General features: G+C 34.7%; 6 protein-coding genes across 28 annotated transcripts in view; 4 read left to right on the top strand and 2 right to left on the bottom strand.

Annotated features, from left to right (window-relative positions):
* Nucleotides 1–56015: 56015 nt before the first annotated feature.
* Nucleotides 56016–68648, top strand: LOC143237422 (ubiquitin-like protein NEDD8). Of its 2 annotated transcripts, XM_076476659.1 has the most exons (5): nucleotides 56016–56186; nucleotides 62302–62319; nucleotides 63773–63802; nucleotides 65503–65585; nucleotides 67545–68648. In XM_076476659.1, the coding sequence occupies exons 1-5, from the start codon at nucleotides 56169–56171 to the stop codon at nucleotides 67657–67659; spliced, it is 264 nt and encodes an 87-aa protein (XP_076332774.1). In that variant the 5' UTR covers nucleotides 56016–56168; the 3' UTR covers nucleotides 67660–68648. The 2 variants fall into 2 exon arrangements, with proteins under 2 accessions (XP_076332774.1, XP_076332775.1); XM_076476660.1 differs by lacking the exon at nucleotides 62302–62319.
* A 5842-nt stretch (nucleotides 68649–74490) lies between these two features.
* LOC143240701 (T-cell activation inhibitor, mitochondrial) lies at nucleotides 74491–86990 on the top strand. Of its 2 annotated transcripts, XM_076483590.1 has the most exons (9): nucleotides 74491–74856; nucleotides 77405–77561; nucleotides 79194–79329; nucleotides 81100–81397; nucleotides 81727–81947; nucleotides 82707–82798; nucleotides 84623–84867; nucleotides 85184–85315; nucleotides 86624–86990. In XM_076483590.1, exons 1-9 carry the CDS (start codon nucleotides 74843–74845, stop codon nucleotides 86871–86873), a joined length of 1545 nt encoding a protein of 514 aa, XP_076339705.1. In that variant the 5' UTR covers nucleotides 74491–74842; the 3' UTR covers nucleotides 86874–86990. The 2 variants fall into 2 exon arrangements, with proteins under 2 accessions (XP_076339705.1, XP_076339706.1); XM_076483591.1 differs by lacking the exon at nucleotides 82707–82798 and having other exon boundaries at nucleotides 84636–84867.
* A 1151-nt stretch (nucleotides 86991–88141) lies between these two features.
* LOC143240700 (uncharacterized) lies at nucleotides 88142–129179 on the bottom strand. 13 transcript variants are annotated; one of them, XM_076483580.1, is made up of 21 exons: nucleotides 128649–129179; nucleotides 126498–126630; nucleotides 125024–125242; nucleotides 123634–124244; nucleotides 116225–116432; nucleotides 114535–114921; nucleotides 112731–112987; nucleotides 107896–108000; nucleotides 107035–107295; nucleotides 104292–104555; nucleotides 100412–100547; nucleotides 97728–97889; nucleotides 97083–97255; nucleotides 96452–96502; nucleotides 95595–95661; nucleotides 95174–95286; nucleotides 94165–94251; nucleotides 90313–90420; nucleotides 89541–89713; nucleotides 89068–89209; nucleotides 88142–88819 (listed from the first exon to the last, which is right to left on the bottom strand). In XM_076483580.1, the coding sequence occupies exons 1-20, from the start codon at nucleotides 128676–128678 to the stop codon at nucleotides 89080–89082; spliced, it is 3675 nt and encodes a 1224-aa protein (XP_076339695.1). In that variant the 5' UTR covers nucleotides 128679–129179; the 3' UTR covers nucleotides 88142–88819; nucleotides 89068–89079. The 13 variants fall into 13 exon arrangements, with proteins under 13 accessions (XP_076339695.1, XP_076339703.1, XP_076339694.1 ...); XM_076483588.1 differs by having other exon boundaries at nucleotides 124183–124244; nucleotides 128649–129178; XM_076483577.1 differs by having other exon boundaries at nucleotides 88652–88819; nucleotides 104292–104570; nucleotides 128649–129178.
* Nucleotides 129180–134415: 5236 nt separating this feature from the next.
* On the top strand, nucleotides 134416–216529 carry LOC143235984 (katanin p80 WD40 repeat-containing subunit B1-like). Of its 6 annotated transcripts, none has more exons than XM_076474136.1 (20): nucleotides 134416–134589; nucleotides 136072–136222; nucleotides 143389–143519; nucleotides 173996–174113; nucleotides 176396–176496; nucleotides 177558–177599; nucleotides 178767–178850; nucleotides 179195–179310; nucleotides 181473–181544; nucleotides 182914–183064; nucleotides 184996–185120; nucleotides 186068–186121; nucleotides 187832–187965; nucleotides 199901–199948; nucleotides 205557–206098; nucleotides 206962–207132; nucleotides 209815–209891; nucleotides 211709–211783; nucleotides 212277–212393; nucleotides 213215–216529. In XM_076474136.1, exons 2-20 carry the CDS (start codon nucleotides 136189–136191, stop codon nucleotides 213345–213347), a joined length of 2325 nt encoding a protein of 774 aa, XP_076330251.1. In that variant the 5' UTR covers nucleotides 134416–134589; nucleotides 136072–136188; the 3' UTR covers nucleotides 213348–216529. The 6 variants fall into 6 exon arrangements, with proteins under 6 accessions (XP_076330251.1, XP_076330249.1, XP_076330252.1 ...); XM_076474134.1 differs by having other exon boundaries at nucleotides 199901–199957; XM_076474137.1 differs by lacking the exon at nucleotides 199901–199948.
* Nucleotides 216530–244763: 28234 nt separating this feature from the next.
* LOC143238287 (protein big brother-like) lies at nucleotides 244764–279171 on the bottom strand. The gene is made up of 6 exons (XM_076478380.1): nucleotides 278623–279171; nucleotides 277779–277865; nucleotides 265223–265318; nucleotides 251973–252089; nucleotides 249586–249714; nucleotides 244764–245475 (listed from the first exon to the last, which is right to left on the bottom strand). The coding sequence occupies exons 1-6, from the start codon at nucleotides 278761–278763 to the stop codon at nucleotides 245419–245421; spliced, it is 627 nt and encodes a 208-aa protein (XP_076334495.1). The 5' UTR covers nucleotides 278764–279171; the 3' UTR covers nucleotides 244764–245418.
* A 4277-nt stretch (nucleotides 279172–283448) lies between these two features.
* Nucleotides 283449–288358, top strand: part of LOC143239274 (uncharacterized) — a 12093-nt gene continuing 7183 nt past the window's right edge. Inside the window, exon 1 of one of the 4 annotated variants that reach the window (XM_076480190.1) lies at nucleotides 283449–283639. The gene's annotated coding sequence lies outside the window, so the exon portion shown is untranslated. Of the gene's footprint in view, nucleotides 285089–288358 lie in introns of all 4 variants that reach the window. The other 3 variants (XM_076480189.1, XM_076480188.1, XM_076480191.1) reach the window with 3 other exon arrangements.

The raw sequence follows: 288358 nt of genomic DNA, 5'->3' as shown, positions 1-288358 counted from the left end.
ACCATTTAAGCCCAATTTGCTTGACCACGTAAGAACGATTCATACTTTAAAGTCAGTGTTGCAGTATCATCTATATTATTCCATTATATGCCTAAGTCCGAAGGAATCGCGTCGTTTTTCATCTTTTGAATGACAAAATATAGAAACGATTCTAACCTACTTACTTTCGATGATATGTCCATGTTTTCCCACCGGACATACTCCATTAAAAATAGGAACTCCATTTTTAAAATTCATTATTCTATTGGTAAATTCTGTATAATAAAACTGGGCATTATGAAAACTAACGTATAGAACAATTATATCAGAAAACAAAATTCTTTTAATTTGAGCCTAATCAGAGATGTCGCAAGATGCTTAAACGATTCAGGGATTGGGTCTAGAACTCGTGGGTCTTGTCCGCGTTTCAGTATATATATCGGCCATGGTTTTCCATTCTTATTTTCCAAGGCAAACTGGGGTTTCGGGCTAATGTCAAATAGAACCAGGCTGCGCTAGCACCAAACGACGCCATTGAATCAAATTATGTTTTAATTTATAAGTGACAGACGATACATTATGAAAGCTAAACGTGCAAGTCTACACACCTTGTTTAAAAATTTATTATGTATTTTTGTTACATTTTTTGCCTCTTAGTGACATAGCAGTATGTCTACAGACTTATAATGCTAAAAACTAGGTTTCGATACCCGTGAGCCCGGCATGGCCAGTTGGTTAAGGCACTCAACTCGTAATTTGAGGGTCGCTGGTTCGAATCCCCGTCACACCAAACATGCTCGCCCTTTCAGCCATGGGGGCGTTATAATGTGACGGACAATCCCACTTTTTCGTAGGCTAAAGAGTAGCCCAAGAGTTGGCGGTGGGTGGTGATGACTAGCTGCCTTCCCTCTAGTATTACACTGTTAAATTAAAGACGGCTAGCGCAGATAGCCTTCGTGTGGCTTTGCGGGAAATTTAAAACAAACCGAACGATACCCATGATGGGCAGAGCACGGATAGCCCATTGTGTAGTTTTGTGCTTAATTCTAAACAAACAAAGCATTTTTGAGCACGAACTAATATCACAATCATCTTTTGCTGAAATAGTGAAGTGAACACTTCTGTGTAACAAACTGCTGATGATGTACAGCAACACGGGAAGATAGTACTGATAGCATACTGTCATTATCACAACAAGAAACCGTATGGTAATGGTAGCTCTGAACGGCCATAAGGAAGTCTCTGTTAAAGTCGTCATGTAATTCAGTGCAAAGTGAACAGATGTAGGGATTTCGTCATATTCTTATAACACTTGTTGTAAATAAAAATACTTGGTATAGTAAGAGAGACAGTTAAATAACGCTGATTGAAATCTTTTTTTTAATTTTTTACAACTGAGATGGTACCTTGGCTGGTTTAAAACTAACCTAAACTATCAGAAAAATAACAGACTGAAAGAAAATAACAAACGATACGAGGTTTACACCCCTACACCCCTCTTTTCCTTATGATAAAACCACCCAGGAGCGACATCGTGATCCCTTAGAAGCCCACGTGCGCTGACGTGGAAACAGCCGATACATTCAACCAGACATTCGAATTTTCCTCCACTTAATTTCTGTCAGTACGAATTAGTTATGGTTGATCAGTAATAAACAGTGTGTCATGTTCCACTAGTTGTGAGCTGCAGTGTTTGTTTTTTCACAATACTCTATATTTTCACTCAGTTTACCTCCATATCTATCTCTAACATCCACGTAATAAATCATTGTTTACGTATATGACGAATTGTCAAACTCAACAGAAAACATCTTCACTTTTTAATAGATATTGTTTACAAAAGCTTCCGAGCGAATATTGTCGTCCATCCCTCGCGCCATAAGTGCACAGAGTTAAGCAGTTATGACAAAGTGGTTTAATACTAGGTGTTAAAATGAACTTATTTAAACGGAATCCCACTTAGACCAACGTGGATTTCAGTTTTTGCCATTTCATTATTTCTAATAAGGTTGTTAAAGTGACTTCTTCAATTGATCCACTTTTCACCTTTTATCATAGAATTAGTTCTAATAAGCGGTTAACATTTCTATAAAAAGAATCCCACTTTTACCTTTTGCAACAGAATTATTTCTAACAAGGTACTAAAATAATTTCTTTGAGTGGATTGATTTCTTGATTCAAAACAAGGCCTTTAGTTTTTGTCACAGAATTAATACTAAACGCCCAGAAGTCTGGACATAGGAAGTTTTATTGTGTTTGTTTGAATTGTTATTGGTGTGTTAATTTGTTGCTCCAGATTTTGATTCAATTGATCAGTTTTTGATTATTCTTCACCATTAGTTTAATGTTGTGTTGCGTTACTTTGAGTTCTTAAAAAGTGGTTTGGTTTAGTTTATGAATCTTGCGTCAAGCTACACGAGGGCTATCTGTTTTCATAAGTTTGAAGACTGTGGGAACACTTAGGCCACGTTTACAAATGACAATAAGTGTGTACACTGACTCAAAAGTGTAAGACTAAATGGAAGGCAGCTGATCATCACCACCAATCGCCAACTCTTGGGCTACTCTTTACCAACGAATAATTGGATTGACCGCACATTATAACGCCCCCACGGCGGAAAGGACGAGCATGCTTGGAGTGATGATTCGAACCCGCAACCCTCAGATTGCGAGTCGAGTACCCTAACCACTTGGCCATGCCAGGCTCTGTTAGAAAGTGCCTTAGTAACAAGCGATAAGTGGCGTGCGGAAGGTCTATAGTTTAAATCCGAGTCAGAAAAATACAAGGGTTAGATTACTAAAGTGTTAAGTTAGTTCGCAAGTCGCATTAACAGTAGATATGTTGCTTACACGTAAACTGTGTTGCTTTATTGTAATGTACGGAAACTCAAGTTTTATAAAATCCAAGTTATGATGACAATAAACTCATCTGAAGTGAAAATGAATTCTGAAGACGTCTTTAAAATACAAAGTCCAACTTAGTATAAATTTAACTTTTATTGAATTAAATATTATTTTAAGCAAAATAGATCTTGTAAACAGAAATATATATTTATTCTAGCCTATTAATTATTGATTCTTGTGAACATCGACTATTTAATCGGAAGACCTACCCACTTGTTTGGCAACTTCTGTTGGTTTACAAGAAACACCAATGTCAAATAAAGCTTTAGAAATTGGTTCTTAGGCTAAATAACATGCGTTTCTTGTATAGTTATCGATTATTCAGCTGTTCATCAAATGTAAACAGTGTGTGCTGGAAATTTATGTTTTCATTAGATAAAGGTGATCAAATACCAAAGTTGATTTACGAGTTTCTTCGACCACAAGCTCCTGCCTTAATATATCGACATATCTTCATTTCCATTGAATTTAAGCTCATTCTAAAATCTAAATATCGGCCTAAACTTTAAACGGGCAGTTAAGAAATGATTGTTCTTATCGTGTCATTACAAAGAAATAGTATTAACTTCTTCAATGTCTTGCTATTGAATCTTACAATAACGATAAGTTTGTGCGTGTTCCGTTTTGAATCTATCAGAGGATAATTAATTTATTAGAGTCTGTTTGTCTTTGAATTTTGTGCGAAACTACACGAAGGCTATCTGCGCTAGCCGTTCCTAATTTAGCAGAGTGAGAGAAGAGGGAAGGCAGCTGGTCGTCACAACCCACCACCAACTCTTGGACTATTCTTTTACCAACGAATGGTGGGACTAACCATTATATTATAACGCCCCAATGGCTGAAAGGGTGAGCATACTTAGTGTGATGAGGATCGAACTCGTGACCCTCAGGTTGCGAGTCGAGCGCCCCATAACCAGCTGGCCATGCTGGGTCAGTCTTCTTGAAGTCACTAAAAAGATAACAAGGGCTCTTTAAGTATTATTGCAAACTATATTTTTAATGCTGTAACTAATTTGTTTCCAAGTGGAAGTTGCAAGTCATAGTAATGACGTTATGATCAAATACGCCAAGAAAGTTCTAAAGATGTGACGTCAAGTTTTCTAGTAAATTCGAGGGAATGTCATAAATATGGGATAAATGAAATACTTAAGAGATGTTTCCAGCTGGTAGAGTGAATCATTCTGTATGTCTTCATTTCAGATAACTACCATTGATATTGAGTTGCTTTGAGCAAGCAAATTCACTTTTGAGTCAGTGTACACAGTTAGTGTCATTTGTAAACGTGGTCTAAGAGTTCTTACAGTCTTCAAACTTATAAAAGCATTAAAGAAGAAGCAAAATAAATGGTTATCAGCTGCGAGGACTGGGCACCGAGTTATTTTATCAACATAATTTTTAAAACCCGCCAATGAAAGAGCAACGTTGCAACAGTTTAATTACTTTAAAACAGATATGGTTGAACTTAAGGCTTCATATAAACACTCTCTTGAACCATTGAGTTTTGTTTTATATGTCTTATCCAACTTCTGTTGTTGATGTTTTGCTAAATAGGTTTTGATTCTTTATCAAACCTTGATTTAGTTAGAACCAGTTTAAATGGCCCCGCATAGCCAGGTGGTTAAGGCACTTGACTCGTAATCTGAGGGTCGCGGGTCCGAATCCCGTCACACTAAAGATGCTTACCCTTTTAGCCGTGAGGGCATTATAATGTGACAGTCAATCTTACTATTCATTGGTAAAAGAGTAGCCCGAGAGTTGGCGGTGGGTGGTGATGACTAGCTGCCTTCCCTCTAGTCTTACACAGCTAAATTAGGGACGGCTAGCTTAGATAACCTTCGAATAGCCCTCGTGTAGCTTTGCGCGAAATTCTAAACAAACTTTACAAACGTTTTTCCTTCACCCTCTTCTCACAAATAAATAACTAAATAATAAATGTATGCTAAAATCCGCAATTTGTTTTTAGGTCATTAAAACAGAAATACGATTTTACAACTGCCAATCAGTAATCTGAAGAGTCACTTTAACCTCTGTGATTCGCTATTCTCGAGTTTTTAGGAATGTCTATCATTATCTGCTGTTTATGTGATTATATTCCTAAAAACAACAATAAATTACAAAGTCTTTGTGCTGCCATGTGTATTTTCTGGCGCGAATTATCTAAACTTACGGATTTGCTGACTAGTCTGAACGAAAAGTAAAAATTACCAGCATATTCTTCGAAAGTATCGTAATTAGTTATGCTAGGTTTGGCTCGGATTTCACTCAAAGCTACGTGAGGGCTATCTGCGCTAGTCGTCCCTAATTTAGCAATGTAGGACTAGAGGGAAGGCAACTAGTCATCACCACTCTTTTACCAATGAATAGTGGGACTGATCGTGACATTATAACGTCCCATTGCTAAAAGGGTATGTTTGGTGGGGCGGGGATTCAAATCCGTAGCCTTCACATTGGAAGTCAAGCGCCCTAACCACCTAGCCATAGCGATTCTGGTTATGCAGCCACCATAACCATCTCTGAAATCAGTTAAAGTTGTATCTACGTCAAAAACACTCTTATCATAAGTAATAGAGGAAATTTTAGACATGGATTTACAAATATAGCAAATAAGGCTGCGTGTTATTTGTAAAAACAGACCAACGATGATTATAGTACATTCTATCTGGTAAACAATGGTTTGTAGTAACTGTATGAACAAATTCACGCTATGCTAAGTGTGTTAATACACACCAGTTAGATTGAATGAATACCGTAATCTGCATATATTGGTTCAATTTTACCTGATAGTTTTACTTATCTAAAAAAAAAAAAAAGGAGTCCTACAGTTGGCTGAATGATTTTAAATGGTTGTTTCTTATAGCGCAAGGTTACACAGTGAGCTGCACGCAGGCCTTGTTGGATTTTCCTTGATGAATATTTGCTTATTTTACTCGCTCAAAAAGGAAACCCTGGTACAGAAAAAAAAAAACCTTAAATGAAAATCAGTTGTATTTTAAAAGGTTGTTGCTTGTTATTTTTTATAGCGCAGGGCTACATAATGAATTGCACGCAGATCTTGTTGGAATTTTCTTCATGGATATTTGTGTTATCTTGCTCGCTCAAGAAGGAAACCCTGGTACAGAAAAACTATTAAGAACCTTGCTGAATCTTACCCACTGGAAATTACAAAAATAGTTTTAACTTTATAAAGAATAATAAGAAACTGAGATTTTAAACAATTAGCTGCAAAGTAAACTTGCTGATCTGTGGGGCTGAAAATGGATGGCTGTGTATAGAAAGCCTTTGTGTTGCCTCTCAAGAAATTAAAATATCAGCAGAAAGAAAATGGCGCTGTTTTGAGATTTCTTGATGAGTTTGTTTGTTAACTGCATTTCGCGTTTTCTTGTACGGCCAATAAGACGATTCAAAATGTTCACGTAAATACCGAGACTTTTTAAACAGTTAGGCTTCGTTTACAAAATGGCGTATGACTGATAAATCATTTCCGACAATCCTATTTCAATAAAAAATACATATATGTGAAATTCAGCGAGTGGAGCCCTGGACTTCGGAGCTGGCGACTAAGTCAGCTTGAAAGTAGTCGAGATTAAATAATGTCATATTTCTTGTCTGTCATGCAGGAAACACAAAACAAAGATGGTAACAAATGATATCAGTTGCATTTTTTCATCTTTGTACTTTTTTTTGGGGGAGGGTCTATAACCGATAAAGTTGTGAACCTTCAGGCAACTTGGTTCAGGAATAGTTTATGAAAATATGTTTAAACATTCGGTGGAGTTTTACGAACCTTGACGATGTTTCTATAGGGTTAAGCTTTAATTGGCTGGCTCCTAAATGGATTTTGTTCACCATAGTATCTAGATAATTGTATTCACCCTAGAAGGAGCCTCTGGTATATAAGAATTAACAACAAGGCCATAAAACGCTCTTTGTAGAACTCAAGTACACCAACGGGAGGTAGCAACTGCAAGGCTTAGAAACATTACAATAAAACTCTGGTTCTATTAATGTTATATCGATAAATTCATCGCGTGGCACACTTTATCAAGAAGAAAATCCTTCAAAAAATAAATTTGGAATTCTGTTTATTGTTTTTCAGTCCAGGAATGATTGACCATTTGAACTTTTATTTCAGGAGTGTTTGGAGCATTGTTCCTTTACGATCTATGCTTATTAATAAATAGCCGTAAAAAATCAACCCCGTTACTTTATGGGGGTTTTGGTAACCAGGGGTCACATCGTTTATTCTTTTCTGAGGCCCTTCACCACCCATATAGCCACGTTTTGTTTTTTACCCTTTTTCAGCCTCTTTCCGTGTCTAGTGTGGTCTGTTATTAGGGCGCTCGGCTCGCAATCTGCGAGTTGCAGGTTCGAATCCCGTCACCAAAAATGTTCATCCTTTCAACCGTAAGAGTTAACTCCAGTTCTCGTTAATATAATTAGCCCAAGAGTTGGTGATTAGTGGTATGGACTATCTGCTTTCCATCTAGTGTACCATTTCTTCATTAGAGACGGCTAGTGTAGGTATTTTTTTCGAGTAATATTACGTGGAATTCAACAAACTAAAACTCCCTTCTTCGCCTCCTACAAGTTAAAGAATATATCATAATGATAAGAGCAATCCCATGGATATATGAGCTTTCTTTTATGCATGTGTTTGCTAATCATCTGTACGTAAGTTACATTCACCATTCAAGTAACCTATGTCGTTGCTACGAAGTAACCTATTTAAAGAATCGATAAGCAAAAGAAAATCTCGTCGAATATCGATGCTTACGAGATCAAGTGCTATCAATAATCAATGTTAGATTAAATCGTATTCTGTTCTGGAGACAAAATAGTGTCTTTTAACTTACCAAAACAAGTAAAATCGTCTCTGGTGTAGTCCCATGGGATCGCGAGGGAGGGCAACCAACTTACATATGTACAAGGGGAGACGTTACTCCCATAATTCCTCTGTAATTTATTTCATGTGATGCGCTCTGATATTCGAATGCAGACCTACAGGACTGTAAACGTTGTCTTATATGGAACCTGTAGGTTACAAAAAGGTCTATCTTTAGCTTAAAGTCCTCTATCTTACTGCTTATACCTCAACTTTTAATATGGAAAAAATAAATTATATACAAGTACGAAATATACACAGTGAAGGAAAATTTTACAAAGGTTAACAACACAATTTAATAAGATGAAGATATGAAAAGAAAGAGAACCAATGTATTATTTAAAAGTGGAAGTTTTTTCAACATATGTAGACTTATTTTTAACAACCGTGCATTGAAGGAATAATTTATGAACGTATTTGAATAGGGCATATAATATAATAGTTTGCAGTTCATCGCATATTGTAATTCCATCAAATTTACACCGGTCTGTAAAGTGCCTAAGGCACAATTTTCTCTTTTTCTTTTTTTTTCCAAGTGGGCAAAATAAAGTTAAAATATCTGCTTTCTAGAAGGGCAGTGTCATTATTTAGGGCATAAGTATATATTGAAATATTTGCACTGTGCCCCCGCGCGGACTCGAAATCCGGATTTGATCAGTAGAAGTCTTAAGAATGTACAATCCTCGTCAGAGGAGGAACTTTCCGATTAACCATCAAATAAACGACTTGGTTATATACCATTTAACACAACCAGGGCGCACATATTGTGTCATGTTGAATAATGTTCGTATTACCAACACTCAAAGTTAAGAACTGACCGAAGATATTAGGTGAAACCAATAATTTGTTTTTAGTTACAACAATTAGAGGACTACAACAAAAATAATTAGAGGGACTAATTACATTGTTGTGGTGTTATTGTTCAGAATTTTTTCTCTGACTCATACCCTATTAGAAACTCTAATCGACAAATTCTTGGTCCCCCAAGCAATTTGGCGAATAAATTAGTTTAGAAAGATGTGTTTATAAATCTAATGGGACCAGTGTTTCTGGAGACATTGTTGACACACATTAGCTCGTGCACGTTACGTCTTATTAAGGACTCTAATCGGCAAATTCATGATCCTACAAACAATATAGCTAATAAATTAGTTTAGAAAGATGTGTTTAAGAACCTAATGGGACCAGTGTTTCTAGAGACATTGTTGAGACATATTAGCTCGTGCACGTTACGTCTTATTAGGGACTCTAATCGGCAAATTCATGGTCCTACAAACAATATAGCTAATAAATTAGTTTAGAAAGATGTGTTTATAAACCTAATGGGACCAGTGTTTCTAGAGACATTGTTGAGACACATTAGCTCGTGCCCGTTACGTCGTTATCGGTCTAATAAATTAGTTTAGAAAGATGTGTTTATTAATGGGACTCTAATGCACGGCTTATTAATAATCGGCAAATATATGATCCTACAAACAATATAGCTAATAAATTAGTTTAGAAAGATGTGTTTAAGAACCTAATGGGACCAGTGTTCCTCGAGACATTGTTGAGACACATTAGCTCGTGCCCGTTACGTCTTATTAGGGACTCTAATCGGCAAATTCATGGTCCTACAAACAATATAGCTAATAAATTAGTTTAGAAAGATGTGTTTATAAACCTAATGGGACCAGTGTTTCTAGAGACATTGTTGAGACACATTAGCTCGTGCACGTTACGTCTTATTAGGGACTCTAATCGGCAAATTCATGGTCCTACAAACAATATAGCTAATAAATTAGTTTAGAAAGATGTGTTTATAAACCTAATGGGACCAGTGTTTCTAGAGACATTGTTGAGACACATTAGCTCGTGCACGTTACGTCTTATTAGGGACTCTAATCGGCAAATTCATGATCCTACAAACAATATAGCTAATAAATTAGTTTAGAAAGATGTGTTTATAAACCTAATGGGACCAGTGTCCCTAGAGACATTGTTGAGACACGTTAGCTCGTGCACGTTATGTCTTATTAGGGACTCTAATCGGAAAATTCATGGTCCTACAAACAATATAGCTAATAAATTAGTTTAGAAAGATGTGTTTATAAACATAATGGGACCAGTGTTTCTAGAGACATTGTTGAGACACATTAGCTCGTGCACGTTACGTCTTATTAGGGACTCTAATCGGTAAATTCATGGTCCTACAAACAATATAGCTAATAAATTAGTTTAGAAAGATGTGTTTATAAACCTAATGGGACCAGTGTTCCTAGAGACATTGTTGAGACACATTAGCTCGTGCACGTTACGTCTTATTAGGGACTCTAATCGGCAAATTCATGGTCCTACAAACAATATAGCTAATAAATTAGTATAGAAAGATGTGTTTATAAACCTAATGGGACCAGTGTTTCTAGAGACATTGTTGAGACACATTAGCTCGTGCACGTTACGTCTTATTAGGGACTCTAATCGGTAAATTCATGGTCCTACAAACAATATAGCTAATAAATTAGTCTAGAAAGATGTGTTTATAAACCTAATGGGACCAGTGTTTCCAGAAACATTGTTGAGACACATTAGCTCGTGCACGTTACGTCTTATTAGGGACTCTAATCGGAAAATTCATGGTCCTACAAACAATATAGCTAATAAATTAGTTTAGAAGGATGTGTTTATAAACCTAATTGGACCAGTGTTCCCAGAGACATTGTTGAGACACATTAGCTCGTGCACGTTACGTCTTATTAGGGACTCTAATCGGCAAATTCATGGTCCTACAAACAATATAGCTATTAAATTAGTTTAGAAAGGTGTGTTTAAGAACCTAATGGGACCAGTGTTCCTAGAGACATTGTTGAGACACATTAGCTCGTACACGTTACGTCTTATTAGGGACTCTAATCGGCAAATTCATGGTCCTACAAACAATATAGCTAATAAATAATAATAAATAATAATAAATAGTTTAGAGATATGTGTTTAAAAATTTCATAATATCTGTACTTTCAGGGACATTGTTAAGACACATTAATTCGTGTGGATTGCCTGTTACACGTCGCAAACTGAAAACCAGATATTCGTGAAGTTCTGCTTTGGATATTACTGGCGATAAAGAGGTCCGATTGTTGAAATCTAACTGGCACATTTTGATCGTTCGGTCTTTAGAACCAAACGTGTGTTTGTCTGACGAATTATCCATCTGTTTACCGCCACAATATCAGAAAATTTGAGTTAAAACATATTTCTCTGCTTCTAAACTATCTCTTCCTCTATGACCTCCCCGAGGAGATAGTGATTTTATCTCCACTTGTCCGATCTCATATTAAAAGTTGATCTGTTTGTTTTTAAATTTCTCGCAAAGCTACACGAGGGCTATCTACGCTAGCCGTCCCTAATTTAGTAGTGTAAAACTAGAGGGAAGACAGCTAGTCATCACCTTCCACTGCCAACACTTAGACTACTTCTTTACCAACGAATAGTGGGATTGACCGTCACATTATAACGCCCCTTGGCTAAAATGGCGAGTATGTTTGGTGTGACGGGGATTCAAACTCTCGACCCTCATAAGAAGAAAGCGAGTTCTCAAAATATCCTCCTATCTTTAATTATATTCGATATAAATATTCATTCACCCACACTTTGTCGGACTTGGGACTGTAATTCTGTTTTTATGATGTACTTTACTACCATATAATCGGAAAAAGGACTCGAGAGAAATAGACACGCTGATGTGTGAGTGAGGTATGAGTTGTATCTCTCGAGCTATGCGAGTAAACTGAGGGTAAAAATCAAGCTTAAGTGAGGGGAAAATATATCGCTGTATATGTGCAAGCCTTTTTTTCCCTCATTGTTCTGTAAGCTAAATATAGAAAATAGCTTTAATATATTAATTATGAATAATTCTTGCTTTTCACCATTTCCAACATAATACATAAACTCTACTGTTCAGTGCACTAGCTGTGATCAGTTCTTGTTTTTCAACATATTTCTCTACATTAATTACAGAGTCTAATGTTTAGTGCACTAGCTGTGATCAGTTCTTGTTTTCCAACACACTTCTCTACGTTAAATACAGAAAACTGTTCAGTGCACTAGCTGTGATCAGTTCTTGTTTTCCAACATACTTCTCTACATTAAATACAGTCTATTGTTTAGTGCACTAGCTGTGATCAGTTCTTGTTTTCCAACATACTTCTCTATGTTAAATACAGAGTCTACTGTTTAGTGCACTAGCTGTGATCAGTTCTTGTTTTCCAACATACTTCTCTATGTTAAATACAGTCTACAGTTTAATGCACTAGCTGTGATTTGTCTTTGTTTTCTAATATAAATTATTAATATAAATATTTTAGTGTTAATAACAACAACAAAGAGAAACTTCATAAACAATCTTCCTTATAATATTTCACTGTCTACTATTGTTGTAATTATTATGTTAACCTAAAGTGTACAAGACTTAATTAATGAAGTGATTCTAGATTCATAGTTTTATGTACCGTATTTTCCCCTAATAAGCCGAATTTCTGGCCCTAAATTTTGGACCTGATTTTTGGGAGTCGGCTTATTGGCCGATCACCAGCTTTGGACCAAAAAATACCGAAGACCAAAATCGGCCCCAAAATCCCACCTTTGATCTCACAGTTACGACAGGGTTATTTCAGTTGAATAAACTTTATTTATTAATAGAAAAAGGTCTATACATTACGAATGACATGTATTCATAGAAATAACAAAATTCATAAAAAAATACACACTTTAATCTCAGAAATTTATTAAAATCCATCAAATTCATCATCTTCATCGTCAGAAGCACCAAATAATAGATTTCAATCCTCGGCAAAGACGTGGTCGTCGTACGGGTCATTCTCTGGTGTTATTAGCTGAGTGAGTGGAATGTTGTCTTCCTCGTCGTCGTCCAACCACAACATATCCTCTTCCGTTCCATTTGAGATGCTGCATTTTTTAAATGACTTCTCCACAGTTTCAACACTAATATCGTCCCACGATTTCACGACCCACTCACAGACGGTAGCGAGTGATGCAGCGCGCATATTTCCGGCAGCAGTAAAACTTTGATTGCCGGAAACCATCCACTCATTCCAGCATTGACGGAGCCTGTCTTAAAAGGTTTATTTAAACACACATCTAAGGGCTGTATCACAGATGTCAGCCCACCGGGAATAACTGCAATATCGGTATTGCATCTTTTGATCGCGGCTTTAACGCTTTCACACAGGTGGGACTTAAACATATCCCAAACGAGCAGAGATCTAGATTTCATCAGTCCGCCAGGACGACGCGCCCACACTTCGTTAATCCACTTGATGCATCCTTCGTCATCCATCCATCCGTTTTCTTGTACATGGACGATCACTCCTTTCGGAAATTTCTTCTTCTTAGGAAAGGTTTTTCTTTTGAAAATTACCATAGGCGGTAATGTTGTCCCATCAGCAAAGCACGTTAAGACTACAGTGAAACGTTGTTTCTCGTGGCCCGTTGTCTTAACCCAAACGGTTTTCTCGCCAGCTTTGTTAACGGTTTTGTTTCCAACCATATCGAAAAAAATCGGAGTCTCGTCCATATTCCCAATCATTTGTAGAGGGTAGTTGTGTTTTTTGGCGATGATGAATGATAAATTTCTGGAACGAAGTGATTTTATCATCCAAGTCACTTGGCAGTTTCTGCGCTATCTTCGTTTTCTCTCGAAGTACAAGGCTGTGTCGCTTCATGAAGCGGGTACACCAGCTGTTGGTTGCCTTAAAGTCTCTTGAATTTTCTTTATTTCGACCAGCCCACTTTAGTGCAAAAATACGGATCTGGGCACGCGTGACAGTCAGGCCGGTTTTCATTCACCCATGTCGCTACATCTTCTTCCAGTTTTGGCCACTTCGGTTGATTTTTCTAGTTACAGTTACTTGTTTTCGACATTTCTTTTAGCACACATTCTGCTTTCTTCCATTTACGGACCTGTTTTTCATTCACACAGTAATGGCGATCGGCATTCATATTTGAGGTTTTTAAGGCTAGCTCTACTACTTTCAGTTTAAAAGCAGCATCACAACGCATTCTTTTTTTTTGCAGGTGTAGACATCTTTGGCTTTTGACGGTACAATGATAAACTCCCACTACATACCCCTGGTATTTATACCCTGGGTTAGTAATTTTAATTACTGAGTAAAAATTCTGAAATTTCATTAGTTACCTAATTACAGTGAGTGGAGCCAATAACGAATGACATATTGATTCCATCTCTGTCTCAATACACGTTCTGCTTTACTACAGAACGCCAATGATCACACACAACATGCATCCTGACGCTGAAACGAGACTAAGAAATCATTTTGAAGAAACTTGTCACTTCTTAAAAATGGCCTCGGCTTATTGGGCGGTAATAAGCAAAAACCCTCATTTTCAGAGCTGAAAATTGGCCTCGGCTTATTCGGCGATTCGGCTTATTAACCGGAAAATACGGTATATATTAACCAAGACCACAAAACATTAGCCATAGTTTTCATTCTCTTGTCTTGCATTTCACTTATTCTATCATTTATATTCCCTCCATTTAAGCTACACTCTCTTGTATGCATTATGTGTTATATCGATAAATCCTGGTCTATTTGAAAACCTTTTCGCGGTCAGACAAAGAAACTCACGTAGACATAACTTTATTTAATAAAACTACACTTAAAGTAAACAGTAAACTAACGTAATAGTATTTATAATAGTGCACAGAGAATGAGGGTTTCGCGCATGACACTGTTTCACAAAGACAACGAATATCAATCCGTAGTAGAGAAAAACGTAGCTAAAAGATATTTATAACAGTCTGCGAAACAAACCAAAGTTAAATCATTGCAAAATAAAACGTATGCAGAAACATCTGAAACCGTGTTAATAAAGTAATCATTTTATGGTTTTGAACGAATTGCACATGCGTATTTTAGTCCTAAATATATCGGCAAAGTTCAAAGGAAATTATATGTAATGTAATATTCTTCTTTCGTTAGAAAATTGCACGTGGTTTAAATGTTGTGTGCGTGAACAACTTGGCAAATCAAAACACTATAAAGTTGAAGTTGAAGCGGGTCGTCGTCACGTAACGACAAAGGCATCCAACTATCGTGTAGCATACTGAAAAATAAACGAGTAAAAATGTGCCTAAAGACGGCTGGTGTCCCCCTCTGGTACAGCGGTAAGTCTATCGAGTTACAACGCTAAAATCGGGGTTCCGATTCCCCTTGGTAGACTTAGCAAATAGCTCAATGTGGCTTTGCTATAAGAAAATACACCAAGTCGGCTGGTATAGGAATTAAAACGTTTTATTAAAATAAAGTAGAGAACAACCTTTTAACCTGAATATGACCTAAGAAGGTCGAAACATTGTTATCTATAGAGAACAACCTTTTAACCTGAAGATGACCTAAGAAGGTCGAAACATTAGAGAACAACCTTTTATCTAAGAAGGTCGAAACTTTAGAGAACAACCTTTTAACCTGAAGATGACCTAAGAAGGTCGAAACGTTGTTATCTATAGAGAACAACCTTTTAACCTGAAGATGACCTAAGAAGGTCGAAACATTGTTATCTACTTTATTTTAATAAAAGTTTTAATAGCTATACCAGACGTATTTAGGTACAATCTTACTTCAAGCGGATTTTCCTTAAACGAGTAAGGCAATCCTGAATGGAAAAGTCAATATACAATACGAACTTTTCTGACAAAGGCCGTTCTAACGATGTGAGATTTGTATTGTTTGATCGAGGAAGTTTCGAGAAAAATTCCGGACAGACGAACAACAGCATATTATTTATGTTTATATACTTCGTTGTAATATCACCTGATGTGGAAATACAAGGAAACATTTGAAACATTGCATCATGGAAGAAGGTAATCAGTTTGGGTAGTTGTTTTAAATTGGCTCTCGATGGGATATTAAAATATTCGATTATTTCTTTTATGCTGAGTTTATTCTATTGGATCATGTTCAGTGTAGCGGTTAACACAGTTTCTTTGATGGCGGTGGTTTCTTCTATCAGAATTACGAAAACAGTTACTGATTGGGAAGGGAGAATACGTTAACTAAAGCTCTCAAAACAAATATAATTTGTTTTATGTGTACGTTGATTTTTTAGCAATTCTCTAAAAATCAATGAATTGCGAAATTATTGGTCGTGCCCTTGAATCTAAAACAAAGTTGAAAAATCTATACGAAACTTTTTTTTACAAAAAGAAAAAAACTTGTCAGTGATTGCTATACTGAAATTGAGCCAAACTTTATAAACTCTCTATATTCACCGAAACAACACTGGTTATAATATTTTATATATTTAGACAGTCGTAAATAATAACATTTTTCTCTTGTTAGTCTTTTGTAAAGATTCATGTTTCTTTTAGATTAGTCATGGAAATCTATGTTCAGATTCAGTTAGATATAAGTTAAATAACTGTTTATGCCTCTAACATTCAGTTAAACATAAAGAATTACGTTTTTTTTTAGTCAGATATTCATGAGAAATAAAGAATTGTTTCTTTTTAGTCAGACATTCATAAGAGATAAAGAATTATGTTTCTTTTTAGTCAGATATTCATGAGAGATAAAGAATTATGTTTCTCTTTGTCTAACATTCGTGTTAAAATAAAGAATTATGTTTCTCTTTGTCTGACGTTCATGTTAAAATAAAGAATTATGTTTCTCTTTGTCTGACGTTCATGTTAAAATAAAGAATTATGTTTCTCTTTGTCTGGCGTTCATGTTAAAATAAAGAATTATGTTTCTCTTTGTCTGGCATTCAGGTGTAAATAAAATCGTATTTATATTTTAATAAGTGCCTCAGCCTACTACAAATAAGCTTAACTAACAAAATCATTAACTGACAGTTGTACAGATGAGACAGATAAATAAGAAATATATAGTTAACCGTACAGGCGACAAATATATCGAAATAAAAAAATGGATTGAACAATCGCCAAGTTCTTTCTTATGTTTGTATTTTAAGATGACGTCACTAGTTAGCGTTCTTCGTCAAGTTGTACAGCGTACAGTCAACATTTAGAGAAACAGATCCCCTAAGTAAAAGTTTTAACTGGAGTCAGCTGTACGACCTGACGAAAAGCGCTAACTCGAAAGGTTATTCTTTGATATTAAAACTTGGCGACTATTTAACCTACAGTAGTCTATACTTTCTGATAAGGCAAACGATCAGTTAAACAGTTCCTTCGCTCAAAACTGTTCTCTCTTCACTTCAACTGGTTTCCTGTGTGATAAATGAAACTGTAGTTAAGATTATTAATTAGGCAAAACATTTTCTTCTCTAAAAGTAGGAACAGCTAAACCAACAATGAACAGTAGACAAATATTCCTGAGAAGAAGAAATAGAACAGTTGTTATATAAAATTAAGAAGCACGGTTGATGGGAGTGAATTACAGAAAACATCACTAACCCTTATAACACAGGTATCATCTTCTATAGGCTAAATCACAGTTTTATCTTAACTAGTTTCTCAAGTATTTTATGCTTGTAAAGAGAAAAATTGCTTGAAGTTTATTTTTTATCAGTTACTTATCTTCAAACTATGAGAGTAATAATTTATAAATTTTTTTTGGTAACAGATAAAAACAATGGGTATCTCGTGATGAAGAGAAACCCACTTGAGGTAAAAATGTATTCTTAAAATAGCCAGTGTGGGTATTAAAACTTTATTTAAAATAAAGTAAACAACAACGTTTCGACCTTCTTAGGTCATCTTAAGGTTAAGAATACAAGAACAAGTGTTGTATGTAGTTAATAAAGAGTTTCTAGACACTTTACGAAGATGAATCGAACTCTTAATTTTGACAAATTAAATTTGCCTATAAATATAAATATCTAAGTATATGGAAGTTACAAATAAATTGAAGTTTGATTTGTTTTTAAATCATCTCTTTATTAAAACTCACCCCCACCCACAGAAGCTCAATAAGTCTAAAGTCTTATACCACTAAAAATCAGGTTTCAATATCCTTGGTGAGCACAATACAGATAACCTACTGTGTAACCTTGCGCATAAAAAAAAACAACATAAATTATTAGAATTATGATCTCATACGTGTGAGTGTTTTACGTGCATTATAAAGATAATAACGACTGAGTTAGCAATTCAAACGGTTCAACGAGTCCACTAATAGCTTCTTGTAAACACATGTGTTTGTGTGTGGATTATACAGCCCTAAATGTTCAATGTCTCTTCGTCACTTGAAACAAGTAAAAGTGGATTTAGTAAATGTCACAAAAACTGAATGAAGATTTTCGCTGATTTGTTGTTATGCGCAAAGTTACACACTGGGCTATCCGTACCCTTCTCACTGCAAGTATAAAATTCGTAGATTTGTCACTGAGCCGCCCGTGGGGAGGAGGAGACCTAGGACTGAATTACTCTTAGTTTATAATACACTATGTTAATTATACTATAGACGAAAACTTTGTATATGCTAATACAGTGGCTAATACAGAAGGAGATCTAAAACTTAACGACACGGGCGACATGTTTAGTACAAACATATGTTAGTTCACGGAAAATTTTCAATCGTTCAATAAGACACTTCCGTCACGGATAAGTTCTGGATAAAAATACTTGTCACGGCTCTTTTAGAGGAGGGATGGTATGATAGCGAGATTCATAAATGATATATGACATGTCGAACAAGTTTCCCTTCAGTGCTCTTCCTAGAAGCGGAAAGAACTCGAACAGAAGAGAATTAGGAAAACAGAGAACACCAAAATCACAAATCCTAAACGAAGAAGAATCCACTTATTTAAAACAATTAAAAGAATGTAGATGAAACATAGCTCAAAATGTCTTTAACAAGATAAATATTTCAAGCTGACGAAAGTTCATTCCAAAGGGCCATGAGTTTCCAACCACACCTCGAAATTACAATAATAATACAATTAATAAGGACCAAATCCAGCTACGAAACCTATCAATGGTATTGGAAGCCGATGTCAATGTATATTGAAGGATTGGTGGTCTTAGCATGACCTAGTTGTCATTCGCAGAAATTGGTATGCAAATAATGGCGGCGTTAGGTAATAATGTATCGTCATGGTGGCTAGACTGATCACGTGATGAAAGAAGAAATACAAAATGGAAAAGGAAACATGAAACTTGAAACATTCCTTGTATTAACTCTCTCAGTAAGAAATCATTTGAACAAAACTCATTAGAACAGATGGATAATATAGACATACGTATGTATACCATTCCTTGATACTGTGTGGAAGTCTGCATTATAAGTTATTTCAACATCTTAAGCAAATCGGTTTATATTATTTCATAGATTTCTAACAGGGTAGGTGAGAGAAAACAAACAATGTAAAGTTTGATTTATTGTTCTATCAATGGGAGAAATGAAACAATAAAATGTTTGATTTATTATTTTATTAGTGGGAGAAAAGAAACAATGAAATGTTTGATTTATTGTTCTATCAATGGGAGAAAAGAAACAATGTCAAGTTTGATTTATTGTTTTATTAGTGGGAGAAAAGAAACAATGAAATGTTTGATTTATTGTTCTATTAGTGGGAGAAATGAAACAATGTAAAGTTTGATTTATTGTTTATCAATGGGAGAAAAGAAACAGTGAAATGTTTGATTAAGTTTATTGTTTTATCAGTGGGAGAAAAGAAACAACGTAATGTTTAATTTATAAAGGAACTTTATCATCTTATTTGATTAGATACTTGTTTGTTAATTCGATCGACCTTGTCAATTACTCTTCTTGTCAGGAAAACTTTGGAGTAAGATAAACCAAATAACAAATAAAGGTTAGTTAACAATGTATTTTATTATACTTAATTATGCTTAATACGTTAATTGTTCAAAAGGCGATTGTTGCGCAGTGCTTTCAAGTTGCTTTAAACCTGTTATAGCAGTAAAAACTTTAGCAACCTTAAACGTTCTTGATCTTTGTTGTTTATTCAAGAACGTTTCCTTTTTCTTTAACCTTACATGTTATGTCACACAAGACTGTCTTATATTCGTCCATATTGTAACGTTAGATTCGTATGCCAAAACGAGCTGATAGTTTTCGCATATAAATTGCTCAAAAGGAATTTTAAATGCCTTATTAACGAAGCCACCTTTTCAGGAAAGTTGATAGTTAGTGTAAGAAGCCAGAAAAAGTGCTGACAGCAAAAGGACTACAACTAGGAGGTTTACTAAAGTTCTGGTACCAGTACTTTGTTCCTACACAGGAGTTGGTGATGTTGGGCAGAGAGAACAAGATATGAAAGCGGATGTCAGATCTTTGCACATTAGGAATCTCAACACAAGCCTGTAAGGTCCGTTTCTGTAGCCGGCAGAGATCCACGGAACTACAACTAGCTAGTCGATCATAGTTTCATCTATCCCTATTGGTTTTTTATTTTCTCCCAACATAAGTCGCTTCAGAATCAGCAATTGAAATGTACAGAAAGGTAGTGCATCAATTGAGAAGTTAGAAAAAGATTATTTTGCTGTATTTCTCATAGTGATAGCATAAGTAACACAGAATACTGAAACATTGAATACCTAAAAGTAATTATTGTTCTTTTTCTAAGTGAAGTAATTTATAAAACAAAAAAGAGCATTCACAGTTTCCTCCAATGAGAGTGCAATGTAAACATAATAATAAATCACCTGAAACAAAACAACGAATCGTTGAAAAGCAAGCACGATAGAAGATTTGTTTGTTTAATAACTTACGTGCAAAATATTTGCACAAAGAGATACATGCGTATAGCTCTTGGCTTGATTTTCCAGTGGGCCCAGGTCCTTCTTCGAAAGGAGCTCAGGAAAAAAAAAATTAGAGGGTGGACGACTCAGCTTTATCTAATTCGTTCTTTGAGAGCGGTTCTTTGCATTGGTTCACAAAACACATAAACACGTGGCGTTAACTGTGTCTGACAACATTCCCCACCCCTTTATGACCTTAATGACTACTAGTTTGGAGTCCACCGATAAATTTGTAAACCAATAATTTGTATACTAGTGTGTATGGCACAATCAGCAAACATATATAGAACAAATATGTTCCAAACAACCAGATCATTCCAGGTCCAGGTGGCGAAAATAACAGAGGGGTAAAAGGTTATTACTTGTTGAGTTAATTAATCATAAACGTATAGAACTGATACATTTTCTACATTAACATAAAATATCTTCAACAACCTGAGAGTTATAACAAAAACAAAGTCTTTAATAACCCTGTAACATAAGAAAGGTCTTTAATAATCTGACAATGGTAACATGAAAACCTTCGACGACTTCAGATTCCCTTTTGAATGGCTTTTCACGATGGTAAAATACATTAAATCAATGAAAATAATACAAAGTAGGCGGTATATACACTTGAATTACATGTACATGTACTGCAACACTATAAAAAGATCTACAAACAAGGTATTGTATATACTTGAATTGCATGCACATGTATTACAATACTATAATAACAGCTACAAGCAAGGTACTGTATACACTTGAATTACGTGTACATGTACTCCAACACTATAAGAACAGCCACAAACAAGGTACTGAAAACACTTGAATTACATGTACATGTACTGTAACACTATAAAAAGAGCTACAAACAAGGTACTGTATACACTTGAATTACATGCACATGTGGTAGTTTTTCAACATATCAAGCGGATTTTCTCCAAACTTCTTCCTGTTATCTGTCATCATCTACTTAAAGATTTATGTTTTATATTTTTTACCATTTCCAGTCATAAAAATAGTTGTGGCAGGTTTTGTTAGAGTGTATCTTATGGACGTACTGCACGCGCAACCATCCACTCCAGTCTTCCATAAACCAAGCAAATCCTTCTATTATAGCATTGTGTATTGACTTGAACCAAAAAAGTTTATCTGTGTGCGAGTTCGAAATGAACTATTAATGTTTAGTCGTATATTCGAGTACTTCAGTTTGAGGAAACAAATATGTAAATATTAGTGAGAAAACACACGCAAATATTAGTAAAACAACAAACACTACACCACCTTTTCAGAGTTCCCTGAGGGATAAATCGTCTATCTAATTAAATACCTATATATATTTATCAACGTGTTATAATATGACTTAACGTTATCACAGTTTTAGACTATCAGTGTAATAATAGTAATAGCTACATCACCGTGTAAAATTAGCGTATGACAATTGTACGCTAACGGAATTTTTATAATATAACGACTATTTTCTGACATCATTTGTTGGAAGCTTTAATCGTTTAATTTGATGTGAAAACAGAAAATACATAATTATTTTCAAAAGGTTTTCGTAATTTTGGAACACACATATGTACTCTTCAAAAAAAGAAACGCAAAAGGCAAAATATGAGACACATTGTTAATAAGTTTATTCCGGGTAGTTCTGTATGACATGTGTGAAACTTTGCACATCCACTGCTGAACATCCAAAGTCTGCAAAGGCGAAGTCCACGCTCACTAGGTGAAGTTTAACGTCACTCAACGTCAATAACGAATATGCCCCCCGTGAACATCAATAACTGCTTGGCATCTCCTGCCCATGGAAGCGATGAGATAACGAATCACATCCTCTGGAATGACTGTCCACTCAGCCTGCAAAGCTGCTGCAAGCTGAAATAGAGTCTGCGGTTGAGGTTGTCGCCGTCGCAGACGTCGGTCCAACTCGTCCCAAAGATGTTCGATGGGGTTTAAATCTGATGATCTGGAGGGCCAGGGAAGAACGTTGATGTTGTGGTGTCTCAAGAAGACAGTGGTGAGTCGGGCTGTGTGAGGACGGGCGTTGTCATGTTGAAATACGTCATTGACGTTCACCATGATAGGTTGCACATGGGGCCTAAGAATCTCGTAGACGGTTGCGTACGGTCTGATCGGAAATCCTACGCAGCCCTGGTATGGTTGAGGCAGTAGACGTCGCAGTGGTGGTCCTATCCCGAAGGTGACGTAACCGGATGTTGCGATCTTGTGCGGGCGTGGTCACACGAGGTCTGCCAGATCGTGGACGGTCACGAGTTGATCCATGTTGTTGGTGACGATTTCATAGCCTTGTGATGGTGCTTGGGTGGACATTCACAGCTCTGGCAACATCTGATCGAGATTCGCCTGCTTCTAAGCGACCAATGGCGTTTTTGCATTGTGCTTCAGTCAGTCTTGGCGTAACTGTATTGCGTGTCGGTGGCTTAACACTGAGCTATGGAAACCGAGAACCCGTCACTTTTATAGGGATTTTGCACATGTTGCACTTGCAGAACATGCATATCTCTCAAACAAATTTATTGGACACGCATGCGTTTTGGCGAAAAATCCGATGTTTTCCTCCGTTTTCAAAGTGCACAACTTTTATTGTCATTTTGGTCTGACAATCAGTGCCTTAACACGTGTAACATCACATACTCTGAGCTTGTAACGTTATTATATATATTTCTCTTTAAAATAACAAAAATATCCCTTTTGCGTTTCTTTTTTTGAAGAGTATATATAAACATATATAAATTGAATACAGTGAATAACAAATCATTTGATCTATAGACAAACGTTGATAAGTGTTTAGAATCCCACTTACACGAGTTGATATACTTTAATATTTTCCCAACAGAATATTTCTCTGTCATCATTACCTGGATAAAATGTTTGTTGTTGGTGTTTTTTATTAGAATTTTCAAATAAAGTTACATAAGTATTGTTTGCATATTAACTTCTTACATTTGATCTGATATATCAAAGGGAAGGCAGGTAGTCAACAGCGCTCGCCGCCATCTGTTGGGTTGCACTTGCCTAGCCGAATAGTGAGATTTGATGATCATTCTTATACTGTACCCATAGCCCCAAAGTGCGAAACTTGTTTTTTTCAGCAACGGGATGCAAACAATGAACCTTGAGATTCACAACTCGAGTGGTAAACCAGTAGGCTGCATCCAATCACATCTGATTAAGACGTTTCTTGATTGGTTAATATCGTCACGTGTAAAGACATAAACATTATCTGCTTGTTTCAGTTGTATGTGACTAAATTAAATATTCGTATGTACACTGGGAAATGACAAGCGACTACGAAACACCTGTTGAAACTGATCATAGCATATACCTAATATGATTGTCTAGTGGACCGTTTACAACCATCTTTTGTCATACCATGTGTTATTTCAATAGCGAAAATTACATTACGTTTGTTTATAAGTAAAGGAGATTTACTGCAATGTATTGTTGGCAAAAACTTTTGTTTTCAATAGAATGAGTGCATTCAATGCAATAAAAGATTCTGGTTCGCGACTTAATAATGGGAATATTTTTTCCCACTGGCTGGCACAGTGTCTGATCAATTTACTAAGCGCAAGGAAACATCGCTACGATAGTGAGTGCTTTTTGACAGTTGTCATTTCTATGAAATGTGTCAAAGGGGAGATATTAAATTCAAATCAAGTTATTCGAATGATACAATAAAACCATGCATATATATAATATAAACATGAAACCATATATATATATATATGTACACGACGAACAACAACAAACGCACTCCTTTCTCTCTTTAGACGTTTCTACCGTTCATGCTTCTATCTTAGAAATATTTCTCTCACTTAGTGGAGGAAATCTTGTTTGTCTTTCTTCACAAGAAGAAATATTTTTGTTCTTAATAAGTTTCATAAGTTTTCTCAGATTGACCGTTCAACATATACCAAAACTTGTGGTAGCTGTTAATACTGATATGAAATTTTAGGAATTGCAAAAAAGTAGAAGAATTTTATTGTAATAGTCTCTTAAAAACAAACATTTAACTCTTATTTTTACATTTCAACTGACCATCCAGGAGATACATAGCATGACAGACATACACTTTACTATAATATATATATATATATATATATAGATAAATATTTAGGACACAAGTATAACAAACATTCCAGGAACATTTCTCCAGTCCAAAATTGAGTTGTTGTTGTTTTCCTAACTGAAAAAATCGTATAATACAAGCTGCGTATCCGTTCATTGCTCGTGAAAGACATAGGATCGTAAGGATACACGCCAAGTTTAGTGTAAATCAGTCCAGCGGTTCACTAGTTACAAGCAAACACAACACAAAGGGAAAAAATAAAGATCTCCAGGGTGACATGAGAAGAGTCAGATCTAAATTTGTAGAAATGTCCAAGATGAACATGTCATGTTTAGTAATATAAATGGATACACAATAATCACGAAAACGTTTGTCATATAATCATTTGGATGCCATCAAGTGTGACAATTAAAACATGATGTTAACACTATTAAACGCGTTATTAAGGTGTTGTAAGCATATTATTCTAAACATATTCTGTCAAACTGCTATGAAAAATACAATTTTCTTCGAATTTACGTAACTTACTAAGATTTCTGCCCGGCATGGCAAGGTGGTTAAGGCACTCGACTCGTAATTCAAGGGTCACGGGTTCGAATTCCCGTCACACCAAAGATGCTCACCCTTTCAGCTGTGAAGACGTTATAATTTGATGGCCAATCCCACTATTCGTTGGTAAAAGAGTAGTCCAAGAGTTGGCGGTGAGTGGTGATGACTAGCTGCTTTCCCTCTAGTCTTACACTGCTAAATTAGCGAAAGCTAGCGTAGATAGCTCTCAAGTAGCTTTGCGCGAAATTCAAAACAAACCAAAGTAAGATTTCTTTATATAATTTGATACATAAACGTTTCTTTTATTTCTTTGTTTTTCCTTTGCCATAATTGCAACCAGTGATGGAAATTCGAAGAAGTAACGCAAAGGAAAATGTGTTATAATGCTATATCTGCATCACCAGTGCCGGTAGGGCCTTTCATTCAATACTAGGACTTATTAGACAAGGTTCAGCATTAACAATATAAATAATTAAGAGCACCTAACACAGCAACATTATACGATATGTGGTTTGGAGGGTGTACAAATTTCTGTACAGGTTAGGGGCTTAAATACCCTCTTGAAAGCTTTTGAATGTTTTAAAAATTAAAAGGCAGTATGTTGCCTGTTGAGACATGGCGTAGCCAAGGATGTCCGTCACTCCGAAAAATCTAAACGTGTTGATCACATATTATATTTTAGCTTTTACATATAATGAACCCGTTTTGTATTGTTTAATAAAAAATAAAATAAAACTTCTATGAATACTACTACGCTTGACTTGATTTCTTTTTAATGTCAGTTTTATTGAAAATTTTGATACATTTCAGGTTTTTAGTTTATTCGTCCACCACCATCATCCCACCTTCCGACTGGATACAGTACTGTCCTTTACAACACAAACACTCATACAGTAGAAGAGTATAGACATAAGAATGAAACTGATACGTTATTGACGGATTCTTCGAGTCAATTAGAGCTCTTAACCCACACACCCACTTCTTCTCATGTCAGTTGTCACATCCTTAGAGTCCCACGTGCTTTGTTAAAACTGAACATTTCTAAAGAAAGCATGCCAATTAAAAGAAAACCGTTCGCGGCACGTCAAAGACTCGGCAAATTAGTAACTTGTTCTTTGCCACAAGTCACTCCCAATACCACGTGGCGCCACCTGTCTGTTTTGCGGCTGTTCACACCAATAAATATCCTTAAAATCCCCTTGTTTGGATTGGCGACCGTTCATAAGCGACTAGTTTATAGTCAGGGTGGTTAGCTTTGTGGGCTGGGCCAATATTGCACGGGGTACATCTGATGAAAATTATAGGTTATAATGCATCAGCAAGCCCGGTCATGCATAAACTCGTTACTTCTTTTGATTTAAAACTTCATGACTTTCTAAGTTCACAATCGTTTGCAAAAGGCTGAAGTTAAACGATTATGGTAAACCTACAGTTTAAAACTCTTTTTTTTTTTAAAGTTGATGTTCATGAACCTGTAATTAACAAGCTATACCAAGACACCAGGCGGGTCCTTCTAAAACAATAGGTGGGTTTCGTGTGCAACCTTAAAATCAACTTCTATAAACAAAGTCGAAAGAATAAATAATTTATTGAACTCGTTAATACAAGGTGTAGAATGTACAAGCTAACATTAACCGTTTTAGGTTAAGGTGTTTTTTAGGTGTCACGGTGTTTGTAATGTTCTCCGTTTTAAGCCTATGTTTACTTCTGAGCAGGTCAGAGGTCACGAGATATCCAACAACATTATTACAATCTACGCCTAGTGTTAATAACGTTTCCAAATGCCAAGTTTACCTGTGGATCAACACAATGTTAGTTACAATCTGTAAAACAAAGGTTAACGTTTCTCCTAACTTACTGTAGATATTTGCACTAAATATCTGTTTTTCATGAGGTCGTCACTTTTGTCAGACATCAAAAAACAGCGAGGGTACTCAAGCAGTCAGTTTACGTTCTTGTGGGTGTACGACTATCTAGATTAATATGTTTTTATGCTGTTTTATTTAGATACACATGGTTTGAACTAATCTGTTTTGTAAGGGTTAGCGGTACTGGATTAACCTATTTGTTTCTATCTTATATGGGTATACGCATGCATTTTCGGATTGTTTTATTTGAGTGTACGTACCATTAGATTAATATGTTTTGTATAGATGTACGTACCTTTAAATTAATCTGTTTTATATAGATGTACGTACCCTTAGATTAATCTGTTTTGTGTAGATGTACATATCTTTAGATTAATCTGTTTTATATAGCTGTACATACCTTTATATTAATATGTTTTATGTAGGATTACGTACCTTTAGATTAATCTGTTTTATACGGTTATTGAAATGTATAGTTGCATATTTTTTGTTTGTGGGGACCCGCCTTTATGTGTTGATTTTGAACTCAGTAATATGCAACAACAAACACGTTTGTTATTATGATATTTTATTTTCATCGAAAGAGCTCATGTTTAAAAAACACAAGATCAAATATAATTACACAGTTCTTACAGGAAACAGGGGTATAACATTTTACACAGCTTAACAACCACGTGTATTATGTTGTTCAGAGTCGTTCCCAAAACTGTTAGAACAGTAGCTGTTGATAGAATTTATTTTGCCCAAAATAACCTCAATATAGTAATTGTTGATAGGATGCATCTTGTCCATTGTTACCCCAAAATAAATTGAGCTAAACATTTATTGTTTTCAGTGTTGTCCATCACAATAGTTTTAGAACATCAACGGCAAGTGTGAAGGCTTATAATTCCAGAACTTGGTATTCGATCTATGCGGTGTGCAAAGCTCAACTCATTATTAAGCTTTATGCAGACAAGAAAAAAAAATCACTTACCAACCGATTCTTGCCCGAAACGTTTGTTCTGATGTTTTCTTAATTCAAATAGGATGCGGTTTCGTTTAAGCAACTAATTTAGAAGCTAAACAACCCAGTTAACTTTTTAATGCCTTCATGCTTCAAATAACAATTAATGTCATACCAGACGGGCTCACTTTCGTAAAACAATCTCAGATTCACAGACTACAAAGCTCAATCGGTCTACTCCAACTCTGGGAAACGACTGACACAACATTCTTTGTCTAATGATGAAGTTATTGTAATCGTCTTAGATCAGTTTTATTTTTGGGGACTTGCGCTGCATCTGTGAGCAATACACTACCCAGAGGAGGTCACCAATCAAAAGGGACTCCCACCCATAAAACCTCACCCTCACCCCCACCTGTTTTGGTCAACCTCTAAACCACAAGTTCCAGTCTTGCTCCGCAGTAGAGACAGCTATTGGTTATTTATTACAAAGAAAAGCGACATCTACACTGTCTCTCCCATTGACATATCACGATCTGTTTCATTTTGACGTCAGTTCAATTGAAAAACCCAGTTTCTAGGCGCCGCGGGATATTTTCAGAGGACTATATTTCGTTTTTTTTCGTTTTATGTTCATTTTTCATTCTCAAGCTGTCAGAAAGGTCCACTGCGCAGGTCCACGTAATTTATCATTAATTTAATTATTTCTAATTGGAATGTAATTTTCCACTACAAGTTTCACAAGCTGATGTTCTAGCATTACCATTCTTCGACCAATATAACATCATATCTGATTTCTTAACACAGACGCAACCTAAGTTTGTTTTTACAGAGATCCCTTCCATCATTCTGTCTACTTTTTTATCCTCAAAAGCTTCTGCAAATTTTGTTTATACGATAAAACACTTGTGATGAAATGTACGTCTTTATTTAAAAATGGTAACTTTTATTTCGAACATATAGACTGCAGGGAAGACAACGAGTCATTAGCATCCACTGTCAATTCTTGGGTTACTCTATTCGACGACTGAGAACAGATCTTCACTCTTATAACACACCCTTGACTCCAGAGTACGAAGACAGTTTTTTGTTTTGTTTTTTGGCAACCGAAAGAGAACCATGAACCCTCAGGTTTACCGCTTTATTGTTATGCTACATATAAAATACGTCTTTAAGAGGTGCTCAAGCTAACCAGCAAATAGGAGAACGGTTAATTTGTGACGAAACGTAATTGCTTTGGGTTTCTTCTTCATTTTATATCAGGAATTAGTCGCACACTCAAAATATGTTTCTCAGGAATGTTGTGTTTTTTTTTATATTTATTTAATACATGTTTATGACTTGTCATAGACGTTCATACTACTTATATAACCAGAAATATTCAAAAATCTTCCTTCAAACTATTCACGTGATGAATCTTGAAATTTTCCAGGAATTTGAGTTAACTCGTGTTTTATGATTGCTTCTGATAAAAGTAAAACCTACGGCAATATAACGTTGTTTTTTAGTGGGAGGTCGGAATCGAATCCAGAACCTTTATCAACTAAACTAAAGTTTTCTCAAGAAGGATTTCTAGTAAAGATCTAATTACTACATAATAAATTGTAGAGTTTCCCAAACTTTTGTCACCTTTAATAAATATGGTTTAATGCGCCTGCTCCCAGTTTTTTAAAAATTAAATTAAAGTAAATGAAGTAACGAGATGTAACACAACGTAACACATGAATGCCCGTTAAAATGTTGGATGTGCTGTATAAATTAAATCATATTTAGGTTAAGGGTTATAAGTTTTGGTTCGAATTTCACGCAAAATTACACTAGTGCTACTTGCACTCGTCGTCTCTTATTTAGCAGTGTAAGACTAGAAGGAAGGCAACTGGTCATCACCACCCACCGCCAACTCTTGGACTACTCTTTTACCAACGAATAGTGGAATTGATCGTCACACTATAACGCCCCACGGCTGAAAGGGTGAGCATGTTTGGTAGGAGGAAGATTCGATCCTGCGACACTCAGATCGCGAGTCAAAAGTGCTAACCACCTGGCCATGGCGGGTCAGTGAATAAGTTATTGTTTGTTTGTTTGTTTGTTTGTTTGTTTTTTGAATTTCGCACAAAGTTACACGAGGGCTATCTGCGCTAGCAGTCCCTAATTTATCGGTGTAAGACTAGAAGGAAGGCAGCTAGTCATCACCACCCACCGCTAACTCTTGGATTACTCTTTTACCAATGAATAATGGAACTGACCGTCACACTATAACGCCCCCACGGCTGAAAGGGCGAGCATGTTTGGTGTAACAGAAATTCGAAAGCGCGACCTTCAGATTACGAGTCGAGTGCCTTAACCACCTGGCCATACCAGGCCCATATGAATACGTTAAAACTGTTAATTAGCATTATTACACTAATGACTCTGCCCTAATCCCACTACAGTGGAGCATTCTGGTAAAAAAAGAACCTGATAAAACCAGCAGTAGAACCTCTTCAGTAAGAGATAAATAAAAAAACAGTCTTTGTCTGAGTAAAACGATTGGCACATGTGGTTTTTTCGACATTCGGTAAACAAGAATTAATATTAACTTTCACCCAGAGCAATCAGTATACATAATTAAATGTAATTTTCGTTTGTTTCTGTTTATAAATATTAGAATGAATTGTTTCGTAAACTGGATAACCTCGCTGTTGCCTATGTTTTCGGCCGTAGACCCAATAATATCTCACGAAGTTCGGACAATTTAGGAGATTTAGATTAGTCCTAAGTACATATATTAAGATGACAATACAAACAATATCTGTAATAAAAAATGTAATAATAACAAATGAAATTAAAAACTAATAACATCCCAGCTGTGTAGGAAGGGGTGCAAAGTGAATGTTAGAATGAGAAATTATAAAGGAACTGCTGAAATCAACTCCCGTGCTACAAAAGATAGCTCAATCTGGGGAAGTTTGGGAGCACCTCCCAGAAAAATAATATAAAAATATAATTTACAGTTCCTTTATCAGTCAAATATGTAAAAGTGAGGGTGCAGCACCCCCAAGTTTGAAGTACTGTCGTAGGACTAAATATCTTTGAAAAAAGTAACCTACTATAATGTGTTTGTTTGTTAAGCATTCCTCCCGAGGAGGTCTTTTGACCAATGAAATCTCATTAATCCACTTCAACCAGGGGCGTAGCCAGAAATGGCCATTAGGGTTTTTTTTTTTAGTTTTAGTGCTTGATTCAAGCGCTGCAGGCGCGAAGCCATGCTAGGGGTCCAGGAGCAATCCCCCGGGAATTTTTTTTAATAAACACGTAAAAGAGAAGCTTGAATAATGCAATCTAAGACCACCTTTTTGGCAAATTTCAGAATAGCACACTGAGGTGTTTGTCTTATTAAAGTTATCAGGCCCAGCAAAGTAGGCCTACACTCCTGTCACCAACATATAAAATACAGAATCACTCAGGTGAGTGAAAAATATATGTATAGTGTCCATAATCTGTATTCAAATATCATGGATAGTGTATGTTCAGATTCCCTGGATTTCAAGAATTAACTTCACAAATAAACAGTGGGTGGCACCGTGGCAAGGCGGCAGTACCATGGCACTAACCTAGTACCATTGGCGCCATCTATGATTCACTATAGATGGCGCCAATGGTTCTGTGAATATGGCGTTGACAAAAGAATAAACAATCATTCACTATGTCAAGCCTGAAAAAGCAAAAGACACTGTATGGGTTCTTTAAGCCCATTCATGAGGTTGAGCCTGATCAACCTGCTGCAGCCAATCAGGTTGAATCAGAATTGTCAACTGAATTATCAGAGTCATCACCGTGATCTTCTACCAGTGCTGCCACTATCACCTCAGGTCCAGTCTGGGACATTGGAAATTACATTTCTGATTATGTCAGCAATGGTAAACAGATAAGTCGACTCCTCATTATATTAATTTTGTATTAAAAATCATGCAAACACTCTGCATCGTTGGTTTTCACATTGGAGTCAATATGCAAAGGGTGCTTTCTGCAAGTACTGCTGTCTTTATGCTCCTGATGGTGCTAGTGTTGGAAGCCAAAAATTGGGACAACTACTGAAATTTCTATACACAAACTGGAAGAAGGATGTTGAAGACTTCAAGGCACACGAATTGATACAGTACCACCAAGACAGCAAAAAAAAAGCTAACAATTTTCTACAGGTCGTAAACACAAGTTCATCTGTGCACTTGCAACATGATGCAACTTACAAGCAAGAAATTGAACAGAACCGGCAATGTTTAATGCCTATTATTGATACTGTATTGCTGTGTAGGAGACAGGGTTTAGCTTTGATGGGAAAATATGATTCTGGTCCAATGTTTGTTGGTGAAACTGATGAGAAGCCCATCAATAATGATGGGGAATTTCGGGCAATTTTGGGCTACAGGGCAAAGGGTGATGTCAAGCTTTCAGCAAGCCTTAGGAGTACAAAGAGGAATGCTACGTATCTGAGTACTCAAATTCAAAATGAAATCATCAATGCCTGTAATATTCATGTTCTTGATGCTTTGGTCAACAGGGTTAATGCTGCAAAGTGTTTCTCAATATTAGCTGATGAAACAACAGATATTTCAGGAATTGAACAGTTTTCGCTGTGTGTTAGATATTTGCATGCCAATGACAACTCTGTTGCAATGAGAGAAGATTTTTTGCAATTTATACCTGTTTATGATGTGATAGGCATAAACCTGGCTGATCTTATCATAACCAATCTGACAATGTATGGTATTGACATGGCTTACCTGCGAGGACAAGGGTACGACGGTGCTACCTCTATGAGTGGGAAATTCAATGGTGTCCAGAGACACATAACTGATAAATTCCCACTTGCACCCTATGTATACTGCAGTGCCCATTCCCTAAACTTGACAATTTCTGATGCTTGTAAAGAAGTTCCTGTGTGAAATTGCATGGGAGTAATTTCTAGCATTGAAAACTTTCTCAATAAACCCAAACGAAAACACGTTTTGGTTCTTTCGGTGGAGAATAAAGCACCTGAATCGAAAAAAAAAAAGTTTGAAAGGTCTCTGTCCCACCCGATGGGTTGAGAGGCATGACTCAGTCATTGTCTTTTTAGAATTAATCCATGCAGTTGCAGATGCTCTTGAGACCATATCAGGTTGGGAAGACAAAGATTCTGCCACGCAAGCCAATCAATTGTTGTGTTCTACAACACAGCCAGAATTCATCATCACTCTACTTACCATTGCTAAATTGTTTTCCTTTAGTTTACCTCTGTGCAACTTACTGCAGCAACAGAACATTGATTTAGGTGCTACGATGCATCACGCAGAAATAGTGGAAGATTTAATCCGTTCACTCAGAAATAATACTGTGAATGAATTTAACAACATTTTCTGTGAGGCTCAAACTCTGTGTAGTGAGCTTCAAATTGACATCAAAATGCCAAGGCAGGCTAAAAGACAGATGTACCATGCTAACCCACAAACCACTAGCCCTGAGAAGTACTTTCGTATTGTTGTATTTCTACCATTTGTTGATCACTTTCTTTCACAAATATGTGACCGTCTGTCCAGTCACAAAACTCTCCTTACAAACTTCATGTATCTACTACCCTTCAGGATCTACTACAGAACGGTCAGAACCTACAGCACAACAATGTGACCAAATTAAAGGGTTAGTCAATATATACAAGGCTGACATTGATAGCACTTCACTAGCTGCAATAGGTGAACTTAAGATTTGGTACAAATCACTTGCGAACAACAGACCAAAAAATGTCATAGATGCATATGCAATATGCAATGCAGAAATATTCTCAGTCATTTCTAGACTGTTGAAAGTATTTGCCACGCTGCCTGTGTCAACGAGTTCAGTAGAGTCAGAAGACTCAAAACGTATTTGAGAAATACCACCACTGAAGATCGATTGAATGGCCTGGCCTCATTATACATTCACCGTGATATTAAAGTTGAACCAAACTGTGTTGTAGATGTCCTGGCAAGAACTACAGGCGTTTGAGCCTTTCATAGATATTCGATTTCTTTAGTTCTGACAAAACTTGCTGTATTAAAAGAGAGTTCAATCAGAAATTTGCATTTGACCATTTGTTGTGTGTGACATTATCTGCCATGCAATCACGGATCTTTATGAAACTTCATAGATGGCAATTGAATTTGTCTAAAAAGTTTGAGTCTATGGGGAGTGTTTTAACCCCAACCCCCTCTGACTACGCCCCTGACTTCAACTGTCTAACGTCAGAGAAGATTGGCGTGTGTGACAAATCTATGACGTCATCCATTATTTCTGAAACTGCATTAAGATAGTAGTAATCGCTTTTCCAATGGTAAGACCAAATTCCATACTACACGCAGGACAATTTACAACTACACGGAATTTTGGTAAAATTGCACGAATAAAGTATATTCTAAACTAGTAAGGAACAGGTGAAATTAGTAGTTACGACAAGTATACATTTGCCAGCCTTATTACGTTAACTAGGACCTGAACAAACAGACTTATGAAAACAAACTCCAATTTTTGTTTTACTTCTCAGAAAAACATAAATTCTGCCACTTGTTTTAACTGTTTCTAACAACACGGATCACATGCCAGACGTTTTTTTCATTCTCTTAAATCTTTATCACGTACTTGTATCAGCATACCAACCATAAATTCCAAGTCATAACCAATAATTCCCGTTTCTTCTACTCACCACAGAAAATAAAGTAAAAACAGAGAAATGTACCACTTCACAAGGAATACTGAAGAACTGTAAATGATCCTGTAAGTTTCATGTTACGATGTTTTCAGCATTGAGAAGTGAGAAATGTAGTGTATATTTTGTAAAACAGAACTCAATCAGAATGTAACCAAAAACATCAACCATTGTCTGTTTCTGCTGAAATGACGGTTGTATGACAAGAAAATAAATCTGTCCAGCAGAACTGGAAAATCATGGCTAGCTAAGAAATTATACATTTCACAATATATAACAAATCATAACTAGTCAAGAAATTTTACGTTAAAATGTCAAAAACAACATATCTAACCGACAAAATGTAAAAAAACATGACTAGCTAACAAAATTCAGTTTAAAATGTAAAAAAACATTACTAGCTGACAAAATTTAAGTTTGAAATGTAAAAATATGGCTACCTGACAAAATTTAAGTTTAAAATGTAAGAAACGTGACTAGCTGACAAAATTTAAATTTAAAATGTAAAAAATGACTAGCTGACAAAATTTTAATTTAAAGTGTAAAAAAATGACTAGCTGCCAAAATTTAAGTTTAAAATGTACAAAATGTGATTAGCTGACAAAAATTAAATTTAAAATGTAAAAAAATGTCTCGCTGACAAAATTTAAGTTTAAAATGTAGAAAACGTGACTAGCTGACAAAATTTAAATTTTGAATGTAAAAACATGACTAGCTGACAAAATTTAAGTTTAAAATGAAAAAATATGAGTAGCTAATAAAATTGAAGTTCATTTTGTCAGTTAGTAATTTTTTTACATTTCAAACTTAAGTTTTGTCAGCTATTCATGTTTTTATATTTTAAATTTACATTTTATGACAAAATTTAAGTTTGAAATGTAAAATTACATTTTAAATTTAAATTTAAAATGTAAAAAATTACATGACTAGTTGACAAACTTTGAGTTTAAAATGTAAAAAAATGACTAGCTTGCAAAGGTAAGTTCAAAAATAACATGACTAGCTGAGAAAATTTAATTTCAAAATTTTAAAAAGTAATATTTAAGTAAGAAGATTTAAGTACAAAATAAAAATAAATTAATTACCCTTAGTATTTTTAATATAAAGACGGCTACACCTGAAACTTGGGGTTTCTCACCTGGAAATGTTGATGATAATTCTCGTAAGGTGTCATTTAGATCAAGAGCGACATTTAAAGGGGAAGCTTGAGGGGGAAACAACCACCCTAACCAGCGAGGTGTACAAGTTGGTGACCTACTAATTATGACGGCAATCCCCACTCTGGAAAAAGGATGCGTCCGATCCTGGCTTAGATTAAAAATTCCAAAAACCATAATTGTTTCTAGATCTCGCAACAAGTGTTACCTTAGGTTCAACTAATGTCCTGCCTTCATTTTAAATCAGCCCGGCATGGTCAGGTGCTTAAGGCACTCGACTCGTAATCTGAGGGTCGCGTGTTCGAATCCCCGTCAAACCAAACATGCTTGCTCTCTCAGCCCGGGGAGCATTATAATGTGACGGTCAATATCACTATTCATATGCAAAAACGGCTCGTTTGGGTTGAGAAAATATTTTACATAGAAGAGCGAACAACGTTTCGACCTTCTTCGGTCATCGTCAGGTTCACAAAGAAAGAGGTAACTGACCGGAAGCTGACCACATGTTTGAAAGGGGTTGTGTAACTGTGTGTCGAAATGTAGAGGGCGGTATTAGATGTTTGAATATATAATTTTATTTATGTTATTATATTAATATAGGTATAAAGGCGTTCCTTTATATTGGTTTATTTTGGGTTTAAGTTGTTGTATAAGTAAGGCTTCTTTAATTTTGCGTTTGTTTATGTTTGTTTCTTTATTTAGTATTTGAGTGTTTTCTATGGTTATGTTGTGTTTATTTGACTTGCAGTGTTCGAAAACGTGTGAAGGTGACTTTTTATGTTCTTTGAATCTGGTTTCCATTTTTCTACTTGTTTCTCCAATACAGAAGTCGTGGCAGTTATCACATTGTATTTTATAAATAATGTTGGTGTGGTATTTGTCAGTGTAGTTTTTACATAGTATAGACCTCAGTTTTGTGCCGGGTTTTTGAATAAATTTGGTAGTAACTGGAATGTCATATTTTGTTACTAATTTTGCCAAATGTTGGTTATTTGTTTGCTGATGTCAGGAATATATGGTATACAGCAGTATATGGTTTCGTGGTTTTTTGATTCGTGAGCTGTATTTACTTTAGTTGGTTGATTTTGCTTTCTGTCTAGGTGTGTACGTATAATGTTTTCTACGGTTTGTGGAGGAAACTTATTGATGTTGATGAAGTATTGTTTTATTTTGTCTAATTCATCGTTAATTTTATCTGGTGAGCATAGTTTTATGGCTGTGTTTATTTGGTTTCTTAGAATGTTGAGTTTTTGTTTTGTTTCATGTGCTGAGTCCCAAGGAATGTATAGTCCAGTATGGGTGATTTTTCGGTGGATTTCTGTTTTGAATTGTGTGTCAGTTCTTGTAATTTTGAGGTTAAGAAATGATATTTGATTGCTTTCTTCCTGTTCACATGTGAAGTTAATGTTGGGATGTATAGAGTTAATGTGATTGAAAAAATTAAGTATGTGTTCTGTTTTGGGTTTAAGTTGTTGTATAAGTAAGGCTTCTTTAATTTTGCGTTTGTTTATGTTTGTTTCTTTATTTAGTATTTGAGTGTTTTCTATGGTTATGTTGTGTTTATTTGACTTCCAGTGTTCGAAAACATGTGGTCAGCTTCCGGTCAGTTACCTCTTTCTTTGTGAACCTGACGATGACCGAAGAAGGTCGAAACGTTGTTCGCTCTTCTATGTAAAATATTTTCTCAACCCAAACGAGCCGTTTTTGCATCTAAATTTCTCAACAAGTGGGTTTCTCGACATCACTGATAATCTCACTATTCGTTGGTAAAAAAAGTAGCCCAAGAGTTGACGGTGGGTGGCGACGACTACCTGCCTTCCCTCTACTCTTACACTGCTAAATTCGGGACGGCTAGCGCAGATAGCCCTCGAGTAGCTTCGCGCGAAATTCAAAACAAACCAATCCTTTTAAAACAAAAAACACTTTTTGTATAATGTGCTGCCATCTGTTATGCATCAAAGTTAAACATCATTGAATACCCAGAACATGTATGACAATAAGTAATTAATTCTTGAAGCTTTTAGTTTGCATGTTCAATATTTAAGTATCTTTACGTTACATGCTAGTGCAAATCATTGTTGGCCCTTTTAATGGAATGTTGTAATTGTTAAACGTTTTATAAATAATTAATAGAAGATTATACAAGTACGCTTTTATTTGAGAAAAATTTTAGGTGTCTCACAGGTTTGTGGGGGGGGGATCAGCTTTCTGGGTATTTTTGGTCAATGGTAATATTTAAAAATAACACTTTAATTTTGAACCCAAAGATTATAAGAATACTTTCGACTTACTTGTGCATGTAGGTGTACAGTTATTCGCCACAAAACTTGAAGATCTGTAAAGCCAATCACATCACTGTAATTCGTAACGTGACCCTGAGCCAAGGTTCAGTGCTGTACAAAAAATATCACAATGAAACTCGAGATAAGTCAATAGCCAAGCGTTGCTTAGTGATTAGTGTGACGAGTTATGAACCGGAAAGTTCAAAGTTCGAGTGATTGAATACGATGCACTCTTCCACCTATGGTTGTACACTCGGTATTAAATGAAAAGTAGTTTCATCAGCGGCAGGACCTTCTGACCAGTTTCCCTTTCCACCATCAGTCCTAAATTAAGAACTACTATTTCTAAGTCTTGATGTCTCTGGTCTGATCTCCTATGTGTTGTATAAGATGCTCTTCAATGACGAAATTCCAAGTAAAAACCGTAGAGAAAGACGATGGATAATATATTGAAAAAGGCGAGGCTAACTAGTGCAGAATAGCGTTACATGTTTAATAAACCAGTGACGATACATTTTCAATGAACGGAATCTGTCTTGATTTGGGCCCGGCATGGCCAAGTGTGTTAAGGCGTTCGACTCGTAATCCGAGGGCCGCGGGTTCGAATCCCGGTCGCACTAAACATGCTCGCCCTCCCAGCCGTGGGAGCGTTATAATGTGACGATCAATCCCACTATTCGTTGGTAAAAGAGTAGCCCAAGAATTGGCGGTGGGTGGTGATGACTAGTTGCCTTCCCTTTAGTCTTACACTGTTAAATTAGGGACGGCTAGCGCAGATAGCCCTCAAGTAGCTTTGCGCGAAATTCAAAAACAAACTGTCTGGATTTTTTAATTAACTTCAGAAATTGTTTTTTTAATTTTGAATTGGTAGACTAGATAGAGTGCAGCTACTCACCAGATTTGTCTCAAATAGTGTGATATAACTGTTACTCTTATACTACACAATCGCCCCCTCCCGTCCAAGTTCAATTTACAGTCCCGGTAAGATAACTAAAACTAGGCCACACCCAGCCCGCATGCATAATAAGAAATTTAGTTAACGGATCTATTAATTTTATTTGTTGGTGGAAGGTCTTACTGTTAACCGAACAACTAATTTGCTGTTAAAGATAAAATCACGATAAAGAAAATAACAATAATCCGCGGCAGGTTTCAAGACTTATAATGCTAACATTCTTAGTTCGGTCTACATAGAGGCACTCTGTATCTCTGCGCTACAAACAGTCCTTAATAATAAGTATATCCTTTCAACGAACAAGAAAAGTTAAACCTGAAAAATTACCAACTGATCTTTTAATATATATATATTGATCACAATAAATTTAAAGTTTCAACCAGTTTAATCATCTGATTGCTTCAAGTGAGGGTGGAAGGTTCGAATACCCTTCACATCAAATATGCTCGTCTTTTCAGTCGTGGGGACATTATAAATTTACAATTAATTCCACTATTCGTTGGTAAAAGAGTAGCCCAAGAGTTGGCGGTGGGTGGTGATGACTAGCTGCCTTCCCTCTAGTCTTACACTGCTAAATTAGGGACGGCTAGCACAGATAGCCCTCGAGTAGCTTTGTACGAAATTCCAAAACAAACAAACAAACATCCTATTATCCAACATTTTACAAACTTAGACTTAAAGTATAAAATAATGAAAAAACAGTTACCTAAACAAAAATTGTTAGAACTATTTTAAACTTATTTTGAAAATTTTTCGTTCGGATAAAACTTTAAAAAAAAAATAAAACAAAACAAAAGACAGAGAAACAATCATTTCCAACCTCAAAACCATTACACCAAACTGTTAAAAAAAAAAAAAGACGTCATAGTACTAGAAATGATCAAAAACTGATAAATCACACCCCAGGATCTTGTACAACATTGTCTCTACATGACAGGAAATAGTAGATCGTTGTGTAACCAGCATGTTCGCCTCAGGATACTTGGCTAAGACTATCTTAAGAACTCGAGTCCAAAGATGTTTCAGAGACCTTGTTAGTTACCAAGAGCTGGTACGCCTTACCCCTAATCTTTAATTTCTTGTCAGGCTTAGAACAAACCATGCACGAGATTTTTACATCCAACATCCGTGTTAACTAACCACCTCACGAGAAGAGCGTTTGAGACGGCCTGGATTTTATTAATCAATTTGCTTAAAATATAATCTAAGTACGGTTTTCTTGCTCGTCGGTTTTCATTGGAAAACGTTTCAAGGCGTATGACAGACTTGTTGGAGAAACTAACTTTACGACTAGTGACAAAAACTGAAATGTTAGTCTAAATATTGTAAGTTTCCTTACAGAAGTACCTTCCAAACTTCGATCAACGTCAACAGGATCACGAAAGTAGCTAATTCTATTCTAGTTACGTGAACATACGAAGACAAGCCTATTTTCGTTTGTTTGTTTTGACTTTCGCGCAAAACTACACGAGGGCTATCTGTACTAGCCGTTCCTAATTTAGCAGTGTAAGACTAGAGGGAAGGCAACTAGTCATTACCACCCACCGCCAACTCTTAGGTTATTCTTTTACCAACAAATAGCGAGATTGACTGTCACATTATAATGCCCCCACGCCTGAAAGGGCGAGCATGGTTGATGCGACTGGGATTCGAACCCGCGACCCTCAGATTACGAGTCGAGGCTTATTTTATCAATCTATGATTAGTACAAGATCGCTACACAGAAAAACAGGTTTAGAAGACCGCCACCTCAACTCCGAACAAATAAATCGAATATTGGCTGTATTTCTGTTTCGCGGCATATATAGTGAACCATTCTTTGTTTTTATTTTAATAAAAGTACGTTATAAAAGTCGGTATGTCAGACTTTTTCATATTGAAAAAAAAATCTCTCGACTTTAAACAAGAATTGACGACTTATTAATTCTTAATCGATTCGAACTGTGGCTTTTCAATTAATACAATAAACAAGATTTTCAGTTCAGCCAAATTTGTTTCAAAATGTTACGCAAAGCTACATGTACATGTAGTCATCCCTTTACATGGAAAACAGCAAGTTAACGATACCCGTCGCCAACTCTTAGGTTGCCTCTGTTCATTTCAATAGAGAGATTTGATTATTACTCTCTTAAAATGGAACCCACGCCCCCAAAGTGCAGGAATGAGTCGTAGTTCTAGAATAGTAGCCTATCTAGATATTGTACGTCTGTATACAAACTGAGACTGTTTTATCTGAATATACTATTTATATCTTAACTAAATAAGGTTAGCTAAACCTACTGTTAAGCCTTCTTTCTTAACAAAACGGTAAAATTTTCTATTAAAACTAAAATAATTCCATTTTTCTCTCTCATAACTATGAACTTACAAAAACTGTTAGTCTTACAAATTATATATTTTTGAAGTTTAAATATCTATTCTATTAAAATAAATATTGCACCCCCCTCAGTGACACAGCAATAAGTCTGAAGGCTTAAAACGCTAAAAACCAGGTTTCGATAGCCGAGAGAGGCAAAGCACAGCCAGCCCATTGCAAAACTGTTTTATTTATAAAGAACAAACAACTAACTAATGTACAAATTATTTATTAACTGTATTTAAAACACTGTTATCTACTGACAATACGTTACTTCATATTCAGCGGTATGTATTCAGACTTACAACGTTAGAATCCAAGTTTCGATACCCGTAGTGTAAAGAACACGGATAGCCCATTGTGTTACTCTGACCTCAACTTCAAACAAACTATCTTTTCATATGGCCAGGTGGTTAAGGCACTCGACTCGCAATCTGAGGGTCGCGGATTCGAATCCTCATCACACCAAATATGCTCGCTCTTTCAGCCGTGAGGGCGTTATAATGTATGGTCGATCCCACTATTCGTTGGTAAAAGAGTAGCCCAAGAGTTAGCGGTGGGTGATGATCACTAGTTGCCTTCCCTCTAGTGTTACACTGCTAAATTATGTACGGCTAGCGCAGACAGCCCTCGTGTAGCTTTGCACGAAATTCAAGACAAACAAACTAACGTTCCATATAGCACTTAGGAACAGTTTACGCACGTACAATTTGGATCTCTTGATAACAAGAAGCTGTAGAACTCAAAACATAGCGAGTAAATATTCTTTACTTATGTTTTAACGTTTGTATTTTAACTGTTTTTCTTATAACACTTATTTCATTTGTAATTTGTTGTTAGTTTGTGGTATTACTGACGAAGCAAAAATACTGAATATTTTAATTTCACCATATTACTCTGATCCCCAAAATATTTGTATTGCTTTATTATCGTTCACTTTGTAAGTTCGTATCTATTTAACTCACAGCTTCAATGTCATCTGAAAAACTCTAATTTAAATTTAGGCTTTATATATAGTTTGTTAGTATCGAACATCTTAAAAATAAGCTTACATAGCATTAGCAACTTAGCAACGATTTTTTCTTTGTTTTCAGCATTTTGTTGCCTACTAGCGAAAGTGCCAGACTTTGCTTAGGTTATTACAAAGATATTTTCGAGATGTCTGTACCAGTGTGTGTGTGTTCTGAACCAACTTCATGATAAAAGTACAACCTACATACTTTTGTTGCTCAGCGATATAACATACAAGCCATTGTTGAACGCATTGTTACCAAAACTATATATTAGAAGTTGTTATATAAGGAACCACCTCTTTTCCATGTGATTTTTCGCCAACTTGCACCATTAAAAAGATGCACATGCGCACGTGTCTATACGCATATATGTGATTTCTATATGTAATATAAGGAACCACTTCATTGCTATATATTTTTTATTGGCTTACCTAATGAAAACAATGTGCATGCTCAAATCCACATGCACATGGACAAGTAATAATACCCAGGTGCACGCCCTCAGGGCCCACTTAGTATGGTTGCAAAATTTTATATTTCTAGGCTTTATTATAATAGATAGATGTAGTAGAGGAAGTTATTGCAACGATCGAAATAAAGTAACAATGAGTTTACGTTTATTTATAGTATTTTATTGCTTATTGACATTGTAGAATAAAATTATTGTGAGAGCAGCAGTACAGTAACAATGGATTTGTATCTGATATCTTCAGAGTTGAGATTTCCACGTTTGTAAAATAGAACGTTTTGAATACGACAACAATCATTCAATTTCTAATTCTCTGAATTTTTACACAGAAACTTTGTACAGTCCATTAGACAAAATGTAATCTATAAAAGAAGGAAAAAGTTGCACAATCCATTAACTTTTCTCGAGCTGGTGTAATATTAATTTGGATTATACGAAGGATGAAAAGCTCGTGCAGAGAAACGAGGGAGAAAAATAAGGAGAAATCGAAAGTTGTACGTAAGTAGAAAAAAACGAAATTACCCGTCTTCTTGCGTCACTAGGTAAAGCTTCTTCCGGCCGTATGTCAAAACTGATTTACCGATCATTGGAAGCGATTGGACGGAGTTCTTTGGATCGTTTAAGCACACTTGGTGCCTCCTTTTGAGATGGGTGATGAATCGTCACGTATCGTGTTTGTCGGACAAGCTATCACTAATCTGCGCCGTGAAATGGAGAAGATATACGGTGAAATTTTATCGATTAAGTGACGACAGGGACATCCTTTTCTCGGGTCATATTTTTCTCAGATATCTAAACATTTAATAGATAACAAATATATGCATTTATAGAATAATTTACTAACTTTGAATTTAATAACTACTCTAAAAAACAAATGTTTCATATTTTGTACCTAATGACAAAGCTCGTTCACTGACAATATTTTGTTTGTTTGTTTGTTTGTTTGTAATTAAGCACAAAGCTACACAATGGGCTATCGAAACAGGGATTGTAAGTCTGCAGACGTTGTGGCACTGGGGGCGTTTTTTTCTTTTACTATTTTCATACAAATTATTACTTTAAATATTGAATTTTCGGTTTCTTTACCTTTTGAGGAAAATTTTTTGTTATATTATGTGATAATTTTTGAAATGCAAGATATATCGGTTGATCCATCTGTCTATCCTTTATCCACACAATCAACAAATTTAAATGAATTTTTATTTCTTTCCATTATTTGACTCTGAAAAAAGAGAAACTACAGTTCTTTTGCTGCAAAAACAGCACAAAACAACTTTAAAAATCTAATCATTTATTTATGATTTCGCTTCTTTAGGCGGTCTTCAAAAGTACGTGACCAGGCATGGCCAGGTGGTTAAGGTGCTCGGTTCGTAATCTGAGGGTCGCGGGTTCGAATCCTCCTCCATCAAACATGCTCTCCCTTTCAGTCGTGGGGACGTTTTTATGTGACGGTCAATCGCACTATTCTTTGGTAAAAGAGTAGCCCAACAGTTGGCGGTGACGACTGGCTGCATTCCCTCTAGTCTTAAACTGCTAAATTAAGGACGGCTAGCGCAGATAGCCCTCGTGTAGCTTTGCGCGGAATTAAAAACAAACAAATAAAAGTATGCGTGCACCTTAGTGACACAGTGCTAAGTTTGAAGACTTATAACACTAAACACTGCGTTTCGATAACTTGTTGTATAGTGCCCAGCATAGTCAGGTAGGTTAAGACGTTTGACTCGTAATCTGAGGGTCGCAGGTTCGCATCCCCGTCGCGCCAAACATGCTCGCCCTTTCAGCCGTGGGGGCGTTATAATGTTACGGTCAATCCCACTATTCGTTAATAAAAGAGTAGCCCAAGAGTTGGCGGTGGGTGGTGATGACTAGCTTAGCTGCCTTCCCTCTAGTCTTACATTACTAAATTAGGGACGGCTAGCACAGATAGCCCTCGAGTAGCTTTGTGCGAAATTAAACAAAAAAAAAAAACAAGACAGTCAATCCCACTATTCGATGGTAAAAGAGTAGCCCAAGAGTTTGCGGTGGGTGATGATTACTAGCTGCCTTCCCTCTAGTCTTACACTGCTAAATTAGGGACGGCTAGCACAGATAGCCCTCGAGTAGCTTTGCGTGAAATTCAAAAACAAACAAACAATCCCTCTAGTCTTACACTGCTAAATTAGGGATGGCTAGCGCAGATATATATAGTGCAGATAGCCCTCGTGCAGCTTTACGCGAAAATCAGAAACAAAATCTTATAGCTTTGTGCTTCACTGCGAAAGATAAAAGTTTTCTTTTTGGCTTTTTGTATTTTATCATTTGGCTCTGAAGACGAGAAATCGATAGAGAATCAAAAATAAGTCTTTATATTTCTGTGTTTTTCTTTCTAATGTTTTTCGTGGAAGTGAATTTAATTTTGATTTATATATAAATAAAATACGAATTTCACCGTAAAACAACTTCATGTTGCAAGGTGACCTCGAATACGTTCTATGAAACTACACTAGAATATAGTGCTAGATTTGTAAACTACAACCTTAGTGAAGTATCATTAACATCTTTCGTTATAACTCAATCAAATGACGCTAACATCTCTCCTCAAAGCTTAATCAAATATTCCTAAGATATGTCATCACCACTTTTCGAAAAAACGCATTAGCATCGAATTTGATAAGACGTATATGTATGTTAAGTGTACTGCTGTAAGTACATAGGTTTTATTTTAGATAATTCTTTAAAACTTATATTCGATTTCTTTTCTTGTTCAGCACAAAGTTACACAATGGGCTATCTTTTCTCTGTTTACTACTAGTATCGAAATCCGGTTTCCAGCATAGCATGCCTTCAAACTTACCATTGGGAATTGGGGTAGGTTTAAAACTTGTTTTACGAGAATTGAACATGTGTTATGATCATTAAGCTTCCTACATCACCCCCCCCCCCCGGTGGCATGTCTGCGTATTTATACTGCTAGAAACCGGATTTTGATACGCGTGGTGAGCAGAGTACTGATAGCCCTTTGTGTTTGCTTTGTGCTTAATAACCAAAAGCAACAGCCTCCTAACTAAAGAAAGGAACTGTCTTTGTAGTATTGTTTAACGTTGCAGGGTTTTTGTACATACGACAGTTGGACAAATTGTGCTGCTCCCAATGGCAAAGCAGCATGTCTGTGGGCTCATATTGCCAGATTGGTTTGTTTGAATTTCACGCAAAACTACACGAGGGCTATCTGCGCTAGCCGTCCCTAATTTAGCAGTATAAGACTAGAGGGAAGGCAGCCAGTCAGCACCACCCACCGCCAACTCTTGGGCTATTCTTTTACCAACGATTGACCGTCATGTTATAATGCCCCACGGCTTTAAGGGCGAGCATGTTTGGTGTGACGGGGATTCGAACCAGCGACCCTCGGATTGCGGGTCGAGTACCCTATCCACCTGGCTATGCCAGGCCCCCATACCGCTAGAAATGGGGTTTCGATACCCATGGTGGGCAGAGAACACATAGCCCACGTGTAGCTTTGTGCTTAATTCCAAACAAAGAAACGATGCAAAAATATTTCAGCTCAACTAAACCAAACTAAACAAATACTTATATCTTTACAGTTTGTTCAAAATAAGTTAAAATAAAAAGATGGAAATTTTAAGAAAATTAGGTTGAATAAATAAAATGGGACTTAGGGGAAACAGATTTAATAAAACGTGTTCAGTTGCATTTTAATTTCAAAAACAAAACTATAGAAGTAGAAAATAAATCGGATAGGTAATTAAGGCGCCTCGTGAATAAAATTCAATATTTCTTGGGAATAAGAAATAAGTAAAAAAATACAACAAAATCTCTCACATTTTATCAAACATAGTATATGTAGTGATCGCTTCTTGAGCTGTGTGGGAGAAAAGAAGGAAAAGTGAATATGAAGCGTCAGGAACATTATGGACGTTCCACGTACACAGCTGATTAAAAAATAAATAGACACCCCCTAAGGTTATAAATCGACTATGTCGTTGACGTCATATGGAAATAACCTTGACGAATAAACACACCGACGTAAAGACCAGAGAACACAAACAGCCATGCTAGAAAGAAACAATCCCAGAAATTTACCGGATTTTGATCAGCTTGGATGGTGAACAGGTGACCCAAGTCTGCGGTAAATCACCAGGTCACTTGCAGTTGTGTTCTCCACAATTAGTAAGGTGACAATATAGTTCCAGTCGTATCGGGAAACGTCAGTTTCTGCTCGGCCTAGGCGACCAAAGTCAACAAAGCAGGCTGTGAGAAGTGTGAAACTGAAACAGTTACAGAAGGGGTGTAAGTGTGTCTCAACTACAAGTTATCTTTATAGCATGAATTACAATGGCAGAGTAGCGAGACAGGAGCCATTCCTCAATCCAGGCAATGCAGTACCTTGGCAACAGAAAGCATAATATCCTACTTCCTTTAGGGACACTGTATACATGTAGCAGTAATGAAAAATTAATTAAAGGTGTAGATTTGAGTATTCACAACATCTTAACTCTTTGTCCCCCTCCACAGTGGCATATATGCGGAGTAACATCACTAAAAACCGGGTTTCAATATATGTGGTGGGCAGAGCATAAATAGCCCATTCTGTAGCCAAAATCTCAGTTCTTACTGCCTTTCACTGCCTGCAGCCAGTTGCGGGAAGGCAGATCCCTTAAAGAGATGTATTGAAGTCAAAAGTAGAAATACAATACTTCTGCTAAACATTAACTAACACCCTCCGCCCTTAGAAGTTCTAAAAAAATTCCTTTTCCATTCATCTCGAGTTACAAGGTGTTGGTTTGAATATCGGGATATACCACATTTTCGTTCCCAAATCACTCGCTGGACATGAACCTCGCCAGTCTTCTGTAGTCCCTCACTGACCGTTCTCTGTGAAAACATCCCAAACGTTGTTGATCCCTTCTTCCAAATGCAGGAGTGGAACATAATTCCACAGGGCCAGATTTCGATTTTTGTCAAAACGATGTGTAACTTTACTTCAGCTTCAAATATTGTAGAGGGCGGATACACAAATACCAACAACAACCCTGTAACCGTTGTTTATCAAATAAAACTACATTCTTTCCATAGTAAACGTGTATTTACTTATTTGTAGGTTGCGTATTTCTGAGTATATGAATGTTACAGAACATTGTTTCGACGCAGAAGAAACTGCTACCATTAAAAAGTAAAAGGTTTTTGTTTGTTTTTGGAATTTCGCACAAAGCTACTCGAGGGCTATCTGTGCTAGCCGTCCCTAATTTAGCAGTGTAAGACTAGAGGGAAGGCAGCTAGTCATCACCACCCACCGCCAACTCTTGGGCTACTCTTTTACCAACGAATAGTGGGATTGACCGTCACATTATAACGCCCCCCCCGGCTGGGAGGGCGAGCATGTTTAGCGCGACGCGGGCTCGAACCCGCGACCCTCGGATTACGAGTCGCACGCCTTACGCGCTCGGCCATGCCAGGCCCTAAAAGTAAAAGGAAGAAGTTGCGTATTGAAAGCCAAACTGCAGAAGATCTATACACGTCAAGAGCCTGAACGAGAGCTTGATAAGTGGTTAAAACTCTTACCCGGCCCCTATCGCTATCAAGTTGCTGTCATCCACATATTCTGATAAGAGTTATTTCTGTGGTAATAGTTGCCGGAACTCGATTACGGCCCTACTTCGTATAAATAAATCCATGTATATTAGTAACTAATTAGTAATTAGACTTAGGTGATGGTATAGCCTACTAATCACAAAGATAATATTTTATTACCAGATCCCTATTTTTTGTGTACTCTGGTTAAGTTATAAAATTATTCATTTTAAATGTAAATTCATCGTTTCCCGAAGAGCTATCTCAAGAATTCGTTTACTGCACTCCCAGAAGAGGGCTATACAATTTTTTTTTAATTTTGCAAAAAGCTACTCAAGGGCTATCTACGCTAGCTGTCCATAATTTATCAGAGTAAAACTAGAGAGAAGGCGGCTAGTCATCACCACCCACCGCCAACTTTTGGGCTACTTTTTTACCAACGAATACTGAGATTGACCGTAACACGTAACAATATAACGCTCCCACGGCTGAGAGGGCGAGCATGTTTGGTGCGACGGGGATTTTAACCCACGACCCTCAGATTACGAATCGAACCCCTTAACCCACCTAGCCATGCCGGGCGGAAGGACTATACAATACTTAAGTAAGTTAAATGATGTAGATTCTGCTCAGTGAATCACGTTAACTTATAGGCGATTTTTTTTTTTAAATTTGTGATCGACAAACCTATCAGAAAAACTATGATGTCCGATACTCCAAATCGAGTTACGAACAACTGTAAGTTGCGCAAATAAACAGAAGTCTTTGTAATAATTATTAATCGAAATGACAAAATATATATACAGCGAATTCGTCCTCCAGTGTAACAGCGTTATGTCTTCTTACTTATACTGCTAGAAACCGGGATTCAATACCCGTGGTTAGCAGAGCACAGATAGCCCTTTTTGTCCCTTTGTGCTTAATTCCAAACAAACATCAACTTTGAGTGACGGTGCTAATTTCATACTGGTGGAAGTTTGTACTCATGTGGATAGATAGTCTCTCTCTTATTAACTGAAGGTCTACTTAGTTCAGTGTTTGTGGGACAACTGAAACGTGCCTGGCACAGCCAGGGGATTAAGACACTTGACTCGTAATCTCCGTCACACCAACCATGCTCGCCCTTTCAGCTGCGGAGGCGTTATAATGTACGGTCAATTCCACTATCCGTTGGTAAAAGAGTAGCCCAAGAGTTGGCGGTGGGTGGTGATGACTACCTGTCTTCCCTCTTGTCTTACACTACTAAATTAGGGACGGCTAGCGTAGATAGCCCTCGAGTAGCTTTGTGCGAAATTCAAAACAAACTAAACAATGCCAATCTTCAACTTACTAATGCGACATACTTAATACTCTTGGTCTGTAAAAATCCCTCACATACACACACACGAAGAGAACATTTGTAAAACGGCAAAAATAAACGTTGATATTTATTTCTTAATTGTTTGTAAAAGCAAGATAAGAAAACAATCCTTACTGAAAACCAATGTGATAACCGGAAGGGGAAGAAGTAGAAAGAAGTGAGTTCTCGCGAGGTATTCTTGGGATTACGACCGAAAAACAAATCTCAGCAAGTGTGTCGAATACATTTAAATCAGTACCGGTTCTGGTTTATTGTATTACATATTACTCATCAGTTAGTTGTATAAAATATGGTTGTGTTAATTTATTGACTCAGTTTTATGGTTCAGGTAACTCGCTCTAATAAGAATTAATAACTGAGCATACCAGCTTAATCTAGTTCACGCTACAACAGTTCGTAGAATATAATAATATAAGTGACGCCTCAACTGTTGCAGTGTTTGTCCACCCTGACTAGCCTGATCCTAGTATCGTATGAAAGGCTTCTCGCGGTATTATATATAACAATTATAGTGTGTTTGAGACATTTTTATACATTCATCTTTATTTTCGGTCATAAGTTATTATAACCACCTAAAACTTTTGATAAATAGTTGATGGGCGAACCACAGATAGCCCATTGTTTAACTTTGTGCAAAAAAAAAAACCGTTTCCATTAAATTCCTCACGAACGACAGTCTATCACCTCAAATCAATAGGGTTATCTTAATCTTACCTTTTTAATTATGAATACAAAATTTCAAAGAGCCATTTTGTTTGTTATTTTGTACTTTTTATACAGTCCCTAATAATCTTATAGGTTAATAAAACTGATTTGATCCGTCTCTTAGACTTTTTGAGAGCTTCAGACGTCACATGCCTGTACGTAATATTAGCAAGAAGAGGTGGGAACAGATATTGAACAAATTAAAAACATTATAATAACTTACTTAAATCAGAACTTTTTGCTTGCTTGTTTGTGAAAATCATGTTGTTTTCTAATTTATTTATCTATGATAAGCACAGAATGTACGTTTAAAAATACTGATAACATTAGTAATCAGTTATCCCCGACGTGTACACAACATAGATAGCCTATTGTGTAGTCTTGGGCTTTATCACAAGACAACAAAAGATATTAAAATACGTACTAAACTACGATAGATTATTACTTTTAAACTGTGTTTTATTCGTGACTTAAGAAAAAAATCAATATGCAAATTTTACAACATGTCTTAAAAATGTTTTTTTTTCACAATACTTGTTTGTTTGTTTTTTGGAATTTCGCACAAAGCTACTCGAGGGCTATCTGTGCTAGCCGTCCCTAATTTAACAGTGTAAGACTAAAGGGAAGGCAACTAGTCATCACCACCCACCGCCAACTCTTGGGCTACTCTTTTACCAACGAAAAGTGGGATTGACCGTCACATTATAACGCCCCCACGGCTGGGAGGGCGAGCATATTTGGCGCGACTCGGGCGTGAACCCGCGACCCTCAGATTACGAAGCGCACGCCTTAACGCGCTAGGCCATGCCAGGCCCTTTCACAATACTAAGCCATCCGTTGCACATTTTTATTCAATTTTGACTTGTTAATAGACTATAAGAGTTTAGGCTTTTATTTCGGAGTTTTAGGAACAGTCTTATATTTTAATAATTTTCAATATATGTTAATTTTAATATTTAAGATAAGTTTTACAACGTGCACGAGTTAGCGCTATTTCAAAAACACTGTTGATGATCCTTGGAGGACACTGACAGACATTTCTCACGTTATAAGTATAGTAATTCGTCGATTTCTGATAAATCATTGCCAAAACAAAGAAAAAAATGACAAAATTATATTAAAAAAACGAGAAAAATGTTCTTTAATACTTTTTTAAATCAACGGTGTTGTAAATAATGAACTGTTTGGTCTAACAACCAATCTTTAATTAACGACCAAATGTAATAAATTAGTATGCTAAGTAAGCCTTCTCGATTAGTGTACAATGAAAAATATTTTAGAAAAACCAAACAAAAGACGATATACTGCAGCTAAGACTACTTTGATAAACAAATTGGATTACAAAATCGATCTGCTGCCTGATATTCTATTCTATAAATATTTGTCAGCTTGAGTTACAGAGGCAAGTTTATCCCTATAAAAATAGCCACCCGCTAGTACAGCAGTAAGTCTGCGGATTTACAATCGATCTGCTGCCTGATATTCTATTCTATAAATATTTGTCAGCTTGAGTTACAGAGGCAAGTTTATCCCTATAAAAATAGCCACCCGCTAGTACAGCGGTAAGTCTGCGGATTTACAACGCTAAAATCAGGGGTCCGATTTACCTCAGTGAGCTCAGCAGAAAACCCGATGTGGCTTTGATACAAGAAAAAACAAACAAACAAACAAACAAACCACATAAAGAAACTTGTCTACAAATAATCCCGGGTATATTAAATATTTCAAACTTATTTACATTAATTGTAAAAACAGTTTTATATACATATACGCAATTAATAATCAAGATGGTGTATTCTGGTTTGTTTTCAGTCTCTTTTCTTAGAGATAAGAAAATATATTTCGGCAGCTTAGATATTTTACGATGCAGGTTAATAATTCATTTTTACTCGTTTACTTTAAACCCAACAGTACTACTACACATGTTATACCACAATGAGTAACATTATTAATAATAGAACTAAACAGCATTATAACACCAAAATGTTGTTATTATTTAATTTGACTTTGTACTATCAGTTTCAGTAAACGCTCCTGAAGAGACTGTAAAGCAATATGTTGAGTGTCTAATTAAATAAAAATAATATTTTGGTGTTACAAGTTTTAATATATCCTATACACGAATCTACACTACAGAAATGAAATAATGGTTGCAACGTGTTTTGTTTATCATTGGTATTGAGTTTTTCTTTAGTGAGTTATTTTATTATATTTGTCATATGACATTATATTAGGCCTATTACATTTTTAAACACTACATTATTAAACTAGTCCCTTAGGGATTTTCAAGAATTGGTTTGATTTGTTTGTTTTGAATTTCGCGCAAAACTACTCGAGGGCTATCCGCGCTAGTCTTCCTTAATTTAGCAGTGTAAGACTAAAGGGAAGGTAGCTGGTCATCACTACCCATCGCCAACTCTTGGACTATTCTTTTACCAATGAATAATGGGATTGACCGTAACATTATAATGCCTCCACGGCTGAAAGGGCGAGCATGTTTAGTGCGACCGGAATGCGAACCAGCGACCCTCAATTTACGAGTCGAGTGCCATAACCACCTGCCCATGCTGGGCCTCAAGACTTGGAAGAATATGTACTAATAGTATTTCAACTACATTACACTATGTAACCAATTTTTACTTTTTTTGTTCCTGGGCAGAATGTGTCACTTCCCAATTGCTTATGCCTAAAGTAAATGGAAAACGACCTATTTTTCTCTTCAAACTTTCCTTTTGTGACCTGGAGGCTAATTCGTGAAAGTGATTTACACTACAGTCTCAAATCTCGAAAAACTACTCACTTGTAAACATTTTTGTTCATTTTTGTATAACTTTAGTATAGGTACATGTAAATCTTGATTCATATGTTGTTTTATTCAGACCTTATGTAAATAAAAACAGGTTAATTTCTAAATTTCATTATCCAGGTCACAAAAGCAAAGTTTGAAGGGAATAATGACCATTTTCTGTACTTTTATAACATAAGCAATTAAGAAATAACACACACTCTCCAGGAACAAAATTTGTGTTACATGGTGTTATCTTCTTCATATCCACTGCCGACCATGCTTTTCAGTTAATTCAGATATCTTTATGCCAATTGGAATACAAAGAACACAGTAGTGGTCGAAACACTGTTTATATAAAACATTTATTACAACAGTTGTAATGTTGTGAACGCCAACTGGTGGAACATATTAAAATTAATTATGTTTTTCATAAGACATTTGGCCTATTTGTTGAAAATGATATAAATTTCAATCCGTATAACGGTAATAAATTAATTAATTCATTTCTTAGTGTTTATTACAAGCTTCTATGACCTATAAACAGTTTTAAGCTAAACGTTTTTCTTTCAACTGGAATTACTCACTAATTGTACTACAACTAACGTACAAATAAACTTACGTGCATAACAGAAACGTAGTCAGTCATTTAATGAAAATGAAAAAAAATTGTATAAACGCTATTACATTTAACTTGTTTTAATGACCATTTTATTTAAAATTTAGGTCAATTTTAGCTTTCTTACTTATTGGCCCCTTAAAATATTATGCCCCAACACCCATGTGGAAAACCTGGCTACGCCACTGTGGTACATTTTCACAGCTAATCGATCGAGTAACTGAATATACCAGAGAAGGAAATTGATTTGAATACTTCAGTAACTTTACAGTCATTGAAAAAATTTGAAAACTGACTTAATGTTTTAGTTATTTTCGCATTTATAATACATCTCTCTTTCTACATATTTTATCAAGTCTCTCAATCATTAACATGCACAAACATTCTACGTATTTTAGGACTAGTTTTATAAACTTTCTAAACCTAGTGTCATCTTCACGTCAGTACCTTATTCTAAAAAACAAATAAATTAAAACATTGGAAATATAGATTACAATATTATGATTATTATAGTGTTTTAATCTGTAAACTATTTTTGAAGTTTGTGTTTTCTGTACAAGCCTTGCATTTCATATTAACGCCACAGTTTAAACTTCTTGTGTCAAATTAACTCAAAGATTTAATATGTTATTATTAAATGGGTGAGTTAAATTAATAAGCAGACCTAAGTTTTAATGTAACGACTAAACTGCTGGCTGCTGTTACATTCTTAGATTTACTGGCTAAATTATAATAGCAATAATGATTGTGTAACAATGATTTCCAAATTATTTTCAGTGTCAGTTCTGTTACATATATCCCGAATTTGCATAACCCTATCTAATCGAAAATATTTGTTTACCGATCATTCAGATTTGTTTCTTACACATGATTGATGTCGCCAAATTCGTTACTCAACCAGAGCCTACCTAGATCCCAGATTTCAAAACCACTGTTTTAAGCCATTTTTATGTCTTAATACCTGATAAAATTCTCAATCAAATCGCTCCTTCTTGCTCTGACTTAAATTATTTAAATTATTGAAGTTCTGTAGTACATGCTGGTGTATAAAAGACATTTTAATACTAGAAACAAACGACCTTAAAACAACAAATTTGTTATTTTTCTTTTACTGGATACTCAACGTTTCGCTTCACAAATTATGGTTTATGTTTTAGTAAAGAAACTGTAAGACAAAACGTTGAGTTTCCAGTTAACTTTAAAGGAGTAAATTGGTGCACACTTTTATTTCTAAATACCTCTTGAAATATTGACTGTGCTTTATATTCACACACGTTCAATTTAGTCAGATATTTTACTAGAAGTTACCACCAAAAATCATTAAAGCATCATTCAGTGTTTGAAAAATTCTGCATATCCAGTGTAATGGATGCAATGGACGAAGGCGTGTTGTGGGAACCAGAAGAAGATGAAGCAAAGGTTCAAGGAAGAAAATCCGATGACAGCGACAATTCTAGCGATGACGAAGATTTCAGCGAAGATGAATGATTAGTTTAATGTATTACTTCAAATAAACTTTCAACGAATTTGGAGAATTAGTGCGTAAAATATCAATGAAAGATCTCAAGAATATTTAATACATCGATAGTTGTTTAGAAAATATTCGATGTATTTTGTATTGCTGATGTGTTTAAAAAAATCCTTCAATTTAACCTTCTAAAACTGAGTGCGCATTATATTCGGGCAAATGTCTCGGAGTTTTCAGGGGCTTACAGAGGAATTTAAATTTTCCTGCTACCAGAGTGAGGGTAGAGCGCATTGAACAGATACATACAATATATATATATATATATGTTATTGAGAGTTATTTCTTTATCACACACCCCTCTAAAGAAACCTCTTTGCATGTCCCTGAACAATCTTATAGTTTGAGGTTAAATTAAATAATTCTAAAACCTAAAACTTTTTTTTTGACATTTAGCACTGTTATATAGTGTTTTAAAGTTACGTCCTATTGTAAAGTAACTAATCTTGTCATTACTAGTCTGAATTTAGTATAAAGATGAAAAGAATCAATATAATTTAATTCATAATTAGCAAATGAAAGACATGCGCATAACAACTGCAGATAAGAATTTGGCGGTACACCGGTAGTAAGTGTTGTCTGAAAGCAAATAGAGCAGTTGAATGTAATCTGCAGTTATAGAGAGATCAAAAAGTTAAATGAGTAGGGGAGACTAAGAGATTTTATATTACTTTTGTACATTCGACTGGATTAGTGTTGTAGCCTTTCACCTGCGTAAAAATGTTGATTAAAGTAAAGGTAGGACAACAATTTCAAAGAATAATTAATAAAAATATTAACGTTATTAGTTTCATTACCCTAAAACATCTCACACGCTGCATTTTAGACGTATATGGTATAGACCTTGTGTAATATGTAGATTGTAATGTATTGGCATTACTGAAATATTTTAATAAGGCCAAAATCTAAGTCTTATGCTTTTGTTTATATAATGAGCCAACGACGCTTTCCTTGGCCATAAATTAACCATGTTTGTATTTTTGTTATAAGCAGCTGAGGAAACTAGTGGTGTGAACATTACGCAATTAATTTAGCCACCCCTAGTTATAAGTTACTTAGGTTAATGCCAGAATTAAATGATAAAGAACTGAACGTTTATAAGTTTAAGTTAAAATCTTTACAACAACTTTTTCAAATTTCTGCCAGCTGATAGCAATATATATATATATATACAAATAGAAAACCAAACACCCCTGAAATATCCATTTAGGCTTAGAAGTAGTGGTGATGATTTTTTTTTTTTTCACATACGATTATATTCAAACGCAACAGTGTAAAAAATATTTACTTTCTAAATTGTTGTGATGCATAAAAAAATAACAGGTATTAAAAAATAATCCAAGTACTTTAAGTTCTGGAGTAATGAAAAGCTGGACACTTATTAAAACAAATGATTTATCAATATTATAACAGTATTTTATATATAATTTATATTACGTTTGACAGACTTTACAAAAGCATTGTGTAAAATTGTGAAGGGCACAGAAAATTGTCCATTACTGTGTATTTGTAGTAATGTGAAAATACTAAATGAACATCAAACTTTTGTAGTTAGTGGTTACATCTTCCCAGTAGAGATGTCAAAACCAGTATTTCTTGGCTGGATTTGCTACATGATCCCTGCATCTGGACTCTGGTTGTTGTTCTGTTTTCTCTACAAGGATTTTTAAAACATGTTGGTGTTTCTTGGTGCAGTTTGTTATAGTTTATTATAAAGGTGTTAGGTGCACCTCAAGGACTCAAATGTTGAGTAAGTGCAGATAGCTTATGACTACTTGGTCCTTTTATGTTGCCTTTAGACATCTATCCTTAAAAAAAAAAAAGTTTCCCCTCCAGTACTCTTCAGGAAATCACAGTTCTGCTCTTGAACACTTGTAAAGTACTGGTTTCCCACCAATGCTATCACTACCTACCTAGTTTCATAAGTTGATCACCCTGTTAGTAAAATGAAACTGTCTTGGAATTAATTGTAACCTAGTCTGCCTTAATTTTTCCCATATCTCAAACTTTTGTCCTGTTGTCTTAAATACAGCAGAAGTAAAGTGGAGGCCATAATCCTTTTAAACTTCTGGACATTCTTGTAAACTTAAATAAGATTTCCTTTTACAATCCTTTATTTTCCTTGAGAGACAATAAAGTATCTTAACCTATGAGATAAACCTTCTGTCCTTACTATTGTTGAGGGAGCCCTCATCTGAGTCCCTTACAATAAATCAATATTCTGTTTAAGATAAGAAAACCACAACTTTCCAGTGTGTCTCAAGAAATGCCTAACTAGTGATAATTTTATACAAAAATAATTATTTATTTTGACTTGTAATCATTGCCAATAAATATACCCTATAATGCTATTAGTTTTACTTCTAGCATAAAATTATTTCAGTTATTCAAGTTACTTATCCTCCATTGTGCCAGTGTCTTATTTTTAACTTGTACTGTTTGGTGAGGTCTCATCTATATTAAATGTGTAATCTTTATGATAACACACATATGAAAGTAGCTTACAAGATGATTAAATTATCCTGTAGTCAGTAAAGTTTGAAATACAAAATAATCTAGTATTATTAGCAAAATTTACTGATTGTGCCCTATCAGTATCATTCTTATATAAACAAAAAGGCTTGTGCACTAATCCCTTTGTTACCATACTAGTAACAAGGGTATGGTTTGAATGAACTATTAATAACAACCATTTGTTGTATTCCTTTCAACCAAATTGCAGACAAATTAACTAGTTCTTCTCTGAAGTCCACCATTACAGTAGCTTTTTGAAAATCTTTGTTTTTTTTAATCACACTATCCAGTTAACAAGTAGAATCCTCAAAAAAAAACATAGCAACTTAGTAAGGCAAGATTTACTTCTTGTAAATCCATGTGGACTTTTAGAATATTGTGAAGCTACTTCATCAGACTTGGATTTTCCAACAATAGAAGAAAGACTGACTGAACTTTACTTCTCTAGAACAGTTAAATCCCTCCTTATAAATAGGAGTAATGTTAAACTTTCCAATCCTTAGGTGCACATTCACTTTCCGCTAGCATACCAATAATTAGAGAGAGAGAGAAAAATAGAGGAAAACTTGTCTAGTTCTATTTCTTTATTTTTTACTATTTATCCTTACCCTTACCATCAAGGGATAATCCCTCTGGTTTATTCAATTCTAGTACTTACTATAAAAGGCACAGTCAGGAATATTGCTAATGTTGTTTATAAAAACTTAACTTTAACACCTCAACCATCTCATAGTCATCAACTAAGTCCTTGCCATTAGCATCTTTTAATTGTAAGGTTTTCATTACTTTTAATTGTTAAAAACTTCTTGTTGTTTTAACATTATTGCTTAGCTAATTCTCAAAGCCCTTTTTTAAATCAAATTTTGGGGTTTTCTTTTGGTTTTGTAAATCTTCCTACTGAACTTGTAGAATATATTTGATATTATCCATTATGTTTTGAGTAAAACGATTGTATTTCATCTTTCCAGTTGTCTATTTCCTTTTTCTGGAACATGCCCATCTTGAATTAAAAACAATTTGTTTTTCAAAATTTCCAAATCCATCACATTAACCTTTCATCTGTTACAAAACATTAGTTACAAGTTAGTTTAATGGTCTCAGAAATGGCTTTCTGAAAGTTAAAATCAAATTATCTCAATGTGTTATAGAACATCAAACCAAATTATGTAATGATCACTCTTCTCCAGGTGTTTACCACTTCAACTCTTGCAATCATATCCTCATTATTAGTTAACAAGAAACGTAAAATGGTAGCCTCCTTCTAATGTTTTAACTCTCTGCAATCCCAGTCAATGTCTAACTCTAAAGTCTCCCATAATTATTGCTACAGTATTCCTACTAACAGTATACTTGATGTCATCAAACAATGTTTCATTAGCTGGTCTATAACAATTTCCAGAAAAAACTTTTACCCTTGTGGTGCTAATTGTAGTCCATATAAATTCAACCTTGTGACTACAGTTCTTTTGCTTTCAGTCTCGACAGGCATCCATTATTAGTGCCATTCTTATCTAACCTCAGAAGTTTCAATAATTATTTTAATACTAGTTTTTTTTAATTCAACTATAGCCATGAACTTGTATATTTTTTCCCCTAATATTAGATTAATAGTAATAACTAAGCCTATTTTTGTACCTTTCAATTATATCTGTTTCCAAACTCCTATTTTTCCTACCTAGACATTTTATCAATATTTTAACTCAGTTTTCCATACTACAATCTTCACTAAATACATTTGTTTCCTTAAATATTCTACTACCAAACCTGCCTAAATGGAACCCATCTCTAGCACATATACTAGGTATCCAGTAACAATAACATTAATAATGAAAAGTGTTACTGTTTTCCTCCACCTTTCATTTTTTTAAGACAGAAATAACTTTTCATATCAGTCATTATGAATGATAGGGTTTGCAGCTGTTATAGAAGCTACTTAAAGTTTGTGAATTGTCATAAGCCTGATTAAACTGCCCAGAATGTCTGGTTGAGTGATGAAATGACAGAATAAGATAATTATTTTAAATACAAGGTCTATTACATATATGGAAGATCAGATAAAACTTATTTTAAAACAAAATTGATATTTATTAAGTTATGAACTTGTTTAACATTTGAAAGTGATGTAGACATGAAAGAATGTTTCACTAGGGTTGATCATTGCTCTAACTTTTCAGAATTAAAAGGTGGATTTGATTGTTTAGGTTGCCTTCCTTTGCTTTATTCACTTACTGAAACAGTGATGTTACAAAGAATCTTGTAGGAGGGGAAGTGGATAGCAGTTTTGTAGTTTCAGAGTTAACCATTTCTCAGTAGATGTTTTCATATTTGTTTTGGTAACACTAACTGTGCCTTTTTCATTAAGTTTGCAGATTTCATGCAACTGTCCAATATAAACTCTACTGCTAAATTACCCTAAATCTTCCTCAACTTCACACTATAAACCATACAGATTAATGGCCCTAAGTTTAACTTGTCATTGATATAGTGCAGGGGTTCTCAACCGGTGGGTCACGACCCCCCAGGGGGTCGCGAAGCTTTGGCAGAGGAGTCATGTTCTCAGTTGCTTGTCTTCGTGAGATACATTAATTCAGGTGACATCAAAGACGAATTCTTATTCTGCAGTGCACTTGAAACCACAACAAAAGCTGATGATATCATGGAAAAAGTTTCAACTTTTTTCAAGATGAAGATCTTCAATGGGAAAACGTGTGTGGGGTTTGTACGGATGGGGCACTGGCTATGCTGGGATCGAAATCAGGATTCCAGTCGAGAGTGAAGAAGCTAGCACCTCAAGCAAAGGGCATCCACTGCATGATTCACCGATATGCTCTCGCCAGTAAGACTCTTCCTGCCTCTCTGCAGGAAGTGCTTAAATCTGTAATCAAAATTGTAAATTATGTGAAGACTCAAGCACTCAACACTTGCCTATTCAAAGAACTATGAAAAGACATGAATGCTGACCACGAAGTTCTTCTCTTCTTCACAGCAGTATGTTGGTTGTCGAAATGAAATGTTATTGTGTCTTTGAAATGAAAGATGAAATAAAGCTATTCCTGGAGACTCAAGAAAGAAAAGATCTTGTAGCTCACTTCGAAGATGAAGCATGGAATAAAAGGGTTGTGTACCTAGCCGACATTTTTTACCAGCTGAACAAGCTCAATTTGAAGCTTCAAGGAAGGGAAACACATGTTCTCCTTTTTCAAGATAGTCTTTGGGCCTTTGTTTCCAAACTGCAGAACTGGCGTCGGAAAACCAATCTTGGAAACATCGCTATGTTTGAAAAACTTTGTGGAGTGACGGATACTGATCCAACTGGATCAGTTCCTCAAGGATGAGATTACCGAACATATTCAGTCTCTAGAAAAGGAAGTTGAGCGTTACTTCCCTGAGCTATCACAGGAACAGGAGGCCCTGGTAAGGAACCCATTTTGTACTGAACTTGATGTATCCAGCATCCCAGATGATATTCAAGATGAATTTCTGGATCTAAGGAACGACTCTTCAGCTCGTGATCTCTTCAAGGTGAAATCCGTGACTCAGTTCTGGTGCGCTATGTGTCAGTCATACTCCAAAGTCAGCATGATAGCTTTACGTGTCCTTGTTCCATTTGCTTCTACCTACTTGAGTGAGGCAGGATTTTCCACTCTTGTCAATATAAAAACAAAGAATAGGAACAGATTGGATGTTGGAGATGACATGAGACTGGCTCTAACAAACGCTCAGCCACGAATTTCAAAGCTTGCTGCTGAAATGCAACATCAGGCATCTCACTAGCTGGGTTGGATAGCTGTTCAAACCTATGTTAATATTATTTTAAGAAATATATGTTCTTTTTGTGAATTCAGGTTGGACCAATGTGATTTAATTTGCTAATAAATAATTACAGAATTTTAAAATATTTTTTTAGATGTTTCTTTCCCTCTCCATCACAGAAAATAAAAGAAAAATTTAAGCTGCTGATAGTAAGCCCTAAGTAGGGGGTCATACGGGTTTCAAACTTTTAGGTAAGGGGTCACGAGTGCCAAAAGGTTGGGAACCCCTGATATAGTGTGTAATAAACCTACAATTAAGACAGAATGTTTCCTTTTAAGAATTCTTATATTCATTTAAAATTAATTACTGACCTATAACAGTTCAAAAGCTATTGAGTTTAAGTGGTAATTCTTATGGCTGTTTAAATAAAGTCAAGTAAATTTGACTGGAGAACCAAAGGCATGTGACTGTGAGGTTAAAATTATGTTTATTATTTATTTGTTATACACGTTTCATTCCCAAATTATAATGTTTTTTTTTTTGTTTGTTTTTTAACTTGCTTGGATTTCACGTCAAATTGGTCCAGACACTCACAGGAAAAGAGGTGAGTCAAAATTTTAATCATAAACACAGATTTTGAATACCATATGTTCTGTTATTATGAAGAAAGTTCGACAGTGATTCAGTGTTACATTTTTACAAATTAAACTGTTTAGTCTTACAGTATTCAGGCAATAAAAACAAATACAAGTATAAAAAATTTGATTTGCTATCTATAAGAGTACCTCCTTAAAATATTATTGGTATCTCAATTGTAAAGAATGGAAAAATTGTATCTTGGATATGTGGATATTTATATCAGGTGTATTCAAATTAAAAAGTCTCGTAAGGAAGTTTTACGACAGAAATTATGTAAGGTAAAGACGTGCATGAAGTAACATTGTAATAAAATAATCATAGCATGAAGATCAGGGGTGGACAGTGTGATTCACTTTGTGCATGTGTACAGATATCTGAAATTTCCTTTAGACATATCTAATGACTGCTAGAATTGTTACTTTTACCAGTGTAGTGTTATGCAATATAGTAATAGATAAAATAAAGTTTACTGAAATCTAAGTGCAGTTGTTTTGTTCAAGTAAACAAAATTCATGTAATGTTAGTAACAGTAAATAACTTTTACCTTGCAGCAAAAAAAAGGCATTTACATTTGGATTGTCTAATTCAGTTCAAATCTTTAAATTCTGTAATGTTCAACATGTTTTATGTAACTGTAACATAAACCAGCAGTATCCAACAGTTTTGCAATATGACAAAAAAAATTAACTATTTTTATAAATATGGAGATTCAAAAATACAAATGCAGTAAAATAAAACTTTCCTTTTTTTAAATTATAAATATTATGCAACACTGATTTAACCAGAGCACTTAAAGAACCTTCATGACCTTTGTTTGGGTTCAGTTGGTAGTAATCTGGCTAAATGGTAATGACCACAACATAGTTGTAAAGAAACATGGAAAAATTCACTGAGCAAATATTGATTTGCAAGTGCCACTCAAGTGTTTGTAATTGTTAGCTTTTTCAGTTCTCTATTGAAATAAATATAAAGTGTGAGGATCAAGTTAAAACAAACACATTAGAAATTGCATTTTAAGAAAATAAGGCATAGCACATAAGTAAACACTGAGTATTCTTAAGTCGAGAAAAAAGTTTTTATGTGCATGAGAAAAAACAACAAAATTGTATAATTTGATTAGTCATTGAGTAAGAGACATCCTAAATATGAAGGAAATTATAAGAAGAGAGGAGGGGAAAAAACAACTCAGTTCTAGTGTTAAAATATTCTTCATAAATAAAATTTTAAAAAATTGGTTGTAATGTCTTCCTGACAAGCTGGATTAAAAAATCTGTATCTACTCGTAGAAGATGACTTAAGTTTACTGTTAAGTGATAGTTAAACACTAGTGTATGTTTGTTGTGTAGTCAGGTTCTTTAAGTAAAAGGTAATCTTAATGATAACACTTGTCCAATAATACATGTTTGTTTGTTTTTCAGATTGAAATTGACATAGAACCAACGGATAAGGTTTGTTTAATTTTTCTTGTATATTAATTGTACAATATTATCCATAAGACATACAATATTATTTCAGTGAAGTCTTAGCTTAAGATTAACTGAAATTTGTTTATTTCACAAAAGCTTAGGATTATTTTATGCAGAAATTAAGAAAAAGTTTCCAAATGCATACTATTACCAGTTTTGTACTTTGATATTAAGTATGTGAATTGGCAAACCTGAGATTTTTGCAAGTTACAAAGAATGATCTTCTCTATTCCTTGTAGAAGGTAACATTTGTTAACTTGTTATAAATGAGACTGTGATGTGTTTAAAAGTATAAAAATCAATCCAAATGGTCCATTTCTTGTATTTGCATGCATCATTTTAGGAAATTAAAAAAAAAAAAGACACAAGAGTGAAACAAAAGTTAGAATGTTTCTTAGAATAAATGGGCCAGGTGTGAGTTCATCGTTAATTTTTATCCTAGGGCTTCTAGTTCATGGTTCATTGTTGCAAAAGCAGACTGTACTTTGGGGTAGATGGGAATTATAAGTGACAGTCAGACCTCTCCCCCGATTCTGCCAGACAAAGGGGTGTTGAGGCAACTTCTATTGACTAACTAGTCATCAGTTGAAAATAAGAGATGGGTATGCACAGTTTTGCCTGGTGTGTGTTTTGTGAAATTTAGAAACAACTAAAAGTGAATGTTGCAACTTGTTAAACTGATCAGTTTAAGTTTCTGTATGGAAATGATAGTTTTACTAACATTCAAAACAGTTAAATTATTTTAATTACGTTTAACAGTTGGTTTGTTTTCAACATATTCATACAATAGAGATTGGACTTGTTTTGTTAATATATTATTAAATGCAGTACTGGCCCAGCATGGCCAAGCGTGTTAAGGTGTTTGACTCCTAATCCGAGGGTCGCAGGTAGGAATCCCAGTCACACCAAACATGCTCGCCCTTTCAGCCATGGAGACGTTAAAATGTGACGGTTAATCCCACTATTCTTTAGTAATTTAGTAGCCCAAGAGTTGGCGGTGGGTGGTGATGACTAGCTGCCTTCCCTCTAGTCTTGCACTGCTAAATTAGGGATGGCTAGCGCAGATAGCCCTCGAGTAGCTTTGTGCAAAATTCAAAACAAACAAACAAAATGCAGTACTGCAATGAGGTGTTAATATGTCTGGAGATCTGTTTTCCAGATATTTTCTAGGGTGAGGGGTACTTTGAATTGCCTATGCAGCTCTGCCCCACCTTTTTTAGTTTTTAACCCATTCTCATCTCTGATGTACACCCCTGTCACCAAGGGTGTATTCTTACATTTGTTATCACCAGTGATGTGCATAAGTATTATTCATACATATCTATATTATTACTGAGGTTATACAAATTTGTACAGATTTATCAATATATTAATTACCAATTCTTTTTAAAAAGGAATGTGTAAACCTTTTAATTTGGTTATTGTTATTTTAGAAAAAGGCACCATATTATAACTATTGACAATTGGTCATGGTTTGATCAAAGTAACTTAATATTTGGTTGACAGTTAAATTTACTTTTTTTTTTCTTAAGTCTATAATTAGGAAGTTTCACCATGTATGGAAGGTTTCAAGTATCAGTGTTATAAAACATTTAAGAAATATTAAATATTGGTGAAATGGTAATGTTTACACAGTTTATGAAACATTTTGTTTTATAATTTCATCCTTTATATAACTTCAGGTAGAGAGAATCAAAGAACGAGTAGAAGAGAAAGAAGGTATTCCACCTGCACAACAAAGACTTATATTCAGTGGTAAACAAATGTGGGTATAGAAACTTTATTTATGGCTAATAAGTGTAACTTTCTAATTGATAAAGTAAAAATTAAATTTTCTGGAGGACTTAGAAGAACAATCTTTTTATTATCTCTGGGGCTCAGAGTCCATTCTAATTCACCATGTAGAAACCTAAATTAATTTAGGTATGTGAATAATGTTAACGACAGTTTGTCGGATTCAATATTTGTTGCAGATTCTTTTTTTAATTTTCCTTCTGGTTTGAAAAAAAATGAAATAAATTGTTAAATATATTTTATTATTATTATTTGGAAAATGTGAATTTAACTGGCAAAGTTTGACATCTCTTTTTCACAGGTCTTTCAAAATATACACAATTTTAGTATGTTCAGTTGTTTATTGTAAATTTTGATGAGGGTTTAAAGCTCTCAATCTTAGAACTACTTTAGTTTTCACTAGTTGTTTCAGAAGCTTGTGTATTACAGTAAGTTCTTCAGTCCTCAGTATCTGCTGAACTTGAGCAGTGCCAGGTAAATACAAATCACATGGATATCATAAAGAACATTTTGTGCCTCATTAACATACTAAAGTACAGTATTTCTACATGTATAACAGTAAGTTTTAAAGAATAAGAAAAGTTTATAAAACCACATTTAAAGATGGTTATACACTGAAGCTTGCTGGTAGGAAGGACACAACTTATACTAAGCTACATTGAGCATTTGTATTGTGAAATATTAAAAGTTCTGATGAAAATGGTTTTCCAGATGTAAAAATACTGGAAATAATAGCTTTTACTGTATAATGTTTGTGATAATAAATAAATAAAATACAATTATGCTAAAACTATAGAATGCGTAAGTCTTTGCCTGAATATTTAGGAAACTATATTTTAGTAACACTGAAAAATTCAATGTTTGCATGTACAAATCTTTTAAACAGATTGTTTAAAAAAAAAAAAAAAAAAACAAATTTCCTGTGTTAAGCAATAATTGATGTCATTTTATAAAGATATGATTATTCAGTAATTCTTTAAACCCATAATTATTGCTGTACCTCAATGTTTCTGGCCTATTTATAAAAAGTGGATGATAATATGGGCTAAATCGGTTTTTTAGCCAGTGAGACTTGAATGTTATTGGATACTGTAACATCCAATGGATAATGTGGGATTTTTGGCCAGCTGCTGGCAGCATAAGCTTAAATTTAAGGAGTTAAGATTCTAACAGTGTGAAATTTGCATGCTTTGAAATTGATTCAGCACTACTATGGTTTATAAATAATTCAGTAATAAGTGTAATTTAAGTTTGTCATTAATACTGATATAGATTCTTTAAAAATTCAGCATGTCAAAAGGCCACTACTGTTTACCATATATTTAAACTTAACTGCTTGCATAGGTTTTGTTCTCATGCCATATATTAGTTTTTAAATTTTTTAAACATGCAGGGGGTCACATGGTTTCATTTCAACAGCTGTTTGTTACCATAGCCTTCCAGTATAATGGCTACAAAAGGTTTCCATTTGTATATAGTAGAACCTCCAACATGGAAGAAGTTTGAGAGAAGACTGTGTCAGGATAGTTTAAAAGTGGTAATAGACCAACTGAACCATTGTTATCTGTTAGAAATTAAATTTGAGAACAGTTAATTTAATCAGAATGTAGCTATTAAATGTAGCAGAAATAATAATTTTTACAAAATGTATTTAGTATTTATTTCTGTCACCTTGAATATTATGTCTTCATAAGTGACAGTCTCTACACATTGGTGAAACAAAGCATGTATTGCTTAATAAAATCAAAGAAGACCTAAGCCCAGTTCTAAATGTGTGAACTTCTACATACATTTTAAATCTTATGTATATTGTAGGTAAGTAGGAGCATGTCTAAGAAGATAGAAAACTGCAGTATATTATTACATTTTATTTTTTCTGAAAGAAACCTATTAGTTAATATCATTTCTAAACTTCTATTTCTAAATTTAGGAATGATGACAAAACAGCAGCTGACTACAAAGTAACCGGAGGATCTGTACTACACTTAGTTTTAGCTCTTCGAGGAGGATGGTTTACAGAACCAGCACCTTCTGGACATCTTTAAACTTCTTTCTCTACTTTTTAAGTGCATGAAAATGCAAGATTAACATTTTTGATTTAATGTTAAGTGTTTTGTTATTTGTCTGTATATTTAATATTTGAGTCTAAATAAAAAATAAATAAATAAATGGTGACTGTTGTCTAATTCAGGCAATTATAGCATGATATTTTGGGCTGTCTTATTTGTGGTGTTAATTTTTATTCAGAAAACGTTGTATTTTACATAAAGCTACATGAAAGATATATTTACTAGCCATTAGTGATTTTTAAGTGGTAGTCTGCAAGGAAAGCAGCAAATCAACATTGCTAACCCTTGGACTACATTTGTTAAACCATCTAGTGAGATTTCACTATTGTTCTTGTAATGCACTTACAACTACAAAGTGTGGAGACAGACTTTTTGTTGGCGTGGCATGGCCAGGTGGTTAAGACACTTGACTTGTAATCCGAGGGTTGTGGGTTCAAATCCCTGTCACACCAAATATGTTTGCCCTGTCTGCCATGAGGGGGGGGTGTTATGTGACAGTCAATCCCACTATTCACTGAGTTGGCAATTGTTGGTGATGACAAGCTGTCTTCCCTCTTGTCTTGCACTGCTAAATTAGGGATGGCTAATGCAGATAGTCCTCACGTGGTTTTACGTGAAAATTCAAAACAGACTTTTTGCCACATATGGATTTGAACTTGTTCCACAGTCTGGCACAATAACCATGACAGGTACTCGTTACAATACACTTTAAATATTCTTTACCTAATTTTGAAAATGGTGATTACTATTACTAAATTGTTCTGATGAAACATGAAATTAAATTGCAAATTTCATATTTACTCTGTTTCCTTTTGAGGTCAGAACTGTATAACGTTAAGCAGGTTGTGTTAAGAAAACCGCATTTAAATAAAATTGTTGGTAGGTTTGTTTAAATGTTATCTTGTATGTGTACTGCTGTATCACTGACATGCTTTGATTTTAAAAATAAAACTGTTCTCGACGTGTGTGTGTGTGTTTATAATGCTTGTTCTTAGGGTAAGATTATTGGTTTTTATGTGCACATATATAGTATTCGAATACATTTAAGTTGTATATGAAAATATAACAGAGTAAGGCTATTAGATGATTATATATGTTTTATCGTATATTAAAGGATCAAAGACTTAACATAGTTTAAATTATTAAATGTGACAAAGATCTCTTAACTGGATTTTCTCAATTAAAATTTATATTTTTCGACAGATAAGTGTTCACAAGACGAAAATAATTTGCAGTATATTGAATTGAATACGGACATCAAAGGAAGAATAACACAAGTGAACAGATATAGAATCCTCTTTATTCACTGTACCGTAAAGTCCCCAACTTCTAGGAGGAAAATTGTGTTTCGAACTTAACCACTTTTACAGTGAGAACTATCATGTCATCCCATAAGTAATGTCCGAAAATTTAGTATAGAAAGTGCATCATTTTCTTCTTTGTAGAAGGCTTTAACGACTAAAATATGCAGTAGCACGTGTATAAAAATGTTCAAACAAATAAAAGAAACTAACCCAACTCCACTTTTTCAGATCATTAATCAAATAAACTCATAAAGATGGATGTGTCTGAGGAAAACATTAGGCATACAATGTTGCGGAATCTTTCAATGGAGAAAATGTCGAAGGTGATTTCAGAAGTTCAGATCAGGTAACTATAGCTTAAGTGATGGGCTATATTGGGTTTAATAATAACTTGCTGCTGGCTGCATTTGATGAAGATTGTGCTGTAACAGTTGAAGAACTACTAGAAACGTAATTCAACCCATTCTACAGTTCACCGTCATCTGCAAAAATTTGGAAAGGTGTAAAAACTTGGAAAATGGGTCCCGAGAGCAAGAGTGGACATTTGCATTATCGTGAACGTCACTAACCTGTCCAAAAAATGTTAAGCGCCGCAGGCAATAGCTCGGTGCGGGTAAACTGGATAAAGTACAGTTCAAAATGACCTCCACCTTAGGAAAGTCTTCTTAAGCGTTTGGTGGAATACTGCTGGTGTGATCTACTTTGAATTGCTACCACTGAATGTAATGATTACATCAGACTTCTATTGTCGACAGTTAGAGCGCTTGAATGTTGCACTGAAAGAAATGAGGCCTGTTTTGATCAAGCGTAAAAGTGTTGTGTTACACCAGGATAATAAGCAGTCCCATACACGAAGGATCACACCTGCAAAAGATTGAAGAGCTAGACTGGAGAAAACTTCCACTATTTTTTTTTGTCTTCAGACCTTACCCCATCTGATTATCATCTATTTCAAAGTTTATGGAAAAGAGATTGGAACATAGGAAGATGTCAAAACTACCCTCTCTACATTCTTTTTCTCCAAACCCCAATAATTTTATAGATGTGGCATTCAGAAGCTTGTGAATCGTTGGCAGGGAGTAATTAATAATAATGGAACATAGATTATTGATTAAATAACATTAAAACGTTTGAAATCCTTTCTCTTTTTTTCTAAACCTAAAATCGGACATTACCTAAGGGATGACCTGATACATGCACATTTGAATAAAAACTAAAAAATATCAGATGAATTTTTAAGTTAACTTTAATAGATTGGAGAGGGTGGTAAAACATAATTCTTTCTTTGCTTGTCCTCAATTTTAAAGTTAAAATATGAATAGAAATAAGTTATTCATTGGCAGAAAAATTAATGTTACTTGCCCTTGGCCCGGCATGGCCAAGCGCGTAAGGAGCGCGACTCGTAATCCGAGGGTCGCGGGTTCGTGCCCGCGTCGCGCTAAACATGCTCGCCCTCCCAGCCGTGGGGGCGTTATAATGTGACGGTCAATCCCACTTTTTGTTGGTAAAAGAGTAGCCCAAGAGTTGGCGGTGGGTGGTGATGACTAGCTGCCTTCCCTCTAGTCTTACACTGCTAAATTTGGGACGGCTAGCACAGATAGCCCTCGAGTCGCTTTGTGCGAAATTCCAAAACAAACAAACAAACAAGTTACTTGCCCTCACCCCTCCAAAACGCAAGCGTGACCTCGCGTTCACTAGACCATAATCACAGTACTTTAAAAATCGTTAATGTAAACTGTAGTGCATAGTCCCGTATAATATCGTTATGCAACGTACATAAGTATTCACTGTCATAAGTAGATAAGTTGTGTTTGTAATTTTACCATAAAAATATGATTGGTAAATGACATCAATAACAGTAATTCACGAACAGTGCCTAGACCACTAGTATCTGTTGTGTCACGGACATCCAGACGAACGTTGGTATCGGACAAAATGTCTCATTGACACTGGATGTAATGTGAATGACATATATTCCTATTTACAAGTTCTTAGGAATTGACCATAGCACTAAAACTTTCTTCATATTGTGCAAGACAACAAATGTGTCACCTTTGTGTACTTTTCAGTCTCTCTATACCTCTGATGGCTTCATCCATCGTGTCTTAAATCAGCTGTATTTTGGTTTTTAATTTTTTCTTTTAATATTATATCTCTTCTAATTTTGCCTATTTTTATAGGAACAGAAAATTATTATTATTTTGTCTCTTCCTCTTCGTGTGTTTTTAATATTGTTTTTCTTGACCTTCTTTTAAAGCTCTTTCTATTGCTTTCTTCATCTCAATCATAATATGGTTATCCTCAGAACTCTTAAAGCTGGGAATGTTGAAACAACCTTACTTTTACAAAATCTGAGGGTCGCGGGTTCGAATCTCCGTCACACCAAACATGCTTGCCCTTTTAGCCGTGAATTGGCGGTGGGTGGCGATGACTAGCTACCTTCCCCTAGTCTTACATTGCTAAATTAGGGACGACTAACGCAGATAGCCCTCGTGTAGTTTTGCGCAAAATTCAAAAAACAAATAAAAATTTTACAAAAAAATTACTCATATTGCAATTGTAAATTATTACATTAGTTTTCGACAGCATGTTACCTTCCTCCTCGATTGAGCTGCTTTTGGCAGCACGGGAACTGTTTTTAGGAGGCCCTTTATACTTTCAATCTATCAATAAAAATCTGCATGTCTAGCCAAGTACCCCGCTTTGCAACTCCTTTCACAACTGGTGTTAAATGAAAGTTGAAGTTTAGTCAAAGCTCTATTTTCATTAAAATAACTTCAATTCTGACATTAGTGTTAGAATGTGTTCTATCACTTCTGTCGTTTGTCAGGTTCTTTTAGATTATTTAGTAAAAATAATGCAAGGTTCAGGCCACATAATAATAACCAATTAGTTTTTGTTGTTTTTTGTTTCCTATGAAGTTTCTACAGCTACGTTCACTTGTAAGTTGTAGATCTATTACATAAATATTTATAGGTCTAATATCAAACACAGTATTTCATTATAAACTCCGAGACTTTAGCACATGGGCGTAAGCATGTCCCGCAATTTCGGGGTTGTTGTTGATGTAACTACAATTATAGCGAAATAAACAAAGCCCCGATTTTTGTAGTTACGTCACAGCGTACATCTAACTTAATTACTACTTTTATTGAGTAATGAAGCAACAAAATCATCAACTACTAAATAACAGATCGAACGCCATTACTTACAGTGAAAACGTATTCACTACTTACTAATCCTGAACTAAATGCCTACTTGTATTTATACCTGTATTCTCGTTTGTGGGTATTTCATAAAGTCTCTGGATTAGTAACATTAACGAGCATTCTAGGAGTAAGTTTATAAATGTAATTCATGTCAACAATAACAATACTTATTTAAAACAATGAAAATATAGATGTTACATTATACATTATATTTTTTATTACTATAGATATTAATAAATATATATATTACTTATACAGATTTTCTTTTTTGTAACTGTTACTGGTTTGGTGATCGTTCTTTGTCACTGAGATGACGCCTAGGTCTAGGCGGAAACTAAATTCAAACACCTCATAATAATCTTTGTTGTCGACTGACGCAGAAAATATTATAACTCACCAGTAACGTAAAGTGTCTAAAAGCTTCCCTACTAAGTGTTTATATAAACAATATTAAAATAAAACAGAACAACTCGTGGAAATTTGTCTAAAATAACGCACTATTGATCCTAACTTCAGGTAAAGTTACAGAAAAGTTTTGAATTTCTTTGGGTGGGGAAACTTCTCTAAGACTATACAAACAATACATAAATACTTATTTAACTGTCAAAACAAATTTACTCCATTACTGTTATCAGTGTTATCCACTGTAACTGAAAATTTCATAAATATTAAAATTTGTTTTAAATATTTGTTACATTTTTAATCTGTTACTTCAATATATGCTACTGAAATAAAGAACGACTGAGGTAACGTAAAGCTTAGATAATTCTTAGCCTAATCCTCGCTGACTGAACATATATATTAAGAATTAAATATATGCCCTTCTTAGACATTAATGAAGATTCATAAAGTGGGAAATATATATGTTATACTATAACACAAATGTTCTGAAGATGGCAAAAGTTTGATCTGTGTAAAATATTTATGTTTTGGGTTGCCTGCCACTCAGTTAATAATAATAAAACTTCAAATGCTTTCTTTTCTTCTAAAAGTATTTTTGGTGGATAAATTAACTTTAGCTATTATTTTATTATTTCAAATAATTGTTTTTAGAATAGCATTAATATTTCTATATAAGAGGTAATTTTCGCGCGAGTATGTGTATTTTGTCTTATAGCAAAGCCACATTAGGTTATCTACTGAGTCCACCTAAGGGAATCGAACCCCTGATTTTAGCCTTGTAAGTCCGTAGACTTACTGCTGTATTAGCGGTGGACTTTGGGGAAGTAATATCACAGTACATTTGTTTAAACAGTTCTCACATTTAAAAAAATACATATTAAAGCAGATGTATTTGAATATATAAAGCCAACTGTTTTCCATATTTGTTTGGATACCCGTGACGGGCTGAGCGCAGAGATTAATTTTGTGCTTAAATACAAATAAAGAAGCTGGTTTAGTAACACTGATTCGAGATTTTTGAAAGTTTCAGATGGCTCGAAGATCTTAGCTGTATAGTGTTTTTGCAGTCAGTACATGGGATTTGGCCCGGCATGGCCGAGCGCGTTAAGGCATGCGACTCGTAATCTGAGGGTCGCAGGTTCGCGTCCGCGTCGCGCTAAACATGCTTCCCCTCCCAGCCGTGGGGGCGTTATAATGTTACGATCAATCCCACTATTCGTTGGTAAAAGAGTAGCCCAAGAGTTGGCAGTGGGTGGTGATGACTAGCTGCCTTCCCTCTGGTCTTACACTACTAAATTAGGGACGGCTAGGTGCAGTGGGCTAACAACCTACTCACTTAAAAACCTGTTACTGAAACCGCAGTGATTGCGACCTTATGTTTCTTAAGGAATTGAGTGGCAGATGATGACATGGGATTTATTTAATTAATGTATTAATTTTAGATACCCTCACACAAAAACAGTTTTCAGACGAGACCTAAAACTCCAGTGAAACAGCGTTATGTGTTCGGATTCACAACGTTAAAATGAGGGGTTAGATTCTCCTCAGTGGACGCAGTAGATAGATCGCTGTGGCTGTGCCTAAAGAAAATACATCCAAAACCCGAGCGTTTTTAAATACTTCACTATTCTTCTTCAGAAGAATAGAATAAAATAAAATAAAATAGAAATTAATAATTGTTAAAAGTAATTTCGCAACACTGGCATAACGAAATTTGTACCTTACTAAGTATTTACTTGCTCATCCAGAAATTTTTTTGTGTTTAAACAATTTCTTACCGATTATACAGACAAAGTATTCTTTAATATTCCTATACATATCTATCTATTTACTTATTCATTACTTTTCAGTACTAAGTCCGCTTATAGTTATTATAACACCTCAGATATCGAAGAACCAACGATGATTCTCGGATTGTGGCGCCCATCTTCTTAGCAGTTCGATTTTCAGTGGTCATATCACGCCAATCTCCATTTGCTGTATTGACTTTGTAAATTGATCTAAGTGCGTTAGAGGGCGCTAAATTATCCTCGTTCGTATCTGCTGAATATGTCATGGTTAATTAATGGTTATCCTCTCTAGTGGTCATATCAATAATAATCCTTTGAATTCGTTTGCTTTATAAGGTAATAGAATTTTTAGGAAGTGAAACTGAAAATGCATTTACTCCAAATTGTTTATTCTAATCTACGAAGAAAGAGGACAACATATTAAATATGTATATTTTGTAGGAAAGTGAACATAATGTTCTTACGCAGGTGAGTGTATGTATATATATCTTTACTTTTTAGAAAGAGTAATGTTAATCACGTGAGCACTTTTAATACTAGTGGAGTAGTACCTTGAAGATGTATTACGTCTGCAAGAACTTTTCATTTTTGTATACTGAAACAGGGTTTAAGTAATTTTACAAGTTGCATCATGTTATTCAGCCCTTGCTATTGTAGATTAAAAAACACACACAACATAGTATTATTTTCTATGTTAGAAGTTATGTCGAAAATAATTTAATTTTGAAACACTTTTCGGTCTTCTTTGATAATGATAATATGACAACTTACCCAAATTAACTGTAATATTGGTATTATTGTATGTATATAATAACTTAATAATAAAAATGATAAAGGCAGCAAAATGCCATTCGACTCACCAAGGTCACACTTCACTCACTAAAACACTTAACCAGAGCATCAAAACCATGGTAAGTCTGTGAACTTAAAAAACTGTGTGCGTCTAAATACTCTAATCAGAATTGGATTAAGTATGCTATTATTAGGAAAACTATTCTGAGTTTAATGAATTGCGTTTTTTTTATTTGTATTCTCAGGTTTTTGTTAACCTGAAGATGACCTAAGAAGGTTGAAACGTTGTTCTGATGTTGTTCTGTATTTTATTTTAATTAAAGTTTTAATATCCACATCAGCCATCTTGAGAATACATTTTTACTTCAAGTGAGTCTCTGGTTATCACAAAGATATTTTACTTGTTTAATTAATATTTTCAGCTTTAAAAACTGTTGATACTTATGGGGATTACAATATATCTTGTTATCAGAACACCACATGTAAGTTGTAACAAAGATCTCCAGGGCAACTTTGTAAACAATAAACAGCTATTTAATCACAACCAGTAGACATGTTGAAATTAATAAAAACAACAACATTGAATGGTATAGTAAACTATTTATCATGTCAAATAAAATTAGTAGAACACTAAATAATGTTTAACAAGTGATGAAGTAACTATGTTTGGTTATTGCATGCATAATGTGAACACTTTCTACTTGCTTTAGTAATTTTCCACCCATTGGTGAAGCTCAGCTAAATTAGCTATTAATACACATAAAAACCACATAGTTACCTGTGTTAACACAGTATTTCACATAGGCTTAAAAATGATGTAAAGCTTTTACTCTTTATGGACTTCTAAAATAATTAGTAGAAAATTGGTTTAATTTGCATGGAGTTACCAGACACTCCATTGAAAATGGTATTACTCCAGTTTTCAGTAAAAGTATTAGATTTTTGTAGTTTCCCTGCACCTGAGTGTGAGTTTGGGGGTGCTACAGTACTTTTGTGTAGTTGACTTATGTGGCAACTGTAAATTAGATTTTTAATTTTCTGGGGGGTACATGCCTCCTAGACTCCCCTAGAATGATCTCTCTTTGGCAGTATGGGAGCTACTTTTCAGTTCCTTATACTTTTAGTTTTTCATTGTAAAATCTGCTCGTCTAGCCAAACACCCCACTTTGTAGTTTCTTTATACACAACTGTTATGTACAGTTTGTAATTATACAACTCCTTTAAATGTTACTCAGAGAGTCATGTGACAGATCACACAGTAGAGTGTTTCCTCTCTTTCTCTACTGCATTTTGTTACCCATCCTGTAACTGAGCATTTATAAGGATTAAGATTTGATTCACAAGATCTGTCTAGCTGCAAAAAAAAAGGAACATATTATTCAAATAAACTTAAGACAACTGAGTCATCGTTTTTTTTTTTTTTTTATTATATAAGTTTTAAACAAGTTTTGTTTGTCTGTGATTTTAAAACATTATGCAATAAAAATCTGACTATTAGGGATTGACAAAGAAACTTGTTATTGTAAGTTAAACTGTTTCAGAGCTACTACAGTGCCACTCGATATAGAAAAAATTGTCCAAGTTTTCACCCTGGAAATCTTGTAACCCTAATTTTGAATTAATTACAAAGTTAATTATTGCAATGTCCAGCTGTAATGTAATTCATTTTTCCAAATTATTCTGTTATGTGAAGCATTTATAATACATTATAATTAAATGTTTTTGTAAGTTGTTAACATGAGGTTCATAAAATATAACTGGTCAAAGCACTTGAAATTTATCATTCTGTAATTTTATTTTCATCTGTGTATTTATTGATGTATTCACTTTATTATGGTTCTCAAATTATATGTTTAATAATAAATTAATTACATAAGAAATGACTGAGTGAAATTCAGTGTGAAACTTGTAATAATCTTTGCTGAGAAAATTTATAACTTACAAGTAAATGTTATGTTCCAGTATAGTAAGTAATAGTGAATTAAACATACATTTTAGGTGTAATAAATCTCATGAAATATGTGATATTATTTTTACACAGTCTTGCCACTGCTATTAGAGATTGTGTTGTGTGCTTTTGTTGATGGATTTGGTAAATAATAATTTTGAAATTGTTCATTTGACACCTAAAGGATTTCATTAATAGAACACATAAATTAAAGGATTAGAAAATTTAATTGTTAATATGTTAAACTACACATAAGGAAGTAATTTTTTTTTATAGAATCGTTCGTCTTGCTATCAGAGTAAGAACATCTTCATCCTTTCACACTTACAAAACAAAAATAACCAGTCTTACAACACAAGAAGTTTCTACTGCATTGAGGCCTTTCTACTTCTCTGTCCATCCTGACTTATTCTGGCAGCATCCAGCAGAAAAGGTAAATAAACTGTTTAGTTTACAGTGACTTTGAACTCCTGATTTATGAAATTATACTCTGTAGCTAGTCAACAAGAACGCCCCTCTCTTCCGTCCTGAAACTCTTACTAAAGCTTTCTTGTTCAATTGAAAATTGTGTTTACGATTAAATAATAAGTATTTTTGGTTGGCTGCCTACAGTTGTGAGAGTTAACAATGACATTTTCAGGCATACAAACCAATATTGAGAAATACACTACAAATAATACAAGTTAGTTTTGATGGTAATATATATAGGTAGCTAGCTTTGATTAAAAATAAGTTTTAATATATATTTTGATATATTGTAAATGCTTAAATATCACTTTGATACATTTCACATAAGTTTGCCTTTATCAAAATCAGAAAAATTAATTCAGTTATGTAAAGAAATTTGAGATTGGATCTTTTATCATCTTATGTTTCATCATTTGGCATTTCTTGCTTATATGTGCATGCACAATGTTTTAATTTTCAGACTAGTTACAGAAGGTTTGACTCTAGCAGTATACATAGTAAACAGGATTTATAATTAACTAGTAAACTTATATTGACACCAAATACCATACCAAAAACACCTTGCTTATTGAGGTAGATTTTAGTATAGTATCATTGCACCTTTGCATATCCATTGTTTAATTTCTATATTTTTTGGGATTTGTTATATAATTATAAATTATTTATACTAAAGGATAATTGTGGTCACTAATTTGTCTTTAAATGAGGTATAGACTACAAACACTGTAATTTGTTTCTATATAAATATAAGTAATTCTTACTAGTAATTATTGTTATGGCAAAATATTGATATTGACAGTTTTGTATGATTTATTCAAATACTAATTGTTTAAACAGTGCTGGTGAATAGACTTTGTAATGTGTCTAAATTATGTTAATGTAGTCTATTGTAGTTTCTTTAAACAGTGTTCATGGTTTAGTCTGTTCTAGTTTGTTGTAAACATTGTTGATGATGTAGTCTATTGTAATTTGTTTGAACAGTGCTCATAGTTTAGTTTGTTCTAGTTTGTTGTAAACATTGTTGATGATGTAGTCTATTGTAGTTTGTTTAAACAGTGCTCTTGGTTTAGTCTGTTTTAGTTTGTTGTAAACATTAATGTTGATGTAGTCTACTGTAGTTTATTTAAATACTGCTCTTGGTTTAGTCTGTTCTAGTTTGTTGTAAACATTGTTGATGATGTAGTCTATTATAGTTTGTTTAAATAATGCTCATGGTTTAGTCTGTTCTAGTTTGTTATGAACATTGTTGATGATGTAGTCTATTGTAGTTTGATTAAACAGTGCTCTTGGTTTAGTCTGTTTTAGTTTGTTGTAAACATTGTTGATGATGTAGTCTATTATAGTTTGTTTAAATAGTGCTCTTGGTTTAGTCTGTTCTAGTTTGTTGTAAACATTGTTGAGGATGTAGTCTATTGTAGTTTGTTTAAACAGTGCTCATGGTTTAGTATGTTTTAGTTTGTTGTAAACATTGTTTATGATGTAGTCTATTATAGTTTGTTTAAATAGTGCTCATGGTTTAGTCTGTTTTAGTTCATTGTAAACGTTGTTGGTGATGTAGATTCTGTTGTAACTTGTTCACACATTGATCGTCACATAGGAGGTAAATGAAAACTCATTGAAACAACTGAACCAGTATCTTGAAGGTTTACTACAGAGTGGCCATCCACAGCAGATCAGTTTGACATTCTACTTACGGGATCCTAAGTCAGAACTTGTACATGATACATCCAGAGGTAACTATAATAACAACAGTCATGTAACCAGTTTTTAGATTTATAATAGAAACCTCAAGATAGGGCAAGGACTTGACCAAGAAGAATCTAATTATTAATTATCTTATTTGTGAAGTTTTCTTTTTATTCTTACTGTTTGAATGAAGTTAGGTGATGAATTCAGTATTTGTTTATCCTGTCCTTTTACTGAATGACAATGTTTATAATGAAAAACTTGGTAACACTTTTAAGCCAACTAGAAACTGATAAATGAGTGCAGTAAGCCTTAAGTCTCAGAGGTAAGAGTGGAGTACATGGTCTCTATCATTAGGTAGTGTCATAACTTTCTTAAAATAACTTTTGTTTTATAGTGTTTGAATTTTATGTCTAAGATTATGTTCTGTGAATTTTATAAAAAATATTTTGAAAAATCTTGACAAGCGGAGATAAACAAGAGGTGAACTTCAAGCCATTAGATATATATATATATATATGTGTGTGTGTGTGTATATATATATATATATATGATTGTGTACATTGTTTAGTAAATCTTAAAAAAGGGAATACATGAAAACAAAGCATAGAGAAAATTTTATGTAGCATATCAATACCTTAGGTGAAATCTAATTGAATGAAAATCAATCAAAAAATGGAAAACTGCAACCATAATACAAGCATCCAACACCAGGGTACAAATAATAAAGTGTCACTATGTGACACACCCTGGTTTTTAGAGGTACTGGTGGAAGTAAGACTCAAATTGTGTTGAGGGGTACACCATTAACCTGCTTTAACTTCAGCTTTGCCAGCCTCACACTATTAAGAAAAATAAGTAAATAATGTTGAGCATTGTGGGTGCTATAGCCTACTCGCAAAGAACTACAGTTTTATATCATACAAAGGGTTGAATATATGAGAATGAGTTTGAAAAGGCAAAACACTAAACCATGGTGCAAAAACAATCAATATAATGCCAAATTGGAAAGAAATGTATGAGAACTACATTTTGAAATGTTTTTGTCAGTTTGTAGGTAATGTAATGTGAATAAACAGTGACTGATTTTAGTGATGGTATGTAATAGTCCTTTCCAAGATATTCATACACTCAAATCTTAAGAAGCGCTCAGATTGGAGATTTAAAATTTTTGAGATAGATATATTCATTGTTTTTAATTACACCAAAGTAAAATGTTTAAATTTGGGAACCAGGACTATCTAGAAGGGTACTGTAGTAAGCAGAGTGTGGCTTATTGTGAAACAGATGCAAATTCATGAACACAAAGATGAGTGTTAAAAGTCATCTGTGTAACAACACTGTGGAATATAGTAAAGAAGAATCTTCATGTGGAAAAGGGACACAAATAGCTTTCATAACATATTTATTCATTTGTCACCTCAAATGGGTATTTGTACTATGCCATACAAAGATGTGATTTTCAAGTTGCTGTGTGCAGGGTCTGTGGATTTCTATGCTCTTAGACTGTTGAAACAGGTAACACCATGTTTGTTGCACACTAGATGGATATTAGAAGTCTTAAGGAGATGCTGACATGCTTTACACGTTCCAATCTTATGTTAGAACCTTTTGCAAAGGAACTATGCTGCAGTATTTGGGAAGAAAAATAAAAATATTCTCATAAAAGAGGAACCCTCTTAGTAAAAATTCTTTAATTTTTGTAGTTAGAATATAGTTTCAGTAGCTGTTACTTCTTAAAGTTAGTAATTTAATACTTAAAACCTGTTATTTGCACATCTTTTTTAATTCAATACAATGTTTGTTTTTATTTAAAGGTAAATTTAGAACTGTCAAGATCCACCTTTATCATAAGGATATACATTCAGCAGTTCATTCTGTCTTGTCCACTTGTTCTATTTCTACAAAATACCTAGACAACATTACACATTCCCAACTTCAAAGCTCACTTCGGACAGCATCTCAGCCCCCTGTAGCAGCAGCAGAAGAAGAAATTAGCTTCTCTTTCCAGAATGATCCTAAGCAGAATGAATATTGGTGGGGATGGAAGTTTGGAGAGGATTCTTTAGAAGAAGTGGAAGAAAAACTTCACAGTGAGCCAGAAATAGGGCTGAGGTATATGTTTCAGATTCTCAATATACTATTTTTAGTTTAAAAAACTTTGAAGAATACTTTTAGTAAAAGAACTCGACTTTTTTTTTGTAACTGCATAATTTAAGTTACTGTCTCAGACTAGCAGTCAGTTACAGTGGAACCTTTATTTTAAATTTCTTTATTGCTTGCATAGCTTAGGTTTTTCTTTATTTAAGCTATACCAGAATAGGGTTTAAGTACACAGTTTGCTGTATTATTTTCATGATACATAAAATGTATTATTAGTTATCTAAACATTTTGTTAATGACTAGAGTAATTTCTAGAAATACAGTTGTTTTTGTCACTTCAGGGGCTGGCTAAGAGATAACATCAACAAGGCAAGAAGCAAGTTGGAGAAATATCGTCCATTGAGGGAAGAAACTGAAAGGTTGCGTAATGACCTAAAAGAGAGGCTAACTCTCAAAAATATTATCTGGGATTGTGGCTGGGGAAGCTCTCATTTTCGAGGATGTCTTTTAAGTTTTCAGGGTCTTGCTGCACAACATTCCAAAGAAATGGAAATTCTAAAGGGTTAGTTTAATCCATTTTGTAATGTAAATGTTTGTGTTGACAATTGCTTTTCAATCTAATAAAAAGATGTGAAAACCATTTATATCTTTTTTTTTGTAGCATTAGAGCAACTAAAATTTTTGGTGTAATCAATAGTCAATTATTAGTATTATTTTATGATATTTTAAATATTTCTCTAGCAACATTTAATTTAAGAGTTATTTATACCTGCATATAAACCTACAAAACTTATAATCCAGTCTATTTGCTTCAACAAATTTGGGATATTTTTCTTCAGTGGATGATATATATGTATATATATTAACAGTATATTTTGAGATAAAGCCTCATTGTTCAGCTTAAATGTTCACCACCCATGCTATTTCAGGCAGTTTTTTCATTTTGATGAAAGAAAGTGCAGTGCAATAGAAGTAAACCACATGTTTTCTACCTCCTTGTATTAATGTAGAATGTTTCAAAAGTAAGAAAGTTAAATTCCTTTCACTTTGGATACCTGTTGTTCTGTGTCATTCATCAGAGGAAACACCTTGTATATTCATGGATAAGATAGCTGTAAAGTCATATTTATATTAAATATTTTTTATATATATGTAGTAAAATATTCATACATCAAATTACAACTACTAAACAGTTTAACATAAGAAAATAACAGAATGATGAAGAACTATGATTCTTATGGGAATATTACATTTACTATGATTTGCAGGGATTGGGATATTTTTGGATGATATATTATCAAAAATTAATACTTTTCTGCAGGTCGCACTCTGGTGTTTGGTTATCACACTGGTGTCAGTTTTGATGGTCATATTATTTTAAGTAGTGAAGACGTTCGTCACAACTGGTTGGATGTAAGAATCATTACTAACTATGTATGCTGAAGTAAATGTTGACAATTATTGTGCTGTTTATGATATTTTTATTTATTAAGAATAATAGCCTTCTAGGTTATCTAACGTAACAAACAGTTCACAAAAAAATTTATCACTTGGAATAGATCAAAAGAAAATTTTAAAAGCTTTTGTGACATTAAGGTAAAAACTTTATATTGCTAGATAATATCTGTTTTCTCTTGTAATAAAGACTATGTATAGCCTAATAGGACATGCTGTCTTGTGTATTGTAACATTCAAGGTTTGAGCCACATGTTGCTTAAAATTACTCACACTCTTACCTACAGGAGCATTAAAATAAGATTTTTCACACATTCTGCTACAGGGGCATTATACTTGTGACAGTCAATTTCACTGTTTGGTTAAAAATAGATTCATGTGGCAGACTCTGCTGATTGGTTGCTTTAATTTAGAAACAGGTGTGATATTTCTGGTAGTATAGCTCAAAGGTGGTTTGTCACTTAGACTGAATACACTGTAGTGACCAAAAGTGGAATGTTTACTACCGCTGAGAAGCAAGAGCCTGGTTATCAGTAACTTAAATTAATGTTATCTGTTTGTAATTCTCTTCAAGTTACATGGAAATAAAATTATGAAATTAGTAGGTGTTCAGAAGTGTATTTGAACTTGATCTTATTGATAAATGACCATATTCTGTTAAAATATTCAAATGTTAATTTCATTTTTAAAGTAAAGAGAGATCTGTGGAATGTCAAGTTTTAGTGACCATTGGTCCAACCACAAGTCACTATTTTGATTATTTCCTTTGGAACACTGAAGTTATTGGTTTGTTAATCCACTGAAACATCATTGGCAGGTTTGAATTTCAATACCAAAAATAGCTCACTTTAGAGGGTGGAGGTTAATCAAAACAAACTGATTTATGTTACTGATGTTAGTATCCATGCAGAAAAAATATCTTGTTCAGACAAAAAAAAATTATTTTAAACACTCTAGTGTATTACCAGCAGCCTTAGTAATGCACGTAAAACAAGGTCTCGTGTTAAACCTTAGGAATATGTTAGTCTTGTAGTTTAGTTTCTTAAATGTTTGTTATGTCATGAATGCCATTACCTGGTAAAATGCGAATATTAGCAATTATCTTTTTCACAAGATAATATTAAGTTTTTTATATCGTTTACAAACACTAAATTCTTCATCTGTTTTTTACTGAGAAGGGTGTATAACAATAATTTAGCCATTGTATCTGTTGATCATGATAATTATTCCTCAATATCAGAGCACATCATGCGAGCTGGGATACAAAAATGTTAGTGCTCGCAATGTCATTATGAACCAATTATAATTTCTTAAGAATGTTGGTGTACTTCATGAAGGAAAGCATGTATTTTTATAATACTTTTCTGTAAAGTGTGTGGTAAAAAGTGGCTTTAAGACAGATAAAGGTGTACAGATGACACTATTAATGTGGTGCTCTAAAGCGTGAGCATAAGTCGTTTATTGTCAGTTTGTTTACAGTAATGTAAAACAAAAGTTGTAACTTATTCTCAAGTTCTTTGTCACTGGGATTCACACAGTTCATGATGATAGAAACAATTATCTTAAATAGTTTCTTTACTAAGTAATTCAATAGAATGAATTATTATTGTTAATACTACATGATCTTTAACTACCTATCAAAAAATTTAACTTGAAGAATAGATACATTAAACTGTTTGTGTAGAGTGTTATTCAAAGTGAAACTCATGGCTTGAAACAATATTTTATTTCATATTTTCTAGAAGTGTTTCATTTCTTGTTCTTCCTTTGTCTATACAATAGCTTATTAATGTAGTATGGAAGTATGATAATTACTTGGAAGAAGTTCCAGCCACAGAGAGAGCTCTTTCTGAAGTGTTGAGAGGAATTCAAATCGACCACCGCAAATTCCAACCAGCAGTGATGGTACAGAAATACATTCAGCAGTTAAGGAAGTTAACATCAGCGCTATACAAATATCGCTGGCAGAAAGGTTTCCCAGACCAGTGGCCGAGACGTCTTACTCACTTTAAGTTAGTTGTTGAGTGGTAGGTAAAACAGAATATTTTTAAACTTATTTCACTAAACAATAACTTGTGAGTGTGTATTACTGCACTAAACATTGATAAATTACCTTTACTTACTGTTTAGCCAATAATAAACATTTTTCAATGACTTTGGAAAATTCTGTTAAGTTTCACTTTGCACTTTCTAGAATGTGATAAAGCAAAAATATTTTATCACAATCCAAAACTGTTTCTGTAATTCATATTTTGTGCACTTCAATCTTTATATATCTGCAAGTAAGCCAAAAAAATGTTAAAATTTTAATTATTTAACACTTTGTATCCTTCTAAATTCCAGTGAGGCAGGCCCCTTAATGTTGTCACCTACAGGACAGTTTATTGCACCTGCTTCTTGTCCACCTTTTGTACTGGTAGACTTCATCTCAAAAAATATGTCAGAAGCTGACCAGAAGTTGAAGTTATATGAACAGTAAGTTTAATTATTGTTTCCTTTCATATTGATAATTATTAATTTTTTTAAGGAAATATTGATTATTGCATTAGGCTTAGTGTATATGAAGTGTTAATAAAATTTCAAATATTACAAATGAACAGTGATAAGTTTGAGGACTCCATATTGAACACAGTGTAGTTACTTAGTCTTTCACAGGTGAAGTGCAGAAATTTGTGACCAATATATTCCTTTCTTTGACATAAAACATACTGGAACTTAAAATTTGTTCATCTTAAGGTTTTCCCTTCACTTCTCTACAGGTATTGAAAGGATGTAAAATAAGAATAACCACTTAAACTGAAATTTAATTTCTCCATTCACTTTTCTCTGATAGATGACATTGAAATCTTCAGAGTAAAGGAGAGAAGAACCATGGTTTTCACTCATTCTGTACAATTCAGATGGCAGTATATTTAGCCCTAAATTTAAAAACGGTGATGAACAGCAAAAGCTGTGTATCAAGATGTCATTTATAATTGTTGTTTTCACTTTAAGTTTAGTCTATGGTTTTTTTTGTGTATGCCAACATTTTATATCAGGACACATTTCCTTCTCATATTATAAGCATTGTACCTGATTTCTTTTTCAACTTTATGGATATCATTTAAGTTGTGAACATACTGTGATTTCATTTTAGTTTTGTGACTGAGAGAATGGATTTCTGACATAGGAGTTTTCCATGATGGGATTTTTCAGATACCCATACCTATACCATATAATCTATCAAGTTTAATAAACTTGTATATAGGTCGAAATAAATATGAAATTTTGGTTTTAAAGAATATGGTAGCTTTTAAAATGACTAAGAAGACCACAAGGGGGAGATGTTTATTGGTTATTCATGTCATATGTTGAAGTAAGTGTATATAAGGGACCAGTTTTAAAAATGGAAAGATATGTTCAATTCAGAACACAAGTCATATCTGAACAAAATGAAAAGTTAGGAGGTTCTTTATATTCTAGAATTTGTACAAAACTACAATTTGTTTGACATCACAAATATCTAATTTTTAAAGAAGTGCTCCATTTAACATACCACATTAATAATTTCTACATTTAGATGTGCTCTTTTAAATCAAGAAATTAAATAGCAATCTACAGCTTGATACTAAACTTTTTCATAAAAAGTTCAACAAATGTGACCACAGGACCTGTTGACAGAAGCTGTTACTATGCATCCATATCTTTAAATGATCTTAGTAAATAATAATGTAGTTCATTATGTAAGAATCCATTTGTTTTATATTTGTCAGAACAGCATACTCATTTTTACTTTTCCTTCAGAATGAAAGCCAAGGAATGTGAAATGTATGGACGATGCCTTGCAGAGTTGGGTCTTGCTTCTTTAGAAAAGGATGATAACGTTACTCCTGACCTCATGGTTGAGTGCTGTCAAAAGCTCTTGGAGAATTCTCCTTTATGGGCAACATACCTGTGGAACTGTAGATTAAGAATTTCCCAGTATTACTGTGTGTTGCAAGATGGAGAGATATGTATACCATGGTACTGGGAAGGAGAGAACTGTGACTTATAGCAATATAGTATTTAAAAACTGTAGAAACATTAGTCTTTGTACAAGTATATTGTAAATTTGTAGATATATACTGTAAGAAAAACAAATCCATTAAAGGGGTTTATAAACTTTGATAAACACCTTGAAATAAGCTTTAATTTTATTACCAGTGAAAATTAGTAACATTGTTTTCACATTTCAAACAAAACTTTGTTTGGTAGTGAATTTTAGAATGCTGTGTTCAATTACAACTAACGTACTTCAAAGTAAATTTACCATTTGAAAAATTTCACTGTAAAAGACCAGTTAAAAATACTTAATTAACATGACAGGGTGACATTGTTAAGATATACTGGGACATTTACATGTCAATTTGGGTAAATTCTGGAAAATAAAAGAACCTACATAAATGTGAAGAAATGATCACTTAAACGAGAGAAAAGATAAAAGGATTTCAAAATGTCCAGTCAGACCTCCAAAACTTTATCTTCTTGTACATTTCATCTTTGTTCAGCTGCAGTGACCTTTGGCTGTTTATATTAACAGTAATATGTACAATTCTCATGGAATATGTAACTAGTGCTACGTGAAAGTTTAATATCACAATCAATGATATATTGCAGAATATTGGTTTTACCATAATTGTACATCTAGGACATCAGTTACTGAAAACACTTAATTCTGAGATCAGTAAGGCTTACTTGAGCCATAGTCTCAAATATTTACCATAATCTACTCTACACTACTACATCATAAAATATTTAATTTTGTTCAGTCAGTTTCTCAAATACCAATAAATCATTATATGCAAAGTGTTTGAAGTCTGGAGATACTACGAAAATCATGTTTATATATTTGGAATTCCCGTTTAAAAATGTAATTAGCACGTGTGTAGTTGTTTTGTGAATAGAGTAAACCCTTGCTACTCCAAATAGCATAAGACATAAACCACTTGAGATTAGTGAAGTGTCTGAATATCATTACAGAAACAAGAATTTTCACATTTGGCAAATTAATATTTGAACACAAAATATTTGTGTATTGATTGTTATTATATATGTGTGAGATGGTCTTTAATAAGGCTCCTAGGTCTTCTTATTCCAAGCCTCCATTTCAATCTAGCTGAGTGTAGTAGTTTCATGTTTGTATTAATGAGGGCGTACGTTATATAAAAATAAATTACGATACCAGTGTGTGTAGTTTAAAGCCTGCTATTAATATTACACTGAACTGAACAAGTAACCATCCAACCTGCAACACCTATGATAACTAAAAAGAAACAACATGACTTATCCTTGCAATTTATTTTAATATAGTTGTACACCACTGCTAAAATGTGGTAGAAAAATATCTTGCATACAGTTTTATTTCATACATTAAATTTTATTTTGTTTGGTATCAGCTATCGAACTTGTATAAAAATTAGGAACAGATAACAGTTGCACATGGGTAACTATAATTACCAGTATCTAAAATAAATTTTGTATATTTTTCCACAATTATGATTAATGAGTTAAAGCTGATTATAAATCTGATAAATGTTATGTGAAATTATGTTACTGGAAAAAAAGAGGAACATAGAAGTATATATATATACATATATAAAAATTCAACAAGTGATATATTTTCTAGGGTTTTATTTGACATTAAATGGAATTGGAGAACTATCTTTTAAACATTAAAAACTAAAACTGATGCTCAGTTAAAGTTTCATTAACCAAAGTGGTAACATCAGTCTCATCTAATATGTTGGAAAAAAAAAAAATCACTGAAATTTCACAGAAGTAACATGCTTATTTCTCTTCAATTAGCTTAATATGTTGAAAACACACAAGCAGAAACTAAATATACTGACTGCAGACAGATTTTAATTACAAGACATGGATAAAGACAGCAGTTTTTTTTCTTTTTTCTCTCCTTTTCACCTCAAACACAATTCCATGTTCTGATTCTGAATGATGTTGACACTTCTCCGAATTAAATAGAAAATAATCACTGATCACATTATATTTCTTACAACTCTACAATGTAACATCAAGTTCAGTTTACAATGTCATAAAATATTTTGGCATTTTGTTTCTTCATTGTGAATAAAATACCCTTATATATTTATATATATTGGAATGGTTATTTTATTTCCATACACTGTAGCTTAATTAATATGCATATTTAATGAAAAATAGAAGTGAAAATCAAATGTAAATATTTCATGTACCCATTGCTGCATTTAACCCACGTGACTAAAATCGAGAGGCTGCAGAGCTTGTGGGTCCCATCTTCTAATGTTTCCAAGTGCCTCATTCAATCGTGTGCACCATAAAATACGTTCCTCTTTAGTGTCGGCTGACAGAAGATGCCTAGAACACAAAATCAAAAGTTTCTTTTAGAGTAATTATCAAGAATGTGTAATTCATTCACAATTATCAAGAAAACTCCTGATCTCCCCTCAAATTTCTTAATTCGATTCATTAACTAAATGTCTCATTTGTTTTCTAACCAATTGAAGGTATTTTAATATTTAGTACAATGTTACAAAATTTCAATGGCATTAGCAGCTTCACACAACACTTAGGTTGGAGACAGTTTGAACAGATGGGAAGGAAACTTCTTTACAAATGTAAAACCACATATTCAGTTGTCTCCAAACATTATTTTCTAAAAACTTTAATTTCTTATCATCACACTTACTTTGTGGATGTGACGGTCTTGTGACTGCGGGATATTAAAGTGTCACGATCCCCTTTCTCTTGAGGTCTAACAGTAACAAGCTGAAAGGTGTGAGACCTAGCACAAATGTCTCGAGGTACCAATCCAACTTGAGATGTAACACACTGCCTTAGATCAATGGATCCAATTGGTTCCTGTTTGGATATGACAGATGTTTTTCTAACAAAGCACCATTGTTACATGTAATGTTTGCATGACAAAGTTAAGTATGAAATAAAATGCAGTTTAACTACAGCTTTAAAACAATATATGAAACATATATATATATGGTCCTTTTATACTCAAGGAAAAAACATTTTCTGGAATAAAAATGAAAATCCTTCACATATGCACAAAAAAATCTTGACTGTAACAGCAAATTACAAAAGAAAATAATAAGTTTTATACAAACAAAAATTATGTATGGGTTATTACATAAATGTAACTGAACAAGCAAGAATGGTCAATTAGAAAAAAAAAACATATTACAACATTTAAATCAAATAATCTATGTTAAAACTATTTAATTACATTTTACAAGTACTTTACATGTGGTATTTATACACATGCATGTAATACTACCTAACATTTTAAAATTATTAAATGAAAAAAAAAGATAAACAGATTCAGAAATGCAAGCATGTGGTGGCATTAATAAATTTAGGATTCACCATCTAGAAATTTACTTTTCTAAAGAGAAGGTTCTTATGAAATATGTAATTACTAATTTAATATATTAATTATATCCTTGTACCTTTCTTTTTTCATCATCAGGATACTTCCAGTAAGCTACATAATTACCCTGTAACACACACCAGCGACGATGCCAAGCCCCAAAACCACTCACATCTTCAAACATAGTCTAAAAATAAGTTTAAAAAAAGCACAAAAACAAGTTTTAAACTTTAGTCATGCCTGTATTTGTACAGTTTTCACTTTACATAACATTTTCCAAAACATTGCACCAAGTCTACAAGTTCACTAGGAAAGACAGTAACAAACACAAATAACTCAAACTTTATTTTCTACTTTAATCAGAAAATAGAAAGTAAAAAACAAAGCCACTCTCAGTGTTAGAATATGATGGAAGTAAGTTATGCATCTAAATTTGTGTCAACAGTAGAGTATAACAGTGGTTCTGTGTATTATTAATACATTAAACTACTACTTATGTCAAAGTAGTCATACCCAATCCATACTTTTAACTAAGGTGCTTAATCCATGCAGTACGTTTAACCAATCCAGTGTTTCAATTTATCTAATCCCTGCAGCAGTTCTTTTAACTGTTGCAGAATCTATCGATTTGCTTTACTGAGAAACTAACAATTATTTGTGATTATCTTCAAGTTATGTATCCCATCACACAAATTTAATCCTTGAAAACAGGTGAAACACTGTACACACCCAAAATTAAACTGCACATAAACAATGCTTCAACTGTATTAAAATGTATTTTACAGATTATCTCGTTACAAAACATTATCACTTTTTTGAACTGATGAGAAAACAGAGTCCACAATTAAGAAAAATGTCACAGTTAAACCAAAACTTTCAAACTTGAAAGGTAATAATGCCTGAAACAGTAAGCATTCTCATACATTATAGCTGCAGCAGGTTAGCCCTTACTGATATAGGTGGATCAAAGTACACATCAGAACGGTGTTGCATTTAAAATTTAATCAAACCACTTTATTATCAATGTATAAACTTCACAAACCCAGTTTATAAGTTAAATTTTTATATTATCTAATATTTAATTTCTATTATTCCAATATAAAGAATTTAGTCAGTTAGAAACACATGTTGTAGATAATAACAAGTCATAATCTGAAGTTTCAACCTTTTACTTTACCAAAATAACTATTTGTTCCACCTACATTCACACATGCCTCTTATATCCTGTCTTTTAAGACTGCTACATAATTCTCTCCAACATAGTTATTGGATGTGTTCATAACAAACATAAAGAGTATATTTTAAACTACATAAATCAAACAGTTGTCTGTTTTAACTTTAAAAGCTGCTAGCAGTTTGATGTATTTAGACTAAATATGTGGCTTTGAACAGTAATGAAGTTTTTTTTAAAGTAAGTTACAAGTCAGTTACAAAGCTAAACAAATTATGGTAACTTTAGGTTATTTTTTGCTAGTGCATACTATTTTTTGCATTGTAAAATCCATATTTGAAAGTTACATGAATTATTTTTAGACCAACATAGTGAGAAAAGGACAGCTCATCTAATTTTACTACTCATTCACTCATGCCTTAACTATCATAACAAGCAATATATTGCTGAGAGTACAAAGAGTTTAGGATAAAAAATACAGTTTCAGGTCATATCACACAATGTCTAAGTATGTTCCTTGATGAGTTAATAAATTACAGTAGAATTATTCATTATTGGTATAGTAATTTATAATTTTTTATTTCAAAATGCTTATGTAAAACCTAAAACGTTGTTTTGTTTTACATCTCTGTATGTGGAATTCACCAAGGCTTACCATGCAATCATAAGTAGAAACCATTGTTTTCTCTACTTTATTTACTGTTCTATGTTTTAAGAAAAATAACCAAAATTTAAGAATGTATTTGTAAACAGTAATAATATATAAATATAATGTAATACTAGTCATACATAGCTGAAAGATCAATAAAATAAAAAATACATATACTCTTCAAAACAAGAAATGCAAAAGGGATATTTTTTTTATATTAAAGAGAAATTATGTAATAACATTACAAGCTCAGTGTATGTGATGTTACACATGTTAAGGCACTGATTGTCAGACCAAAACGACAATACAACTTGTGCACTTTGAAAACGGAGGAAAACATCGGATTTTTCGCCAAAACGCATTCATGTCCAATAAATTTGTTTGAGAGATCTGCATGTTCTTCAAGTGCAACATGTGCAAAATCCCTATAAAAGTGACGGGTTCTCGGTTTCCATAACTCAGTGTTAAGCCACCGACACGCAATACAGTTACGCCAAGACTGACTAAAGCACAACGCAACAACGCCATTGATCGCTTAGAAGCAGGCGAATCTCGATCAGATGTTGCCAGGGCTGTGAATGTTCACCCAAGCACCATCACAAGGCTATGGAATCGTCACCAACAACATGGATCAACTCGTGATCATTCACGATCTGGCAGACCTCGTGTGACCACGCCCGCACAAGATCGCTACATCCGGTTACGTCACCTTCGGGATAGGACCACCACTGCGACGTCTACTGCCTCAACCATCTCAGGGCTGCATAGGATTTCCGATCAGACCGTACGCAACCGTCTACGAGATGCAGGAATCCGACCTCGACGTCCAGTCAGAGGTGTCATCCTCACCCAGCAACATCGCCAAGCACGGCTGCAGTGGACTCGGGCACATCAGGTATGGCCTCATCGACGATGGAGGCATGTTTGGTTGAACGATGAATCACATTTTATGCTTCGTAGGCAGGATGAAAGGACCCGTGTTTACCATCACTGTGGTAAACGTTTTGCAGCAAACTGTGTGCAGAAAGTTGACAGATTTGGTGGTGGCAGCATCATGATGTGGGCTGCCATCGCCTACAATGCCAGAACAGACCTTTTGCACATTCAAGGGAATCTTACTGCTCAACGATACTTGACAAGATTCTCAGGCCCCATGTGCAACCCATCATGGTGAACGTCAACATTTTTCAACATGACAACGCCCGTTCTCACACAGCCCGACTCACCACTGTCTTCTTGAGACACCACATCAATGGTCTTCCCTGGCCCTCCAGATCACCAGATTTAAACCCCATCGAACATCTTTGGGACGAGTTGGACCAATGTCTGCGACGGTGACAACCTCAACCGCAGACCACAAGGTCATGCTTAGCACAGTATTTACTTCATAGAATCAAGAAGTTATGAATTAATAAAAGATATCCTTTGAACATCATTTCAAACTACATGAGATTACAACACAGTGGAGGTTAGTAGATAATATTCTGTTAGTCGAGTAAAGTGGTTATTTGTAATCATAAACTACGCAACTTCCAGAGCAAATATCCAGAAGAAAAGAAAGTTTTTTTTTACATCCATGCCATTAATACTGTTAAAGTTCTTTAAACTGTAATCATTACACTGTAATTCAATTAATTCACCACCCTGTCTCATTATAGTTAATTTGCAAGGACTTAAAACACAATGAACAAAATTACAGGTCAACCGTCCTTTGTAACAGGTGACCAAAGAGCCACAAAACTGTTAATTTCCAGGTTTATTGCTCACAAAATGGAACTGGTGAATCCATTTAGTTTGTGGAAAACAAATACACGTTAAATTTAAAAAGATGACCTAACAAAATTAAAGTCTATATTACACAACAAAGATACTTTTGTGGTCTAATGACACAATATCAGAGAGAAAAAAAAAGCCATTTTTGGTCTTTTTTTTTATACAATTTAACACCTTTCCACACTCAGTGTATTCAGTCATTAATACAATAGTTAAAGACAGGTAGAATACACAAGTTTTATATTTTTTTTATTTTCCTCCCCCATTTCATTCTATAATTCTAACTACAGGTTAAAAACATGTTATATCAAAGAAATTTAGTGATAAGTTAGGCTTACCAAAAACCCTTTTTCCTCAACATTATGCTCTGCATGAAGCTGGACCTTCATCATTATGGAACCTTCTAGAGGAGACGCGTATGGAACCTGAAAGTAATGTTGACTTTGTCAGTAAGTTATGAGGATGAGCAAGAACCTAAGGGAAAAATGTGTGACAGCTGCACTAACCAAATAAAATCTGAGACTGAGATTTAACTATAACTCAAAATTAATCCTTTAAAAACTTTACACGATTTACACTTTATCACAGTAATTTAGAATTTCACATCCTTCAGAACATTTGTTTTAACGATTACTGAAAAAAGTTGTTGAAAATGTAAATCAATAAACTTTTATTCAAGTTCATGAATCAATAACTTCAGATGGGTTGGGTCAAAAACTGAAAATCAACTCTATAATTAACATAGCTAATTTCTTATACTATTCTGACAAGGTGTATTGGAAATCATAAAACAAAAACTTACAATGATTTGAATACAACACTAACTATATTTTTATCTATAATACCACTAACATCTTATAAGGTTCAACCAGCTCAGGATATTTAAGATAGTACTAAACTAACAATGGTAAATAATTCTTTATTACATAAAAAATATTTAAATCAAACCAAAACACACATAATAAACACTTCAGCTTATACTATTAATGTGAGTAACATTAAAGTATGAAAGGGTATTAGAAGTCTAAGATATAAAATCTAGTTGTTTGTTTCATGTGCTGTCAACAATTCCCTGCCTCTTGAGAGAACACGATACTAGCCAATATAAAACTTACATGTGGTGAACTTAAAGTTATTTAAAGTTCTCAGGGGACATTTAGTATTTTAAAAGTACACAAGTTTTAAAGTCATACCTAAAATATATTTCCAAAGCTCTAACGTAAAGTTATTTAATTATATTTCTAATTAAAGAAATTTCACATTAAACATTCAATCCTTTATGAACCTTTTACTGAAGCAGTCTCACCTGAAAACATTGAACTTATCAAAGTGTTCTTATAAACTCACTTTTTCAAGAGAATATGCTTTGCGGTTACAAGTATTTAACTTAAGCTTCAGGAACCCCACAAGGCCAAAACTAGACGTCCGGACAGCATTAGGACCCCCAGGACTGGAGATTGCTATTAATATAAAAAAAAAACAAAGAATTAGATTTGCACTAAATGTCTTTACTTATGTTTTTAAAATACCATTTTCTTCAACAACCTTACCACAGAAAACTTGCCACTCTTGAAAAAAATAAATTCATTTCATCATCAGAAGTAAAAGGAAACAGTCACTTTGTCAAAAAATATGAAACCACATTATTCTGCTTCTATTAACACAAAAATCCACAATGCTGAAATTCGGGAACATTAGAGATAGTAAGGAAGGCATTCCAACGTGTTGTAATTGTTAAGAGACATTTATTTTTAGTTTAACGTCTTACCTGGTGAAGTAAGTAGCTTAGCCTCTGATTTTTTGCCCTTGGGTGTCAGTCTTATTTTGCTGTGATCCTAATTGATACAAATATTTTTCAATAAACATGCATTCTAGGAAGTGTTGACACGTTACAAAGTAAAATGTATAGTAAGGCAGTTAGTAAATACTTCCAAGGTTATTTTGTTTTTATCCAAAATTATAAATGTCTGATTGTAAGAAATCAATAATACCTTAAGCAAAACTGCATTAAATTTGCCATAAGATATATTAGATATAACAGTATTTTAACCACACTATGTCCATCCTATCCATTGCCAAGGACACATTTCATTCAATACACAGCTCATAATGCTTGCTGGGTTACAGTAGTGGTTTAAACACAACTATTTCAGTCATTTGTTAAAACAGCTGTTTTGGTTTGAATACCTTTCTAAGCTGTTAAAACATGGCAATAATTAATTAATATTCATCATTAAACATTAGTGTTAGGCCTATTACGTTTTCAACACTTCATGTTTTATTTAGTCCTTTAGGCTTAATATTAATGTCTTATGACAAGTGTAATCAAATTATAATCATGCTTTCCCAGTTTAGAAAGGCATTCACACTAAGTCACTAACTTACACTGTTTGTCATAATACAAGTCTTAGGACAAACACCAACAGGCTGGATTATTTATCACTGAACCAAACACAAGTGTCATCCATAAATAATTTCATCCAGGCAAGCTTGTGTTATAAAAATGAGAGAAAATTATTAAAAAGCAAAATAAGGTGTCTTAAGAAGCAGAAATTTGTAAGATGAATTCATCAGAAAAGTTTAGTTAGCTGTCAATTGTAAACTAGTTTCAAGAAGAAGACATACTTTTTTAATATGATATTTCCTTTCATGTGGAAGAGCTTCTTTTTTTGTTTGCTGAAAAAAGAATATTCACAGAATATAACATGTGGTACATTAAAAGAAAATCTATGACAAATAGCTCTTATTAAGCCATAATAAGAGTAACAATATACTCGCCAATTCTAGTAAATGCTCTTTTACTGAAGCAATTTCAGCTGAAAACATTGAACACATACAAATACCTGACAATAACACATGTCATATCAGCTAAAACAACTAGAGTTGGAATACACAGTCTGATTTATCACAAGTTATATATATATTTATATATAAGTTATATTTAAGAAATTTAGTGATAAGTTAGGCTTACCAAGAACCCTAACTTATAACTTACCAAAGTACACAAGAGAACAATACATATTTGTTTAAACCTTCATATAGTGATTTGAATGCATAAAAATTACCCTCATTTTGTTAAATCAACTTTGACAAAAATTTAAAATTAATAAAAACTTGCATTTTGTACTTGATATGTCATTTATATTTATTTTAAAAAAAGTTACATATAACCTCTAAGCAATTTGGTTCCACCTAAAATTGTCACTTTAGATTCTATCTTAAAAATTCTTTATAAATCTATGTTATACAACCATACCAGTGCATAAACTTCAAAGTTAACAACAAAGTCACCACTCAGATCCTGTATGGTGATGTGGTTCGTGAAACTCATAGTACCAGCTGTGATTCCATCTTCTGTAGACAACATCTGAGTAGCAATAACATCAGCATTGTAGCGGATAAGGCACAGAAAATAGTGAACGGTGTTCTCTGAAGATTAAAAAAATAAATAAAAATTAAGTGCATACATTTTTCAGAGCAAACTGCCTAATCTGAAATAATTAGCTTTGCTATATATTTTTAAAATAACACAACCTTCAAAGAAGCTATTTAGTAGTTTTTAATGACCTTTAACCAATGGGTCATTCCAAATTTAAAATGTATAAAAACAGGCACAAACTTCCAGAGAACAATTTGTCAATCCAAACCAAGAAAACAGAATGGTTTTATCTTAACAAAAAATATGAAGTTACAATGTCTACCTACGTAAAGACAACAAACAATCATGAAATCAAAGTACTATTTAAGTCACTATAGAATCAGATGATAATTTCATTTCATTTCATAATAACACTTCAGTTTATCAAATACACTTATATTCCCAGAACTTTAATATTATAGTCTTTTGTGTAGCATTACAAATATAGCAAGCAAACTCAGGAACTTTTAAACAACGACTTACCATTTTTCCCTTCCATCTGGGCAACAAGAAATTCACGTTTTAATGGAAGTCTAATATCACTGATTATTAAGGTACCTCTTCCTTCCGAATCAAATTTCGAACTTAAAGATCCCACACTCTTCAACCTCTGGATTTCATTCACACACGCGTGTCGCTTTTGGGCTAAAAGTTAGAAAGAGGAAAAATGATTTGTTTTACCATTCATTAATTATTTCATACAATAAAAAATATTCCACTCCTTGAGCTGTAAAATGGTAAATGTAATCTAATTCATGAAAAAACTTCAAATCGATTTTTAAATTAATTCCAGTAAAATATTTATCTCATCAAGCAAATTAATATGAGTTACAGATATGTGTTAAATTTTAATCCATGATGCAGCTGAGATGTATATTTCCCAGAGCTAGAATCCCCTCACACCGTGACTAGGATGTATATTTCCCAGAGCTCTGGCATCCTGACACTGCAACTGGGACAGTCTCCCATTGTTGACACTGTTTACACAGGTCCAGGTTCATCATCTTGACTACCATCACTAAACAGAGAGTTAGCATCCTCTTGTCTCATCATCACAGACTTTAACACCACTTGACAAACTCCCACTGTCTTAACAGAGAGCTAGCATCCTCTTGTCTCATCATCATCACACACTTTAACACCACTTGACAAACTCCCACTGTCTTAACAGAGAGCTAGCATCCTCTTGTCTCATCATCATCACACACTTTAACACCACTTGACAAACTCCCACTGTCTTAACAGAGAGTTAGCATCCTCTTGTCTCATCATCATCACACACTTTAACACCACTTGACAAACTCCCACTGTCTTAACAGAGAGTTAGCATCCTCTTGTCTCATCATCATCACACACTTTAACACCACTTGACAAACTCCCACTGTCTTAACAGAGAGCTAGCATCCTCTTGTCTCATCATCATCACACACTTTAACACCACTTGACAAACTCCCACTGTCTTAACAGAGAGTTAGCATCCTCTTGTCTCATCATCATCACACACTTTAACACCACTTGACAAACTCCCACTGTCTTAACAGAGAGCTAGCATCCTCTTGTCTCATCATCATCACACACTTTAACACCACTTGACAAACTCCCACTGTCTTAACAGAGAGTTAGCATCCTCTTGTCTCATCATCATCACACACTTTAACACCACTTGACAAACTCCCACTGTCTTAACAGAGAGTTAGCATCCTCTTGTCTCATCATCATCACACACTTTAACACCACTTGACAAACTCCCACTGTCTTAACAGAGAGCTAGCATCCTCTTGTCTCATCATCATCACACACTTTAACACCACTTGACAAACTCCCACTGTCTTAACAGAGAGTTAGCATCCTCTTGTCTCATCATCATCACACACTTTAACACCACTTGACAAACTCCCACTGTCTTAACAGAGAGCTAGCATCCTCTTGTCTCATCATCATCACACACTTTAACACCACTTGACAAACTCCCACTGTCTTAACAGAGAGTTAGCATCCTCTTGTCTCATCATCATCACACACTTTAACACCACTTGACAAACTCCCACTGTCTTAACAGAGAGCTAGCATCCTCTTGTCTCATCATCATCACACACTTTAACACCACTTGACAAACTCCCACTGTCTTTTACGTTACCTAAATCAAGCACATTTACATAGTAATTAGGGTTAATAATCACTTCTCCAACAGTATTGGTACAGTCAGCACACAGTTGTCATACATTCCCCTTACACAAGTGTAAAACATTAAGGGAAACCATATATCAACATATCAATGAATACTTTAACTCATTTTACTCTTGTACATCAGGAGCAGCAATCTTGAAACATTTGTCCCAGTCATAGTGTTTGGGGTTTAAGCACTAGAAAAAATATGTCCCTGACAAAGCAAAAAGATTAATTAATTGTTTTTCATTACACAGTTCATCAAGATTTTAACCTTCCACATTACTTAAGATATGGCACCAATATTTATGTGTGACAAAATAATAAAAACAATTATACAGTGATTATGTGACAAAACTTAATATTACACACTCCTTACCTAAAGTAAAACCAGATTTCAACATAAGAGAATGTTAGAAATAATCAATGTAATTATACCACCAACAGTAATTTTAAAACTTGTGTTTTTTATAAATTACAATAAGACATTTCTGGACTTTGGAAGTCCTTTCACAAGTTATTAATCAGACACTCCAGTTCACAGCTGCCACTTACCAAGTGGCAGAATCAAAAATTTAAAAGTGTGTAACACTGACCCAGACTTTATTACATTTGGAATATCAGACATGTATTATTCACTCGTATATAATTCATGCAAAATATATCAAGGCCACAACAGCAAGCTAAAAATAGGGACCCTGTTTAGACGTATCAATTACAGCCAAAGGAAATATGAATTTTTTCTCAGAAAGAAGCAATATTAGAAATTTAAACATTAAAAAAAGATTGTTTTGCTTGTGAGTTTAATAGTCAGAGTTAGGGTTAACCCCAGTCTCCAAAATTCACAATCAACAATACCATTAGCAATGATGAAACCCAAATCATTAAACAATGCACTCTAGTCTGTACAAGAACATAAAAACAATATATTTTATTAGCCATACTGATTGCTAGTTTTGTTCTTTATAGAAGAAACTGACTCAGAATTGTTTAAAACATACTTGCAATAAGTAAAAGCCGTTCTCCCTCGACTTGTTCCATTGATCCATGGAACTCGGTGGTGCTGTGACAAAGGTTAAGAGCTTGACTGGCTTGTCCAACAATTGTCTGCTGAGCATAAACTTCTTCCTGTAAAGCCTGAAAGAGAATAAATTCAAGCTAACAATTCAACAAATGTTTCAGATAAACCTAAGACATTTTTTACTATTTCTTTAACATGTACTTTCAGTTTTAACCCTTTCACCACTGCTAAGTTACATTTGTTTGTCATGATGACTAGTAGAACCCATACAAATATTTTGAACACAATTCTCCAGTTACTTCACCTCAGAACATGTCATATTTTTGTGTATCTGGTGAAACTGAACAGCAATGCCTGTTGGGACACACATGCCTCAGACATAATTAAGAAACAATCACCAAGAAAAACTGTAGACTTTTCCTTATGTGTTCTACAAAAGTCATACTGAAAGTTACAGTATACCCTCACCTGTTCGCGGTTCCCCATTCGCGGCCCCGCATATTCGCGGGTTAGGCTATTAACTCTATCGCATCGTATGCCGGTATACCAGGGCTAGCGTCATAACATCATAAAAACGAATGCTCGGTAAACCGGGTTTTTGTAGGTCACAGAGACTAAAAGCGCTTTTCGAGGGTATGTCTGTATTTACTCTCTCAAGCAGTTTTATCGATTGACGTCTTTATCGAACAATGCGCTGAGCTGCTATTGGCTGACTGCCTCAGCTTCCCCCACAACGCAAACGGCAAAGCACAGCCGGTAACGCACTACACACGCACACACACAGCGCTCGGTCCCTAGGAGGCTAGGGAATAGGTTTGAATTTAGCCAATGGCTGACAGCTTTAGTTTCTCCTTCTTGCTGATTGGCTGCATACGCGTGCTGCTGATCAGCTGCTTCTCTCTTTCATTCGCGCGTGAGTTTTCAACGTGGTTGTTTGGACTGTAAATTCAAGTGTTTATTTTTACAATATTATTTACACCCTACAATGCCATTCAAACGCCCTACACCTCCAGCTTCTGGCAAGGAACCGAAGCGCCAGAAAAAGGTTATGACCCTGCATGAGAAGGTACAACTGCTTGATATGATAAAGGAAGGAAAAGGTTATGCTGCTGTAGGACGCCATTACGGAGTGAATGAGAGCACCGTGCGTTACATAAAGAAAAATGAACAAGCAATCAGAGCTAGTGTAGATACGAATTTTTGTGGAAGTGCTAAGATGGTGAATGTTGTAAGAAACAAGGCAATCGTGAGGATGGAATCTGCCTTAGCATTGTGGATACAAGACTTGCGAAAGAAAAATATCCCTTTGGACACCAAGATCATTCAAAAGAAGGCATGGATACAAGACTTGCGAAAGAAAAATATCCCTTTGGACACCAAGATCATTCAAAAGAAGGCATTGAAATTATATTCTCAATTTACTGAAGGACAACCAGGACCATCAACAGCAGCTGATGCTGAAGAATTTCATGCCAGCAAGGGTTGGTTCGATCGTTTCCTGAAACGTTACCAACTACGATTTGGAAAATCCCACAAAGAAGCTGCATCTGCAGACACAGAAGCTGCAGCAAAGTATCCTGAGGCCTTTAAGAAACTCATTGAGGAGAAGGGATACAAGCCAGAGCAGGTCTTCAACATGGATGAGACTGGGTTGTTCTGGAAAAAAATGCCTTCCAGAACTTTCATCATGAAGGACGAACTGAAAGCCCCAGGATTCAAAGCACAAAAGGACAGAGTGACACTTATTATGTGTGGCAATGCTGCTGGCTGGATGATGAAACCCGGCCTCATTTATAAATCTGCAAAGTCCAGGGCTCTGAAGAACAAGAATAAAAACACTTTGCCTGTCTTCTGGATGCATAATTCCAAGGCCTGGATTACGAAGCTCCTGACATCCAACTGGTTTCATCAGTGTTTCATCCCTCAAGTGGTAGAATACCTTCGCAAAAAAGAACTCGAATTTTGAGTGTTGCTAATCATGGATAATGCTGGCGGTCACCCTGTGGATTTGTATCATGAGGGAGTCCAGATCGAGTTCCTCCCTCCCAACACAACATCCCTCCTCCAGCCTATGGATCAAGGAGTGATTCGTGCCTTTAAGGCACTTTACACTGGCAACTGTCTTCAACAATTAGTTGATGAAATAAACGAAAATGAGGACTTCCAGTTGAAAGTGTACTGGCGCAATTTCACAATTGCATCGTGCCTGACAGTCATACACAAGGCACTTCAAGACATGAAAAAAGAAACATTTGATGCATGTTGGAAAAATCTGTGGCCAGAATGTGTTCATGATTACAAAGGGTTCTGACCGGATGAAATTCAACATGATGCTGTCAACAAGTCAGTTAAACTAGCAAAGTTAATCGGTGGTGAAGGCTTTGATGACATAACTTATGAAGAGTTCAATGATCTGATTAACGCCCACTCTCAGCCCCTCGAAGATTTGGCAGAGTTGACGAAATCTGCCAGTGAAGAAGAAACAGAGGGCCAGGAAGAACCATCACAAGAGGAAGAGGACGAGGGTCTAACTCTAGAACGGTTGGCTGAACTCATGTCAAAAGCAAAGGATTTGCAAGAGACTGCCAAGTCATGGGACCCTTACATGGTTCGTTCGCTGCAATTCTCAAATGCAATTAACTCTACCATGTCGACCTACAAAACTCTATTCATCACTATGAAAAAACAACGGAACCAGCTGCCAATAACCATGTTCCTAAAGAAGGTACCCAAAACGTCAAACCAAGCCACACCCGAAGAAAGTACGACACCTCCTCCTGACTCTCCTAAAGAAACAACACAACCTCTTGACTCTCCTGAAGAAATGGAGCTTTCTCCTTAAGTGCCTGAAGAGGAGGAGTTATTACCTAAAGTGCTGTAAAGCAGCAGCTAAGCTGTGCCATACTGTACATTAGTGTTATCATCATCATCGTATGGCACAGCAAATTTCATCATCATTTTATTATCATTCATTATTGGTGAGTGCACAAACAATATTAATTTTTTTTCAATTATTATTGCAATACAGTACGTATTTTTTTATAAATGCATACACTGTATGTACAGTGCATATTTTTGTGACCGTGTATTAATAATGTTTTTAATTGCATATTATTACTGAATTGTACTGTACTGTATTATTACCTGCACTGTGCGTACTGTATTTGTCTAAGTTTGCCTTTAAATTTGTTCCACTTTCTGTCAATTCTAATACATGTGTTGTACGCATAGAAAATGACTTTACGGTACAGTAATACAGTATGGGTAACTATACTATGCGGTGTTACTGTCCTACTGTACTTACGTTTCTTTTTGATTAAAATATTGTTGCAGTACAAAATTAAAATGTGTTTACATTATCATTACTACATTAGTGAAATACATGACTGCATGCAATATTACTACATTATTACTGTATTAATGAGTAAGAGTGTCTTTAGAAAGTGTCTGGGAAGCATTTAATACCGTATATAATCTCATACATAGAAGTTTTAAAACTGCATCCAATATTCGCGGTTTTTCGCTATTTGCGGGGGAATACTGTATTTCTAAAAGAAATAAAACCTTCAAAGGCATAACAATAATCAGGTTTAATTGTTTTTCACTAATATTCCTCTTAGCCTTTCCTGCAACAAATTACCTCAACAAGAATATTTCTCCATGCCTACTTAAGTAGAAAGATGTTCTTTAAAAGTGATATATAAATTAACCCTAAAGTTAACCTGGTTTTTGATATAAAAAAAATCTCCCTGCAAGATTTTACATACATGTTAGGAATTCTGTGAAATAATGAATAACTAAATAAATGAGCTGTAAATTTTGATTCCAAGTAAACTAGAAATATTTTTAAACAATGGTACCTTAATTTTTTCTTGAACACTGACTGAGACATCCACCTTGTCTGGAGTGGGAGGACTGCACACTTCTTCCCGTCTCACAACACTACGAATTGGTGTCGTCTTTACTTCCTGTTTAGCCTGTCTTCTGTAGAAGCTGATAGTATGAAGTAAAGGAACTTCATTACCATTATCATATACTGAAGTTGGTGCAGGTGACTGCATAGGTTTTTTTGGGGGTGGTTGGGGAGCAGAGGAAGAAAAATCTCCATTTTGATGGATCGAGACCTGAAAAACAAAATCCTATTTTCCTCAGTGCTGAACATACTCTAACATGTAACTCTATGTGCTTTTTGATTACTACAGCAGCAATTATGTGATATTAAAGGACACTAGTTTTATATCATTTATACTACTTTTTGTCATGTGTTCTTGTTTTTAACTTGATTATTTTGCAAAATTTATCTATTATATATAGATGTGTGTTTGTGTGCACACACATACACACACTTTTTTAGAAAAAGCAACATGTTAATGTGGGGTTCATTATTGATGTTATTGAGAATTTATGCTTTTTGAGATAATTCAACATTAATTACACTTATATGTAGTAACTGATATATTCTTATACCAAACAAAAAATTTATTACATGTTCCATCCCGAGTGGTAAGTATTCAGTCTAACAACACAAAAATCAGGGTTTGATTCCCCTCAACGTGTGTGTACATGTGGGTGTTTTCTTACAGCAAAGCCCCATCAGGCTATCTGCTGGGTCCACCAAGGGGAACAAACCCATTTTAGCTTTGTAAATCTCCAGACTTACTACTGTACCAGCTGGGGACTCCCATCAATGGATGCAGCAGATAGCTCAATGTGGCTTTGTGATAAGAATATACACCTTAAAGTTTCTACAAAACAAAACACATACAGCAAGGGGAAGGTTACACAAATCTCTTGTGAATCTCAGAGAGTGCACTAGCACTCAAAGGAGGAATGCAATGGGGATAATAATAAAAAATCTCCCAATAGTGCAACAATTCGGATGAAGTAAATACTACAATAGCCACCATTTCTTGATATACCCACTTCCTACTTTGACCTGTGACCTTACAACTTTATTCTGCAGTCAAGTAACCACCAATTAATTAACAACATGAAACGGTGAGGAAGAATATTAAAAAGTTCATATTAAAATCTTGTAACAGAAAGCATCATTATTACCACTACTTTGGCTGTTGCCTCTTTATATAAAGTTAACCTAACCATCACACAGTGTATACCATATTGTAAGTATATACATAGTGAATCATCAAAGCTTATATGAAATTTTTGGTGAGGTAATAATGAATAGTGCAATATGTTATTATAAATAAATCGTTAGGATGTTTGGGTTATTTATCACAGCATCAACCCCACAACCCAGACAAAAGATGAGTACCTCAGTAGATTATATTATAATTTACAGAATAAGTAAACTTACTGTATTAGTTCTTCAATTATTATAACAGCAATTAATTTTAGAACAAGTTTAATAACATGGTCTCATAATGAATTTATTACCAAAGGTAACAAACTGTCTTCCTATGGGAAAGATGGTTGTGTATATGTATATATAGTGCATAAAGGTAGCTTGCAGTCTTTTTCATTGTTAAGTCTGGTATCTCACTATTAGGTTGTAACTCTTATTACCTTCCAACTGAAACCAGTGTCTTAGGTGACACACATGCCTTGAGAACATAATATAGAATTTTGTATATAATGCTATGTTCTCTCAGTTAACTCTTTCTCAACCTCAAGCCATTAGATTTGAAAATCAAGTATAAATTGTTATTGTTGTTTATAACATTAATACTTTTCCAAAGTACATAAATTAAAGTTAACTATCAGGTAAAGATGATGTCTTTGATCCTGTATATCAGCTTAACTTGGTTTTGTGTTGGAAATAAAAGATGGTTTACACTTCACGTTTAAATTTGTGCCCATTTTTTTTTGTTTATTTGTTTTCACAAGCTGTTAGTTACAAAAAAAAATCAAAATAATTTCTAGGTTCAATCTCACATTAGTACAGAGACCTTTCTTTTATCCTTGGAAAAAAAAAATTCACTGGAAAATAACACATTACGTTACCTACTGCCACCTTTATTCCTTTACACCTAAAAGGAATAAATTACCTAAATTTATTTTATATTATAGCTTGGCTATATGGGCAAGCTACTTTATTCCAATAAAGTAGGAATAGTCTGATAAGGATTGTATCAGAGTGCTGATGTACCATAAAAAATAACATTACACTATTTACAGTGCAGCAACTGTAGATCTGAAGTATTCTTGTTATAGAAAGTTAACTACGTATTAAAACAACCTTTCAAAGCCACAGAGGTCAAACTAGACATTATAATCTCAAGAATTATACACAGATTAAAAATCATACAGATACATACCATAACTAGAATATTCTCTTTGAAATACTTGACTGACAAATATGCAAGTGTTGTAGAGATATGGGCATTGTATTTTATCATCTTACAATTATACTGGATATCTGAATGTTGCTGGATTACAAACATACAATTCAGATATTCAACCCTAACACACTCTTTTCGATAATTATGCCACATTACTACAAGTATTTTCACAAGCCAAATGACTAAAGTATCCTACCCCATTTATCTCACTATTTGAATCACACCAGTTAAGCTTAAATACGAATAAATAAGAACATTACAACTCTTAAAAATATCAACTACATGTGAGCAACAAACTTACCTGTTTCTCAGGTACATTTGTATCAAAAGTTCCAAATTCTCTTTCTTCTTTCTCATCTTCTTCGTCCAGAGCCTCATCCAATAGTTCATCAATTTCAGCACAGACAGCTGCAGCTTCTCCACTCAATTCTGCTTCATCATCATCATCATCTTCTTGGTTTATTTTTTCACAAGTGTTTTCTTCAGGTTCACAAGAATGATATGTACTAGTGACAGGATCTGGAACATTTTCAGGCTCACTTGTTATGTCACTGTCCTCAATCTGTAAAAATTATCTTATGTAATTATTCAAAGACAGCAATCAAAGAACTGAAACACTTTAGTAATTTTGTGAAGAAATAAAAATAATAATAATTATTCATAGCTTATACTGACACTAAAAATCAAACCTTTTTCCATGCAAGGATTGTTGGAAAAAAACAACAAATAAATATTGTAAACATCTCATAGTACAAACAAAATCCACTGTAATTCAAACAAACAGTTCTTCATGCAAAAAGTAGCAAGATGTTTGCTGACTCGTATATTATCCAAGTCAGGTTTACTTTATCAATGGATATCATGGCTGTCTTACAGGCAACATAACCTTACTTCAATGGTACCTAAAAAATAAGATGCAAGATGTTTTGCATGCTATAGCAGAGCCTTAAAATTTTGGCAAATGCATATCTATATATTAAAACCCAATAATACACATTGAATATTGTGTAATTACACATTATTTGTAAGTATTATCTATTAAACTGCTATCTACTATCTCAGTTTATGCTATCCACCTACAAGAAAGTCAGTCCTATAGGTTTACATTAACAAGTCATCAGAACAGTCATTTTCACCATCAAACATCTTTGTTTAAACATACCTCTGAGCTATTTAAATCTTCTGCCTTAAATACATCATCTGGAACATCATTTCCTACATCGGATGACTCGCTTGGTAATAATTGGGGTTTGTTGATGCCAGCAAGCTAACAAAATATTACAGAAAACAAATTATAAGTACAGCAAATTTTTGATAAGCAATTTTCATGAAAATATAGAACACATCTAATATTAATTTACTCTTTTCATAATTACGCCAGAATGTTTTAGTAATACGTGTCCTCACAATTTAACGTAAAACACTCTGAGCAGGAAAATGTTAATTCTCACTCTGGATTATAAACCCGTTTCCACACCCGTCATTACTGTTTGATCTATTACAGAAACAAATTCAATTAGTCTACTGGAACATTATCACCAGTTGCATGTTCTCCCCCCTTCTATACCATAAGGGAATAACTTATTTCCTATTAGTAGGTATCATAATATATTTGATCTGACACAGGCAAACTTCACACTTGCATAAGATACAAACCAATTTCAAACACCTTTGCCCAGATCACAGTCCAACTTAAATTTTGTCAGTGTTTATCATTATATACAGTAATACATCAGATAACTTCTTACATAAACTATTTAATAAAAACTTTAGTTAAACTTAAAAACTATAATAAAAAACACTTTCTTTGAAATTCAAAGATAATCTTAACCATAAAAAGGAAATTACAAGTAGTAACACTGCTCACAGTTTATACTTTGACACACATTAAACTTATTTGCACTATTTTTAGTCACAGCATTAGTAGCTCAGATGTTTTTGGTTAGTCAACTGTGTGTGTGTGTGTGTGTGTGTGTGTGTGTGTGTGTGTGTGTGTGTGTGTAAATATACAATCTTAAAAATATATTTTGTTTCACATCCTCCACATCTAAAATTTTAAAAGGCTTAGCAAGCTATGTCCAGCAGCAATAGAGTCCAAAGGTCATAGCTAGAAGAGAATTGTTTGCTTTACTTCTCTATTTATTGTTCTATATTGAAAAAAATAATTTACTACACATAATGTTTGTACATAGATGTTACTGTATAATACAAAATACTAATAACTAAAAAAAAGTCAAGAAAGGGTAACTTTATGAAGACTAAATGCCAGTTTTATGTTATTGGATATGATAACATGAGCACATGTGCATTGTGTCAAAACAAGTTATGTAATGTCAGCCAGGCACAGCTGGAAGGTCACTAATAATAACAAAAAATATATAAATATATATTGTTGTAAGACTTAAGCTACTCAGACTAAACATTTGAACTTGTGTTATTTGCAGTTATTCTAGCACAAAAATAAACAATTTCTTTTTATGGTAGTTATAAGATCAGTCAAACTAACAGATCTCACATAGTTAGAGTAAGAAAATAACAGATGAAATACAAAGTTTTACTGTAAACAAACGTTTGAAATGTATTAAGGTTTCAAAGGACACAAAGAATATTTGAGGTCTTGGAAATGAAGAGTTTAGTCATAACATGAACTCACTTCACATTTTGACCAGTAATAAAACAAACTTAATATTTTCACAAACAAATCTATTGTAAAAATACTTCATTAAAATATCTTTTTTTGTATAAAAACTTAACTCAATACTAAAAGCCTACCAAAATTTGTGAAGATACACCTACTACATCAAAAGTAACAGTATAAATACTTAACATCTCCAAATATGTAAACAAACTTGTGTCTATTATTATACCGAGCCCATTGCAAAAGGGTTAGAATAAAATGTTTAAAGCTACATTTTTGAGCTGTACATTCTAAAAGTACCATTTCTTAAACAAGACCCAGTATTTTAGTCTATAGATAATTTTTTTTTTGTTACTCATCCATTGTACTTCACTGTCCAGGAAGTTAACCATCTTACTACTACTTTTATTTAGTTTACTCTCCAACTGTATAAAACAAGAAGGCTATACATTAGTAATATTGCAAAGTTAGTGTTATAAATAGTGCAATAATTATGGCCTTTCTTTTATGGTAAAGCACTACTAATCAACATATTTTTCTTTTCATATTTATATATCTTTGATATATTAAATCCTAAGCTGACAATATCAGATGACTTCCTATTAAATTTATAATTTTCTATCATTTTATTTCTTAAAAACTTCTTTAAAAATTGATAAAACTCCCTTATCTCTACACTAGTTGTTCAGGATTGTTTATAAGTTTTAACACTAAATGTCTTTAATCTGAATATTTGCTAGTTTTTATCATTTCCCAAAATCCTTGTTTAATCCTTTGAATATGGGAATCCATCTGTATAGAACACAAAATGTTGAAGTTACACACGTTTATGTGTATCTTCAAGAAATTTAGCAAGCTATTAGTAAACATTTTGAATCTGTTGTACAGAAGAAAAAACAAAATCAGTAATTTTTTAATAAAATATTTACACTAAAAACTTGTCTATGAATTTCTGAATCCTTTACTTAGTTGATCTGAAAGCAAGGTAATTTTCATACTATAAATACAAATATTTCTTTCCATTAAACATTTCACATTTCATTTTGCATGACCTCTAGAACAATAGCTCCCAAATTTTTTAGTCTGTGGCTCCCTTCACATGAATAAAAAAAACCTGATGCCCCCTTCACTACTTCAACATGGTGACTGAAAAACAGTGTTGTAGTAAAAACAATAACATCTCCTTTTGACATATTACATCACCTAATTCAATATAATTTTTTATTGGTTTGTTTATTTGGAATTAACATTATTCAGTATTTTTGCTTTGGGCCTATTTTTTGTCAACTTCCCAGGAAATGCTTTATGGCCCCTCCACTTTAGTAAACACTACTTCAGAACATCAAAAATGAATAACAAGTTTCTCTTTCTGTAAATCTTTATGTTCTATTTGTTACTTTCTTACCCTAGCCCTGACTGTAGCTAATTGATCGATATACTCTGAAGTGAAAAAACTTTAGAATTACAAAACAAAGTGAAAGTTTTTTCTTCTTTCACTGCATCATTCGTTGTCACGTCTTTTATTAAAGATATTCACACTTTGGACTGTTAACAATCTCATACACTCACATTGAAACCACTTCTTCACAGTTAATGTATATTTCTGCCAATTTCATCAGGACAGCTAGATGCTTGAATTACATCAAGAAAGAGCACACAATTTTGAAATCTGCATTGAAGTTTAAGGAAAGATGTGCAGAAATTCTATCACGAGTTGGAAATGTATATTAATACCACAGCAAATGAAGACATCAAGAGTAAAATTGTAAATTTTATCTAACGAATTTCAAAAGCTTGTTTTTGTTAATAAGATACTGCAGAAATTTCATAATTGAAGTTATGCAAATTGAAACATGCAGAACAGAGAAGACACAATAATGAAAATTAAGTTATTTTATTGCAAAAACACTTAAACTTAGATGATATAAAAACATCAATTGTAAATTATGTTCTGATGTAGTCAATTGATGTACATTGATAACAGTTATTTAATTACATTTTGATTTTAACTTTAACATGTGATGATGTGCTGTTGATTAGCACCATGTGCAAATGGTTAACTTAAATATTCATTTATTTCATCCAAATGCTAAACTTTTAAACTCTCAAAATATATGTTAAGGTAAATACATCTTCACTGTGACAAAGAAAAGTTATTTCTAATGGTATATTAATACTTGTTTATAAAGTAGATAAACTGTAAATCCATTAAATGATATTAACATCTAGATAAACTGAACATCTAAAAGTAAATGTTAACATCTAGGTTGTGCTAATCATTAATCCTAATGATGTTAACATCTAGGTTTTGCTCCACGATTTGCACATTAATTCTAATCGTGAACATCTATTTGCACATTAACATTAACATCTAGGTTGTGCTCCACGAATTGCACATTAATTCTAATGACGTGAACATCTAGGTTGTGCTCCACGAATTGCACATTAATTCTAATGATGTGAACATCTAGGTTGTGCTCTATGAATGAAGTAATCAGAAACCTCATTTTCACTACCCTTATTTCTAGATCACATAATTACCCACAAGGTTTTGTACTTTATTTCAACCATTCCACATTGTGCACGTAATTATTAAACAAGTTTTTAAATCCAATTTCAAGACATTCCTGAAGAACTAACTTTTCCACACTGTTAAACATAACAGCTCAATTCACATTATTAGTTTCTTTTGCTAGTTTGTGTTAGTTACATAACTTATTTCACTCAGAATGTCAGAATACAATTAGTTTATAAAGCATGGTTTGCATGCTAGAAAGAGCTTGAACTAGGCTTCTATCATGTTTACTAGCTTATAAAATCACCCAAGAATTAATTATTGTAACTGACTAGATAGTAAATTTACAGATCAAATAAACACTTATATTTGGATACAGTGAAAACTCAGTTCAGAAAATAAACTTATATACTTGTATGATTGATTTACTATCAACATTTAAGCTAAATTTATATTAAGAATTATACACAACTTACTCTGTTAAATCTGTTTTGCAAAACTTCCACCTATTCTCTAAAATTATAGAAGATTCTCAAGTGTAAGAATCAACAATGTGTGTGTGTGAGCCTTCAATACCATAACGAGAAAGTTCCAGAAGATTCAATTTTGCATTTAAGTTGACAAAACCTTTGTACACAGCTCATTATTTGTAATAACCATAATCATAAACCATGTTAGTGTTTGTATATTAAAATATATTTGTATTAAAAAAATTGTGTAAACTTATTGAAAAGTTAGATACATAAACAGTTACTTGACTTGTAAGCTTTAATCATTGTTCAACTCACTTTCAGACCACTTGAAGTTATATGCATTAAGTAATACACGATATATAAATCGTTACCTTATTAGTATTATCAACATTTGTAGTCTCCGAACAAGTTGAGGAAGAGGAAGCCCTTTCCCAACGATTCATCAGAGCCGTCATTTCTCGCCTTCTTTCTTCTCTGGTTTTCTCAGAAATTTCATTTCCTCTCCAGTCATTCTGAGCTTTCTGCAAGAGTTGTTCCTGCACCTGTCTGGTGTTCAATCCTATATTCTTACCTGGTGAAGCGAGTGAACTTGTACTTGAGGTTGGAGATGCAACTAGGCTGGATGTGTCTATTAGAAGTGGAGAATGTACATCATTATAATATCTACATGTTCAAATCAACAAGGTCTCTAGCTGAAAATACTAAAAGATTTAATTCTATTTCATATGTAACATTTAGTTTTGTTTAAATTTGGTTTTTAAACACATGCAACGTTTGCTTGTTTGTTTTCAAATTTCAAGCAAAGCTTCACAAGGCCAATCTGCACTAGCCATCCCTAATTTAGCAGTGCAAGACTAGAGTGAAGGTAGAAAGTCATCACCACCCACTGCCAAGTTTTGGGCCATGATTTTACCAACAACAGTGGGATTTACTGAAACTTTATAATGCCCCTACAGCTGAAAGGGTGAGCATATATGGTGTGACAGGGATTCAAACCCATGACATTCAGATTGAGAATCGAGTGTTTCAACCATCTGGCCATCCCAGGCCCATGAGCAATAAAAGAATAGATTATAACACACCTTCTGTAGGTGTTATTGCATCTCATTATGTATTAACTCTACCTGTACTGCAGGGAAATTAAAGTGTTTATGTCATATAATACCTAACAAAACCACAGCCAAGGTAACTGGCTTGTTATAGGGTATTTTTCATTGATTTAGTTTGTCTTGAATTTCTCTCAAAGCTACTCAAGGACTATCTGCACTAGCCATCCGTAATTTAACAGTGTAAGACTAAAGGAAGGCAGCTAGTCATCACCACCCACCGCTAACTCTTGGGCTGCCCTTTTACTAATGAACAGTGGGATTGACTGTCACATTATAATGCTCCCCACAGCTGAAAGAGTGAGCATGTTTGGTGCAATGGGGATTCAAACCCACAACCCTCAGATTATGAGTTGAGTGCTTTAACCACTTGGCCATGCTGTGCCCCTTTTTCACTGGTGTTGAAGTTGATGATAAATCTTTGAAGTAACCCTGGATCCTGTATTTAACAGCATGAATTACCTGATAGCTTAATATGCTTTATAAAGACTGAAGGACTAACTTATGAAAAATATTAGAAGGTAAAAAAGTGCAAAAATATTCACTTCAGGGTGTTTAAAACATACAGTTGTATCAAGTTTCACTATTACTGACTAAGAAATATTCTAAAATTTGTATCATGATGGCAACAGAAGTGGTAAGCACAGTATTTTTTTTTTTAATACCTGTTCCTCACACAAGTAGCTCTGAAAACCAACTGACTTACTAAAAATTTGATCTTCTTAACATCAAGTATAATATAACAAGCAATATTTGATCATTTCATGCCAATTCACCCAGGAAAAATAACTTTCCAGTTCATGTCATAGATTTTCTTGAAAAAATTCAAACAAAAACTTCTTTTTGATTTATTCAGCCATACAAGATCCTAAAGTTGTACAGCATTAATAAATCAAAATGAAGTTTTTGCTTCAATTTTTTCAAGGAAATCTGACATGAACTAGGAAGCCCTAGGTGAATTGGCATGGAATGACCCTATTGTTAAACTAGGATATTTACATGACTAGTGAAACAACATAACATAGATCCAAGAAAGTCTGAACTTAAATTTAAAAAAGGTTTTACTCACTACTGCTAGCGCTACTTGTACTCAACGTCAATTTCACAGGAGAACCAGCTTTAGCTGTTGTTTCAGACGTTGACACAGTTTTCATCATCTGCACTGTTGGCTGACTGACTTGCTTACTCTGTGTCATGGAAGTTACTGGTCTGGAATTGGTTCCAGTGCTCTTGACTGGCTGAGAAGCTTTTGACACACTCTTATCAAACAAGGCAGCTCTTGCAGCCACAGAGAGGGTCTCTGGATTGCTTAGCTCTTGTTGAGCTTTGCTGTTTCCATCTCGCATTGCCTTTTCAAACAATGCTCTTCGTGCTGACAGGGGAAGATCTGAAGGATCGACATTCTTCTTTGGTTCCTGTGATGGCTGACAGCAAGCTGGTAGTGGTTTAGGTGGACCTAACCAATGGAGAAGAACCTCTGATTGCAACAGTCAATATTTGAGCATGCATTCATATTAGCTTATATTAATTTAAATGCACAACATTCACAAATAGAGATGGACACATAAAATGAGACTAAAGTTATTTCTCCCAACTGCTATATTGTCCCAATCATGAGGAACACTTTGAACAGGTTGTAATAATATTGTTAAGAACATCTATGCCATATAAATTAATACAAACATGAAATGAGACTTTTTATTTATACTTATTGGTAACTAACTTTTGGTTCATTTTGTACATTATGTTTAATAACTAGGACAAGATTCTAAAGTTAAGAGTCACACTTTAACAATGTATTTTTAAACATATTACTCATGAAAACAAAAATATTAGATAAATAGATGGTTTATTTTGATAACATGAAAAGGCATTTCATTTTCTTTTAACTCAATAAATTGAAGGAAAAAAAGACATGTTATGGAAAATACAGTCACACCAAGTTAAGCCTAAACCAAAACAACTGCAAAATTACATAGTTGATAATCACAATTCCTACACAAGTATGACTATAATTTCACACCCTGGCAAATTTAAAAGTTACAATTTACATTAAATTGTGACTATTCATGATGATTATTATTTCTTTTTGACAAATGCAAAATGCTCTGTCTGCCATTGTGAATAGTGAAAGAAAGTGATTAACAGAATGTAGCAGAGACCAAACATTTGTGAATGAGTTTCACACACTGTACAACCGTATCATATATACCATGTGCAACTACTGGCTCTGTCAAAAATGCCAGAAGAATTAGGAGAGAAAGAATAATAAGGCATCAGAATGTAGGATTTTCTATCATGTAGTGCCTAAGAGTGAATCAAACATCTTGAGGTATAATAAATCAGACTAGGAGAGCTGAATACTCACAAATAGTGCATCACCTGAACAGTGCTACTTTTGCACAGTAAACTATATTCATGTTTTTTTCAAATTGCCAATATATCAACAGAAAGAATATCATACATACTGCTGGCTTTAATTCATTTAACTACTCATGGAAATTAATGATGAACTAGTTTAATTCACAAGTGTTTTTCGCTTGTTTTTTAAAATATGTGCTTATGGTAAATATGACTCGAATGAACTACAATTCCCAGAACTTTGGTGTTTAAGCCTGTTTGATTATTTCTCAATAGTTTTGACTGACTGCATTTTAAGCAACACATTGTTTAGCACAGAGTGGCACATTAACAGTCAAGAATAACAGTTTTCAAAGTACATTAAACAACAACAGCTCAAAGATTACTCTTTAATTTACCATTCTCACCCCTGCTATGATGAACTTCGTTACTTTTGGAAAGAGCAACAGAAGTAGCAGGTAATTTGTCTTTAATAGTCTTCTCACCACTTGGAACCTTGGAAGGGTTTTCTGGAATAGTCTGCTCCTTCATAATGACTTTATTTTCTTTACTGAAGTTATAGTTGATCTTGGATGCAGACGGAGATTTTGTAAATCCTTGTGCTTCCTGTTGAGGGACACACAACAGTTTATACCTATATTCATAGCTTCACAATACAATTCATAAGAATGATGATTTAGTTTTCTATTGATTAACATCAGATCAACTGTCCAATAATTGAAAAACTATTTCTCAGTGTGATCATGAGTGAAATAAGAACAGTTTATAGAATGTTTGAACCTGTAATTTTGTGTTTGGATATAGTTCCCTTTTCACTATGCATGAAAATTATTTCTCCCAAATTTTGTTTTTTTTTAGTTTGTACAATATCTGTGAGAATCCATAAAATGTGTCACAGTAAAAATACTGTTTAACCAGTATTAAACAATAACAAATTCTAAACCATCTCCCTATTCAAAATTTTACCGATTCGTAAAAATCTCATATGTTACCTAGATACAGTTTAGTTTCATTTTGAAACCAGTCTTTTACCAGATAACCCATTGTGATTACCAATGAAAAAAATTCACCTTGAATTTATGTTTATAAAATATTTGCAGAACTTCCAAAGAAATTAAAAATCATGTTACAATAACCAGTGCTCCAGATGAGAAGCATACCAGTGTAATTCAAGACCAAAAATCAGAACTGAGAAGCTGTAAAAACAAATATACCTCCTGCCACTTTAACAGTTGTACATTAATGAATGCATTCTAGTAGTTGGTTGGTTGGTGTTTATAGGCAGAAAGCAACTCCGCTATCTGCACCAAACAACCAGTAAAAAATTTAAACAGAGTTAAAAAGGCCAATGGCCCTTACAATTTTTAAAATAATTGAGGTGGGTGGTGTCACCATCGACACCGACACTGTCCAACATCAAAGGTGAACAAATGGTAAAAATATGTCTAAAATGTTGTCGTTGCTTATGGTTGTAACAACAGCATGACAGTAAAATGTGAACTGTTGTGAATTCAGTGTCCTAGAGACCCCACATTAGTGCATCAGTTTCAGATAAAAGAAAATGATGAGTTAAACTGTGATCAAAGCATAGCCTAGCCTGGACAACTTCCTTCTTCTGATCCTGACTGAAACAAGATGGCCAAAGAGCAACAGTAGATTTGATCTGAAAAAGCTTATCATGTTGCTCACTCCAAGTCAACTGCCAGCTGGCATGGAGCCAAGCCTTCAATACAGGGCCACAGTCCAGTTATGGGACAGGCACAGCCATGAGAGCACCAGAGAAGACAGATTTAGCTGTAATGTCAGGTAGCTCATTCCTGCAAATATCAACATGGTCTGGTATCCAGAAAAACTGGATACAAGTAGATGATAGAGAGAAATGGGCTAGCTAGTTATGAATATCAACTAGAACAGAGGGTGAGAACTAAGATGAAGTGATTCCAGGGTCAGTAAAGAGCCAAACGAGTCTGTATAAATAGTATAGTTCTTGTACTGCATAGCTTCTATATGATCCAGGGCAAGAGAAATGGTGTACAATTCAGCAGCAAACACAGAAACTGTAGAGAAGATTCTGTGTGCAACTGCCAAACCACAACTAACTATGGCAGAGCCGACAGTCACCTAATTTTGAACCATCCGTTTAAATGGGAATGAATGATGATTCGAAAAATGTTCGGCAAATAGAAGGCAGTACTTCCAATTGTGAGTATCTGCCTTTTTTCAGATGACTTAAAAAAAAGTCATATTTGGGGATAGTAATAAGTTAGGGTGGGATGGGCTGACCAGTGGATACAGCAATGTTATCCAAGAACAGACCCATTTCATACAACTGCACCTGGATATGAAAGCCAAAAGGAACAATAGCAGACCATCTATTCTGAAAAAGCTGGCCCACCAAGGAAAGAAAACACAACCCTAGGTGGAATGTTGTGGTAAGGATTGGAGTTATAAAGCATACAGTAAAAACAGTTGCAAACAGCAGAGGTGTAGAGGAGGTTCATGAGACTCAGTGAACAAACCCTCTAAGGGAGAAGTGTGGAAGGCCCCTGTGCAGAGCCGAAGCCCCTGATGATGAACAGGGTCCAATATCTTCAATGCAGAGGTCCTGGCAGACACACAGACCAGAGACCCATAGCCCAGTTTCAATCTAATGAGGGCACAATAGATCTTTAACACAGAACATCGATCCACTCCCCAAAAAGTGGAAGAGAGGACACACATGATTAGCGTCCTTGTATATTTGACGTGTAGCTACTTGATATGTGTGGAATAAAAGTCAACTTATAATCAAAGATAAGCCCTAAAAACTTTGTGGCAATGACCACTAAAAGCACAACTTCTCAGAGACAGAGCTCAGGATCAGTGCAAATATCCCATTGACAGCAGAAGTGCATGCAAACAGCTTTAGAGTAAGAAAAAGTAGAACCATTTGCTATGATCCACTTCAGTAAATGATTGAGAGCAGTATGTAGCTGTTATTCAATAAACCTTATGCTCAACAATTAACATGAGATGTGAAAGTCATCTACAGAGAGACCATTTGCAATTGAAGGGGGGAGTTGTTCACTGATGGCATTAATCTTTATACTGAAAAGTGTGGCTTTCAAGACAAAGACCTGAGGGAAAGAATAGGAAAGTGTCAAACTAACAAGGACTTAGAAACATAGGTCCATTAAAAGTGTTTAATAAAAAGAGTAAATGGCCACACAATTTGTAGGAATGAAGGTCTTGCAGGATGCCATACCTCCATGTTGTATCATAAACTTTCTCAAGATAAAAATAGACAGAAACAAGATATTGTCTCTTAAGAAAGGCTTCCCTGATTGACGTTTCAAGTTGAATCAGGTGGTCCATGGTGAAGAGCTGTCGTCAGAACCCATAATGGGTGGGTGAGAGGAGGTTGATTGGTTTGAAGAACCAAACAAGATGAGTATTAACCATCCTCTCCAAGATCTTACAAAGAGAGCTTGTCAAATCAATTGGACAGTAGTTAAAAGGAATCTTGGGATCCTTCCCAGGCTTAGGAAAAGGGAGAACAACTTTATCAGGAAAAAATTTATCCTACCAGATCCAGTTAAAAATAACCAGAAGAATAGCAAGAGAGACAGGAGAAAGATAGCACAGCATCTCTTAGTGAATGTCATCAGGTCCAACTGATGTACTGCCAAACCAATGAAGAGCAAACTTCAGTTCCACCAGTGTAAAGGGGCAATTACAGTCACAAACACAATCAGCCCAAAGGGAAAAAGCAATCTCTCTGCCCATATCTTGATGGCTAAAAAGGTGCAGGATGAAGGAGACACACTAGATGCGTAAGAAAAGCAGCAATGCTTTGGGCATTAACAACTTCCTGGCCATCAAAAAGACTGAAAAAGGGTGGAATTATACTGTCTACTGACCTTTCGAATATTGTACATATGACTTTGGAACTTGTGGAAGAAGAGTAGCTAGATGAATATTTAATCCAACATTCCTTCTGACTATGACATCTTACCTAACAAACATGTACATGGGCCCACTAAAGTAAATGCAGTTTAAAATCGTGGGATACTTAGAAAAGTTATTTCAGGCCTGTCTTTGAGCCTTTTGTGCCATATGGCAGGCAGGGTTCCACCATGGATAAGGATACTGTGGAAAATGTGTTGAGGTTTTAGGAATATGCTGAGCAGCTGCCTGGACAATATAGTCATTCACTACCATAATCTATCTATGGCTACAGCCTCCAAGAGTGTATCAAATGCCAAAGACAGCATGGGTATAAGCTGATTGACCAGCAGTGTCACCCTTCCATGCACTTGCCCATCACATAAATTGTTATTTCTGTAATTAAAAAAAAAAAGAGAGAGAAAAGAGAAAGAAAGAAGAAGAAGCCAAAGTGTGACTGCTTTGGCACGTTCCAGAAATGTTTCCTGCAAGGAGACACACACACAGGATGGTAATAATCAATCATATACTTAATGCCATCTACAACTGAATGAAAACCCTGACAGTTCTACTGCATCCAAATGACAATTTTTATTTATGTGGAGAAGAATGGGGGTAGGAAGCCCTTCTGTTTTCAACCACTTTTTTTTTTTTTTTAATTGAATGGAGGTCTATTAACCTCCATGGATCCTGCACTGGGTTAAGTGGGCAAGGTCTGTCTGTGGATGAAGATTCCAATGACTGAGAGCATAAACGAATAATTGTTTTGTATCTTGGGACTGCAAAAGAGGATGGACCCAAGGAAACATCTGAGCCCAAAGCCAAAGGAAGTGAACCCAGGCAGCCACCAGAAGTGGCAGGGATAGAGATGAAAGTAATGTAGACTCGTCAACTCTTTTAACCAGGGAGGGCAAAAGACTCTTCAGATATTTTGTAAACAAATCTACTAGAGGCACAGAGAGATCTGTCTGCACTCTCACTGTGGCAGTGAAGCAGAGTGCAGCAGTATGTGTCTGAGATGGAGTGAGGAAAAATAACTTTTGAGCCTCTGGGTAAGAAATAATGTTAAAAGTCTTCAAGCATTGCACCTCTTCCTCCTTTATCAACCTAGGGCAAGAAATAGAGTAAGAGGGGGCTCTAGTTTGCACTCATAGGAGTCATGGTCTTTTCCACCACAATGAGCACATGTTAAAAACCACGACACAATGTCTTCAAGTGACTGAACCGCCGACACTGGAAACATCTGAGAAAGTTGAGAACGTACAACCGTACCTTAGAGTTCAGCTAACCTGTATTGACTGTGGCAGGAAGATATGTAATGCAAACGTCAATATGAGATCACTAGTAGTCGTCATAATGTTGTCTTTTCAAGTGAAGATTCAGCACACTACAAAAACACCTTCGCTGGAGAAACCAGCAAGGATCTCCAACTTCAAAATGTTCTTTAAATCACTTTCAACTATAACTCCTCTGAAATAATTCAAAGTTGCATAGGGGAGTACCCTCAATGGGTATATCCCCAATAGATTTTGATTTCAAGAGGAGTCTGGTATGCTGTGGTGAAGATTTTTCTGCCAAAATGTCTCCAGAATACAACTTCTTTACTGACTTGGGAGAGCCAACAAGCCCCATGAATCCCTTTTGAATAAAAAAAGGAGACATCTGCCCCAAGGATTTCTCAGATAAAGAATTTCATAATTAGAAATTGAGGTATAGAATCTTACTGTGATTGTGACTGTACAACAGAAATCCATACACAATTGTTTTCCAATAAACTTTTGTTTTTCAATTTTTCATTAATGGGAGTATTCATACCAAAGGCAACACCTTTCAGTGCCTACTGACCTCACCTATCATGAGCCCCTACGAGGAAACACACTGCAATGCCAAACAAGGACACTGCAGCAACCCCAGGGTTTTATTAGCACTATACCCAAACACCAGCATCAGACACAATGCCCACAATACCAATTAAAAACATCCAAGACTGGTATTTGGCTGATTCAAGGTGAAGTGAACCAGTCAATTGACACTGGGGAAGTCACCTCAAAGCCACTTATTTACAGGAATTCAGGATAAATTGGTGTGTTAGAGCTGGATCCCTCAACCACCAGGATCCTCTCCTCCCCTTCACACACTGCCATGCATGGCAAGCACATGGATGGATGTTTAGATCCCAGAGGAGGGAACTGAAAGTACAGAACCTTCTCGGAGAGGTATCCTGACAACATACAGGAGTCCACATCAAGGGGCATTGTAGTTGCTTTATGTAGTTCTGCACAAGACCTGCATGGTTTAAACAGTAGAGGTACAAAATCAAGCACCCTCTAACCACCAAAACTTTCTATTGGTGCACTTGTGTATAAACAAAAAGTTCCAACTTCATTATTGGCATTTATTATGACTAAATCTGGTGATATAATTTTATAAATTAACCCTTTGCCATATTCTACCTTTTGAAATAAAATAATTCATACTTGGGTTAAATTAATTTCCATCACAAAATGTTACTGCTGCATTGTGTAAAAAAAATTAATATTATTGCTGCTGAAAGAATTTTGGGATTACTCCTTACAGAGAAAAGTACCCAGAATACCTATTACATATAGTTATGATGTTTGTTTTTGCACTGCAGAAGCTAATTCATTATCACATGCATTCAAATTTTTATGCTTAAATTCTACCACAAACATTTAATAACAAACAATATGGAAAACAACAGATGAATTTCACAAATTAATTTTTAAAATTAAATTTACAATTCTTTAATATTTTTTTTGTGAACATTGAGTTTATACTTATGAACTGCATTTAAAAAATAAATGTAACCATAAACTACAGAGAACTGAAACTAGCTTATCTTAACAGTTTTATACTTTAGTTAATTATGTATTATTTGGGTTTTTAAAATTCATATTTAAAGGGTTTGAATAATTCTTTCAATATAACCAAAAATTTGCCTTGCACTACAAGGCTTACATTACTATGCAAGTAAAAAAAGAGCAAGTCTAAAGTATCTCTAACTGATCTAACAGTTAACTTAACATCTATCTGAGTAACTAAATGTCCAAACATGGTTGATACTAACTGCCACACCATTCTGAATTTAGTTAAGTCCTTACAAGACAAGATATAATCATGGACTGCAATTAGGCAAGTAATCAGTGGAGAGGGAGGGAAGAAAAATGCAAACTTTCTTTTAACCATAATAATAGAACAGTACTAAACTAAATAAGAAAGGTAGTTATTAACTTATCCCCTTCACAGGCAGGTCAAAATATGCGTGTAATGTCCTTTTACAGTTATATTCAATATTCAATTATGCTACTTCACATAAACAAACTTGGCATCAAAACAGTTGATAAATAAATATCTTAATATTATACCAGTTCTTAATTCTAAAAGGAACAATTTTAAAAATTTCCAATCACCCTTAGTATAAGAATCGTGAAGTGTTCTCTAGGTATTCCCTCTTCTATAATTTATTTACTATAAATCTCAAGTGTAGAATTTAATGCAGGTTAATTATTATAATATAAACATCACTGAGGTAAACTATAATTTATAGTTTTAAGTCTTTTTTGTTTACAATGTAATAAAACTAAAAAAAATCAGACCCACACACCACAACTCCTCATAAACAAATGTAAATACAAATATCTCCATAAACTCAGTATGTGACTCAAATTATTTAGTGCAGACACTAGTACATGAAAAGTCATTTTCCAGTTGTAGTCTACATATGTCTTTATAATTACAGAAGTTAGTACAAAGGGTTAATAACTAATAGCTCTCAGGATGAATCAGTAGCTGCAAGTTAAACTGCTGCACTATGTACCATATCTGATATCCTATGTGTGAATCAATGAAGGATAAAACTCACCAGTGCTGAAATAACAGCACGATCCCAAATTTCCACTTTTCTCACCTGCTGCTTATGCTTTTGGACTATCTTCCTTTTCCCTACCTCCTGGACACCTGCACTGCTGTTAAAGATGGCAAACCCACTAGAATGAGTATTGGGTTTATCTCCACCACCTGACACCTTACCAGCTTTAGAGGGTGAAGTCTTACTTAATGGAACAGCAGCAACTACAAACTTGTTATTCTGATCAAGAGAAGGGTTAGTAGTGTTAATGCTATGTGTCAATGTTGCCCCATTTTTAGCCATGCAGGATTTTGCAGTTGCAACGTCAGTGTTATTAGTAGAAGTATTGTTAGTAACAGTTTTGGAAGACAAAGAGTTAGTTGTGTTACTAGCACTAGTTTCATCAACAGGTTTTACAAAGGCTGTGATGTTGTCACCAAACCGTTTTGAAGGAAAATGGTAGGAGTCGTCATCCTCCCAGTTGTTAATCTGGTTAGCAAGAGCGGCTAAACGAGCACTACGACTACTGGCAGAAGGTTGAGTACTGACAGAAGGAATAGCTACCTCATGCTCAGCCAAAGATTGTGCAGGTACAATGGAGAAAGGTTCAGAATCCACTTCCATACCTAATATTTAATAATAAAAAAAAAAGTCCACTAAATACACCAACTGTTTCCTCTAAAATTATAAACTCATAAATAGGTTACTAAAGAAATTATAAACATAAACAAACTAGGGAATAAATTGGTATTTACTTTAGAACTATTAGAGATGTTTATATGAAAATTTGACCATGAAATTTATGGTCATGTGGATAAATAGTAATGAGAAAAGTTAATACCAACTAGACTTTGAAAAAGACAAATGTTAAAAATACAAACATTATCTTTGAGATTTGTACATCTAACAATTTAAATGAAATGATAATTAACTGCAAAATCATGTACTTCTAACTTCTATACAAAACTTCAGTTCATGTCCAAATCTTTCTGGACATGCAGTGGATAATTAACATAATGCAATTCAAAATCTGCAAGTAAAGGTCTAAATTTAGCTCATACATAATACACTATATTCACAATAAGCATGAAAAAAACAATCACAAAAAACAGGCAAGTTGCATGTTAAGGAAAAACAGTATTACTCAATTCCTTCCAATTAAAAACAACAGTTTAATAACTTGAGATAAAACAACAAATTTATCTCTACATCACACACACACACACAGTAATTTAAAATGTCGTCACTCTTCCAGTAGCATTGTTGAACAGTAATTTTTGACTTCATCAAGAAAACGATTTTAATACAAATTTTAATACAACCAGACTTACCTTATAATGATGTACTGATTATAGACAATAATTATTGCTGTTACAAAAACAACAAGATATAAAGAAATGCTTACGTTCAGTGTCTAAATTTTTTCTTTTCAAAGCTGCTAGTCCCCGCACTCCTTGTGATGAGCCACTAATCAAAACTTCAGTCCCTTCATCATGTGGTGCATTCTCTTTTTCAACACCTTCAACTTGAATAGCAGGGACTTCCTTGCTGTAGTCTTCAAGCTTCTCTTTTGGTGAATCAACACATTGTCTTTTTGGTGACTCCTCTTGAGGGACAGCTCCATCTTTAAGTGACCAGAAAAAATCATAAATATTCAATAAATTAATAAAAAAGTAAGTTTTACTCAATATTCCAACAAATAAGAAAGACATTTGCTAAGTTCAAAGGATATGTTAATGTTTGAATAATAATGGTATTGTTTAACATATAAAAAATAAATTATTATCTAAGAACTTTGTCTACCAAAAAACAAGGGGATTAACTCTTCATACAACAATATTCCTTTTCCATTTTAAAACTGCCAAGCTCATAATTGAATTGGTACTTGTTTTGTTTTGACTGACAAAAGGGAAAAAATCTTACGATGAACAATTTCTTCAAGCAAAAGATGATTTTTCTTACATCTTTATAGAAAAAAAATTTCATTTGTTTTTAAAGAAACTTTTACAGGGAAAGGTCTATGGCATGAAAAGAATTCTAAGGTATTAAAAAATACAGATAAAGTTAGAGTAAACTTTGTTACTAGCAAAGGTTCTTATGTTGTGCACAGTCTTGATTTTATCAGCTTTGTGCAAATGTTTTACTTCATTCACTGTCCAGGTCAACAAAATATTAGAAAACTTTTCTGAAAAAACACACATAATGGTTAACTTCTTTATACTTGTGTAATAATGATATTTGATATGTTGTCCAACTTGTACTTTTAGGTGTCCTGTAGACTTGGGTCACTTTTGGAAGTACAAACTGAGGCAGTAGCCCAGGAGGGGTAAAACTTGTATAAAAATGAGAATATAGATGAAGTAATATCATGCTGATATTGGATTTAATGTAGTTATGAAAATCAAGTGGTCAGTTTATTAGTACACTTGTTGATATCACATTCTTTTGTAGCTTGAAGCTTTTAAAATTCAAGAATCCTTAGTAATTGCCTTATTATGAGTCTAATTGTCACAAATGAAGACATTAAAATTAATTGCTCATAGCTTGTTAAATTTGCAAAATCTTTAATTCAAGCTATGAAGATGTTAACAAAGAGTATTTATACCAATTTTCACACATTTTTATCATTCCTCAATAAAGTTATGGTGTTAAAACAGTTTATATCATGTATGACATATGCAACTGAAAGTATTATTTCAGAGATTATAATAACATACGTTTGTTTTGTGTTCATCTTAAAGGTCACAAGTAACGTTTAACAGTTTCCTCAGGGTCAGTGCTACCTTTAAAAAAAAAAAAAACTAGTTTACCATAGCTGTCTTTTACTATTACTCTAAATTCAACTCCTGTAAAACAACTACTGTGCAAGGAAAACTGACTATTATTCAAAAACTGGCTTGAGGGAACTTCTTCTGTTAATGGTGTACGTCGTTTCCTTGAGCTTGCTTCTGAAATTTGGGCAATTTTTTTGTTCAAGTTCTCACGACGAGCTTGAGTTCTTTCCAAAAGTTTCTATCAATAAAATAAACAGTTTTAGTGTAAACAAATAACTTCTGTGAAATGTAATAACAATTACTGATGTAAGAAATGCACATAAAAACAATGAAATAAAAAAAAGCTTTCTGACTGTAAAATTATTTCTCAATGTGTCACTGAAACAATGAGAGAAAAATATCAATTATTAACAGACAGTAATTAAAAAAACTAAATTATCAAGTAAGTAACTTTAATGATTGATGCTAAAATTTTAAAATGTTGATTACATGATACATAGATGACATGAGACCATTTGTGATTTTAAAGCTGTCCTTAGACACCCACCCCTTTAGAAATATTAAAAATATCCTTTTCAGACAATCCCTGATTCCTTTCTTAAATTCCTGCAACTTATCAGCCTCCACTATTAACCCTATCACAATAATATCTAGTGGTGCCTATTCTAGGCCTTCAACCAATCTTTTTATTGGCTACCAACACTGATCCAATCTGAAAAATTGACCAATGTTTCTCAAATCCAATTTTTAAGATTAGGTTGGTAAGTTTGTTTACCTAAAAAATATGCAATACATTCAGGCACCTTCATGATGGAAAGAATCCTGAAATTAGGTCAATCATGGAAAAGCAAAAAGAGACCATCAGTTTAGATCAGTGGTTCCCAACCTTTTTTTATACCCTCCACCCCTAAAAAATTTTAATATGTTCTTGCACCCTTCACAGTAATTATTTATTTAAGAATAAAGGTGAAGGTGGCCAAAACAAATGTTATCTAGCACCCCTTGTTGGGAACCACTGGTTTAGGTCATGTCCTGATATATATTAACTGCTTCTAATTTTGGTTATAAAGAAATGCATTTCCAATGTAATTTTATTTGCCACAAAATATTCTAGTATCACTCAAAGTATTTTTATTCCTGGTATTTCAGACTATTACTAGATTCAAATACTCCTGCTGTTTTTGTTCCAAAGAGATTTGTTATAAGGCTTACATTGATTATGAAATACTAATTAGACATAATTTATATTATTCTGCAATTGCCTTAAAGTCCTTAAACAAACATTCCACTTTCTATAATCTAACAAGTGTATGATTTATTTGCAAGATAGCTTTAAAGTTTGATGCAGTCTGCTAGTATATATACATTAGGAACATCCAGACACATGGAACATGCAAATTGTCAAAATCCAATGATGATATTGGCCAATCATGGACACATTGACAATGATGTATTTCACTCAGGTTGCAGGCTCAGCTAACCCACCTTTTCAAAAAGTCTAATATGTATCCACTTCTCCAATTATCTTGAGAAGATATCAAAAATAAATTGGAGACCCATATCCTATCTACCAGGTAATATTGTAGATTGTGGTCTACAATAAAATCTTAGTTTTTCCTAGTTATAAAAGCTTAAAAAATAACAGCCTTTCCCCATAAGATTACCTTTCTTTTCCAGAATCAGTAAAGTGGCCTATTCCAAGTCCTATCCATTAAGTCAATATACTTTCGTTGAAAAAGGCAAAAACTGAACACAATATCCCAAATGATGCCTAACTAATACTCACATAAAAAATAATTACCTCTTTTTCATTTAAATTGTCTATAAATACATTATATAATTCCATTAGCTTTATTATTAGTAGCTTGAGTGACTTATACAAAAATTTTTTTTTTTAGTTTCAATACTAGTAGTATTCCCATCTAATTTCTATACTAAACTTGTGGTAAGTTATATTAACCCAAATATAATCACAGGTCACTTGCCAAATATTTATACAACTTACCAATGCATTCAAATCATTCTGAAAATAATAGAAATACCTTACGTTTTATTTTTAGACATAGTTATGAATAAGTTCACAGGTATAGCGCACCACATTAACTTGACAGTTAATACAAATTGTATTACAATGTAACACATGAAAAATAACTTTTTAGGAAACATATTTCAGCTGGGTCACTGAACTTAATGTTAGGTTTAGAAAGTTAGAACTCACACTTAGTTGTTAATGTAGATTGAATATTTACTATTTACCTTTGTAAAAGGATCGATGTCATTTTCCATGTTTGTTGTTTCTTATTCGTAGTGTTGTTAATGCCAGTAATGGCTAAGAGTAATAGTAGACTATATAGTATGTTTTCAGTACCAATAAAATAAGAAATTTACATTAGACTGTACAGAAGCAGAGAAACCCGAATACTCTATTATTCAGAAGATGCTTAACACTGCTAATATAGTACTAATATTAGTTATATTACTACTCTATCTTTTCAGTACCACAAATTTATACAGAGGCAAGTGAAAGTCCCAGAAACTCAGATGACTAATTAACGGACTTCAAAGTTCGGGTAGTGGACCATCACTCACGTACACTTGCGTTGATAGTTTAACTGAGTTTTTATATTTTATTCTCTTTTAACTAATTTACAATTATTACTTATCTATGAATTATTTAGTTTAACATAATATCACAATATTAAACAAAAACACTCCGAATAGAGAAACAATAATTCGCAACACAACACCACTTCGTAACGTTCAAAATTTCAACTTTATGAAACTCCTAGATTTTGAAAATTAGCGGTAAGCGCATGCGTATTATCTTTCACGTAAATTAAGTTGGAAGCAAGTTTATGAAATGAAATTGAAGCAAACATATTCAGAATTTTGAACAAAAAACAATGACCTGTTCAAAAATAAATAAGCGTTATAATTACACCGTAAATCCGCATGTATTTACTCGTTAATTTTAATCATCTTTATGTCTCTTTTTTTCCAGAAACTAGTTATTTAATTAGTGACATTCTTCACAAAGACAGATTTCAGTAGTGTCGTGGTTCACCTGTTCTACATAAAATAATAATATTATTAACAAAATATGAAATCCTGTTATATAAAAAACTGAAACATTAGGCTTTGTTTGTTTGTTTGTTTGTTTGGAAATTTCGCACAAAGCTACTCGAGGGCTATCTGTGCTAGCCGTCCCTAATTTAGCAGTGTAAGACTAGAGGGAAGGCAGCTAGTCATCACCACCCACCGCCAACTCTTGGGCTACTCTTTACCAACGAATAGTGGGATTGACCGCACATTATACACCCCCACGGCTGGGAGGGCGAGCATGTTTGGCGCGACGCGGGGAAACATTAGGCACAAGAACCTTATGGTTACAAGTTAGTAGTTAATTGCACCATACGACTTCATAGAACATAAAGTTAACAAAGGATCATCTGGTTTTCATTCCCTTTAAGATATTCTTCACATCTCTCAACACCCTAGATAAAATAAAAATAAAACTTTATTTTTTCAGGAAATGGCCGCTTTTCATTTTTGTTTTTAATTATTGAATGGTCTTGGCCTCCGCTATTACCAATGGCAGTTCATTTCGTGTGCTAATCAAACTATCTTAACTGTGGCCTATCTTTTCCAAATCTTAAACTTATGTTCTTTAGTCCTATTGATTTTAGAAAACAGAATAAAGAACCAGAGACATTTATCATATCAATCTATCTGTTGACACTGTAAGATTAAATTAGGTCATCTGTTTTTTATCTATATAAAAAATAAAATTACTATCTTCATGCATAACCATAAGATAAACCTCTCGCCTCTATATTCGTCATAATAGTACAACTCTGAACACTTTCCAATAAATCAATGTCCCAACTTGTGAGGTGTTTATTACGGATAGAGAAAAATGGCCATACAACATTTCCACCTTCTAATAAGTCATCAGCAAACAAGATAAAATAACGATAATTTGATACATTAGAAAATACAAGATTAAAATAGTGTTCTAGTCGCATGAAAAGAGAAAAACAATAAACTAATCAACAGTATTATTGACTATTGATAAACAGTATCTATAGGGGTTAAATACTCATATTTAAAAAATACACTACTTTTTTATTATTTTATTTTGTATAAACATCGTATTTATAAGGTAATTTATTATAAATTCATTTTCAATATAAATTGCTTTAAAACAAATTAAGTGATCAGGAGGACTGTATTACATTTAAAACAGAGGACATTTGTTTTATGGATAAACTTTATTTTATCAACAGTTAAAGGTGGGAATTATCATAACGAAGAATTATGAGTCATAAGTGGGTTATCGATTGTCCATTTTCCTCTCTGTGGTTCTGGTTCACCGAATTTGGTGGACTTAAAAGGGTGTTACCTAACTTCAGTGATACTCCCACGTGCTCGTGGATGTGAACAGTAAATGTAGTTTAATTTTTCCGGTATAAACGGCTTTGCAATCATAACATTTCAAAATTATAAATCCAGAAGCGAAGAAAAATAGGTAGACGATCTTTCGTGTTAAAGAAATGTTTTAACCTAAAAGATGGTTTTAAAATGGTGTTAACTTTGATTTGTTAGTAGCACTTTCTCATTAAAGATCTTAATTGTTTAGAAAGTATGACACTGTTGTCCTAGATTAAGTATGGGCAATAAAACTATGAACATTTTTATAGGAGTTTCAAATATTTGGTCAAGAAATATCCTGGATAGTTTCGATCATTTTATTAGGGTGTCCATTAAACAATTATATTTTGCAAAGAAAACCGATCTCAGAGTGTAAAATGAAATAAATCTAATAGATTTAAAGACTCGAGTCAGTAGGTATATTACTTGGTTGTTTTTAAATTTTGCAGGACTGAAATTATCAAACTGGGAAAGTTGTCCCGTGAACACGTTCTTTTGATATATTGACATTAAAACCTTTAACCATTTGAGTAATTATCACATCTAGAAAAGGCAAGATATTATTTTCTTCAATTTCATAGCTAAACTGTATAGACAAGAGTCACGAGCTTAAATCTTATCACTAATGAGTAATTATCACATCTAGAAAAGGCAAGATATTATTTTCTTTAATTTCATAGCTAAACTGTATAGACAAGAGTCACGAGCTTAAATACTCAAGAATCTGACTAACTTTGATCGAAAGACGATGAAAGTGTCATCAGCATAATATTTGTAAAATATTGGTTTGAATTTTTGTGGGCAGAGTTGTTCAACCAAAACTGTTGAATGATGGCACAGAAAAAATGTTAGCTATAGCTAGTCCTAGTATGGATCTCATTGCTACTATATCAGTTTGGTCATGGCTTAACTAAGGAACAACTTAGATCTTTAATTATTCATTCTGTAAAGAACAACCTTTCTGTGTTTAATGGAAAACTGTATGACCAAACCCCTGATTTTAGCGGTTCGATTCCCCTCGATGGGCTGAGCAGATAGACCGATGTGGCTTTGCTATCTGAAAAACACACACAAACACACACTCCAAGCAAATGTCAATAGTTCATCCAATGACATGTTTGTGAATAAAGAAATTATATCAAAACTAACCATAAAACATTCATTGAAAGAGTTTTGATCTTTTAACTCTTTAACAAATAAAAATGAGTCCAAGACAATGAATTCGTTAAATGTTAGTGGTTTAAGAATCGGTACAAAGAATTTCGCTACTTTATGACTGAACGTTTTGATTACAAAAAGTATGGAACGTGATGGATGATTCTATTTATGGACCTTAGGGAGGCCATAAATTACACCAGGTTGTGATTACGACATTGTCATAATCTTGTATTCTCTTATTTGTCAAATTATCGTTATTTTCTCTTTTGTTATGGCGATCTAAGAAGAAATTCGAAACGTTTTATGGCCACTTTTATATATACCTATTATTTCTGCGTAACAAACATTTCACTGTTTCTGAACAGTGACGTATGATGTTTTTTATGATTAAAATCAGTATCCTTTTTAGATGATGAGACCAGAACTCTACATAATGTCTAAGTGAACCCTAACTGTAATTTGTGTAGATAATTATATTTTTCAATAATAATTAGTGTGTTTTTATATATATATATCTTAAAAACATGTTAACTTTTATTTCACTACTACTATTGCCAGCAACAAAGCCTTGCCTAACCAGAATCGTTCAGTCGTTATATTCCACCTATCTCTGTTCGCCTCTCATATTAATCTTAATGATGCATTGCCTGAATTATTTATCTTCCAGTATGTCAAGATCCGTTTCTTTAGTTACGTTACTGGTTTTCATCTATATTACGGTTTTACCTAAATAAATTATCTTGCACTTAAAAGCATCTTACAATTATTTGTCCGACCTCCCAAATGATCCATCCATTATGTAATATCTCAAACTTCAATATCCTGAATAGAGATAGAAATACCTAAATTTTAATGTCATCAACAAACTTTGTTCATTTGCGAATTACGTCTCTATTAGTATTATTAATGTAAAGGAGTGTTTTCGTTAAAATACGTTAGATATTATTAACCTCTCTTCACTTTAACAGTTGTGTATTAAGTTATTTTCGTTGACAGAATATCAAATAATTATCATTTAGTCTTTTGTTGGTACAACAGTAAGTCTATGGATTTACAACGCTAAAACCAGGAATTCGGTTCCCCTCGGTGGCTTCAGCAGGTAGCCCAGTGTAGCTTTGCTATAAGAAAAAAACAAACACACACGCACACAACACTTGTTAGCATTTAATCATAATATAATTGATTATTTGTGTATTACTATAACAAATACCAAATTAGCACATTAAACCAGATAGCGCGTTCTTTGTAAATTCATTGTTATTTGAAAATAAGAAACAAAATTATTGACAGACATATAAAATATTTATGAATCAAGTGCAATAACACATTCTGAAAATTGTTTTAGTAAAAATGGGCCTGGCATAGTCTAACACGTTAAGCCGTGCGCTTCGTAATCTGAGGGTCGCAGGTTCGCGCCCGAGTCGCGACAAACATGCTCGCCCTCCCACCCGTGGGGGCGTTATAATGTGACGGTCAATCCCACTTTTCGTTGGTAAAAGAGTAGCCCAAGAGTTGGCGGTGGGTGGTGATGACTAGCTGCCTTCTCTCTAGTCTTCCACTGCTAAATTAGGGACGGCTAGCACAGATAGCCCTCGAGTAGCTTTGTGCGAAATTCCAAAAACAAACAATTTAGTAAAAATAAAATGCTTTTTTAAACATCTTAAATTTTGTTATGGTTTTACTGCAACATATTGATAAAAGTTAAGAAAAAATTACCTTTACATTCCAGATTATTATGAAATAATATATTTTTATTCAAATCAACGTTACATCTTTGCGGCTTTTTCAGGGTTAATAAACATAACTATAACTTTTTATTTTTAAGATAATGTAAAATACTAATTTCATAATAATGCTATTTCGTAACCCGGATTCGTGGTCGTGCTCAATCGTACCGGGTAATTTAAGTAGGATTAATAAGAAAAACGGCTGACCTTGTCATAAGCTTTACGTGAGTAATATTAGTTTCTCATCTGTATTTCTATATTCTTTATACTCGCTTAGATAGTTGCATTATGTATATTAACCCTGAAGAAGCTGCAAAGGCAAACGTTGGTTTAAATATGAATGTATTAATTTATATTTATTTGAAGTTTAAAGGCATTTTTAAAAACTTTTATCAAAATGCGTAAACCCCAGTATGCACTACAAATTTTGAAAGACAACAAAAAATTTGCTGCACCATACCATGGCTCATAGACTGCTTAGGTCAGAACCTTAATATTCTGGAAATCTATTTTTAAAAAAGGAATTTACTGATGATCTTAGATGAAGAAAAAGGGTTTGTTGTAAAAAAAATAAAGTATTTTCATTATAACTTAAAAGTAAATTAAAAAAAAACAACTAAATATTTGACCAATGAAAACAAGGTTTAGACATATTCCGGGATTAGCTTGTTGTTATAACGGTCGTTTGTAGTCCAGAGGGCAGTAGTGAATAGTGAGCAAAATGGTGTGTGGTTTTGTAAATTTAGAATTAAATGTCTAACGACGTTATACTGTACTTTGGAAAAACGTTCTTACATAAGCGATGTTTACGAAATCAAATGAGTGGGATTATTCAACTTTCGTTTGCTACATTCATTCGACCACTTACGAAAAACAATAAGGTAATAACTAATATTAATTCTTGAATATTCTCATATAAACCTAACTTAATAACTAACTTTTTTAAGACAATGTAATATAAAATACTAATCTCTTAATAATAATATCACACAACCACGATTCGTAGTCGTGTTTAGTCGTACAGAGTAATTTAAATAGGATTAGAAATAAAAAATTGCTGACTTTGTCATAAACTTTCCGGAAGTAAGATTAGATTCTAATATGTATTTCAACATTTTATGTACGCACGCGGATAATCGCATTAGAACCTAACAGTAACGAAGTAAAAACTATTGGTATTAGCAATAATAACTATACAACTGTAGCATAAACTTTACGAACTCCCGCTGATTCATGATACTGTGTAATTTAGATCTTCATTTTGGGCTTTAAATTTAATATTGTAACGGCGTTGGTACTTCGAATAAAACTAAGTTTGTATACAGTTTGGAAGTAATTCTTTATTAACTCGTGTTATTGTAGCGTTTCACAACCGTTTTTGGCTTGCAGCACACTTTTAATGCCCAAAACAATGTGGCACATGTAAACAAATCCGCGTGGCAGGCCTAGTAGCATACCCATGACTATGACGGGCAGAAATTACTGTTATACTGTGTATCAAGGTGAAAATAAGTGAAATTCATGTTACCAAACCAAGGTTACTTGAGAATTGCTAACGTATGCAGCACACAATTTTGGAAACAATAAGTTATTGTATTATTACACTATTAAGTGAAATAGTTGTGAACATTTTTGTTAGTTGATAGAGTTGATTAGAAAAATATTGTTTGTATACAGTAAAAAAAAAAAGTGAGCTAAATTATAACTATTATTTACATAATACGTATAATTAGTGAGAAAAAATATTTCAATCAGCTTGTGCAGAGATCATAGACCTGTATCAGAGCTTATTTGATTGTTTTGTTTTGGAACAGAAAAAAAGGGAAATTCAGCTGTTTTGTTTCTATTTTTATAGACTATGAAAGTGAAGTACCAAATAATATGAAATAATTAGTGCAATAAACTGAAAGTGTGAATAAATAATAAAAAATCAGGAGAAAAAAATAATTTCATGTGTGTATTTTTCATTATATTCACATATTTTTAAAGTTGAAATGCTATACTAAATCAAGTATGTAACACTAGTTACAAAAATAATCTGAACTTGTGCGTTATGAATGTATTTACATTCTATGTGATTAAATGTGGGAAAATGATATTAATCTTGCTTCCAAGGAAGTTAATAAGAGTATTGAAGGCCACACAAGGCCTTTCACTGCAACTGTTTTTCTTAATTTACTCTTTGATGTAGGCCTATAACACAAGTTTTTATAAAAGTTTTGTGATTGGTCGTTCAAGTGCTTTGAAATGGAAATTAAATTTGAAAAATCTAGGTCTTAAGGTATTGAGTGTATACCATAAGTTTAAAAACAAAAACACTTCATATATTATTTAAATAAACCCTGTGTTTTATTCTATTTCAGATTTGCAAAGCATCATAAAAAAGAGGTTAGATATTTCCAAGCTATTACAGTTTTGCATGCAGTCAGAAGGAAAAGTAGTGCAGTTCTATCATCTGTTTCTCTTTGATTCCATTTTCAATGGCATCAACAACAAAGAGGTCATGGAAATTAGGTAAGTTTCCTTCCCACATAGTTCTTTTAATAACAATTTTATAATCACAGTAGAAAAACTTGGTTTTTATTACTATCTCTAATATAGCCTGTATATAAACCAGTTTACAGCATTAGATATTTATTATTGGAAAGAAATAATTCTAAAAAAGTGTAGATACTTCCAGGGTAATAGTTTTTTTTTAGTTTGTTAATTACCCCCATCAAATGTAATTTGAAGTCTGTTTCAAGCTAATATTCAGAGTAGTTGTATTTATTATGGAAGAACAAACCAGTGAATATGATAATGTTTTAACTATGTGTATTCATCAAATCATACATTTGCTCTGCATGAATTGTTTAATTTTCAATGAAAGGAACATTTCTTAAATTGTATAGACACATGAATGGTATTGAAGACTTTAGTTTTCAATGAAACTGAAGAGCAACAATTGATTTGAGTCTACAAAATATAACTGTTAATTTTGATAACTGCAGTTTGTTACAAACAAGAGTCGCTCTTTTAGGTATTTAAACCACCTTAACTTGTGCTTTTATAAAACATTTAAATGTACATGTAAAAAAATTATTTAAATTTAAGTATTCATTTTACAATAAGAAGATAATTTTAGTTAATAGGTCTTTCGACAAGAACAATTGGTATTTAAATGAGACAGTACAATAAGTGTATACTTTATGATAATTGGTCCTCCAATGCTGATAAACATCTAACTGAGGACTATAATGTTTTGTTGTTTTTTTAAAAGAAAAAGGACATGCATTTTACTGAATTTACCATGAAGACAAACCTTGTACAATAGAAAGTTTTTAACATGAATATAATGCTTATTGTACTCTGTTTGACAATTAAAACTAAATTGACTGTTGCCCAACTGTTTGTGAAGTTGTTAGTTAAAGGAAGTTCAGTAAGCAACGTGCATATATATATATGTGTGTGTGTGTGTGTGTGTGTGTGAACTGACAGCAGTTTGTAATGTTCAAACAACCGTGCCAAAGTCTTGTACAAAGCAAAATAATGGAAAGAGAAAAAGCACACGTAAAACAATTAAAAAATGACAACAAGGAAGTCCTAACCATCTAAAAGTCTGTAACCCACCAGTTGACATGAACTCCAGCAAAAATACATCTAACACAATAAGAATGTTCTTCATTAAACTTAAACCTTGCTTTTGTACTTCATTGAAAGGAAATTTACATCATGTCAAATTCAAATTAAATATATTTCATGGCGTAATTTTTTTAAAGATTTATTTAATAGTTAAAGATTCATTCTGAGCATTATTTATACTTTGCCTATCTGGTTTAGTTGCATAATTTAATTATGTAAACTCAGAATAAATAATTTTAACAACAAAAGGTCAATGTTGCTTATTATTGTTGATTCTTAAGGCTATTTAATGAAAAAAAATTGTTCATTGGACAGCTGCATGTTAAAATCAGTAAAGTTAACTGTTAATTTTGTATGGACATTTTATCATATTATAATTAAAGTAACCACATATCTTTAATAATGTTTTGTGTAGCATCAATTTTCATATAAATCTTTGCTTTTGGCATGAATGTGTTGAGTTGTTTATATACTGAGGTTCTTTTAGAAAAATTGCCTATAATCAATGTCAGCATCCAGTCATTGCATTTTAGAATTAGAACTTTAATAAAAGTTTTTCATTAATAAAAAAATCTAGTTGTTTTAATTGTGTAGCCTTAACAGTTTCCATCTTTATTTTAATCAACTCTGAAATTTAGATATGTTAACAAAAGTTAAGAAAAAAATACCTTTACACACCAGATACATATAAAAAAAATATATATATTTTATCCATTCTTTTATATTTATTTTAAGTGTAAAAGTTATTTTCTCATAACTTTTTATCTAAATATGTAAATCTTTCCAGTATGCACTACAAATGTTGAAAGACAACAAAGTATTTAGAACTGTTGAACATAGTTATTTTCATATTTTTTGTGATTTATTTAAACACTATTACAAAAATGTTACCACTAAATATGTGGTAACTTTCCAGTGAGCACACACTTGTCAGTGTTTGGGAGTTCATGTGATTTTTATAAAAACCTCCTATTTGTTATTTTTGATCTATGGATACAAGAGTTTTAAAAATCTTGCATTTCCTTACTTATGATAAAGGTTTACTTTTTGTTATAGCTTTATTATAGTGGGAAAAGTTTAAATATTTTACTGAAGTGTAACACATTTTAGATTTTGGTTGTTCTGTTTAACGTTACATTAAAGGAAATTTCAGTGGAAAGATTTTTAAGTACTTTATTTGCATTTCTCTGCAAAGGTTTACATGGATCTCACTGTAACAACTGAAACAAAAATTCATCACATATAAACGAGTAAGCTAACTCAATTTCTGAGACATTTTGTAATATGTGCATCAAACATGCAGTTCAATAACTTCCGTGACCTAATGTTGATGTTTTTTTTTTTTTTTGTGCTGTATGCATCAAAACATCATTGAAAATACAAATTCAAAAATATTTTTTTATCCTGGGCAGCTTAACACACATCGTTACACACATTGTTATTCATGATGCATGTAATTTATTGTTATGCTCACTAACCATTACTTAGGAAAGGCTTAACAACCAACTATTTAATGTGTCTAATTGGTTACAATTATAAGAAACCAGAGGAGAGTCATAGTGAAAAGATCAAATGAGGTGATGTGAAAATTTTTTTACGTGTACACTCTTAACTTTTCGAAAGTATAATGTTTAAAGAATTTGAAAGTGTTAACAGGCCCAGTCTTGTGATTACAATGTAAATCAAAGTTAAACTGAACTTCAAAGTAGAATTTATAGTTATCTAACTTCTGTTCAGTCAGTGATAAAACAAACGAGATAAATGGTGCTGTTCTTACCATATGGTAACTCTTCATATATCTTTGCAATTTCCTGTTTTAAAAAGAAGAGTGTGTGTGGAACATTAAACAATTTATTTTGGTGGTTATTGTGAAATTGACTAGGTATTTGCATGGTGCATGTTCTACAGACATTTTTGTTGATTTATAGAGGGCAAAGTGTTTATGTTTGTTTATGCAAGTTTTCACTTGGCAAGTCATTTGAAGTCAATAGACTGATGTATTATGTGTATGTGTTTGGTTTAACTATTAAGTTAACCAGATTTTATCTTGAAGATTCTGTGTGGAAGAATTAACATTATTTAAAACATTTTAGAAGTGTTAAGAGATGTTATCCATATGAACCCTCATGGCTTCTCCAAATCAGTTTTTTTTTTTTTTATTTAAGTATCCAATTTGTTTGTGGATTCATGAGTTTGTTGGTTGAAAGGTGCCTGATAAAATTAAAATCAAAATGCATTGAATATGATAATTAAACCTACTAGTTACTTGGGGGGTCCTGATGTATTTTACACTGACCACATCTAACTTCTGTGGTCACTTTTCTTCATGAGTATTGTACAAAAACAAAATTGTTTAGTATGATGCAGTGCATGAATCCTACTAGATGTGGGGAGGGGGGGTAGAAGATATCTAGTTTTGATTTAGTTTATTTTACTTTCCAGTTTGGAGACTATAAATTTGTATGGGTGTGTGGTCATTTTGCATCACCAAGGCCAGCTTACAGAAGTTTCTATAAACTAAAGAAAACTGTTTTACTGTTTAGATCTTAGTCCTTTAAAGGTCAAGATTGGACATAACAAACAATCAGTCTACTATTATTATTATTTTTTACAAAACTCTAAAATCTGACAAGTTAGTAAATGTTGTGTTAGCTGGGAGATAAATATCATTTTGTATGTTTATCAGAATTTTTAATGTTATTTGACCACATTTTGTCATGATGGTTAAAATCATTCTGAAGTGCTAATGATAACATAGACTCAGCTCTAGGTATCTAGTTATTGTTTATTCTCATCAAGGTGATTTATGTTCACAAAAATAATAGTATTACAATGATTATTTTTAATGCTATTATGTTCTAAACCTTTTATATCAGATTTATTATTTCTTGTAACTAAATATAAATCTATCCAATGGTGTAACCAAGGTCAGGCCAAACCAATGTCTGGGTGATAAATTCTGAAATGCATAAAACTAGTTTGTTATGGTAAGAGTGGGGGATAAAGAGGGGGAACAAATAATCAAATAGGTAACAGAATCAAAAGGATAAAATGCTCCCCATGTATATAATGGGTAAACCAGTTGGTTGTGTGTAAAATGTTTGATTTTAATGTAATTACACACAATTGAATGGCAGAACAATATAATCTTCCTTAGTCACAGTCTTGGGCAGATTCTACATACATACATATATTCAAAAGGGACCAAATGGAAGTTCTTTCTGTAACGTATGTACATCCTGGTGGGTATGGGCAAATATAAGGGTTTCTGTTCACCACTGTGCTTGTTCCAATTTTGTTGTTCACCACTTCATTTGATTTTAATTGGCCTCTTGTGATAAAGCTAATTGAATAAAATTGAAATGTTTTTGTTAGAATGAGATGTAAATTGTATAAATGGTTCCTAGTGGAGAAGGTGATAAATAAGTAACAGTTATTATGTAATTTAGGCATCAGATTTTTACTACTTATCATAAGACTATGTGATTTAAATACAAAAGTGTGACTTGTGGTAATGAATTACCATTTTACTCTTCGAAAAACTAATACTGCATCTAATTATATCAAAATATTTAAAGTTTTTGGCTTTTGTATGTTTTGAAGCTATTGAGCATGAATTCAAGTGTATAATAAGAAACACTGTATGGATTGTTTGTCTGTTCACACACTGTGCTTCAGTGGTCTTCTTCTCAACATTTCCATGTCTCCACTGAACAATGCTTCTTGCCTCAGCACTTTTTATAGGTAACTGTTGATGTGTATTCATACCTTACATTTGGACATGGTATTATTCAATTTGCAGATTTACTTTTTCCACACAAAAATGTAACCAACTGACTGATTTGTGAAAGGCCTTCTCTTTTGCTGCACTGTACCTTCTAAACTACTGCAAAACTGTGCATCTGAACAGCTTGGAGTGAACATTGCTTCTTACAGAGGTTTTTCAAGTTCATAATAAAAACAACCTACTCACCTGAACCACTGATAATATTAATACAGTCCTCATTGTTGTAACTACTACTAGTTTGTTCTTATGAAACACTGATTATTACTGCAAGGCTGTGCATGTGAACAGCTTAGAGTGAACATTTCTTTCAGAGGTTTTTCAAGTTCATTATAAAAACCACCTACTCACCTGAACCACTGATAATATTACTTCAGTCCTCATTGTTGTAACTACTACCAGTGTGTTCTTTGGAACCACTAAAAATATTACTTCAGTCCTCGTTGTTGTAACTACTACCAGTGTGTTCTTTGGAACCACTGATAATATTACTTCAGTCCTTGTTGTTGTAACTACTACCAGTTTGTTCTTTGGAACCACTGATTATTACTGCAAGGCTGTGCATGTGAACAGCTTGAAGTGAACATTGCTTTTTACAGAGGTATTTTGACTTCTTAATAAAAACCACCTGCTCAGTCATAAGTGATGCAGGTAAAATTGGCATCTCTCCAGTAACAAACAAGTCATGGTAGCACATACTGTAGCTACAGTTTGGATGGATGTACTTGTAAGGGTTTCATCATTATGTAAATATTTAGCTGTCTCATTTAAGTCTTGCTAGTTCCTTTCCTTCAGTAGTGATAAAACTGTTATCTAACCAAGCAGATAAAATTCTGTCCTAAGAAATCTTTTAAATGCATTAGAAGTGTCTTGCATGAAAGTAAAGTTTTAGTGTTATTGTCAGTTGTTTTTAATGCATTGTTTCAGAATCTACAGGGTGTCTTCCTTGTCAGTCAATACGATAAACATGTGTAATTGAAAATATTATGGTCCAGGTGAAAGATATTTGATTTTGAAAGCTTTTTCCATTTATGACGAATATTACATTCTGTGATGCAGCGTGGCAAAAAATCCTCCACTGTAGTTGTTGAACGAAGAACCAAGTTCTTCCATCAGAAGAGAGTAGTCCGGTCTGTTAAATGGGGTAACGTGGTTAACATTAAGAAAACCTTCTAGTATTTTTCATCTAAAGATTATTAGTGGAGTTTTGGTACAACTTGGACAGAAAGTTGAATGTATATGATGCATATTTTACATAAACACTCACCTATGTTTCTCCAACACTTAGACTGATTGATAAGTTAAACTTTTAGTTCATAAACAGTAAATTCATTTGTAAGCTTATACAAAGAATAATTATGAATAAAATATCTTTTTAGTAATGCAAGATGTTAGAATTTGTTAGCCAAAGTATTTTGTTTTTAAACTTACTAGAATATTTTAACTTTTGTATTATGTTATAAAACAGATCATGCAATTATTATTTTATGATTATTGTTATATATGTTTATGTACAGTAAAGAACCACCTTGAGTACTGAGAAGCTGAGGATACTGTAATTTAAGATTACCTTGTGAACCAATTCTTCTGTTCTTCTGAAGCAGGTGCTATATCTATATCACCATTTTCATTCATGGGTTTTGAATTAAACCAACTTTTTATGAAGGTTTTTTTTCTGTAAGTTTCACACCAGAAACTTTAAAAACTGTCAGTGTCAACTGCCAATAGCATTACTCCAGTCATTGTTGTACCTCCTTCCAGTTTGTTCTTCCAAAACTTTGATATTACTCTAGTTCTCATTGTTGTACCTACTACCACTTTGTTCTTTTGAAACACTGATAATATTACTCTAGTTCTCATTGTTGTAACTACTACTGGTTTATTCCTCAGTTGAAATTTCTAAGAGTAAGACTTTAATACTAAGTCATTTAGTTGTAATGAATTCATTTTTCATTTAATGTGAAAACCATCAATGTTTTATATTTATGATAACTTATATAATATCTTCAAAAGCCAGTAATATTTTAAGTTTAATAAAAAAAACCAAAAACATTTGTGATCAGTATTTATGCCTGTAACATCAGGTGAACTTGGTGAAATGTATTGAGTGCAAAGTTTGAATCCAGTCTTACTTTATGAGGAAGAAGTCTGCCCTAGTTTCCAAAACATAATTTCATGAAGATTCTTAGATACATGTAGTAATAAATAATTATGTGTCTTCAGTGTAATATGAGAGTTGTTTGTTTTACCTTTCTCTTTTTTTTACATTTTCTAGAAGAGTTTATGGCCCACGGGGCCAGTGTTCGTTGCCTAGCCTTTGGAAAGAAATCTGGCCGGGTTATAGTCACTGGAGGAGAGGACAAAAAGGTCAATCTGTGGGCAGTAGGAAAACCAAACTGTATAATGGTAAAATTTTTATTATATCATGCATGTGTGTAATGAATAATATAGTATTATTGAGGGTTATTTCTTCACTTGTGTACATTGTTTAAAACAAGATAGTAAGCCAGTAAAAATAATGTTATATAGGGAGGTACTATGACTGATTATTTTAGGTTATAGATACACAGTTTTGTTTTGTTTTCTTCTGTTATTAAAATGTTAATTAATCAACATTTATTTAATTGAATAATGTATATTGTTCAAAAGTGTAGTAGAAGTGTCACTGAAATAGTAAATTATTGGTTTAGTTCCAGAGCTTGTCTTGAGAAGAGCTAGTTGTTCTTTCATTGTAAAATAATTGATAAAACATCAGCCAATTTTTGAAGTTTGTTTCAAGTTAACTTCATATCATATCTGTTACTCATTTTGAAACTTTTCTTTCAGTGTTTTGGGGACAAATTTTTCTTATTCTTTAACTCTGCACAAGAAGACGTAGAGTGGGATGGGGAATCATGGGTGAATAAAATGATTTAATTATCAGATTTTAAAAAGTTTCAAGATTACTGATAATTCACTGAGTTTTAAATCATTTGAATAATACAAGATAGCAATTGTGTGATTATTCTTCAGTGCACATTATTAATGTCTCTTTATGAAATGTTTACAAATAAGCTAGGTGAGTGATTAATGGAACTAGCTAACTGATTAATCATCAAACTCATTAACTGATTGCATTTAATAAGAACAGTAGTTTGAGTTAGTTGGTTATTTTTCATCTCACTGCCCCTCGGTGTGGATTCCTGTACGTGGTGAGGGGACCTCCCAGGGAAGGTTTTGTTCTATCTGGTTACCTTCTCTGGGATCTAAACATCCACCCACGTGTTTGCCTGTGTGGCGACCCGTGAAGGGGAGGAGAGGATCCTGGTGGTTGAGGGGTCCAACCCTAACACACCACTTTGGCCTCGAATTCCTGTAGACGGGCGACCTTTGGGTGGCCCCCCTTGGGTCAATCGGCTGGTCCACTTGGGCTAGAGTCAACCAAGTACCAGTGTTGGAAGTTCTCAACGGGTGTTGTGGACATTGTGCCTGATGCTGGTGTTTGGGTATAGTGCTCACCAAACCCTGGCGTTGCTGCATTGTCCTTGCGTGACTTTGTAGTGCGTCCCCTTGTAGGGCTCCATGGTGGGTGGGGTCAGTGGGTACCGAAATTTTTTCTTTTTCCTATGGATCCTCTAAAAAATTTAAATAAAATTGTAAAAAACAGTCAATGGGTAGCGACCACGCCTTGAATACTCAGAACAGCAATCTTCAACATCAGTAACACACGTACCTCATTTTCTTATATTACATTCTCTTTCGGATAAACCTTTAGGGCAAATGTCCCCTTTTTTTATTCAAAAGGGACAAGAGGGACTTGCTGGCTCTCCAAAGTCAGTAAAGAAACTTCGATCTGGTGACATGTGGGTTGAAACATCCACATCCCAACACAGTGAACTCCTCTTGAATTCAAAGGCAATTGAGGATATACCTATTGAGGTTACACCCCATGTTACCTTGAATTCTTCACGAGGAGTTATTGTTGAAAGGGATTTGAAGAACGTTCCCGAGTCAGAGATTCTCGCTGGTCTCTCCACTCGCAAAGATGGAGTTACACTGCCAACAAATACCCTCGTTTTAACATTTACTTCACCACGTGCACCTGCCACCATCAAGGCAGGTTATCTCATTTGCAGGGTTCGGCCATACATACCAAACCCTCTTCGATGTTTCCAATGTCAGAGATTCGGCCACTCAAAGATATCTTGTCGTGGTTCCCTGGCATGTGCTCGTTGTGGAGGCAAGGACCACGATGCCTATGACTATAACATGAACCCACATTGCATAAACTGCAATGGTTCTCACCCCTCTTACTTTCATTCTTGCCCAAAATGGTTGGAGGAAAAAGAGGTGCAGCATTTGAAAACGACACATAACATTAGTTATCCTGAGGCTCGGAAATTGCTGTCCACAACTCCATCTCGGACATATGCTGCTGCACTTCATTCCACAACTACAGTGGGAGTGCAGACAGATCTCTCTGTGCCTCCAAGAGAATCGTTTTCAAAACAAATGAAAAGCCTTTTGACCTCCGTGGTTAAAAAGGTTGAATCGACTTCCACACCCATCTCTGTTCCTCCCATACTTTTCAACAAACCTCAAGATTTACGTCCTTCAGTTTCAAATACAGGCATTTCTTCTGATACATCTTTTTCTCCCACCACAAGAGACAAAACAATTATTCGTTCGCGTCCTCAGTCACTGGATTTCCCTTCCAATAACAAAAACCTGCCCACCCGACCCAGAGCAGGATCCATGGAGGTTGATAGACCTCCTCCGACTAAAGACAGTAAAGAAAAAAGACGTGGTCGTAAACCGAAGGGTTCTCCAACCACTTCACCTACCCGTTCTTAAAAATGGCCACCTTGATACAATGGAACTGTCGAGGTTTACGTTCTAATCTGGATGATATCAAAACGCTGATTGCTTCCTACCATCCTGTTTGTCTTTCTTTACAAGAAACATTTCTCAAAACTGCTGATACTGTCTCCATTCGGCAGTTTTCTCTATACAGAAATGACAAGTTGTGTGATGGTCGAGTATATGGAGGGGTGGCACTGTTGGTTGATCAGCACGTGCCCACCCTGTCTTTGCCACTCAACACACCCTTGGAGGCTGTAGCCATCCGTGTTTCCTTGGGTCATACCATCACTGTTTGTTCTCTGTACCTGTCCCCTGGAGAGACATATGATCAATCAGATCTTGATGCTCTCGTTGAACAATTGCCGTCTCCATTTCTAATCCTAGGGGATTTTAATGGACATCATCCCCTCTGGGGAAGTGCTATTATTGATGGGAGGGGCCGATCTGTAGAGCGGATGCTCTCTGATCACAATATTGGTTCTTCCACTTACTTTCATGCACCTAGTCAGTTCTTTACCGCTATTGATCTCTCAGTTTGCTCCCCTTCATTATTCTCCCATTTTTCATGGAGGGTTGACAGTAATCCACTAGGCAGTGATCATTTTCCAATCCTTTTGAGAGAGACTGGTCGTGGTCGTTGCCACCCTACCCGCGTGCCCCGGTGGAAGCTGGATCAGGCAGACTGGTCCACTTTCACTGCTCTCGCAGAACTTGATCCTGCCATCGTAAATCAGCCATCAATAGACGACTGTGTAGCAGCGGTAACTGACTGTATTACACATGCAGCTGCTCAGTGTATTCCCAAAACCTCGACACGTTTTCCACGATATCCTCGCCCGTGGTGGAATCCTGCTTGCCACTTAGCACGGAAGGCTCAAAAGCGGGCCTGGGATACTTTTCGTAGATATCCCACACTTTCAAACCGGGTTGCTTTCCAACGGGCCTGTGCACGTGCTAGGTGGGTAAGACGTCAAAGCCAGAAGGAATCTTGGATTAAGTTCACAACCAGCATATCTTCTACCACCAGTTCCAAGATCATATGGGACAGGATTCGAAAGGTTAATTGACACTACAATTCTATCCCCCTCTCGATCTTACTCTCTCATGGTCAGGAGGTGACTGATGTTCGGAATATCGCTAACACTCTAGGTGAAAGCTTTTGCCGGGTATCTAGCACTTCTGCTTCTTCCTCCACCTTCCTGGCCATCACGACTCGGGCAGAGCGATCACCTCTTTCCTTTCGAACTGATTGTTTTTTTTTACTATAATTGTCCCTTTACCCTGGTGGAACTAAAAATGGCCCTTCATCGGTCTGCCAGTACGTCTGTTGGACCTGATGATATTCATTATGACATGCTGCACCATCTATCTCCTGCTTCTCTTGATGTCCTTCTGATTGTTTTCAACCGGATCTGGCAGGAGAGTGTTTTTCCTGATGCCTGGCGCCAGGCTATTATTTTACCTTTCTCTAAGCCAGGGAAAGATCCCAAGATTCCTTCAAACTACCGTCCAATTGCTTTGACGAGCTGTCTCTGTAAGACATTAGAAAGGATGGTTAATGCTCGTCTTGTTTGGTTCCTTGAATCAAACAACCTCCTCTCGCCCACCCTGTGTGGGTTCCGTCGACAGCACTCCACCACAGACCACCTAATTCGTCTTGAAACATCTATCAGAGAAGCCTTTCTCAACCGCCAACATCTTGTATCAATATTCTTTGACATAGAGAAGGCTTACGACACAACATGGAGGTATGGCGTTTTGCGAGACCTCCATACATATTGGTTACGTGGCCATCTACACATGTTTATTAAAAATTTTTTTAATGGACAGGATATTCCAAGTTCGTGTGGGGTCGACACTTTCCCGTTCTTTTGTACAGGAACTTGGAGTCCCTCAAGGCTGTGTATTGAGTGTTACACTCTTCAGTATAAAGATAAATGCCATCACTGAACAACTCCCTCTCACTATTGCAAAGGGCTGTATGTCAACGACTTTCACATCTCATGTCAGTCGTCGAACATGAGATATATTGAGCGGCAACTACAAACTGCCCTCAATTGTGTACTGAAGTGGACTACAGCGAACGGCTTTAATTTCTCTCTCTCTAAAACCGTATGCATGCACTTTTGCCGTCAACGGGGTATTCACCCTGATCCTGAACTTCATATCAGTGAGGTTTCACTGCCAGTGGTCCCAGAGACCAAGTTCTTGGGACTTATCTTTGATCGTAAACTGACCTTTATACCACACTTAAAGCAGCTTCGGGTCAAATGCATAAGAGCACTGAACATCATCCGTGTTCTCTCTTCTACCAGTTGGGGGGCAGATCGCTGTTCAATGTTAAAAGTATATCGTGCTCTTATTAGATCGAAACTCGATTATGGATCAATGGTCTATGGCTCTGCCAGACCCTCGGCCTTAAAGATGCTGGACTCCATTCATCACCAAGGACTTTGACTCTGCACTGGGGCTTTCCGTACCTCTCCAGTTCAAAGTATATACATTAAATCTCATGAACCTTCTCTACACCTTCGCCGTTTACAACTATCTTTACAATATACTTGGAAACTTCATTCCTTACCAAAGCATCCCACCTGGAAATGTGTTTTCCTTCCTCGGTGGGCAGTACTTTTTCAGAACAGACGATCTGTCATTGCTCCATTTGGCCTTCGCATCCGGGCGCAATTGGATGAATTGGGTCTGTCCTTGGATAACATTGCAGATTCCACAGGTTGGCCCATCCCACCATGGCTTATTACAGCCCCCAAATGTGACCTTTCTTTCAGTCACCTAAAAAAGGCAGATACTCCAGATTGGAAGTACCGTCTTCTATTCAATGAATATCTTTCAAACAATCATTCAGTTCCCATTTATACAGATGGTTCCAAATCAGGTAATTCAGTGGGCTCTGCTATGGTTTGCTATGGATCAGTAGTTGCGCGCAGAATCCTTTCTACAGCTTCTGTGTTCACTGCTGAACTGTATGCCATATCTCTTGCCCTGGATCATATTGCAGCTGAGCAGTACTCCAACTGCACTATTTATACTGATTCACTTAGTTCTATACTTGCCTTGGAATCGCTACACGTTAGCTCACATCCTATTCTCGCTGATATTCGAAACCGACTGGCCCATTTCTCATTAGCAGCTACTTCAATCCAGTTATTCTGGATACCAGGCCATGTTGGTATTCGCGGGAACGAGCTTGCAGACATGCAGCTAAATATGTCTGCTTCAGCACCATCACTCCTATGCCTATTCCGTACATGGACTATGGTGTTGTCTTCAATGCTCGGCTCCGTGCCAGCTGGCAGTCCACTTGGAGTGAGCAACGTGACAACAAACTTTTTCAAATCAAACCCAAAATTGGACTTTGGCCATCTAGCTTTCGTAAAGTTCGGAAGGAGGAAGTTGTTCTCACTAGGCTACGCATTGGTCACAGTTTTGTAACTCATCATTTTCTTTTATTTGGAACTGATGCACCAATGTGTAGTTTGTGTAACACTCAAATCACTATCAGCCACGTTTTACTTTCTTGCCATCGTTACAATTCTCAACGACGGCAATATTTTAAACATATTTTTTCCCAGGGTCAGTCTGTAACATTGGACAGAGTTATTGGTGATGGTGACTCTGTCCATCTTGATAATGTTTTTAATTTTTTAATGGCCATTAATCTTTTAATCTCATTTAAGTGTTGCATATTTATTCATTACACCTTTTTAATTGTGGTTCCTTTTTTACAGTTTTAACCTCTCTCCTTCAATTTGACATTGGACAATGGCCAGAACATTAAATAACTCAACACCAGGACTGGAAAGGCCAACTTCAGGTGACTAACGCTACTGTTTGAACTATCCGTTTGAACTACTCGTTAGTCGTCCTGGCGAGTTGTTATTATACTTTTGCTGCATATCATTTCACACTTTTACTACTTAACTTTTTAGTACTGGCCATATTGACTCATAACCCGGAACCAGGACTGGAAAGACCAACTTCAGGTGACTGACGGTGGTTTTTATACTTACCTGTTAGTCTTCCTGGCGGGTTACGATCATTACCATTCTGCTACAGGTAGTTCTTTACAACTTTGTTGACTGGATGTCAACATTGGTTTTTATGCCATTTTCTGTTTTAATTGCCGTTTTGATTTTATCTTCAATTACTTTTACAAATTTTACTCCATTTACTTGACTTTTATCTTTTTACTGGACATTTGGCTACTCATTATTATGATTTTGCTATGTGTCTTTTAAAACTTCTATTCTTTTACATTTTGATACTGGTTGCTATGACACACAACACGGAACCAGGACTGGAAAGACCAACTTCAGGTGACTGACGGTGGTTCTTGAACTTACCTGTTAGTCTTCCTGGCGGGTTATGATCATTACCTTTTTGCTAGAGTAAATACCTTACAACTTCTTATACTCTGCCTTCTATCTTAACATTGTAGACTAGGTGTCAACATTGGTTTTATACTTTTTTTGTTTTACCTTCATTTCCATTTATGTCTATTACTACATTTATTTATTTTTATTTTTTTTACATTTTTACCGAATGTCTGGCGCAGATAGCCTCGCTGCTTTGTGCCATAAAACACTAAATCAATCAATCAATTCATCTCACTGACAGCATAACACACACTCATAGACAATTGGGTTATCTGAATCTATTACTACGTATTAACATGTTAAACTAGTTCATAGTTTTCTCTGTTTATTTAATTGTTATTGAACAATGTTAAACAGAAGCAACATTTTTTTTAGTTTATTTTATTGAATTAACTATATTTTGATAAACTTTTACATATTCAACTTGCAACTTCTTGTTACAATACTCAGACGTTTATTACCTTCCTGTTCCTTATTAGGCTTGGTAAAAGTAGGTTCAAAACCTGATGAAATTTCAACTTGCACTGATATTTAATGATACTTGTAACCAGTAAGTAAAGTGTTTTAGGAAAGAGACCTTCCTTTAAAGGTGTTTGGAAACAATTAGGGAGAGAGAAGTCTTCACAGGTGTTATGGATGCTGTTCTTGGTGCCTTCATGTATCGTAGTTTGTTGTCATATAAACAGTAATTTTCTTATTAAAACATGTGTTAATCATCAAATATGTCTTGTGTTATAGTCGAGGGCTTTTCCCTATATGCTGTTTTGTGTCTTCAAGACAGTCTTAACATCTTTGAGCTGCTGTGTTAAACACATCATGGATAACTTAATCATAATTTCAAATTTCAGAACTTATGAGTCGCTTCTATTACAAGAAGCTAAAATATGAAATATAAGTGGGATAACTGGCCCATTGTGTGCAGTGGGACATTCCACTGTTCACCAGAAATTCATACTAGTAATGAGCTGATATGACTGTTGCTTTCTCATGGATTTATGAGGACATTTGTCACCTAATTTTTTTTCATGGAAAATCAGTAAAAGTTAATAAACAAAGGGGAGGCTCATGGTATTGATAGCCCCTGGGCCTAGGGTGGCTCTCATTGCTCCTATGGGCGTTTCATCATTATCATCTCACTGACTGTTACACAATGTACGTCTAAGGCAAGCTGAACTGTGTCATTATCATCTCACTGACTGTTATACAATGTACGTCTAAGGCTAGCTGAACTGTGTCATTATCATCTCACTGACTGTTATACAATGTACGTCTAAGGCAAGCTGAACTGTGTCATTATCATCTCACTGACTGTTATACAATGTACGTCTAAGGCAAGCTGAACTGCGTCATTATCATCTCACTGACTGTTATACAATGTACGTCTAAGGCTAGCTGAACTGCGTCATTATCATCTCACTGACTGTTATACAATGTACGTCTAAGGCAAGCTGAACTGTGTCATTGTCATCTCACTGACTCTTGATACCAGGAGCGTAGATTTTTTACACCCGATGGGAGGAATGATTTTTGCAACCACTTATGTGGACTGTTCAATTTGCAAATTGGTAATCTCTGATTACGTGAACCTGAAAGCTGTAAATATGCAGTTACAGAGTAATCTTGTTGCCACGATACTTGCATGTATATTTAGGCCTACTGACCGATACTTACAAACTATCGCTTAGATCGAAAAGCTTTGAAGCACGCCTATATTAAAGATGTACATTTCGGCTACTGAAAAGCCTACATCTAGGCCTAATTATGTAATTCGATTGGTAAGAACACGAGAATCACAAGAACAAACACACAATTTGTAGGCCTGTGATGCAATAAAACAATTCAATAGACCAAACTGTCGGGGGGCTGATTGTATGCACCATACCCCCACCTAAAATGAAGGTGGCTGTATACCCCAATCCCCCCAGGATCTACGCCCCTGCTTGATACCGTATTTAGATAAAATATTCCAAAATGGCAAACGGGTTTATTCGTGGTCAAGTATTTCGTTCTTTATTTAAACTGTGTTATAAAACTAAACGACAGTAATATTTTTGGTGGTGTTTTTTTATTGCAAATATTTTCACAGATGTTGAATTTGTGTGTATTTAGTAAATTCTGCGTTCAAGAAATAATCGGTTACGTACACTTCATGTGTTATTATTTGTATCTTAAATTATTTTTATTCTTTCCAAAGATAGCCAAAATATAGTTATGCACAATCACGACTGAATTGTATTCGTTCAAAGTAGAGTTAAGAAATCGTGGAAAACAAAAATAAGCGTCCAGTGAGCGTATCGTCATGGGAAAACCGCGGTCGTAAAAACATGAAATATTTCTGAAAGGTATAACTGTCGTTGTGCTCTTCCCAATTCTGTAATTACGGAGTTTCAGCAAGTACAGACAGTTTCAAGTAGTGATTTAAATGAGCAAATTATTCTTAAATTGCCGTTTCACTATTTGTTGTTTTGCACAAAGAAAAGATTGTTACCGGTCAATGGCCTTCACGGAGACAGCGATGGAAGTCTTGGTTTGTGAAACGGTAAATCTCACGAATTTTCTTAACTATTGTTATCTGACATCATAATGCTTTAAACACGACGCTGTGAATATATATATATATATATATATAAAGTTGATATTTTTGGATGTCTATTAATCCATTGTTTCTGTATTTATCTGGGAATTTCAAAAATATTCAGCAATGATACAACTAATTCATTATTGTGAATAATTCAGTTGACGGGCTGTTTAAAATATATATTATTTTTTACATTTGTTCTTTATTTTAAAACAAGGTGATATTCAACAGTATTATTCGTTATCATCTAAGGTCTAATCATTTCATTATTGTTTACAAAACTCGTTTATATTGTTGCGTTACCGTCATCGTGTTGTTTTAAATCGGAGGTAATTTCAGAAGTCCAATCAGGGACATCCACATTTCTGATTTGTTTTAAAATTATTTTCAACTTTATGTGTTGGCTGACGCTGCTGTTTAATATAATATCAGTGTTAAAAGATGTTATAATTTAATGTGCAATTTTATCATGAAGCTACACATCGAACTATCAGAACTTTGTTTACTGCCGGAAATGAACAGCTGATGCCTGTAAGCTCTTAAACTTACCGCTGCCCCTCTGGTAGACTAGGGAAACATAAAAGCCGTATTTTTAACCGTTAGAAGTGCCAGACGTGTGCATGCTTCAGTAGTGCTGCGGACGTCCAGGATGTTTTTTGATGAGTATTTTGAAAGTTTAAAAGGTTACTACGATTTTAAACGCTGTGTGCGTGCGCTGAAGACAGTCGCCTTCTTGGGCGATGTGAGGGCGAGCTTCCCCAGGAACTGAGGATCAGTGTGATACTACATTTGACCTGGATTCAACCAATCAACAAGCCACAGCCAATTATACCAGATATCTTTTGATTTAATCTTTAGTCTGTGTGTGTGTGTGTGTGTGTGTGAGCCTAAGAATAGACCCCTTTTAGTGGGTTTCACGCGCAGCTGGTGAATAGCACCGAAAATGAGTAGGTCAGTTTTTACTCTGTAGTTTTTCCGAATTACCCATGACGTGTGTATCGTAACCACTGTTAGATGTACATAATCATGGAGTTTCGCGTTATTAAACGAATATTTTTCAATGTTATTTGTGAAATATTATTACAATTTCTAAAGTTCATGGTTATTTACCGTGCTTTCAAGTAAATTAATTTTAAGTGAGTAAATTGGGTAGATACACTATATAACAAGAGATTCAGTAACATAAGTTATAAAGTAACTCGGAATTCTGTTCAAACTAACTGAATATGTGCTATCAAATAAACTGACCAGATATAAAGAGTGATGCACAAATGACGATTGTCAGAAACGTAGTTTTTGTAATTGTATTATTGGACTGGTTGCCTTGACTGGAATTCTAACTTGATTAGGCTGGCTCTGTTGCTTTAGTGCCTATTTCACAACTGTCCGCTTCGCTGAAAATAATATTCCCGATTATCTAAGCCTCATGTATAGTTAATTAGCTGTATTCCTTACCAGCTTGATTTGTGGTTTCACTCTAAGCAAGTAGCTTTTTGTAAAAGGAAATTAATGTTAATTATGTCATTAAATCGGTAATGTCTGGTTATATACAGCAATTAGCGCTATCACGTGACTGGCTATTATTATTATTTAGACACAGTGAAAGCCATAACTTCGAGATTCATCAGAACCACCAGTGGTGGACACTTCTGTCTTCATTTTTATAGGGTGTATCATTATAACCTATACTGCATGTATAGACTCGGTGTAACCTCAATAGAATGACAATGGAACAAAAGTAGCTTAACTCAATAAATTTTATTGTAAGTATGTAGAGGAGTACGGACTTTCCAAGAATTTTGTACTGGTCAGGAAGTTTGGGATTTTTAGATTTTACTCTGTTATAAACTTTCAAAACGTTTTCATTAGTTAACAACAAAATATTACCAATTTAAGGTAACAGCGCAGTTGACGGCAGTGTTTCAAAAACCCGATTAAATTATAATAGATAGATCTACCCATAGCTAATTGCATTGTAAATTGGTAAATAGAAATAATCGAATAAAACTCCTATTTGTGTGTTCTAAATAGTCATTTTCTATGTGACTCCAGAACATGCTAGGTAGCGTGAATTTGGTACGTATCGTGACATGCAGTATGTAGTGTAGTTATAAAAACAAAAGTTACATCAGAATTTGACTGCATAGACGGCTTGTGGAAAGGGGAAGAGGCTTAGTCTCGTATTGCAACAGCTACTTTGGGGAATGGGCTATGTGGCTGAGAAACCGAATCGCCTATCACTTCAGTAGTCCTAAATACCACCAACATCAAGTACCTCAGAATGAAACTGGCCTTTCTTCGATAACACTGGTAAAGAACTGCTCAGTTAGTCCACAAATGGAAAGGTGGAAAAATTAGTAACATTCCAATTAAACCTCGGGTTGTATCCGCTTAGTTTGAAGTTGATCCCAAGGTTGAAGAAGTGGGTTGGAAAGGTTATTTGAATCTGTTGGTGAAACAAACATGGGACTCACAGTGACCTAGAAACAAAATAAATCAAGCTAAAGACAAAAATATAATCAGTAAAAAATACAATATCACTAAGACTAACTCGGTCACTAATAAGATTAAATAAATCTAACTATTTTATACGTGTAGAGTGATTGTTGTTGTTGCCAATCCTTATTATTGAGACCCAAACCTCGTGTTTTATTAACCAGTATCTTGTCCACGAGCGCATTAAGGTTCAGACAGGCCTGAAACTCAATTTTTCTACTGATTGCGAATAAAAACTAGGGTAAAAAGGCTTAAACCTCATTACTGGCTTTTTTTTTAAATCAAGACCTGGGACTACAATTCCAACAGCCGTACCTCAGTCATCCTCTGACCATGTCTGTTTATTATGGACATCGAGAGGGGCATTTCTTTCAATTGATTTATGTATTTAGAAGCAAAACAGAGTTAATCTTCTAAAATTAAAAGGACGAAAGAGCTCGTATAATTTTAACCAATGTTATGGCTTAGGCCTTAGAGCAACATTCATATTATTTCTAACTGGTGTTATGGATTTGATCATGGAGTAAAGTTTTAAATAATTTGTAAGCAGTGTTGTGGCTTAGATTTTAGAGCAACGTTTCTTAGTTTCGGCATCTCACTGCCTCCCTACGTTGCCATATACTACTAAGATATAAGTACAAGAAAAAAACCCATTAAGATTGTGTATGAATATTGTCAGTTTTTGTTTTCGTGAAATACCCCACAGACCGACAAGGTGGTTACTACGGACTGGTGGTTGATAAAACTGGTTTATACCATGGTGTATTACCAACTAGAATACCAGTAACTTACTTATTTTATGGTCGAAATATCCATTGCCTAACGACATAACATGTGATGACGTTCCAGATAATTTAAACTCAATATTTACAACTCTTTTAGAGCATGCTTCTTTTCTGAAACAACTCGGTGATCCCTATCCAAGATCATTCATCTAACCCAATATTTACCGCTCTCAAAATTCCCGGAAAGCTTGTAACCCTGCTTTCTCGATAACGTGTTTATGTGAAAAGTGTACATATCGCATCATGTTGTGAAATATAAGGTGTGAGGGGAATATCTCGGCTAATTTCTTAGCACCAGTTTCGTTTTCATGCCAAAGAACATCCCTTTTATATTTGTATACCTTGATGATACATATTTTTAATAGAGAATTCAGTGTTATATTTGTCTTTACGAACTATTAAAAATACTAGTGTAATTTAATGTTAATAATGCATCGAACTTTTTGTTATCAAGTGAAATAAACGAAGAAGTGGTTGTCAGTAATGTCATTCACATTGAAAACAGTTGTTTCACATAAACAGTTATGTAGTAACGATTTAATTACTTAACATAAGTAGTAATAATTTAGTTTTCTTGCTCAAGCAATAATGGAGTAATGATTATATCGTTTACAGCATGCACAAGAAACTTTCACTTAGAGTAACATTGTGTGAGGTTAACCCACTTTCTTTCCGTCCACTCTTCTGTCTTCTTTTTTCTTCACTAGAAAGAAAAAATAAATTTATCCGTATGTTAATTTTATACGCTAAAAATTACCCCAGGATTTTAAAAACATGGTTCGTAATTAAGGATTTTCCAGTACACTAAATATAAGTATTTCGTAAGATTGTTCAAAAGTACAAGGATGGAGGTTTGAGATGTGTGAACAAACCCTTTTCGGGCCACAATCACTAATTTCAAGAGCCATCATACGTGCAGGTTACCAGCTAGATCAGTATTGTTAACACAACCATAAGACGTTCAGACCTACGAAGGGCAAACGTTTTTGTTTTTTTTTTATCAGTACAGAGGTGTGTGTGTTTTTTTTTCTCAAGGCAAAGCCACATTGGGCTATCTTCTGAGTCCACCGAGTGGAATCGAACCCCTGATTTTAGCGTTGTAAATCCATAGGTTTACCGCTGTACCAGCGAGGGACAGCACAGAGGTACTAGGTACCTTAGTGACAAGGTAAAAGCTATAATGTAAAGTAATTTGTTTTCAAACAAGGTTAAATTTTTTCGCATTTTTATTTCTTTTCGCGTAGCCAAAGTACACGACAAGAGTCTTTGTTTTCTTACACCAGCATATTCGTAACCAGTTTGTAACAGTATACGATAGTTATCAAAAAGGTATTTACCTGCTTATAAATGTGGCGTAGAGATAAACTTCACTCAAGTAATGGTTAGATACCAGTTCGGTTTTTCTAACTGCATGAATATGTTATTTCATCATTTGTTTATCATTGAGTGTTTGTCATAACATGTTTCGTTTTGTGTGTGTGTACGTATACACATATGAACGTTTCTCATGAATATTAGTACAACTTGTTTTTCAGAAGGTGCGCCATCAGCTAGGCGTTGTGATGTCGTACGTAAAAAGATATATTAGTAGGAAAGCACGAAATATTTGTCGGCAAGAACATGCTTGTCTAACCGAGTCTTTGATCCAGAATACTAATGGAGGCCTTGCACTTGATATAAGAAACTTCCCTTTTCATTTAGCGCCCCTATTATTGAGAGACAAACGGTTCCTTCTACCAGACCATATCAATAAAAGATTCTGTAAATTTTTGCCTACTGTCAGTAGCGTAAGAATGTACCGAATCTTGTATAATATTTATTTATTTATGCACATTGTTTAGATTAATCCCTAGTGGCAAAGCGGCATGTCTGCGGACTCGCCGCTAGAAATCGGGTTTCGATACCTGTGATAGGCAGAGCGCATATAGCCATTTGAGTAGCTTTATGCTTGATTCTTAACAAACCCAAAATCGTCGAGATGGTTTACAGTTGCAGAGAACACGATATTACAAGAATAATTTCTCATTTTCAGTTACTACTGTTATGTAAGTACTAGATGTCCAATATGGCGGGGTAAACTATAGACCACGTGACGTTAATGACGTCAGTGTAAAACCTCTACCTAACAATACCATCTGTATTTATGCACAAAGACCCATAGCCGAGCTGCATTGTACCATTAAACACTAAATCAACCAACCAACCCAGATTGGCTCGATCTTAGGACAAGGTCAACAAGTTCACGTCCGTCTTCACTGCGCATACCAACGCATTTCGAGTGTTTAATTTCCTTACTGTTACTATTTCTAACTCATTGTTTTCTCTTCTTTTGTTTTTACTATTATTATGTCAATTTTCATTCATAAGCAACTTTTGGACTTTTTTTTTTTTAATCACCTGGACTGCTTGTCCTGTTGTAAGTTTCCGGTTCGTTGAATGAATACTGTGAATGGTTATTTCACAAAATATCTGTGAAGTTCAAATTATCCTTCAGTGGCGTTACAATACCATGTTAATTATCCTGACAGTAATAAGGTTGCTGTTAAGGCTTAAATTTATCTTAAGAAGAAATCTCGGTCACCTGACGCCACCAATCATTGTTTGTAGTTGTAATTTTGTTGTTGTTAGTACTTTACTCTCTCTGGAACCAGTTATTAACTGCACGATGTGTACTGTGTTTATGTTTGAAGTGAAATACTTGAAATTTCAAATAAGTACGTACTATTTTAATGTCTAGTGATATAAATATATTTAAATTGGACATTTCTTTGTTTTGTTTCTTTCTCCCAGAACAGGTTTATACTTCAGGAATGTTTCGCAAAGTTTATCTGTTTCACCAAATGAATTTTTTGTTTCTTACGTCTTAACATCAATTGTTTGTTGAAAGTAATCATAGCATACGCTGATTAGAAAAAGAAAAAAATCCAGTTCTTTTTTGTTGTTTTTTTTACTTAAAAGAAGATATTGTCTAAAAACCTACAGTAGATGATATATGAGAACTGATGTTTGTTCATGTTGTTTAAACTTTATGTAATGAAAGGGAGGTGCAGTTGAAACACCCAACAAACAATATTCAACCGAGGTAGAGTACAGAAAAACGTTTGTTTATTTTTGAATTTCGCGCAGTGCTACACGAGGGCTATCTTCGCTAGCCGTCCCTAATTTAGTAGTGTAAGACTAGATGGAAGTCAACTAGTCATCACCACTTACTGCTAACCCTTAGGCTACTCTTTTTACCAACGAACAGTGGGATTGAATGTAACATTATAACGTCCCCACGACTGAAACGGCGAGCGTGTTTGGTGGGACGGGGTTTGAACTCGCGACCCTCAACTGCGAGTTGAGCATCCCCTGACCCACTTGGCTACGAGTTACTGAGCTCTTTTTATGTTTTTTTTATTATTATTAATCACAACGTTGCGCAATGGGATATCTATACTCTGCCCATCACGGCTTTCGTGACCATTGACATACTGCTGTGCCACTGGGTTGACTTGCAAAAAAGAAATAAACATTTAATGACTTCTTGAAATGATCATGTGTTGAACTTGATGTGTTTTGATAATACCCATACCAGCCGTTCTGAAATACATTTTTATTTCAAGTGTGTTTCTCGTCGTCAAGAATGTGAAATATGCTTGTTAAAAGACACACAATGATTCTTAGTTTATTAAACCATATATGACAGGTCCAAACACAAAAGCTCTAGAGGAGTTAGAAGACAAACATATATCAAATCGTAGTAGGGTATCTTGTTTGTGCATGTATTAACCAACTGAAACCTAGATGTTTTGTTGTAGTTCTTTCTATGGGTTGTATTTGTATGAAGGTTTATCTGAGAGTGTTTCAGCACTCTGTGTAGGGGATGGCACAGTCATCTGGATTTTCTTTTCTACAGGTCATCAGAAGTTAAATATGTCGTTATCGCTCTATCTGCGGTGTATATGACGCTTTTCAGTTACATAAAGCGTCTCGAAATCGAAAACGGGCAAATAGCCATAGGTCGAAGAAATTTTCGTTTATCATCTTTCTTCAACACCCAGCGTCTACCTAGTTGTAGCAGTAACTATAATTTTATCATTTGATAGAGCAAAAAATTCTTTACGATCCTTTACTATTTGTTATTATTATGTACAAAATAAATTAAAATCATAGTTTTAGTGTAAATGATGTTTTTACCCCTTGAAGTTGTTTATTATTTGTGGATGTTTTGATAGATAATTTTTACACATAAATTGTATGTAAATCAGAACAATATCACAATGATGGAAGGTAGAATAAAACTAAAACCGAGATGCATGTTATGTGAGATACAGATTTTAAAAAAAACGTTCGTGGGCCCGGCATGGCCAGGTGGGTTAAGGCGTTCGACTCGTAATCCGAGGGTCGCGGGTTCGAATCCCCGTCACACCAAACATGCTCGCCCTTTCAACCGTGGGAGCGTTATAAAATGTGACTGTCGAGCCCACTATTCGTTGGTGAAAAGAGTAGCCCAAGAGTTGACGGTGGGTGGTGATGACTAGGTGCCTTGCGTCTAGTCTTACACTGCTAAATTAGGAACGGCTAGCACAGATAGCCCTCGTGTAGATTTGCGCGAAATTCAAAACAAAAACATACCAGCCCATGTTAGTTCAGTGATAATTAGTCGAACACCTGTCCTTCTCTCTATACCATCATACTGTAATAATTATTTAAAGGGTGGAAATGGGTTGGCAGTCATACAGACGTAAAAATATAGGGTGGTTTATGGCTTCTACAAGGTTATTATGTTAACACCTGTAATTTATGTCAAATATAAGGGATGACTGCCTTCCCACAGTAAGAGTTGAAACACAGTAGGTCAAAGCACTCAACTTTTAACCCTTGATTTGATCTTTCTTAACAACCAGCTCAGCCACTGTCACATCTGTATGACAAACGTATCATGACTGATAGATGGAATATTCTTTAATGCCTTTGGCTGCAATAACTAAAAGCATTTTCAGTTATGGTTTAATATATAATAATTACTAGCAACGGACAGTTTTTTAAATATTATATATATTAAATATACAGTGTACCTTGTTCCCTGTTTATGTAAGCCCGTGGCTTACCTTTTTTTAGGTTTCGTTGTGATTCAGCGGTACGTCTGAGGTTTTACAATGTCAAAATCCAGGGTTTGATTCTTGCGCTGGGCCATTCATATATATTCCGTTCTACATACTTTGATCAACAGTTCGCCTGGTATTTGTTTATAGTGTGACTGACATTTTGCTAAATATCTGTTTTTAACGTGACCAACAGTTTACTTTATCGAATATCAAGGTATGAAATTGAGTAGCGTTATTGTCATGATACGAGTTTCAGTTATCGAAGATGCTTTTTAATAAATCATAAGAAAAAACTATTTTTATCGCTCAAGGTAAGAACCATCTGGTGGAAGTTGTAAGCGACAATAAGTTGTTGTAAAAGATTCAGCCGAACATGAAGCACAGTTAGTAAGGGAATAAACACGGGTTTAAGTAAAACATCTGTTTCCGATATTTGACAGTTCTTTATTTAAATAATACACCTTTGAAAATATGATCCACGAGCACCAACAAACGTTTAAGGAGTTGGTAAAGTGGAAGTCATCACAGATATGGTAATATTTGTAAATAGGACGATTGATTTTCGTAGAAAAGCAACCAGTTGGGCTGCACACCTGTTCGTTGCTTCATCTCACAAAGAAAAAAACAACAAAAAAAGAACTCTCAAACAGCATTCCAAAGTTAAACTTTTATTTTAACACAGACACATTTCTTAGTCCCCACCCCTCAACCTGAGTGTGTGTGACTGACATCTAACTGAAAATTTATTTTGGAACACAAGAGAAATTAATTAAAATGTACTTGCCCTGTTTGTATAATTCACGTAAGAACGTTGTGTGTAATCGCATGCCCAGCCTACTCTCACAAATGTCCTATTTCTCGTGTCAGGCCGGAAACCTGATATCATACGTTTTGTAACAATTCCAAGTAACAGTGGCTTGAATGGTTTTCGATTTGATGTCTTAAAATATCTGTTAAAACTCAGCTGTACACGTTGAGCTTCCAGTGACACCTAAAGCTCACGATGTCACGTACGAAGATAGTTTGTGTTGATTAAAACACAGAAGTAAGTCGTTAAAAACAAAGGTGACATTTTGTGTGCAGGTCATCAGTGTTGTATCTTCTAACCCACACATAAATAATTTATTATTGTGATAGAAATAGTCTGTAGCGACTGACGATAATAATTCTAACTTAATTTTCAGACCTCAATAAATAAGGAAAAAAAGGGAGCTGAACCCGATAATATTTTTTCTTTACTTGATACTTCGTGTGTGTTTATATTAATCTCATAATACTTTGAGATTTTTTTTCTTGAAATAAAGCGTAACATTTCGTTTAGAAGTTCTAAAAAAATCGAAATTAGATTTTTTAAAGTATTACAAACTATAAATTAGACAAAATCAAACAAAAACAGAAAATATTTTCTTTCTTGTTTTTTAATCGATAGAAACGCTAGTAACATGGAAATTATTCAGAAATGGTATGTAACACCCAACATTAGAACCATAATAAATGTTTACACTGTTAAGAACGGGGGTTCGATTTCCCGCGGTGGACAGAGCGAAAGTAGTCCACTGTGAAGCTCAGTCCCCCCCCCCTCTCCCAAAAGAAAAAGATTGACCTTAAACCAAATTGTTTAAGGCAAAACGTCTACCATGAACCACCGTCATATACGACTCCGCACATGATCTCATGCCCCCACGTTGTACGCGTCATCTTCTCACGAGATGAATAATAAACAAGGTATTAGTGTTGAGTCGTTCTTGGTTTCATAATTCTCACAAAAGGTTTGGTTTGTTTCGAATTTCGCGTAAAGCTAGCCAAGGGCTATCTGCGTTAGTTGTCCCTAATTTAGAAGTGTAAGACTAGAGGGAAGGCAGCTAGTCATCACCACCCACCGCCAATTCAGGGGCTACTCTTTTACCAACACATAGTGGGATTGACCATCACATTATAACGCTCCTACGGCTGAAAGAGCGAGAAGTATACAAAGATACCACATATAATACCAGTGGTGTCATGTTAGCTCCTGCTGTTTACACACAATAGACAGAAGTATACAAAAATACCTTATACGATACCAATACAGTGTTATGTAAGCTTCTGTTGTTTACACGCAGTAGACAGAAGTATACAAAAATACCTTATACGATACCAATACAGTGTTATGTAAGCTTCTGTTTACACACAGTAGACAGAAGTATGCAAATATATCGCATACAATATCAGTACAGTGTTTTGTTAATCTCGTGGGCGCCAGTATTTACCAACTATTCATTTATCTCAATCTCGCGAGGTACACGTGGGTTTACCATTTTGTTCTGCATTCTTGTGTGTTGCATTCATTTCTTGGAAAGAGAGCTATCTCCAGTTTGGAAGTGTTTTTAAAAGACAAGGTATTTTTATTTCCACGTGAGAGATTGGGAACTTTCATCGAATGTTACCTTCCAAACTGTACTGGCATAGAAAAAAAAAAGTGAAGTTAGTTTTTTTAATACGTGTTAGCTGTTGTTCAGTAATCCTGCAAGTGGTTTATTTTCTCACGTGATTTACGTGAAATAAATCTAGGTATTATGCTGTAGATTAAATAAATGGTTTCTTATAATAGGCACTGGGAACGGTAAGTCAATAACCTGATTTATTAATGGGTGAAATAAATTTTCTTTCTTTGTCTGTTGCAGTGGAAACAGAATGTTGCTATCAAGAAAAATGCCAAATTTTTAGTAAGACTTTCTTTTATTTTGTGTTTATTTATCTGACGAACAAAAATCAGACAGTGAGCCATTTATCAGTGCTCCAAATAGGTCGTGGATGAAATTACTGTAATTATTGCATACACCTTTAATACTTTCAAGAACAGTTGTACAAATGTACGACGTCACGATTCGTCGTGTATCGGACCACTGACCCGTGTCTTGACAAAAATTTCTTTCTCCTTGTGTTCACACTGAAGCTTCCACGTACTTTCATGTTCCTGCTCTCTGATTGGAGGAGCATTTTTTATTGTCTAACGCTCTGCAGTTTTTTATTAAAAACTTTTATGTTTTCATTGTTAAATTTCCTTACAGGTAGCGAAATTTTAAACTACTATGAAAACTTTTAAGCATTTTCGGTGAGAGTTTGTGAAGATTATAGCACGTGACTCAGGTTTATTCATTTCTAACCTGGATACAAGCACTGAGAAACATTTCATACCTTTGTCTTCTGTCTACGTTGGCTCTGACATGGTCTGGTGGTTGAGGCGCTCGACTCGAAATATGAGGGACGCAGGTTCGAATTCCTGTAACCAAACGTGCTATCAACGATCAATCACAATATTGTTGGAATGAGTTGATGGTGGGTGATGTTGACTGCCTGCCTTCCACCTGGTTTATCATTACTATATTAGGAATGACTAGCGCAGATAATCCTCGTGTGGCTTTGCGCGAAATTCAAAACAAACCAAAACTTTCCATATTAAACGTAAGCTTTTTTTTTTCGTCACGTTATTGGTTTGATAGACCAGACTTGTTGTGGCACAGTACAAGTATCATTCGTGTATCCGCAAGAAATTTGGCAAACTTTCAGCAAACATTACAAGTTTTTTACAGAAAAAATAATTTTAATAAAATATTTTTGTTAAATATTGATTAACTAAAAGAACATTAGTATGGATTACAACATGTTGTCATAATTTGTTTTATTGAAAACATTACATGCAAGTTGACAACAAAATCATTTGACAGATATTAACTAATTTTATTTCTCTTGCCAGCTGCCACTCAGTTGATGAAACCTGAGAATTTGAAAAAATCACTCTAACATGTGTGAAGCACCTAAGTAAAACAATGTTAGTGATATAGGTAATAAACTAAAGACAAGACTGTCAAACTTTGTAACAAACTAAGGTGTGAAATTACGTTTAAAATCCACTATAATCATATTGAAGTATTGAGAAAAATGGCGACTCTTATAGACGTGGTTACATTTAAACAATTATTAATTTAGATGTAATTCTACTGGAAGACTTTATTGAATTATCACCTCTATCGAAATGGCTGGAAGCTTCGAGCCAGACAGTCGTTTTATCTGTATGGATAAGGTTTCCAAAGTTTGGCAGGCTTCATACTTGTGTTTCCTTGTCATTCCCAACTTCACTTTATAGCTAACGTATCGAACATTAACTACTATAGAGTAACGAGCGTGTCTGTTTGCACACGTCTTACATTCATATTAACGCACGTGATTTACAAAAATAAGTCACTTTCCAGCTATTGTCAGTTTCGATACCCACCACTAGAGTTTATCAATTTGAGGAGCCGTTATTCATTGAAATTAGAAGCCAATGACACAACACCTATGTTTAACTACTTTAATGGGTTGATTACTGGCCCATTTTGATGATGGTTTTGTTTGGAAAAAGACATTTTTCTCTACAAGTGGGTTTTCTCGTCATCACGGATTATTTGGAAAACTACATTTTATTATCCATTCGTTATCTCCCACAAATAAACACACATACCCTCCCTCATGGTGACCTTTCACGACCTCTTGGGGATTACAAGTCACATTTAGGGAAGCTTGACATATTCTCTATCTAGCCTGCTGATTTTACTATTTGTTTTGAATGAGTAAATTTAATTCAAGTAAAAGTACATAATGATAATAACAGGTGTAAAATAATAAATAACATTGAGTTATTAATTCTTCCCGTAATTGTTATTTGCAAATGAACCATATGAAGTTCATACAAATAATAAACCAGCTTAATCCATGGTTCTAAATCATTACTGTTACATCACAGTAAGTATGGTTGGTTATCCATGATATAGAAATAAAGGCTTAGGTAGTAGCACATATACTGTGTTTGAATTATCGTTATACATTCTTCTTTGCTTTCACGTACACATTTTTAGTAGTTCGTCCAGGGCTACACGAGGGCTATCTGGGCTAGCCGCCCTTACTTTAGCAGTGACATACAAGTGGGATGGCCACTAGTTAACACTACCCACCACCAACTCTTGGGCTGCTCTTTTACCAACGAATATTGGAATTGACCGTAACATATAACGCTTCCACACTCGAAACGAAGAATATGTTCGGTGCAGGAGATTTGAACCTGTGACCTAATGGTCGAGTCGAGCGACCTAACCACCAGTCCTTAACGATGAGAAAGCGTTCATAACACTTCTGTTGAATATAAGCATGAGATAATCTAAATATTAACTCTTAACGTCTTGGTTTTGTGTTAATATAAATAATTTCTGTATATTACTTATATACTTCCAGGCGTTCTGGAGAAATGGACCACAACCAAAGTTTACTGACATATAAACACAAGCCGCTGTATTATATAGAGCATTTTACTTCGTAAAATTTTATGATTATTACCACCAGTTACGTGATCATGAGAGAGGGGAGGGGCATATCTTTCAAGTAGGAGCAAAACCAAGCTCGGCAAAAAGTTGACCTGAGGTCATGCATGCATAGCATGCTTCAAAGAAACATCCTATTAGACATCAAGTTCAGGGTTATCTGTTGAGACCACCAAGGGGAATTGAACCCCTAATTTTAGCGTTGTAAATCCATAGACTTACCGCTGTACTTGCGGGGGACCAGCAGAAGTGTACGCTGTCGTTCAAGGTTACATGATTGTGCACAGTGTAAACTGAAGGTCCAGTTAGCTTGTGGATCAGAATATTTAAGGTTCGAGCCGCGTTCTACAGTCGAACGTGTTTCGTACCTTCAGCTGTGGAAATCACGCGTTACTGATTGGTTACCCTTCTTATAGCCAGATGTTCTAAAGTGTGAATGGATATTATTGACATAGACTTATCTTCTCGATATTATCAAAATTCTTAAAACTAATGGGCTACTTGTACAATATTGTCAGAATTAATCCTCATAAAATTATAAAATGTGGCTTATGGAACGTTCTAGAAAAAAGAAAAGTTATGCCTAAAGAAGTAAACATTTTAACCCTTAAACGCGTCGGCATTCATCAGTTGATAATGCTACTTACAACATTCACTCTGTTTAAGGGTTATATTCCTTTTTCAGCATTAGTATTATTACATTTTTCGTGCCTTTTCAGTATCTCGTTGGTGTATCCACCGTCACTACATTCATGTGATGTTTGAAACTGACAGTTGTAAGAGCAATAGCCAACGCTTCTTTAATTTTTATGTGACAGATAGGACTTTGGTGATTTTTGATTGAACTGGGTGTGGCTCAGTGCTTACTCTGCTCAAACAGTGAATCCCTGAATCGCGGTCTTTTCCGTAGAAACGGGCTACGTGCGCACTTTTGTGCCATATCAGAGTGACTGTCACATTGCAGTTTATTCTTTAAGAACGAGAGTAATCAAACAGTTGGCGGTGGGTGTTGTTGGATAGCTGCGTTCTCTCGAAGCCATCACTTCAAAAATATATCTTTGTATGAAAAATATGAAACAAATATACAAACTGATTTTGGTAGATGGCCAATATTATTCTGCCACGTGGGTGAGAGAAAATGACAACCTGTACAATCACCACGTAAGCAACAGGTAACGCCTACACTCATTGGCAAAAGTCCAACAAGTCGCTTTCTCCATGGTATTTAATGGCGATAATGCATAAAAAGCTGGCCCAGCTGTTAGACTGCATATATCCTACCCACGTGCATCTTTTACTTACCTGTCATACCTTAACCTTCTAAGGTAGCAGGGCACAACTTAATGCGCGTGACTTGTAATGTTAATAAAAAGAAGCCCCCCTCTTCCTCGTGTTATCCCACCATCTTGCAATGAGGCAAATAACTAATGTGACTTTAAACTCACAGGGTCGGAATACATTTGTCATGTATAAACCAGTACGGTAAAACAGTATCAAAGGTGTACCGTGAACGTATTCATATAAAAGTAATATATTTTAACACTCCTACGAAAAGTGGGGCCTAATAGGCCCCAGAGCAACTTGAAAGGTTATTAATATTAGGCTAATAAATTTGTATTCAAACGAAATTGCCATTTCATTTGATTCATCAAATGAAATTAGGAGCCTATTAGGCCCAACTTTTCGTAGGAGTGTTAAGTTTTATTCTTGACGCGTGTTTAGTTTCAAACTTTTAATCGGGTGTCATGTTACCACATACTTTTTTTTCTCTCTCTCTCGTCATTTTTTTTGTGTAATTTATATATACAGGGTAACCCGAAAGTCCTTACCCATCCATATATCTTATGTATCCAGTGTATCTGTGTGCTGTACCTCATTCTCGCTGCATAATATTATGAGACGCCATGTTCTATAAGACATTTTCCTCAACATAGCAGGCGTTATTGTTCCAATAATGCCGCGGTTACAGCTGCCTTCAACTCATCATTAGTATTATAACGTTGTTTATAATAACATATGGATGGATAGGGATTTACGGGCCACCCTGTATATATATTTCCCAGTACTGCCAATTTAAGTTTTGGGAACAGTGAAATGTTTGGTGCTTTACCGACAGTTGTATACAAGTGTGAAGATTAGAACAAATACTGGGCAAATATTCCCTTTTAGCCATGGGAGGATTATAATGTAACGGTAAGAAAGAGTTGTTCAAGAGTTTACGGTGGGTGGTGATGACTAGCTGCCTTCCCTGTAGTCTTAGTGCTAAATTAGGGATGGCTAGCGCAGATAGTCTTTCTGTAGCTTTGCGCGAAATTCAAACTTAGCAGGCTCGACATGGTCAGGTGGTTAAGGCACTCGACTCGTAATCCGAGGGTCGCGGGTTCGAATCCCGTCACACCGAACATGCTCGCCCCTTTCAGACGTGAGGGCGTTATAATTTACGGTCAATCCCACTATTCGTTGGTAAAAAGAGTAGCCCAATAGTTGGCGGTGGGTGGTGATGACTAGCTGCCTTCCCTCTAGTCTTACACTACTAAATTAGGGACGGCTAGTGCAGATAGCCCTCGAGTAGCTCTGCGCGAAATTCAAAACAAACTTCTGAAGTAGCCAATAAAAAATAAAAATAAAAAAGATAAGATTCGAGTCGCAAACTTTGCTACCAGACAACTGATTAACATGCTGCGTGTTCATGGCATGTCTTAGTATCCGCATAATTTATATATATTTTTCTATAGTTGTTGTAATCTCAACTGTGACTGTTATGAAACGGTTTATTTGGGGTCAGTATCAAGAGATGTGCCAGTAGAGTCCGTCTAAGGTTGAATATTTCACCCGTAATCTGGGATGAACTGAACCAAGTCTCCGAGTGTCACGTGTGAAGTTTGGTGCATGAGACTTAAAGGGCAGAAGTTGTTCTGGTTTCGTGGATCTACGTGAGTGGCAACCGAACACTCCAGCTAATATTCCCTAGTAATACCTAAACCATGACCACAGAAAACTATGTGCAGGGGAAAACATTTCATTCCTTATTTTCTATATATTTTTTCTTTAAGTAAAATGCAAGTACCACTTCAATCACTTCACGTTACATCTATGGCGTTTCTCACCTATTCATGTGAGGTTACATGTTATGATTTGTTAATCAGCTGTTATGTTACGTTAAACCCACTTCAGGTTACACGTTACTACTTGTTAGTTACTATTGATATTGTATGATTTAGTTATAAAACAATGAAAATAGCTGCTTGTATGAAGTTTTTCAGTACGATAATTTTTATAATTGGAACAAAATGAGATTTACTTCCCATTTATGTGCATGGCCCGGCATGGCCAAGCGTGTTAAGGCGTGCGACTCGTAATCCGAGGGTCGCGGGTTCGCATCCCCGTCGCGCCAAACATGCTCGCCTTTTTAGCCGTGGGTGCGTTACAATGTTACGGTCAATCCCACTATTCGTTGGTAAAAGAGTAGCCCAAGAGTTGGCGGTGGGGGGTGATGACTAGCTGCCTTCCCTCTGGTCTTACACTGCAAAATTAGGGACGGCTAGCACAGATAGCCCTCGAGTAGCTTTGCGCGAAATTCAAAAACAAAACAAAAAAAATTTATGTACACAATACTTGTTTTAACAGTGTTCTCAAAGAAGAGATGACGTCATAAAGCACACCTACTTCGTCTTTTAATCTATTTTTATCTAATAAAAGTAACAAACTGTTTATTATTCATTAATTAATTTTGTCATAGTAACCAACGCTATACTTTATAATTCATGAATATTTTGACGATGTCAGTATCTTAGCTTATTTTATAATTATGACCAACTGAACCACTTTAATTAATAATTAAGTTTAGAATTACGATCGTCCCGAATGAGAACATCGTTTATTTCGATTGGGTGAAGAACAGAATAAACAAAGTTTGAATCACGAGTCAGTGCACGTTTGATACAATGACGTGTTTGTCGACATGGCTGAACTTGATAACCGGCCTTATGCTGAGCGAGGCTTAAAGAATTCACCAGTTTACCTGCCTGCCTTGCTCACGTGCCTTGGCCCAGTTAATATTCCGCGACTGACTTGAGAGTTTCGTTTACGGAAGCCAGCGGATTTTGAAATAGTTTGAATGCTGCACGGGCGAAGTGTTTTAACCCAAATCATGTTAAACATGTGTATCAGTTTCTCGTGTAATAACAGAAAATGTAGTTTTTTTTTTCTTATTTTTTACGGTCAGTTAAAGGAGAATGGTGGTGTGCACATATACTTCGTATGGCCTAATGTTCATGGTTGAAACATCTTGACTTTCAGGCATTGAATTAATATACTGAAATATACTAATTAGTGTAATGAATTTTAGGTTTTAAAACAAAGTGGTCATTATTACCTTTGATTTGTTTTATTGTTTTACAATTATTATTGTCTTGTAGGTTTCTGTGTATTACTCGAATCGAACCGGCAATGTATATAGACACTTGCATAATACCAAATATAAAAATGTGAAGTTTCTTTTAAGGTACATCTGATGTTGAAAACCAAAAACAATAAAATTTCATGACCTCTTGTTAAACCTACTTCAGTTAAGTGGGCAGCCACACTGATAAAGTTCGTTGTGTTAGTTATTTTGCTTTATTTGACTAAATTTTGTACCCTCATTAAAATAAAGGTCGAATGTGGATGAAGATTTTTTACAGCTGTGCTCTTACTTGATGAAATTTTAAAAACACCTAACAGCAAACAAGACAACTATTTTATGTTGAGTAAATGATAGCACATTGTCTATAGTTTAGTGAAACTTATTTACCAACACAAATAGTTGAATTATTTTTAAGCATGCTCATATTATACAGTAAACGTAATTCAAATCGTAATAACATGTTTGTGAGCGTTGCTGTTTTTTTACCACTTTTAAGTTCATGTATGGAATCAAATGTCATTTGTAAAACTACGTATGGGATTTTATAGCCGTGTGAGAAACGTTCATAACCTGGAATCAATTAGTTTTGTAGTAATTGATCTCTGTAGTATAAACGTGAGTGTAGTCTTACGTTGAGCTTTGTGAGGCTTCTACATTTGATCCAAAATGAAAGATTTAATGAGAAAGATAAAATATTTTGTATGCTGGAATGAAAAGAAAGTTGAGCTGTTCATTTGTAGATGATAGATGCTCAAAAACGATTTCTCTCGTGCAATTGAAAGGAACAGAATATTTTCTGTTGCACCTCGTGGATTAGCTGCATATTTTACTGGGAAGTATGTACAAAAACTTGATGTTTTTAAAGTTGTTCAGTCATTAGGATATACTGTGATAATTGATAGTGGCCTTAAGCTGTGTTGATGTCCTCTAGCAAATAGTGATAGAAAGATGAAACAAGTTTTAAAGATTATGTCAAAACAATGAATGTTTTACCTTTTTATTTCTGAGTTCATTTTGAATATTTTTAATGCTTTTTCATATAACTGGTTCTTGGTACGCTTTTATTTTAGTTGTGTGTGTGTGTGTGTAACTGTTAAGGTATTGGTACAAAATGTCTCCCAAAAATTATGGAAATTTATTTCACCTCCTTTGTTGTGAGAAAAGTGTAACAAAAATCATCGTGGAAGTTATTTTTGATGAAAAAGTAGTAAACTAGTTTATTTTTAATTGATCCATCACTTGAAAAAGAATTAGGACTTGTAACATTATAGTGCAGATGTTACAGTAGTGGATTTTATGTCAACAAGTTCTGTATAGCTGACAATATGAAATACTTATCTAGAAGGTTGATAATTTTACTTCAACTGTAACTGTTATCATATTAAATTTCAACATTGGACAGTAAAAAAATTATTGTTGTAAAGAAGTAAAGTGTTACTGTTTTAAAAGAATGGCTGATGGACAGATTTCATGTGTGCATGGTACATTTTTTTACCAAAGTGTTGTAGATGGATGCTCAAGAAAACTGTTGTCTGTTAGATCTGGAACATTACAAGGCATGCAATGGTCTTAGATCTTACAAGAAAAGCACCGTGAATGTTTATTTTTATCTTTCAAGCTGGTTTTTTTCTTAAAATTCGAGAAGAGTTTATACCTTTTTAGTAATATTTTACTTTTTTTTACATTTTTTTACAGTTATCAGTGGTTAAGTATGTTTCATCTTTTTATAATTTTTTTTGTATGTCATTTAAGTGTATAATCAGTTTTCAACACTTGTTTCCAATAGCCTTCTGGCTCAGTGGTAAACTTGAGGGCTTATAATGCTAAAATTCAGGCTTAAGGCCTTGCAGTTGGTAAAGCACAGATAGCCTAGTGTGCAGCTTTGAATATAAATAAAACCATATATTTAAAGAATAGTTCTATCAATACACTGTAGATGGTGTGGTATTCTGCTTTCATGAATTAAGTTTCTTTAAAATTATTAAAATTTGTATGGTTGTTAGTTGAATTAAAGAACCAAATTGTATCTGTTGCAAGTAAATGTTTTACATGTAACCTCTGTAGGAAAATACAATGGCTAGAAGTTGCAAGTTGTTAGTTTTATTGAAGCTGTGTATTGTCTAGTGTTTTACAGTTAGATTAGTTTGCATATTGCATCTTTTTTCAGTTCTAATTTGAACATAAACATGTGCTCCATGTATAGAAAATATGTAAAGGTTTACTTCAAACTCTTGATGACTTTGTTAACCTGAAGATGGCCTAGGAAGGTTAAAACTTTGTTCTTTGCTTTATTAGTGATAGTGTTTCCTTCAAACTGGTGATATACTGGCATACCTTTTCTATCTGTGGGCCTTGCTACCATTATTATCATGCAATTTTGTTACATATGTAAAACAACTTTTATAAATTGAATTGAGAAAAGACAATACATGAAGGTAATGAAAATGGGACATAGTTTGTGGCTTACATTAAAACTTGGCAGAAATTTAAGTTCAAAATAAAATAGAAACTTTACTAAAAATAAAAACTATAAAACTAATGAATCAGATATAAACATACATCATACTAAAGGACCAATAAAAGATTAAAAATATGGGTCTTTTATCTCTCCACACAGTATCATATCTCAGAAAACAGACAGCTGAGATAGATGTTTTGTATGCTTGGATGGTTGGTAATAGGCTTAACTAAATATTGGACTATTTTTTTATATATATATGATATTTTTAGCTGTCATTTGCTCACTGTAGTGAACTTACTTGTATAGAATTTGAAGAGTAAGTAACATTGATTATTTTAATCTGTTCTTTTTAAATTATTTACAATCTAAAATGTTTAATATACTAAAAATTATACTGGTGAGGAATGAAATTTTACAAAACAAATGACATAATTCTGTGTACAGCATTAAACTGAATAATGTTTTTGAACTATAATTTTTATTTTGTGTACATAGAGCTTAACTGGACATACAACGCCAGTCGAATGTGTAAAATTTGGTCATGCAGAAGACATGGTTTGTGCTGGCTCAGTCTCTGGTGCCTTGAAAATATGGGATTTGGAAGCAGCAAAAAGTAAATATCTTTCATAAAAATCATACTTGAATGTTGTTTTTGCCTCAACCTGTGACAAATATAAATTTCCTGTTCCATAACTAAGTCATTTTACTTTTAAAAGTACATAGGAAGAATGATCTTAATATTGTGTTTTGTACATTGAGATTTAATTTGTGGAGGACGTTTTTACTGTTTAACACTGTGATTCTTAAGTAAGTAATCTTACATTATTTTGTGAGGATACACAAAATGGTAGAATTATTATGTATAATAATTTAATTTGTGAAGGATTTGTTTTTTTACTGTTAACACTGCTGTTCTTGTTATCACTAATCTTAAATTATTTTGTGAGGTTACACAAAGTGGTAGAATTAATAGATATAAAAATATACAGAGTTTGTGTACTTTTTATTTAGAGAAGTTTGTAGTCTCATCACTTTGTTACAGTTCATGTTGCCATGTCTGGTCACAATCTGTCTGAGGACCTTGCATTTTGACAATAGCTCTCCAATGTATTTTCTGTTGCAAAATGCTGTCATAAGGCTGTTATGTTTAAAGCATGTCCCACCTTCTCAAATCTTTCCACATCTCAGTTTTTGCATTGGGATGATTTTTTCGAAGTTCCTATTTCAGCAATCCAGTCTGTAAGTGCTGCATGCTAACTTTTACAATAATATCAATATACAGTTTTTCTCCAGCTGTTAGAGGTATGCGAGAGTTTGAACTGACATGGCATGGAGGCAACTTGTATAGATGACTCTGGTTGATTTTGGAGGAGACCCTTCATGATTATTTTGCATACAAGCTTTCGCTATTATCCTTTGTGTTCCTGGATTCTCATCTGTTACAAGATACAGCTGTTTGTTTACCATATCTGGGTTATCATTTGTTACAGATCTCTTTATAAATGATTCTGGTTTTCCCAGTTGATGTATTTTTCTGTATTTTTCAATATCAATAGTACAAAGATATCCCAGATCATGATAATTTTAAATATTCAATTAAAACACACATTTATGAGCTGAGTATATGAATATTTTTGCATCAGAAGGGGTTGTTACATTATTTCTGAAAAGTGAATATATTTTGGTGGCATCATGTTACCTACAAAACACTGAACAGTTTGAAAATGTATTCTGATACAGGCCATTCCACTACGACCATATACTGGCTGTATTGTGTAATGTACGTAGTGCTCTGTATAATAAAGTTACAATTAAATATACAGTTTAAAGAGCCTATTTGTTTCATTTTCTCTGAAAATGGATTTATTTATTTGGTGTAAAATTGGTAGTATCAAAATTATTTATTGGTTGGATTTTTGTTGAATTTTTAGACTTTTTTAATGTATTAAAGGAACTGATCTCAATAGTTATATATGAAAATCAATCTATTTTGACTTGAGGCTAACATTTATTTCAACATGGTTTGATTTGTAGCCAACTTGATCTGTTACAACTTGTAACCTAATTGACTACAATCTAGTCCAATTTTTTAATTAATAATTAACCCTTTCTGATCTCAAATCATTTCAAAGTTGACTTGCTCCAACTTGAGTTCATAGAAAGTCAGTTTGGTTTAACTCTGAGTGAATTAGAAGTCAATTTGATCCAGTCTATAGCCAAGTAAAAGTGAATGAAGTATGTATATTCTAACTTGCAATTCAAAAGAAGTCAACAATTTGAACGGATAATTTTCACCAGTAACAGTATTAATTATAGAAGTCTGTAAAAGTATAATCTGTCCTACACAAGCCTGCTTATCTGTTCTCAATAACATCTGGAATCGTTGAAATTTTTTAAATTTGATTGGTGATCAGAACCTCATACAAATAAATATATCATGTTTATGAAATAATGTGTGAGAATATTAAGCATTCAAGTTTCAAACACATTGCAAACCTTTTCATTGTAATTTGTTTCTTGAGAAAATTGTCATTAAAAATTAAATGTAGTCAAAATAATATATTATTGATGGTCATTCTTTAAGGTTAAGACAAAGGATATCCACTGAAGTAACCTTTTAGATATTTTGATAAAATATATTTTAAAGGAGTAATTGTTTTCTATTTTTGTATTTATACAAAAAATAAACCAAAATTACAAAACTTAGTAACTTCAAATATTTTAAATTTTAATATTACAATTTTGTCTCTGGTTTTAGAAATCCTTTTTATATATCCAGACTGGACTCAGTATATTGATTACAATAATAAAAAAAAAATTATGGCTGTAGCTTTATAATTAGCAATTTTTTGGTCATCTATTAATTTTTTTAAAATTTGTTTTTGTTTATATTAGTTCTGAGGACACTAACAGGACACAAATCAGATGTGAAATGCCTAGACTTCCATCCTTATGGTGACTTCATCGCTTCTGGTTCATTAGACACAAACATAAAGGTAGAGTTAATATTATCAGATGTAAGATACTAATATAGATTGTGCATTTGAGTTTCTATTAAAAATTAATCAGTTTTAATAACACTAGTCTTTATTGAGTTTGATTGGTTTCAAATGTATGTAAATTAAAATGATATAAATTTGTGAGTAATAAATTGTACTTACAGCATTAGCCTTGATTTGAGTAAATTGACTAGAATGGACCCTTAAATGCTTGAAAATGCAAAATATATACAAAATAAATAAATGGATTAGTTCAATAATGATTTACGTTAGAATAAAGTAACATAATGGCAAAAAAAAAGATCTCATAAATAATATTAAACTGAAAGAAAAAGTGTTTCACTTAAATAATTGTAAAAAATGGTAAAACAGTAAAAATAATTAAGCAAATGATTCTGAAGTTGACTAAAAAGCATAAAAAACAAATTATTACAGTAGATTCAAACTGTATTAAAGCAAAATGGGAAAAGATAAATATGTAGAAAGTATGACAAATTAAACAATAGAATGAAAAAAACAGGTAATGTACATAAATAATGCCAAACAAAAGTTTAAACGATATGTTGCTAAATTTATCTAAATTAAACAAAGAAAATGAGAAATAAGATAGCTTCTAAAGTTTGTAAACTTTTGTCTGGTTTAATTTATAAGTTCTTTTAGTTTTGCCTATACCAGTTAGCTGATTAATTTTCTCTTTATTTGCATTGTAGTAATCTAATTAAACTTTTTATTGGCTTTGTAATTACCTAATTAATCTCCTTGTTATTGATATTCTAATTAAGTAATTAAGCTTCTTTTTATTGACATTAGCTAATTGTTTGTTGTTTTTCTCTCTATCAGTCCTTTTAACTGTTTTCCCTATTGTTTAAATTTTGTATATCATTCTTTAATGTCCTTAATTTGTGGATGGGAATACCTCACAGCAACTTGTGTTTGTCTGATTACGTTCGTATATACATAAACACTGAAGTAGAAATCGGTCATTCTTCAGTGTAGTCCACCATCAATCATATGATATTTTGTAAATTATTACAAGAAACTTTTTCTTTTTTATCCAGTTGTGGGACATTCGAAGAAAAGGTTGTATCTACACTTATAAGGTAAGCCTTAGTTTTACGTGAAAAGATGTGTATAGCATCAATAAATTTAGGAAATGGTTTTAGCTTTGTTAGAAAATCTGAAGGTTTGACTTATCTGTTATTGCCCTCATTAATTCCTTCCCATTATTCTGGAGCCCACCAATAGTTAAGTATTTTCCCTTGATGTGTTTCCCTTTTTATTTTACATTTCTAATGTGCAGACGTTCATTTTCCTTGAAAGATAGTTAATTCAACATATTTTATTCTCAGTGAATATAAACATTTTTTTATTAGATTAATGTGTGTGTATGTACATGTATAACTTCACTGGAAGTTGTTTATGAAAAAGAAATTTCAAAATGTTCTTAGACATCTATTTAACTAGTTTAAAGCAATTTAACTAAAATAATTTTTGATTTACTTTGTCAATAAGCACATTTTAATCTCTAGTAGTCAGTGTACTAAAACTAGTATTTGTTATATTCAGTAAATTTCATTAATAATATTACATCATTAGAAATATTACATATGATGCTAGCCTTGAAATACCTAGAGAATTATGTTGTTTACCTTCATAAATGCAGACATGGGAACCCCACTTTTCTTTTGCATTTTTTTTAAATCAGGTGGGATCTCCCAGGTAACCTTTGTAATGTGCTGATCTTTATGCTGATTAACAAAAAAAAAACACTAAATACCTGCCATCTGGTGTTGTCTTCAGATTAATCAACTTGGAAGTCACAATGGTGCAAGCTTTTATAAATTCTGTATATTAAAATGACAAAAATCACTTATCAAGTTAAATTTTACTTCCTTTAGTATTTAAAACAGCTTATATTCATGATTTCAAAAAGTGATTGATATGACATTAAAATATTTTTATTTTTTAAATTTATTTGTAGTGTTTAGAATTTCCGCATTTGCATGGTATACGATGTTATAAGCAATTCTAACAGGTTTCTCAGGTTGTTTTCTTTTGGCTGTGAATATTGTGTTTTAGAGTAATGCATAATGTATTGAACTGAACAATTTTACCATTTCTTTCAATTCATCTTTCTTTGTGAAAGGATGATTTTCTACACGTTTCTTTTCTTTTTTATCATATTTGTAAATTTAATCATTCACAAATTCTGTTATTTGACATGGCTTACTGTTCCTTTGTAAATTGATAGCTTTTGTTGTTTTTAGGGGCACAGTAAACCAATCAATAACATTAAGTTTAGTCCCGATGGTAAATGGATTGCATCTGCAGGTGGTGATGGAACTGTTAAGGTAATTTTATCTTTTTTTTAATTTCAACATTTGTTTGAAATAGACAAGATAATTATTGTAATAAATATATATTGATAAGTTAGAAAATAAAATACATTTTGTGTATATATATCTTTTAAATAATTATATTTGAAAAAGACTTTTATTTCATTGCCTAATCATTAATATCAAGATTTTAAACTAAAGCAATACTGACACACACACACACACACACACACACACCTTTATCTAAGTTTTAATACGTTTAATAAAGTGTAAACGTAAACACTATCACTAAGTAAACACATACTGTGAACAGTTTGCTTGTATGCATGCTAATATACTGGTGTGACCTATTTCTGTAGCTTTGGGACCTGCCTGCAGGCAAGATGTTGACAGAATTCAGAGGACACACAGGACCTGTTTTGGACGTTGAGTTCCATCCCAATGAGTTTCTTTTAGCCAGTGGAAGCACAGATAGGCATGTAGTGTGCTCAAATGATAATTTGAAGCTTAACAGATGAATCATCCAAATCTAATGTGTGGCCCTTCTTGTGTTTTTCTTTGTGATCTGTTAGAAAAACAAGTTGTATGTTTCAACATCACACTAGTGTTGATTAGTTCCTCCTCTTCAAATGTTAATTGCATATTACTAGGCCGTTTTTGCATATAAATAACTGAACCTTTGTTTCTAGCTCATGATTTCTACCATACTGTTAAGAAAAGTAATGTTTTATTTTATGCCTGTTTTCATTTTTTTTTTTGTATTTTAGTATGTTAGTCTCTTTGATTTAATACATATTTCAAGAACAGCCATTTCCATTTTGAAGATAAGTATTTTCTAAATTTCCTCTCTATGTTCAGTTTCTGTCACACATGTGGTGTGAGAATGTAGAATACATCACTTGGTTATTTTCAGCCTTTGAGTCAGTGAACAAATTCTCTTATTTTATTATCACAAGTGGAGTACATGTGCTGCCACCTTTTAATTCTTGAGAACAAACTCAATATGGATCAGGAGTGTAATTCTTAAAAAGAAAAATGAAGTGCTCAGCTGAGTGAATTGGACATAATGTTTTTGAAAAAGAAAAACAAAAATATAGGTCTAAACATAAAAAATGACAAAGCAGCTCAGATAAGTTCCAGTACAAATACTGCCTTAAAAATAACTTTCTGGTATTCAGATATTGGTAGTCCAAAATATCTGGATGTGACATATATGTACAGTCTTGTAACCAAAGGTCAAACATTGATCAAAGTTGTTTTGTGTTATGTTGTGCCATCTGTGTGCTAAAACCAATGACACTTCTCCAAATTTATATAAATGTATTTAGCTTATTTTGTGATATAAATTGTCTTATCATTTGTCAGCTACTGAAAAAAGAAACTGTTGCATACTGAAATAAATGAACAAATGGTTGTACTTCAAAAGATGATTATTACAATGAAACACCAACCTTTGGTTCGCATTTAGCTCAGTCACCTGAACGAGTAACTTTCGATCTAACATTGTGACTGGTCTTCAAATGAGTTGTATTGGCTGCTGTTGTACTTCCTTTAAATCTTTACTGTTTTTCATTTGAATAATTTTCACAAGTGACACTTTTCATGGATGAAATAGATACTTAACAGGATGATCTTGGCTACTGGATAAGGTTGCCAATCGATGGATGGTATCCTTTTTTTCTTTTTCTTTTTTTTTACTGATACTATACATTTTTATCATCATCATTAAAACAAATCAAACATTTTTTTGCTACTTATAAGTTGACTTTCAGTAATCAAATGCAATTTAAAACTTTTTTTTTTATACTGACTCCAAATTTACTGATGGTTGGCAACCCAGCTAGTGGTATAAGTATATAAAGGGAACAGCAGGATAGTAACCTTGACTATTAACACATTTCCTATGAATAATATTTAGTAGATTAATTTTAGACTAGTGGCGTGCTTCCTGTGATTGAAATTGAACTTTAATGGAATAATTTAGACTTGTGACACACTTCCTGTGATTGAAATTGTGAAGCTATTTGTGATTGTCTTTCATGAGAATGACACTGTCAAATGATACACAACTTGTCTCTGAACATGGTGTCCTCTTCAAGTAAAAATAATGTGTTTGTATTTCAGTAGTGACCCCTGCATGATGTACTATTAACTTTTATTATGAAGAGTTTTCATACACAAGCAAACTTGTGATTTTGATTTTTGTTTTCTTTCAAATCCATGTCTTGAAGTTTTATTAGAAATTCAGAATTAGATGTACAATGCTAAAAGAAAATCTTTGTTTTTGAAGCAGTATGGTATATAAATTAATTTATAAACTTGTCAGTTGTTTCCCATCTAGCCTCTCTAATATTTTTTTAAAATGTTGGTGTAATTTGTCCTCCGTGGTTAGGTCTAAAGACTTGTTAAAAACTAGGTTTTGATATCTATAATTGGCACAGCATAAATTGCCAGTTGTGTAGTTTAATGGTAAAGGTACCTAATGTGTTTCCTAGCAGGTTTAACCAACGAATGTTTCAGCAGAAATAGAAGCTAGTAAACTAATGTTATTGTAACTGATTTCTAATTTTATCGTTTCTTGTTTCCATAACCATGTGTAAAACTGTTGTTTCTGAAAGATCAAATGTTCATATGTAGGTTAGTCAAGTTTTGGGACCTGGAAAGTTTTCAGCAAGTATCATCCACAGATGGAGATTCAGGCCCTGTCAGGTTAGTACCAAAAGCAGAGTATAGTGAATTACATTTTATTCTCTGTTTTCTTAACTAAATGGATTTATCAAGTGACCCTGAAAAGGTATCAATATATTGGACTCATTCATAGCCTTACTAAGTCAGAAATTCTTTTTTGAGGGGGGGAGCTGTTTATTTTGTTTGTGAGGGTGGGGAGAGGGGGCTGTTTAGCTGTACTTATTTCAACAGAAAATAACATCACTCGGTAGACTTCAACACAAAGTACAAGAGTGAGTTTCATTTTAGGTAGAAAAAAGTGAGAATAATGAGTAAGCATACTAATATAAATAAAATCCAACAACCATGCTGACAAAAACCTGAAACAAGATGTATATAAACAATAACAACAAAAGATAATTATTACTGTTTTCCTAGTTCAGCTATTACTAGTTATAGAAAGTCTTGCAATCTGGTTGTCAACAGTTTAATTACTTTTTGTTTCTATACTTTCTTCTACCAATGGGGGGGGTCGACACGTATCATTATATTAAGTAATTTTACTACCAATGGGGGTCCACACGTATCATTATATTAAGTAATTCTACTACCAATGGGTGGTCCACACGTATCATTATATTAAGTAATTCTACTACCAATGGGGGGTCCACACGTATCATTATATTAAGTAATTCTACTACCAATGGGGGATCCACACGTATCATTATATTAAGTAATTCTACTACCAATGGGGGGTCCACACGTATCATTACATTAAGTAATTCTACTACCAATGGGGGGGTCCACACGTATCATTACATTAAGTAATTCTACTACCAATGGGGGGGTCCACACGTATCATTACATTAAGTAATTCTACTACCAATGGGGGGGTCCACACGTATCATTATATTAAGTAATTCCACTTTCATGTCGTTGACAATGTTCAGTGTGAAAGACGTAATGGGAACATTTTTTAACATTAAGTCATTTATCTTTAGTTATGTTACAAACAACATAAAGTGGTGAAAATTTTTAATTTGTCCCTAGAGGGAGGTTGGAAGTCCAGGCACTTGATTAATACATATACTACCAACTCTATACAAATCAATGGAAATGTTTCTTTGTGACCTCAACAGTTGGTCAAGTTCTTCAACTGCTTGAGATGTTAGGGAATAAGTTTGTCATTAAATTAAGGAAGTTTATTGAAAACATCTTTAATAGCTACATATAAGAAGAAGTAAAGATGTAAGTTTTTACGTGCATAATGACCGACTTTTTGTTGCGTGTAAGTCACTGGTATTCATGTTTCTGTAAATTAATCATAAAGGTACATATTGTGTATATTCTACTTGGCAGCTTAGGGTTAGCAAGAAATGTAAAACATTAATCAGAATTTTCTCCCAATTAGATGTATATACTTTAACCCTGATGGAGAGTGTCTGTTCTGTGGGGCTCCAGATGTTCTGAAGGTGTATGGATGGGAACCAGCTCACACTTTCGACTCTTTGGTGATAGGGTGGGGAAAGGTCATCGACTTAGCCACTTCTCAGAACCAACTGGTGAGATGTATTATAATTTTAAAAAAAACCAATCAGATAAGCACATTTATGGACTCTGTTTTGTTTTTTGAAAGCTTCATATGTTTTTGAGCAATAATTTTCAAGACTGAAACATGGAAACTCTTTGTGTAATTATTTCATGATTTTTGTGTAATATAATATAAAACCAAGTTTAAAAATGCAGAGATGGACAGATGAACACTCTTACAAAGATTTTTTAATTTATTGATAGTTTTTATTAGCAATAATCTTTAAAACTGATGCATTTGTAAACATTTCATGTAATTATTTCATGATTTCATGAAAAATGTTTTATCCAATTTGGTTAGAATAAACCCAGCCACTGAGAAGAATTCATAATACAATTATTATTTCTACTTTTATTATCCCATTTTCAGCTAATTTTGTTTTATTTTTACTAAAACAAAAATAGGTTCAAGGTGTTTGTTTTGTCCAGTAATGTATAATTTTGTAATTTACAGAAATTCATAAAAATAAGTAACAGCACTCAGGAACTTAGTAACGACTGTAACATTCATTTGTTTCTATTTATTAGCCTCATTGTTCCATCAGAGAATTTTGTTGACAGTTTGCTTGCTTTTGTCTTTAGAACTTTTCTTGCAACTGTCATGATCAAGTGCTACATTATAAAATCCTTTGTCAAAGGAATGTGTACTGTATATTGTCTTGTCTGTTCAGAATCACCTTGCCAGTTTTGCTTAATCACACATTTTAATCCAATGAGTATGTTACACAATGACACAATATTGTTGTCAGCATATGACAACTGGCTTAGATTTCAACTTTACTTTTTTATTTGCAAAGTATTACACAAACATGTAATCAGTGTGTAATTTCCTTAAAAAATTACACTAACTATTTTTATGGATTTTATCAGCTTATTTTGGTCTAAAGTACACATGCTTAATTCATTCAAAACCACACACTTATCACATTATGAACATTCATTCAGATGTTTCTGCCTAAGTTTGTCTTCATTAAAACTTTACATTTACTTTGCAATAATTTAGCTTCCCTTCAAATTTCATATTCTGCTATAAACATATTTTAGTTACATCTTTCTTTACAATACATTTTATTCTTTGTTCTAGCTCATAAAACCAAACAGTATCAAACCATTACTTTATGTAATTTTATTAAATATAGTTACATACGTGTAGCTTTGTTAAATAAAATTACATCTATGTGAGATTGTTTTACCACATACAAATTTTTCAGATATACCAGCATTTATTGATTTAACATAATGCCTTCAAGAAAGCGTAGCTTAAATGGTATGTGTGAAAGTAATAGAATAAGGAAAGTTGAAATGAAGGGCAGAAAAAATACTTCCAATGTTTTTTGGGTCAAGGCTAGTATATTATAGCAGACTTCATTAAATGTTTGCTTCTACTCATTGTTATAATTAATAGATGTAAATAGTGCACTTCTGTAGTATGTTAGCAGTTGACTGTTCTACATTGCTACTGTCAATGTGGGAATACTAAAAGTATAATGAAACTAAGTGAGATTTATAGTAGAAGTGATAAGACCAAATATGGTTAGTTGTTGTAAATAATCTGAGTAATTTTTTAAGAATTACAACTGTAAGTTTTAGTTAAACTAGACTAAGTCAAAGGACTTCCAGTGCTAAAATCTAGGGTTCAGTTCACTGCTGTGGACACAGCAGATAGTCCAGTGTGGTATTGCTTTAAATAAACAAGCTAGATTAAGTTATATTTTCTATTTTTATATACAGTTATTATTGGATCAAATTCTTTTAAGTATGTACACACACTACTTGAAGGTCATTTCTTCAGGAAAAGAAAAGTACAAGATAAGACAAGCTTATATTAAATAAAACTAAAAGTACTTTACTTATGGAAATATCACATAAGATTATCTAATTTTTGTTTTGAATATTTTAACAGATTGCTGGAGCATTTTCTCTAACCAACGTGTCTGTGTACGTAGTAGATTTGAAAAGAGTACAGCCTTTTGGGATTCCTTCAGCTAGTCAATCTAAACCTTGCCCTCTGCCAGCCTTTTCAATTGGGTAAATTTTGTAAAATATTTTAAACATTTTAGTTTTTAGGCTATTCTCTCATATCCATGTTAATAATATTAAAAGAATCTCTGATGTTTAGGTTTTGAACAGTATTAATGTTTTTTAACCATTGTTGGTTGTATTACTATTATTTGGTAACTACAAAATGTGCAATAGGTTTACTGTACTTTTATTAACCCCATTAACAGATTTCAGGTTTTAAGTGAGAAAAAACTTTTTTTTTTTCTCCTTTAGTCTGATTTTCATGTGTTTTTTTTTCCCCAGTACCTAATATTTTTACATTGAACATTCAGACTGAATAACATAAAACTGAGTGAAAATGTTGGTATTGTCTAGTAAAAGTTGAAATATTGAAGACTTTTATGGTTAAAGATGAAGTTCTTTCTGTTACAGTACTATAAATCAATCTTATCCTATGGAGAGTTTTTCCTGTTTGTTGAAAACATGGAACCCTCATTTACAACACTGATTTATTAGTTCTTCAATTTATTATATAAGAAACCCTCACATGATTTTGAACATTATACTAGTTTGAATCGCAAATTATGTACTGGATCTAGTATAATTAAACAGGAAACATAATGAGAATTTACTGGTTAAACAGAAACTACAAGTTTCCTGTAGCTAATATGTACTTGTTTTAGGTGAAGGAGTCAGAGTAGTTGCTTGGCTCAGATGTTATGAGAAACTTTGTTGTGTGTATGTGATATAAGAAGCTTGATTCTGTACGATATTCAGTGCAATAATAATATGTGTTCACCCAAGGAATGTGGTATTGAATTTTTAGTATTAAATTATTAAGTATGGAAACAAAGATTCAGATTGTAAAGATGCTTTAGTCACATTAAAAATGTTGTTCGTACATTGTAGATTATCTTGTTTGTTAATGTTAATATCCTCCAAGTTACATTGACATGTCTTGTTCTGTATTACAGTAGCCATGTTAGAAAAAGTTTCAACAAAGGGAGACCAGACACCAAACAGACATCGTATGTATTTATTTTACATGTGTTGTTGCCATGTTCTGTTAAATACTTACCTTATGATAGTATAGTTTAGGGAAATGGATGTGTGTCTGTGTCGAGGTTGCATTTCGCTAAGTCAGTTTTTATTTTCTCATGGTCAACTGTATGGATCAGGGTATGGGAAATCAGGTGGTTAAAAATTGTCTCTGAAGGTGCTAATATTGAAAATTTTTAAAAGAAAGTTTAAAAGAAACAGCTTTTTCATTGTCAACTTTATAGTCCTTAGTGTTAGCTTGTGCTTAAACACCACAACTGTATGTATTTTGTTGTATTTAGATATATTGTACTAGAAGAATAAAAACATTTAGGAAAATGAATGTCTGTCTCTCCATTAAATATGTATATAAAGGAAAAGAATGAAAAAAGAAATGCATAACAGTTGTAGATATGGGTCTGAGGCCTACCAAAAGTGACTTTTATGAACATGTTAATTTCTGTATGTTAAAATTTAACAGAAACTTTTCTTCTATTGGAAAATGTTTAAGTAATAATTTTCATTTAAAGCTGTGTTGTTAAAATTGATTTAAAAATCCAGTTTTCACAGTCCTGTGTCATTTTATAATAGTTAAAAAATAACATTTTTATATTTAAAGAAAACTTGCGTGCAGTATGCATTTTTGAACGTGTTTTTATTCAAGTGTCCATTGAGTTTTTTGTATAATTTCCTAATATTTTATTAATAAATTAAATGTTTTGTTGTGTTCTAAGAATTCTTTTAACAACAACATAAACATATCGGATGGAGGAATGTTATAATGTTCTGTTTTCTGCTGTTAACAAGTGTTAACAGGATCACATAAAATTTAAGGGGATGAGTGGATCATTGCACTTTCAACATTGCCAGGGAAGGTTTTTATTTTTAAAATAACTTTTTTTTTTGTTTGATTAAGAATTCAGATTAAGTGAATCACCACAACTCTGTATATCTTGTCAAATTTGACACACAGTACAAATAGTTAAGACCAGATCATTGTTGAAATATGCTAGATACCTCTATGTTGGTAGTTTAGCATAAAACTGGCGTATTCAGTGTATTACAACTACTATGTAATTAATAGTTTCAATACAAGTTCCTTGATTCATGATATATTAACATTAAAATATAACTTCATGTTTTTCATAAAATAGTGGTGTATTACAAACAGTTGGACAGTGGTAATTTAATTTAACCTATATAGCTTCATTAAACATAACCATATTGTCAATGGTAAAGGGGTTAATCATACTGGTAGTAAATTAAAGTTTTTCTTAAAAATTATTTGTTTTGTTGAATCAACAAGAATAGATTTCTTACAGAGAAGGAGAAAGCATGTATATTCATTTGGAGGTGAACATTGTGAAAAAAATGGATGAAGAAGACATAACAGGAAACATGGTTAAACACTTTGAGAAAATAATGAGTGAACTGTACAGGGTTACTCAACATAAATATAAGCTAACAAAAAGTGAGCACTTTGAGCTTGCTGTTAAACAAATAATGCACGTAGGTGTTGAATGCTGACGGACTTTTGAGAACTCATTTTTAAAGATAAAACTTCCCAGTTTGAATGATTTATTTCCTTTAACATTCTTTATCTTAGTACGTATTTGAATTTGAATGTCACCATTCGCAATACAGGCTAATATGTAGAATTGTTTTAATATACATTTAAATGCAATTTACTATTTTCAAAGGTCGCTACAAGTAAAGGCTGGAGAAAACTCTGACAGCCTCATTCCTCAGTCAGATTCTGGAGACGATTTGAAGTCATTTGCTGAGATAAAGGAGCAAGGTTACTATGATGAAATCTTTCATCCCTCCAGAGAATGTGAGTGAAGATTATATTTTTCTGACATTCGACACTTTTGAGTCCAAAATGACTACCAATTTGGTTTGTTACTTTCAAATTTACATACAGTATTGACCGAAAGAAACATCTGTAGCAAAAAGAAGAAAAGTGTAATCAGTAGATAGATCCATTTGAAATTATTTGTAAAGCATTTTAGGCCTTTCGTTTCTCCTGTGTTGGATAATTGTTTTTACTACAATACATTTCAAAGAAACTTTGACAAAAAATAAACCTTGATTATATACTTCTATATTACTTTACTATACAAAGTTTCATTTTATTTTCTTAACATAAGCAATAAACAGTTAGTGAGTCAGTTACTAAGTTTTCCTGTACTTCTATCTGGTGTTTGTTTAAGATACACTTTTCTATCATTAATAGAGTATAGGCAAATTTGTGTGTATTTACAGAGTGATTTAGAAGCCCACTGACAGTAACATTGGGTTCTTTCAAGGTATTGCCTTTCAAAAAGTTTATTAAATAGATATTTTACACCCAAAATATCAATGTGAAAGATACAGTCAATAATAAATGAAACATTATGAACTAAAACATCTCTTCTGTAACAAGTTATTAGGCGTAAATGCACTCTTTCATTCATATTGTGTTATGCTACAGAAGATAGAAATCCAACTACACAAAGGTTTTGTACAAAAATCTTTATGAAATACATAAGATAAACTTAGTTACAGTTGTGATGTACAATAGGGCAATGATAAAATATTGTGATGACTGGAATTGTTAAGGTTATCATATTCAAACAATGTAGACATGTAATACAACTCATTATGTAATGAAAATGAACAATGTTTATTGACACAAACCAATCTCAACCATAAATGTTTTAGTAAAAAAATTGTTATTTGGCTTGACCTGACACCATTGTGATAGGTTAGGTTGTAGGTGACCAATAAATCTTTTTTTTTATCACATTTTATAGCCATATGTTGTGACTACTGCTGTTGAAGAAATAAAGCTTAAAAATAAGTTTGACAAAATGTTTCAAGTTGAAATTGACTTTTCAAGTGGAACTTTTTGGTCAACAATTAAAAAAAGTTTAATTTTGAGTTTACTTACAAATTAAGTGTTTTATTAGTTTATAGCTTTTACTTTAAAGATCATAAATTGTAATAAAGAAAATTTAATACCAAAATGAAATTATTTTTAATGCTTTTTTTTTTAAATGGTATTTCAAAAAATTTGGAAATTTCATAGTCTTAAGAAAATGATAGATGAAACAAGTTGATGCATTAAAAACCAAACTAGATACTGTTTACCAAGTTCTTTACTGATATTCATCCAATTTGGTTATCCAATTGCCCTCTGGGAAGGAACAGATTAATAATAGGTGTCACTTGTAAACAAGTGATTTTCAACCATTCTTGGTTGTAGCCCTCCCATCACAGCAGGAAACAAAAACACACCAGGAGGTAAGTTAAGTATTTCAGGGTATGCTCTTAGTGCAAATCAAATATGGATCTTTCTGATAACTTTGCTGTAAAATTAGATATAAATTTACCCCAAGAACAGAATTATGGACATTAGCACAAAGTGGTCTAAGTGAATGTATGGTTGATTGATTAGAGATAAGAGATTACCAGCCAAAAGGTTGGTAATATCATATTTTAAACAGTAAGATGAGCAGAGCTGAGAGTGTGTTCTTTACACATGAATCCAAACTCAAATTGTTTGGCAATAATGAACACTAGTGGAGAATACTATGGTATCACAGTCAGTGTAAACAGTCTACAGTAATTAATTTTGGGGAGATCAGTAAAAGTTTGAATCTCGGCCAACAATGTTGGTGATTTAATGATCTGCTCAAGACTGGTGGCCCCTAACTGCTGAATGGTACATTCAAATACTGATCCATCATTCTGTTGTTTTAGGAACATGACTTGCTGACTCCAAGTAAGAAAACAATCCAGAACATATAGCAAAAGTATAATGAAATAATATATTGTTGGTAAGGAGGCTGATGGAACACTGAGATCCATGGCTTTGTCCTCACAAGGTCCTGATATGAACTTGCTAAAAAGTGAGAAGGTCAGAATGTGACCAAACATGGCTGAACTGTAACTGTAGCTGGATGATCAGTAGTGATTGTATTTCATTTAAGTGATGGGTTTCAATAATAAGTTGCATTAAATTAATTGATTAATTCAGTATTTCCTTACATTGTGCTACCATTTCCTGCCCCTCAGTGTGGATTCCTGTATATGGTGAGGGGATCTCCCAGGGAAGGTTCTGTTCTTTGGGTTACCTCCTTTGGGATCTAAACATCCACCCACATGTTTGCTGTGCATGGTGACCAGTGAAGGGGAGGAGAGGATCCTGGTGATTGAAGGGTCCAACCCTAACACACAACTTTGGCCTTGAATTCCTGTAGACGGGCGGACTTTGGGTGGCTTCCCTTTGGTCAGTCGGCTGGTCCACTTGGGCTAGGGTCAACCAAGTACCAGTGTTGGAAGTTATCAACAGGTGTTGTGGACATTGTCTGATGCTGGTATTTGGGTATAGTACTCACGAAACACTGGCATTGCTCCAGTGTCTTTGCTTGACATTGTAGTGCGTCCCCTCGTAGGGCTCCATGGTGGGTGGGGTCAGTGGGCACCAAAATTTTCTTTTTTCCTATGGATCCTCCAAATACAAAAAATTAAATAAAATAGTGCAAAAACAGTCAATAGGTAAACGACCATGTCTTGAAGACTCTGATCAGCAGTCTTCAACATCTGTACCACCAGTTGTACCTCATTTTCTTATCCTACATTCTCTTTCAGAGAAACCTTTAGGGCAGATGTCCCCCTTTTTTATTCAGAAGGTACTAGAGGGACGTGCTGGCTCTCCAAAGTCAGTGAAGAAGCTTTGATCTGGAGAAATTGGTTGAAATATCCACATCCCAACACAGTGAACTCCTCTAGAATTCAAAGGCAATTGGGGATATGCCTATTGAGGTTACACCTCATGCTACTTTGAATTCATCACAAGGAATTATTGTTGAGAGGGATTTGAAGAACGTCCCAAAGTCGGAGATTCTCACTGGTTTCTCCACTCAAGGAGTTTCTGCAGTGTGGCACATCTTTACTCACAAAGATGGAGTTACACTGCCAACAAATATCCTTGTTTTGACATTTACATCACCATTTGCACCTGTCACTATCAAGGCAGGTTATCTAAATTGCAGGGTATGGCTGTACATTCCAAACCTTCTCCAATGTTTCCAGTGTCAGAGGTTCAGTCACTCAAAGACATCATGTCATGGTTCCCTGACATGTGCTTGTTGTGGTGGCAAGGACCACGATGGCTATGAGTGTGAAATGGACCCACATTGTGTCAACTGCAATGGTTCTCACCCTTCCTACTTTCGTTCTTACCCAAAACGGTTGGAGGAAAAAGAGGTGAAACATTTCAAAATGACTCATAACATTAGTTATCCTGAAGCTCGGAAATTGCTGTCCACCATTTCATCTCGGACATATGTTGCTGCACTTCGTTCCACAACTACAGTGGGAGCGCAGACAGATTTCTCTGTGCCTCCAAGAGAATTGTTCTCAAAACAAATGAAAAGCCTTTTGACCTCCATGGTTAAAAAAGTGAATGAATCAACTTCTACACCCATCTCTGTTTCTCCCATACATTCCAACAAACCCCAAGATCCACATCCTTTGGTTCCAGGTACAGGCATTTCTTCAGATACATCTTTTTCTCCCACCCCAAGATTCAAAACAATCATTTGTTTGCGTCCTCAGTCACTGGATTCCCCTTCTAACAACAAAGACCTAACCAATTGACCCAGGGCAGAGTTTGATAGACCTCCCCCAAATAAGAACAGTAAGGAAAAAAAATATGGTTATAAACAGAAGAGTTCTCCAGCCAATTTGTCAACACATCATTAAAAATGTCCACCTTGATTACAATGGAACTGTCAAGGTTTATGTTCTAATCTGTATGACATCAAAACACTGATTCCTACCATCCTGTATGTCTTTCCTTACAGGAAACATTTCTGAAACCTGCCGATACAGTCACCTTTTGCCGGTTTTCTTTGTACAGAAATGAAAGGCTGTGTGATGACAGAGTGCATGAAGGGGTGGCACTGTTGGTTGATCAGCATGTGCCCACCCTGTCTTTGTCTCTCGACACACCCTTTGAGACCACAGCCATTCGTGTTTCCTTGGGTCATACCATCACTGTTTGTTCTCTCTACCTGTCATCTGGAGAGATTTATGATCAATCAGACCTTGATGCTCTTATTGAATGGTTGCCATTTCCCTTTCTAATCCTGGGGGACTTTAATGGACATCATCTCCTCTGGGGAAGTGCTGTTATTGATAGGAGGGGTCGCTCTATAGAGTGTATACTCTCTGATCACAACCTTTCTCTTTTCAATGCTGGTTCTTCCACTTATTTTCATGCACCTAGTCAGTCCTTTACTCCTATTGATCTCTCAGTTTGCTCCCCTTCATTATTCTCCCACTTTTCATGAAGGGTTGACATTAATCCACAAGGCAGTGACCATTTTCCTATACTTTTGAGAGAGACTGGCCATGGTCAATGCTACCCAACCCACGTGCCCTGGTGGAAGCTGGATCAGGCAGACTGGTTCACTTTCACTGCTCTTGCAGAACTTGATCCTGCCATTGTCTGTCAGCCATCAATAGACGACTGTGTGGCAGCAGTAACTGACTGTATTATACAAGAAGCTGCTCAATGTATTCCTAAAACCTCAACACGTTTTCCACTATATCCTCATTTGTAGTGGAATCCTGCCTGCTACATGGCATGGAAGGCTCAAAAACAGGCCTGGGATACTTTCTGTAGATATCCTGCACTTTCAAACTGCATCGCTTTTCAGCGGGCCCGTGCACACGTGCTAGGTGGGTAAGATGTCAAAGCCCCAATGAATCTTGGATTAAGTTCACAACTGGCATATCTTCTACCAGCAGTTCCAAAGTCATATGGTACAGGATTCGAAAGGTCAGTGGGCACTGCAATTCTGTCCCCCTCTCGATCTTACTCTCTCTGATGGCCAAGAAGTAGTTAATATCTGGAGCATCACTGATACTCTAGGTGAAAGCTTTTGCCAGGTATCTAGAATTTCTGCTTGTCCATACACCTTCTTGGCCATCAATACTCGGGCAGAGCATTCACCTCTTTTTTTTTTTAACTGACTGTCTTTGACTATAATTGTCCCTTTACACTGGTGGAACTGAAAATGGCCCTTCATCGGTCTGGCAGTACATCTGTTGGACCAGATGAGGTACACTATGATATGCTGCACCATCTCTCTCCTGCTTCTCTTGATATTCTTCTAATTGTTTTTAACTGGATCTGGCAGGAGAATGTTTTTCCTAATGCCTGGCATCAGGCTATTATCTTACCTTTCTCTAAGCCTGGGAAAGATCCCGAGATTCCTTCAAACTACCATCCTATTGCTTTGACGAGCTGTCTCTGTAAGTCCTTAGAGAGGGTGGTTAATGCTCGTCTTGTTTGGTTCCTCGAATAAAACAACCTCCTCTCGCCCACCCAGTGTGGGTTCCGTCGACAGCACTCCACCACAGACCACCTAATTTGTCTTGAAACATCTATCAGAGAAGACTTTCTCAACCGCCAACATCTTGTATCAATATTCTTTGACATAGAGAAGGCTTACGACACAACATGGAGGTATGGCGTTTTGAGAGACCTCCATACATATGGGTTACATGGCCATCTACCCATGTTTATTAAACATTTTTTAGGACAGGAAATTCAAAGTTTGTGTCAGTTTGACACTTTCCCATACTTTTCTACAGGAACTTGGGGTCCCTCAGGGCTATGTTTTGAGTGTCACACTTTTCAGTATAAAGATTAATGCCATCACTGGACAACTCCCTCTCACTGTTGCAAATGGGCTCTATGTCAACAACTTTCACATCTCGTGTCAATTGTCGAACATGAGATATATTGAGTGGCAACAACAAACTGCCTTTGATCGTGTACTGAAGTGGACCACGGCAAACAGCTTTAATCTCTCTCTCTCTCTCTAAAACCGTTTGCATGCATTTTTGCCACCAACAGGGTGTTCACCCTGATCCTGAACTTCGTATCAGTAAAATTTCGCTGCATGTGGTTGCTGAGACCAAGTTCTTGGGGCTTATGTTTGACCGTAAGCTGACCTTTATACCACACATTAAGCAGCTACAGGTCAAATGCACAAAAGCACTGAACATCCTCCGTGTCCTCTCTACTGCCAGTTGGGGAGCGGATCGATGTTCTTTGTTAAAAATATATCGTATTCTTATTTGATCAAAACTCAACTATGGATCACTGGTCTATGGCTCTGCTAGACCCGTGGCCTTAAAGATGCTGGACCCAATTCATTATCGATGACTTCGACTCTGCACTGGGGCTTTCTGCACCTCCTCAGTTCAGAGCTTATACAAAGAATCTCACGAACCGTCTTTGCACCTTTGCTGTTTGCAACTGTCTTTACTATATTCTTTGAAACTTAGTTCCTTTTCAGAACAGACGATCTGCCATTGCTCCTTTTGGCCTTTGCGTCCAGGTGTAATTGGATGAATTGGGTCTGTCCTTGTAAAACATTGCAGTATCCACTGGTCAGCCCATCCCAACATGGCTTATTACAGTCCCCAAAGGTGACCTTTCTTTAAGTTGTCTGAGAAAATAACATACTCTCGATTGGAAGTACCATCTTTTATTTATTGAACATCTTTTGAACAATCTTTCCATTCCAATTTATGTGGATGGTTCCAAATCAGGTGATTCTGTGGGCTCTGCCATGGTTTGTTGCAGTTCGGTGGTTGTGCGCAAAATCCCCTCTTCAGCTTCTGTGTTCACTGCTGAACTGTACGCCACTTCTCTTGCCCTGGATCATATTGATGCTAAGCAGTACTCCAACTGCACTATTTATACTGACTTGCTCAGTTCTTTACTGGCCCTGGAATCTCTTCACGTTGGTTCACACCCTGTTCTCGCTGATATTCAAAACCGACTGGCCCATTTCTCTTTAATATCTATTTCTATCCAGTTTTTCTGGATGCCAGGCCACATTGGTATTTGCAGGAACGAGCTTGCAGGCACGGCAGTTAAATCTATCTGCTCTGGCACTATCACCATTGTACTTATTCCATACATGGACTATGGTCCTGTATTCAAGGCCCAGCTCTGTGCCAGCTGGCAGTCGACTTGGAGTGAGCAACGTGAAAACAAGCTTTTCCAAATAAAACCCAATATTGGACTTTGGCCTTCTTGCTTCCTTAAAGATCGGAAGGAAGAAGTTGTTCTAACTAGACTATGCATTGGTCAGTTTAACTTGTCTTTTTTTTTTTTTTTATCTGAAACTGATGCACCAGTGTGTAGTCTATGTAACACTCAGATCATTATAAGTCACATTTTACTTTCTTGCCATTGTTAGGATTTTTAATAATGCCACCATTGTAACACTGTTTGGTCTCAAGGTTTGACCATAATATTAGACAGTGTTATTGGTGATGGTGACACTGTCCACCCTGATAAAGTTTTTAGTTTTTTAAAGGCCATTAATGCTTTTTAATGTCATATAAGTGTTTAAAATTTATACATTAAACTTTTGTAATGTGGTTCCCTTTTAAGTATCACAATCTCTAGTTCGATTTGAAATTAGAAAATGGCCGTCACATTAAATAACTCGACACCAGGATTTGAAAGGCCAACCTCAGGTGACTAAAGCTGCTGTTTGAACTACTCTTTAATCATCCTGGTGAGTTATTATCACAATTTTGCTGCATGTCTTTCAAAAATTTTATTACTTTTTGGAAACGGCCATAATGACACAACACGGAACCAGGACTGGAAAGGCCAACTTCAGGTGACTGACGATGGTTCGTGTAATTACCTGTTAGTCTTCCTGGTGGGTTATGATAATTACTATTATGCTGCAGAAAGTCTTTTACAACTTCTCTTACTCTGGTTTCTCTCTTAACATTGTAGACTAGATGTCAACATTGGTTTTATGCTATTTATGTTTTTAAATGCTGTTTGGTTTTATCTTCATTTCCTTTTATGAATTTTACTACATTTACATTATTTTTACCTTTTTTACTGGACATTTGGCACAGATTGCCTAGCTGCTTTGTGCCATAAAACACTAAATCAACCAACCAACCCATTTCCTGTAGAAACAGTGGCTCTATCTGGTGATGTATGGTATGTTAAAAATTGCTTTATGAATTCAAGTACTGGTGAGGACATTATATTCTAACTTGAGAAATTAATTAACTATTTAGTTTTTTTCATTTACTAGTTTTTAACAAACTGCCAAGTGCATCTTGACACAAATAATCCAGTCACTAATTTTCCATTCTTATTTATAAATAGGTTTTATATTGTGTATCCTTTGTGAAGAATTGGCACCATTTTTCAGAATTCTAAATTTTCATTTCCCTACACACAAACACAAATTTATTCAATTTTAAGTTTAGTTTTCATTTTCAAAATAAATTATCATAATGAATTTGAAGTCATTAAAAAATCTAAATTAAATTAATTTGTTATCTAAAGTCATATATGTCATAAACATAAAACTGAAAAGAGGCTGAACCAGACCACTGTTCTGTAATGTTTCATTTAAGTAACAATAAACTTTAGATACTGTTGATTTGTTCATATAACTTGAATATTTTTTAATGTGGTTTACTAGCACCATAAGGCACCATAACATTATCAAATCTGAATTTGTTTTTGTTTTTAAATAAGTCTAGAATTATGATTTTATCATAATGTAATTTCCAGAGCATATCACAACTGTATATTTCTAGCATTTAAGTACTTATGGTAAGATTTTAGCAATTAGGTATAAGTTGTTGTTAGGATTAAATGCCTATATAATCACCAAGCCTTATTTACTAACTAGTTTATACCCAAATTCTTAGATACTAATCTGTCACCATATTCAGTGAAATCCTGATGACAAATGGTATTTTGTGTGGTAGTATCTATAATTCAATCATGTGTCTTCTTTTTATAGAGGTTGATGTGTTATATATGTTCATATATACTGTCACCCCACTAGAACATGAATTAACCGTTTCGTGTCATACTATCTTGTTTGTTGACTTGCATTCAAAATTTTATTGAACTAATATTTTATGAATTTATGGCAATAAGTTTGGAATCAAATTGTAGATTATAATTCAAACTTTAATATCACATATAAATTATAATTTCTTAATTTACAAGTAAATATTAAATGAACACATCTAAATGTATAATTTAGTGAGTCACGTGGTATGTTGAATGTAGCATTGTTTAAAATTAGGTATGTCTGATGTCAAAATACTAAGTCTGTAGTTTTGTATAAATTAGGAACTCAAATTACTAATATTAACAACCTAGAATATAAAAGAAGAACCTCGTATCTTTCTATTTTACTGAGATATGGCTTGTATACTGAATCAAGCACAGTGGGCTCCGTTCACCTCTTTCCATTTATTGAAACAGTCCCTTATGTACTTACTTCAATATGTGACGTGAATAACTGATCAACAGTTTAGAATGTCCTCTAGTGATTTTCTCAGCTATTTTAATTTGTGAAAAGGCTATCATGTACTTTTGATCCAAGATTTCAAGCAAGTAGGTTGTGTCTGTCATCTGCTCAAAGTTTCTTATTTTTTAATATCTAAATACATCTTAGTTACTAAGCTTAATAAATTATAGTGGAATTCTGTGATATCAGTTTAGTTATTTGTGGGTTTTTTGGTTATTCAACTGTGTGTGTGTAAAACCTAAAAAAAATGTTTTGATATCCTTCACATGAACAATTTTAAAAGGCTAAACAATGTACATCAAGCAACAACTGAGTGCAAAGGTTGTAGCAAGAAGAGATAATCATATGCTTTACTTCATGATATTTTATGAAAAATAAGTTTTAATTTATTTTTAAATAGTAATAATCTCTATATGTATATGTAACATATGTGACTATATTACAAAATACTAGTCCAACACACCCAAGACAGGAAATACTAAAGGTCAGTTTCATATTACCTTATACTTAACAAGAGTACACGTGCACCGTGTCAATGCAGGTTAGGTAATGTCAGCTAGGCATGACTGGAAGGTAAGTATAAGAAATATATATGTAAATATATAATGTCGTGAGACTTACGATACTTAGACTAAACATTTTGTATTTGCATGTTATGATATGTAGTCATTGTAGTATGAAAAAAGCATAATTTATATTTATTTCCTAATTTTTTCACACTGGTTACAAGGTTGGTCAAGTGACAGACCTCACATATTTAGAATGTAGAAGATACCATCAAATATAAAGTCTCACTCAAAACAAATGTTTAAAATATGTTTAGGAGGTTTTAGAGATAATGCAAATAATATTTTGGAATATTAGGATAAAGATTAGTTTTTGATCATAACAAGAAATCACTTTGCACTAAGACTAGTAATGAAACAAACAAATCACTTTGCACTCAGACTAGTAATGAAACAAATCTTTAATGAAAGTATTTAATCAAAAAGTCTGATTTTTTTTTATATATATACAAAATACCAAAAATCTACTACATTTTATGAAGACACACATGCTGAATCTAAAGCAGATTATTAGGATACTAGGTGTACTTTTGTAGGGTCCCTAAAAGTGTTCTATTTTTAAAGCAAGTAAAATTAAGATTAACAACTATTTTTATTTCTTGCTTTTGAACTTCATGTACCATGCTGTGTTGTAGCCTTAAGGGTGCAACATTCTTTTTGTGATGCACTCATGTTTCACTGACATCATGAAATGTTAAGCATCCCTTATGTGACATTATCTTAATGTTTACTGATTGACTGATAGAAAGCAATGTCAGTAGTTAAAACAAACTGACCCCTCCAAGTGGCTTTGTGGAAATAAATTAATTAGTAATTAGGTTTTTCAACAGTGTTTGTACAGCAAAAGATTACCTGGGAAAATGTTAAAATATGTTTTCTCTGTATAAATACAAGGTTTTGTTTTCGAATTCCAATCTGATGTATCATATGGATGTAACACTTTTAGTAGATTCATCCAAATTTCAACAATTGAAGATGAAAAATCAAAACATATTTTAAGCTTAAAACTAAATTTAGATTACTTCGTACACTGATGCTTAATTTTTTTATAAAAAAATACAGTGGAGTGGCCACCCCTCATATTTGGTCACCCCTTGAAAGTGGTCATTCAATCACAGTCACTTTTTTTGTTTACATAATCCCTAATTATATACAGTGGAACCCCTCTAATCAGGCCAGTTTGTCTCAGTCCCTAAGGTGGCTGCTTTAGAGGGGTTTCACTTTTCTACATTCAGTTCATTTAATAAGACGTAATGATGATTCATGAAGTGAAATATTGCTTGGCTACATTCAACATCCCAACATTGTTGCACTATAAAACTTGTAGACATGGTTAAAAATGGCTTGTAGCTTAGCAGCTGAAGGTATCTTGCTACCACTGTTTTGGTTATTTCATTTTTATCACCCCTCCTCCTCACTATCTCTACACAGATTACTAAAGATACCCTTCTTACATCTTTAGTTTGTTTTGTGAGCTAAACTCAGATTGAAAACTGCACATATTTCAGTTACTCTATTCTCATTGTTGTGGTTTAATTTATATAAATATATACAACATTGGATGAAAGTCACTATGCAGTTGATGCTGTACAGTTGGAATAGTTTTCATTGTATGATTCACAGTGAAGAAAATATGGCAGTTGAAACCACCTGAATTATTGTTTGTTTCTTCAAGGTGGCAGTTGTAAATTAAACTCTGCTCTATGTGAAATAACTGTATAGTTATTTTTACCCTACCCTGTGTGTGTTTATATATATACATATATACTTAGGCTTAGTGTTCATTTGTGTACTTTCCTTATTTTTTTTTTTTTTATGGCAGTGTGTCGAACCCCTCCCAAGGCCGAGCCTTTTCCAGCGCCCCCTGAGGGTATGCACTGTAAATGCTTTTTTTTAATTTTTCTATTTTTGTCTTCTATATTGTTTTGTCCTTTCACTTCTAATTTCACTTTATTTTCAGGTGCTCTTGCTAATCAAACTTTTCATATTAAAATACAGAATATTAAATTTTCTCAAGTGCTTTCATAATTTGTTCTAGATGTAAGTATAATGTGTAATTCAATTCAAAAATGAAAACATTGAAAAGAAATGTTTCAGAAAAAACCTAAATCTTTAATTTTATTCTCTATGTATAGGGAAAGAAAGGTAGATTTTAAGAATGTGAATAGATTAATGAATAGCTTTAAGACACTTATAATTTTCTTCCCAGAATGCCGTTTTAATATGCCAGTTTTATAACTCACTGTTTTAAAAAGAAACATTGCACATTTTTAAATCTGTGGGATACTCATCAAACAGAAAAACATTTAAAGATTATCAGTGATAGCCTTTCATTTACAAAGTAGTTTGATGTACTAACATGCTTAGTTTAATGCACTAACACATTGTTAATGAAAACAAACTTGTTAATGCTGTTCTTTTAAAATGAGACTACGCCATGAATGAAAAATAAGTTAGCTTGAGGTAGGAGTTTAAACTATTTTTAAAATCATGTACAACTTTCTACAGTGTAGGGTATACTACAGTGTAGGGTGTTTCTGTAAATAGTAGGGTATACTACAGTGTAGGGTGTTTCTGTAAATAGTAGGGTATACTACAGTGTAGGGTGTTTCTGTAAATAGTAGGGTATACTACAGTGTAGGGTGTTCCTGTAAATAGTAGGGTATACTACAGTGTAGTGTTTCTGTAAATAGTAGGGTATACTACAGTGTAGGGTGTCCTGTAAATAGTAGGGTATACTACAGTGTAGGGTGTTCCTGTAAATAGTAGGGTGTACTACAGTGTAGTGTTTCTGTAAATAGTAGGGTATACTACAGTGTAGGGTTTTCTGTAAATAGTAGGGTATACTACAGTGTAGTGTTCCTGTAAATAGTAGGGTATACTACAGTGTAGGGTGTTCCTGTAAATAGTAGGGTATACTACAGTGTAGGGTGTTCCTGTAAATAGTAGGGTATACTACAGTGTAGTGTTTCTGTAAATAGTAGGGTATACTACAGTGTAGTGTTCCTGTAAATAGTAGGGTATACTACAGTGTAGTGTTTCTGTAAATAGTAGGGTATACTACAGTGTAGGGTGTTCCTGTAAATAGTAGGGTATACTACAGTGTAGGTGTGTTTCTGTAAATAGTAGGGTATACTACAGTGTAGTGTTCCTGTAAATAGTAGGGTATACTACAGTGTAGTGTTCCTGTAAATAGTAGGGTATACTACAGTGTAGTGTTTCTGTAAATAGTAGGGTATACTACAGTGTAGTGTTCCTGTAAATAGTAGGGTATACTACAGTGTAGTGTTTCTGTAAATAGTAGGGTATACTACAGTGTAGGGTGTTCCTGTAAATAGTAGGGTATACTACAGTGTACATACTACAGGTAGTGTGTTCTGTAAATAGTAGGGTATACTACAGTGTAGGGTGTTCCTGTAAATAGTAGGGTATACTACAGTGTAGTGTTTCTGTAAATAGTAGGGTATACTACAGTGTAGGGTGTTCCTGTAAATAGTAGGGTATACTACAGTGTAGTGTTCCTGTAAATTGTAGGGTATACTACAGTGTAGTGTTTCTGTAAATAGTAGGGTATACTACAGTGTAGGGTGTTCCTGTAAATAGTAGGGTATACTACAGTGTAGGGTGTTTCTGTAAATAGTAGGGTATACTACAGTGTAGTGTTCCTGTAAATAGTAGGGTATACTACAGTGTAGTGTTTCTGTAAATAGTAGGGTATACTACAGTGTAGGGTGTTCCTGTAAATAGTAGGGTATACTACAGTGTAGGGTGTTCCTGTAAATAGTAGGGTATACTACAGTGTAGGGTGTTCCTGTAAATAGTAGGGTATACTACAGTGTAGTGTTTCTGTAAATAGTAGGGTATACTACAGTGTAGTGTTTCTGTAAATAGTAGGGTATACTACAGTGTAGTGTTCCTGTAAATAGTAGGGTATACTACAGTGTAGTGTTCCTGTAAATAGTAGGGTATACTACAGTGTAGGGTGTTCCTGTAAATAGTAGGGTATACTACAGTGTAGGGTGTTCCTGTAAATAGTAGGGTATACTACAGTGTAGGGTGTTCCTGTAAATAGTAGGGTATACTACAGTGTAGTGTTCCTGTAAATAGTAGGGTATACTACAGTGTAGTGTTCCTGTAAATAGTAGGGTATACTACAGTGTAGTGTTCCTGTAAATAGTAGGGTATACTACAGTGTAGTGTTCCTGTAAATAGTAGGGTATACTACAGTGTAGTGTTCCTGTAAATAGTAGGGTATACTACAGTGTAGTGTTCCTGTAAATAGTAGGGTATACTACAGTGTAGTGTTTCTGTAAATAGTAGGGTATACTACAGTGTAGTGTTCCTGTAAATAGTAGGGTATACTACAGTGTAGTGTTTCTGTAAATAGTAGGGTATACTACAGTGTAGGGTGTTCCTGTAAATAGTAGGGTATACTACAGTGTAGGGTGTTCCTGTAAATAGTAGGGTATACTACAGTGTAGTGTTCCTGTAAATAGTAGGGTATACTACAGTGTAGTGTTCCTGTAAATAGTAGGGTATACTACAGTGTAGGGTGTTCCTGTAAATAGTAGGGTATACTACAGTGTAGGGTGTTCCTGTAAATAGTAGGGTATACTACAGTGTAGGGTGTTCCTGTAAATAGTAGGGTATACTACAGTGTAGGGTGTTCCTGTAAACAGTAGGGTATACTACAGTGTAGTGTTTCTGTAAATAGTAGGGCATACTACAGTGTAGGGTTTCTGTAAATAAGGGTATACTACAGTGTAGTTCCTAGTAGGGTATACTACAGTGTAGTGTTTCTGTAAATAGTAGGGTATACTACAGTGTAGGGTGTTCCTGTAAATAGTAGGGTATACTACAGTGTAGTGTTTCTGTAAATAGTAGGGTATACTACAGTGTAGTGTTTCTGTAAATAGTAGGGTATACTACAGTGTAGGGTGTTCCTGTAAATAGTAGGGTATACTACAGTGTAGTGTTCCTGTAAATAGTAGGGTATACTACAGTGTAGTGTTCCTGTAAATAGTAGGGTATACTACAGTGTAGTGTTCCTGTAAATAGTAGGGTATACTACAGTGTAGTGTTTCTGTAAATAGTAGGGTATACTACAGTGTAGTGTTTCTGTAAATAGTAGGGTATACTACAGTGTAGGGTGTTCCTGTAAATAGTAGGGTATACTACAGTGTAGGGTGTTCCTGTAAATAGTAGGGTATACTACAGTGTAGGGTGTTCCTGTAAATAGTAGGGTATACTACAGTGTAGGGTGTTCCTGTAAATTGTAGGGTATACTACAGTGTAGGGTTTCTGTAAATAGTAGGGTATACTACAGTGTAGGGTGTCCTGTAAATAGTAGGGTATACTACAGTGTAGGTGTTTCTGTAAATAGTAGGGTATACTACACAGCAGGGTTCCTGTTTCCTGTAAACAGTAGGGTCCTACTACAGTGTATACTACAGTGTAGGGTTCCTGTAAATAGTAGGGTATACTACAGTGTAGGGTGTTCCTGTAAATAGTAGGGTATACTACAGTGTAGGGTGTCCTGTAAATAGTAGGGTATACTACAGTGTAGGGTGTTCCTGTAAATAGTAGGGTATACTACAGTGTAGGGTGTTCCTGTAAACAGTAGGGTATACTACAGTGTAGGGTGTTCCTGTAAACAGTAGGGTATACTACAGTGCAGGGTGTTCCTGTAAATAGTAGGGTATACTACAGTGTAGGGTGTTCCTGTAAATAGTAGGGTAACAGTGTAGGGTATACTACAGTGTAGGGTGTTCCTGTAGGGTGTTCCTGTAAAGTAGGGTATACTACAGTGTAGGGTGTTCCTGTAAATAGTAGGGGTGTTCCTGTAAATAGTAGGGTATACTACAGTGTAGGGTGTTCCTGTAAATTGTAGGGTATACTACACAGTGTAGGGTGTTCCTGTAAATCCTGTAGGGTATACTACAGTGTAGGGTGTTCCTGTAAATTGTAGGGTATACTACAGTGTAGGGTTTCCTGTAAATTGTAGGGTATACTACAGTGTAGGGTGTTCCTCCTACTACAAACTACAGTGTAGGTAAATTGTAGGGTATACTACAGTGTAGGGTGTTTCTGTAAATGGTAGGGAATACTACAGTGTAGGGTGTTCTTCTGTAAAGTGTAGTGTTTCTGGTAGGGAATACTACAGTGTAGGGTGTTTCTGTAAATGGTAGGGAATACTACAGTGTAGGGTGTTCCTGTAAATTGTAGGGAATACTACAGTGTAGGGTGTTCCTGTAAATTGTAGGGTATACTACAGTGTAGGGTGTTCCTGTAAATTGTAGGGTATACTACAGTGTAGGGTGTTCCTGTAAATTGTAGGGTATACTACAGTGTAGGGTGTTTCTGTAAATGGTAGGGAATACTTATGACGTGTTGTGAATAACTCATGGAAATTAAGAACCTCTAGCGACAGTATTGCTAGAAACATTCTTTAACTGCTGTATACTTCCATAGCTTCATGTGTAATTACAAATCTAATATTTGTAACTGATTCATGAGCTAACTGTGTTTCAGTCTGCACTTGGAATGAAAGGTATGCATGCATGCATTAATGCCACCCTGAGTTTTGTAACTCATAATGGGAAAGCTGTCATTAACTTTATATTAAGCTAATATTTATATCCATAAATATCTAACACTCAATTTTTAGACCACTTCAAACATACGATAGGTGAAGACAAACTTGTATTTATTTTTACCAGCTGAATTAACTGAAGTTAAAATCCAGTATATCTCTTGATCAAGAAGTTGTTTCAGCAAGGAAGGTAGAAGGAATCATAGTCTATAAACTTGTTTGTAGTTGGAGCTACTTACATTAAATTACTGATTTCTGGACTTCTTGCATGTGAAAAAGTAACTTTGCTTGATTTTAAGAATTCCACGATTAAAAGGTAATGCTGTAACTAGGGTAGTAGCTCATCCCCTTCCATTATTTTAAGCCCCTACACACAAAAATAAACTGTTGTTAAATACCAATTTCATCTCACGTTTGTTAATGTATTTTGATAACATACTTCTCTATCTACTAAGCCTTTATTCGTGTCATAAGCCAGTAAAGTTTAAATGACTGCTAGACCTTAACCATTCATTCAATTGCTTATCCAATTAAATTCTATCTTGGGAGGTCCACCTGAGTTCCTGTACCAAATTTCATTGAACTTAGTATATGCAGCACTTCTCAATGACTAGTGGCACAGATAGGTGACAACTCTGATTTATATACACGTGGATTTTGTTATATCTGCAGTATTGTGTTGGTATTTTCCACATAAAATGTATAAACACATGCACACATGCTAATATTGTGTCATATTTGTTTTTTGTTTTGTTTTTTTAAATCTTCCTCTTTGCAATTTTTTATAACTGAATTTTTAAACTATTAGCTACCAAGAAAAATAAGAGAAATAATGCTACCACATTATCAGTGATTAATATTTCAAACACTTTTTGTTATTTCATAGACATTATTCAGAATAGCAGCAAGGTAATAAAACCAGAAGAAAAAACTCCTTTCACAGCACTTCTGGAAAAGTCTCCCAGTCCCATTATAGAAAGGACAATTGAGAGGAAGTCATCTATTTCTACCTCGACTGTGATTAATGGCAGTTCCTTGGTGTCTCCTGATCTCAATACTACATACAGTATAATCCCAGATATTATGCCTACAAGTCCTACGACTCTGCCATCATTCAGTCCCACCACATTAACAAACCCTGTCCGTCCCATGAAAAAGGCCACAGCTATGATAAGACAAACTGAAAGTTCTTCAGAATCATCATCTGTGTCTATCGTAAGGCCTGTGCCTGTAGTGCCTGAAAGAGACATCCATGTACGCAAGGCAACAGTCTTCCCTGAGCAGCGTTGTGCACCAACTCCCACGTTTTCAAACTTTAGCAATCTTGTTCCTGATCAACAAGCACAGAGGGTGTCAGGAAATTCTGTAGACTTTGTACCAGACCAACGTGACCGTCCAGTAGGGCTTGAGTTAGAAGAGTTTTTGCCTGTGAGATAAAAATCTTAAATTATTTTATAGGCTTTAAAATGTGTATTATTTGTGTAGAAAGGAAATATTTAGATGTCTAAAGAAATTTTGTGATAAACTATTAATCATGAAATACTGGTTAGTATGTGATAAACTATTAATCATGAAATACTGGTTAGTATCAAGTGTGTCTTCAAGAAAAGTTTCTTGAACAAAGTTACCACTTTTTACTCTTGTTCTAAATCAGTTATTTTCCCGTTTATTACAGTCTGGTCTCTTCTTTTTTATTCAAGGTTTTAAGATTTATGTAATATTTTAGCCCTCAAAGAAAATATTCTAAAAATGGTGGGTTTTTTTTTTGGATTTGCCCTTACTCTTACAGGTTTTTGGTTTCTTAATAGTGTTAATTAACTTGTGACATTAAAGAGACATTGTTATATTTTATGTGCCTTAATAAGGATAAAATTTTAAGCCCAATTTAAATATAATTTTATTTAATTCCTAGCAATGTGAAGTGGATGTACTAATAGGATAAGTTGAATTTTCATTAAGAACAAAGATTTAAACCACCTCATGTTTCTCTTTTTTTAAACGTTTTACAAAAAAAATAATAATATACAGCCTTTCATATTTGCCTTTTTTAATGTTAGTAAAAAGAACAGGTAAGTTAGTGAAGAGTTTCTTTCAACTCTGTTTAGGGAATCTGTATACAGTGATGTAGTGAAGTTAAATAACTGTGATCTGCAAGAAAGAAGAAAATTATAAAAGAGACAGTAGCAGTTTATGAACCCATAAATAATTGATAAAGTTTATCAGTATCAGGTCTAACATTATGTTGTTTAGCTGGAAACAGTCACTGACTGTTTATATGCTTGTCTTAACAGAGACATTTACAGAACAGTCTTCGGATTGGAGGTCAGCCTCAACCAGAAATGTCGGAAGCAGAAGCTATGTCTTCCATTTTCAAGGGCCATCAGTCAATGATCACTGTCCTCCTCCATCGTCGGAAAAATCTCCAAATTATTTTAGCTCAGTGGAATACCAAGGAACCGAGGGTATGGTTATTCTTATTTCACAGATATCTATTGAAGATATCTTAAAACAAATATGTTTTGGACTTGTACATTGGTGTGTTTTTGTTCTACTTTGTTTAGATACCATATGCTTGTTTGTTTTGACTTTAGTGCAGAAAAGCTACACGAGGGCTATCTGTGCACCTTATGTTCATACAAAATTATTATCTTAAAGTAAACAGAAAAAACATTAATCCTACTGTGATGCATCATGGGTCAAAGGCCATGTCATCATCTTTGTTGACTCCCATCCAAAATCTTATTCAACTACTATTTTATGAATTTATGTCCATATGTTTGGTATCAATCTGTAGATTATACATTATTTAATTTCTTAATTTAAAAGTAAATATTAAAAGAATACATTTAAATGTAGAGTTTAGTAAGTCACGTGGCATGTTGAATAGAGCATTGTTTAAAATTAGATATTTGTGATGTCGAAATACTAAGTTTATAATTTTGTATAAATTAGGAACTCAAATTACTAATGTTATCAAGCTATAATACAAAAAAAGATATGATGCTCTTATATTTTGCTGAGATATTGCTTATGTACTGAATCACAGTGTGCCTTGTTCATCTCTTTCCATTTTTTTGAAATGGTCCCTTTTGTACACTTGCTTCGATATGTGATGTGAATAACCAATCAACAGCTTAGATGTCCCTAGAATAGTTTTCTTAGCTATTTTAATATGTGAAAATGCTACCACATTCTTTCGATCCAGTTTTAAGTAGGTAGATTGTATCTTTAGTTTACTCAAACTTTCATATTTTTTTAAAATCTAAATACACCTTAGTTACTAAGCTTAATAAATTATAGTGGAATTTCTGTTATATCAGTGTAGTTATTTATGGTTTTATGGTTATTCAACTTTATGTATAAAAGCTAAAACAATTGTTTAAAATCCTCTACATGCAAAATTTTAAAAGGCTTAACAACCTTTGACAACAACGAAGTACAAAGGTCATACCTAGAAGTGATAATTACATGCCTTACTTCTTTAATTACTGTTCAATGTTCTAAGAAAAATCAGTTTAAAATCTTACTTGTGAATAGTAATAATTTATATACATATATAAAGTATTGTAACTGGATTGTGATTGTATTTTACTAAATGCTAGTCCACTAGAACACAGCCAAGACAGATCACTTTTTAAAGACTCTAGGTCAGTTTTGTGTTATTGGACATGATAATGTGTCACTAACTTCTAGCTTAGCAAGCATTTGCTGAAATGTCAATTTATTGAAAATATATAATTGTATAATGTTATGACATGTAAGCTATTTAGGTTAAACATTTGTGTTTTCAAGTTATTTGTAGTCATTCTAGAAAGAAAAAAAGCATAATTTATGTTCTTCCTAATTTTTTATGGTGTTATGAGATCAGTCAAATCTACTGAATGCATATAGAGATTCTGATTAGATAGTGAAAATAACATAAAATGGAAAGTTTCTTTTCTTTAGAAAATATTTGATTATCTGGAGTTTAAAGATTTCTTGTAAAATTTGAAAATTTTCTCATGCATAAGTGTTAGTCAACATTCTGAAAGAAGAACATTTACATGAAAATCTTATATAAAAATATCTTAATACTTAATTTAAAAACGTGATATTTTCTGTATGAAACCTTGTGATGTTGGCTAATAAACCTGCAAAGGGTTGTAAACATTATCACACATGCATTATAAAAAATCAGTGTAATTACTGTCATGGATACCTTCGTGGTTATGAGCTGGATTGATTCCACCCGGCAGTAGTAAAAGGGTTAACAGTGAAATTTTAAAGGTACATGCATATTTGTACAATAAATAAAAGTTATACCACACACTTGAGGGGACAGTTTTCTGCTAAATTTGTATAGAATCTTTATATAACTGTTGTAATATGTCAACAATAACTCACTTTACCAAAGCGTTGTGAGTCGTTGCATGTTAGTACTGGCTTGAAGACCAAGAATAGCCCAGTTGTTGCTAACACATCTTAAGGTCATGTACTGTTTTGTATTGTAAAGTATCATTTTTCACTAAACTTGTGTCTCCTGATGGGACAGAGGTAAATTGAGGGACTTCTATCACTTAAATTCAGGGTTTGGTTTCTCGAGGTGAGCACAGCAGACAGATCAACATGGTTTTGCTCTAAAACAGAGAAATACTAAACATATTTAAAACCTCAATTGTATTCTTCCTATGTACTTGGTGATTGATGTTAAAGCTTTTAGGACTCTATTTGTACGAACAAGAAAGAACAGCGAACTTAAAATAAAAGGGGGAATTAATTTCAATAAATAATATTGTGCTGAAATGTCATAATGTCTCAATATCCAGCCCCCTGCTAGTACAGCGGTATGTCTTTGGATTTACAACGCAAAATCAGGGGTTTAATTCCCCTCGGTGGACTCAGCAGATAGCCCAACGTGGCTTTGCTATAAGAAAACACAAACACACTCAATATCCAATACTGAAATGTCATAATGTCTCAATATCCAGTACTGAAATGTCATAATGTCTCAATATCCAATACTGATTCTTGCCCATTTTCAACAAATGTATTTCTAGCAATAAAAGAGTTTCTTATAAAGACCTCTGTTTTTCTGGTCTCATGCAAGTTAACATTTTACCTTTTTTTTTCAGTGTCACTGAATATTTTTTCATTTTTTTCTTCAGTTGGGATTAGAATCTGCAATTGGCATGAATGACACTGCTCTTATAGTGGACCTTCTGAATGTCATCAAGTCAAGGGCGTAAGTAATAAACAAGTGTCATTATATCTGATCGATGAATTAGTTTGTCTAATAATAAATCTTCCTGATATCTAGTTGATATAGTTTACACAAACCCAATAACACATTTTAATAATTTGTCATGGAATAATGTTGTAACTGACAGTGAACACAAGTAAAGAGTTTTAAAATATTTATATGATAAAAGTAAATTCAATGGTTCAAAAGTCATCATTTCCAAGATATCAGATGATAGTCGTTTCAAGAATGCAAAGTTGACTATAACAGTATTTCATTGTGCAGTATATCTTAGTAAATTTTTTTTTCTCGGGAATTAAAAGTGATTCGCTCAGTTGTTGACTATAACAGTATTTCATTGTACAGTATAACTTGGTGGAGCTTTACCTTTTTTCTCAGTCATAAGGTACTCACCTAAATCAGACCAATATGTTGAATCTACTATGTATGTCTTTTCAAGTACGTTTACACAAAAAGCAGTTGTATCAATAAAATATCTGTACTAAAGAAGACTCGGTCTCTGACAAGTCAAAGTGCAAGGTCATGTTAATATGAAGTATCAAAATATATTTTTCCCAACCTAAACTTTTTATAATTTCTGTAACCTCCTAAATGTATGTATCTAGAGTTTTTTTGTTTGAATATCACTATATATTGTATCCAATATTTCCTCTACTGTTGTGAAATCTGCAGTATATGATAATGTGAAACTTTGATACTGTGACACCAAATTCATGATACCTTGTTTAATGTCACTGCACCAGATGTTGGTACATTTAACTTGATCCTTGCATGTGCTTGTGGAGCTGATATGTTAGGGTAGATACGTTACGATTTCCTCATATTTGACTTGTAATTATTACAGGAGTTAATGTTATTTTAATCATTTTGGCTTACCATATAACATCATGCAAAAACAATTAGTGCCACACTTCTCAAATATCATAATTGTAAAATAAGTAATGTCCATTAGTTATAATAATGATCAAAACCCAGTTTGCATACTATATATCATGTTGAAATTGAGAATGTTCTTCTGAGAGCACAATCATGTTGAACAGGAGCCACAAACCCAAGTTCTGAGTGCTACTCTGTGACTTGTTAATTCGTGGAAAGAGAAAATAAATTTCTACAAAAGAAGAAAAAAAACTTAATTAGTGTGAGAATTTATGCATTATTATAAACTACTGACCAGTTAATCATAGTTCACATCATAAAATTATGATATTGTAACCTGACTTCAAAAAATAATAGTAACACATGAAGGAGGCCCTAAAGTTTGAACATTTGAAATTGACAGCAAAAAGAAAAACTGATTAACCCTGATATAGAAAATTGTGTGATATTGATCTAAAGTGTAAGTCATTGGTTTATTTTATTGAACTAACATATAAAGCAGAGGATATTTTCTGTATGTACATTAGGTGGCATACTATGTAAAAAATGTATTTTTTACTTAATATTCTAATGTTTTTAAGGATATGTAAATACACCAGATTTTGAACAGAAACATTGGTTTTCCACCACAAGTGGCTAAAGTGAGTTTTATAGATGTATTGTGCTCAAATAATCATTGCAAGTAGTCTCCAGGTCAAGATTACCCTTGTCCATAATCTCAGTTATTTACAACTCTAAATTAATAGGATGTAAGTGTGATTGTATTCAAAATTTTGGATATCCCTATATAACAAAATCCAGGGGCAGTAGCCTCTTTAGCCATGCTCTGTTTACAGCATAGAACTGCTTGCTCATTTTATGTGCCATGCTTCAAAGTCATGCCTATCACCAGTTTTGTTTGTTTGTTGTTTTTTTTGTCTCAGACAACTATGGAATCTGGACATCTGTCAACTTCTACTACCCGCTATTTATGATTTATTACAGAGTAATTTTGAATCGTGAGTATAATTCTATAATTTATTTTCTTTCACTGTTGTGTTTGGCTGTAACACAATTGTTGTTTAAAGGATTGCTGTTGTTGTAGAATAGACATAGTTTAAAATGATACAGGAATTACCCTTCTGGCCTTTTTGAAAATATTTAAATTAGAGAATTATTAGAACTGCCTGCATAATAGAATAAACTACTTGTATTTGTAGCATGTGATATTCACAATTTAAAATTTGATGTTGGATATACTGCCTGCTTTGTTTTTCATGTTTATTATTTTATCATAATTTAGTGTTTTTGTGTATGTGTGATGTATAACTAAACTATGATTTGTGAAATATTAAAAAAAATTTTATCAGAAAGTAACGGTGCTTAAAATTTGTTTACTTTTTACAGTCATGGCTTCTCGTAAGGAGTAAAAAAAAATTTGCTTTGTTACTTTTCAGTTGAGATTTGATTTTTTACTGTCAGTTTTGTATAGTTCTAATTCTAAATTTACAGTTATATGACAGTGGGATGCTCTAGTCTAAAACTGATTCTGAAGAATTTTGCGACAGTGATAAAAACCAATGTAGTTGCCCCACCTGGTATTGGAGTGGATATTAGTCGAGAAGAAAGGTGATTAACAGAAAGTGATTTCTATAGAGCACTGCTAATCAGCTGTTTTTCAGTTTTGTTTTTATTTTTGCACATCTGGTCTGTAACTACAATTCATACTTGTGTGTTTTGTTAAATTTGATAAAATATAGCATTTATTGAGTAATCTTGAGCTAAAGAAAAAATTTTACTGTAACTCCTGATAGAACTTTTGTTATTTATCATAGAACGTTGGGTATTAGATGCAGAATACTAATAATCTGAAGTGTATTTACTATGCTTGAAAAATATGTTGATTCAATAAATCAGTTTAACAGAATAATATGATACCTTATAACTCGAGGGACCTTTCTTCTTATAGGCATAAGGAAGAAGAAAGGTCCACATTCCAAAAGTGTTAAGGTTGAATTGTTTTGTCTTTTAAGTGTAAATAGAGTAGAAAAATTGTATTTCAAGTGTGTTTAATGGATAGAGCAGATATAGTGTGATTAACATATCATTATACACTTTCCTTACATTCAGTCATGAGTTCTTGGTATTTCTAGTTTCATTCACTGATGAACTAAACAAGATGAAGTGACTCGTATATCTTTCAGTTTCTTTTTCACTTGAAGGGTTTCCTTAACAAAAATAAATTTCATACTTTCACTTGTCATTTCAATTGTGACATTTGTAAACTAAAGGTATGGAATAGCTCGCAGTTTGCATAGAAAAAAAAAAAATTATGAAACTGCTAAAATGTCAAAAGAAAGATGTTCTATAGGACTGTACATGACAATAGTCTTTACACAGTTTAAGAGAACTGGTTTTTAGATATTAAAGATAAGCTGTTCCTGTTTCAGATACAACAAGTGTGTCAGTTGCTACAATCAACTTCTCTCCATCCGAGCATTTTTGTTGAAACGACAGACCATGCAAGGTAAACTTGGCCATTCATTCAGGGAACTACACATGCTGATGCAAGGCTTGGAATAAAGTGTGTGTGTGTGTGTGTGTGTGCATTACCAGGATTTTAAAAACTGAAGAAAGGTTTGGATCATTATACAAAACATAGACCCTTTATACTAAAGTCACACGTCTGCATTTACGTGACTTTACGTATGTCCTGAATGAAGATGATGGAACTGTTGAACGAATAACATATTTATAATTTTTTTAATATGAAATTTGGAATTATTCTTCCAGTAACCTTAAATTTCTGTAATAACAAATGTTTTCTTTCTTTGTTTTTCACAACCATTCTGAAGTTGAAAATCACTCAATATGAATTTTGATTTTTCAAAAAAAACAAAGTTTTTGTTTTATCTCTAACAACTACTTCTTGATAGTGTGGAGGACAAGTATTATTTCTCTGTATAAGGATTTTGAAAGTATCAGTTAAAGGTTGTAATGAAAACATTCCCTTTTTTTTAGCTTTGTGTTCTATCAGATGATGAATAGTTGTATTAGCAGCAAGTAGTCTAGACACTTTTGTCTAGAAATAAAACTTTACTGACTTTCACAGAAAGTAAGCTTTGTACAGAAGTTGGTATATGGAGCTGAAACTTTGCCTTATTGTGTGACTTTCACAAAAAGTAAGCTTTGTACAGAAGTTGGTATATGGAGCTCAAATTTCACCTGATTATGTGACTTTCACAGAATGTAACCTTCATATAGAAGTTAGTATAATTGTTTTTTCTTGAGGTAAGGACTGCTTAAACTTAAGCAGTACGTCACCATGTGCATACTCTATCTTTGAAGACCGAATATGAATTTCTGTTGTAAACCTTATTTCATGTGTATTCTTTGTCCTGTGATACATCTTTCTAACTGATGAATGAAGTTGCATCTCTTAACAACATTACTTTTCTTACCTTTCATTCAAAACAGCAACTCTTGAACAAACCTTGATAACCATCAGTTTAATAATATGTTAGAAGGTAGAATTAATTTTTTAAGAATAAAAGGAAATTAATGGTATTCTTGAAATATTTTTATGTGGTTAAATTTGTTTGTTTTTTTCTAGTTCATGCATTGAAAAGATTTTGAATTTATGAAATTTATTTAACTTATAAAATTTAACATAAATAAATTGTTTAGAAAATGACTCGTTATAGAATTAAAAGAATCCTCAAATGTAATGGCCACTTCTGTAGTGGATCCAAGAATTTTCAGTAATTCTTTTCTACATATTACACCTTGCATACAATAAAGTAAATAGTTATCATTGTACTGGTATATTTTTGACAGCATATCTTTCAGATGTAATTTCAAAATGAACTGTGGTACTTTTTATCAAGTATTTAAATCTTATTAAATGATAAATCTAGATAATTTTTTCCCATTGTTTCCTTTGCAGTCAGTTTCCTTCTTTATTTAAAAAACAAGTTCGTTATAAACTTAAGTATCTCAGCTGTTTTCTGTTTATATTTGTCTTTAAAACCTGTGAAATAAAATCATTTTAATCTAAGAGCAGTTGATAAAATTAATATTTCATCAACTAAATCAAAACATTCTAATTAAGCTTCAAGAGCTTAATAAAAAATAACTGTGTGCGTGTATCTGTCAGTTAAGTTAATACTAAAAACAACTAACTCAATGAAATTGAGGTACTCTTGCAAAAAACATTGAAATAGTTAGTATGCTGTGAATTATTGTCATAATAGTTTAAGCTTAATATTAGAATTTTAGTAATATAAAAAGTGCCTTTTTTAAATACATGATTCCCAGTGTTATACTGAGAGCATTGTTTACATGTTTGGTAATAGGAAAATGCCATATTTTTTAGGTTTAACATCCCATACATTGTTATTACATTTTCCTTTTCTAAATAGTTTTAAATTTTTGTTTTTGAGGGTTATTTTGACCCACAGTTGATGAGCAGGCAGAATCACTGTTACATGTATAAGGTTAAACTGTGCCATATTTTTTTGTGAAGAGACAAGCATGTTGTCTTGTACGACACAGGATATCAAATGTTTTGAAAGGTGAGATTGGAACAAAAAAATTTTTCTTGATATGTTTTTTTTTTAATTGATGAGCAATGATAGTTTTTATTCTTTGGTTTCAAATAACAGCGAAGGAAAACGTAATTATATTTAGTGAGACTACGCTCATAGGGGCTTGATTTTGGCCTCGAGGGCAAGCAAGCTTTGCCTATAAATATCAAATTGACCTTAAAATCATGTACTGTGAAGTTTAAAATTGCATTAAAAAAAATGGTTTAATGACTTTCATACAGAACCATATGGCTTTAAAGGGTTTAAAAGGTGCAAGTGGAAATATCACGTGGATAATATATTTTCTGAAAAGGCATAATCAGTTTGCAAATATAAAAGTTGTGTATGGAGCCTTTACTTCATTATTTTGGATTATTTTTGTCTGATAAACAATTGAACTCCTTCCTCCTACACCTGTGATTGTACTTTCTGCTATGTTTTAAATCTATGGCTTATGTTTAAAATTAATTTACAAAACTAACTATTCAATAATGTTGATATTAAATGTTGAACTAATAATTTACTGGTAAAATTGTGTCAGTTATGACCTTAGCTCAAAGACACAGTAAAGAAGTTTCAAGGAAATTAGATGTTTTACTGATTAAAAAGTACAATAGATTTATGTGGTTTATTCTATTTGTTTTCAGAGTGCTATCAGAAAACAAAAACAAACATACTGTCTCATTGATTCCTAGCCTTCACTCTAATGCTTATTTCTTGAAGTTACAAGTAATTCATATCTAAAAGTACATATCTAGGAGTAACATGTAAAGTAAATATGAGAAGAAATGCCTCATGTTAACCACAAACACCATTATTAAGTATCTTGGACTTTACTAAACGCTCATTATATAGTAATGCTTGCTCATATCATTAATTTATTACCTAGGGCAATATTTTTGTATATATTGGCTTCGGTTATACAAGTTCCTTAAACAATGAGTTATAGCAGTGGTGCTGATTTGCATAACAATCAAATGTTTTGTTTATTATAGTTTCTTGCTCATCATTTAACTAAATTTTTGTGTACTTTAATGTTGTATAGATTTTTTTTCTCTATCCTTTGTTGGTATCATTTAGACTTTTTAGCCAAATCAAGTAGCAGGTTTAAGTGCAGTTTTTTTGTGTGTGTGTGTTTTGACATTTTCATCAATAAAGTTTTGTGAGTATGTACATGATAAATTTAGTGTGGTGTTTGTTTAAACTTTATATATGAATGAAATACATATTCTTATCATAAACAGTATTTTTTTAACGTTACAAAATTTGATAAAGTTTTACAGGTAGAAATATTAGCTATTTTAGTAGCACACGAAAATACACAGTTAACTATAAAAGAATACACTTGAATTAAAAGTATTTAAAAATAAAATTGAACCAAACGTATGTGAAAATACTTGAACTACAAAGACGTGGAAATGCACTCTTGAACAAGAAATACCTGAAAAATAAAAAATATACTCGTGAACAAAAAATACTTTGAAATACACACGAAGAAGAAATATTATAACTTCACATGAGTATTGTGATTGATTATTAGTTCTCAAAATTATTAGAAGTAACACGGTAAACAATGTTTATATAACTATGCAATTAATTATCATTTTTTGTAATTAAGTTTTTCGGTTTTTTTTCTGGACTTTGGTAACATTTTTTTTCTTGATTCTGTGAAAGGAATCTTTCCTTAGTTCTTTTACTTGATTTAGTATTTTATTTTAAACAGGACCAGATAATAGAAGTTACAAGTATTCAAGTCGAATGTTTCGCTTTTGCAGAGAATAAACGTTATTTTCCTTGTGATACTTGCCCTCCGCTAACAACAGTAAGTCTCCAGATTTACAACGCTAAAATCAGGGGTTCGATTCCCCTCGGTGGGCTCAGCAGATAGCCCGATGTGGCTTTGCTAAAAGAAAACACACACACCCTTATGCTACCCTCTACACAATCAATGAAAAATGAGCAGGAACCAGCTTTTATTTGTACAAGTAGTAAATTTAAGAACGTATGGAAGTAAGTAAAAGTGGCATCCACGCACTAAATGCTATTTAGTTCTAACGAGGTATTTCGCCGAATACCAAGGCGAGATACACTGGGTGAGATACAAAAAACATGACAGATGTCGAGACGTTATTTATATGTAGTTACTTGACCTACTACTTCGAGGCCTGGTGGTTAAGACACTCGACTCGTAATCCGAGGGTCGCGAGTTCGAATCCCTGTTACACTAAACATGCTCGTCCTTTCAGCCGTGGGGGCGTTATGTCATGGTCAATCCCACTATTCGTTGATTTAAAAAAAGCGGTGGGTGGTGATGACTAGCTGCCATCCCTCTAGCTTACATTGCTAAATTAGCGACGGCTAGCGGAGATAGCCCTTGTGTAGCTTGCGCGAATTTCGAAACAAACCAAACCTACTCCTTCGATGTGAACTGCATAATGTAATGATCTCTTTCTCCCTTTTTTTTTTCAGTTTTATTTAAATCATTAAATACCAGCATTAGGTTCATAATTAAATTAACATTATTTATCTTAACATCAAATTTTTTATTATTAATAACATTACTCAGAAGAATTAGGGAAATAGAAATCTAGTCCTTTTTTTAATCCAAGATCACCATAAAGAATATAAACTTTAGTTAACCTTATCAAATATAACAATGTATATACACTTTTATTAACTTTTATAATATTTCTTTAATGTTTTTCGTTAAGGGGGGAGAGAGAGGACAGCTGCAAGTAAAACAGCATAAACAAAATACTCGAAATTAGTTTTACTGAGCAATTCATTGCTTTCGTGTAGCTCTCCAACGGTTGATCTTCAAATCTGAGATCTTACAACGCTAAAAATCAGGTTTCGTTCGACACCGCGGTGACACTAGTTTTTTTACTTGCAACAAAAACGAACTGTTATACACATGTATAAAGAATACTAGCCGTGAAAAATACGAGAAATGAGTAAATGTGAGAGCTAATTACGTTAAATTTATAACTTGAAATCTTACAGTGAGATATAGTGACTAATATACCCAGACATCAATATATTAATCGTTATTTTCGTTAGCAAACTAGTTTTATAAATTCAAAACGCACGTTTCTGAAAACGACGTTTTATAAAGTCTTTTTAGCATAAACACGAAGACAGCACAAGAGATAAGCTAAAAATGTTAGGTTTCAGTGCAGGTTGTACGTGATTCAAGACATTCAGCGTTTCTTGAATATCGGTAACTTCATGTTTTTTAATCTTTTATTATTGCATAACTGATTTTCTATTTCATATTCAAAAGTTAAAATATCATCAGAAGTGTACAATACCAATTCCTTGTGCCCGTAAAGTTTATTTGATGATACTTTTAATGTTATTTTATAAATTAAAACAAAACTTGAAGTTGTACCTATACAGTTTACTACAGTTGGTCGTAACGTAAGTCTTTCGAAAATTTTAATCGTTTCAAGCAGACATTGATTCATCGTTATTTCATCTATGGCTGTGTTTTGTTTGTTTGGCTCTTATTTGTTTAAATACAAATTATCTGTTGTTTCTTATTTTTGGAATATCGTGTATTTATCAATCATTTAACGACATTATGATACGTTACAAATGTTTACTGTCCAAATTTAGGCCTAAAATTCGTTGATAACGTTTAAGTGTGACAGCGCTACGTGCCATAGGTGTGAAGATTAATCGTGAGGAAACTTCATTCTTAAAAATTGACTTTATATATAAATATAGTTGTTAGCATTATTTTACGAATTTGCAGCATAATAACACAATCGGGGAGTCACACTGCGTAGTTTTTAGATACAAAGTAACCAATATGAGAGAGAATACATATACTTTTGTGTATCTTACAACTTGGCACTAAAATTCGAAATTGAATGGTTTTCGAATAAACTCTCAAATTATTGATAAATATCACAAATTTTTAGAATTCGTAAACCATGCTATTTTAAAGAAGAAGAAAAACTTAATTATATGTATGTATAATTTTTATGTTTCAATTTTACAACAAAGTACACGGAAACTGATGTCTAGATGTTGGAAGTACACATTACAAGTTACGTCATTACGTTTGAAATAGGCTGAGTGTGGGGTCAACGAGCTGTACTTTGGATCGGAAAAAACCAAAACCCTAGGTGCGTCATAAATTATACAAGAGTAACCTACGTATGGGAAACGAATGTCATTGACTAATTACCTTTTGTGTTTTTTTTTCTTCCAGTTGAAAATCAGAGATGGTTAGCGCAGATAGTCCTTGAGTGGATTTTGCTTGGATATCTTACATTCAAACTTGAAATAAAACCTAGTATTTATAGATTCCTCACTGTTGTAAAATAACTCAAATTAACTCGCTAACTGAAACTTACGATAGTTTTACTTTGAGTTTTAAAGAAATTCGACGTTAAAACATTGTAAGTATCGATTGTTAAAGACCCACTCCCTTCTCCTGAAAGTGATAATTAGTTGTTCGAGTTCTATGTTCTCATAGTTATTATATTTTTCACAGTTTTTCAGTTTATATGCAGAGCCATTAAAGCAGCATTTTGACTTTCCCTGTCTTGTTTGTTTGTGAATTTCACACAAAACTATATGAAGGCTATCTGTGCTAGCGGTCCCTGATCTAGCACTTTAAGACTAGAAAAAAGGCAGCTAGTCATTACCACCCATTAATAACTCTTGGACTACTCTTTTACCAACAAATAGTAAGATTAACTGTTATGGCTGAAAGCGAGAACATGTTCGATGTGACGGGGATTCGAACCGCAGATCGCGAGTCGAACATCCTAACCACCTGAGCATGCCGGGACTTTCCTGTCTTGAGTACATGAAGATATGGGTTCTAATTGACAATTACCTAACTTTCTTGTAGGGAATGTCGCACATAACGGCCCTGTCAACAAATCAAATAAGATTTAAAGGCTTCCGTGCCCTAAAATATTAATTCTTAGTAATCTTGAATATGAGGTGCAATCCATGTGAAAGATTAGTTTTTCATAGCGTGTTTTGTTTTGCAAATACAACTAGGTTTGCTCTTGTAAGAAAGAAAAAGGTTTAAATTAGACATAATTAAATGAATAAGATGTTGCATTCAAGTTACGTAGAAATATATTAATAGGGTATTCATTTGATATGTTTAGACTTTGGCCTCTTTGATAGATTAAAGACCATAAGTTAATTTACTGTTTGTTAATTTTGAATTTTTCCTGTAGCAAGTTCATATGAGTTTAATTTTAGTAAGTAAAGATTGTATAATTCACTTTTGAGTTTACTTTTTGCTAATAAAAATGCATTTCATTCTACTTCATTTGTATTCTAATTTAGTTTACCTAACTTTATTTTTATTCAGATGCAATTAAATCTGTGTGAATAAATAAGTCGAACATTTTTATAGACGATTTCCATTGTATATAAGAGAGACCATTATACTCTATCGTTTGATACTATTCAAACTTTCAGTAAGCGGACATCTCTGTATGTATGCAGGCCTAGGCTTCAATGTTCTTCAAGAGGTTTAAATCATTTAATATTATATTATTATTTGTTAGTTGTAAAAAATTACGTATTTTATAGAATTGATCAAGTATTTTCGAAATATAATGTCACTGAGTAATAGTATTTCTGATTAATTTGTTTGTTTTTTTTAATAAATGGCTATTTAAAATTTGTCACTTTTTCACCACTGTAATGCGTTACCTTTGCAAAATGTTTGTTACTGAGTAACAGGCGACCGGTAGGGATAGCTTAACCCTATTGCAGTAATAAATCCAACGTTCTACAAAATTATAAGTTGTTAAAGTTTATTGCTGATAAGAAATAAATCATATGACATTAATGTTTAATGCTCGGAGGAAGACGTCTTTCCCACGTAAATGTAAGGCCAAAAAATGTTTTTACAAGAAGTAATCGTATAAGTGCAAGAATGTAAAAAAAACTGAAATGTTGACGACTCTCTTATAGTCGTCAGAAGTAATTTGAAAGAGATAACGTTATGATTTTACTACCCGTCAGTTGATTTCTTTGTTTCAGTATCGTAAGTATTAATGTGTATTTGGTAGGTTGATTTAAATGAACGTAAGAAGGTGTAAACTCATGATGACGAGAAAACCTGAAGGTTGAAGATGGTTTAAGAAGGTCGAAACATTGTTCTCTACTATATTTTAATAAAAGTTTTAATATCCATACCAGCCGTCTTGAGACACAAGGTGTAAATCATTAAGATTTTCGATACCTTAAGCCGTTACCGACTTGTTAAGTTACATGTTGTATCAGTAACTGCAGTTTCACTTTTCATCGTATGAATAGAAATATGGTAAGATTGACTGTTGTGACCTAGTGAAGACTTGGGTAATTAACTTCGACAAAAACAAACAACAATTAAAGTAAATGGACTTTTACAAGTGAAAACGATAGACCTAATGGAATAAAGTTGTACCAAAACAATATTATCAGTGAAAATATTAAATTGATTACCGTTTTTATTAGTTGAAACATCAAACGGGACTTATTATTTTACAGGAAAAGCACCAGTCAATTTTCGATTAAGGGGTTGAAATTGGCCATATAAAAATTTGAGGGGCTCTAAACTACCTCTTGTGTGCACACATAATGTAGTATTTAGAAAGTAAATGTATGTATATTACTAAAATGCGTTAAATCGAATTCAAATATTCCATTCTTGATGATGAGAAAACTACTTGAAATAAAAATGTATCTCAGAACTGCTGGTATGGGTATTAACAACGTTTCGACCTTCCTAGGTCATCTTCAGGTTACTAAAGAAAGTTTGCAACTGACCATTGCCGGACACATGTCTTAGGGATGAAAGTATAAACAGGTACGGGATTATAGGGGACGTTGCAGTTGGATTGGTTTGTTTTTGGTTTTGAATTTCGCGCAAAGGTACTCGAGGGCCATCTGCGCTAGCCGTCCCCAATTTAGCAGTGTAAGACTAGAGGGAAGGCGGCTAGTCACTACCACCCATCGCCAACTTTTGGGTTAGTCTTTTACCAACGGAGAGTAACATTATAACGGACCCTCGGCTGAAAGGGCGAGTATGTTTGGTGTGACGAGGTTTCGAACCCGCTACCCTGGGACTACGAGTCGTTGGATTTTAGGTTATTATTTAGTATAGGTATAAATTTGTTCCTTTATATTGGTTTAATTTTGGTTTTAATTGCTGTATAAGTAGGGCTTCTTTGATTTTGCGTTTGTTTATGTTTGTTTTCTTACTACGTAAAAACTACACTGACAAACACAACACCAATATTATTTATAAAATACATTGAAAAAAACTGCCACGACTTCTATATTGGAGAAAAAAGCAGAGAAATGGAAACTAGATTTAAAGAACAAATAAACTACACACGTTTTTGATCACTGCAAGTCAAATAAAGGCAACCATAGGAAACACCCAGATATTAAGTCTCTTTTTATTCCATAATATTTTCACACAGCCTCAAAATACATTCCAATGGTCTTACTTATCTACGTATATCCTTCATTTATAATATCAGTTGAAAGCAGCGAACTTTGCTTTCAGTCTTGTTGTTCTGTAGCTTTAATGTCTAAATTTACATTAAAAGCAACGTGGCAAGTCGTGAATTCGGAGAAACTAGTCTACTGCAGAGGGAGTAGCGAATCAAAGAACGGATTAAGCCTATTTGCCATTCATTGTCTCTTTTCATTGAAAAGTGGGAAATTACACATTTTAGTGAGAGGAAGAAACATTCACAGTTCACTTTTTTTTTTTTTTTTGTCTGAAACTATTAGTACTAGCGACAATGAAATAATTATGTATTTCAAAAGAGTAAACACTCGCGCATGTGATCACAAACCTCCAAAAATTGGGAATGAAGTAGGTTACTTGATCTGAACGACCGTTCACTTGTGTAAAATCGTTCGCTGTAGATGTATGCTGGTTATTATTCACAAAATGTGCTTATTGTTCATCGAACAATGAATGATACAATTCTGCAGTTGCTCTATTATACTAAAGTAACACTTTCTGCCATACGTGTCAAAAAACAGTATATTTTGCTGGATTATTTAAATCATAACGAATGTATAAAAGCAGTAATGTAACAGTCATCTTCAAGAGTGTCACGTCCAGATAACAATTAAGAACAGCTTGGGGGGTGGGATCCAAATACTACCATCCAACTCTCATCCACCCCTCAAAATTTCAATCGTAACAGCTTTCAACTTTTTGTGCGTGTTTGTCGTTTTGTTATAATTTTGTAGTGAGTCAATCTAAAGCATTAGATGCCGTTAACGTTCTTTACAAACCATCACACGTGTTAATCACAGCGTAAGACAGCAACTACAACATTCCGTTTTTGTGTAGAGGTTTTGTCAAATGAGAATATAATGATGGAGGACGAAACGTCCATACAATATTGTAATTTGGCAGCGGTCTATAATAAGACTATTTTGATGTCGAGAGTATGGCCGACTCTACTATTATGTGACGCCTTCCCCCTCTTCTATAGTTCTCCTTTTCCCTGTTCACAACCAGTAGAATTGTTCGTAGGCTATTAGATACCTTGCATGTTCTTCTATTACAATTTTGTTTTGGTTGTGATAATGATTCAGAAAGATTGGTTTGTATATACTCTGTAAAAGCTAGACTTTCTGCGACAATTATAAACCACAGAAGAAAATATCTAACTTTGAAATTAAGCTTTGACAAGATAATTGTAGTCTCTTTACAATGATAAATTCGTTGTTGTTGTTTTTTCATAAACTGATTAAGAATATATTCAAATATTTTTATATAAGTTACGGATATTTAATTTTAAAGTATTGATATATATATTGTATAACATAGGCTAAAATTCGTTGTTATTGTTTTTTTAAATTGGTTCTTATTCATTAATGTTCGTGTATAAATTGTTAAACCAGTTTGATGAAATAACCGAATAAATAACCGTATATTGTAAAACATCCTGAGAAAAGCAAGAATGGGTTACTCCATCTTTATTTTATCTCATTGAACTTTAAACCCACTTTATTTACTTCGAAGCGCCCTATAATCGTGGCTATAAATGGGTTTATGAAAAACACTTGTTGAGAGTTGCGAGGCACCGCCACTTTCGGGTTCGTATATGTGCTTCTGGAATTTTGAGAAATACACATTAAAATGATGACGGCCCTTGAGTTCGCGGACCCATTGCTCCGAGGCCCTGATAGTTCGAGTATGTTTTTTTTTTGTCATCGTTTACCCAGTTTTACTTCCTTGTATATATATATATATATATATATATACACACATATATCGTGTTAGCTGCAGAGTCCCCATAAATATGAATCAGGATTGGATTTGGAAATTAGATCTTATGAGAGAAAGGACGTTCAAGATTTTTTCACACTGCTGTGATAACGTATATTACATCCTCGGCTCATTAAAATCATGTTTAAATCTTCCAGTCAGTAAAACTATATTGACACCGAACCAATGTAATGAGTTGTACACTACAATACAGTGCAATATCGATTCAAATATATCTGTTGTTTCTATTTCAAACAGGCAAGTTGGTTGGGCGGATGGTCCCCAAATCCTCGCCAAGAGGTACCATTTAAACTTTTCATTTGAAATTACATTCGTCTGTTATGGACGTACATGTCTGTTTATCCATTCACTTTTGACTTGTATTGCAAAAGCCTTCGGAATATTGGGCGGTCACCACTAAAATAAGCGCTTTTCTGCGTTCTGGGGTTAAATTTTATCAGATTTTGTCTTCCAAAAATACATAGTAAGTAAATAAATTACGTTGTATTTTTTTTTAAGGAACTGGAGTGTTTCGTTATTGTACATGTATTAAAAGCGGTTAACATGATAGAAAATGTACGAGAACGATTTCCGACATTTTTACGATTACGTCAATGTCAAAAATTATTGAAATAGTCAAATAATATTTGATATTACTTCATAACCACAATCAACTTCCATTTCTGACACATCTCTGTTGTCATCTCTATGGCGCTAATGATAGTAAATGTTTGGATTATTTCATAATTACGAACATAAGGTTAAAATTGTCGTTTAAATTTATTTTGTCGAAGTTTTTTTCATAATTATTATTGAATACCTACTTAAAGTTTTATGAAAGAAACATAATATTTAATGATTCGAAAAGCAGATGCCCTTCGTCTTAATGTACGAAACGTGATGAATCAGTAGGTCTAAGTCAAAAATTTAGGTTTTAACTATTTTATAATTGAAAGTAAAACAACAGTAAATAAAATTAAACATATTTACCCATACTGTGTATTTTGGAGATTTTTAGATCACAGAATATTATGATGTATAAACGTTGTTTGTCAGTGATATGCAAAGGGATTATTAAATGGGTTGAAGTCCAACACTTTAGACTCTTAACCCTTAAACAGCAGCCATTATCAATTGAGGCTACTACCTAAAACATTCCTACTGTTTAAGGGTTAATGTGTCCTTTTTTAGGTCATAAAATTGCCAACCACAAAAAAAAAAAAATATATATATATATATGCCTGATTGTTCACCTACCCAGCTATGAGTTATTAGAAATAAAATTTAAAAAATATATTTCGGTTTTGAAATTAATGAATTTGTAGGCCTTTAGTAGTTTTTTTTTAAAGTGATGAACTATTAAGCGTTAATTTGTAAAATATTCAATTTAGTTTTATATTTTAAAAGTTTATAAAACCAATTGAATAATAATATATTATTGTTTGCTTCTCATAGCCTTTGCACCCTATGTATAACAGAGGCAACTTACCCATAGTCTATAAAGTCTCCCATGACATCCCTCCCCCCAAAAAAACCTTGCCTTACGACGCTTAAAAAATGCCCATTTTTTGTTTCTGCACCGTATTGTTGTATACTTATATTGTTTATTATTGGTGAGGGTATCAAGGCACGTGAACAAGGATGTTTCACAGCTATAGCTGTTCTTTAGATTCAAATAGACCTTTTATATTTTAAAGTTACACACGTGCCTGTCAGATGTAACTTACGTACACGTTAATCTACTATTGTTTACTATTATTCACTTCTGTCATATGTACACATCAATATTCTTTGTGAGATTTTCGAAAACAAAGCATTTTGTGTATTGTTCTGTAAAGTGTGCGCTTGAAGGTTTGTAATGTATTAACATCGTCAACATCAAAAGGTTACGTGATAAAATAAGGTTTGAAGAAGGCCTCGGTATAGAAGCGAGAAGGTTACGTGATAAAACAAGGTTTGAAGAAGGCCTCGGTATAGAAGCCAGAAAGTGACGTGATAAAATAAAGCTTGAAGAAGGCCATGGTATAGAAGCCAGAAGGTGACTTAACAAAATAAGGCTTCAAGAAGGCCTTGGTATAGAAGCCAGAAGGTGACTTAACAAAATAAGGCTTGAAGAAGGCCTCGGTATAGAAGGTTACGTGATAAAAAAGGTTTGAACGTGAGAAGCCAGAAAGTGACGTGATAAAATAAAGCTTGAAGAAGGCCTTGGTATAGAAGCCAGAAGGTGACTTAACAAAATAAGGCTTCAAGAAGGCCTTGGTATAGAAGCCAGAAGGTGACTTAACAAAATAAGGCTTGAAGAAGGCCTCGGTATAGAAGCGAGAAGGTTACGTGATAAAACAAGGTTTGAAGAAGTCCTCGGGATAGAGAAAGCCAAAATATAGTACTCTCTTTCTCTCAACTGGCAGTTGCAGTCCATTAACGTTTTTAAACTTACTATGGCATAGATATCCCAATGTGTAGGTTTGTTTTAATAACAAACAAATAAATTACGTGAGCACGAGAGAGTGGGAACCATTAAAAGATATTGCTTAGTAATTGGCAAATACCATACGCGATGTACTTGCGATTGTTGACATAACACATATAACACCGTGTTAGGTTATGTTCTTTCATATAGTAACAGTGGAAGGCTAAAACTTCAGAGAGCAGCGGAAGTGATTTTGGTTTGTTTGTAATTAAGCACAAAGCTACACAATTAACTATCTGTGCTCTGCCTACCACGGGTATCGAAACCCGGTTTCTATCGTTGCAAATCCGCAGACATGCTGCTTTGACACTGAAAGGAGGACTTAATTATCCAAGTGATAACTGAATATTAAAATTTTGTCCCCTTGGTCCCCTTATCACACCATCGTTGTACTTGTTACTTTGGGTAATGATAACATGGTGAGTATGTTACAGAAATATGTGCTGTTTGTGATATTACTTGGCTGGCCCGGCATGGCCAAGCGTGTTAAGGCGTGCGACTCGTAATCTGAGGGTCGCGGGTTCGCATCTCGGTCGCGCCAAACATGCTCGCCTTTTCAGCCGTGAGGGCGTTATAATGTGACGGTCAATCCCACACTTCGTTGGTAAAAGAGTAGCCCAAGAGTTGGCGGTGGGTGGTGATGACTAGCTGCCTTCCCTCTAGTCTTACACTGAAATTAGGGACGGTTAGCGCAGATAGCCCTCGAGTAGCTTTATGCGAAATTCAAAAACAAACAAACAATTACCTGGCTACGTTATGGTTTTATTGAATTTTTGGGCGAGGATTTATATCCTTATTAATTATTTCATTGGGATTTTGAGAGGATTAGTAGTCACATAGAAACAATAACCATAAGCCATAAATATGGATATCTTTATCATAGAGGATATTTCGGAAAATAAAGTGTGTGTGTGTGTGCAGAGAGAGAGAGAGAGTTTGTCTTTTAAAGATTATAATATGTTGGTGGCGTGTTACAGATTTTTCAGATATTTCGAGAGTCTGTATAGCAGTTCTCTTACTTTTTTTTTCTTCACTCAGATAAAATAGGTTACGACAGCAAAGCTAAGTTTCCTGGAGTCAGGTATATGTGCATTTTATTGTTTACGCTTGTTGCCACGTGGACAAACATTTTGCACGTGTATACAGTCATTTTAGTCCTACTGTACACAGCGTAATCCAATTTATAGGGATAACCTAGCTAACAGCGAACACTGGCAGGATAATACAGTGGAAAGTAAAGGTTTGATCACATTAAACAATTGTTTTAAATGACAGGAAGTAACCCAGCTGGTGTAAATCTTTTGTTAGAAAATATAACCATTTATATGGTTTGTTTTTATTTTGAAAATTACTCGATTTTCTACACAAAGCGCATATTCGCTATTATTGAACTGATAGGCTAGAAGGAAGGCACTAGTCAACATCATCCTCCACCATCTGAACGCAGTCGTCCCTATAGGTGAACTGATAGACTAGAAGGAAGTCCATTACGCTATAATACCGTTTTTATTATTATTATTTAGGACCGCTTTCCAATTTTATGGAACTAAATAATAATTCAGATGCGCTGTTGCACGAAGCCTGTGCTTCGAATCTTTCAAGCACCTAGCAACACCTCTGGAACAAACATAACAAAACGTATTTGTGTTTGCCGTTCACATATATTTCCATCAGTCCAGTTTAGGCTTTGGTACAGATATACCTTACACCAAATCCCACGTTCTGTATAAGGGAACAGCAGTGTTGAAACGCTACAATCCGGGATTCGATTCCTCGCAGTGGATAAAACATATAGAGCCATGTATCTTCATTTTAAAACAACCCCTACCCTCTACTAAACCTCTATTTTGATTCTATAGGATCAAGGTTTCAGAACCGGAGGTTTTGTCTTGCTAATTTTTGTTTTTTTATCATTTTATTTCGACCAGTCGAGATGAAATGTTGTGTAAAGATTCTTTACGTTAGCTACGAGACTGTAGCGTCGCAGATAGCCTATGGTGTAGGGGCTTAACGTATACAGATATGGAATATAGACTTTAATACATTTTGAACAAACAAACCGATTTTGTAACGTTTGTGCATTTCTATTTTTAGCATTACTGAATGACGTATTAGTGTGTGTTTGATTTTCAAAATGTCCAGAGGACTACGAATTTCGAAAGTAGCATTCCTAAAAACCACCTGGTTAGAATGCAGCACACTCCAGTGGTTCAGTAGTATGTCAGAAGCCTGGTTTCGATACCTCTGGTTGTCAGAGCACAGGTAGTCCATTGTGTAGCTTTGTGCTTAACTCAAAACAGACAAACAAAATGCAGAATTTTAATTTGGCCACTGTGTTTTTACCGTTGTAAGTCCGCTGACACATCGCTGTGCCACCAGAGGGCTAATTTGGCCAGCTTACGTAAGTCAAAAGGTTACTGAACTTTGTAATTTATGTGAAGAGTATAAAAACAACTGAATTACTCAAACATCACTCGTCTTGTTCTGTTTTTATTGCACTGCAACGTACTGTATGTTTCCCTTTTATATGAACAGTACGACCTGTTTTAATTATGATCGTAAAAGCAATTTTAATTCAGAATCTGAACACTTTTAGGCTTTGTTGTGTAAATTCACGTGTAATGAATAACCATTTAAGATTTTTGTGGTCGTTTTTAAACTGTTTAGCTATAAAATAAGTTATTATTATTTTTTTGCCCATCATATATGTAGTGAGGCCGACATGGCCAGGTGGTTAGGGCGCTTAACTCGTAATCTGTGGGTCGCGGGTTCGAACTCCCGTCACACCAAACATGTTTGCTCTTTCAGTCGTGGTGATGTTATAAAAGAACAGTCAATCACAGTGTTCGTTGGATGATGATGACCTTCTGCCTTCCCTATACTCTTATACTGCTAAGTTAGGGACGGCTAGCGCAGAGATCCCTCGTGTAGCTCGGCGCGAAGTTCAAAAACTAGCAACAGGAAGAGGTTTTTTTGCACCTGACCCTTCTGGGTATAAAAATTTTCAACATACCTAAATACCCATAAAGAAGAATCGAAGTTTTGCCGTCTAAGGTCTAAAAATTCTTTGGCACGAACTAATTCTTGCTACATAATCGTGAACGACACGACTTAACTACGATTTTCAACAGTTGTGGGCGTTACTTGATTAACTAGTATGATAAACTAGAGATTGAACCTGTATTCAATAGAACAGGAGTTACTGCGGTGGTATTGCGTCAATGTTACATTGGGCTGTCTGTAAAATTCCAAAATGGTTTGTTTTTCAAACGAAATAACCGACACGAGATGGCGATAACATCGTAGAATGATGAAATTATATATTCATATATTTCTAATAGCAAAGCCATATTCGTCTGTCTTGGTGTGTCAACCGAGAGGAATCAAACCCTTGATTCTAGCATTGTAAATCGAAAGACTTGGCGCTGTCTCACCAGGGGACCAGCTTACACTGTAGTAAATGAAGGCTGTGTATATGTAGTTTAACATTACGTTATAAATTTGGTGGCGCTAGTTTTATCAATTATTTTAAGTATCTCACTTAACTTTGCCTTTGCTTTCTTGCTTGTTATAGATCATTTTTTCTGTTTTATTGCTTGCTAGTTGTCGTAGAAGTTCAACGTACGAGGAAGACGTGACTTAAACCGAGTGTCAGTCATCCCTAAGTCACTCTCAGAAATATCTTTGGGTACATTCCAGGTTTAGTGACAATTGGTCCAGTGATTCGTCATCCATAAGTGGGCACAGCGCGCGATGAGTACAAAGGGGCTCACATCCGAACGCTTATACCACGGTTGCTTTCCAGATTGCATAAGTGTAGATACTAGATTGGATGACAGCCGGTCTAGTGGTTCGTCAGTTAAACGCGGACACATGTACGAAGACTATTGTTAAATATTGGTTTCGATACATTTCAGTTAGTTTGAAGGGTTTAATTTTTGTAGTTTTCGGCTGGTCACTCTGTAAATTGTAAGTCGAATTAATTGTGATAGTAAAATATTTTTATTACAGTTAACATGACCAATTAGAGTATTAATTTGTTTAGTTTCAAGCCCAGTTTTTAATTAATTTAATTTTTTACTTGTTTTAAATTTCACGCAAAGCTACACGAGGGCTATCTGTGCTAGCCGTCCGTAATTTAGTATTGTAAGACTAGAGGAAGGCACATAGTCATCATCACCTACCGCCAACACTTGGGCTACTCTTTTACTAACGAATAGTGGGATTGAACGTAACATTATAACGCCCCCACGGCTGAAATGGCGAGCATATTTGGTGCAACGGAGATTCGAACCCGTGACTCATATATTGCGAGTCGAGATCCTCCTATCCACTTGACCATGCTGGTAACAGTTTTTTTTTCTTTACTTTTTATATTCATGGCCAAGCGCGTAAGGCGTGCGACTCGTAATCCGAGGGTTGCGGGTTCGCGCCCGCGTCGCGCTAAACATGCTCGCCCTCCCAGCCGTGTGGGTGTATAATGTGACAGTCAATCCCACTATTCGTTGGTAAAAGAGTAGCCCAAGAGTTGGCGGTGGGTGGTGATGACTAGCTCCCTTCCCTCTAGTCTTACACTGCTAAATTAGGGACGGCTAGCACAGATAGTCCTCGAATAGCTTTGTGCGAAATTCAAAAACAAACAAAACAAACTTTTTATATTCGGACATTGTAGTAAAACAGTAACGTGCTACGGTTTATAATCTCAGTTAGTATAAAGTTACCCTGTTGGAGCCATTGGTCACAGGTAGAGGTCTTTACGGGCCGAAATTTGACTCAGTCAAACCCGACTATGATTTACAATATGTTACCCGAGCGAGTCCGATACGCGATTTTCTACACACTAAACCCAACTTTGGTCTGAAACTTAAACGATTGGTTTGTTTTGAATTTCTCGCAAAGCTACGCTAGTGCTATCTGCGCTAACCGTCTCTAATTTTGCAGTGTAAGACCAGAGTTACTAATGAATAGTGGGATTGACCTTCACGTTATAGCGCTCCGACGGCTGAAAGGGCGAGCATGTTTGATGTGACGGGGATTCGAACCCGTGACCCTCAGATTACGAGTCGAGTTCCGTAACCACCTGGCCATGCCGGGCAACTTAAACGAAATATTACTCACAAGATTGGTAGCATCGGTTGACCGTGGGAAGATCGAAATTGCTTTGTTTTTATTTACCACCCTGCCAGGATCAGCAGAAAAAGATAACACTCTTAATATTGATATTTGTACTAATCAACATTATGGCTGCTATTTAACACTGTTTCCACGGGACAGGCACCTTGGATTTTACAGAACCTCATCTTTCAGGCCATTCCGGTTTGTTTGTTTGTTTATTGGCTAACACTTTTACCAAAACCTGGTTGGACAAAAAGCTGGCGATTGGCCACACCCTATATGAAAATCTTATTCCATGGCTGGCTACAAAACGGATATCAAAGTACTATCGATATTCAGTAAGTGTACTGATCTTGTATTGATAAAGCAGGAATTGAAGGAAATGGTCTGTAGGTGCAAAGTTCGTGTGTGCGGTACTTTTGGGAAATGCCCTCAATGTCAGTGTAGATGCAACAGTACAGACACAGAGGTCAGAATAGCTCGAAAAGCAGGTGGGAAACAGCCGCTTGTCACTAAGAAAGAAAAAGAAAGATTTCATTATGCTGTTTTATAGAAAGTGACTAAGGTGAAATGTCTAGCGATACTCCTGAGGATCCTTCGTAATTTGTGACTCTGAGTAAACAACGCAGATCATCTAAGAACTCAAATGTGAGCAAGTCGTTGTTGTGATACTCCAGCAGAGGGCTGGAACGATGTCTATTCAATGCCACAATTTTTTGGTATCGAATCCACATTGACATCAAACTTTCGAAATGAAGAAGCTCGACAGAATGCATCGAGCTTCAGTGATCTTGACAGGAACAGTCAATTGCTTGCATTCTGCATGACTGTATTAAGAATTTTATACACCATATTACTCCCAGGAGATCGAAAAGTCTTATGAACATCATTGGAAAGGACGTTTGTAAGAAATCTGATGATACAGAACTATTCTCATCTGCCAACCATGTGCAACAAATTCTGTAAGAGAACTGTATTTAGAGAAGAGTTTTACTTGTATTGATGTTAGTCGATGGCATTGAAAGAAGTAAAAGAGCGACTGATGATTGTAGAACAAGCTTTAGAAACAGCTAGATGGCACTTTCATCGATTGAAGTCTGGGTTTCAGCTAGAACCTATAATACAATCTGTCCAGCATTACTGTAAGCGAGCTGCACTGAAAGCAGTCGAATACAGTAGATCAAGGTAATTAGCATTATCCCACTAACGCCAAGGTCAAGGCCCTCGTATCTACTGAAAACAAAGAACGCAAACAAATAGCAAAGGACATAACAATTACTTGAGCTTACTTAGCCAAGAGACTTAGAGGGTAAGTCAACACCACACGTACATCTTTCAAGATGAACAACCACCAAAAATACTAAGTTTATTTCTATGTACCGCTGGAGTTAAGAATTTGCAATAGCGTCACTAAATTTGCAAAATTTTCCGTAAAACTTTCTGTGGAATTTTATTTTAACTTGAAAACAGAGTTATGTCTAATTCCGGAATGATGTAATACATTAAGGTATGCCATACAGCCCAAATCCTGGGTGATTGTCCCGTGGTATGATCGTTTTAACAACTAATGTAAAACCAGGTATGAGACAGTACTTGTTGGATTATAAAATTACTTAAAGCAGTGCCTTTGATTTGATATGGTCCGGCATGGCCAGGTGGTTAAGGCATTCCACTCGTAATCCGAGGGTTGCGGGTTCGAATCCGCGTTACACCAGACTTGATCGCCCTTTCAGCCGTGTGGACGTTATAATGTTATAGTCAATCCCACTATTGTTGGTAAAAGAGCAGCCCAAAGTTGGAGATGGGTGGTGATGACTAGCTGCCTTCCCTAAAGTATTTCATTGCTAAATTTGAGAAGGCAAGTTTAGACAGTTCTCGTGTAGCTTTATGTGAATTTTAAAAATAAACAAGAAATAATTAGGGGTCGTATTATACAGTTAGTCAAAGACTGCCCCTCTCCCAACTCCCCCTGTGATCGGAGTGGGAAGATAACTGAACTGGTAGAGTTTATGTATGCGTAAAGTGATTGGTTAGATCTACACGTGAGTGGACATCATTATTTAGATTGTGTTGTATATGGACATACCAAAATTTACCTTAGACTCAGTGTTCGCTATTTCTTTCGTAGATAAATTCTATAAGGTCCCCTAACTTCAATTATTGATACTCTTGTCAAGCATTGTTTGTGAACACTGATCCCGGATAGTGTCTAGTCTACATTACTTTTAATTGGTTATCTTACGGTGTTATTTTTGTTTCGATTTCTACGTTACTGTTATTGTTTTGTTATAATACTATACAACTGCGATAACTTGTTATTAAGAAAGTATATATAAAATGTATACTAATTATTAAACTTTCAGCTGCTGTTTACGCTGTTCATGTTTCCGGTGACTTTCACATAATATTTAGCAATTTAATGTTATCGGTTATTGCAATACACCACTGAAATAACACTATGTAACATACATTTTGTTCCTGGATAGTGTGTGTTATTTCTTAATTGCTTATGTTGTAAAAGTACAGAAAATGGTCATTATTCCCTTCAAACTTTGCTTTTGTAACCTGGATAATGAAATTTAGAAATTAACCTATTTTCTATATAAAAACGGGCACATTTTCATTTACATAAGGTCTGAATAAAACAACATATGAATCAAGATTTACATGTATTTATACTAAAGTTATACAAAAATGTTTAGAAGTGAGTAGTTTTTCAAGATTTACGACTCTAATGTAAATCACTTTCACGTATCAGCCCACAAATATAGTCTCCCATCATGTTTTCGTTATATGCTCCTTGATACCGGCGTTCAAAGTCCAGTATATCTTGGTGGAAGCGTTCGCCTTGCTTCTCTGAGTATGCTCCCATGTTTTCCTTGAATTTATCAAGATGAGCGTAGACTTTCAGGGATGTCCTGCAGCCCATTTTGCCATAGTTCTTCGACAGAACTTTAACCAGTTCCACATAATTTTCAGCCTTGTGATTGCCCAAGAAGCCCTGAACCACTGCGACAAAGCTTCCCCAAGCTTTTTTTCCCTTCCTACTGAGCTTCTTGGGAAATTCTGTGCACTTCAGGATCTTCTTTATTTGTGGTCCAACGAAGACACCAGCTTTGACCTTTGCCTCAGACAGCTTAGGAAAGAAGTCTCGAAGATACTTGAAGTCTGCAGACTCCTTATCAAGAGCTGTGACAAATTGTTTCATAAGACCCAGTTTTATGTGCAGTGGTGAGGACAACACTTTCTGGAGGTCCACTAGTGGTTCACAGTTCACACTTGACGTTGTGCCTCCCCACAGAGAACTCGGTCCGTTGTGGCCAGTGCTTCCTGTTGAAATGCGCGGCGGTGTCCCTACTGTCCCAAAGGCAAAGATAACAGGGAAACTTGGTAAAGACTTCTTGGAGAGCCATCAGGAATGCAACCATTTTGAAGTCTCCGATAACCTCCCAGCTATACTCATCATACTTCATGGCTTCTAGCAAGGTCTTGACGCTGTTATATTCCTCTTTGAGGTGCACCGAATGAGCCAGGGGAAGAGACGGATAGTTATTTCCATTATGGAGCATCACAACTTTGAGGCTTCTGGATGAGCTATCAATGAAGAGGTGCCACTCGTTCGGGTTACAAGCAATTCCAGTTGCCTCACACAGACCGGATGCATTATGGCAGAAGCAGAGCCCATCTTGACGAGGGAAGTTCCAGAACATTCCAGGTAGATTCAGTGTTGAGAAGCTGATAGAGAATTTTCTTGAACTTACAAGAATTTTCAAGAACTTTCTAGAATGTTGTAGAACTTACTAGAACTTTCTAGAATGTTGGAGAATTTACAACAATTTTTTAGAATGTTGTAAATAGGTCTTTTTCCATTTACTTTAGGCATAAGCAAATAGGAAATAATACTTTCTGCCCAGGATTAAGAAAAGGTAAAAATATTGTTACATCATAGTGTAACTACCCATTTTTCACGTAAGCTGTACAAAGTAGAGTTAACTGCAGTGTTGGTGATGTTTTAAGTTTAATTTTTTAGGAAAATGTTATAAACCTTAACGTAATCGATAGATACACTTCACAATTTTTTACCGTAAACGTTTTCCCCACGGGTTTCATCATTCGTGGTGGACACAGCGCAGATAGCTCGTTCAGTATCTTTGTGCTTGATAACAAACAGTCACTCCAGACGTAGTTACAAAACCTGAAATGGTTGCTAATCCATTATTTCTAGGTGTGTGTTTGTTCTACACTAGAAATATATATAGGACACAAAGTTGTGGCTGATCCATTATTTCTAGTGTGTATTTGTTCTACACTAGAAGTATATATAGGACACAAAGTAGTGGCTGATCCATTATTTCTAGTGTGTGTTTGTTCTGCACTAGAAGTATATATAGGACACAAAGTAGTGGCTGATCCATTATTTCTAGTGTGTGTTTGTTCTACACTAGAAGTATATATAGGACACAAAGTAGTGGCTGATCCATTATTTCTAGTGTGTGTTTGTTCTGCACTAGAAGTATATATAGGACACAAAGTAGTGGCTGATCCATTATTTCTAGTGTGTGTTTGTTCTGCACTAGAAGTATATATAGGACACAAAGTAGTGGCTGATCCATTATTTCTAGTGTGTGTTTGTTCTGCACTAGAAGTATATATAGGACACAAAGTAGTGGCTGATCCATTATTTCTAGTGTGTGTTTGTTCTGCACTAGAAGTATATGTAGGACACAAAGTAGTGGCTGATCCATTATTTCTAGTGTGTGTTTGTTCTGCACTAGAAGTATATGTAGGACACAAAGTAGTGGCTGATCCATTATTTCTAGTGTGTGTTTGTTCTGCACTAGAAGTATATATAGGACACAAAGTAGTGGCTGATCCATTATTTCTAGTGTGTGTTTGTTCTGCACTAGAAGTATATATAGGACACAAAGTAGTGGCTGATCCATTATTTCTAGTGTGTGTTTGTTCTGCACTAGAAGTATATGTAGGACACAAAGTAGTGGCTGATCCATTATTTCTAGTGTGTGTTTGTTCTGCACTAGAAGTATATATAGGACACAAAGTAGTGGCTGATCCATTATTTCCAGTGTGTGTTTGTTCTGCACTAGAAGTATATGTAGGACACAAAGTAGTGGCTGATCCATTATTTCTAGTGTGTGTTTGTTCTGCACTAGAAGTATATGTAGGACACAAAGTAGTGGCTGATCCATTATTTCCAGTGTGTGTTTGTTCTGCACTAGAAGTATATGTAGGACACAAAGTAGTGGCTGATCCATTATTTCCAGTGTGTGTTTGTTCTGCACTAGAAGTATATGTAGGACACAAAGTAGTGGCTGATCCATTATTTCCAGTGTGTGTTTGTTCTGCACTAGAAGTATATGTAGGACACAAAGTAGTGGCTGATCCATTATTTCTAGTGTGTGTTTGTTCTGCACTAGAAGTATATGTAGGACACAAAGTAGTGGCTGATCCATTATTTCTAGTGTGTGTTTGTTCTGCACTAGAAGTATATGTAGGACACAAAGTAGTGGCTGATCCATTATTTCCAGTGTGTGTTTGTTCTGCACTAGAAGTATATGTAGGACACAAAGTAGTGGCTGATCCATTATTTCTAGTGTGTGTTTGTTCTGCACGAGAAGTATATATAGGACGCAAAGTAGTGGCTGATCCATTATTTCTAGTGTGTGTTTGTTCTGCACTAGAAGTATATATAGTACACAAAGTAGTGGCTGATCCATTTATTTCTAGTGTGTGTTTGTTCTGCACTAGAAGTATATGTAGGACACAAAGTAGTGGCTGATCCATTATTTCCAGTGTGTGTTTGTTCTGCACTAGAAGTATATATAGGACACAAAGTAGTGGCTGATCCATTATTTCTAGTGTGTGTTTGTTCTGCACTAGAAGTATATGTAGGACACAAAGTAGTGGCTGATCCATTATTTCTAGTGTGTGTTTGTTCTGCACTAGAAGTATATGTAGGACACAAAGTAGTGGCTGATCCATTATTTCTAGTGTGTGTTTGTTCTGCACTAGAAGTATATATAGGACACAAAGTAGTGGCTGATCCATTATTTCTAGTGTGTGTTTGTTCTGCACTAGAAGTATATATAGGACGCATTTACAACGCCTGAAATAGTGCCTGATCCATTATTTCCAGATTTAAAAGAAACTTTTTCATTACTAAACTGAACATATTTTGCTATTATTCATCGGATACAAAATTAAACGTGACATCTAAAATTAACTTACATTATGTAAAAAAACGACTAGATGGTACAAGTTATAGGTGTTATTTAAAACATGACACAGAAATACACATATTTATGAATAAGTAACACGACTTTGTCTATAATTAGCCATAATACTCTCTGTTTGCTTATAATGAATGCCACTTTTTAAGCCTTTGTTGGAAGGTTTCCTTCAATTTTGAATCCAAGGTGACTGAGTTAATATGTTTGAAGTCTGCGATTATGAAGAAAGTTCTTCGGGTCATTTAAGGATATGATATTTTTAAAGTAATGTCCTCCAGTGGCGCAGCGGTATGTCTGTGAACTTGAAACGATAGAAATCGAATGTTGGATACCCGCGTTGGGCACACCAGAGATAGTCTATTGTGCAGCTTTATACTTATCTAAAAATAAACAAACTCTTTCGTAACTGAAGTAACACTACACCAATTCCACAATCGCTTGCATTGGTGTCTAACAGGAACTCACAATCTTGTAGTGGATACCTCAACAATGGGACTTTTTCGAAGTACGTTTCAGGGATTGAAATTCGTGTTCACATTTTTCATGCTTCTGAAGTGTGTTTCCGCTTCAGAAAGAGCTGATAATGGAGAAGACGGACGTAAATTATGGGTAATGTGACGTAATACCCCAAAATGTCTACACCCCCTAATGCTCGGGGGAAGCCTATGTAGCAGTTATTTAAATGAACACGCGCTACACCACCTGTATCTATGGAATGTTTTGTGACTTGTTTTATCCAGTTTTATAAATGCATCAACATATTCTGGCAACACATCACTGAGTTGGTGTTGTAGCATTGAATCTAGATTCTCTGAATAATCCTCAACTTGTGAACTCAGGTGTCCGTGATGACGAGAAAACACACTTGTTGATAAAATTGTATATTTAGAAACGGCTGGTCTGGGTAGAGAAAGCACTATGTTGAGGAGCGAACAACGTTTCGACCTTCTTCACTTTGTGAACCTGACGATGACCGAAGAAGGTTGAAACGTTGTTCGCTTCTCTACTAGTGCTTTTCTACTCATACCAGCCGTTTTTAAATATATAATGAACTCAGATATGTTGATAACACTGCATCTGTTTTCAGAAGCTGTGCAATGGATGCAATCTTAGCATCACTGTTAGCATACATTGCCTCCAGTTTGCTTTCTGTACCAACCACCATTACAGCATACAGCTTGACAACCGATCGTCTACAAAACAACGTTAGGACCTACCCCCTTCGTACAGATGGCTGCTAAAGCTAATGCTTCTCGCTCTCTGGACAAGAAATAACTTATTTTATGTAATATACTTTGCCAATACCAAACCACAGAACATCGTTTATGTATACCGATTACTGCTACTTTTCCCACACTTTAAGGAGTCAATGTGGCTGATATCTGATAACTCTTTTGCAAAGCACAGATCACCAGTTTCACAGGTAAAGCTAGTTAGTAAGCTCTCCAGTAACCATATTCCAAAGATACTGATGCCAGACACAAGCTTGCTTATAACGGCCTGTATCCTGTAAACAGTAGCCAGACAGTGCTAGATTGTGATCTCTCCATCCACGTCCAGTTTACTTCCAATTGCCAAATTGAAGTGGTTTTGCTCGGATTACCTGATGTATTGTAAGATCTTTCTGCATTCCAGTCACTTGTTTGTCAACCAATAACTTTATCTTTCGTCCGTGTATTCTATAATTGGCAAACACCAATACCCATCCAGCCTTGTAAAGCTGGGAGGACCATCACACTTTTTTGTGCAAATTATTTTTTGCACTTTTTCAAGTTTTCTGGATCTATAGTAACAGTATTCACCACCTGTTGTTGACTCTTCTACACCTGATATACTACCAGTTAAAACTGTATACCTTGCTGCTCTGCAAGTTATGAGCAGTTCACTCAAAAGCGACCCAAAGTTCCACAGACAAATGATGTGGTTTGCTCTTCCCTTCTAGAATGACATCCAGCAAGATGCATAATTGAGGAACGTTGAGAAACGTAAAATATGGGAGGACTAAGACAGCCATATTCGTTAACTGGATACCAGTGTAGTTGCATTGCAATGGCAGAATGTGTGGCTGGTTAGTTAATCCTCAACTTCTTGGCATGATGTGGGAACTTTGATAGGATGGCCTTCCAAGAGGAAGCAATTGCAACTGTTTTTACAGGTCTCTTCCTCTTTTTTTAACCAGTCCACAGTTACGACTTCGTATCCCATCATCATAGAAACTGATTTTGTTCTCTCATATGATGTCATACTGTTTCAACGGATATATATGACATAATATCGGGGCCTGGCATGGCCTAGCGCGTTAAGGCGTGAGACTCGTAATCTGAGGGTCGTGGGTTCGCGCCCGAGTCGCTCCAAACATGCTCGCCCTCTCAGCCGTGGGGGCGTTATAATGTGACGGTCAATCCCACTTTTCGTTGGTAAAAGAGTAGCCCAAGAGTTGGCGGTGGGTGGTGATGACTAGCTGCCTTCCCTCCAGTCTTACACTGCTAAATTAGGGACAGCTAGCACAGATAGCCCTCGAGTAGCTTTGTGCGAAATTCCAAAACAAACAAACAAAAAAGACATAATATTGTTGCCGAGGTCATTACAAAATAAGCTTTATTATACAACCAGTACAGATCATCCGCAAAAGCAGAAAAGCTTTCTTTGGCACTCTTATTTTAAGCCTTGAACATGGTCTTATAGATTGCTTTGTCTTCCACCAGATAGAAGCTATAATATGACTTGATAATAATTGCGTCATACTTACTTCTTACTCAAGTGCTCGATGAAGTCTACAGCCAGAGCGTCTGGACTCAGCACCAGACACTGAATAGATTTCTCTGGAGTCCAGCCATTTCAGACAATTACCTGTCAGAAACGCTACAGGAGATATTCCTTCTTTGTACATTTGAACTTTAGGATTGGGTTATTTGCTTTGCTTCAATCTCAGTTAATGTTAGATCCTCTTCCTTAAAAGTTCCCGACTATCACCCTATGAGTTTCACGTAGATTGATTACGTTTTTTCAGTGCAGGAAAGGAAGTGATCAAAAGATATTGGGGACATCTGTTCTTTCTGAAAATAGTAAATGGGATTTTTAATGTTGTTACTGGACCCAGACTATGTCGCTTGTAATTACTTTTATGTAGTTTTATTGTGACTGTGATAACTTGTTATTTAAAAATTATACACATCCCAAGAAGTTAAGTCATTCTTTGTGGATCCGCTAGTAGTGCTCGGTATGGTCAGTTGATTAGGGCGCTCGACTCGTATTCTGAGGGTCGCGGGTTCGAATCCAGGTCGCACCAAATATGCTCGCCCTTTCAGTCGTGGGAGCTTTATAATGTTACGATCAATCACACTATTCGTTGGTAAAAGGGTAGCCCAAGAGTTGGCGGTGGGTGGTAATCACTAGCTGCTTTCTCTCTAGTCTTACGCTGCTAAATTAGGAACGGTTACCGCAGACAGCCCTCGTGTAGCTTTGCGCGAAATTAAAAAAACAAACAAACCGTCAGTGGTTTGCATATAAATATAAGTACACTACTCTTGGCCCAGAGATCTTCAGAGAGCTGTAGTCGAGATTACTTAACACGAGATCGGATTCCTTAACACTAATGAAAAAAAAAGTTAATATAAAAACGACAATCACTAAAATGTGAACTAACTGCGTTAATAATATATACTTATCTAAATACGTGTATATATATTTATAATCTATTATATTTACGTGTGCTGTTAGCCAGATTCGTCATCACGAATCATGAGATTCATTTTTATTGCGATCACTTCGTTCGTCTGTTGAAACTCACAATTTGTCTCCGAACGACCTGTTTTAATCACGCATGCATATATTACCCGTTCACTGTAGGGCGGCACTATAGAGCGTTTACTCAATAGCTGCTTGTTGGTATTTCGATACTCATAGGCTATATTTAGCGGTTAAAATCTTCCTGCCTCTCTGATTTATTACGTAAGAATCAACCCCGTAATTTCCCGGGTGATTTTAGTGGGCCCGTTGATACTGTTTAAGTGCTATTACTACACCTTTGCCTTGGACCACCCTGGCGACTTACAAGAAGGTCACGTGTCATGTGTAGACAGTTGGAATTCAGCACACAGACTCATAGTCACTAAACACATAAACTCTTACCTGTATGTGTACGCACCCACAGAAATATCGTATATCGACAAGTATAAGATTTTTGTTGTTAAATTAATTCCATACCACTTATCTTGGGGCTAAGGTTACAACGTAAGTTGGAACTGAAATTATAGCTTTGGCGTTTCTGCTATAATTAAGGGTGAAGAATCGTGTTTTATAACCGAGACGACGTGCATACTAGTGGCTTCGTTATAAATTTTTATGTAGATAACTTGTTCATCTGTTATTTTCAGCGTATACGAACGGACACATGTACAAGTAGACAAACACACATACATATCCAGAAGAACTTTTCTTCCACGAGCTATCCTCCTTTCTGCTCATCAGTTTTAAAACGCTAATTATATTTTGTATATCTTGGTTCAGTTTTATCGTAGGAATTTTATAATCGGTATATAACTATGTATTATTAAGTTTATAATGTAAAAATAGTTTTAGATATCACTGAGATGTCTAGTTCAAGTTACTGAAGCCAACAGGGTATCTTAAAATACAATTATTATGTATTGTTAAATCAAATTTATAATATAACAATAGTTTTAGGTTCCACCGAGATGTCTTGTTCGAGTTATTGTTGGCAACAGAGTATCTTAAAATACAGTTACTGTGTATAATTATTTGTGCTATTATTAGTTTCAAACGTAGTTTCTGTACATTTTTCTGAGCTCTGAAGTTAAGAAGGGTAAAAATTAAATCCGTGTCTAAAACTAAATCTATGTTAAACAGAATAGTTTCAAGTAACAATATTGTACATTTTACTTTGTTGTTGCTAAAGGTTTCCAACACACATTTGTTGTGTGATTAAATTCATTGGGTTTTTATAACATTCTTCATTTTTAATAAACTTTTCATCGTGTAGTTGTTCAATAATTTCTATTATCGTTTTTACGTAGTTTAAGTTACGGAAGGCTGGCGAAAAGTTAGAAACTAATAGCCCTTAAATTTGATATAAATTTCGTGCTAACTGTATTGTTCGAATTAATGTACGTAAAGAAGTAACCAAAAACTATTTTGGAATGAAAGGAAGTTAAGCCGACGGGTCAGAATGTAGTTACTTAACCCATTGTCGATGTTCGATTTCGCGTTGAATTAACTGGTTGTGGCCCTCTAGGGAGGTATCGAAGAGAATCGTAATATATTGATTCAATGCCGTGGCGAAGTCGTTAATAAGACAGCCCTAATTCTTGCTGGGACTGACTTTTTTATGTGTGCTCAAAAACGTGAAGCCTTGCAAACATTATAACACTTTTGTTGACTCGATACGTTTTGATTTCGTTTGATACCGATCTATAACGCATTGTAAAGACGTCGTGTGATTGGAAATTATGTCATCATTGGCCTATTCAGCAACGTGTTGAGCCAACACGTTATGGCTCTGAGAGATTTTCATAAACAAGTGGCGTAAATTGTTAAGACTACTTTTGTCAAGTAAAGGATGGATTGTGAAAAAAATATGTAAATTAAATACTGAATATTTGATCCTCGACTGTAGCAAACCAGTAAAGTTCTGTTGTAAGGTTACAGATGTTTTCATTCATACAGCGTTTGTAAGTAAAACCATGGAAAACGAGTTTCTATCCCTGGTTTTTGGAAGTATACATCATATTCCACGAACTACTTAAATATTGATTATTAATTCTCTTAATTAAAGCAAACGGATTTTTTTTAACATTTGGGAAAACCTCATAAGTGTTAATATATTTTTGTTTGTTTGTGGATCCGTGGATTTTATTATTTGTTTCTGTTTTTTGGGCACAAAACATTTATTGTTTTAAATCTGATAATTATTGGGAACTCTACATTACAAGTAAGATATGTAGACGAAACAAACCGAAAAAATAACTTATGTTGTAAGGCTAAATGTGCATAATAAAGTAACAGGAAAGTACTTCGCGTCGTAAGTTACTGTACAAAAAAGAAACAACGTAAACCTATGATGAAGCGGAGGCAGTACATTGAATCTTTGATTAAGAACCTGTTAAAGGTAATTTCAGTCGTAAACCCAATAATACATGAAATTCGGCCAACTTAAGAAATGCAAAATGATCTATGTAAGTGTAAAAATTAATAAGAGACGTGTACAAAACATATACATACGTATATCATGTTTGTATGTACATGGAGGGTGGAGGAATATTTTGGTATCAATAACATAAAGTACACAGACACAAATAAATAAATAATCCATTTCATTTTGAGCAGTTTACAATCAGTGTTTTTCACCTAGTTCAAGTAATTTCAGAGTTACCAAATACATTATTAGATTGTTGAATTACAGCTAGGTTCGTATAAATATAATTATAATTCTGTGGAAGACGTCTGACAGATTTACCTTGAAAGGGTTTCAGGCTTAGAAATAACTCGCTAGAGACAATGCATATAATAAACAAATTGTAACACGTTTCTAAAACAACATGTAGTGAAAATTAAATTACCGTTAAGTCAAGAACAGCGTTTTATTACCATAATTTAGAGGAAGCCCACAGGAAACTGGATTTATTTTATTTATAAGATTAATTCTGAAATGTAAAGTTATCTGACGCTCGGACTTACATAACCCTATATAATAAGTGCACTTGCTGTAAACCTATATAAACCACAAGCTAACAAGGTATACGGGTCTGATATTATATAAAATATTTATACATTTCTAACTCACATTCTTATAAAAACTTATTTGTACAAAACATCGAAATAATTCGTCTCTTCTTCACGCCTCTAGAAATAAATTCTTCTGTTCTCACCAGAGGTCAGCATCTTTCTTGTACGTTACACACACCAGCGGTGAAGGTGAGACTCGTCCAGGTTGGTTAAGTCACTGGTAGTTTTAAATGTGTGATACACTCATACTTATAGGGTTAAATTCCGTTCGTTTATTTTGAGGCTGTATGAATTAAATAAATAATTTAGATGAGTTTGAACGTGACAACTAAAACGTGGTACGTGATAAATGACTTTAGTTACTGGTATGAAATTTTTAATAATTAATTCATTTAATCAGTTCAGAACACGCTATACAGTTACTTTAATGGCGCTGTTTCCCAAACTGACACATCCAACCACAAAAGTACTTGATTGATGTCGTGATTAAACACCTGTGACGTATACTGGTTTATTTCGTGATCTAGAAAGTTTGGCAACTAATGCGTTACAGTATGTACTGGTGGAACTCGAAGAATGCCTTAACATAGGGGTAGAAATGAAAACGTGTGTTCAAGGGCATTCTCTCCGATAACATGTTTTACAATTACGATGGCAAGTTGAGATGAAATATGATGGGAAACAGTGGGAAAAAATACAAGAGAAACTATCGTGAAAATAAGAACCTTGGTTGTAATAACCCATGAATGACAACAGAAGAAAATATGTTATAGTATGTCAACCACACAACATATAAAGCAACCAGTACCAAAGAGGCCTTTCGTTAATACCATGTGCTCGTCAGGTTGGCTTGGGTACGACTCACAGTTGTGGTCTAGTCTAGACGATACATATATTACCAGTTTTGAAAAATATTATTGCATTGAACTAGATTAAGTGATTCAGTGTTTTCGACCGAAAGCTCAGGTTGTATAAAAATCACAAACCTATCGAATTTTGTTAAGGGAAGTTAGGGAGTGTATGTTGACCCCTGTATTAATGATGAGGACCCTGGCTTTCCTGTTTCGACGTCTATCCATAGAATCACAAGGGTAGTGAAAATCACAATTAAAGAAACCCGACAGAGGTCCGAGTGTTTTTCGAAGATCTTTCGTGCTCTAATTTTGGCTTCCGAAAATGATCGGTCCTTTATCGGGTTTCTTTACCTTATTGTCATTGTGTGGGCATTCAAAAGTGTTTAAATGTAAAGATACTAGTTCACAAATACTTTATAAAGAAGAAATAATAACAATAAGTCATTAAATTACAAAAAACCACTAGAATAAATTATTAGTATTAAGTTGCATGATAATGACATATGTTTATGTTTAACAAAAGCTTTAGAATTAAAGTGTATCTGGCTTAAATTAACGGTAACGATACGTCCTCCTAACTTATAACAAACTATATTAAACCTTCAGTTAAAAGTAGGAATTGTTAAATAAAAATAAAAAAACAGCAACAGACATGATACTTGTTTATCTAAGAATTTTGTGTCTTCATAATTTTGAAGTAACAGAAAGCTTTTGAAGTACTCGTATCTAGCCAATTAATGCACAAAGGACTTATCGCGTTTTTTGTTGTGAAGATCCACTGACTGACCATGAATCCTCTTATTCACAGTTTGAACAACCTCACCACTCTGTCCCATACTTCTTCAAATAAGTGGTTATATTGGTGTAATCGTAAAGGTACTACATGGGCGGTGCAACAATAAAGCAACAATCAACAAAGAAGAATAGTCCTATATAATAACCTTCACCTAAAAATTCCAGAAAGTTAAATCCACGTGTTAAGTTTTAGTGCAGAATATTCCAAGTCGATGAGCGATCCCAGTCAGTTTTTTAACCATTTGTCAGAACAATATTTTAAATCAAAATTTCAGTAATTTTTCAAAATGCTCAGCTAAACGCTTATTGCTCGTTATTTGTTTACAATTAAGTGTTTTTTTTAATTTGTCCCTTGAAACCTCAACTATAGCACAAGATAGAACTATTAATAATCCGTTAAGTGCGTGTAATTATATGTATTTGTCGACTATTACAATAAATTTTTAAAATCTATTATTTCAAATATTTTTAGATGTAAATCTGTTTATTGGTAACTTTTCTTACCCCAAATAAAAATGCTCAACTTCATAATTTATTTAGTTAACTGCGCCATACGTGGCTTAGTGATTGGCTACGGATTATAAGGTCCAAGGTTCGAGCCGAGATATGCTGTTTAACACTTTCCGCACCTTTAGCCATGTGGATCTTAAACTAGTGATAGTTAATAATACTACAATAGAGCGCCGATTATTCGGACTAACTGAGACCAAAGGTAGTCCGCATAATTGGATATTATTAAAAATTCATATTTTGAACATATTTATTTTGCAACATGTCCAATTCGTCATTCAACGAAAAGAAAACGCTCTTCTGCGTTTGGTATACATTTTTACCCCAACTAAGAGCAACTCTGATGAAAAAATAATTTTTAAAGAAACACAAAACATATCAGGACGCAATATGGATAATATTGCGACTAAGGGTTCTGCACGAGATATACATTTCGCTACGAAATGATCCAAGCATGTTAGGACATGTTTAAAATGTTTGTGTGTTTTTAAATACAAACAATTACATACATGTTTAACATGTATGTGTGTTTTTAAATACAAACAATTACATACATGTTTAACATGTATGTGTGTTTTTAAATACAAACAATTACATGTTTAACATGTATGTGTGTTTTTAAATACAAACAATTACATACATGTTTCTAATTTCTCAGATCTGATCCGGATAAATGGACCATCCACATATCGGCGTATCATTATATTCCGTTTAGAGTATAGCTGTGTAGGAGAGTACTGATAACTGGAAGCCATCCCTTCTTTCCTCTGGTTAGCAGAGGTGGGGTGGTCATTTCTGAATCGTGGGGTCTTTTACTCGGTTGTTTAGGTTGAAAATCTCCCCCCACCCTGCATTAAAAAAAAAAAAAAAAAGTGAACTTCAGAAATACACACGCGCTATGTGTCATCCAGATGCAGTCTACTCGTGAAACGCCAAGTGTGTGTGAAACGAAGTGGACACAGAAGGAAGGTTTTCGTCAACACAAATAAAAAAAAACTTATAAATCCAAGCACAACCAGCATCTGAACACCTGTTCGCTAAATTTTGTTTGGTTTCAATAGAAATATTTCAGTGCATAGAGGTAACTTGAGAACCGCGATTTACGAACTGTTTCGTGGCCTTTGTCCATTTCTTAGCTTTTAATTTTTTCTGCTTTAATTCATTCGATATGCTTCAACCATGGCTTTCTACTTTAATTCATTCGGTGTGCTTCAACCATGGCAACCGATAGAAATTTAATTACCTTTCGAACTCTTACCCGTTTAATGTTTGCACACTCAACAATAGTTTTGTTTTTCTCCGCTTAGAGTGAATTTTTAAAGGTTATTTAAGGATTTGTCCATCTGTTTCCTTATTTCCTACTTCCTCTCGTTTGTTTTAACTCTATACCAACTGATTATCTGTGGATTACAGGTACTGAACATCTGTCTCAATATTCAGGACTTTTTGTTTGTTTTCCTTTTCAAAGAACACCACGTGTTTGTGACTCTGTCGTGTTATAGTCTCTTGCCATACACGTGTTTGTGGCTATAAACTCGGTTGCCTAATCGTCTCTAGCCACATTACCCAACGGCAACGATACAGTATAATTGAAGAGCACTGTTTTTACATACTTGGCATATTTTAGAACGAAAAGCGAGAATGATAGAACTTTAAGATAAAGTATTTTATCGTTTTACATTTCAGGGACTTCTCAAACAGACTCTTGTGTTTAGTGATCTACGTGTTGATAAGAAATTACTGGACTTTTTATAATAGCACTAGTTACGACCACACAAAGCGACTGTAATAACAGCATAATTAAACTAATATTTTGTTTTATAAATGTATATAAGAGTCTGTGACGTTGCTATAATTTTTAATAAGGAGGCAAAGAGGGAGAAAATAACACTTTCATGTTAGTGGAAGGGAGAAAATAACACTTTCATGTTAGTGGAAGTAGCTGTCAGATAATGTTGGAAGTTTAAGAGACTATTTCTGAGATGTGGACCTGATTTGGTCACAAGACCGTCGGTAAACCAGATCTCAGCGCCACGGTTTCAAAGGGTCCGATAACACCGTCAAACTTCCACTTACCTCCGTCGCTAGACCAGCGATCTCCGAACCCTTGTGGAAACAACAGTAATTAACCGAACTCCTTAGAAGAAGAAAAAAAAAGTACACTCTTCAGTACTGTGTCACAAATATGGTAAGTTAATCAGGATATTTCAACCTTAAAACATCACACTCCGTACCTGATGGTGTTTCTCTTGACATCCGACCTGATGGTCTTGACGCCGTTGGTAAACCCGTTGGTTTTCTTCGAACTCCTTCAGTCGCCTGTTGTACAGTTGTAATTGTTCTTTGAGCACAGCTTGCTCGACCTACTTGAGGACCAATAAGACTGATCTTTAGATACTCTGGTGTCAAAAGGTTTTTATTGAGTGTTCTATGAGAAACGAACGTTTGGTGTTCAGCATTTCGTTTGTTCAGTTGTACTAAATCAGTTTTAACGTTACATCAAATATTTGATTTTTCATTTTAATCTCGTCGTCGAAAAAAGAGGTAAAAGATGTTTATAAACTCAACTGTCGCTCACTTTATACTTAACACTACGATATCCAGGAACTAGCAACTGTAAACTAAATAGACATTGTCTCTTCAGAGGGCACGATATGGCTTAACTACCAGTAATCAGGTGGACTAATAGCGACACACTGATAGGGTTTAACTAGCAGTAATGAGATGGACTAATAGCGACACACTGATAGGGTTTAACTAGCAGTAATCAGGTGGACTAATAGCGACACTGATAGGGTTTAATTAGCAGTAATCAGATGGACTAATAGCGACACTGATAGGGTTTAACTACCAGTAATCAGGTGGACTAATAGCGACACTGATAGGGTTTAACTACCAGTAATCAGGTGGACTAATAGCGACACACTGATAGGGTTTAACTACCAGTAATCAGATGGACTAATAGCGACACTGATAGGGTTTAACTAGCAGTAATCAGGTGGACTAATAGCGACATTAATAGGGTTTAATTACCAGTAACCAGATGGACTAATAGCGACACTGATAGGGTTTAACTACCAGTAATCAGGTGGGATAATAGCGACACACTGATAGGGTTTAACTACCAGTAATCAGGTGGACTAATAGCGACACACTGATAGGGTTTAACTATCAGTAATCAGATGGACTAATAGCGACACTGATAGGGTTTAATTATCAGTAATCAGATGGACTAATAGCGACACTGATATGGTTTAACTACCAGTAATCAGGTGGACTAATAGCGACATTAATAGGGTTTAATTACCAGTAATCAGATGGACTAATAGCGACACTGATAGGGTTTAACTACCAGTAATCAGGTGGACTAATAGCGACACTGATAGGGTTTAACTACCAGTAATCAGGTGGACTAATAGCGACATTAATAGGGTTTAACTACCAGTAATCAGATGGACTAATAGCGACACTGATAGGGTTTAACTACCAGTAATCAGGTGGACTAATAGCGACATTAATAGGGTTTAATTACCAGTAATCAGATGGACTAATAGCGACACTGATAGGGTTTAACTACCAGTAATCAGGTGGGATAATAGCGACACACTGATAGGGTTTAACTACCAGTAATCAGGTGGACTAATAGCGACACTGATAGGGTTTAATTATCAGTAATCAGGTGGACTAATAGCGACACTGATAGGGTTTAATTATCAGTAATCAGATGGACTAATAGCGACACTGATATGGTTTAACTACCAGTAATCAGGTGGACTAATAGCGACATTAATAGGGTTTAATTATCAGTAATCAGATGGACTAATAGCGACACTGATATGGTTTAACTACCAGTAATCAGGTGGACTAATAGCGACATTAATAGGGTTTAATTATCAGTAATCAGATGGACTAATAGCGACACTGATATGGTTTAACTACCAGTAATCAGGTGGACTAATAGCGACATTAATAGGGTTTAATTACCAGTAATCAGATGGACTAATAGCGACACACTGATAGGGTTTAACTACCAGTAATCAGGTGGGTTAATAGCGACACACTGATAGAGTTTAACTAGCAGTAATCAGGTGGACTAATAGCGACACACTGATAGGGTTTAACTACCAGTAATCAGGTGAACTAATAGCGACACACTGATAGGGTTTAACTAGCAGTAATCAGGTGAACTAATAGCGACACTGATAGTGTTTAACTACCAGTAATCAGGTGGACTAACAGCGATATTGATAGAGTTTTAACTTTCTGTGTAAATAAAGCGTTGTTAGGGACCAACAAAACCATAAGAGAATTATAAAATAGACAAGTGATCACCGATAACACGTAACAGAGGGTTGTCACGAAAATGTCTTTAAGAAGTGAATTTTTGTGTGCATTACAATTTTTAAACTTTCAAAACTGTGTACGTTTACCTTGAAACGAAGTTTGAACATAACTTGCAGACAGTAAGGGACCATTTGGTCCTTTAAATCCCTCCTTTCACACCCACATTTTGGTGAAATAAAACATTTAACCCCATCCACTTTTAATAATATTAGAAACAGAACACTGGCTCGCTAACGTATGAGTTGATTTTGTCAACATATTTTGATAAAATTCCTACCTCAGCTTGCTCTTCGTCGTATTCCAGACATCCGATTCCATCCAGCTGGTGAAGGTCGAGCCATCCTCTCCATCGAACACATACACCATTCATAATGAACCTTGACACGATGTGGACCTGAGAGGGTAAATGGTAAGAACAGAAACATGTAACAGATCAAAGTCTGCAAACTAAGGGAAAAGATTCGTGGATACGTTAAGATAGGTTCACCGTGAGACAGCAAGGCGGTTTAATCGGACAGGATCGAAATCTCTGTGATTTGTAAAAGTTGAATCGAAAATTCTGTCAAGTGAGACGAAACTTTAAAATCTGTGAAGTGAACAGTTGTGGTCCATCAAACGAGGGTTGTTGATATGGGTATTATGTTATGTCGAAGACGCTTTAAATTACAATATGAGTACATTTCTTAAGGTCTGTAACCAATAACGTTTGCAGCCAAAAACTTGCAACGCCAGAAGCCGCGTTTCGATACCCGTGGTGGTCATAGCGTTGATAGCCCTTTGTGTAGCTTTGTACTTAAACTGCAAACAAAAATTGTTAATATTGGTATAGTTACTTGTAAAAGAGGGCACTACCGTTTTTTTAACAGTAACAATCCATATCAATAATATGCTTGCGTTTGTCTGTCCAGAACTTTCCTCACAAGTATCTCGATCAAACGGTGCAAATCCCATTTCGTAGGAAAGTCCTTTGTCCGAGGAGCCCAGATTGCATATTGACTTCTCCATACAAAATATTCTTACCTGTGTTTTGCTTAGTCAAATTTCTCAATGCTACACCATGGCACGATGTCGTTGTCATCACGTGACGACTGACTTCAGTTTTAATTGACCATAAACAACACTCAAAGCACGTGTAATTTTCTTTAAAAATGAACATTATACTAAATACAATTTCTATGATCTTTTTCGACGTATTTATATCTAAATTACGCATGCGTAATTCGTTCAAAACCATATGCTTATCACTTAGAGAACACACATTCAGACATTTCTGTATGATCAGCTAAGTTTTCCTTCATAACAACTTTACATTCACTGTACTTTGCAGTACTCTAGAATTAGTTCTTTTCATAGACTGCTATAAGCACCTTTCAGTCACATTTTTCTGTATTACAGTGTTTGTTCGTTTCTTTGTTTCAACCAGTCACACACTGAACGCTCATGCTTGTTTTATAGTTTTTACACAATTATAAATACTGTTATTTTATTGCTTAATATATATTTTTATTAAATAAAGTTACATCTATGGGAGTCTGTTTGTCTGACAATGTAAATTTTTTAAGTAGATCAGGATTTACCAATCTAACACTTAAAGCTTGCAAGAGAGCGTAGCTTAAATAGCGTGCATAGAAATAATAAAATAAGGAAAATTGAAGCGAAGAGCATAAATACTAGTTCGTTTATACTATTTTAAGTATCCACCAAAAAAACAACAACACAACAACAACCTAAAAAAAACAAGAACACAAAATTGACCTCCTGTCATCATATTTAAAAAGCAATCAGTTAAGATTGGAACTAGGATGAACAAAGATATTTGTTTTTGTTGTGGTATTTCAACCCATTTGTGTGCAATAGTTTAATACTAGCTGTGAGGTTAATAATTAAGAAATAGTACTTTTATATCAGTTTTGTGTGTGTGTTAATTTTATTATTAAATTAAATCTGTGTGTTGACTTCTGCTATAGAAATATCACTGTTGTAATTTCAATGTAGTAATTCTTATACTGCATTTAAAAGCATTACTACAGGAACAGTATATAAAAATGTAAAAAATTACATTACTACAGGATCAGTATATAAAAAAGTAAAAAATTATTAGTTTTATTCTGATATCTTACAAACCACGGATCACGCTTTGCCAGCATAGGGCGTTGTGTGACGTAATAATTGATATACTACAGGGAATAAATAGCTTGTGCTTCAAGAACCAAACGTTTTTTTGGATTGTGCTATTTTGTATCTGAGTGCATCAAGGTTATTGAAGTTTAAAGTTATTACTGTGTTTTTAAAGTCACTAAAACAGTTAAGTGACGCGCCTAGACTACTTATGTATGATATTAAGTACGTAGAGTTCTGAACTAATATGGTGACCATGAGGGGCTTCTCAACGGCTACGAGATTCAGTCTATTCCACAACACGCGTTACCCACCGAACACCTCTAGTACAAAGTCACTGATTCTAGTGGTATGGTCAAATCCACCGACTTATTTATTAAGAGACGTCAGATTTAGGAACACATTAAATCGTGGGTATCGGAGTCAAGAATCAAAACTTAATATGTTGACAGAACCGGTACTCTGAAGAAATTCACACACACAACTTTAACACGTAAACACTGCTGTATGAGATGTAACTCTGATTGATGATAAATCTATCTCCAAACACCATTCCATTTGCATGCATAGAACTAGCTACACCCGCCCTCCTTTAGGAATATAGTGAAATCCACCTTACTTCCCTACTCTTAATTCAGTTTTGCATAATTTAAAAACAAGCTCAGAAAGCTTCCTACGCAGACATTTACCTTACTTTTTAAGTTATACTCAACTTCGTTAAAGTGAGATCCAAACAACATTTTATTTTAATTTTTAACAGTGAGACATGACACCGTATGTTTAAAGCAGCTTAAGAATTATAATCTATTTTAACCTTGTATTATAGCATATTGCAACCAAGAGAACACACATAAGTCTCGTCAAAAAATTCCAACCAATTCGATTGTCAGCCATTTTACTGAGGAAAGTGATATCACTTTCCAGGATCAATTGTAACTAATTACTAAAATTAATTATAAGTTAATTAATCTGCATTATAAAATTACAAAGGTTATAATATTTTGAACTCATTTGCAAGCAGGACATATCTGATGGTAACAGTCTCGAGATAATACATTAGTATACCACATTGCTCCAACAGAACTATAAACAGTACATGTCTAAATGTAACAATGTTGAGGTAATATATTAATATACCACATTGTTCCAACAGAACTATAAACAGTACATGTCTAAATGTAACAATGTTGAGGTAATATATTAGTATACCACATTGTTTCAATAAAATTATAAACAGTACATGTCTAAATGTAACAATGTTGAGGTAATATATTAATATACCACATTGTTCCAACAGAACTATAAACAGTACATGTCTAAATGTAACAATGTTGAGGTATACTAATGTATACCACATTGTTCCAACAGAACTATAAACAGTACATGTCTAAATGTAACAATGTTGAGGTATACTAATGTACACCAGATTGTTTCAACAGGACTATAAACAGTACATGTCTAAATGTAACAATGTTGAGGTAATATATTAGTATACCACATTGTTTCAACAAGACTATAAACAGTACATGTTTGAATGTAACAATGTGGAGGTAATATATTACTATACTACATTGTTTCAACAGAACTATAAACAGTATATGTCTAACTGTAACAATGTTGAGGTAATATATTAATATACCACATTGTTCCAACAGAACTATAAACAGTACATGTCTAAATGTAACAATGTTGAGGTAATATATTAGTATACCACATTGTTTCAATAAAATTATAAACAGTACATGTCTAAATGTAACAATGTTGAGGTAATATATTAGTATACCACATTGTTTCAACAGAACTATAAACAGTACATGTCTAAATGTAACAATGTTGAGGTAATATATTAGTATACCATATTGTTTCAACAGAACTATAAACAGTACATGTTTGAATGTAACAATGTGGAGGTAATATATTACTATACTACATTGTTTCAACAGAACTATAAACAGTATATGTCTAACTGTAACAATGTTGAGGTAATATATTAATATACCAAATTGTTCCAACAGAACTATAAACAGTACATGTCTAAATGTAACAATGTTGAGGTAATATATTAATATACCACATTGTTCCAACAGAACTATAAACAGTACATGTCTAAATGTAACAATGTTGAGGTAATATATTAATATACCACATTGTTCCAACAGAACTATAAACAGTACATGTCTAAATCTAACAATGTTGAGATATACTAATGTATACCACATTGTTTCAATAAAATTATAAACAGTACATGTCTAAATGTAACAATGTTGAGGTAATATATTAGTATACCACATTGTTTCAACAAGACTATAAACAGTACATGTTTGAATGTAACAATGTGAAGGTAATATATTACTATACTACATTGTTTCAACAGAACTATAAACAGTATATGTCTAACTGTAACAATGTTGAAGTAATATATTAATATACCACATTGTTCCAACAGAACTATAAACAGTACATGTCTAAATGTAACAATGTTGAGGTAATATATTAGTATACCACATTGTTTCAATAAAATTATAAACAGTACATGTCTAAATGTAACAATGTTGAGGTAATATATTAGTATACCACATTGTTTCAACAGAACTATAAACAGTACATGTTTGAATGTAACAATGTGGAGGTAATATATTGCTATACTACATTGTTTCAACAGAACTATTAACAGTATATGTTTAAATGTAACAATGTCGAGGTAATATATTAGTATACCACATTGTTTCAATAAAATTATAAACAGTGCATGTCTGAATATAGCAATGTTGAGGTAATATATTAGTATATCACATTGTTTGAATAGAATTATAAACAGTACATATATAATGTAACAATGTACAAAGTCTTATATTTGTTCATGCTGTTGTAAAGAAAAGTGATAGATTTTGTGAAATTCGTGTAAATTGTACAGTAGGCTCAATAAAAGTGCCAAACCACAGAAATAAAAAATAAAAAAGACGAGTAGGGGAGGGGCGGAATTCGACCATCTGTGTGCGTTTTACGCAGGATAAAAACCTTTGATCAGCACATACGTGGTGGGTGACCTGCTGCTCGCCAATTGGGTTTTGAAATCGACGTGTTATTTTGACAGCTGAAACTGATCAGTTTTAACAGGTATCTGGGGTGTGTATAGAGAAATGTATCTGTTAAACCACTCAACCTGTTTCACACACACACACTCGTTCATCAAACCTGATCGAATGTTCTTGTCATCAGCTGGAAACCGTATAGCTTTGTAATTATACGGCAAATGATTTGTGTGTAATCCATGAAATGTTACTCTGCTAAATGTACTTATAATTATAGAGGGCTGCTTTACGTTTGTTTTTGTCTCTCCGTTTACGTAATACCAAAGACGAAATACAAAAAAAGGCTAATCTGACAATGTAGATAACATTTGTGTTTGTAAGATTTCAAAAACGACACATTTAAAGTGAAATATAGTTTGTTTGTTTTTTTGCTCTGGACAGAATATCTGAAATTTAAAAGTGATACACTTTAGTGTATTTGGAGTACTACTTAATTATGAAAAATAAAACAACAGAAATAAGTAATGTTGTAATTCTAAGATGTCGATAAAATGAGCTATATATATGTGTGTGTATAATTGTGTGTCATCCGTTACTGTGCTGTTGGAGTCTATGCTTTTTATATTCTAATTCGGATGTTAGCTAAAGGACACATGACGGTTAAATCAAGTAAGTTTGTAGTAACGGGCGCAGAACTTTCTAGAGGACGTCACGAAAATTTAGTAATTTTGTGAAGTATCTAAGAAAAAGCTAGATTATAAATAGAAGAATCGATGTATTTTTCTTTCAGTTAATAGGGTGTGTTAGTGATGAACAATATATGAGTATTGAATAATCAGTTGTTTTGTGTGTGCACCTTCACTGAAATACTTGGATCAGTATTAATTATCATTCAGTTACTCGACAGACTGATTAGCCGTGAAACTGAACAATTAATTTATTTTTGGGCCCGGCATGGCCAGGTGGGTTAAGGCGTTCGACTTGTAATCCGAGGGTCGCAGATAGCCCTCGAGTAGCTTTGTGCGAAATTCAAAAAGACAAACAAACAAGTTTATTTTTCCGTAAGACATGGTACCAGAGGTATTTCAGTTTGAATGTCATTTGTAAACTTAGGCCTACAACAAGTTACAACAGTGTACAAGAGAAGGCAGCATGCAGAAACATCAAGGAAAAAACAAACTAATTTGGTTAAGTGAACCGGACTTAGTCTTATTTTTAATAATTTAGAAAAACCAACTTAACGAGAAAACAAAATTTCAACAGTACAATAATGGTATAGCTGTCAAGTTATACATCTGTGACGTGTGTCTGAAATTTAGTTTTATGTAATTTATTCAATATATTAATTTGATTAGTAATTCAGTATCGTTGCTCTTTAATATTTATCTCTATGTCTAACACTTGGTACTCACAAACTATTTCCTATTATCGCCTAAAATTTTGAGTGTCATTTAAAACATTTTTGAATTGTTTGCTTATTGCAACTCTGGTAATTTAAAGTGCTCAAATATTGACCATGGGCTAGTGGTCAGCGCACTGGACTGTGATCTTGAGGTTTTCGATTCGCGTCCCGTCCCGTTGCCCAAATGTTGACGATTGGTAATTCTTTGCTAATTGTCCTTCCTTTAGTCCAGAGGTCTCCAAACCTTTGTGGACAAGGGCCGATGGGGTAGATCTTTTTTATGCTTTGCAGGCCAGAGGGGTCATGATAGACTAAGTACAGATCTATACATGATCAGAATACAACATCACTAACTTATTTCTGATAAGAGCACATATTTAAAATATTTAAAATATACAATCATCTTTTTTAACATTAGTGAAATGCATGAAACTGGTGTTTTTTTGACAAAATTACACTCAATTGAGGTTCAAAGTTAGTGCTCCTTGTCATCAAAAGTGATTACAAGTACTCATCAAATAAGGCTGATCTGTAACTAGATTTCATGTACTCATCTTTGAAAATATATTTTCACAGAAATAGGTAGTGCCAAAAACTGAAATTAATCTACAAGCAGTGTTTTTTAAATTAACATATTGATTCCTTGAAATGCATTTATAGAACTCTATCAGTTTCACTTCTTTCTATTTGTCCTTCAACATATTGTCGGATTGCAGATCAGCCACTTCCATCTGAACTTCAGGTGGCAGTTTGTCAATAACACAATCACATGTGTTTTGGAAGATCCTTATTTCTGTTGCACTCACATCAAGATCAGAAAAACTTTTTGAATTGTAGTTTCAGGTTAGAAAAGGTATCTTGTGTAAACCTGTGTGGGAATGGAGATCTCGCTTTTTGCTTGGGCTTTTCACAACACGGAAATTGTTTGAAGCAACTCCTCATCACTTGGGACTCAAAAAGAATTAGTTTTTGCCAAAATGCTTTCACCTCGGCGCATATCGCAGATAGGTGTGGTTTCACCTTGTAATCTAAGATTGAATTCATTCAGGTACATGGTCAAGTCTACAGAAAAAGCTAATTTCCAAGGCCATTCACCGTTTGTGAGTAACGGCTGAGGACGGTTCTTTTCATTTATAAAAATGTTAATCTCATTTCTAAGCTCAAAACATCACAGCATAACCTTCTCATAGCTCAGCCATCGAATTGAAGTGTGTGTGGTAGAGCAGGTTAGGATATGTTGCTTCTATCTCCACCAAAAATTCATAGAATTGACGATGGTTGACTTAATGAGAGTGAATGAAGTCCACTGTTGAAACTACAGGTTCCATGACACATGGCAGATCTGGATATTTTCCATACACTACCTGCTGATGAATAATGCAGTGAAGAACCTTAGGCTTGGAACAACCTGCACTTTCAACAGCTTTGTACATTTGCCCAACTAAACATTTTCCTCCACCACACATATTTTTACCATCATCTGTTGTAACTCACTTCAACCGTTTCCATTCTAGTTTGTACTGAGTTTGTGATTTTTCGCCCTCTTTGAAAATGCCATCACTTGTGGTTGTTCCATGTATACTGTGTACAGAAGCTAATTCTTCAGTCACTTCAAAATTAATATTGACTCCGCGAATAAACAACAGCAACTGTGATGTGTCAGACACATACGTTAGCTTGTCAAGTGCGATGGAAAAGCACTCGAACTCTTTGGCTTTGTCTTTCAGCTGAAACACAATATTGTTTCCAATGTTCTTGACTCTACGAGCAACTGTATTCGTTGAAAGGCTAATAGTCTTAAAAAAGTCTACTTTTTTGAGCACATTACTTTCGCTACTTCAATCATGCTTAATTTAAACAACTCACCATCGGTAAATGGTTTTTCTCGCTTTGCTAACAGATGTGCCACTCAGAAACTTGCTCTTGTTGCAGCTTTCTTCCTCTTAAATACAAATTGTTGTGGCGATAAGTTACGTTTAAAGGTTCTGAATTTGTCTGAATGTAGCTTTTCCATGAACTGAGAATAGTTTGATAAGTGTTTGATTTGGTAATGTCTGTGAATGTTGTTTTCTTTCAGCACTGCGATAGTGTCATTGCATATTAAGCATAACGATTTATTACGTGATTTAATAACGAAGTAGTCCACACTCTGCTGTTCCTTAAAACTTTTCTCTTCTTCCCTTGTCCTGACATAAAAACTAGGAATAGCTATTAAATGGAACATAAAGTTAACAGCAGCATTCACTGACACACACTGGGCAAGCAATGGAAGAAACACGCTGCTTGAAGGTACTGAGATTGATAAGTGAGATGACACAATACTAAGTAATATGACGTTTTCCAGCAAATAGAAAAGTGTATCGCACATAGATTGGGTTTTGTTTAATTACGTTTTATTTTTTATATAATTAAAAATGAAAATGGTTATTACATCATTATATTATTTTAATTAACTGTTGGCGGGTCGTGTTGCAACTAGATTGGCTTTTGCTCAATTAAGTTTTGTTTTTTGTTTTTATAATATTAAAATATCATATTATTACTTTAATAAAGTGGTGGCGGGCCGCATAAATCAAAGTCGTGGACCGTAATTTGAAGACCCCTGCTTTAGTCTATCGGTTCAAAATTTGGGGCCTATACTGCACGTTTTTCTTGCATTGGTTTGCGCAAATTTTCTAAGCATATAAGGTATCCTTGAATATCACTATACCTGCTTTCACATTTGAATGTGATATTAAACTGTAGGAATATCTTGTATAACAAGTGTTTCCTCTGCATTTTTCCACAAACTCTCTCTTCTTGTGCAGTTAACAGTTTTATATATATATTGTTTAACAGACTGTGAAACAAAAGAGCTTTTGGATCCCACTATTCGTTGGTAAAAGAGTAGCCCAAGAGTTGGCGGTGGGTGGTGATGACTAGCTGCCTTCCCTCTCGTCTTATACTGTTGAATTAGGGACGGCTAGCGCAGATAGCCCTCGTGTAACTTTTCGCGAAATTAAAAAAACAAAAATATTCTGTAAACAAGCGCCATCTATTTCCAGATAAGAAAATATATATATGTAATACCAAATGTTGTCACCAGTTGGAACCTTTGATAAAGATATAAAACAGAAATGACACCAGGAAGGTAACGAGCAGTCCGGTACACCTTACGTATTTTGTAAATAGTAAGTAATAATAATAAAAATAGTAAATAATAAAAATAAAACATTTCATTTACTACATTTTCATTCGCGTCGATCGCAATGTATACTATGTTAAAGAAGGGAGGCTGTGGAAACTGATAAGTACTAAATGTTTGATTCATTTTAGTTTCTATACTGAAAACATTGAAACCTAGGCGACAGTGTTACAGTTCCTATACTGAAAACATTGAAACCTAGGCGACAGTGTTACAGTTCCTATACTGAAAACATTGAAACCTAGGCGACAGTGTTACAGTTCCTATACTGAAAACATTGAAACCTAGGCGACAGTGTTACAGTTCCTATACTGAAAACATTGAAACCTAGGCGACAGTGTTACAGTTCCTATACTGAAAACATTGAAACCTAGGCGACAGTGTTACAGTTCCTATACTGAAAACATTGAAACCTAGGCGACAGTGTTACAGTTCCTATACTGAAAACATTGAAACCTAGGCGACAGTGTAACAGTTCCTATACTGAAACCATTGAAACCTAGGCGACAGTGTTACAGTTCCTATACTGAAAACATTGAAACCTAGGCGACAGTGTTACAGTTCCTATACTGAAAACATTGAAACCTAGGCGACAGTGTTACAGTTCCTATACTGAAAACATTGAAACCTAGGCGACAGTGTTACAGTTCCTATACTGAAAACATTGAAACCTAGGCGACAGTGTTACAGTTCCTATACTGAAAACATTGAAACCTAGGCGACAGTGTTACAGTTGCTATACTGAAAACATTGAAACCTAGGCGACAGTGTAACAGTTCCTATACTGAAACCATTGAAACCTAGGCGACAGTGTTACAGTTTCTATACTGAATTTGGAACCTTTTTTTATTAAATCTGCGCAAAGCTACTTGAGGGCTATCTGTGCTAGCCGTCTCTAATTTAGCATTGTAAAACTAGATGGAAGGCAGCTAGTCATCATCACTCACCGCCAACTCTTGGGCTACTCTTTTATCAACGAATAGTGGGATTGACCGTCACATTATAATGCACCCACAGCTAAAAAGGCGAGTGTGTTTGGTGCGACCCTCAGATTACGAGTCGCATGCCTTGACCCACGTGGCCATGCCGGGCCAGACAATGAATGTTCTTTTGAAATGCATTTGCTTTAACATTCATTTATCTATAAATAAAATTTAAAAAGAGAAACATATTTAGATTAGCAAATTATTCTTATATATTGGGGACTTGTATGCGGTAGCAAGAAAGAAGTCGCGGACCCTCAAATCCACAGTCTTGCAAGCTAACACTAGTCCACTTCTGACTCGATGTCCCATCGATAGTTCTCTTCTTATAACAAACATATTGCAAACACGTGTAAAGCAAGGATTTTAGGTTTATCACTTACAAGCATGACTTCCTTGAGATATGGGTACGGGGGGGGGGGGGCATAGATTTGTTAGTTTGTTCAAGTAATACCTCAACAAAGAGACCATATCTATTTGGAAAAAAAGTCTCGACACATGGGGTTAAGACGTTCTGCAGGAGTTAGAAGACATTGTAAATGTTTAATTCAAACGTACAGATATTTAAATATGTGTGACAAGTAAATCAAAACTGATACTTTTTATACAAAATAATTTTGTTTGTAATCAAGCACAAAGCTACACAGTGGACTCTCTGTGCTTTTCTCACCACAGGTATCGTAACCTGGATTATAGACATGCCGTTGTGCCGTTGTTCTTCTTTAGTGTATGACATCCCACCGTGAGTTATATGATTAAGATACAATGCTAATTAAAATCGCCTCCTTAACTTCTGGGCAAGACCGCGTGACCTGGTATGGTTAGGGCACAGAACTAAACCGAAATGCGTTCAATAAACGCTAAATAAATCTAAAGTTGCAACCCTCAAACACGCAACACCAAAAACAATTCTTTGCGCTAGATATCAGTATCATTTTTAAAGAGAAAACAATGCTGTTGTTTTTAAACACGCACGCAAGGGGTCGTGGAATCAATTTTAAAAAATGATTTGTGCTTTATAAAGTTTACCATAAATTTTTCATGTATCCATATATCGCTTAACTGTCACATACGACAATTTAGTGAGTTACGAAGTGTATAAAACAATTGCATTTCTCTCTGAATCACACATAGACGAAAACAAAACAAAACATAGAGTCTGTCGTGTTAAATTAGTACATAACATATGTTGAAATTCGTAAGAAAGCCAGTAACAGATAAATTCACACTCAAATAAATAACTCAAAAGGTGTTTAGTTTTTAAGAATTAACACTATATTTACAGTAACGAAATTGTAAACATAATAATAATCACGTTTTTATTCAACACGAAAAGATGTAAGGTGCCATGGTAACAATATATCAGTTATATTGCTAAGCAACAATGGCTGTTGTCTCATCACAACAGTTACATTAGACCCAACAATAGGAACTACTTATCCGGTCTGTATCTTATTAAATTAATATAATCTATTGCTATATCAAAGCTCTGAATCTGTAAAGCTTGAAAAACTTAGAAAGTCACCGGAACTGGAAGTCTTTCGGTAAGTTATTATCTCATCTGACCGATCTTTCGACATTTTCTCACCGGGTGTTTTGTGGAACACAGACGGTGATAGTAAGAGGCATTTCCCGTGTAAAGGAGAGCCTATAGCCGGCGGCTAGTCGTGGCTACTAAGCCTCGAACACTACGGACATCTGGTGTACAGAATGAACGTACTGACACCCCAGCTAGCAAGGTTAAAAGTTCACCCATTAGCACCTGTTCCAAGAGATACACTAAGGGGAGAGATAGGCACACGTGATCTAGTAATGGTAGTAACAGGTTGTTGGATATGATAACCCGAGCCGGTTACTAAGGCCGTGAGAGTCGAGGTATAGAATAATGTACGTTATTGAAGTACACAGGTGGGTTTTATGTCCTCTATAAAAGTTAAATCATAAAATTGTCATATAAATATATATATAGGTGAACAACGTTTGAAGCACAAAATATATTGTAAGCTTGTCTAAATCTGATAAAATATTAATATATTTTTATACGTTTTCAACAGAGAGAACAAACAACATCACATAAATGTTTTCATTTTTGCTATACTACCCGTTGTTTTGGTTTACGTCCTTTTAAATGGTCTGTGAACATCATGGACTAAAATAGTGATTCTAAATACAGTAACCGAAATTTATTTCACGTTAACTTCGGGGACCGTCATGGTCAAGTGGTTAGAGCGCTTGACTCGTAATTTTAGGGTCGCGGGTTCGAATCCCCGTCACACCAAAGATGCTCATCCTTTCAGCTGTGGCGGCGTTGTAAAGTTACAGCCAGTCCCACTATTCGTTGGCAAAAGAGTAGCACAAGAGTTGACGGTTGGTGGTGATGACTGGCTGCCTTTCCTCTAATCTTACAACGCTAAATTATGGGCGACTAGTGCAGCTAGCTCTCGTGTAGCTTTGCGAGAAATTAACAAAGAAACAGTGATTTTGAAGTGCCAAAAATTTTCTAGCAATAGAGTTAGAACGAAACGTTTTACCCATAGCTGGCAAATTATTATGAAACTGTATAGTAAACCAATTTCGCCGATACACTTTGTTTCAATATGCTGGAAATTATCAAGAAATTAATTTAAAAAAAAAACCTGTTTGAACTGAGGAGTACCAAACTGAAAACTCAAAAGTGGTTACAGAGAGAACACACCAAAATGTTGACGTTAAGATGAACGGTTGTATTTAAATTCACAATAAAAATTATATTATTATTATAATTATGATATTATAACTCTACCACAACAAAAAATGTTATTATTTTACCTTTCCCTTTTCCTTTTCAAAGTCGCAACCTTCACCGTAGCCTTTACTGCACGGGTTGAACACCAGGGGTAAATTGATTCCTGTCGCCAAAAAAGCCTGTAAAGATAGTGAAATGTATATGTTATATATATGTGTGTGTGTAATGATAAATGCCAATAAACTCGGTAACTATTTAAATTATTTAACAGTTCGTGTATTTATTATCATAGGGCCCGGCATGGCCTAGCGCGTTAAGGCGTGCACTTCGTAATCTGAGGGTCGCGGGTTCGCGCCCGAGTCGCGCCAAACATACTCGCCCTCCCAGCCGTGGGGGCGTTATAATGTGACGGTCAATCCAACTATTCGTTGGTAAAAGAGTAACCCAAGAGTTGACGGTGAGTGGTGATGACTAGCTGCCTTCCCTCTAGTCTTACACTACTAAATTAGGGACGGCTAGCACAGATAGCTTTGTGCGAAATTCCAAAAACAAACAACAAACATTTATTATCATACACCAGGGCGAGCCCGTCGTGACCACGTGGTTAGGGCGCTCTACTCGTAATTTGAGGGTCGCGGGTTTTAATCCCCGCCACACCAAACCTGCTTGTCCTTTCAGCCGTCTGATGTAATAATATGTGATCACTCCTATTATTGATTGGTAAAAGAGTAGCCCAAGAGTTGGCAGTGGGTGGTGATGACTAGCTACCTTCTCACTAGTCTTACAACGCTAGATCAGGGACAACTAGCGCAGATAGCCCTCGTGTAGCTCTTTGTGAAGCTTAAAAATAAACAAACCAACGATATATGATTAATTTACACGTATAAACACAGAGTTATAATTATAGGCGGCACCAGCCACTTTCCGGTAAGGGGGATGCACCCCAGATCTCATGAGCATGTATACTGTATTATTTAGAAAGTGAACCGGCTTTAACGGTAATCACTTTTCGTTGGGTGAGGGAAGGTACAGAGGAGACTAAAGCACATTCTGGGGCAGTTTCAGCCCCACCAAGATATCCTTACTGCTAACCCTTATAATAAGTGTTTAACCCAATTAAGATATAGTGAAAAATGATTCCTATTTCATCACTTAACTACAACAGTTTGGTTAGTTTTATTTAAGATACACAACGAACTATCTATGCTCTTCCAACTACGGACATCGAAACCCAGTTTCGAGCTTTGTAAGTCCACAGACGTATCTTTGTGTTACTGGGAGAGATAGGGAGGAGGGGCATTTACGCGGACTGAACAACCCTACTTTCGTATCTTTGGACATTCTTGGCACCGGAGGTGTTCACAGTGTAACGTGTCTGTGTAATACATACAAGATGATTCTTTATCGTTGGCTGGGCGAGTCACGCTGTGAATCCAATGGTTTTTGCGTCTCTGCCGCAAAATTACACTTCACATTTCGAAGCCGTGGGTGCGTTATAAGAGTGAAGATCAAATCCCACCAGTCGATTAGAACCGTCCAAGAATTGGCGTTGGGTGCTGTTTACTAGGTTTTATCCTCCCTCTAGTCTATCGCCTTACAATTGGAGATCGCTAGCGATGTTAGTCTTTGTGTAGTTTAGCGCGAATGTCTGAAACAAAGCACATTCTTGCTCTTCATGAGGTTTTGGTGTAAACAGCAGCAACAGAAAAGGTGATTTTGCGTTAAAATTCAACATTTAATTGAGGTTGTGAATGATTGATAGATACGTTGTACTTTTGTTTGTGTTTGTGCAAGAACCGTAAAAAACATTAAGTCCTGACATTAACGTGACATAACATAGTTTCAACACAAATTTCTACTCACTTATTCTGCTGGGTTTTTAAAATGTGATACGGTAAAACGGTGAAAACCCGTAGGCCTTAGGCTTCCCATTAACATCCACGATCGTGTTGATTTTAAATACAGTTTATGAAGTGATATATACATACGAGTTGTCTTTCTGTTTTCGTTACTGGAGCTTGCGTGAAACGATAAGTGTGGCATTCTTGAAGATTCGCTGTAGAACTGATCAAAAAGCCGTAAATGAATTAATTCTTCGTTGTAATTGATATCAAGACATTTCAAAGGTTTTCGATACCCGTGACAGGCAGAGCACCGATAAACCATGTTGCAGCTTTGTGCTTAATTATAAAAAAAAATAAACAATTATTCATTATTTAATGTGGATTTCAAAATGTTATTGCCTTGTTGTTATTGTTTATTCAAATAAACATATTTCTTCGGAAAGATTAATGGTATAACGTTCTAATTAGTGTTTAGGGCTAGGAATGTGTTTGTGGCTGTTCCTAAACACTCTGTGTATTGTACGTTGCTATAGTGTAATCATCGAGTTACCTTTCTTGTAAATTACCCGGTGAAACACCATGAAATAATAATAAAGTTTACTTTGTAGATACGTAAAAATGTGTTTAAAGTGATTTGATTCAGGGCTAATTTTTAACTGAAGTTTTCATATGTAGTTAGGCAGAAAGCTACATAATGGGCCATCTGTGATTTTCTCACCACGAGTATCGAAGCCAGGTTTTAAGTCTGTCACTAGTGTACTTTAATGAAAGGGTAATAATATTTATCTCTCTCAAGAACTAAAACACAGTCTTACATTGATTCACAACCCTCTAGCTTTCCTGACTGTCTCCGTTTATTTGTTGGTTGTTCCAGTTGACAATAGTTACGTCATCACAGTGGGCTTTCTGAGAACAAAACATTCTTGTAACTTGTCATAATACTTTACTATTAAGTTTATTGCACTTTTAAGCACTGCTTTCTTAATAAAGTCCCTTGAAGATTTCCAGAAATGAGTAAACTGTGTAATAATGTTATTTCAACCACGCTAAATAGTTTTGCGCGAAATTCAAACAAACCAAACCAACCTTATAGACGTTTGTTTGTTTCTTGAATTTCGCGCAAAGCTACACAAAGGCTATCTGCGCAAGCCGTCCCTAATTTAGCAGTGTAAGACTAGAGGGAAGGTAGCTAGTCATCACCACCCACCGCCAACTCTTTTACCAACGAATAGTGGGATTGACCGACACTTTATAAAGCCCCCACGATTGAAAGGGCTAGCATGTTTGATGCGACGGAGATTCGAACCCCCAACCGTCAGATTACGATTCTAACGTCTCAACCCAGTTGGCCATGCCGGACCAACCATATCTCTTTCACAAATTATTAAAGAATGCAGAACGTGGCCCTCTAGATTCAATAGTGTTTCTACCGTCTATGTTTGAATAAAAACGTGTTATTATCCGCGTGCCTTTGATAAGACTTGAGTTCATTTAACACGAGTACTTCTTGAGATACAATCATTTTCAATTTAAATGTTTTATACGTATATATATGTGTGTGTTTATGCGCGCGCGCCGTTTACAAGTGATTCAACTCTTAAAACAAGATAATAAATTCGACGGAGGACCGTTTTCGTAGTTGTCATTTTCAATAAAGATTATCTTTTCTGGATTAGCAGAGGGGGAAATTGCGTGGAATTACCGCGGAGCAAAACATCTCGCGAAAATCAGATTCGTTCACAAGAGTGTAATTTATTTAACGTGGGGGATGGTGGCTATCTGGCTGAGCAAAGGATGCTTCCCTTTGTTGGAATTTAATTGTTGACGAAATCCTCGTGCTCAAGCTGTTACGTCCGCAGTGGCTGTAATTAATTGAACTTTTTTTATACATATAAACAGGATTTATGGTCAGATTTAAACCAAAACTATGCGTGCTCACCAGATTGCTGCGCCTCTAACAGATATGCAAACAGACTACTTAACCGATGAGTCTTTACGTGTCCGTGTATAATAAATATAATGATTATTACAGCCTTATAATAATAGTTGACCATTATACTAAAAATCTCAGCGTTAAAGAGCGCGATTCCGGTACAACGTTATCGCATCACCGACTTTCGGCCTACCATCTGCCGGCGGGGCCACTCTAAAGCCACGGAACAGCGAGGGAGCTTGCCCGCTACGCTCTGAGTGACAACCGGTTTTTCAGACGAAATATCATATCCACGGTATTCACCGCCTATTCTACGCTTAAGCCTGGGAAATGGCGTCAAGTGTTACAAAAGCGGAATGGTCGCTCAGTCGAAGCGAGGGAATTCTATGGTATTTTCACACATAAAATAAGACATGTATGTTAAGTCCACGCATGTTTTAACTGTCAGTCTTATAGTGTACAAATTAATTCAGATGTAAGGAATATAACTGCATAGCAGAAACAGCGGTGTTTGCTTATGCGTAACACTGAAAAGAATTAAGGATAACAGAGAGCCTGTTAAAGTTTGTCATTCTAGTAGCAAACACTGAAATCATATTACAGAACAGACGGCTCCGTAGTTGAATAACTTACGGGTTTATCCAACGTTCATTGATATGACGTCATTATTTACCTTAGAAATTACCGACTGTCAGTGTTAAACGATCTAGACCCTCGACTAAGTGTTGTTGTTTCAAGATTAAATACATACAGCCATTTCCCAAAACGGAACTTTCGGTAACTGTTCACAGTAAGTCAATGTTTAACAACCTGGACCCTTGTCTAAGTATGGACATACCCCTCAAGACCTTTTTTGAGAAACAGACACATTGTGTATCATTCATACAATGAAAAAAACGTCAATTACATACTATAACCGTGATAGTTTGGTATTTATATTGTCTGATCTTAAGGTTTACTGTGAGCTGAGTGGTATAGCTGTTTATAGGATGTGTGTGGCCAATTAAAGTATGGTATAGCTGTTTATAGGATGTGTGTGGATTATTAAAGTATGGTATAGCTGTTTATAGGATGTGTGTGGCCAGTTAAAGTATGGTATAGCTGTTTGTAGGATGTGTGTGGCCAGTTAAAGTATGGTATAGCTGTTTGTAGGATGTGTGTGGCCAATTAAAGTATGGTATAGCTGTTTATAGGATGTGTGTGGCCAATTAAAGTATGGTATAGCTGTTTATAGGATGTGTGTGGCCAATTAAAGTATGGTATAGCTGTTTGTAGGATGTGTGTGGCCAATTAAAATATGGTATAGCTGTTTGTAGGATGTGTGTGGCCAATTAAAGTATGGTATAGCTGTTTGTAGGATGTCTGTGGCCAATTAAAGTAGTTAAGTTAGTTGATTTAACTGCAAATCAGAACAGCACTTTAAAACACTTACTCCACTGACCCCACTAGTTAAAGTTTTAGTATTATTATATGTGTGCATACATGTTGTGAAGATACGACAAAATTTAAATATTACGGGAAACTGCTTTATGGTAAAATTAATCTCACAGCTGACCCTGCCATTCAACCAATCAGAAAACGAGAAGTTATCGTGAAACGTCTTTCTTGCGAATATATGTTAAAATACTGTTCGATCTGTTGTATACTGTACCTCTTAAAACTAGACGTGTTCATCAACACAAGTGTAAGATTTCACACGCGGGTCGTAGAGGTCGACACAAGTGTAAGATATCACACGTGGTCGCAGAGGTCGACAGAAGTGTAAGATATCATACGTGGTCACAGAGGTCGACACAAGTGCAAGATATCATAAGTGGTCGACACAAGTGTAAATGGTCACACGTTCATGCCAAAGAAAATTAAATTTTATTTCCATGTTCCAAAATTAGATTCGAGAAAATAGTTTAACATCATCTAGAAAAACAAGGGTTCTCGAGATCTGTTCTCCCACCACGCTCACTAATTCACGGTGAGTCTGCAGGCGTACGATACTGAAAGTCACGTTTCGATGCCCGTGGTGAGCAAAGCACAGATAGCCCGTTTTGTGTAGCTTTGCGCTTAACAACAGCCAAACAAACTATCGAACTCCAGAGAAGAATTGGTATGCCCCCTCTCACCTCAGAATCATCTTTCGAATAATACTACGTATTATATGGCTACTCTTTTACTAAAATAGTGGTACTGACCGTAACTTTGTAACGCCTTCGCGGCTGAAAGGGTGAGCGTGTTAGGTGACAAGGATTTGAACCCGCGACCTGTATATTGCGAGTTGAGCTCCCTAACCACTAGGTCATGCTAAGCCTAAACAATTCATTTTTTTCACACACATTTAAGTGAATTATAAGAAATTCAGATGTTTATTAAATAAAAAGAATCTGAAGATAATGGATATTGAAGTGGTTTTTCACCCACCCATACCCACCACCGGAACCACCCCTGGTTACAATTAGTTAAAACTGGCAGAAAAGCTAAAAATGATTTTAAAAATTGAACTAAATGGTTTTAAGTGACTTTGGTGAGAAAAAACAAACATAATTGGTATTATTTTTTTGCTTTATATTATTGATGAATTATTTTATAGATATGGCGAGGATGTTTAGGGCTAACGACACGCAATCTGAAGGTCGCAGGTTCGAATTCCCGTCCCATCAAAGATGCTCACCATTTCAGACAGTCAATCCCACTGTTCTTTGGTAAAAGAGCAGCCCGAAAGTTGATGATGTGATGGATGGTGATGGTTAGCTGCCTTCACTCTAGTCTTACACTGCTAAATTAGAGACGGCTAACGCAGATATCCCTCGTGTAGATTTGCGCGACATTCAGAACAGACCAAACCAAATCAGATCTTTCTTTATGGGGGTAAACAGTTGCCAATGTCTTATAAAAACTTCCACAATATGGTGGCGAGAATGAAGACTAGTCGTCTGAAAAGGTCGAATATACTCCGTATGTGAAATGTGTGATGTGAACGTAACTGAGGGTAAAAGTTCGTATAAGCTGTATCTTAGATATACTGGTAACATTACCATCAAGATAATAGTTATGCATATCACCTATACATCTGACATCATGAAAAGCCGAAATGACTTGCGTAACACCCGAGTAAAACCGTAATTCTCTAAGCAATATCTTAGGAGAGTTACGTGCGACACTGTAGTTTAACGAGTAACACATGAAAAAGCTGCCTTTGTAAATATGACAGAAATCTATAGCCGTGTAAACGTAACCCTTGTGAATTGCGAAAGTGTGCGTTTGACGTGGGTATCACTCAAGAAAAGCCATGACCTAACGAGTGTGATTTGTTTGTTTGTTTTCGAATTTAGCGCAAAGCTACACGAGAGCTATCTGCGCAAACCGTCCCTAATTTAACAGTGTAAGACTAGAGGGGACGCAGCTAGTCATCACCACCCACCGCCAACTGTTGGGATACTCTTTTACAAACGAATAATGGGATTGGCTGTAACATCATAACGCTCCTACGGCTGAAAGGGCCAGCATGTTTGATGTGACGGAGATTCGATTCCTCGATTCTCAGATTGCGAGCCGAGTGCTCTAACCACCTGGTCATGCCGGTCTGCTTGTATTGTATTGTAGAGAACCTCTAGGTGTGACACATGGGAAGCGCTCCTTCATAAATAGTATGTTACACCTGTATAACCATGTTGTTAACTCTTTCAGGTGTCACGTAAATCCTGAAAAACAACAACTTGATGTCCAGTATTTTTGTGTACCATGTAAACACCTATATTTATTTCTTATATTACACATGTCTTTTTGTTTCATTGTGAATGTTGAATATGTATGATGGATATTACAGGTACGCTGTCAAGCTAGTTCACTGTGTAAAGTTTTTACCGAGGGTACTAGTCCAAGCAACAGATGTTTTTAATGCTTGCATACGAGTACTAGGAACCTGTTGTGGGTGTACACGTGTACTCCATGTGGGGTACCAAAGCCTGTACAGCTAAACAGCTTGAAATAACTTGAAAATACCACCTTATCATTACCACACAATTCATATTTTGCAAAAGTTAATTTTAAATGTGTATTCCGGGTGATAGGAGGGTATAGTCTACTGTTCATATGTCAGCTGAGGTAATTTGGGGCCGTTTCATCCACTTGTCAAAGTGGCCACTTGCCACGGACTTTTGGCCCGACATGGCCAAGTGTGTTAAGGCGTTTGACTCGTAATCCAAGCGTCGCGGGTTCGAATCCAAACATGTTCGCCCTTTCAGCCATGGGGGTGTTATAATTTGACGATCAATCCCACTATTCGTTGGTAAGAGAGTAGCCCAACAGTTGGCGGTGGGTGGTGATGACTACCTGCCTTCCCTTTACTCTTACACTGCTAAATTAGGGACGGCTAGCGCAGATAACCCTCGAGTAGCTTTGCGCGAAATTCGGAACAAACAAACAAGTTAAGGATTTAACTGCTCGTTTCAGCTGTAATAATAAATAATTAAATTCGAAGTTTGTAATAAAATAATAATAATAAACGAGTTATGTTAAATAATTGTGTATTTTTCTTTCTTTCTTGTTCCTGATTTTTATTACTAATAGATTTAGTTTCTTAGATTGTAAGGTATTTTCTTGAAAGCAACAGTAAGCGAAGAGAGGGGATCACAAGTTTATACTTCGTCCAGCGCCCACTGGTGCCTAAACGCGACACCAAATAGTATAATTTGTGTTCCTCAAGTTGCTAATTATAATGCCCAGTATTTTTCGTGTAACACAGTCCTTCCTTTTTCTCTGAATTTCCCATATTACTCCTAAATTATTGTGAAAAAAGTTTCTCTTTTTATCCTGCAAATTTCTGGGAGACCCTGCGAGGTCATGTTGAGTATGAAAACTTGAAGACACAGCAGGCGGCGTATCATAATCAAACTGTGACACATCGTGAAAGCTCTTAGTTAGTGTATACAACGTTATGAAGAACTGCGACACCTAGTTAACATGACCCTATAAATTAGTCTAAATATATATATATACACACATAGTTTCTTCCAGTACTTGATACAATCATGTAAACCGTTAAGTAAACAATACTAGCCAGAGTTGCACCTCGGGTGAATATGGTTTATATTAATTATATGAAGTGATTTTCATTTTCTATGGCACAGTGAAACGGTGAACTTTTCAAATAAATTAATCACGTTATACCTTAAAAAAGAGAAACGATACATGTATTGTTTCACTAGACTGACAGTGTTAGAGAAACGATACACGTATTGTTTTACTAGATTGACAGTGTCAGAGAAATGATACATGAATTGTTTTACTAGATTGACAGTGTCAAAGAAACGATACACGAATTTTTTCACTAGATTGACAGTGTCAGAGAAACGATACACGTATTTTTTCACTAGATTGACAGTGTCAGAGAAACGATACACGTGTTGTTTCACTAGATTGACACTGTCAGAGAAATGATACATCTATTGTTTCACCAGATTGACAGTGTCAGGGAGAGAGAAACGATACATGTATTGTTTCACTAGACTGACAATGTCAGAGACAAAGAAACGATACAGGTATTGTTTTATTAAATTGACAGTGTAAGAGAAACGATACATATATTGTTTTACTAAATTGACAGTGTCAGAGAAACGATACACGTATTTTTTCACTAGATTGACAGTGTCAGAGAGAGAGAGAAACGATACATGTATTGTTTCACTAGATTGACAGCGTCAGAGAAACGATACATGTATTGTTTCACTAGACTGACAATGTCAGAGACAAAGAAACGATACACATATTGTTTTACTAAATTGACAGTGTCAGAGAAACGATACACGTATTTTTTCACTAGATTGACAGTGTTAGAGAAACGATACATCTATTGTTTCACTAGACTGACAATGTCAGAGACAAAGAAACGATACAGGTATTGTTTTATTAAATTGACAGTGTAAGAGAAACGATACACATATTGTTTTACTAAATTGACAGTGTTAGAGAAACGATACATATATTGTTTCACTAGACTGACAATGTCAGAGACAAAGAAACTATACACGTATTGTTTTATTAAATTGACAGTGTAAGAGAAACGATACACATATTGTTTTACTAGATTGACAGTGTAAGAGAAACGATACACATATTGTTTCACAAGATTGACAGTGTCAGAGAAACGATACACGTAATGTTTCACTACACTGACATTGTCAGAGACAAAGAAACGATACACGTATTGCTTTGTTAGATTGACAGTGTAAGAGAAACGACACACATATTGTTTTACTAGATTGACAGTGTCAGAGAAACGATACATGTATTGTTTCACTAGACTGACAATGTCAGAGACAAAGAAACTATACACGTATTGTTTTATTAAATTGACAGTGTAAGAGAAACGATACACATATTGTTTTACTAGATTGACAGTGTAAGAGAAACGATACACATATTGTTTCACAAGATTGACAGTGTCAGAGAAACGATACACGTATTGTTTCACTACACTGACATTGTCAGAGACAAAGAAACGATACACGTATTGCTTTATTAGATTGACAGTGTAAGAGAAACGACACACATATTGTTTTACTAGATTGACAGTGTCAGAGAAACGATACATGTATTGTTTCACTAGATTGATAGTGTCAGAGAAACGATACATCTATTGTTTCACTAGACTGACAATGTCAGAGACAAAGAAACGATACAGGTATTGTTTTATTAAATTGACAGTGTAAGAGAAACGATACACATATTGTTTTACTAAATTGACAGTGTCAGAGAAACGATACACGTATTTTTTCACTAGATTGACAGTGTTAGAGAAACGATACATCTATTGTTTCACTAGACTGACAATGTCAGAGACAAAGAAACGATACAGGTATTGTTTTATTAAATTGACAGTGTAAGAGAAACGATACACATATTGTTTTACTAAATTGACAGTGTTAGAGAAACGATACATATATTGTTTCACTAGACTGACAATGTCAGAGACAAAGAAACTATACACGTATTGTTTTATTAAATTGACAGTGTAAGAGAAACGATACACATATTGTTTTACTAGATTGACAGTGTAAGAGAAACGATACACATATTGTTTCACAAGATTGACAGTGTCAGAGAAACGATACACGTATTGTTTCACTACACTGACATTGTCAGAGACAAAGAAACGATACACGTATTGCTTTATTAGATTGACAGTGTAAGAGAAACGACACACATATTGTTTTACTAGATTGACAGTGTCAGAGAAACGATACATGTATTGTTTCACTAGATCGATAGTGTCAGAGAAACGATACACGTGTTGTTTCACTAGATTGACAGTGTAAGAGAAACGATACACATGTTGTTTCACTAGATTGACAGTGTCAGAGAAACGATACACGTGTTGTTTTACTAAATTGACAGTGTCAGAGAAACGATACACGTATTTTTTCACTAGATTGACAGTGTTAGAGAAACGATACATCTATTGTTTCACTAGACTGACAATGTCAGAGAAACGATACACGTATTTTTTCACTAGATTGACAGTGTTAGAGGAACGATACATCTATTGTTTCACTAGACTGACAATGTCAGAGACAAAGAAACGATACAGGTATTGTTTTATTAAATTGACAGTGTAAGAGAAACGATACACATATTGTTTTACTAAATTGACAGTGTCAGAGAAACGATACACGTATTTTTTCACTAGATTGACAGTGTCAGAGAGAGAGAGAAACGATACATGTATTGTTTCACTAGATTGACAGCGTCAGAGAAACGATACATATATTGTTTCACTAGACTGACAATGTCAGAGACAAAGAAACTATACACGTATTGCTTTATTAGATTGACAGTGTAAGAGAAACGATACACATATTGTTTTACTAAATTGACAGTGTTAGAGAAACGATACATCTATTGTTTCACTAGACTGACAATGTCAGAGACAAAGAAACGATAAAGGTATTGTTTTATTAAATTGACAGTGTAAGAGAAACGATACACATATTGTTTTACTAGATTGACAGTGTAAGAGAAACGATACACATATTGTTTCACAAGATTGACAGTGTCAGAGAAACGATACACGTATTGTTTCACTACACTGACATTGTCAGAGACAAAGAAACGATACACGTATTGCTTTATTAGATTGACAGTGTAAGAGAAACGACACACATATTGTTTTACTAGATTGACAGTGTCAGAGAAACGATACATGTATTGTTTCACTAGATTGATAGTGTCAGAGAAACGATACACGTGTTGTTTCACTAGATTGACAGTGTAAGAGAAACGATACACATGTTGTTTCACTAGATTGACAGTGTCAGAGAAACGATACACGTGTTGTTTCACTAGATTGACAGTGTAAGAGAAACGATACACATGTTGTTTCACTAGATTGACAGTGTCAGAGAAACGATACACGTGTTGTTTCACTAGATTGACAGTGTCAGAGAAACGATACACGTATTTTTTCACTAGATTGACAGTGTCAGAGAAACGATACACGTATTTTTTCACTAGATTGACAGTGTCAGAGAAACGATACACGTATTTTTTCACTAGATTGACAGTCTCAGAGAAACGATACACGTATTGTTTCACTAGATTGACAGTGTCAGAGAAACGATACATGTGTTGTTTCACTAGATTGACAATGTCAGAGAAACGATACACGTATTTTTTCACTAGATTGACAGTGTCAGGGACAAAGATACGATACAGGTATTGTTTCAGTACGAACGTCGTGCCTTTTTAATAATTTTCGAAGTAAACGTTCACATGTTCTTTAAACCCAACGTCTGTATTCTTCATCGACGTAAATTTTATGGCCTGTTCTGTTTTAGTCATATAATACGAGCTATAGAAACAAAAACCAGTTACCACTTCCGTGTGGCCTTTTCTGCATCCTTCTATAAATCTTAGCTGTCGGTCTTCTGTCTTCATATCCCTGAACTCAGTGTATTTGACCTGCAGAAAAGGTATAGAGTTCAATATCATATTTAATGAATAATGTTACATACCTGAAAAAATGTCAGACACAGGCAAACAATCTTCTGGCTGCACGTAACTGTGTTTAAACACGTAGTCATTTTAACAATAAATGTTGATACCTTTTCAGGTACGATGTTTTCTTCAAATCTCACCCTTTGAGGGTATCGAAACCTACTTTTTTGCGTTATAAGTCCTTAGAGTTGCCGCTTAGCCACTAGGAAACAGCTAATCAGTAAACTCTTTAACTGACAGATGATTCTTTGTATTTTAGCTACAAAATCAGACATTAAAATATGTTACTTGTTACTTTCCAGATTAAATCTTTAACTGATAGATGATCCTTTGTCTTGTAACTGATAGATGAGGCTTTCAACAATATATGATGTGTTGTGATTATATTACTTTAAAATCAATTCCTTATTGTGCAAGGATTATGATTTACAATATTACATCGTGTATTAATTTATTTATAACCATGATAAAAGACAGCAAGCATAGACGTAATTTTCGCAAGAGACACGGGAGGGCACATATTTTTCGAATTTTTTTCAAGAACAGAATAAAATGTCTAACAGAATTATCTAAAAACCTCACTAGAGAAACGGTCCGCCACTGTTTAAATTAAATTTTCGCCGTAAACTGTATGTAACTGTATTTGTATACGTCGTCATTTATCGCGAAGAAATCGTGGTTTATACATAAAAACTTTAATAAAATTTCATGGTTTTTTTACCTCACTTTCTTGATGCAATTTTCGGAGCAGATCATCCGATTGAAACCTCGCCTTCTGGTCGGCCACAACACGTGGCATCTTCCAAACGCAGTTCGACAGCTGATCGCACATGTCTGAGGTTTCGAAGGGAAGCATGTTCATCGAGCACTTACTCGTCCGTTCGTTTCGAAGTCGTGTTTATGTTCTACGCTTAGCAGGAAATAACCTACGAAATTTCAGACAACTCCAAGTGCGCTGTTATTGGCTGAAATGGATAGCGGTCTCGGTTGCTCAGCGAACTCAAACATGAGAAGGGGCTGGTTTCTAGACCGATCAAAAGCGACGTCTCTTACGTACACGTGTTACCTAACAATACTAAATAAAAATGAAAGTAAATTTGGGTTCGCAATACAATGTTACATAACGAGTCGCCTAGCTGACCAAACTTTAGATGATTCTAAAGCTAAGTAGTTCACACTATAAAAAAAAGTGTGTTTTTCGTAGAATAATACATGAATAGTAACCATTTCTCCAATTTCGATAAGGCCATAGAGACAATACCAGTTCCTAGTAACTCCGTACAATTGAACAGTGTATTCATGATAAAATAACTAGAAAGTGAGTCCATAGGGGTGAATTACAGTCTTTCCGGCGCACGGTTTATCATCACCGGCTAGAAAATGTTTCTAGGAACACGAACTTTTACTTCAATTGATAATCAGTGGTGTAACAGTTAAGAAACTGAAAGCTATCTATGTTTTCTGTTATCTCTAGTGGTGCCAGTGTTGGCTTAATCGAGACTTGCGTATACATAATAAACACGATAAGATGTTAAAAATAATCGTTCAAATAATCTGAAATTTAACCAACCACTCGAGAGAAGAAATGGTATTGAATAAACTAAATCCGTTAACTTATTTATTTCTCTGATATTGGATTGTTTGTTTGGTTGCGCGAATGAGCTATCCTTAATCTGCCCATTACCGGTATCAAAAAATGAATTTTAGCGTCGTGATCCTGCAAATTATCTGCTAATATAAGCACTCATTTTGTTTGCTTTTAAGCACTCTACTAATTAATAAATTAGCAGTGTTGTTTGTTGTTAAGCGCATCCTTGATTAATGGGTTATCTGTCTTCTGTACATCGAATGTATCGAAACCTAATTATTAGTGTTATAACCCTTGAATGTTACCGTTGAACCATCAATGTGGCACCAAATCAGTAATTAAAAATAATGACCATTCTTTATTTTGAATGATTTTAACTTTTTATCCACTAGTTGCATTGATTGTCAGATGGCAATTAACTTATTAACTACCAGATCACTGGTTGTGGTTGAAGGATTTTACTCGATATTCACCGAATTGTCTATAACTACCAAGTCTGTCTACAGATGCTTTTATTGGTCACTCGTCAGATACTGTTAACTTGTGAACTGACAATAATTACTCCTTAAGGACTTTACCTGTTATCCTCCAGATGATCTTCAGTCCTAACTGTCAAGTCACTCGTTAACCACTGGATTATTTTAACTACCAAGCCAATCCTTAGAGGATTCTATTTATTGTGACGTGATTTTCAACCTTTTACCTTGCGAGATCAATTCTTAAAAAGTTTCTTTGTAACTGAAAGATGATCTTTTATATATGTAAAAACGGCTGGTTTGGGTTGAGAAAATTTGTTATGTAGAGGAGCGAACAACGTTTCGACCTTCTTCGGTCATCGTCAGGTTTACATATATATTTTACTCTGCAAGTGGGTTTTCTCGTCACCACAGATAATCTTTTGTATTTTAACTAACAAATCAGACATTAAAGGATGTTACTTGTTACTTACCAGATTAATACTTTAACTGACATATGATATTTTGTATTTTAACTAACAAATCAGACATTAAAGGATGTTACTTGTTACTTACCAGATTAATACTTTAACTGACATATGATATTTTGTATTTTAACTAACAAATCAGACATTAAAGGATGTTACTTGTTACTTACCAGATTAATACTTTAACTGACATATGATATTTTGTATTTTAACTAACAAATCAGACATTAAAGGATGTTACTTGTTACTTACCAGATTAATACTTTAACTGACATATGATATTTTGTATTTTAACTAACAAATCAGACATTAAAGGATGTTACTTGTTACTTACCAGATTAATACTTTAACTGACATATGATATTTTGTATTTTAACTAACAAATCAGACATTAAAGGATGTTACTTGTTACTTACCAGATTAATGGTTTAACTTACATATGATCTTTTGTATTTTAACTAACAAATCAGACATTAAAGGATGTTACTTGTTACTTGCCATGTTAACACTTTAACTGGCAGATGATCCTTTGTATTTTAACTGATTTACAACAATATACGTTGTCTTGGAATTATATTGCTTCAAAATTAGTTCTTCGTTTTTCATGGATTATATCTTGACGATGACTACCAACCCCTTTCCGATGTGTTAACAGTAAGTGTGAGGCTTTATAACGCTACAATTTAGGGTTCGGTATTGACTGGTTGAAGTTTCATCTTTTCTATGAGGAGGAGGAATACTATCCAATACAGGATTGTATCTGGAAAGTCTCTATAGTTCTTCCTTTTCAGTAAGAATGTCCTCAGGCTTAAGTCTCTAGAGGTTCTCTCTCTCAGAAAAGAAATTGAAAATCTTAATGCTGAGATCTATTTTTAGGCTGTTTTGGTAAAGAAAGAAAATAATATATATACTTACATACTTTTTTATTAGACACTTTTTTGAAAGGTAATTGAACTGCGGCTAGGCCCTTGGGTTCCAAAATGTATATCACTGAAAACATCTGCTGTCTTGTATGAAAGCTTGTATTTCTTTAAAATGTGTCAGACTGAATAGTGTAGGATGCAGTGCTTTGAAGTGTTAGCTGTGGATAAAAAGAACAACATTTAGAAATAAGAAAATACACAAACCATCAATCTTAGAGCTTTGAAACTTATATTTCAATATGCTCGTCCTTTCAGTCATGGGACTGTTATAATGTTACATTCAATCCAACTATTCGGTGTTAAATAGCAGCAGAAGTGTTGACGTTGGGTGATTTTGAATAATTGCCTTCCCCCTAATCTATTACTTCAAAATTGGGGACGGCTAACGCAAATATCCCTCGAGTGGCTTTGTGCGAAATTCCACAAATTGAACCGTGTCGAATAGCTATGTGTCTCCAAATCAGTTTATTCTTTATTATTGTTACATTTTTATAAAACATTCTAATTTACAACCTCTTACACTAATTACTCCATAGTGTCATTTGTAAACTGTTATGAATGACCAGTGTATCAATAAAAACACATATCTGTATGAAGCTATCAGGACATAATGTTAATATAATGTCCATTAGCAGTGTGTCCTTAAGGAAGATTCGTGTGTTTCAAGTTTTTATACGCCTAGTTAGTTGTTTACAGCAAAGTCAGTTGAGACTATCTGCTGTGTCCATCGCTGAGAATCGAACCTCATATTTTACCTTTGTAAGTCCGTAAACTTAACGCTGTCCTTCATGGGGACTATAGACCTAGTAAATACGAATAAAATGTTCCTTAGGACGTACTTTGTTTCACAATTTTCGCACAAAGCTACAGAAATGCTATCTGTGCATATCCGTCCCTAATTTTATAAACTGATAGATATGAGAAAACTCAACTGTTCCACACCATCCATCACCAACTTCTGTGCTATTCTTGTCTGATCGCATGGTGGAATTAGATCGTTGATTTTATAATGCCCCTGAAGCCCAAAGTGCGGAGCGGGTTTTTGTGGCAAAGGCTCATGAACAATCAGTTCTCGGATCCAGACGTGTTAACCACTGAGCCATGATCGGTCCAATTAACCTTTAAAGACATGAACAGTGACACGTCATTCTATTTCGACTTATTCAGTTAACACAAGCCAGGTAACGGTGTAGTAAGATTTAGGGTCATAACACAAACTCATATTAACACTACTCAAGTAACTATGTAATACAATTTAGGGCCATGCCACATAAATCCATATAAACACTAGGCGTGCAACCGTGTAGTATGACTTAGGGTCATAACTCATAAACCTTCGACAAACTTCAAGTTCTGTGCCCAAAAGTGAGACAATTCTATTACTTTCATGCAAGACCAGTGTCCGCCATATTGATGTCACATCAAAGAGTCCAAGTTGATTGAATTTTCTATGAATACGGCACTTTTATAGAGATTTCTGAAAGTTGTTTTGTTATACTGTCTTTTGTAACGTTTCTTAGGCCCAACAAACGAGTAATGCCAAGTATACTAAATTAGAACGATTTCCGAGACTCGTGTAACTAAAGTAATAGTATCTTCCATCAAATTCTGGAAAAAATTCGCTACTGCTTGTGTTTGGGATTTTAAAGTTTGCTTGAAGTATAACTAAAAAGAAAAGAACCAAAGAAATTAAAAACTGTCTCCGTAGAGAGAATTTCACCTTGTGTTACTGTACTCAACATCGAAACTTTGACCTTCGTGATGCAGTTCATTCAAACTGTCACGTCGTGATGATAAATGTGAACCATATCAAAGTACAGTGCTATATATACGTCTAAACGTTCAGAACAACTGATATTCATTGATAATTAGTTACAAGTATAGTTTTATGGAAATTAGCATGTAAGAACATTACACTCGTGTTTACTACATCTTCTAGAGATTGGAATCTAGCTTAAGATCATTGTTTAATTGTTTTTTATGTATCTGTTCACTTTTTCCGAGAGTATGTAGTCTCCTAATTACGAGAGTATGAGGTAACTTTAAGTAGAAGCAACGTGAGTAGCGTTTTGAAGAGTTGTTCGTTTGTAAGAACGACATCGAGTTGTTTGGGTTTTGTGTCGAAGCGAAAACTACGTTAGAATACGTTGCGCTGTACGAAAACTCACGGGTGTCAGTTAACTTTGTTTGTTGGACAGTACGACTCTGGGGCGTGACGTCTTGGGTCAAGTTTAGGTAGTTTTGCATTCCAAAGTGTGAGAGTTTTACTTTGACATGTGTTTATGTAAGTTTGGTCTTACAACAAGTATTTGTTCCACTGTCTTAGTCCCACCTTAAAATTACTTGGAATTGCACGTACGTGTTTCACTGTAACTCGTGTCATAACACAAATTTATCAGAAAACACGGGCAGTGATTTAGCCACGCCTGTCACAAGAGGACTTTTTAAGGGTTCGTAAGCGTACACTTTTCTTTTAGTTGTTTGATCTTATTGTTTCTCGAGAAGTATGATTATCTTGCTATTTCATTGGTTCGACAAATGTGATTACGTTGTTTTCTTATTGGTTGAACCAGTTCTGTAACTTATCAAATCTCTTCTGCACTTTTTGTTCTTGTATGTTACATGAAATATAATTTTCACAAACCACAAAGTGGGCAAGGCTTCCCCTCCACGGTCTCTGTTTCCTGATGCATGTAGAAGGTAGAAGAGATCGGTATATCTTAATCAAGACTTGAAACAAAATCCATTAAGATTGTCCCAAATCGAGGACTGCGAGTACCCGGACACTGTCATTATTTTCTCATTTGCCACAATAAAATGCTAACTTTTCTGCAGATGATGGGCCTAAAGGAGTCACGACAAGCGTGATTACAGTTTATCATGTAGAGGACGGGTTTTAGTGTCATTTCCTACACACAAAAAAAAACTCTAAATTGAAAACACAAAAGAAATAGGATTAAGACAAGTCAGACTCGTACTGGAATTTTCAGTCAAGCTTTACGTTCCACTTGTATAGCCAACCCTAATAGTCATCTCTTGTGTTCCTGACGGAGACAACTATTGGCCAACATATAAGTGGTAGGCATGTCTTCAAGAATTATATGTCCCCGAGGTGTTGTATTAGTCCTTTGCTCGTATCTATATACTCGATTGGTTTGAGCACTAGACGATAGAGGTCACTTTTGTTCTTGTTTGTAAGTAGAGGTATTATTTTTTGTCGTGCCTCAGTTAAGTAAACAATGCACTGACATAAAATAATTAAAAACATATACAGCCTATTCAAACCCTTATAAATACTAAGAGTTGGGTACCTTCCTTCCCTTCAAAGCACACGCTTTGTTGACCTGCCAGTATATCAAGTAAAATGCAATGTTTTTAAAGAATAGGACGGAATCATCATTATATCCCAAGAAGTTAAGATGCTGCTTGTATTCATATAAGTAAAATTTTGTTTGTGTTTCGTCTTCACTAATTTAGCAGTGTAAGATTAGAGAAGAGGCAGCTAGTCATTACGACCCACCGCCAACTCCTGGACTACTCTTTTACCAACGAATAGTGGGATTAATCGTCACATTATAACGTCCTCTATGGCTGAAAGGATGAACATGTTTGGTGCAACGGAGATTCGAACTCGTGACCCTCAGATTACGAGTCGAGCGCCCCCTAACCACCTGGCTATGCGGGGCCAACATAGTATCACATGATGCAAGTTCATCGGAGGGACGAATTTCGGGTAAGTCTTTGATATTCACAGAAAAGAATGTTTACTCTCTCAAGTCCAATTGGAATAATTGGACTTGAGAGAGTAAACATTTTTTCTGCCTAATGCACATGATTTTTTCACAGTTTGTAGGTTTGGGTAGAATTCAATTTGTCTTGGAGTTACGATAGCAGGAATTTTGGTGCCGTAAACAAAAAAATCATCGTATTCATCCACTACAGCAACTTCACAAAGAACGATAACGTATGTCACAAGTTAAACAGAACCTCCTGGCATGTTTTGAAGAATAAAATTCTATGTGGTTGAGTGTTATTATGTGTCAATCAATCCCACTTTTCTTTGGCAAATGTTTGTTTCTTTATCTTAGCAAAACAACATTGAACTATCTGGTGTGTCCACCGGGAGAAATCGAACCCCTAATTTTAGCATTGTAAATCCGCAGAGTTACCCACCGGAGGACCGTTGATAAGAAGTGTCATTTAAAAGTTAGCGGTGGGTGTTGTTAACTAGCTGCCTTCCCTCTAGACTGTTATTTCCATATTAGGGAGAGACAACTCTCGAGTTGCTTCACGAGATATTCAAAACTTTCCATATTTAATCTATCTAAAATAATTACGCGTAATTTATTTCATGGAGCTATTACTCTGTTCTACAACCCCCCTCAGCTATGTACTGTGAGAAGTATTTCATTACAATTCCAGCGCATGTTATATTGAGATCAGAAATACGTCAATAATGCTAATGCTAAGAATGAGTCGTCCAAGATCATTACATCTCAAGCCTCTTATCAGCCTAGGATTAGCATATTACCTAAATTACACGGCTGTTATCTAAGAGCTGGGCGTACGAGGTCTGCAAATCCAAAAATTCAAAGTTCGCTGTCCGTTGCTGTAGGGATCGCCAGGTGGTGTAAAGACGCTTGACTCACAGTCTAAGATTCGCGGGTTTGAATCTCCGTTACACTAAACATGTTCGACGTTTTAGTCGTGGGGGCGTTATAATGTTACAGTCATCCCCACTATTCGTTAGTTAAAGAGTAGTCCAAGAGTTGGTAGTGGGTAGTGGTTACTAGCTGCCTTCCCTCTAGCCTCACACTGCTAAATTAGGGACGGCTAGCGTAGATAGCCCTCGAGTAGCTTTGCGCGAAATGCGAAATTAGGCCTTTTTTTATGGGTTTTCTTAACTCTTGAGAGAAAGAAGACAATAAATACTTCACCAATGAGTACTCAAAATACATTTTGTTTCCATTAGTATCTGTTTCAAAAATACAAGTACTTTTGTTATATGTATATGGCTGATTGTATCTTCTGAACCACTTCTCTTATTATATGATTATGTTACGTTCTTGTCTTCGGTTAAACAACTGTGCGTTTTAAAGGTATGATTAATGTATTCGGGGATTTTCTGTGGTCCAGTCTTATTTGCGCGCACTCAAATGCAAAAGTACAAATAAGTATTGCAGAAATTTGTGGGTATGTTTTCATTGGACCTAATCCACCCAGCATTCTAATATCCATGTCCTCCGCCTTCGAAACGAGCAGCCTCGTATTATCGTACGATCAGGTAATATGCTCTGAGGTATAATCTCAGCCTAGTTTTTCTTTGTATAAAAAAATAGACAAAACGGTGAAAAATTCGTGATTTACATATATCTGGAGTGTTTCTTACAAGTTAAGGTGCACAACACGGACTGTTTGCCTTCAGTAACTCGAAAAATAGAGCAACAACCATCATAGTGAAAAAAAAAAGTCACATAAAAGTGACTTTTTCAAGAGAGTTTCTCACGTTTTTCTGTCACGACTGTATATTGTAAAGCATGGGTATCTCTGTATTTTGAAAAGAACAAATATTGTACAAGTTTGCGCGACAACAACCTCGTGTCACAGTAAATTAATTCAGTGTTTGGTGTCCAGAAAGCAGAACCTTATCCGGAGCATGTTTTAAAGTTTTACAAGTCACGAATATAAACGAACATAGTTTAGAAACAGAATGTACCCCGCCTCCCACTTTATAACTAAGACTACCGTTGTATGTAGGCCACTCAGTTACGCCTGACCTATCGTAAAAAAAATAAATAGTTATTTACGTGAGATGGCATTGCCGAGCCCCACCCCCCAGAGTATAACAACTTCAATCAAACATAAACAAAATTAAAGTTACTAGCTATATATATGTCGGTAATTACTGGATTATTTCGTCAATAAGCGAATATAGAGTTTTAACAAAGGTGGCAAAACGAACGCGTAATATTCGGAAATATTTTGTACTTTTACTTTGAGGCTCGTCATGGCCAGGTGGTTAGGGCGGTCGACTTCTAATTCGAGGGTCGCGGGATCAAATCCCCATCACACTAAACATATTCCCCCCTTTCAGCGGTGGAGGCGTTATAACGTTACGATTAATCCCACTATTCGTTGGTAAAAGAGTAGCCCAAGAGTTGGCGGTGGGTTGTGGTGACTAGTTAGTTGCCTTCCCACTGCTAAATTAGAGACGGTTAGCGCAGATAGCCCTCGTGTAACTTTACGCGAAATTCAACAAACTTTAACTTGGAAAATTACGATGTGGCGACATCTATTGAGATACACAATCATTAAGGGAGTCGTTCTTTTACTTGTTTTCGAAAGTGAAAGGATCTAATAATCTAAAATGAATTTCAGTTTCCTCTTGACATTGAAAAATACTCTTGTTATCTCTGACAAATAGCTTCATATTTCTTATACTGTGGAAGTCTTGTGTTTTTATTTTATTATCAACCTTATTAAAGAGGATTTTAAATTCCACTTACACGTAACATAATAACTAATTGTTCCCCGCTGGGACAGCGGTAAGTCTGCAGATTTACAATGCTAAAATCTGGAATTCAATTCCCCTCGGTGGACACAGAAGATAGCTCGATGTGGTTTTGCTATAACGAACACAATAATTAATATATTATTTTCAATCGTTTTACAAGATTTCAACTGATTAACAATAACACGTAAATAAAAACTTGAAACAGCAAGAAAGAGATAGAAAACTATTTTCCGAATACACGATTATATGCCCGGCATGGCCAGATGGTTAAGGCACTCGACTCGTAATTTGAGGGTCGCGGGTTCGAACCCCTGTCACATCAAACATGCTCGCTCTTTCAACTGTGGGGGCGTTAGAGTGTGACGGTCAATCCCATTATTCCTTGGTAAAAGAGTAACCCAAAAGGTGACGATGGGTTGTGATGACTAGCTGCCTTCCCTTTAGTCTTACACTGCTAAACTAGGGACGGCTAGCGCAGATAGCTCTCGA

This window comes from Tachypleus tridentatus, chromosome 13 (assembly GCF_004210375.1).
Source record: "Tachypleus tridentatus isolate NWPU-2018 chromosome 13, ASM421037v1, whole genome shotgun sequence".
Classification (NCBI taxonomy): domain Eukaryota; kingdom Metazoa; phylum Arthropoda; class Merostomata; order Xiphosura; family Limulidae; genus Tachypleus; species Tachypleus tridentatus.
This window is presented reverse-complemented; position numbering and strand designations above follow the sequence as displayed.

Excerpts from the sequence above, each read along its gene's own strand:
- LOC143237422 (XM_076476659.1), top strand. Across the intron at positions 63,803-65,502 it reads ACATAGAACCAACGGATAAG|GTAGAGAGAATCAAAGAACG; the intron begins GTTTGTTTAATT and ends ATATAACTTCAG. Across the intron at positions 65,586-67,544 it reads ATATTCAGTGGTAAACAAAT|GAATGATGACAAAACAGCAG; the intron begins GTGGGTATAGAA and ends TTCTAAATTTAG.
- LOC143240701 (XM_076483590.1), top strand. Across the intron at positions 77,562-79,193 it reads GGCAGCATCCAGCAGAAAAG|GAGGTAAATGAAAACTCATT; the intron begins GTAAATAAACTG and ends ATCGTCACATAG. Across the intron at positions 81,398-81,726 it reads GAGCCAGAAATAGGGCTGAG|GGGCTGGCTAAGAGATAACA; the intron begins GTATATGTTTCA and ends TTGTCACTTCAG.
- LOC143240700 (XM_076483575.1), bottom strand. The coding sequence starts at position 128,678 with ATGGAAAATGACATCGATCCTTTTACAAAG. Across the intron at positions 108,001-112,730 it reads ATGTTGATAATACTAATAAG|CTTGCTGGCATCAACAAACC; the intron begins GTAACGATTTAT and ends ATATTTTGTTAG. Across the intron at positions 94,252-95,173 it reads AAGCATATTCTCTTGAAAAA|GTTCCATACGCGTCTCCTCT; the intron begins GTGAGTTTATAA and ends CATTACTTTCAG.
- LOC143235984 (XM_076474132.1), top strand. The coding sequence starts at position 142,167 with ATGCAGCGTGGCAAAAAATCCTCCACTGTAGTTGTTGAACGAAGAACC. Across the intron at positions 143,520-173,995 it reads GAAAACCAAACTGTATAATG|AGCTTAACTGGACATACAAC; the intron begins GTAAAATTTTTA and ends TTGTGTACATAG. Across the intron at positions 177,600-178,766 it reads GTTGTATCTACACTTATAAG|GGGCACAGTAAACCAATCAA; the intron begins GTAAGCCTTAGT and ends TGTTGTTTTTAG.
- LOC143238287 (XM_076478380.1), bottom strand. The coding sequence starts at position 278,763 with ATGAACATGCTTCCCTTCGAAACCTCAGACATGTGCGATCAGCTGTCG. Across the intron at positions 265,319-277,778 it reads GAAAAGGCCACACGGAAGTG|GCTTTTTTGGCGACAGGAAT; the intron begins GTAACTGGTTTT and ends CTATCTTTACAG. Across the intron at positions 245,476-249,585 it reads GTCAAGAGAAACACCATCAG|CCTCAAAATAAACGAACGGA; the intron begins GTACGGAGTGTG and ends TAATTCATACAG.